The sequence below is a fragment of the Anopheles stephensi genome, chromosome 3 (assembly GCF_013141755.1).
Source record: "Anopheles stephensi strain Indian chromosome 3, UCI_ANSTEP_V1.0, whole genome shotgun sequence".
Taxonomy (NCBI): domain Eukaryota; kingdom Metazoa; phylum Arthropoda; class Insecta; order Diptera; family Culicidae; genus Anopheles; species Anopheles stephensi.
Genome location: NC_050203.1, coordinates 43,524,678 through 43,756,248, shown reverse-complemented (window position 1 = coordinate 43,756,248; position 231,571 = coordinate 43,524,678). Strand labels below are relative to the sequence as shown.

At 42.5% G+C, this 231,571-nt stretch overlaps 17 protein-coding genes and 1 long non-coding RNA gene across 63 annotated transcripts; 9 read left to right on the top strand and 9 right to left on the bottom strand.

Annotated features, from left to right (window-relative positions):
- Window positions 1-10,904: 10,904 nt before the first annotated feature.
- On the bottom strand, window positions 10,905-13,654 carry LOC118510968 (segmentation protein even-skipped). The gene is made up of 3 exons (XM_036053459.1): window positions 13,278-13,654; window positions 12,688-12,890; window positions 10,905-12,005 (listed from the first exon to the last, which is right to left on the bottom strand). The coding sequence occupies exons 1-3, from the start codon at window positions 13,402-13,404 to the stop codon at window positions 11,268-11,270; spliced, it is 1,068 nt and encodes a 355-aa protein (XP_035909352.1). The 5' UTR covers window positions 13,405-13,654; the 3' UTR covers window positions 10,905-11,267.
- Window positions 13,655-22,574: 8,920 nt separating this feature from the next.
- Window positions 22,575-25,470, bottom strand: LOC118510967 (L-dopachrome tautomerase yellow-f2). The gene is made up of 4 exons (XM_036053458.1): window positions 24,722-25,470; window positions 23,827-23,933; window positions 23,496-23,749; window positions 22,575-23,400 (listed from the first exon to the last, which is right to left on the bottom strand). The coding sequence occupies exons 1-4, from the start codon at window positions 24,958-24,960 to the stop codon at window positions 22,723-22,725; spliced, it is 1,278 nt and encodes a 425-aa protein (XP_035909351.1). The 5' UTR covers window positions 24,961-25,470; the 3' UTR covers window positions 22,575-22,722.
- A 1,747-nt stretch (window positions 25,471-27,217) lies between these two features.
- On the bottom strand, window positions 27,218-32,488 carry LOC118510966 (gamma-aminobutyric acid type B receptor subunit 1). Of its 5 annotated transcripts, XM_036053457.1 has the most exons (16): window positions 31,692-31,835; window positions 31,332-31,478; window positions 31,017-31,256; window positions 30,805-30,939; window positions 30,560-30,730; window positions 30,070-30,286; window positions 29,833-29,998; window positions 29,524-29,773; window positions 29,309-29,458; window positions 29,096-29,238; window positions 28,901-29,024; window positions 28,716-28,832; window positions 28,439-28,646; window positions 27,968-28,224; window positions 27,749-27,886; window positions 27,245-27,668 (listed from the first exon to the last, which is right to left on the bottom strand). In XM_036053457.1, the coding sequence occupies exons 2-16, from the start codon at window positions 31,386-31,388 to the stop codon at window positions 27,519-27,521; spliced, it is 2,523 nt and encodes an 840-aa protein (XP_035909350.1). In that variant the 5' UTR covers window positions 31,389-31,478; window positions 31,692-31,835; the 3' UTR covers window positions 27,245-27,518. The 5 variants fall into 5 exon arrangements, with proteins under 5 accessions (XP_035909345.1, XP_035909350.1, XP_035909348.1 ...); XM_036053452.1 differs by having other exon boundaries at window positions 27,218-27,668; window positions 28,439-28,832; XM_036053455.1 differs by lacking the exon at window positions 31,692-31,835 and adding an exon at window positions 32,376-32,488 and having other exon boundaries at window positions 28,439-28,832.
- A 778-nt stretch (window positions 32,489-33,266) lies between these two features.
- LOC118510965 (DNA mismatch repair protein spellchecker 1) lies at window positions 33,267-36,561 on the top strand. Its single transcript, XM_036053451.1, has 6 exons — window positions 33,267-33,431; window positions 33,492-33,541; window positions 33,616-34,146; window positions 34,214-34,485; window positions 34,575-36,216; window positions 36,292-36,561. Exons 1-6 carry the CDS (start codon window positions 33,395-33,397, stop codon window positions 36,472-36,474), a joined length of 2,715 nt encoding a protein of 904 aa, XP_035909344.1. The 5' UTR covers window positions 33,267-33,394; the 3' UTR covers window positions 36,475-36,561.
- Window positions 36,562-37,585: 1,024 nt separating this feature from the next.
- Window positions 37,586-42,504, top strand: LOC118510964 (protein Wnt-2). 17 transcript variants are annotated; one of them, XM_036053446.1, is made up of 9 exons: window positions 37,748-37,820; window positions 38,636-38,684; window positions 38,841-39,142; window positions 40,906-41,060; window positions 41,133-41,195; window positions 41,276-41,415; window positions 41,577-41,711; window positions 41,868-42,058; window positions 42,137-42,461. In XM_036053446.1, exons 3-9 carry the CDS (start codon window positions 39,090-39,092, stop codon window positions 42,453-42,455), a joined length of 1,056 nt encoding a protein of 351 aa, XP_035909339.1. In that variant the 5' UTR covers window positions 37,748-37,820; window positions 38,636-38,684; window positions 38,841-39,089; the 3' UTR covers window positions 42,456-42,461. The 17 variants fall into 17 exon arrangements, with proteins under 17 accessions (XP_035909340.1, XP_035909334.1, XP_035909338.1 ...); XM_036053448.1 differs by having other exon boundaries at window positions 37,749-37,820; window positions 38,844-39,142; XM_036053447.1 differs by lacking the exons at window positions 37,748-37,820; window positions 38,636-38,684 and adding an exon at window positions 37,586-37,687.
- Window positions 42,505-49,499: 6,995 nt separating this feature from the next.
- Window positions 49,500-78,779, top strand: LOC118510963 (trichohyalin). Of its 3 annotated transcripts, none has more exons than XM_036053431.1 (22): window positions 49,500-50,334; window positions 52,659-52,738; window positions 53,481-53,711; window positions 54,959-55,081; window positions 55,155-55,307; window positions 55,392-55,630; window positions 55,713-55,862; window positions 56,556-56,652; window positions 56,794-56,849; window positions 62,921-63,010; window positions 63,076-63,153; window positions 63,293-63,460; window positions 63,539-64,030; window positions 64,211-64,327; window positions 66,618-66,800; window positions 68,545-68,712; window positions 68,794-70,860; window positions 71,000-71,227; window positions 71,302-71,664; window positions 71,745-71,815; window positions 71,985-72,119; window positions 72,199-78,779. In XM_036053431.1, exons 3-22 carry the CDS (start codon window positions 53,561-53,563, stop codon window positions 72,287-72,289), a joined length of 5,220 nt encoding a protein of 1,739 aa, XP_035909324.1. In that variant the 5' UTR covers window positions 49,500-50,334; window positions 52,659-52,738; window positions 53,481-53,560; the 3' UTR covers window positions 72,290-78,779. The 3 variants fall into 3 exon arrangements, with proteins under 3 accessions (XP_035909324.1, XP_035909322.1, XP_035909323.1); XM_036053429.1 differs by having other exon boundaries at window positions 54,872-55,081; window positions 72,199-75,277; XM_036053430.1 differs by lacking the exon at window positions 66,618-66,800 and having other exon boundaries at window positions 54,872-55,081; window positions 72,199-75,277.
- A 6,362-nt stretch (window positions 78,780-85,141) lies between these two features.
- On the top strand, window positions 85,142-90,615 carry LOC118510962 (YY1-associated factor 2). Of its 3 annotated transcripts, XR_004906094.1 has the most exons (5): window positions 85,143-85,633; window positions 85,882-86,251; window positions 86,410-88,951; window positions 89,019-89,209; window positions 89,390-90,615. XR_004906094.1 is itself a non-coding variant. In XM_036053428.1 (2 exons), the coding sequence occupies exons 1-2, from the start codon at window positions 85,495-85,497 to the stop codon at window positions 86,214-86,216; spliced, it is 459 nt and encodes a 152-aa protein (XP_035909321.1). In that variant the 5' UTR covers window positions 85,142-85,494; the 3' UTR covers window positions 86,217-87,321. The 3 variants fall into 3 exon arrangements, 1 of the variants encoding a protein (XP_035909321.1); XR_004906093.1 differs by having other exon boundaries at window positions 85,142-85,633; window positions 85,882-88,951; XM_036053428.1 differs by lacking the exons at window positions 89,019-89,209; window positions 89,390-90,615 and having other exon boundaries at window positions 85,142-85,633; window positions 85,897-87,321.
- Window positions 90,616-93,918: 3,303 nt separating this feature from the next.
- On the bottom strand, window positions 93,919-97,078 carry LOC118510961. Its single transcript, XR_004906092.1, has 3 exons — window positions 95,455-97,078; window positions 95,197-95,387; window positions 93,919-95,016 (listed from the first exon to the last, which is right to left on the bottom strand). It is a non-coding gene; the product is annotated as an uncharacterized LOC118510961 (long non-coding RNA).
- Window positions 97,079-99,168: 2,090 nt separating this feature from the next.
- Window positions 99,169-102,750, bottom strand: LOC118510960 (F-box/LRR-repeat protein 14). Its single transcript, XM_036053427.1, has one exon. The coding sequence runs from the start codon at window positions 101,863-101,865 to the stop codon at window positions 100,357-100,359; it is 1,509 nt and encodes a 502-aa protein (XP_035909320.1). The 5' UTR covers window positions 101,866-102,750; the 3' UTR covers window positions 99,169-100,356.
- A 6,850-nt stretch (window positions 102,751-109,600) lies between these two features.
- LOC118510956 (protein Wnt-5) lies at window positions 109,601-124,172 on the top strand. 3 transcript variants are annotated; one of them, XM_036053412.1, is made up of 10 exons: window positions 109,601-110,142; window positions 110,480-111,061; window positions 113,540-115,595; window positions 115,828-115,912; window positions 119,716-119,896; window positions 121,166-121,421; window positions 121,685-121,864; window positions 122,286-122,388; window positions 122,641-122,808; window positions 122,954-124,172. In XM_036053412.1, the coding sequence occupies exons 2-10, from the start codon at window positions 110,841-110,843 to the stop codon at window positions 123,139-123,141; spliced, it is 3,438 nt and encodes a 1,145-aa protein (XP_035909305.1). In that variant the 5' UTR covers window positions 109,601-110,142; window positions 110,480-110,840; the 3' UTR covers window positions 123,142-124,172. The 3 variants fall into 3 exon arrangements, with proteins under 3 accessions (XP_035909305.1, XP_035909307.1, XP_035909306.1); XM_036053414.1 differs by having other exon boundaries at window positions 109,613-109,719; XM_036053413.1 differs by having other exon boundaries at window positions 109,615-109,719; window positions 110,463-111,061.
- Window positions 124,173-125,297: 1,125 nt separating this feature from the next.
- Window positions 125,298-131,778, bottom strand: LOC118510957 (protein vav). Of its 2 annotated transcripts, XM_036053415.1 has the most exons (14): window positions 131,249-131,778; window positions 130,966-131,144; window positions 130,678-130,752; window positions 130,195-130,277; window positions 129,968-130,086; window positions 128,690-129,064; window positions 128,477-128,596; window positions 128,292-128,408; window positions 128,020-128,196; window positions 127,740-127,942; window positions 127,079-127,453; window positions 126,857-127,009; window positions 126,600-126,768; window positions 125,298-126,536 (listed from the first exon to the last, which is right to left on the bottom strand). In XM_036053415.1, the coding sequence occupies exons 1-14, from the start codon at window positions 131,486-131,488 to the stop codon at window positions 126,483-126,485; spliced, it is 2,439 nt and encodes an 812-aa protein (XP_035909308.1). In that variant the 5' UTR covers window positions 131,489-131,778; the 3' UTR covers window positions 125,298-126,482. The 2 variants fall into 2 exon arrangements, with proteins under 2 accessions (XP_035909308.1, XP_035909309.1); XM_036053416.1 differs by lacking the exons at window positions 129,968-130,086; window positions 130,195-130,277 and adding an exon at window positions 129,215-129,317.
- Window positions 131,779-132,052: 274 nt separating this feature from the next.
- On the top strand, window positions 132,053-138,033 carry LOC118510959 (mitochondrial glutamate carrier 1-like). 4 transcript variants are annotated; one of them, XM_036053422.1, is made up of 8 exons: window positions 132,053-132,453; window positions 133,077-133,147; window positions 134,820-134,954; window positions 135,438-135,587; window positions 135,657-135,780; window positions 135,877-136,088; window positions 136,146-136,286; window positions 136,374-138,033. In XM_036053422.1, exons 2-8 carry the CDS (start codon window positions 133,089-133,091, stop codon window positions 136,522-136,524), a joined length of 972 nt encoding a protein of 323 aa, XP_035909315.1. In that variant the 5' UTR covers window positions 132,053-132,453; window positions 133,077-133,088; the 3' UTR covers window positions 136,525-138,033. The 4 variants fall into 4 exon arrangements, with proteins under 4 accessions (XP_035909315.1, XP_035909317.1, XP_035909316.1 ...); XM_036053424.1 differs by having other exon boundaries at window positions 132,087-132,453; window positions 133,061-133,147; window positions 136,374-137,730; XM_036053423.1 differs by having other exon boundaries at window positions 132,087-132,453; window positions 133,058-133,147; window positions 136,374-137,730.
- Window positions 138,034-141,927: 3,894 nt separating this feature from the next.
- Window positions 141,928-147,832, top strand: LOC118510958. 5 transcript variants are annotated; one of them, XM_036053417.1, is made up of 5 exons: window positions 141,938-142,333; window positions 144,539-144,980; window positions 145,962-146,045; window positions 146,622-146,872; window positions 146,948-147,832. In XM_036053417.1, exons 1-5 carry the CDS (start codon window positions 142,041-142,043, stop codon window positions 147,072-147,074), a joined length of 1,197 nt encoding a protein of 398 aa, XP_035909310.1. In that variant the 5' UTR covers window positions 141,938-142,040; the 3' UTR covers window positions 147,075-147,832. The 5 variants fall into 5 exon arrangements, with proteins under 5 accessions (XP_035909311.1, XP_035909310.1, XP_035909312.1 ...); XM_036053419.1 differs by lacking the exon at window positions 141,938-142,333 and adding an exon at window positions 142,340-142,510 and having other exon boundaries at window positions 146,948-147,089; XM_036053421.1 differs by lacking the exon at window positions 141,938-142,333 and adding an exon at window positions 142,532-142,708 and having other exon boundaries at window positions 146,948-147,089.
- Window positions 147,833-149,351: 1,519 nt separating this feature from the next.
- LOC118510955 (muscle calcium channel subunit alpha-1-like) lies at window positions 149,352-170,433 on the bottom strand. Of its 6 annotated transcripts, none has more exons than XM_036053406.1 (25): window positions 169,679-170,433; window positions 162,897-163,142; window positions 162,480-162,586; window positions 160,563-160,715; window positions 160,120-160,313; window positions 159,403-159,988; window positions 158,444-158,669; window positions 156,894-157,104; window positions 156,685-156,705; window positions 156,519-156,618; window positions 156,062-156,365; window positions 155,801-155,904; window positions 154,882-154,987; window positions 153,737-154,033; window positions 153,587-153,674; window positions 153,185-153,292; window positions 152,990-153,042; window positions 152,771-152,917; window positions 152,228-152,702; window positions 152,047-152,148; window positions 151,754-151,942; window positions 151,557-151,659; window positions 150,474-151,285; window positions 149,810-149,879; window positions 149,352-149,740 (listed from the first exon to the last, which is right to left on the bottom strand). In XM_036053406.1, exons 1-25 carry the CDS (start codon window positions 169,972-169,974, stop codon window positions 149,469-149,471), a joined length of 5,370 nt encoding a protein of 1,789 aa, XP_035909299.1. In that variant the 5' UTR covers window positions 169,975-170,433; the 3' UTR covers window positions 149,352-149,468. The 6 variants fall into 6 exon arrangements, with proteins under 6 accessions (XP_035909299.1, XP_035909298.1, XP_035909302.1 ...); XM_036053405.1 differs by lacking the exon at window positions 154,882-154,987 and adding an exon at window positions 154,380-154,524; XM_036053409.1 differs by lacking the exon at window positions 154,882-154,987 and adding an exon at window positions 154,380-154,524 and having other exon boundaries at window positions 170,143-170,433.
- A 7,639-nt stretch (window positions 170,434-178,072) lies between these two features.
- LOC118510954 (muscle calcium channel subunit alpha-1-like) lies at window positions 178,073-198,974 on the bottom strand. Of its 5 annotated transcripts, none has more exons than XM_036053401.1 (26): window positions 197,742-198,974; window positions 196,765-197,524; window positions 196,449-196,694; window positions 196,099-196,358; window positions 195,820-196,013; window positions 195,233-195,746; window positions 194,904-195,129; window positions 194,589-194,799; window positions 194,386-194,506; window positions 194,088-194,295; window positions 193,939-194,024; window positions 188,730-188,850; window positions 187,928-188,224; window positions 187,762-187,849; window positions 187,164-187,271; window positions 186,140-186,247; window positions 184,257-184,309; window positions 184,049-184,195; window positions 182,873-183,344; window positions 182,679-182,780; window positions 182,403-182,591; window positions 181,378-182,304; window positions 180,912-181,288; window positions 180,761-180,813; window positions 178,749-178,867; window positions 178,073-178,662 (listed from the first exon to the last, which is right to left on the bottom strand). In XM_036053401.1, the coding sequence occupies exons 1-26, from the start codon at window positions 197,809-197,811 to the stop codon at window positions 178,435-178,437; spliced, it is 6,285 nt and encodes a 2,094-aa protein (XP_035909294.1). In that variant the 5' UTR covers window positions 197,812-198,974; the 3' UTR covers window positions 178,073-178,434. The 5 variants fall into 5 exon arrangements, with proteins under 5 accessions (XP_035909294.1, XP_035909293.1, XP_035909296.1 ...); XM_036053400.1 differs by lacking the exon at window positions 188,730-188,850 and adding an exon at window positions 189,037-189,163 and having other exon boundaries at window positions 197,742-198,973; XM_036053403.1 differs by lacking the exons at window positions 186,140-186,247; window positions 188,730-188,850 and adding an exon at window positions 189,037-189,163 and having other exon boundaries at window positions 197,742-198,973.
- A 6,922-nt stretch (window positions 198,975-205,896) lies between these two features.
- Window positions 205,897-213,297, top strand: LOC118510951. 2 transcript variants are annotated; one of them, XM_036053396.1, is made up of 6 exons: window positions 205,897-206,286; window positions 206,352-211,683; window positions 211,758-212,112; window positions 212,192-212,417; window positions 212,483-212,890; window positions 213,031-213,297. In XM_036053396.1, the coding sequence occupies exons 2-6, from the start codon at window positions 206,391-206,393 to the stop codon at window positions 213,181-213,183; spliced, it is 6,435 nt and encodes a 2,144-aa protein (XP_035909289.1). In that variant the 5' UTR covers window positions 205,897-206,286; window positions 206,352-206,390; the 3' UTR covers window positions 213,184-213,297. The 2 variants fall into 2 exon arrangements, with proteins under 2 accessions (XP_035909289.1, XP_035909288.1); XM_036053395.1 differs by having other exon boundaries at window positions 205,900-206,286; window positions 211,755-212,112.
- Window positions 213,298-213,420: 123 nt separating this feature from the next.
- On the bottom strand, window positions 213,421-219,544 carry LOC118510952 (TNF receptor-associated factor family protein DDB_G0272098-like). The gene is made up of 8 exons (XM_036053397.1): window positions 218,965-219,544; window positions 218,401-218,907; window positions 218,088-218,338; window positions 216,078-217,857; window positions 215,908-215,990; window positions 215,616-215,833; window positions 215,247-215,449; window positions 213,421-215,170 (listed from the first exon to the last, which is right to left on the bottom strand). Exons 1-8 carry the CDS (start codon window positions 218,992-218,994, stop codon window positions 215,129-215,131), a joined length of 3,114 nt encoding a protein of 1,037 aa, XP_035909290.1. The 5' UTR covers window positions 218,995-219,544; the 3' UTR covers window positions 213,421-215,128.
- Window positions 219,545-219,986: 442 nt separating this feature from the next.
- Window positions 219,987-224,392, top strand: LOC118510953. Of its 2 annotated transcripts, none has more exons than XM_036053399.1 (5): window positions 219,987-220,613; window positions 222,531-222,669; window positions 222,745-222,861; window positions 222,980-223,470; window positions 223,563-224,392. In XM_036053399.1, the coding sequence occupies exons 2-5, from the start codon at window positions 222,568-222,570 to the stop codon at window positions 223,873-223,875; spliced, it is 1,023 nt and encodes a 340-aa protein (XP_035909292.1). In that variant the 5' UTR covers window positions 219,987-220,613; window positions 222,531-222,567; the 3' UTR covers window positions 223,876-224,392. The 2 variants fall into 2 exon arrangements, with proteins under 2 accessions (XP_035909292.1, XP_035909291.1); XM_036053398.1 differs by lacking the exon at window positions 219,987-220,613 and adding an exon at window positions 220,638-221,822.
- The last annotated feature ends 7,179 nt before the right edge of the window (window positions 224,393-231,571 follow it).

The following is a 231,571-nucleotide window of genomic DNA, read 5'->3' as shown; positions in this document are numbered from 1 at the left end:
ATTTGATGAAGGTTGGCTGAAAGAATTCTTGCCAGAAGAGATGTCACTATATGGGCTACGCTTGGCTTTTATATCATCCACTTTCAATTGGGAAACCGGCTGTGCGTGACAAATTTGCACCAAATATAAATATGCGCTTACCACACCGATAACGGTTGCCAATGAAAGTGATGAAAGGGATGTGCTTGGATGTGCAAACCGAAGGCCGGCACATATTTGCTTAAATGCTCGTAGATTAATTTATGAGACTAAGAAATTATCTCAACTTGGAAGGAAAAACTCAACTTAATAATTTGTTTACAACTTCAAAAACTACTTACTACCCCAATATACTATTTCTGACTTCTGAAGCACAGATTCTACGACTCCAAAAATATAAAAAAGTTGACAGGAGGGACCTTTATTACCATCGATGGAGAGGAAACAATCGTGTAGAGCACATACTCCTAGACTTTGCAGAGGGACTTCGTCGATCACAAGAAATTGTTTATTATTTAAGGGATTAGAAGAATAGTTTGAATGAAAGTTGGTGGCCCCTAACACATCGAATCTGTCGACTGGGCTGAATACAGAGGCCAAGTAGAGTTGCCATACGAGGCCCCTTATAGAGTCCGGGACCCGCTAAATGATCGAGGCTCCCAGGGCATCTCACAACCAACCTACAGGATCTTCTTAGAATGCTTATACTATGATCAGACCCTGCCCGGGCACAAGAATTATCATATCTCTCATTCGCATTACGCGCATTCCACCATTACGGTAGATACCATTGCTTTGTGCTTGTAATGAATTGTTAATGGAAGTGTTTAACATTTCTTGAGACTCCGCTTCGCTTGTTCTATCTTGGGTAAATGTTTATCACTAACCAATTATCATTTGGTGGCTCGTTCGCAAAATCAAGGCCTCGTCGTTGGGTTTCCGGTTTAACGGCTAGGACACTGTGTTGCATGTTGAAGTGTGTGTTGCATTTCCAAAGTTGTTGGCGATTTCACGATTATCGCAGGCGTTCCATAGACAATGATCGGGCTGTACCATCGTTCAGTAGCCGCCTCACCATCAGTTTTCGGGGCTGTACGGGACTGTCGTTCTGTGCAGGAGCACAACTGTTTATTTAACGTAATAGGGACGTTGCGGTCAATCAGTCCCTTCACACAACAGACCGTGGAAGCAGTCGCAAAATCACCGGTGGCTATCTGATGGGCAGCTAAATGTTCTTCGAGGCAATTATTGAGCTACGTTGAGCTGGTTGGGCGATTTGAAATTATTTCACCGACGACCGCATCCGTCCGTCCGTCCGTCCGTCCATGCACTTAATTTGTTCCCATTGCTGGTTTTTTGATAAATTGGTAGCGAACCCCAGTTTTGCAGCATGCAGCCTTACATTGTGGCAGCATCGATTTACCGCATCGATAGACCGTTTTGTGAAAGCTGTAAATTTGCCACCTACGCCGGTCTCAATGGCTTTTAGCTGGAATAGAGCAGGAAACCACCTTTTGTCTCCACGATACCACCGTAGTGCATCGGCGCGGGCAGATGGCACATCGCTTTAAACAAACGGTTTGGTGATGGCGCTGGTCGTGGGGTGCTTAGTACAGTTTTCATTGCTTTTCATTTAGCTGTAATCATTTCTCGACCACATTCCGAGTTCACCGTGGTGCTGCGTTCGTTTGTGTAGCGTTTAATTTGATTGGAAACAATTACGGACGAATTATGCGTGAATCAATGAAAGAGGGTGCTTGTTCGTAGGTTTTGATGGTACGAAAGGACCGCTTATTTTTCTGTTTCATAACCAAACCAAAAAACACAAATCAATGCAGATAGATTGGATGAACAAAAGTGTATTTGCTTGCCTGAGAATAGCCATATTTTTTTCCTTCTTTTAATATTTACAATAGGAAGCAATAGATGATTTATGGTATGCAAGGATGCTATCTCCGACTGCAGATACGCTCTCGGAGTGTCGACATCGGACCCATCGGCAAGGGTTATAGCGTATCTGTGTCGTACCACCGGCTAGAAGCTCCAAACGTCCTATTCCAATTTCGTAACCAATCCCAATCAGGGCTGCGAATGAGGCAAGATTTCGGCTGTTGAGCGTTACCCGTCTTGCCAACTTTTTTACCAACCATACTGTGTGGCAGAGTAAATAGCGCTGGAGTACGTGAGCATGTTTTTGTTTTATTCATCGCTCTGCTCACCATCGAGCAGATGCCCCCCCAATGTGGTAGCGGCCTGGGATGGGAGCGATGTGTTCAGCGTGTGACATGAAGCTTGTACATTTTCCAGTCCTCCGCTGGGAAATCAACTTTAGTCTGTATTTATAACCTTTGCGCTTTCCACTTTTTTTTTGCAGACAATTTTATCCACCCAAAAACCGGCGGTCGGGTTATCATCAGGGTTTTTAGTGGCATAAGAAAGAAAGATTTTTCACTTTCTCCTGATACATGATTATGCACGTAAAGGGTACGTACTGTTTGAGTAACGCCTTGTGCATTCTGTTTAGTTTGGCAATTGATGTGCTCCGAGTAGTGGTAGAACACTTTGTTCGACAAGCTGGTTGAGATTGATTCAACCTTTCCGGCAAGGATTAGAGTGACAGAGCTTTAATGTAAGGCACAATAATATTAAAAAAAAAAACAATATGGTTACTCAGCATTGGCTGAACTGAATAGCTGATTCTGGCAAGTAAAGCAAGCCACACAATAAGCATCGAATTAAAATTGTCTTAAGCAAAGCGTCCTTCACAACTAAACCCACTAATGATGAGCGGTATTTATTGCTGTGCTATGGATTATATTACGCTGGATATCATCACTTCAACGTTATTAGTGTGAAGCACAATGGGAATATTGTTTTTCTTTTGCCATTTGTTACTCATAACGTACTTCGTGCTGTTCCGAAATAGGATGCCCGGTTGGCTTTATCACTTACCGGTTTGAAATATTTTTCCGTAGTTATAGCTGTCCCGGAGGCTGGTATCTCGGGAGTGAGAAGGTCGGCATCGATGCAGAAATGCCTGAAAAATGTTGGGTTGGCAATAGTTGTTCGATGCTTGTATGACTGATTGGGTTATTGGTTTACAGCGGCCAATATACGATAATGGAAACCGATTTCTTTGGGTGTAAGAAGGATGGAGAAAAATGTGTAAAATAAAAATAAAAAATTCGTAAATATTTATGCATTTATGACCAATGATGAAACTTTATAACTGCGTCTGTAAGCATCGAAAAACGTGCAATAATCTTTTCCAAACCTCTCTGAGACCATTTTTTTCACTTTATAGTGTTTGTGTGAGTGTTCAAAGCAATAGTAACTGATTGTTTTCTCTGTGCTATGTTTTCGCACTATCTTCATGTTTCCCCTGTTTTTCTCAGATCATTGAACAAAGTGATTGGAATGCTGGCTGTCCGTTTTCTTTTAATTGATCGCTCGTTTTTTAAATCTTACAACGCTCTTAATAGAAAAGCTCACATATGTGAAAAAATGCATTTATTGTGTATTACATGCTAGAGTGTTTTGCTGTTTCAAAAACAAACACTTAAAACGAGTCTAAAGGAAAATCGAAAAAAATCGAAAACCATTCCCCCTTAGTCTGTCCCTCAATTGCTGGAATGGCAAAAAAATCGAAACAGAAAATCATCATTTCACACCCCATCGTAAATGATGTTTCCGCATAATCGGACCCTTTTCATGAGATGATACATTAGGAGGCGGCGAGTCAAGTGAATCTCAATTGTAAAATAATAAACAAATCGCATTATAAATGGCTGTTTTTATTTATTCACAACCTGCTCACTCTGCTAATAGTCCACTGGTGGTGGTCCTTCGCCGGTGTACCAGTGTACCAGTGAATATGGTTTTTTGCGCCCTAAAGTTTTAGTCTTTGGTCAGCATTCAGTCAGTGGCATTTGGACTGTTCGCACCCTCCTGCTTGCCGTGCGACGAGATATCGGCACGGCTCACCCATGGTGATCGAAATGATCAACGCCAATTCCCAGCGTGTACAGCGCAGGGATTACACGTTTCCCTGCACGGTCGGAAGGCAGGAAGGATAGTTGTCGTTTCTAATTTCATCCAGTTCGGTATGCGTGTAATTGATTCGTTTCAATGTGGCAGTCATTTATAACTAGTTAAGCCATGAAATTAATTATTTATAAACACGCGGAGGAACCTACCGGCCACCAACTGCTCGTTGGAAATGTTTGTATTGTTGCACTTTGCTCCGCTGCATCCGCTGCGTGTGTTTGTGTGTGTGTGTGGTTTAGGGGTCGAGGTACAGTGGGACAGTGTGAAAATCGTGTTGGATTAAACATGGGCGCTCAGCATGACCACTGGCAATGAAAATATGTTTTGATTTTCCCGATTAAGGACATGATTTGCTGCATTGTGCGTGCGGTGGACGAGCAAGGGGTTCATCGGGTGTGTGTGCGCGCGCGCGTGCAGTGATGCTCAATTTGCCAAGGTAATTTAGGGTCATGAAAACATACGCACGAACATTGAACATCAGCGATGATAATTTCATACGATTGAGGAAAGAGAAAAAGTACAACCGAAGCAGTGCACTGAGCTTGTTATCTTTGGGCACACATCTTCTCGGATGGTAAAATCGAAGAACGTTGGCATTTGACAGCATGTTTATCATATCCTATTATCATTCGCCAATAAACATACCTATCAGTGAAACAAACAGCGAATGTCAGTGTACGTACGTCGCATAATTTATTGCGTTATGATAGCGTACGGTGGTGCAAAGTCTGTGCAAAGAAAAGAGGCACATCGGATAATTCGATTGCGTAGGACTACACGCAACTTCTTCCCAAAATACGTTACATTTCCATCGATTTCAAATATTTTTTGGTGTGACTAATGAAGCAATTATTAACAAGAGCTCGTTTGTTCCTTTTTAAACATAAAAAGCACACCCATCTTGCTTATGCCAGTGTACTTATCACCCTGGTTTGTAGACGTTTATGCGCTCCACGCACTCACATGTTCCAACAATTATGGTACGTTGGGGCTTCTGCCAAGAATGTACAATTCACCATCACCCGAAACGAAGCTGTAAGGTTTGTCGGGTGTCGTTGAAAACAGCATAAAAGCAAAACGAGTATATTAGTCCAAATTCAAAAAGATTTCCAGGGCGAGTCGTGCTGTAAGCGGGCGGGCATCTTCATTATGAATTCATTTATGTTCTATTGCGTCTTTCGCTAACGGATGTCAGATCGTACTGTTATGTGCCAAATAGCATCTCGCTTATTAGAGTATGATCAGCAGTCGTTCTTAAAGAATTGCAAATTTTAATACATCATCGCAACAGTTGGTGGACAGCAAGGCAGCGACGGGTTCGTTAGGCAGTTTGTGCTTATTTATGACGGAGCACGGTTTTTTGCTGTCAGTTCAGTTCAGTTCATGTTCAGTCCAAGGCATGAGCAGGCATTACCTTTCATATATTTACACGCATATTTCACTATCTTGAAAGTAACAGGATAAGGACTATTTCTTAGTTCTATTGTTATCGAAATCATACACTGCTCTTATGCGAACAGTTTCCAATTATACTCAGAAGAACATAACACATTTTTCACAACAAAAAACAGCTTGCACAGAAGCTTTGAATGACCGTAAATGGCGGTAAAATAGTACCAGAAAAAAAGCACGACACCGTTTTGCAATAACAGGATGTTTGTTGGTCGTGTACCTTGAGCCCACCCACCTGCATCCGATCGATGCCGCAAAGGGAGGAAACCTTCATCAACCGAGCAAGCCGAGCAAACAGAAACGGCCAGCAACAACAAGGAAAAAGTGTAATAAATTGTGTGTCTGTAATCGAGTCAATAAATTCATCACATGATGCCTGCTTAATATATTCGTTATTTCTAACTCGGTGCAGAAGGGACTGAAACGATGTCAGAATGAGTAAGATTTCACGGCAAGGATGTGATTACCAACTGAGGCCAATAGACAGACAGAGATTCTACCGACCCGCATCCGTACCCATTTGTTCACGGCAGAAAACGAACCAGTGTGCGAGTATATGAGAGTATCCCCTTTCACATAAGCGCAGCGCCGCGCTTGCTGGGATAAATAATAGCATCGCTACCGTTTCTGCTATCGCTTATATACCTAAACGATCGTTCCAGCACCATCATCGCATCTCCCCTCGAGTCGGTTGGAGAATCATGTCGGGGTTTTTTGTGACTGGCTTCTCACGTTCTTCGGTGTGTGCGTGGGTGTGTGTGTGTGAGCCTGCTTCTTTTTCGGCAGCTTCTTCAGTCGGTCGCGTTGGCTTCTTTCCTCCTGGTGGTTCCCTGGTAAGTTTCCAGGGCAGAAAAGTTCCATTTTGATTTGACATCCCTATTACCGTGGAAGCTGGTGATATACTGCAAAATTTTCCGTTCAATATAGCATAATTGGAGAGTTTGTAGTCGTACACGCACGCTCACCACGGGAGCTTCTTTCCAGGAAGAAAAATGTTACTTTGATGGAGAAATAGTGGCTTATTATCTCTAAACACTTGAGCTTGCCTTTTTCTAATTGTTAAATCAATAATAAAAGCTCTCTTTTGTGCTTACTTGCTTACCTGCCTAATGCTATGGTGGATACATGTTTAACGAAATCGGTTAGTACAAGCAACCGTTTGTGTTACACCAGCAAGAGATTTGAATGCTTTTGCACCGTCCACCATCTGCCCCACACACGCCTGCCTGCCTTCGGTGAATAATTTCTGTTGAGAAACTTCAGTTTACAAACAAACTCTCCTTACGGCAGTAAAAAATATAGAATGACTCTTTTACCCACTACCAATCTTATGCGTACTGGAGCGAAGTGAAGACGAACCCCCGGAAACGACCAGTGATATACGCACGTACGCACGAGGGATGTATTTTCTTGCCAACGAATTGAGGGACTGTTTTAAAAGCGTCTTTAGTATGTATCAATGAACATTCGACGCGGGGGCAACTTTTCACGGAAATTCAGGAAGACATCTTTCCTTTACACACACACACACACACACACACACACACGCACTCACAGCAACAGAGCCCCTCGATTGGATTGGCAGCGTCGTGGTGTTATGTGTGTTTGGCTGTGGTGCGGTATGTTTTATATTTTCTCCACAGTTCCAGGGAAGGAAAAATCCGTGAACGAATTAGAGCTCTTAACGCCCTACCCGCATTGGTGGAAGATTCCCAGATTTTCTTCGTGACAATGTTGTTTTGCTTTGAGTGGGCGCTAAATATAACCGATGAATAATCGTAAGCAAACGGTAATGACCAATATTTACGTGGTAGCAGAATATTGAGAGGTTTCTTCTGCCCCGCGTACGTATAATGCGGTGGTTTTAAATGAAAACCAATTAACGCATCCGTTTGGAGTGCTTACTAAGTGGTAAAAGATTGAGCTGTTTTAAGGGATCCCGTCGGGAATCTGATTGATTGTAGCGTACATCTGAGCGTTCTCGCAATACTCGTGAGGAGCGGAACGCTTTGCTTCGTTCCGGAAGACATGAAATGGGACGGGAGAAGCAACGTTGAAAGGCATTGAAACAGTATTGATTATTTTAACAATAAATATCATTTGATTGCATCTTACAACCTTCCAAACACGGCTAAACCGTATAGATATTTTTGGGACTTGCAGGTTTATTGAATTGGGATTAGAATGGGATCTGCTCGCAGTGTTGGTACGCTTTGCAAACCACTGATGACTATCTGCCGTGGCCTGTCAACTTTCTACTTTACGCTTCAGTACAAACGGTAGTATTCTTGTATCACCAGCTCATACACCTGAGCACGTCAAACCCTTTTCCTGCTACATTGAAGCACCATCCATTTTTTTCTGTGACGCTACAATAAACAACACGGTTCCCTGTATCATGATGAAAGTCTTGAGCAACATAAACATATGTTAAAGGTTTAACACGGTGGGATGAATCCAATGAAGCGAAGCATGGGGTGTAAATTGTTCACTTGTTAACAACTGGCAATGGCTTTTCCCACAGGGAGAAGCACACCAGCGCTGGCAGCTAGCTAGTGAGCCCGGGCGCAACACCAACCCTTCGCCAATGGGGGTTGATAACTAGTTGTTCGAGGTGCATTCGTAGCGGATTTGAATGGGCGAACAGAGCCAGCCTTTTGTTTGGGCTGCCGAAGAACAGCGGAAGATGTTCTGTTGCTATTGCACCCCTTCCAATATGGTATATGAAATCCTTGTTTACATGCGCAATCAACACCAGCTTACCAGTGGATGCGGTATATTTAATTATACAGCTCATGAGATTAATTGAAATCCTCGAGAAATAAAAGGAATAATTGGCGTAAAATTGAGTTTGATGTTTTGAGCAGCTTGGCACAGTGCACCAATGCAAAAGGCAATTTGGTTTTTCTTTTTATATTTGGTCGTAATTTATTTAAAGAAAAGAGTTTAGAGCATAGCAGGATTGTCATAATATTGAGACTCAGATGCTCAAAACTATGTTAGTGTTACATCTATTTCTTCTTGTTGGCGATCCTGAGGTCCCTAGTCTTATTGACACCACGTAGTGGGATAGTCAGTTCTCACTACGGGGTAACAGCCCGGATGGGATTTGTTGCCTCTACTACCGGCCGTCGATTTACATATTACATTTGAAAGGAGCCTGGTAAAAAAGCTTAAATATTTTTCGGTTCTATGCAGCGTATACAACAACAAAAAATAACGAGAGATTGAAAAAAGCTGTAAATAAGCATACATATTCCCATGTTACGATTAGAGGTGAAATATGAACGTGTTGAAGCAAATAAAAGTAGATAGTGTGCTCGTTTTATTCAAAGACAGTTTTAATAAAATTCCATTTAATAAATGCTTTGAACATTTTTATTTCATCTTAAAAAAATAAAAGGAAATCCAAAGTAATTATGTTACGTGCAATGCGGTTTTGCGTCACGACGGCTTGCTCCGTCGTGTATATTGTGTTAAGAGTATGATGGAATGGTTTTGATGCATTCTACTCTGAGAAACATCGAAAGGAGAATAAGGAAATTCTGAGCTTATACAAATAACGTAACATTGCGATCGGTAAAGCACGGTTCGCTTAATAAATTGGACTGTTTGGTCCTCTGATTTGTTTGATTTGATCAAACATTGCATTGAATAAGACCATAGTTTGCTAAACATTTCTCGATACCTGCCTCGACCACGTCCAATACATTTCCTATGTTTAAATTTTAGGTTTCTGGCCACTGGAAGGCTTAGTCTCTATATAAGGAAATAAAGAATATTTGCAACAAACCAAGCATTTTCTTTTTAGGCAGTAGTTTTCAGTATGTATGTCTTTAGACCTTCACACATATCGAGAGGTAAGTAAGAATCGTTACATTATTGCGCCCGTTTAGAGGTTCAACAATGAAGTGATTGCTTTGCTCGCTCAGCAACATATCTTTCGGGAGAAAAGCTATTCATGTTGTTTTAGGTAGTAGTTTTCAGTATGTATGTCTTTAGACCTTCAAACATATAACTTTTTGGGGCGGTCGGTGGCCGAGGCGACAGCGGCGCCGGTCTTTACACGGCACAGCCGGGGTTCAAATCTCATTCAGACATAGACCGCCTCCCCGTACGTAAGGCTGACTACTTTTCTACGGGTAAAATCAAGTCACAGAAAGCCAGAAATGGCAGGCCGTGACCTCTCGAGGTTGTAGTGCCAATGAAGAAGAAGAAGAAGCATTTTCTTTTAATGCTTTTTAGCTTCCAGACATGCTGATACAGACCAACGCTCAATAAAGCGCGATTTGAGAGATCCGCCTGGGTGGTGTTAATCAAGTCACACGTGGAAGTTTACCAATGACGGATTCACGAGGGTATATTGGGCCAAATACAACAAAATAAGTCCGTAGTGATGATTGACTAGCCAACAAGGTGGTATCAATAAGTCTTATAGGAAAGGAAAGGCAAACAAAAGCCTTAAGAGGTCGCTAAAGCCAAGAAATATTGAAGATATCTGTATTGATAGCAATTAAAAGATCCATTCAATGGTCCTTGGAATGCTCAGTAAGGAATGCCGTGGGATACTGGTGACATAATGAGACCCGTTTTCCACTTAAAAAAAAATTTCAATCATACTTGCATTCTGAAGCTGTATCAAATCAAATCGATTTTTGTCGATTCCATTCGCAGAACAGAGTAACCAGCTACGGGTAGATAAAATGCCAGGCTAACCGAAACTGGCAGGTCCATCCAGTCATAGGCCAGATACGTATCTTCAGATTGTAGCCCTGAATACGTTATCCCACTAATGGAAGATAACATAGTAAGTCGAATAGCTAGAAACGATCCAACATTATTGCATGTGTTATAGCACTATGTGCAATTAAAACATTTGCATGATATTAGGCACTAAGGTTCGGGTAATTTTTCAACTGCTGTATCGTGCCAAAACTCTTTGAGTCTCGCTTGTATAGTGCCTACCTTACGGGTAAGACTGATTTTCGGTCATTGAAATGACAGACATTATCCCAATCAGGAGGACCCAATCAGTCCTTAACTATGTAGAGCGAAATAGGAACTGGAATAAAAAGAAATAATAAACCATGGCAAACAAAACAATAAGGCCAGGTTGTTCTTGAAGAATAAAAAAAAAACATAGAAACCCAAATTAAATTTTAGGAGTTGGAGGCAATAATCTGCGTTAGTTTAAACCCAATAGGTCATCAACCATCATCAACCAAATTATAGAAAACAAACTAATCATTTATTATGATCAACAATTGCGCTCAAACGAACAAGCAAGTGCGGTAGAATTCGATTTAAACACTTACGCTTTCTGGAACAGATTTCTCGACGCGAAAGCGTATTGCGGCACTGAAATTTGATCAGCATAAGTAAGACTATTCCCAAAACCAGAAGCACCCGACACACCGAAACAATGATTTTCTTTATAAAAAGGTTTACATCCTTCGTATTTATTGGTTGGTTTTACTCTTTCGTAGTAGATCGACCTGGCAAGTTCGATTAATTTTCTAAAACAGTGGCATTAGGCTAAACTTTACAGTATCTACAACGTTGCCTTTTACATCCGTTTGTCACGAGTTCTTACAGGGTACATGGTAAATAAATTATTAAAACAACAGAACAATTTCACTTTTCCTACCGTAAGCTTCAACTAAATGCTTCACAATATGGTACAATACGTCGTTCTATGCACAACTGCTATGCGTTTGATACAAACGCGAAATCCGTGCGTTACAACACGTCAACCCGTCCGAAGGTCGATTGCTGCCGCCTCGATTTGATTACGCTTCGCACTTGTAAGGCTTGAACAGTTTCGGTTTTTCCGGCGTCACGGGCAGTAACGTTGTCTGCGGGCTAACTGACTGGTTGACGACGGCAGCGGCGGCGGCCGCTAGCAACAGTCCCTTCGTCGAACCGTTAAGGGACTTTACCGGACTGACGCTGGCGTTGCTCGAGTTTGAGGTCGATGCGGAAGTGTCAAATTTGGAAACGGACACGGGACTGAGCGAGAGTGCCGAATGGGGCGATGCAACAGGGCTTCGGCCTTGGTGGTGAAGATGGTGCTGTGCACCACTGCCGACGGTGTCCTGCGGTGGTGTTTGAGCCTTTGGCATGCTGAGTGGTGCGTACTGCGAGGGTGGCATAGTGCCGGTGACCAACATGGAGTTCGCCGCTGGATACACTCCGGGAGCCGTCGGTCCGGTGACGGGTGCCCCGGGCAGTGTGGTAGCGGTCGTGCGCTGCGGGAGCGGATACGGTGTGTAGCGGGGGTAGCCGTAAGCGGTGAAGGCATGGGCACTTGTTTGCATACTGTTCGCACCCGGCACTACCGGCGGCGGAATAACTGGCATCTGGGTGAGCATGGGTGCGGGCGGATAGCCGTACGGCATGCCGACCGAGTTGGCAGCTGCCTGCAGGATCGAGGCGGCAAACGCCGGATCCGAGTAGACGGCAGCGTACGGCCAGGCCACCGCTATCCGTTGCCGTTTGTCCTTCATGCGGCGATTCTGAAACCAAACCTGGGAGTAGAAGAAACAAACACAGAAACGATCCATTAGCATGGGCGATCGTGGATGAGTTACACGGTTCAATGAAGCCGCGAAACAGCGCAAATCGTGAATCATCAGCGTTTAAAGCACAGCGTGGACTCGAGATGGAATTTAAGCAGAAAGTTGTACCGAACGCACAATTAGCACCTCACGGGTTGTAAAGCTTCTTCTTTATCACCTTTATCTAAACCCTCTCGAAAGCACGCGGTATTAACAATGGGCTCAATTATTTATTTTCAGTAGCCACCGACACAACAATAAAAGTCAGGCAGTAAAATTGCCCCCACGCTGAACGGAAAGATGGAAAGATGACGGAAGAATGTGCTACCGATCTTTCCAATCCAAACAACTATATTTTCGTTTCGGATTTCACCATCCACCGTCCGTCCCGCCGGTGAACGTGGAATGCGGTGGATGAAATCCGTCATAATCATAATGTTGGTGATCATCAGCAAAAGCCGCCGAAGAAAAGGATCGTGCGATTTTATTGACTTTTTGCTGTCCCATGGGCCCGGCAATGGCGCGATCGGGCGGCATCACCACAAAGGCAAGGTGATAATTATATTAATTTTATAATCGTTATATACGATAATTGCTCGCAACAACTAATGTATCGCGACCCGAATGCGTCCTGGGAAACGCAGATACTAACCTTGATGGTGGACTCGGGTAGGTTGAGCTGTGCGGCCAGCTCGCAGCGACGGGGTCGCGAGACGTAGTTTTCCTTGTAGAACTCCTTTTCGAGACGGGCCAGCTGGTCGCGGGTAAAGGCGGTTCGGTAGCGCCGGACAGATGGGTCCAGGGGCGGCTGCTGGTTGTTGCCTCCGTGCTCCGAGGAAGGTGGACTGTTGCAGTCTGCGAGGAAGCGAGGAAGAGCGAGTTTAGCATTTTAGCAGTACAGAAAGAACGCGGCCGCACACAGCCGGAAACACTAGGCCCGGATAGAAAGCAGATGAGCCCGCGGAGTCACACAGTTGCAGCCGTGTGACTTCACTTATCAAGGGTCAAGTGGTTCCGCGCTCTTCCGCTACCAGGGCAGGCTGTGCAATGTAGCGGAAGCGCTTCGGAAAGATGTAGAGACATGTTTTTACACATGCTCCAAAGTACTTCCGCAGCCCTAATAGCCGCTCTTGTTTGGCAACATCCACTTAGCGACCACTTTGATCTTCGGCAATCCATTTCGGCTAGTTTATAAAGCTAATGACTGTGTGACCGGAAGTGGCTGTTCGGCTTGATTCTTACCGCTTAGTGGAGATAATGGAGGCGACGCCTTCGCGCTGTACTGGTGTGCCATCAGGTCGACGGCTAATCCTACGCTTGAGTCGCGATGCTGCAGTGCATCCATGCCGTAGTTCCGAAAGCCTTGCATTTTGCACTTCAATATCCGTTCGTCACAATTATCTGATTTTGCAGAAGTTGCTCAACGTTCACCAAAGTTGCTTCTCACTGTCACTGAACACTGCATCTATCGACGCTAAACGGTTGGTATCGGCGTTCGCTCCTAATTCATAAAGCACAAACAACACACTGCAAGCACACCTGCGATCGTTGCACCCGTGAAAGTGTGATAATTTCCTACACCGAACAAACACGCACATTGGCTGGGAATCGTTCGCAAACTGATGCCATTTAGAAAAAGCAACTCACCTTATATGTGTTTATGTACCGGCCCGACTTACCGAACGAAACTCCATCGTTGGTCTCTTTCGAGCGCACGGTGCCGAAGCGTGCTGTCGCCGCAGAATAAAAGTGGGCGGAGCCAAAGGACGGAACGTTCGTTGGTGAAGAAGCACGCTTCAAACGCTTCGTACCGGAATCGCATGAGCATTGATGCTCGATCGAACATATAGTTGTGAACAGTTAAATGTTGTGATAATTCACTTAAAATGAATGAAAAATGTTTGCACCAGCTGAAGAATCGATTATCGTGCTCGGTGCAAAGCTCGGCTGCTTCACCTGAGGCAAGCAACGCTACGAATATGACGTAATATAAGACTGTTTGCTGGAAGGATTATGATTCGTTTGCGATTATTACAGTATGATATCGTGCACTATTATGTACCGTGGTCCGCCGCCCTATAACGAAACCACCTTCATCAACACTGTCCAGTGAGCGAGAGCCCGATTTTATAGGATATAATCGTTTGAATGCCCGAATAATTTGATACGTTTGCAAAATTAATAACGAAGACATAGCCAGCATCACTATGTATGTAGGTGGCCGCAGTACATAACCGCCTGCCGCTACCGTGCTGGCCGGGTTGCGGTGAGAGTGGGCGCCGTAGAGAAGTTAAATACAGATAACGAACGCAGAGGGTACATAAGCGTTATACGATGCGCGGACCCGAGATTTTCCGCACCCAAAACTGTCCTCGTTGCCGCGCGGTGTGTTTTCGGGGGGAGCATCATTGTGTTGTATAATCTTCCTGCAGCAGTCCTGAACGGGTCGTAGCGAAACCCCCGGGGCGGCGCTCGAAACGGGAGCGCTCGCTGTGTATGTGCTCGCTGCTGCTAAAATATTGGCAAAATTTATGATTTCGGGTAAGTTTTCGAGCATGGTTGATGATGGCGTTTATGCGCTGTATAATCGAACATTATTACGAAAGGAAATTGATATAAAACGGTTACATGGTGCAGAACTAGTAACGGCAGTGCTATTGTTTCATTCTAGGCCGCTTCCAGGTACCGCGAATTCGCTAAACAAACAACATTAAGGATCGTAACATAATTGCCCGCCGAGGTAGTGCAGAACGCTTCAAACGCTTTACCCGAGCCACCGTGGCTGCGCTGCAAGCGTACACGGCCGCTGTGGTGGGTAGTATCGATGCCACCACATGCCAGGGTGGACATGAGAAAAACAAATACAGGGAGTAGCCTACAACGCCCATTCGTTTGGGAAATTGGATGCTTTCGATTATCGGCCAACAATGGCTAAAACAAATATGTAATTTTATTGGTCCCGGCCCATCACCGTTCTATGCTGGTCTGGAATAGCAGGTCGAGGATCTCTTGGGTATCCGGGTGGGTACCGAAGCAATGCAAGCCAAGCACTGCAAGGATAATAATTTAGAGTGCCATTAGAGCGTTTGCCTCTTTGCCCCCAAAAGCGCATCCCGAACAAAGGTTTCTGGGTAGCGATCTGCGCTGATAGGATAGCAACCTTTTTTATGACAGGTAATTGCAAAAAGTCGCAACAGTATAGCATGCTAACGTCGCGGAAATTGGCCAACCGTGTTTGATGAATTAAGTGACATTCGAATGTGCGCGTTGATGGAATTGCTCATAGGTTTTGTGTGATTGTGGTGTTAATCTAATTGTGAGAGAGAACTGCAACCCTGGTGAATAATTAAGTTGTTGCGCTTCTAGTTATGCTGCTGTGCATAATGGTCTCGCTATATGATGTCGTTCGAAGCGTTATGGGTATTGATACAAAGTTCACAGTGGGGTTTACGCTGTTAAGGAAAGGATCACATTAGTTATAATTAAATAACTCCCTTATTCGAGGTGTTGTCCTGCCATTGACTGAGCTGTCTCGTTAAAATGGTAATTTTCTTGCAAGAATGCTTACATTTGGTTTGGCACAGAGCACAAAGCATTGCTCGAAGGCTCTGAATATACTTAGGAACCGGGCAAAGGCTTAATCTGTGTATGTTTTGATGGTAGGGTATGTAAAACAATAACAATCTCCACCAACCAACCAACCAACCAGCCATACCGACCCGGTTACAGGTCGACCAGGGGGCGATGCAGGGAGGCGTAGGGAGCAGTAAAACTTTGGGTAACCATTTGCCAAATACCGACCCGAAATTGCTGCAATTCCTTGTGTTGTATAAACGATATCGAGCTGGCAAGGGCACAAAACGCCAACGGTAAAAACCAGAAGTGTAGTTAAATTTCAATCGACAACGACCTTGTCGGTAAAGATTGGGATGATATTTTTATGTTTATACAGCTTAATTAGTTCCAATAACCGCCTCCACGACCGCTATTGCTTGCCAACTCGATGGCCTGCACAGCTAAACGACTCCGGTGCTCGGTTTCTCGGTGCCCTTTCTTTGTTTCGCCTCTCGGGACATTTTCGGTTGCTTGTCGGTGTTCATGGTGTTAATAAGATTTCGTTGTGCTCAGTAGGTGCTTAGTCCCTAGAACCCGCATGGAAATTAAGTTATATGGCTACCGAAAGGTTAAGCAATGCATGCAGCAACCATCCTCCGCCAGGAAACGGCAGGAACCGGCAGTAGAGAAATTCGATTCGCCGACTCTTACGGGAAAAAAATGAGCTGAGCGAGCCCAAACTGCACACCATTTGGCAATGGTGTCCCTTGCGGTGTCACAGCACGGCTCCATGGAGAAAAGCACAATAAACACCAACAGTGGTGTGTAAACATACAAAAACAACCAGCAGAGGCAACAGCATCAGTAGTAAGGACTTATCGTCGTCGTCGTCGAGGCTGCGACATCGACTGAGACGCAAAGCGTCCGACGATTGATCCAATGGTGTATGCAATGATCCTTCGTTGCGATCACGATAAGACAGTCTATAAACAACTGTACGCATTTTTGCTATTGGATCGTGCAGGCGAAAGCCACCTACTGCCACCGGCAACATAATCTTCACAGTACCGCCCACTGCCAACTAACCCATTTCCAACCGATGTCCGCGACCAACAACCAATGTAGCGTTGTAACCAATCTAGCTTGTGTGGACCGGAATGGCATAGGAAATCGCTGTGGTTGTGGTTGGTTAGCTTACAGAGCCGGGTAGAGTCATTACGCTTGATGTGGCTCCCTCTGCACTTCTCTGCCACCGATCTAGCCGAACGAACATGATCTACTAATAAATCGCTCTGCGCTTATGAGCTATGACAGCTATATTGCGGGAAGCTGAAAATGCTTACAACTTTGGAGGCAAACGAAATCATTGAGAATAAAAATAACACGCGTCGTCGTCGTCGCGGTTAGACCTCGCGAGAAAAGCATCATAAAATAAGAAGAGCGCAAGCAGCAGCATCAACCATCCTAAAATACGGGCGATAAAACGCAAAATTAATATCGATCAAACTCAGAAAAATGGCTTGGCCCGCAAGCGACTTAATGATGTTTCGCTCCCGCAGCAGATGAACGACATCTTAAATGGTGTTTATGTTGTTGGAGAATGTTGGGTAGCGAAAAAGAAAAAAGAAAAAAAACCAAAACGACATATACCTTATCGTGGTTGTGGCCGAGAGTGTGGGTAAAATAAATTTTAAGCCACGCGTCACCGAAGATTATGACGAAAAGTTTGTGTTTGGTGTGGAAAACGATGCTCGACGATGGCTTCATCGGTTCATCGGAGAATTCGGAGTTCGGTATCGCTCTCGCCGTTGGTTTAACGCAACCCCATGTTTGATCATGTCACAGTACATACCGGATGCTTTTATTTGGTGCGCATGCGCACTACCTGTTCTGTTCCGCAAAACATGGAACACCTCAACCAGCAGCACCAGCTAGCTGTTGCTAATGCCGGAGCTGTTTACAGTAAGACCGCCATTGAGTGTTTTCTACCCTAGAATACACTAGCGATGTTCGTTTTTTTGTTGTTGTTGGTATTGTTCTCGCCTTGAAACGGGGGTTTAGCGCTTGGGTTTCCTTTAAATTTGATTATTGGAAACAAGCAGCGGCCGATGGAAGAAAGTCTTTCTAGGAGCAGGAAGGGCAAGGTGCAAATGTGTCAAACGTGTGAATCGTTCCATGCATTAATAATTAGAATGTTTCGAGCTAAAGAGATCCTGCTTACCGCTCATCAAGCTGTTATACCGAAACCTCACGCAATGGGAATAAATTTCCTTACATTGCAGGTGTTTAAGAGATTCGGAGGTTTTACCAGCATTTTGCTGCTCTTCTTTCAACTATAAATTTGGTTATTGGTTTTTACTGAGCAGTCTTTGTTTCCATCGCCTAATAAGGACGGGGTCGAGAATGGAAAGCGAACTGGTGTTTCGCTAGCCACACATGAAATGAATTATATCAGTTTCATCACTCAAATGCATTTGCAGCCAAAGTACGTATGTATCGTGGTAGGAAAACCAATACGAGAGCCCACGGAAATCAAGAGAGACATTACTTTTAGGTCTTTTGTATGCATGAATTGCTTAAAGTTATCCTAATCTCTGTATCAACGGAGACGCTCACGAAAACATGCCATAATTAACGTGGTCTGAGTATGTTAGGAGCATCAGTCGAGTTGTCGGGAAGGCCGGATACAAAAAGGCGCTGGGGCGAACGGACAGTGATTGGAGTCCAGGTAACAGACACCTAGCATCGTACGATGGACGCGAGCTGTGAAGCATCGGCGAGCTTTTGTTCAAGCGCAAGCAAACAAGAACAGCAGAAGCGCATACTTGACACTATTATTTGTATCTGGCCGTTGTGTGCTTTGACTTAAATTCTTTTTCTCTTTCTTCTTTAGAACTACAACCTCGCGAGGTCGGGCCTGCTATTTCTCGCTTTCTGTCTCTTGATTTTAGCCGTGGAAAGGTAGTCAGTCCTGCTTACTTACTAGTCTTGGATGGGATTTAATCCCCGGTCCTGTCGTATCTCCTTGGCCACCGGATCACCCCAAATTACTCCAATTAGACACTTTATGTTGTTTTCTCTCGACTTATGCAATGATAATGTGATGATTAATTCTATTCGTGGCTTGCGATGCAATCAGCCTAGCAATTCTTATAATTTCATGAACACAAAGAGTCGTATGTAACGAAAGGAAAATAATAAATTTGATCTTTCACTTTTCTCTCACTTTTCCCCTCTTACAGTCGGAAATGATCTACCAAGTCGAGCAAAGCCAAAAGTGGTAAACTCCAAATCTAATTGGCAACCCATTTGGATGTGGGGTTGTAAATACAAACGAAAATGTTTAAGTTTCTCTCTCAGCGACAAATGTTGATCGTTGACCTTGCATTATTCTTTTCTCGTTTGGCGTTTTTGTATCGAACCCAATGGTTCAATGCACATCGATCAGCTTGCAGCACTACTGATTTGCTTACTTTACAACCCAAAAACTCATAAAACGAACGGCAAACAGAGATACTGGGACGTTTTATTACACTACCGTAAATGAATGAAATAGTGAGGTGAGCTGTGCTGGCAAACAAGAACAGAAAAGAAAAGTGAAATACACGAAAGGCATTTCGGCTAGCATTTTAAAGTTCGAGCAGGGGCAATTCGAGAAAGTAATGCCTACAATTTGAGTGTGAACAATTACGGTCCTGTGGAAAGAAAGCACATGGCATAATTAGCCTTTCGACCGATTGATTGTTCCAACAAAGGTGGGATGTTTCTTAACTTTCGACAACGAAAGCCGACATTTGTGCCTTGATGTGTTCAGTTCCAAATTGCAGTTTGTTAGTTATAATCGAAGGTACAATCTTCGAGGGTGGGCGGGGATGGGAGCTTCGATAAATCATGATATCTTTTGTTTGAGCTTCAACTTCGTAGCAGAAGCTTAGGCTGGTGTCATAGGCTGGTGTCCAACTTTGAATGGAATTTGACAGTTATGGTTTCACGACCATTACGACCAAACCGAAAAATGAGACCAGCCAAAGGACCAAAGGACCTCCAGCAAACCGCATCTAACCTCGGGTTGGAGATTAATGAGGCGAATAGCAAAATGATGGGACAGACCAAAATCTAATTTGAGATGAGGTGATGGATTGGATGCTACCGCCAAATATAACGGCGTCGATAGAATATATTAAGGTATCGAGAATTGTAGTTGGAAGATAAGACCGCGTATGTGTTTTGACAGCTTATTAGATTAGACTGAAATATTATCGCTTCGTGGTCTTGATCTGCTGCAACAACCTTCGATACCGCTCACGGGCCAGCGTCGTCGTCTGACAATCGATTGTCCCGGCCGTTCTGGCGACCGCCATCGATCCATCTCGGTTTGAGCGTACCACGCCTCCTCTATCCATGCGGACAGCTTGAAAGGACTTTACGGGTTGGGTCGTCCGGTGATATTCTCATGACATGACCAGCCCTCCGGAGCCTGGCGAGTCTAATTCGCTGCACGATGGTGAGTTCATCGTATAGCTATTTGTCACTTAGTGTCAAGCAATAAGGCCTGTCCGTTCTTGTCGAATTATGAATAATAATTTAATCACTAATATGAACTCATGCACTCGTACTTACTTGGACGATTGATTAAATTTTTACTGAAAAAATATTAGGTGACATGGCGCACTTGCCGCAACATCCGCTACATTAAATTTATTCCCTATATAAAAAAAACTCTTGAACAATTATGTTTCAGCATAACGTGAGATAATTTTTGCTTGATACCACATATTTTGATGGTCAGTCCTCATTAGGGAGGAAGATTCGAATGGGATTTGGCACGTGAGTTTACTATTTGAATAGCAGAAGCATTTCCATTGCGTATATTGGAGCGGTCCAGTGACCTACACGATCGCGGAACCAGTCATCACACGGGGCATGACGGGGTATCAAATCCCATCCACTTCGCCTCCCCGTACGCAGGACTGACTACCCAGCTACGGATAAAATTAAGCCACGGAAAGAAAGGTATGGCTATGCAGAGGCCTGTTGACGATCCAATGCCAAGGAAGAAGAAGATTTGTATTGAAAGCCCTAAGCGGTTAACAGTTATCCTGAGAGAGAGAGAGAGAGAGAGAGAGAGAGAGAGAGAGAGAGAAAGAAAGCTAACGAGAGAGCTAGGTAACGTTTTGTGCGAATGGAAATTTTAAATTTTTGATTGTTTGAAAGAAATCTTGCAATAATATCACGTGTTAATCGTTTATCTGATTTGACCGTGATTTTCACATGAGTTGTCAAATGCACATGGTTTGCTTGCATTTGACATTGTGCAATGTAATGAATAACGGGAGAAATAAATGCCGAGCGAACCTGATAGTCGTGTCAGCCATTCTTAGCCAGCATGGGACCCGCAAACGACACACATCTTGGTGGTAGTAGCAAAAGGATAAGAATGGACAAAAGGGTGCACAACACTGCCGAATGGTTTTTTTTGTGTCGGAATTTATTTTAGTTTCACTGTTGACCGAGCACTTGGTTTGGTAGTGATTCAGAAATCATAACGTCTTATTATAAAAAAAGATACAAATAACTGCTAACAAGCATTCAACAGCTTCCAAATGCGCGCGATATCAAACTACGCAAGGTATGCTAGAAAAGATATGCTTTGCAAAAGAAGCCTTTAATATAGATCAGATATGAAAGGCGCTTTCCACGAAAGTTTATAATAAACAGTTCTTAGTCAACTTCATCGTTCAGGAGTGTTTTAAAATTAAATTTTACATCCCTGTCCAATATTATCCTGATTGTACAAACTAATGTAAGGTTTAGGAACAATTACGACATAACAAGCATACTCGTCGTTGTTTCTTAAGGATTGGGATTTACACACCTTTAACTTTTTTTTACTATTTCACGCACAAATGTTGCATAAAAGCATCAATAAAGATTGTGAAATGTACGTGTACTTCACCTTGTTTTTGTTTGAATGTATTAGCTGCCAGCAATCAGGCGCAGTCTGTTTGCTCTAATTTAACTTTTTCGTCGAAAGTTGCGTTTCCATATAAAAAAAACCGTTCATCATCAAACAATACATCGATTTTTTTAATCGAAACATCCAAAGACTATTTTTTTAGATTCCAGTTTTGTACACCGAAAATAGCGTTCTCTTTCATCGACATTTTCGAATATGCTTTTCAAAACCAAATCATCGAACATAGCATTTTCATGGCGAAACCCATTTAAACATCGAAAACCCATCGAAATTTTCTACGAAAAGAAAACGTAGAATAAAATTCAATTGAATGAAATTCACCACAAAAATTACAAACTAGATGGCGCTACGCGTTGCTCAAATACGAATTTTATCTTACATCGATTTTCTGCTCCACGTTCAGCGAACGTACTGTGCTGGTAGCGCCATCTATTGAGTTTTTGTACGTTTCCGTCATTACGCCATCATTTCATTTTCAAATCAATGAACGAACAGGCGAAATCGGAAAACTTTCACCTTTATGTGGTATACCATGTGGACACATACGTGCGCAGCTTCCGCCGCGAAAGTTGTGTTTTTGCCTTATTCCGTGCCTGTTAGCTGAAAGATTCTTCCATCTCTATCATGCGCGATTGATGACGTCATCGAGCGTAGCTTTCTTTCCTTTTTCTCACACATGCATACAGCATACGGTACGCCCGTTGCAACCGTTGCTTAGTGATGTAACGCGAAGACACAGCCGTCGACAGCTGATCGTCGAAACAAAATAATGTAGCGATCGCAACAATTCCCGGTCGATGTTGGTGGTTTGAAACAGGAAAGCACGGGTACTGCTTGAATTGTTCATAATTAAGTGTTTTAATCGGTGCTGGTTTTCAATGATTTAATTTGGTTTTCAGCTCCTAGCTTCAAACTAAAATAATTATCAAAAAGCTGCAAACATGGAAATAAACAGGGTGAGTGCGAAAGTTAAACCCGAAAGCGGATAACCACCGACGGACGGAGTGTAATAGTTGCAATGCAAAAAGGCATTGGTGTTGGAATGTTTATTGGTGAAAAACGTTTAGTGAACCGAGAGCTTTGTGCTTAATTTTTGTGTTCGTCTATACAAGTGTTCTCGATAGAATTACGAACCAAAAAAACCGTTGGCCGGGCTCACTTATCACACGGCGTTCCCTTAATAATTTCTCGTGTTTCTCCTACCAGAATGCGATAGTTGTACTGCTCGGCATCCAAACTCGTGAAGATAAACATAGGCAGTCGATCGGAGAGTACCCACAGCGTTCCTTCGGTGTCCACCTTAAGATCGTTCGGAAACACTAGCGCATCACTGTCGGAATCAACCAGACCCTGGGTGTCTGCATTCAGCGGCATGCCCGTATTCCAACAGCCCACACCATCCTTGTTGACTTGCGTGTAGAAAATAACGCCTGTTTCGGAATCGTAAAATTCGGCCGATGATTGCGAGTTCGGTCCACGGTCACCCAACAGTTTGTAGTCGTAGTACGCCTGCGAGCTTTGGGCGTACGATTCGTTCTTCAGCACCGTGTTTGATACCATGAACTCTTTCGTGCTAGAAAAAGCGTGAAAGTACACGGGCCTGGTACCGTCGAGCAGGCGTTTTCCCACGGCCATACCAAACACACCATCCGTCCACTGGAAATTCACGCCACCGATGTTGTAATCGCCCGCGAGTGGATCAAAGTGGAAGAAGTTGTGCTTCACGCGCCACGCTCGATCCTCTGCCAAAGAATACACTATCACCGCATAGCTTCCCAAGTCGGGAATGTACGCATGGGCATTATCGCAATCTCCGCGCTCTGCATCAACGATCTGCAATTGGAAGTGGGGCATGCACAATGGTGAGTGAAACCAATTCCTATTATCAACACTATTCGGTGATCCAGTCCGAGGTGAGAGTTACTTACGACATTCGCAAAGAATGAGTCTTCCTTAAGCAGCGTGCTGTTGAAAAAGTGGCGCCGAATGAGCTTATCCGTGTACAGGTCGAAAAGCACAAGCGAAGGTGGCGCGTACTGCACAGCGTCCCCGAGAATATCGGCCAGTCCAGTGTCCATAACCCACAGACGATCGCATTCGTCAGCACGGACCCGGAAGGTGGAAATGATGGTGGCATTATTTTTCAAATATCTCGATCCGTCATCAGATGCTCCATTGCGCTCTGAAATAGAAGAAACGGACAACATGTTGGTATTTTATAAAGTCTAATCAAAACACATGACAATTGATCGACGCTACCTGCAGGAAGCTCATTTTCATCCCATCCCGGGTAAGGGTGCAAATCGGGACTCATACCGTCCGACACGTTCACGTATGTCAGCGATGCAGCTACACCAGATTTCCATCTGCAAGGAAGCATTTTCATGAGCAGGCACAATCTTTTAGATGTTTTATTACAAAAAACCATGGTCTTTACCATAGGCAAACAGGCATAAAAAATAGTAAATAAAAACTAGCACTATATTGTGCATTATTCAACGTGCGCCACAATACCATCCTTCTTATTTTTCCATTCTCGTTATTTCATACAAGCACAAAACTGTGTTGAGCCATGTTTTCGAAAATGTGGCCATGGCCATGGGCAGCAGGTTATGGCGGCGAGGTATTTGTCTTTTTTTCGTAAGGAAGTTTAATTGTAGGTGACATTTATATATTCTTGCAGAAATCCAGTCACCAGCCTTATTTCAAGGCCAACCCCTTTCGTTTCGCAAAAGAACATTGAAAGTGTAAGAAGCTTTCAGATTCGAGCTTGGGTAGCGTTGCAGACAATCCCATGGCGAAGTGCTGGGTGAATATTGGACAAGTCGCAAAGAGGGAAATACACCTGCCTGTCGGTACAAATGCGTTGTTTTATTTGCAGAATGTACTGAAGTAAAAATCGTTCAAACTAACGCACACTCATTGTCTTCGCCTAACACCGTTGTTCACGTTTTCGAACACTTTTTCGGCATTTAATTTAAATTGTAGATGATTTTTAAAACAAAGCTAAATAAAACCGGAATTTGAACTATAAATAAACAGGCTGTGAAACCAGTAAGTAAACCCGACGGACCCAAGCCCACATTGCAGCAGCATGCTTTCACTAACACTAGCTCCTTGGGTAAGGTAACTCTGATCACTAACTGCTGGTTACCTTGGAACAGTGATAAACAGTTTGTCCCGCCAGCGTTCTAGGCCCAGGGGGAGATTGTTGTGCACGATATATTTTCCGGAACTCAACGCATCCTGTTTTGCATCCTCCGAAGGCCAGGCAAACGATACTTCGCGCCACTTGAACTTTTCCTTCAGCTTCACACCGAGCACATTGGGCAGAATTACCAGCGCCCCAATAATGGCCACCGAACACACTACACTACTGAGAACGAGCTTCATAGTGGCGGTCGTTTGTTTGTTTTTTGCTCCGAACAACCCTTAATTGGCACTGCACCGCACCGATCACTCACTCTGGCAGTCGCACACTATACTGACACTGGAAAGAAGAGCGCGCGACCCACGACACGTCCAGCCTGAGACGCGAACAATCGCCAATTGATGGCACTGACGCGTTTGCATACGAGAAAGCCTACCACTACGAGCAGTGATCATCCGGGGGCAGAAGCTGGCTCTCGTAAAACCGGCCACAGATCGCGCTCTATCAACCCGCGTACCGGTTTTGTTCCATAGCAGTGTTTTTCCCTGCGTTCGTCTTTCCGCTAGTTTTTGTTTTGTTTTTTGTTCGCTCTCGCTCTCAACCCCGTGATCTTCATCTGCCAGTCAACGCTCACCGGCGCTGGTGTACTAAATCCGAAATCGATTCCATCGATCCACCTAGCGTTGTGCGTCGTCCGAGCGATGCTTAGCGAAACCCAAAAACTTTTTGCAGCTTCTTTCGTTTCCGTTTTGCGTGTGATATAACCTGCCAGAATGATCGAATGGTAGGAGTCGAACGGTAAAAGATTAAATATTGTTCTAGTTCTTGAACTCGCGGTATACCAGTGGACGGCATGCAATTAGCAGATAATGATCTAGTGACGAAAGCGCAGCACTGTTCCTCTTGAATTGCATAAGATCACTTGTCTTTACGTGACGGACGATCACGATCGCGATCTTCTAAATTATAAACTTGGTGAGCGCAAGCCACCATTTATCGATTCCGTTCGAACGTACTTGTGGGCTTACCCATGTTTGTTCAGTCAGTGCACGTCGTAGGGTACTTGTTACTGCCCTCATGCTCATCTCACAGTCAAACTATGCCTGGGAAGGGGCAGGAAAGCGCAGGGGGATAAGGGGAGAATACATTGGAAGTAGTTCAAATTTGAACAACATCTTGGGATCTTCGTCGCGTCTCGAGCAAATCGAGCTCTGACCGGCATTCATTGCACTCAAAGCATCGGGATGGAGGTTTCGGAACCTATTGACCAGTCGGACTAGTGAGCAAGGTAACCATCAATCAACTACAGACAATCATTTCTATGAGCCGATGAACTTTCTTTCATCTTATGGTTGCGTAAATTTGGCGTGCTTTTTTCCACAATTGCACAGTCGCGGTGAACATTTTGTACCTTGGCCGAACGTTGGCCTCATTTCCTAGTAAATTTAGAGTAAAAACACACACACACACACACACACACACTCATCCGAGAAGTGTTCTGGGGCAGCGAAAGCTTTTTCGGTGCTGTGGACAATTAATGTATTGCAGATGGTACCCACCTTCATCGGTCCATTTTTTGTTGTTGGGCATTCCAGCCGTTCTAGCGCGGGTGGCATTTAAGCATCTGGCCCCTAGAACATTTACAGTTACGTCACGCTTCGCTGCACATGGACAAACAGAAAATTTGTGACAAAGCTAACAAAACTACGGAATCTATGATGATGTAATGGTGACCGCGGCGGAAACGTAAAGCACTCAAGTTATGGGGAACGTATAGTATCCACTTATAATTTTCACAGCAGAATGCTGATTTAACCAAGCTTCACTGTTAAGTTACTTAAAAGAACATTAAAACAAAAGCACGGTTAACGGTTACCTTAACACGATAGCTGATCGGTCTCCGCCAATGCAAAGCGCCATCATTCGCTTCGCATTGCTTGCTGATTGGTATGTAACACACATTTACTGCTTCTTTTCGTATTAGCAATTCGAATTAAAATGCCAAGGATATGATGGGCACCAGACTAATCAATTTGCTTCGTAAACCGGCGGATCTTCTAAGGGACTGTTGCCTTAGCAGAGTCGGCAGTAAGGCTCACCTAGCCTTACGTGAATCGTTTCTATCGGACATTAGATGTGGGCCCGTCGTAATTTAATCATCTTTTTGTTATAATGTTTTTTGTAGAACATTCAATAGCTACAGTTGGTGTGAAATTATCGTTGTTACTAACGGTTGGATAAAAAAAGTATACCACAACCGGTTTTTGTTACTCACGAATGAGATTGTCCATATTGAAACGCACGCTTGTGGGATCCACGATCGGACTAATGTGATGCAAATTAGAAGATCGAAAGAGGAACAACACAAACACTCTAAAGGGATTCACAAACCCTCCGTGATGTATCCCTTAGGTATGAAGGGTATAATATCATTCAAAAAACCCTGTTTTTCCTCTGGCATGTTCGAATATTACACAACATCGAAATGGCGAAACGGCGTTCGGAGCAGAAATAAAAGAAAGGCTATTTTATTTCAGTTTTGTTAAAATATACACTGTTCGGAGTTTTCTTTCGTTACGCGTCACGTATCCTCCTACGTAGCGGAAAATTGATTTCAGTAGTTGTTATTTGTTCCTTCCCTAAGAGCTAAGCAATTGCTGTAAGGACTTAATTTCACTATACGATACATTTCGTTCGCTAATATGCATTGGTTACTTTCAATTTAGATTAATCCATATGCTTCAATTGTGAACCATCGCCAACGATCTCCTTTTCCGTGGCTGCACTGCTGCGCTGCGCCTTACTTTGGAGCCAGAGCGGTCGAAGACGATCGATTGAACTGTACGCCACACACGGTGTTACCATTCAAGGGTTCGTTAAAGGGTTGAGCAGTATTCTTCGTTTCCCGTTCCGTGAGTCGTTGTTTTAGAATTCGTATTTTATCCTCCTTCTAAAAGTGCACAACACATTGAATTAGTCGCAGCTGATAGGAACATGGTGGCTGTGCTGCGTGCTCTGTCACTGACTTACCTGAGCGATTAGTTTCTGCAGATCGTCATTTTCAGAAATCAATTTTTGATAGCGTTCCTCGTCCTCCTTCGAAATGCCGGTATCATTGCTGAACTTGGATTCGACCTTGTCCTTCGGATGACGTAACACCTCTATCACCTACGGCGCACAGCAAACGATATAGCACACAAACAAATGATGTGGCCGCATCATTGGTGTTTCGCATTTCGCTCTACTTACCTTCGGCACGAAAATTAACAGCATACTTAGAAAGCAGCAAAAGATGACGGCCAGCGCCACAAACGCAAAGGATGCATCTTGCTGCGACGCTATCACCATGGCGACAGGAGCAGTGATGAGGCATAGGACGACGACATTGTAAATGCTCATTCCAACGTAACGGGAGTCGTTGATTTGCTTCACCTTGATGGAGCGTGTCTCGTATGCCAGGAAGAGTCCAAACACTAATATCAATCCCTTAAAGCCGTAAATGACTCCTGCAACAAAGAAAGCAAAAAAAAAAACAGACGATGAAATGATTATAATTTATGTCTGGTACTATCAAACTTTCACGCGGCGATTCAACAAACCCCATGCATGGTTCACTATGGTCATCTTGTTTTAATTTTTAAAGTAGGCTTTGCTTCAGCAGCAATAACACAGTACTTTGTATTGGAAAGGATAGTTAGATAGATACGTTACGAATCTTACCTAGCCAAACTGAATTGTTGTGGCTTTCGCAGTGCTCCAATTCTGGTCGTATTTTCACATCATCATTAGAAGATATCGGATCCTCTAGGGGGAATGTTTCTAGTCTTCGTTGGAGAGGATCCTGCATTTGCCAGGTGAGAAGTATTACTAAGTCAATCGTCAAAAGCCCCGACACCATTGTGTACAATTTCCATGGCTCCACTTTTTTCTGTAGATAGTAAAAAGCGTTAAACAAGAATGCAATGAAATCCAACATTTTACAATGTAACTCCCGCACCTTGGGATCCGTTTTAGTTTTCGTTGTAAAGCGATGTACACGCCACACTTTGCTAAACATGGCCCCGTAAGCTAAGGTGAATCCAGTCGAAAGAATCCAGGCCCTCGCTTGACATACCTGTTGCCGAAGATAAAGGGTTTGCAACGGTTATTGGTTACACAACAACCCGCAAAACCAAATCATACCTTTGGATAGTTGTCGGCCGTTATGAACTGCCCATCAATGCCCAACAAAATCACGGACACGAGACATATGATAACTCCAAAAAGCATGATGGTGTTGCAAACGGGATGTGACGATTGAATGACCCTGCGCGTTGGAGTGAATTGGCCATGGTTAGTAAAATGCACATTAAATGGACACAACATGTTTGGTGTTACCTCCGGTGTCTATGCCAAATGTTAAATATGATCAGCGTTATTGCTACCAGTATGCCAAAACTCGAGATTGTGCTCATACAGATAAATAGTGGCAAAGACACGGTTCTCAGCACTCGTCTCACAATTGTACGATCTTGGGGGACCTGGGCAGAGAAAGAGAGTCAAACATAAGAATTGTTTGCGGTGTCAATAAGCCCCGACCGAGTGACTCACCTTTTCTCCGTCCCACTTCTCCTTGTTAAACCAGGTTAGGTTATCGGCCTGTGTGTCGTAGTATCCCAGTTTGTAGTACTGTCCGTCTATCATTTGCTCGATTTGCGTCAACGCGATACGATCGCCCTGCGAGCTGAAGGCAACCACACCCTTGATGCGAAATGGAAATTGCGTTCAAAAATTGGGATTTTATAAAATACGCATGATCTGCTTACCGATACGCCCAGAAATTGGGTCGAGTTCATGGCTGCATAGATGGCGTTCGCTATTTCCTTGTCCGTGTATGTGAAGTCTTTCAAATTTTTACCCGAGTTTTGTTCCGTTAGTCTCTGCATCGTCTTATTAAACGCTAATGCCACACTCCATACTGCGTCGTAGGCGAGTGGAGCCTCCTGATATCCTTCGGGATAGCGATTGTGGCTAATATCGTAGCCCTCAACAATCAGGGCAGCATTCAACCGTTTTCTGAAACAATCGTTCAAATTGTAGTTTGTACCATTGATTTGCACACTTTATCACCGTACCGAAAATCCTCCGATGACATCCCTGATATCGTTTTCTGATTGTTCTGATTCCACATAAGCGCCTCCGTTGTCAGGTGACCCTCGGCCGCCATTTTCATTTGCTCTTTTGTGCACGAAATGTTTTCGTTCTTCAAGTTTACCTCGTACCAATTGTCCTCGTACCATCCTGGAATGGAAACAGTCGGTAACCAGCGTAACAGATGCAGCATCCTTTCCGAAACCTTCACCGATACTGACCAATGAAAAACCACACGTAAGCCCTTCCATAAAGCTGTTGTTTGTACATCTCGCAAAGGACACGCCGTGCTGCCACCACATAAAACAACCCCACTATGATGCGAGCATCCTGACGTCGTAAGTTTCGCACTGCATCGGTAGGGTCGGATAGAAATGATTGTCTCGTCACTATTTCGATGCCGGCATCTTTGCATCTGGTTTCTAAATCCTCTACTGTCTGCAAACAAAAAAGGTAGACAAATATAGCGCCCAGATCAGATGCTTTCCTTACAGATGAATTCCTTCCGCATTACTACTTCCCACTGATGAAACCAGAATGTTTTAGTATGTATTTTAGTACTTGTAAGATCCGATGAAAATATATTATAACATCTGTTAAAGTATTTTAACAAACCCAAGTCTAATAAGATAACTGAATTTAAGCTGAGTGTGTAATGCTGCTGCTGTTTAATTTGAAGCACAGTTATTCTACTGCACACAATTAACATACCGATATGAAGACTTCCTCTGCCTGCTGTAAGATTGCAACTCTTGACCAGCCAAACTTTTGCATCAACTTTATCCTAGTCGGATTGTGAACGGTAGCCGACGGATGTGTTCTGAACAGGGTGGGAAATCGGCTGCGATCGGATAGAGCCGGACTGGAAGCTCCGTAGCAAAGCTAAAATATACCAGCACACGGATGCAGATTACTGTCTGGCATGACTTACGAATGCAAGCACCGGCATTATTTACCACAACTAAATTCCACATTTTGGCTGCCTCTGCTACCGTCGTACATACGGTACTGCATCCCGCTAACAGCATCAGCTTTTGAGGTGAATTGTACAATAGATTGTACATAACACTTGCTCCAAGGCCTGGTTCGCACTACGTATGAAGAAAGCAGGATAGTTTAGTAACTTGGCATTGACAATGGATCTGTGCTTTGTTCGGTTCACAGTTACCTCGCTATCATTGCTGTGAAGCGTAAGGTTAAATCCTGGCAAAAGGTCTGGATTTTCATTCACATCCTGTAGAGCAAGCTTGGCGGCTGGCATGCATGCTTGTCCACCCTGCCAACCGCCCTTTCCCGCTATGGGAAAGATTCCGCCAATATGCAGTTGGTTTGCACCATTCACACTTCCGATAAAAAGGACTGCTAACGCCAGGTAGAACACTGTTGGGTATTGCAGGAAACATGCTACCTGCAATAGGCAATAAATAAATTCACTCTTACACTTCGGCAAAAGCTATTGCTGCAATGACGCTACATCACTTACACTGTTAGATGCTTCGCTAAAACATCCTAAATGAGGCTTTGTAGTGTTACTTTTCATTGTACAATCGTTACAGACTGCAGTGCTAGGTGACGGTAAGCAGGTGTACTTAAATGATATGGTCAATCAATGCAGTACCAATTTGTGCACCTGAAATGCAGAGTTCAAATGATTAACTTTTTTCAGTCCCATCCGCGATTTGCATTTGCAGTGAAATGTTTATTTCGGGTATTCGGCCATTTCAGGCTATGCTTTGGTGGCTTTCAGAGCATGCATTGCAACATTCTTTCGAACTGAACAGTTCCGTTCTGGACGTCACGCTCTTTGCTGCTCCACCATGTGTGTACTGTACATAACACTTACCCCAGTGATGTAATTATTGAATGTAATTATTCAATCTACATAATTAGACCCTTCATCCCCAGATGTATATAGGAGATAGATTCCCAAAGCTTCAACAACTGTGTGTAGCTCAAAAGTTTCCGAGCGATGGAATGATGCCACAGGCTAAAATCACAACTTTAGATAAAGTTAAGCATGTTTATGATAGCAACAAATCAGTACCGACAATCTGTTGAATCACTGCTGCAGCCTTTACCCTTTTTTTGTAGTACAATCGGATGGCTCTACGCTAACTGTGCATACATTTTACATAACCTTTTCACGGCAAAATATCTTTAGTGAAACACTATACTTTCTCTGAAATGTTCGCATTCAGTACTTTAAATTAAAAACCGCCTGCAGTCGATGGTTTTTAATGATTCTCACAGCTGAATGAGCACTGATCCTTGCGAACTTGCATTTGTGTTGCGAATTTGTATTAGATTGTTTCCGTACCGATGATAGTTTCCATGAAATACACGCCTATCGCGATACGCTTTGGTAATACAACCGTACGCAACACATTTGTTAAGGGGACGTTCTCCGCACGCACAGTATTATGAGCAACAACTGCTTTTATTCACTATAGATATCAAAGCAGTGCCCAACATTTCTCACTTATGCAAGTGGTTCACCCAAAAACTTCGAACTCCAACAGAAGTATACCTTGCGTGAAAGCTTCACAAATATCCTCATGGATTCTTTAGAAGCGGAACACTCTTGGAGAATGTTTCTGGACGATTTTTTTGTCACATTGTTGCGCCTGCGCCTATGATCTGTTTTGTCTGTGTGCGTATTTGCAAAAGTTTTAGGAACTTGTTGGAAAAAGCATACTATCATGCCAGTACGCTTGGCCATGCGGGTAGATGCGTATTCTTGAAGTACGGTTTATTGCTGATTTTTACAATTTTCGTGTTTTAAGTTTAATATATAAGCCATTTTGGTTTGTTGCATACAAAACCGCAAAAATACTACAGATGTTTAGCTTCAGAGAAACAGAGGCTCGTTACATTGATGATATGAATTGAATTTGAATAAACTTTGAAGCATTTCTCTGAAAAACTCTGAAAACTGTGCGGAAGCTATTTGTTACAGTTGTGCTCCACCTGTTCTGTCCAGGCCCGATGTTTTTATTTCGATACACCCGCCGCCGAAGTCGTCAATAGGTTACGTATTTGCTTGGTTACGTTTTGGCGATTTATTACACCTTCCATTTGTTTTTGTGTTCCTCTTCTTCCTCGTCTGTTGTCCATTTCGAACCTCGATATAAATATAGTAAAAATCTTTGAATTATAGTTTTGATTTTCTTATTGTAATCGTTTTAAGCTTTATGAATAAATCATAAAAATAGTGCTTCGATAATATGGTATTTTGTAGGTATTTGCTTTGGTTTTACCACTTCGGCGTAAACTTACTGAAATAACATTCAAAATAATAATGATCCTTGTTTCGGTTCGTAATGTTAATTCTATGATTTGCATTTGGCGCCTTTCTTTCAGCTCTCTAAACTTTTGAACCGGGCAGTATAGCCCACGAGACGGGCTGTCAAACTTGCACGTAAACAAAACATTCGCGCGTTTTCTGCTTCCACGGCCAGCGCAGATGAGCGTTTAGCTTTTGTGTTAGATGCACTGCAAATTTCCAAGTTGTATAAAGATTGTCCAAAGTTTTCCAAGCGTTGTATAATGTCCAACTTAAAGCCTCTACAATGTCTCAACTTAGGTACGCTATTTTACGCAATTAATACAGTTTCTTTCTCTAATACTGTGCTTCCCGTTGCAGACAAACCGCAGCAGAGGACTTTCATCGAATTCTACAAATCATTGGGAGAAGTATGGGAACTGTTTCATAGCTTCATATTGAACACTTTTTTACTAACGATGCATACCTTACCATCGTTTTGCAGAAACCAGCTACAACGGTGCGAATATTTGACCGCTCTGATTACTACAGCTGCCATGGCGAAGATGCGACCTTCGTTGCAAAAATAGTGTTCAAGTCTACGAACGTGGTAAAAATCATGGAGATAGATGATCTGCAGCTGCCATATCTTTCGTTAAGCAAAAACAATTTCGAGGGTCTCATACGAGAGCTGTTGCTTGTGCGCAACTATCGTGTAGTGGTTTTTACAAAACCACTGAAAAAGAAGCTGGAGAACGAATGGGTGGTCCAGTACAAAGGATCTCCAGGCAATCTGGCTCACTTCGAAGATGTCTTGTTCAATAACAACAACGAAATGGTTAATGGATCAGCTTTGATTGCTGTGCAAGTTAACCTGGAATTGAAGCAGCAAATGGTTGGGCTGGCATTCGTCGACGTGAACGAGAGGCGAATGGGCGTGATTGAGTTCGTCGACGACGATTTCTACACTGAGCTGGAGGCTCTCATTGTGTTGCTAAGCCCTAAAGAGTGTCTGCTTTCCAACGCTGCGGCAAAGGTAATTGTATTAAAATATCAAATAAAATTGTACATTGTACGATTTTGTTTCTTTTCTCACCCTGCAGCATGAACGCATCGAACAAATAATGAAAAGAAATAATGTGATCATTACACTCCGCAAAGCGAAAGAGTTCATGGTGGATAAAGTCGATATTATGGAAAGTTTGAACAAATTGCTTCGCTTCCGAGAAGGACAGCAGCAAAATGCGAACACCATTCCTGAGGCGTCAAAGGCTATGGCGATCAGTGCGCTTGCTGTGGCTGTAAATTATCTTGAGCTTACCAGTGAAAATGGCAATCACGGCCAGTTTCACCTCAGCTCGCTTGATTCAAACCGGTAAGTTTAAATGGTTCAATTATGTTACAACTTCCATATGTTTTTTTTTTGCTAATGAGTCAATATGCATTTTTTACCACCTAACACAGTTTCGTACACTTGGATGCGGCAGCAGTATCTGCACTGAATCTTTTTCCCAAACCGGGAACAACAATTAAATCGAGCACATACCGGTGGCAAAGTGTGCTTGGTGTGCTAGATCGGTGCCGTACACCCCAAGGCCATCGTTTGATGGCACAATGGATTAAACAGCCGCTGCGAGACTATGAACTTATTAAGGATCGTCACGAAATTGTCGAGTATTTTGTCGACAATACGACGGTGCGCACGGCACTCTACGATAACCACCTGAAGAAGCTGCCGGACATAATGTTTGTGCTGAAGCGCTTGTTGCATCGAAAAGCATCATTGCAGGATATTTTTCGCTTGTACCAGGTGGTACTACGAATCCCAAGGATGCTAACGCTACTGGATATGAATGATACGAGAAACGCAGCTGTGCTTACCAACATATATAACCCGATCAAGGATAGTTTGGCGGATTTGAAGTTATTCAAATCGATGGTTGAACAAATCATAGACTTGGAAGCGGTCGAGCAAGGCGAATATCTCGTGAAATCGGATTTCGATAGGGAACTGCAGGAGCGCAAACAGGAAATGGATGAAATCCATTCGAAAATGAAACGCCATCTTGCGGCGGTTGCAAAGGACATTGGGTTAGAGGCCGGCTCGTCTATCAAGCTGGAGTTTGTAAGCCAGCATGGATTTCATTTCCGGATCACGCTCAAGGACGAAACCTTGATTCGGAAGAACAATTCCTATCGCATTCTCGACGCCATCAAGGGAGGTGTACGATTTACTACGAACAAACTGCACGACTACAGCGAGACGTTTGCTACTCTCAAGAGTGCTTACGAGGAACAGCAACAAACAATAGTGGCAGAGGTGATACGCGTCGCAATCGGGTACATAGAACCTTGGACGATGCTCAACAACCAGATAGCGCAGCTAGATTGCTTGGTCAGCTTTGCCGTTAGTGCTTGTACCGCACCGATTCCCTACGTGCGACCAAAAATGCAAAAGGATGGGCCACGCGTGTTGAAACTTTCGCAAATTCGACACCCATGCCTGGAGCTGCAGGAAGATGTAAACTTTATTGCCAACGATGCTCTGTTCAACGCCGAAGATTCATCAATGTACATTATCACGGGGCCCAACATGGGAGGTAAAAGCACCTACATACGATCGGTAGGGGTTGCAGTATTGATGGCGCATGTCGGTGCATTTGTACCGTGCGAGAGTGCAGAAATGTCCATTGTGGATTGTATCTTGGGTCGAATCGGCGCGGATGATAACTTTACAAAAGGGCTTAGCACATTCATGGTGGAAATGATCGAGACGGCCGGAATTATTCGTAAAGCAACGGAAAAGTCTCTTGTCATCATCGACGAGCTCGGACGCGGAACATCAACGTACGAGGGTTGCGGCATCGCGTGGTCTATTGCTGAGTGGTTGGCTAAAGAAAGCAAATGCTTCACGCTGTTTGCTACGCACTTTCAAGAAATAACTGATCTTGCCACCTACGTACCGAATGTGAAAAACAGCCACATGGAAGCTATCGTCGACGGAGAACGAATGACCTTGTTGTATCAGGTAAAGCCGGGTGTGATGGAGAAAAGCTTCGGAATACAGGTCGCCAAATTGGCCAACTTTCCTCCCGGTGTCATTAAGGTGAGTAAATGTTGCCTTTACGTCGCAAAAAGGTTGTGCTGTCATTGGTTCGTTTTTTTCTTAATTCACTTACAGCTTGCTGAAAAATTCTACAAGGAATGCGAAGATCATCGAGGATCGCTTAAAGAGCAACAGGATGCTGATGGTCTGAAAGTGTTACAATCTTGTTTTGATCAAATCGACAATTTTGATTGTGACAGTGACACTTTTTCATTGTCTTCGGATGCTTTGCAAGGTTTACAATATTTGCTTAATTAAATGTATGGAATGTCATTCGCAGTTGGATGGTGAACATTCTCGATATGAATAAAACTCATCAAACTGAATTCGTTCGAAGATGTGTAACGCAGTTGTCTTTTATTGTCTTTTATTGTTTTACAAAAGAATCACTTCAGCTACATATCAATAGACTCAGTACATCAATAAATTTAGTCGGGTAAATTGTGTGCTTTAAATGTGAAACATATCATCAAATTTTTCATTGCGGCATTGCGGTGCACTAGACACAGAAACAGAAATAATGCTGGCAACACATTTAACGGGTTGGGGCGGCCCGATGCTTTAGTTAGTAGCGCCTCAAGATACAGACACCAAGGGATCGGTATCAAATCCCACACGTTTCGCCACAACTTCCTTAAGCTCCTCGAGGTTGTAGCACCAAAGAAGGAGGGAACATTAACCATTTAAATACGGTACACAGTCTGTTCTCAGCACAGAACACATGTTTCAATAAGTTGAAAACAATTTGCGGTTCTACATATATACCTTTAAATATATAATATGACCATTTGGGCAAGTTGTTGCCGAGGCGATAACGGCGCCGGTCTTCACACGGCAGGAAGCCGTGGACCAAATCCCATCCAAGACCGCCTCCCCGTACATAGGGTTGACTACTTTACTACGGGTAAAATAAAGTCACAGAAAGCCAGAAATGGGGTAGGCCAAGACCTCTCGAGGGTGCAATGCCAAGGAAGAAGAAGAAGAATGGACTACTATCTTAAATATGGAAACAGTTGTTTAACAGTCTGAAAAACACTGTAAAAAATGTGGTTTAGAAAAATTAATACTTTAAATTATTTAAAATAAATAATTTAAAAATAAATAACAAAACGCATCATAAAGATAATCAAAGAAAGAAGCAAAAATTTGTAAGCGATTTGAAAAAAAAAAAACTATACCAAACTTTCGTCACAATTCATTTGCGCCCACATTCGGCAAGCCTTTTGGGTGGATCGGAAATATCTAAATTTGTTTACCCCAGGCCCAACACATCAGTACTGACTGGCGGCGGAATCATGATTCCGCTCCACGTTTCTTCGACGGTTTGCTATGTTCCGTTCTCTGTGCCTTCCGCGCTAATGCTTGCGCGTGCATAGAGAGCTGAATCAGTCGCAGAACGAGTTTTTTCCTTGTCTTCGGAAATCCTACGAGCGAACAAGATTCATCTTTACGCCAAGGCAGGCACTCAATGGTTGGTTGTATCGTCGCTGATCGTCATTGCAGCGATCATCGGCGCGCGAGGGTATTCGTCGGTTTCAGTCGTTCGGCGTCCGCGAAGCGGTCCGGAGCAGCAATTTCGAAAACGTGTGAAGCAGATAACCGATGTGTGTGGAACGCAAGTGTTAAAAAAGAGAGAAAATAGAAGCATAATAAGACGTACTAAAGCAAGAGCTATAGAGGATCGAGGTGATCAATGCAGCAGAAGGAAGTTTGACAAAATAAGTAAGCTTACAGCAAGTCTTTGTGTTGGCTGTTGTGCTAAAAACGTGTCAAGCCATTCGTAATCGTGCATATGTGGAAAAGTTAGATGCTGCGAATACAGACAGACACCGTAGGTTGTATGATAATCTTTTGCAGCCAGCCTGCTTTACAACAGTGTCGTGCAGTGATGGTGTGTGCCGAGTGTAGTGTAACTGGTAAACTGGCCAATCGCTGCCAACGTTCGCTAGCTACTTTTTAGATTCACGGACTGCGGGATACTGTTTCGAGTGCCAGCTTCTTTTGCTGTCTTTCGACAAAATCTGAGCAGCATGGTTTTGTCGTCAAATTACCAATATCATGGTGAAAGTGACCATCAAATCACAACGCTGCTGCTACGTGACGTTTGCAAGCAAGTGAGCAAAGCTTTTAGAATACAGCGATCAATTTGCAAGTGTTTGTAGCTGGCGCAGTTGTGCAGGTTGAGATTGAAATCTCTTATAAGCAGACAGAAGTTGCGTTTGGGCCGATGATCACAGCAAGCTCATCTGCAGTGGAACTGAAAACCGATGAGTACTGGATGGGAAAGACGTGTGCCGGCTTACGGCTGTAGAAAACACAAATATTTCAATGTCATGTGGAGGGCTACGAGTGTTGCAAATCAATTTTTTGTTTCATTTTTTGTGCCTTGTTGATGCCCTGCTTCCTGATCCCGCAAAAGGGTTCGTCGCTTTGGTTTGCTGCCGCTGGTGCAGTCTACAGTTGTGTTCGTGAGTAAACCGTCCGTGTGTTTATGCGTTTGGTATTTGGCAATTATCGGCCAACCGTATGGTGGATAACTTGGTCCAATACGTGATATTACTTTGTGTGTAATATGTGCAGTGAATACACAAACAGTATCGTTGCTATCTTTGGTTTTTCTACAGCAGTGCGGTGATCTTGTCGTACTATCAGTACTTTGATTGGTGACTGCAATAGGCGTTATATAAATGTTGTTATCGCAGCGTTGTGAGATGCTTTTAGTGAGTGAGTGAAATTGTGTCGTTGCTTGTGTTGGAATAGGCGCAACCGAAACTTGTGAAGCGGCATTTGAACATCATACTACAAAAAGATCGTTATTTATCTGCCTTTCTTTTGACAAGGCCTTAAAATGTTTCTAGCAACAATAGGATAAAATGAGAAACGTTGCAGCGGCGCTGTTTGTTATTCTCACCATCTTCAAACTAAGGTAAGGCAACGTTCATCTTGAGATGTAATTGAAGATATGGTCAAATCTCAAAAATAGCGTAAACACCCATTCAGAAAACTAATTGGGCTAGCAACATGTTTAAGAAGTCAGGAAGGGACGGCCCGAAGGTAAAGGACGGGTACACGGCAGGACACCCAATACAAATCCCATTCGAGGACCGTTTCCCCGTACGCAAAACTGACTATCGAGCTACGGGTAAAATCAAGTCACAGAAAGCCAGAAATGGCCCTAAGAGGCATTTCCAGTTAACAAAATCATCATCCTTTCTCGCTTTGGCAGGTTTACTTGTTGCTTGGGTAGAGCGAGAAAGCATTACGATTTTGTTATCTGGGTTTTAGCCAAGAGATTTTTTTAATCGTTTATTTATAGATGCTTTGGGTATTTGAGACCTCATTCGCTTCTTTTCTGTCTGTACACATGTAACAGTGTGATAAAACTATTGAATGTATGGCTTAACTATTGCTTAACTGTTATGGTTCGTGTAATGTAAAAACTATTGCGCTATGAGTTTATATCTCTCGGTACCGGTTGCTGGTGCGTAAAAATCGAATGAGGCGGTTCTGCTGTTGTTTGTCGGGGCGATAGTATGATGGCTAGGTCGGCATCAAGTTGGCAGGTGGCTCGGTGTGTAGTGTAACCATGGCAGTCGGTGAGGATGTGGCGGACGGTATTGTCGACGCCACAGGATCTGCAAAGTGGAGGCCAAGAAAAGAGATGTCAGAAAGACATTTCCGCCTGAAATTGTACTGTCCTCGGCCAGTATACAAGACATTTTTCGGGCCGGTGTTATGATGCCTTAATCTGTTAGAATCTTGTGCGAGTGACTGCGTATCTGAAGATTGTTTTAAGTATTAAAACAACAGTATTAAAATATTGGGGAGAACAATTTATCTTATCATCCTGCTATGCTATCGACATCTTTCGGCAGGAATGTTATACTATATGTAGTAAATGTAGGAAGAAAGGATAAACTTCGTTATATTGGGTTGGAATGGTCATTCCTATGGTGTAGGAATAGCGTCATTTTTTTCGGTAATCTTCTTGGCCAGCCATTTCTGGCTTCCTTGAACATGATTTTACCCGTAGTCTGCCCTGCGTACTGGGTGACACGCGGTCAGGGAGCGATTCGAGATTCGTTACAACTAGCACCGCTATTGCTTCGGTCAACGGACCACGGAGTAACCGCCTTAACAGGGATATAATCTCACCAGCTCTGTAATTGAAGAATTAGACATTAACATAACAATAATGAGTAGAAAAAAAAAACATGTGTTTCGTAACTATACGTGCTAGGAGTTAGAATAATGAATGAGAATTAAACGCATAACCTATTTCCTTAGTTGTTTTTGTATCCACTTGTGGAACTCTTCTCAACGCAAACGACCGACACAGTTTGTAAATAATTTGTAAATTTAAATCATCAATTTGAGCTATAACTGATTACTACAAAAATTGGTAAAAGTTGGCTGCTTTCGGTTAAATACTGTCGTTTACTAAAAGACAGACTAACCCGCAAGAACCGTGTAAACATCTCAGTATAATTATGTCACGACTGTTCTGTTCATAAAAACCTGCCAACTGCACCCATCCGCATCGGTTGGTGTTATTCTCGGAAAGTGGCCATTCTACGGCGATAACCGTGGCTCCTAGTAATAAGAAGTAGCCAAAGATAGTTGCACATTTCATTGCACTCAAATACGTGAAGCTTCATTTGTTCCGTTTTTTTATGTCTGTTTGTACAGGGCTGCTAAATGTTTCGTTTCGTCAGTGCTTTGCTCGCGTATGCCAGGACTCACGCAAACCCAGCGTCAAATATGCACCGAATCATCCGATGCCGTGGTATCGTTAGCATCGGGTCAGTTGTTGGGAGTAAGTGAATGCCAAAAACAGTTTTACGGTAAGGAATATTTTTGCAGCATACTTTTGACGTAACCCTCTTCACTGTTATACACCTCAATACTTTCGACAGGCCATCGATGGAACTGCACTCACGTATGGAACAATGACATGCTCGGACAGATAATAGTAATAGGTAGTAAAACTAAACAAAAAATAAAGCATAGAAACCCCAAAATGTCAAATTGTTTAATTTGTGTCCGTGCTATGTTCTAGGTTCAAAAGAGGCTGCCTATACGTATGGCATAACGAGTGCTGGGGCAGTGTACTCCATAACTGCTGCGTGCGCTAAAGGAAACATTACGACGTGTGGCTGTGACACGAAGCAAAAAAGTTTTTCTTCCAGCGAGTCTGAAGTGAGTGTCACTCGTTAATTCCTTATTTCATGTGTATTGAAAAAACAAAGCTAGTGCTTTTGTTTTCATCAATATTCCATCATATGTATCGCCGCTAGTGCTTTTATCACTCTCATTCTGTATGTTCTTCCTTTCCACGTTTCTCCATATGCTTTTAGTAGAACTGGAAATGGGGCGGCTGTTCCGTGGACATTGGTTACGGTATGCGGTTCGCAAAAAAGTTTCTCGATGCCCGTGAAATTGAAAACGATAACCGCAGCCTCATGAACCTGCACAATAACCGTGTCGGCAGAAAGGTAAACAGCATACGGAAATGATTCGATTATGCTCATTACATGTGCATATGCATTTGCATTTATGCATAGGCACACATATTTCCACAAATGTGAACAGGTTTGAATTAGGGCTGTAATGTTTTTTCCCCCCATTTGTTATTGTTTCTTTCGGTAAAGCTAGTGAAACTTCTATTACGGACCGAATGCAAATGCCACGGCGTAAGTGGATCCTGTGCCATGAAAACCTGCTGGAAAAGCCTCCCATCGTTCCACGTTATCGGTAATACTATGATGAAAAAGTACCGTAAAGCCAAGATGGTGCACGGAATCAACCTGCGGAACAGTCAACTTCAACTCGTGCTGAAACGGTAAGCCAGGGTTCTCTCCCCACCATGGCGAGGATGTTGATGCTGATGCTGCCAGTAATGCTCGTATTTCTTTGACAGCAAATCCAACAAACTGCAGCAAAAGAATGGAAAAATACTGAGTGATAGTCAAATTCCAAAGAGAACGGAGTTGGTCTATCTGGAGGCTTCGCCAAACTACTGTGAGCGTAATATCAGTATCGGTGTTCTGGGCACAACGGACAGAAATTGCAATCGTACCTCCACGTCCATGGATCGCTGTGATCTTCTGTGTTGCGGCCGAGGCTACAACACGCACCAGATCGACCGGACATGGCAGTGCAACTGTAAGTTCAAATGGTGTTGCACTGTGACCTGCGATGTCTGCTCCGAGCGAAAGGAAGAGTACACTTGTAAATAAAACAGTATTATAAAGCATTCAATAAAATTACTGTATTCCGAAACTGAAATCTTATGCTTATGGGTTCCGATGAGAAAATCTCTCATCTGTACTTCTTTGTGTGTTTCTAGTTACATATGTATCTACTCGTGGCTTCATGTCGAAACGTTTTCCCTCGTCTCATCTTTGTTTTTGAACACATATCCGTTGGCCGTCAAGTGGGTTTTGTCTATTTATTTATTTATTTATTTATTATGACGGCTTGAAGCCGTATTGTCCGGATTGTGTCTATAATGAATTTATTATTTTTATTATTGTTATTATTATTATTATTTAATCGTCCGCCGTTCACGGCGCTCTAACGATGCAGAATCTTAGTTACAATAATGATACATTGATTTGCTTAAGTACTAAGTGGTCGGACGCGTAACAATTTTTTTTGAACGTGGACACGGACATATTAAAATCGGACAGGTGCGAGTGCGTGTTAAAGCGGCGTGACATAGCTGTAAGTGGAGCATTGAAACCGTACTCAGTGCGCGAACGTGGAATATGTAACAGTTGCTGATGTCTAGCCGATAGTCTAGGTGTCACAAATTTCAGTTCACCTAACAATTACGGATCGTCAATGGTGCCTAAAAGGAATGCTGCTTAAAATGTGTTCTGGCTTATATAACGCCGATGTTCCAGTGACTCGAGGCCTAGCAGTTCACAACGTTCTGTGTTGCATGGGAGCAAGGTACTATCGGCCCAACCTAGCTTACGGATTGCGTAGCGCGTAAACACAGGAGAGCAGTACTCTAGAATCGACCTTACTATTGAGCAATATAAAGCTTTCAAACATCGGGCGTCGTAAAAATCACGAGTCAGCTTGAATAATAATCCTAGAGTTCTATTGGCGCGGTTAATAACGTTGTCATAATGAAGTCCAAGCGCCAATTTTTGGTCAAGTAGAACATCTAGGTCGCGCATTTGTGTGGTTCTTGAGACGTTTACACCATTGATGTTATAGTCATATGTTATCACAGATCTCGCACGCGCAAAGGACAGTACGTAACACTTTTCGGTACATAAAGACAAACAGTTTAGGACGCACAAGTTTTTGAACACTGAAACAGCTTGCTGCAGTTTAGCACAGTCATTAGACGTTTTTAAAAGGCATAAATAGTTTTACATCATCAGCAAGTAACAGTTGTCAGGCAGAAGAGAGCACATGTCGTTTATGTATAGAATAAACAGCAATGGTCCCAGATTGCTGCCCTGGGGACCTCCAGAGGAACCAATAAAAGGACGAGAGGTATGATCCCGAAATTTTACGCGATACTTTCGGTTGCAAAGATAGGAGTTGAGCCAAGCGACGATTGAGTGTGAGAGTCCCAACCTTTGAAGTTTTTGCAATAGTAAATCGGGCGATATGCTACCGAAGGCGGCTCTCAAATCGGTGTTCATGCAATCGACTTGTAAGCCCTTGTCCATGCGGTTCACTCACTCAGAGACCAATCGAACCAAATTTGTAGAGGTGGAACGTTTGGGCATAAAACCGTGCTGCTCCTTCCTTATGTAACCTAGAGACGCGCTAAGGATACTTTCTTTGACAATTATCTCCAATGTTTTCACGCAAGCGCATAATGATGTGATGCTCTGTAGCTGTAGCTCTGTAGCTGGTAGCAAGGTGTCTGTCGCCCTTTTGTACAGGGGGATCATCCAAGACGTCTTCCAAATAACCGGGATCTCACTTTTGTTCATCGATGCATTGAAAATCTTGACCAGAAGCGGACATAATGTTACAGAGCACTGTTTCAACGCAACTGCTGGTATGTCATCCGGACCAGGGTTGAAAGATTTAAAACAGTACTTAGCAGTATTTCTGATTCTTTTCTTCGCTAAATTTGATAGATTCGGGCTGGGGAGTACGGTTCTGTTTTGGTTAAGTTCGTATCTCCACGAAAGAACGTAACAGGTCAGGATTCTTTATTCGGTATGGATTCGTAAGGTGATCTTCAGGGTAGTCTCATGTTTGTGTTAATGAGCATCCTCCCGATGGTGTTCTCGTGTATGCTGCTGATGCAAAAAACATCCTTCCTGTGTCTTCGTTTTCTGATAGTGTACGTCTCCATAGGTTCCTCGATGTCGGCACTGTTCGGTGTGGCTCTAATGGGCAGTGGCATTGTCCGCAGAAGTGTAACGTGATTTCGTTTGGTTGTTCTAGCAATAAGATCCTTTACAGACACATGATTCGTGGCATCGACATCCATCGTGTATCCTGCACCAAAGAACAATCCTTTAACGAGTTACACGATCGTTTGAATTTCACTCTCGGCAAAACTTATCCTATATTTGGGCCTGATTACACGTTTTTATATGACTGTGGATGGTTTACTTCGTACTCTCCAGGCCGAGTCTATCAAATTTAGCGAGGAAAAGACTTGTAGGAATCGTCAGATATCCGTGATCTTTTTTGTTTGAAGCCATTGCTTCGTTGCTGGGTGCGATTGATCTCGAATATGCTTGTGTTGTGATTGGCCGCCAGCTACGGGGGTGGCGATAACATTCTTAGCGCGTGTGCAGTGCAAATTCACGTGACTTGTTACTCGACTGCCTTGATTGCCTTGATTCACTGGAAACCCATTCATCCCCACTTTCAATCATCTTTTTTACAGGACTTCTGTCCCTAAGAAAGTCTTGCTTAAGCGATAGATGTTTGTTTGAACAATAATCATAGGAATAATAAAAGTAATACTCATAATAATATTGATAATAATAATTATTTATTTAGTATCTTAGTGCTTCAATAGCGCCTAAGGCTATCTATAAAGATGAAGTACTGATCCGAAGGTCTCGCTGCTATCATCAATAGTGCGTACAAGATTGCGGCTAGTTCTGCGGTGTAAACACTACACGGCTTCCGCAATTTGAAAAATGCTTCGGCGGACTCACTAAAAACGCCGAAGCCGGCGCCCTCCTTAGAGGACGATCCACAAGTGTAATACTGGCTTATTTGGTCGAAATGGCCATACCTATCCCTGAACATGCCCGGAACTACCATCGGGCGAAGATAATTCGGTATGGTCTTAATTTCCTCGTGCAACGAGGAATCTGTTGTTAAAAGGGAACTGTAGGTCTCAGGAAGGGCAGCACGGTTTAATGCCTGTGGAGCGCTAGGATACACTTGTAGGGCAACAAAATCTTCGTAGATTTTCACGATTTCGCTCTTAGAACCTGTCTCTAGAAGCGCTTTAAAATTTTCTTCGATCAAGGGATTTGATACTGAAGAACGGACTAGAAGGAGAAGCGACAGCATTTTAAAACGAAGTTTCAGCGGCATCACTCCGGTCATCACTTCTAGGGACATGTTGTGTGTTGATTTCATGCTCCCTAGTGCGAGTCTAAGACAACGATACTGTAGCCTATCTAGTTTGAGGATATGGTGTTGGAGAAATGACTACCATCTCAGTTTTCGTTGCAGAGAACTTGATACCAAGGTTTTCAGACCACTCGGCAAGGTTGTCCCAAGTGGTTTGTAAAGGCAGTTGTATTTCGGCGGCGTCCCTGCTTGCAAAAGATGTGACGCCGTCGTCTGCCAATTGCCTAATGCTGCAGTTCGGAGCTAGGCAAGAATCTATTTCGCCAACATAGAAGTTGTATAGCAGGGGGCTCAAGCAGGACTCTTGGGCTAGTCCATGGAAACTGGTCCGCTTTAGCTGAACATGACCATTGTTGAAACTCATAGCTTTCTCCGTCAAAAGGTTGAACAGAAAGTTATTCAACTTTGGACCCAGCCCCACATTTTCTAATTTTTGACTCAGCTTGTATGGTGATACTGAGTCAAATGCCCCCTTATATCCAGGAAAATAGATCCAATGTTCTGCTTGCGTGCACGAGCAAGCTCTATTTCTGTAACCAAAAGGGCTAAGCAGTCATTAGTACCCCTGGCTTTACGAAAACCAAACTGGGTATTTGAGGGAAGGTTGTTCGATTCCAACCATTCTTCTAACCGGAAAAGAATCATCCTTTCAAGGAGTTTCCTCAGAAACGACAGTAACGATATTGGCCGATACGAATCGTGTCTGGATGGTGGTTTGCCAGGCTTCAAGATAGTGACAACTTTCACTTCTCTCCACACTTGCGGGACGCTGTGGACCTCCAACATATTGTTAAAGATGCTTTACAGACGTTTCCTCACAGTGACGTGGGAGTAACTTGTTTGGGCCTCAAGGGCGCACTTGTTTATAATTGATACAAGTTTTTTGTACTCCTTGACAGGGGACAAATCTTCCAAGTCAAGTGAAAGCAAAGCGGCTATCAATTCGCCGTATCTCGCCCAGTCGATGTTCTTCGTTAGGTCACATATAACGGGTGTTCCATCTACTGGACATCCTCCCTTGATGTAGGAAATTTCTATCGGCAAGTGGTCACTGCCGATAGGGTCCTGGATCACCTTCCAACTAAAATCCAGGGCCATTGCTGATGGACAAAGAGACAGGTCCAGTGCACTCGCCCTACTTTGAGGTCTCTGCATCCTAGTTGCCTCTCCTGAGTTGAGAATAGAAAAACCAAAGCTGTCGCAGGTATCTCGGATGATGGGAGCGCGAATGGCATCTTCATCGCACCCCCAGTCAATTCCATGAGAGTTAAAGTCTCCCAGGATCAAAAGCGGTCCAGGCAAGACCGCTGGTAAATTTCCAAGATCCTCTTTGAACTTTTCATTTTTTTCTTATTCGTTATTGGCTATCGGGGGGATATAAACGGATGTAATTGTCACGTGAAGAACGCCAAGTTTTGCCTAAATTGCGACAGTTTTTATTATTTCTTGTCTTGGGGTGGGAACCCTGGCGAAAGTGTGACTCTTTCGAACACCAATCAGTACCCCCCCACCATCCATAATAACGCGATCTTCATGGATTATATTATATCCCGGGAAGGTTAATTTAATTGCATCCGATAGCCAAATTTCACAGAGGGCAAACACATCGCAGTTGTGTTCGCCCGCTAATGCTTTAAAGGAGTTTAGCTTGCCAAGCAAACTCCTACAGTTCTACTGTATGATAGTAGCCGTAGGAGCCATTAATCATCCAAACAAACCATCATACTTAAGCATGGCCATTGCGCCAGCCACTGTTTGATCATCCCCTTAAGGAAGGGAAGGGCCCAAGTAGCGATCATGTGCAGATGCTGCGGGAGGTTAAGGGTCAGGAGAAGGGACTCAAGGATCCCAGAAAGGGACGGAGTAGGAGTTCTCAGGAAGCCCGTGGGATTCGTTGGAAAAGCTAGGCTTTCCACAGGTGCTGCGGTCCGAGAAGATCGCTTATTTTTAGGCGCCTTCCTGGCCATTTGGGGAGCGGGAATTGAGGGGTCAGCGTCGCGTTTCGGGAAGAGTGGAGAATCTTTAGCGTGGCGCTGTGGTGCCAAATGTTTTTTTTTTACTTTAGTACATTCCTTTGTACCTTTTTGTAGGGCACTCTCGGTACCTTTATCGATCTCAATGGCACTTGTTCAAGTTCAACACACACACACTAGACGGTTCACGATCGATGCGACGATGCAGCGTCGATACGCTGAACAGATACACAAACTCACAATATTAAAAACACACGTTGATCGGGGCTAGGCGCCACTCGATTGATAAACACTAACTCCGAAAGAATGCCGGAAAAAGGCGGAGACACCGATTAGTGCGATACTGGTAATCACGTTGATTACGCAATCGCACACGAGAACAATGTCAACTATCTGCCGTACACAAATGATCCGTAGGACGCTTGGGAGCGAAACACGTCTTATCACCACGGAAGCTGGAGGCAGAATGGATAATAATAATTGTTATCATCTTTATACGACAGTAACAGACAAGCAAAGTTATTTTTTTATTCTTAAAGGGATGCATGATCGCACCCCTCTATCTCTCTCTTGCTTTTTTTGGCCTAACCTCTTATAGGTCAGTCCTTCCATTTTTTGCTTACTAGATTTAATGATACCACGTAGTTGGATAGTCAGTTCTCACCACGAGAAATCGGTTGGGATGAGAGATGAATCCCGGTCTTGCCGTATGAAGACCGGCGCCGCAGTCGTCTCGACCACCGGGCACCGTTGAAAAATGTATTTATTTATTTATTTTTTAATTATGACGGCTTGAAGCCGTCCTTAAAAAATGTAATTAGTTTTACAATTTCTGTCCCGGTCCAGTAGCATTTTTAATTTCTCACTCAAAATGCATCTTTAATATAAATATTAAGCAAACTTCAAGAAAACGCGAACACGTTCATCTGGCTTCTATTATTCGCATTATCGATTGACAAGCATTCAAAAATTTAAACGGAAACGGTAGAATGGATTTTTTTCCATGTTAGTGATACGCTTGCTGGGGCCTCGACCCCAGCCTCGGTCGATCACCGGGCGATCTGACAATTTGGAGCATTAACTTTGCAACTTTGCAGCTTAATCTGTCCGTTCCATTTGAACATTTTGATTTGTTTTTCTTGTTTTCGTAATTCTCAAGCAAGTCATAACATAATAGGTCAAACTAACCGGAGCTTTTTTTCGTTTATTTATAGAGGCTTTGAGACTTAAAGACTTCATTCGCCTCTTTAAACTAACCGGAGCGATGGAGGCGCTTGGTCATTATTTCATCAGCACGTTCCATGCCACGCATTCGTTCGGAACAAGCCGCACAGTTGAGCTTCGATTCATTGATACGGCCGGGTACATTAATGCATTAAAAATCAATAACAGTTCGTTGTGCGTAACATGACGGTGAAGCGTTTTCTCAGCGTAAGCTGGCACACGTGATAGAGTATCTCTTGCTAAACCACCGCTAGCAAGGAAAGAAAGCTTCACCAATATTTGCGAAGCGATGCAAAGCTAATGCACCAGCACCGCTCAGCGGCGCAGTCTATCTATAGCCATCGCTGGGAAGCTTGTAACAGGCTGTTGTGTGTCCGAAGCTCGGCGTTTGAGCGTTTGATATACGTTTATGTCAAACGCGGCCATCACACCAATATTTGTGCACGCCACTACTAGCCAAAGAGCATGCGCACCGCAGATTGCAACGAACAGCGCTTTTTCATTGATTCTTTTCTTGCCAGTTTTGTAGCGCCAAGTCAAAGATTTTGGGTGGTCGAGCGAACGGGCTTGAGCAAACGGTACATCAGTTGTGTGGTTCTCGGGTGTATGCACATTTAAGGAGGAAGATTTTCGTTTCCCCAGCGCGCTGTATTGTAGTAGTTTGTGGTGGAATAGCTGTGGGTTAGAAAAATATGAAACCTTTCCCGTTGCGGTATGTGCGAGCGACTACTCCATATTTGTTCCTCGTACGCTCAGGTTCGACGGTACGGTCATTAGTTTAGCCGTGACGAAAAGGAAGTTATCGTTAAAAGAGAAAAGCTGTGCGCGGGGTACTTGTGCTAGTGGTGTGTTCAGTGGTATGTGCAGTAGTACAGTGCGTTAAATCTCGTACACAAAATCAATGGTTTTGTCGACTATCGAATACGGCACGCGGTGATGGGGTGCTGTGGAGCGTAACGGGCCCCGAAAATGCTAGCAAGATAAGCATGCCGTTGGCTGGTCTAGTTCTTCTCTCCTCGCCGCAAGTTGCTGTGAACCGCCCTTGCTCGTGTCGCCATTCCACCATTCCGCCATTCCGCTACACAATTGACAAGCAGTTTTCGTGTGCCAGTGTTTGAATGAAGCGATGAGCGGAGAAAATATAGCTGCCGTACAGAAGTGAACAGAAAGTGGCTGCCGACCGCCATTCGATGGGATGAAGTGTTGATAGAGGGCCGAGCTAATTTCCAACAACCTACTGCTGGTTGGTGCACGTCGGCTGTGTTCCAATACTACTTCCTTGCCGTGCGACAGTTTCACTAGCCCCGAACTAAGTGATTTGTTTCTCCGTCATTTTGAGGTGCGTTCAGTGGCAATGCGGCCGTGCCAGTGTTGTATCGCATGAAGCTCGCATCGAAATCATCAGCATCATCATCATCATCATCACCATCATCCCTGTCGTCATCATAATTTGGAGCAGCAAGGTTACCAGATTACCCAGAACCCACATCCTTGAGCGGTGGTGGTACTAGAAAAAGAAGCTTTTGTTAAAAATAACACCTCTAGCACGCGCTTCAGGTGCGGGAGAAGCAAGAGAGAAGACAGACAGAGTTTCGCTATCATCCCGAAAGTGTGAAAATCTTCCTTTGCCAGTTATATGTAAGCATTTTTCTCCCACACCATCGTCCCCGGCCCCTCACTTGTATGTACCAATTTTATGAAATGGTATGGTTGTTATTTTTAGAATACAAGCCCAATGATATTATTTCTGTCCACTTGGGGCCACTGTATAGAAAACATAAATTCTCCATCAGCTCCTCTCCGGATCTGTGTCACTCACCATCAATTTCTCTCTGAATATTTTACTATTTATCTCTCTCTCTCTCTTCTCTCTCTCTCCCTGTGTATTGAGTCGCATTCTTACTTCATCTGGCTCCGCTCCAATTGCTTATGAGCACTTACGCTTTTTCTAAATCTTGAATTGTATGCTCTTCTCAGCGTTATGCTCTTCTTTCCACTTATGCTCCTTGTTTCATGGACCCGTTCCATTTCCTTGGATCATTTCAGGCTACAACTGAACATGCCATACAGAAGGCATGTCTCGCCTTTGGGCGCCTTTGGGTGGTTTGGAGGATCAATATTGAAAGATTTTTTAGAACAAACGTGCCGGACCGCTGGAGCCATTGGGCCACAATTAGCATTCGCTAGGCAGCGATCGGCCAATTGGTGCGATGTGCAGATTCTCGTATAGTGTGGTGTGCCGTTTGGCTTTAGCATCGTCACATTCATGGCTCATTCATTGCTATTGCTGGGCCATTATTATTCATTGCTGGGCCCTCTACATCGGTACTCTACCTTAGTAATGAGAGCAGCGACAGGACAGAGCAATCTTATGTGCTGCTCCATTCATACTACCTGCTGCGAGCTAAATTGTGTAGGCGCCTGCGTGCTTATGTATGAGACTGTGTGTGATAGATTTAACGAGAGCAAGAGGACCTTAATAGGGCGCTATATATATTTTTTGCGTTTGCTTAATACCAGCTTACATGTGTTATTTTTTCGTACAATGCGAATACAACAGCTCTTAGAAAACAGCGCAGTGGTGCTGCAACAAATAAACAAAGCATGTCTGAGACTTGCTTGCTATTTTGATTAAAACAAACAAAAAAAACAGGACACCAATGTTGTGACACGATGCCAAAGCAAAGTGAAAGTTTCAAAATTGTGTAGCATTCCACATGTTTCATTCGATTTTATAAAAGCTAACAAATTCGAGCAAAAAAAAACAAAAGTACAACAGCTCACGGTTTCTAGGCTGTGCGCTAATGAGCAATCGTTTCGATTCTCATTTATAATTGACACGGATGCAATTGAACAATCAATCGGACAACCTAATTTGAAATATGATGCAGACGATCAATTGGCCTGCTCCGAAGCACCGTATCATCGAAGACCTGTTTCACATAATTCAATCTTTAGTTTTAAGTGTTGGTAGTGGCTATTAGTTGCTCCGGCTACCATTTTTGGCTTTGCTTGACTCGTGTTTTACCCGCAAACTAGTTAGTCAGCCCTGCGTACGGACCATCTAGATGGGCTTGGAACTCCGGTCCTGCCCTGTGATGACCGACGACGCTGTCGCCTCGGCCACAGGACCATCAGAAACGTTTGATCGGTTTTACTGTTGTTGCATAGAGCTTCCATTATTTCAAAACCAGGATAGTAAACACGCAGAAAGCCAAACAATTAGCTCATCCAACACCACTGCACTGTCATTCGTAACACATGATAATGCTTTTGCATTTCCATATGATTCATGTCGATTGTTTCCCTATCCCTTGTTTCCATTTAACTTTCTAATCATGAAGCAGAACACAAAATAAAATGTATCGTTATGAACAAATCAATCTTATATCATTTGAAAAAAAAATCTGAATTATGTATACAGGAAGAATAATGAACTTTTTCCTAAACAGAGTTTTTTTTTATCATACTTTAAACCTATAACTGAACCAACCACTTTCACGCCTTAGTGTGTTAAGTCCAAGGATCTCACTATCACCATGTCACACAAACTATTGCAACAAACTTTAGAACGAATTCATTCCATGCAACATTGTGTAATGTGCCTGCTTAAGATGTTGAACTGAAACACTTGTTACAACTGTTTGTGTTTTGTTTTATCAGTCGGTTCTGCGGCATCGGGCACAAGGGTTTGTTAAGGTAATTCACCGTGATTCGCTTCAACCTGAATCAACACCCATACGGTGAGTTTTTGTTCTTCGGTGTAGCCGTGTACGTTAAATCTTTTCCGCAATCAAAACATTATCCAGCACACCCGATGTATGATACTTACTGTCATAGACCAGTACACATAGATTTAATTGTACCAAACAATGTCACGTACTATGTTCTTAAAAAGCCCATGTCGCTGACCCATTTGTGGAAAGAGCTTTCATCTTTGTTTCATGTACCGTACCTGCTGTTTGAATGACTATTACTCTATCGTAAAAGTAAATTTTCTTGATATTATCCCATTCATACTCTGCCCGTGTTTAAAAGATGAGTTTGAAATAGCTTACATGTTAAAGCAAATGTCTTCATCATTACTTTGCATAATAGTTTACTTAATACGTAAAATTGGTCACCGGCATTTCTCACCGGGCACAATGTTTCATGCGTGAGGTACCGATAGCAAATACGGGTTTCGCTGCATAGCTTCATATAGCACTACACTATTGGTCATTCTAACTATTCATCCTTCCCGGTTGCGGCAGTATCTATAGTCATTGTTTTATGCGTGGTTTCACACTAGAACGAGTTAGTCCGTACAGCTTCTTCTTTTGTAGCGATGCACCTGCAATATTCAACCCATTCCGAATCCGATTCGTTGTTACTCATCCTATCTATGTTGCTTTTCTTTATATGCACCGATTACACATGATGTGAAAATGCGCCACCATCAATTCCACAACAAACAAACAACCCAAAAAAAAAAACACTATAAAGTAAAAAAGCAAAAAGCCCAAGCATAGCCAATTCTAAAGCTGCAGAACACAATCTAGACCGCGATCCGTTCGCGGCATATTATGTCTCGCGAAGTCTACAGCACAGGTCAAGCAAATCCAAGCACTACCGGTACTAGAAGCCCTGGTCGACCAACGAGACGATTAACTGAACTGCCGACTGTTGACAAGTCGCCCTCACGAGACTACGGCGGAATCCGAGGAAGACCTTTAGGTGAAATAATTATCATTCTTACATTGATTGTAATTTTGTATTGTATTGCCTCTCTTTTCTCTTTATATCTACAATTTTACGTACGGAAACTTCTACTTTACCTTCAGTATTCTTCGTACTGAAATTTGTACTTCCTCATGCCATTATGTTCAGTGCCAGCTGCTCGGGAGCTCAAACTCCTTAACAAACGAACAAAAAATGCGTAGTGTACATCCAACTTGAACAGCAATCAATAAATAATAAGAGACCTACATACATTGTACTCAAATCAATCGCGACATCCTCGTGTTCACGATGTGAATCATGAACTGTGTACAACAATAGTCGCTTCCTCTTAGTAAAAACAAGCAGCTGCAGAATTAAACGAATCTTTCATATACCTCGTTGTAGAGAAGTTTTGGTTTTTGTAACAATTTTCGTAAGAAACTCCTTTGCCCCACTCCGTTATTAGCTTGTAAGAGCGAATTGAACAATGAAGAATGCCCCATTTAAGCTCTGTTAAGCAAAGTGCAGAACGCGAAGTACCGTTTGCTGCTGCTTGAAAAATCTTGATTAGTTTTTGTGTTTGTAAGCGCGATCCACTATTTTGCTTTGCTGCGCTCCTTAAATGCTCCGTGTTCGAACTCAGTCTGGTCGCTTTTCAGTGGTGCTATGTCTTTTAACTCAGCATTGTAATCAGACTTCTGGGGTTGCAGTTTTTTGTATTTTTTTTAATAGATTTTTAAGGTCAGTGGTTTTTCAAAATACAGTACAACTTCGGCTATTTTAAAGCAAGCTTTCGTGTATTTTTTAACCTTACAAGATTCATTCAAAGAACAATTACAGGTAAATAAGTCTCCGAGTCCCATTACAAACTACTCAGTCAGACGACTTCAACAACACTCGCAACACTCAGCCAACAATTGTTAATTGCATAGTTAGCGATCTGATTTTACCTTGTTTATCGCAGATTTTTCTTAAAGAGTAGCACTTTTGAACCCTGTTTGTGGTTTGCCAAGCGTTTCACGCAAAGCACGCGAACAAGTTGTACTGTATATGAATAGTGTTCATCCAGCATGTAGTTACTATATAATTTTATCTTCCTTCTATCCGTGTTTGGCTTTCGATTCACGGTAGAATCATCTTTAGCTCATGTACGTCACCTTTCCCCATTCTTATAGGGCCCAATACACACCAATCACGCTCAGGAACTAACTCTCCGCTGAACTACAGCTGGAAGTCTTATCCACATCATAATTCATTTACAGCCATGGGTAGTCCATATTATCGGGATATGGACGAGCCCATCAGCCCTGCTGGTGGTCACCATCGCAGCAGAAGCGCGACTCGAGCTCCCACGCACTCGTTGGAGTATCCACGCGAGCAATTAAGTACGGTTTGAAACGCCTTTTCTCTCCGCGGTCAGCAATCTCATGCAACCTCAATTTTACCCATTTCGCACAGGAACTCGATACCAATCTTTGGACAGGGGTCTCGTCGATCCCCACGATCGAGAATTCATACCCATACGGGAGCCACGTGATCGTTCCCGCGACAGATCACTGGAGAGGGGACTCTATCTAGAGGAGGAACTCTATGGTCGACCACCAAGACAAGGTAAGGGGCACAAGAAAGTGCTGAGTATGACATTAATGGTAAACAATGCTTTCCCCTTTTTTTCTTATTTGTCCACCACAACAGCAATGCCGGAGCGAGGATATTTAGGGGATTTGCAGGTACAAAATGGCGAGTTGCAACGAGAACTGGGCAACTTAAAAAAAGAGCTCGAGCTTACCAATCAAAAGCTCGGAAGCTCGATGCACAGCATCAAAACATTCTGGTCGCCCGAGTTGAAGAAGGAACGAGCTCTTCGGAAAGAGGAAAGCGCTAAGTACAGCCTGATCAACGATCAGCTGAAGTTGCTGAACAGCGAAAACCAGGTGAGGCCGGTTGAATCGCAAGTCGCGGGAAACGCTGTTATCGATAGTTGCACTCATTTGCTTTCCATTCCCTCATTTTCAGAAACAAGCAATGTTGGTGCGGCAACTGGAAGAGGAGTTGAGATTACGCATGAGGGCACCAAACATCGAAATGCAGCAGCAGATGGAAGCCCTGTACGCAGAGAACGAACATCTGCAAAGGGAGATTTCAATATTACGCGATACCATTAAGGTAACATACCAATGCTTACCCTGCTGCATAACTTTGGAGTATTTCTGTGATAAGGGTGTATTTCTGGAAATGGAAGCAATTACTGTTTGCCCCAATCTAGAAAATTAATCTTGGTTCCTGATCGTCTTTCTGTGGTTTCGAATCATATAATGCAACTTTTGATTTACTCAGTGGAATATTTCAGCTGCGTTCAGCAAGGGGAAATTTTCAACTCGATTGTGGTGCTTGGCAATCAGCGAAATTTTCATTTATAATTATATGCACACCTTCTAATAGAGTTTTATTTTTATAAAAGGTGTTGTTTAACAATTCTGATCAACAATTTCAATCGGTGTTATGTTCAACGATTTAATTCCCAGAGCGAAACGGTTACGTTGCTCGTTGCGTTGCGTTGCGAGGCTGTATCATAGCGGACGCAACTTACACCTAATTAGAAGTGAAAGAACAACAAACTTCAAATCCAAATGTCCTGGCCTTGACACAACATAAGTATAAATGATGTGTTATGTGATTTGCACCTGATATCTCAACATGATCGTTACTCTAACTGTATACGCTGTTCAGTTTGCATAAATACTTGAACTAACAGTAGTTATGTTGGAACTCATTGCGACTAGCCTGTACCAGCCTTTATGTACATGCATCAGTCACAGAAACTCATCGATATATTTTATTTATTTCTATTTTGCTCAGGAACTGGAGCTGCGAATAGAAACTCAAAAACAAACGCTTCAAGCAAGAGACGAAAGCATAAAAAAGTTATTAGAAATGTTACAAAGCAAAGGCATGGGTGCGTATGACAAACAAACATACTAAACAATGGAAAACAAACCAGCAACACACACACTCACTCACACACTGTGCACGCTTCATTTTCATTCCTAAATGTTCAATCGCAACCATTACTGAAACACTTGTTTTTCGCTTCTAGGCAAGGAAGAAGAACGGCAGATGTTCCAACAAATGCAAGCTCTCGCTCAGAAACAGGTGAGTTTTGTTAGTCCTATTAACGCTTAAACACCGGCAACCTAACTCAATCAATTGACTGCGTCAGGCTCTTGTGCGGCATACAAAGAACACGTTTCCGTTGTGTTTGATAATCAGATCGAAAGAGACAATTTGAGAGGATCCCGTCTTGTTTTGTATCGATGATTTTGATTGCATGAAAATAACGAGCATTTTTTAATTCATTTGTTTCTTATCAAACTACCACCACACCAAACCATCCTACACCTACATTATATTGCTACACAAATCTTTCGTGCCGCGAGCTTTCAACGCGTTTGTTCAATTTACACCAGTTTTAAAGTTTTTGGTTCAGCTACCACCATCCTTTTTTGACTTTTCTTTCGGTTTAGTACATTTCGCTTCTAACGCTTACTTACCTGTTGTTTGGCGAAAGAATTATGATAACTTATTTGTTAAAACAACCGTGCGCATTAGCAACTACGCTAGCGATCATACACCCACACACGTGGGATCAGCTATTTCTTTCGATCTTTCTCTTTCTCTTCCACTGTGCGACTCTTGTTTATGTTTGTTTGTTATGTTTCATACGTTCTCTTTCAATTTGTTACTCGATTGTCTTGTCTGTACTCTTTTATCTTTCGCTCCTTTCGATTTGGCTCATACTTTTTCTCTTTATATTTCTCTCTTTCTCTCTCTTTCCCTCTCTCGCTCCCTCGTTGTCGATGTCGCTGTGACATTGTGTAACATTTGGATTAGATGTTCGATGCACATTCGCTGTCTTGTTTCTTGTACATATTCGCATAGGGCTTTCATGAAGCTTTTCAAGCGTCTTACAAGATTCATTTTTCGTAAAAGAACGATTTTTGTTTGTTGTCTGACGTTTTTATTACCCAGGTGTTTTCATAAATTTCCTTTTCTTTTATCTTTTATTCATCTTAGACTCTGTTTCTGTTTCGGTAAAATTTGCTTCAATTTGTGCAGTTTGTGTTTAGTATTTCGATTCGTAACGGTTTGTATTTTCCTTTGTGCTGTTAGAATCAAACTGATGCTGCTGACGGTGATCACGCACTGTGAGAACTTAATTTCGAGAGAGTCATTTTGTTACCTAACCAATGTTGAGTTCATACAATTTGCATACACTTTGTCAATTGTCTCCGTAGCTCGTCAACACATCCTTACAACATTTCGATGTCGCTATTGATTTTATTCATTCGTTCCCTTTACTACTACTACATAACTTTTTCGGTTACTTGTTCTGTTCTGTTTTCTTCCTTTTGTTTTGTACCACATTTCATGCGAAAAAAAAACACCCGAGAAAGAGTACATCTCTTTAGTGCACTGTTATGTTCGATCGTTCGTTTGTATGCCAGCCATTGAATTGTGTGGGTGTATGTGTGCGTAAGTGTGAGGGTTGTTTTCTACTACTATGATCGTATGCTGTCGTTCGTTGGCGCTGCTGTTTCGAGAAGGCATCCTGCTAGTTCAAAAGAAGAAAAGCGAACACAACAGTCGGACTGAGCAAGTGTGTTCATTTAATGAAAAAAGCGATATTCTGTCAATCATGTCAAAGTTATGAAACGTATAAACAGCCTCAAACACGTAAATGCTGTTATCCTGTTCATAACCACGTTCACAGTTGGCGCAAATTTATATGTGGCACGCGTATACGCAAACAAACAATTAAAATCTATTGAATGTAACACCAGACCAATAGCAAAGCAATGTATGCGAACATTTGGCGGATGATGACGGTGATCATAAGCAAAACAAAACAAAAATAATTCTTTCGTCAACACAAATGCGATTCTTGACGAAACGTAGAGGCAAAACAAAGGTTCATACATTTTTTTATTACCGCAAACTAATCAGCCATGAATCAGAAACTGTACATAAAATTTATAAATATTTATATATATATATATATATATATATATATATATATATATATATATATATATATATATACATATCGATTAGCAGATCCTATTGCTGTAACTAATTTCTAATTCATTGATCATGAAACGAATGTACATCGTGTGCAATGCAATAAGAAAACAAACTAAAAATTATCAACAAACAAAGAAAAGGAGGGAAAATCAACATTCGATTGATTGTGTACACCATTGATATCTTAATGTCGATGTCAACAATGAAATGAAAACGTCTTGTCTCTTGAGGTATTTAACACGCAATAATGCGCTAACGCATTTGGCGATGCCATAGACTCTAATATACAAGCATAAGCTCTTTATTTGTACTGCAACATTGTATTATGCTTCTGATTATGTTTAGCTAAACATATACTACCGTCTGCCGTCTGAGATAACGATAATATCTTTTTACTTTTAAGATCGCAAAGCAACCGATCATTAGATTTTTATCATTTCTTTGTTAAGTTCAACAAACAACTATTATTTTGTCGTCCCAATCACAAACCCTCATTAGAACCAATTTTTCCTACATGTTGCGCAATCTAGGAACATCATCCTCATATTCGTTTACGCAATACATGGAACATACTTGTAATTCCAGCCTACATAAGATCGACGGCATGCCCCATGTACTAGGCCCCAATTTGCAAACCAAACACTATCCAAACTAATTAACAGATCAATGTTAAAAATTAACAACACCCGTTAAACGAACCAAACCAACATCCAGTGTTGTCTTCTCTCTCCTCTCTTTCTCAAATGGCCATATTTTCAGATGTTTGATTTCGCCAACTGCACCACTACCACACCCGATTTAATGCGTAGCAGTTTTTATCCAGCCCAGCCAACGTCAGTACTAAATTCAAACTACCACAGCATCGCCCCAACATCTAAGCTGTTGGATGTGCGCTCCGGACGATTGCCGGCTCGCCGCTACAGTATAAGTGGCAGTGTGCCATTGTCATCTATGGTTGACTACTGCAATTTGTCCGAGAATGCGGCCAATCTTTACACGCAATCGGCTAATCTGACCAACTTGCTAAACGAAACCACCAAATCACTATCCCGCTCTTCTAACATACTCAATATGCGCTCCCTGGGCACAACCGCCTCGGGCGATAGTGGCATCAATCTGCCCATGAGTCATGCAACGACACTCTTTACACAACCGTCGCACACATCAGCACCTTCATCTTCCTCCACTAACGTTTGCGGTGTGCTCGATCCTTCGCCATCGATTCCACACGAGCGGATGACCACCTCGGCTGCTGCTTCCGCGGCAGCAGCGTCCGGTTTTCTCTGTTCATACCCGAACACCTCCAGCATTTCCCATTTACCCATTTCCCATGCACATAGTAACAATTCGAATCTCTCGTACTATCACCATCATCTGCAGCACCATCTGCCTCAGCTTAACCAGCAAATCATGTCTCTGCCACAACAGCTACAGCAGTCACAGCAAAACTCATTCGCAAGTACTGCGTACCGACCGACGACCGACTACTTGCTTTCGAAACCGATTTACAGCAATAATACGCTCAATGCCGCCACAAATTCCACCTCATTCCTATCGCAACCCCACAGTATGCTATCCCAGACGAAGCACCTGTTGTCCCAGCATCATTTTCTGTCCAACCCAAACATTACTCGTTCCCTAACGAACTTACCGTCTTCTACCACGTCTGCATATCCTTACGAACGCCATCTACCCTCCACATCCACTGCACGCTATCCATCGTCGTTTGATCATTCACACTTTCTGCATACCATGCATGACAACATCGACAGCAGCGGCTTCTTCAAATATCCTACCACGTACCCTACTCCATACTCCAAACTAGACTTAGACTACAGCAGGGCAAACGATATGAAGCGCCAAGTAAGTTTTAAATTCGATGTCGATACTTTATCCATTGACTCGTAGGCAACGAATATTGTGCACAGCTGGGAAAGTGGTTTAGATAGTGCATGGTCTTATTTAACGCATTTTTAGAAACGATTCATCGATCGAATGTCATTACATGCCGTGTTAGATTCGAAAACAAAGCAAAAACATGCCACGAAAGGTAGACCTCCATCATTTCGTACTTGATAGCGATGTGTGGTGTACACTATGTATGTTCCAAGACTGCCAAACTGCCAGCTAAACTTGCCATAGTTGTAAATACGAAATTGAATGTAGCGTATTTTACAATTTGCCAACACATGGTACATAGTAAGGGGAACATGACGTACCATTGGTACAATTTCATCAATATACCATACCCAGTGCTTTGTGAGCTTAATGGAGAGACAACGATAGAAAGAGAACTACAATTAGAAGCATAAATCTCTGAGAAGCATAATGCCAATTATTAAACGCCAACTTGTAGGAATATAAGTATTTAATCTAGCGCAAACAAACATGAGTTGTGGTATTGTGAAATGCCTTCCAAACATTTTAAAGTAAACTTTTAAGAACATTCCACTCACTAGTACAACCCATGTCGTAGAAGCCCATCGTAAGAATTTTTGATTATGATGCCAAACAAGGTATGATCAAACTCAAACTGAACAGGAAGTAATCCCTCATGAATACGCCGATGTGCAATAATAGATTTGCATTTTATACTAGAAAGTTATCTTTTGTTAATAATACAGTTGCTGGGACGTTGTAGCAAAATTACCCTTAGAATGTTTTCAAAATTATATCAAAATACTTAGCCTGCCATCTATGATTATGGTATCTATGATTATGGATACAGGTATGATTATAACTGAAACGAGTCATTTACAGAGTGCCACTTTATAGAAAACAGTCCTTTAGTTTGCTCTCTCGAGTTATTTTGCAATAGATCGTGTGACGCTTAGGAGATAATTTAATTCTCGTTTAGTATTTCTTATTTCCGCGCAGTGCATTAATGTACTTTAAATTCTAACTAATGCAGAGTAATAGTAGTTTTTTTTTTGTTTTTAAGAATAAACCGTTTTATCCAGAATGGCATTTGCAATTACTTAACATGTTGTAACACAAAACATTTGGAAACGCGTGGCTGATTTCACATCGAATATTGCTTGGATATGATTGTGATAACTAGGAAACCCTATCTGACGAATGCGAAGCCATGTACAAAATTGAATTGAAAAAAAACTCATTAACGCAAAACAGTCAATGTCAATTACAAACAGTGCTCTCTGGCATCTTTGGTGCGTAAATCCAAAGCTGCGTGCGTAAATCGGACTTTCATTTCATGATAATTCAGCACGCTGATTATAGTACTCAAGCAATTTAATATGTACACGTCTTTCACTATTATACATAAGATCGTTACTTCCGGTAGAATGCAGCTAAATCAAGCTAAATCTGTAGCTACGAACTTAAAATATAACCAAAGTTACATGGATACTGAGTTATGAGATGAGTAGGCGCTGAAACTTATTAAATAACTTTAAAAAATATATATACATGCGATTTTACCTATATTTTAAGAAGAAAATGTGTTATTTTAAACATTTGGATATTTCATCAAGCAATTGCGTTACCATGTATTAAATACAACCAAAGAAGGAAGTACGCATGATATCTTTACCAAAAAATACCACCATTATTGAACCGTTAATAGTTAAAGTTAAACGTCAAATCCAGAACGAGTGATAACGAAACGAAACTGTGGAGCAAACGAAAATGTCGAGCTACCCACAAACCCACACATTTCGCGTTCAGTATTACTGAATAGGCTGTAGGAGCGCTGCATTGTTAAGGTTGAAAACATTAAAGTGTTTCGGTTGTATGTACATTTAAAGTTGAACGATATTGTGTTGCCGTTTACTTGAGGTCGAAATCATTTCAGCAGCTTTTGTTGTTACTGCTAAGTATTATTATAAGACTAATAAAAACGAATTTAAATCTGAAATACAGCAGTTCCATCAATTGATACATTAATCGTTCGAAACAGTACTTTGTGGCCATTCGATCAGCGGTCCCGGGCCAAGCATTCTCGAACAGTAGTGCCTTCGAAATGAATTTTCAATAATCCTCACACTGACAATCGTCACAAACAACATCGGTCTACGGTCTCACTACTTTTCCTAAAGGCTGGGGACGAGGGAATCATGATATATTTTTTAGTAGACGATCGAAGAATATTAAACCTACTTTTTTCGTATCTATCCTTAAAGCTGGATGATTTTCGCCTGGAAATCACGCGCCGCGATCAAGAGATAATGGCAATGGCTGCCAAAATGAAGACGCTTGAAGAGCAGCATCAGGTTCGTAACTTTAAGTTATTTACTGGAGCCTTTCACACAAACGTATATGTTTTGCCCACCCATAGGATTATCAGCGTCACATTGCTGTACTCAAGGAATCTCTATGCGCTAAAGAAGAACATTATAACATGCTACAATCAGATGTAAGTAAATGCCACAGCCACTCCGCTGTTCAACGTTGAGCAGATTTTTGCGAGAGCAACCAAATCCACTAATCTTAGAGATTTGGTAGCTTCCTAGAGCTGTTTTTTAATGAAATGGAAATCTTGTTCAATCCTGTAGGTTGAAGAGCTACGCAATCGATTAGAAGAGAAAAATCGTATGATCGAGAAGAAACAACAAGGTACAATGCACACAGTTCAGGAAAAGAATCGTCTACAAACGGAACTTACTGAACTGAAAGAACATATGGACATAAAAGACAGGAAGATTAACGTTCTTCAAAGAAAGGTATGTATTGAGCTGCGATGCGATTCAGTCACAGACATTCCGCCAATCCGTCGCATTGCGATCTGATCATTGTTTCAGATTGACAATTTGGAAGATTTGCTGAAGGAGAAGGATAACCAAGTTGATATGGCACGGGCAAGGCTCAGCGCAATGCAGGCACACCATTGCAGCTCGGAAGGAGCGTTGACTAGTTTGGAAGAAGCGATCGGAGATAAGGAAAAGCAGATGCAGCAGCTGCGCGATCAGCGCGATCGAGCCGAAGCTGAGAAAAAGGAAGAACGAGAGCTACACGAACGTGAACTCGCGGAGTTCAAGATGAAGCTTCACTCTTTGGATAGCGAGGTGGAGAAGCTAACAACTCGTCTGCATAGAGCTCTTGCTGAAAAGGATCGTTTGGAAGCGAAACTCGAGAGTTCGCAGAGTGAGCTAGGAAAATCCAAGGCAGAGCTTGAACATAAGACGGCAAGCGACGTGGGTCGCAGTGGAGCCGATTGGGAACATGCTAAGCAGCGATTGTCACGATTAGAATTGGAAAATGAACGTCTCCGAGCCGAGCTGGAACGGTCACAGGTAAGCTGCCGAACCAATCCACAAGTTCAAAAACAAAACAAAAATCTTTCATCATGTGTTTGTTATAGTCAAACGATTTAAATGCTCCATATACTCTTATTATCTATTGAAACGCTCCTCGATGTCAACAAGCTTGGCCTCAACGTCCAATTCTACAATGTGTGTGTTTTTTTTTCTCAGACCACGTTTGGCAGATCCACCCTAAGCACATCACAAGAACTGGACCGTGCTCAGGAACGGGCAGATAAAACTACGAACGAGTTGCGCCGCACGCAAGCCGAGCTACGAGTGACACAAGTAAGCCTAAAACTTTACCTACCGGTACACTACAAGCCAAACTATTATTTAGCTGTTTGATATCATTATTGCGTCCTAAGGTTTCTATTTTTCATCTCATTATTTTAATGACATCAAAATAGAACTGTATCATTAAACAATAATTTGACGTTTTCGGAGTATAACCAAAAATTGTGAACAATGAAAAGCTCAAAACAGTATTTGATGTAAGCAAACAGCTGGACCATAATCTTTGATTTGTTTGGTGAACATTCATATTGTTCACATGCAACTAGAGTCAACGGATTGATGGACCTCTTTTTGGGAATTGGAAAAAAAACTTTCAAGTTTATCTTTTGATAGCCCACGCGTCTGTAATTCATTTATTCTGTGCGTGGAAAGTTAGCATGCTTCAATAGTTCACATGTTAAGAGCTTCCCGTAAGCTGTTTAGCTGATGCTCTTCCAGCAGATTGAAAAGAATATAAGTTTTCATTATTTGTATCATTATGAACCGGACGTAAGATGTGTTTTTTTTTTCTCACAAATATAAAGTGGTTCTTGTACCGTACATGTAAAAATGGCCGTAAATCTCTAACATAGCTACTTTATCTATATCTAGCAGTGGTGTTTGTTCTTCTTTAATTAATTTCCTATCGTGTTTCATGGTAAAAAGTAGTGATACATGACTTTACGAAGCAAAGCATTTTTTAATTATCTGATCCATTCTAACTACTTGTACCGCTTGTTATAGCTCCATTATTTGGCTACGTGAATAAACATTGTGAAAACATGCTTTGATGTACCTGTTTCTTGTGCATGTTTTGGATTTCACGCGCTTTAAATGTGAAGATGATGCTTGATTTAATTTAATCATATTTTATTCGTTACTGTACTACTTGTAAATGCGTAACCAGACATTATGATTTAACCATAGCGAATACCTTTAAACGTGGATAACAAATTTGTTCAGTTGAAAAAGTGTGCATTACCCTTTTCGTGTTGATAAGGATATTATTGTTCTATGGAGTTAGTAGGGAATGAAACATCAGTTAACCGTAATTGTGCAAACCAATGTGCTGTTCTGTGTTCTGTGTAAAATTGATTGCCATCCTACCCTACCCCAGCTGTTGAAACAGTAAAACATTTTGGTTTTAAGATAAAAAGCATAGAACTCATTCCTCTAGTAAGCATAAATATTGCATTTGCATTTGTTTTCAATCGTTTTGTGCGCATCCGTTATTGCATACTCAGATAGATGTTTTTGTTTTTTTATGCTCAATTCATTACACAACAAATAACACAATCACTGATAAACCGTTCACCAACGTTTTATAGGAACATACGGTACACGATTTTGTGAGTAGCAACTTTTTACACAATCTTGCTCTTTTCTCACTAATTCATTGATTTGATTTAATATTGAAAATAATTCCAAAAGCGTTTAATTTAATCTTGCAGTAATTGTCTTGTACCATTATTCGTTTTATATGCTCAATTTCTCGTTATTAGATTTATTCGATTATTCTTAACAGTAATTGTTTTGTTTACTGCCACAATGATTCCGATATCTTGAAATTCATGCAATTTGCATAACTTTTTAATCTTCAATCGAAAAGACTCCAGATATTAAGAACACAAAATTTCACGCTGACATTATCACGAAATATCACGAAGTGATGTTTATGATGCTACACGTGCACCCAAAATACTGGTCATTGAATTAACTAAAACAGTTCCAAAGGCGAGAGCGGAAAAAACACACAAATTAGCAAATCAGCTTGTTTGCCTACTCTTTATATAGTACACATAATCATCTAAAACACTTTGTAATAGATTGTTAGCAGTACTCGTTGAGCTTTTTTGTTACTTTCAAACCAATCGTTGTTCTTAGTACGTTTTAATTTTCTGTTCTGTTACTGAGTTTCTATACCGATTCCATGGCCACATGTACATCTTTGAAAAAATATTATTGTTAACGGTTGGTTGCCGATTCAAACAAAACTCTCTTTACATTTCTAGCCTCTTTTTATGATATAATATTTACTAAGAAGTGTACTATAAAATAAATTCTTTTCTACCTACCATAACACATAGCAAGATGTATTTTCTGTAAAACATTGCTATAGTATTTGCTTGCGTTCAACATGTGATACGATTCGATTTTGATTTGATTTTCTTTCTTTCTTTTCTTTTTCTCTGCGTGATTCTTCCTCTCGTTTCCACCCCATTTCTTAACCTGTGCCATTTGTGCAATTGATGCGCGCTGCGACTCTGCATTACAATCGGACGGCAATTTAAATAACGCATAGACCGACGCCGAACGATCAAGAGCGGAAGCGGCCGCCTTGCAAGAAAAATTAGAGAAGAGTCAAGGCGAGGTCTATAGACTAAAGGCTAAGCTTGAAAACGCACAAGGTGAACAGGAAAGCTTGAAACAGGAAATGGAAAGAGGCCAGGCCGGTATACAACGAATTGTTAGTGAAAGAGATAAGGTAATTTCCTGTTCCTTTGTTTTGAATTTACACACACAACAAACCCTCACATGACTGGCTTTAATACATACATTCGTCACACAATGCTCTTCAATTGGCATTTTGTTAGGATATGCCATAGACGCTAGTTTTTTTATTCTTTTTTTTTCTAGAGTTGAAAATTTATGCGCAAGTGTGTTTTTGGAGACTGGGATGCTAATTCGTTTGAAAGTACTTTGAACAAAACTAAAATAAACCCAAAAACCAAACATTGTTTTCCCCACAACAAAGATTGCCTAAACACATTTGCTTCCATATAAGCGGTATTGTTGGCTCGATTTTCAACACCGACCTGACTGACGTTGAGTGCACCGTTTTAGAAAACAAGTGCACCGTTTTTTTTTTTCTTATTCTCGCCCGTGTAAGCCTTCCACAAGCAAAATAACAAACTAAAACACTGAACACTCTACACCTTGCAATGTAAACTGTGTTGCTATTACCATACCCCAACATACATTTTAAGAACGCCCACGAACAGCATTTGTACAGGAGTGCGTACGAACCGAACAGACACTGACATGGTCTGAGGTCCGACTGCATTGTGCTGTAGATCACTGCAAACAGAAAACTTGTATCGCAATCGTCGTTCTTGTCAACATTCTCAATTAGTATCTTGCTCACCTTATACCATCATCATGTCCTACAATATAAATCGTATGAGTGTCGTATAGCAAACCATAGCAAGAATTAATCAACAATGTACTACACACACAATTTCCGTGAATATGGATTAGATAAGTAGTTAGCAGCGGCAAACAACAGGTCCTTTCCTATTGGTATGTTGTAACTGCAATTGTAATAACATGTCCCCAAACATCTTAAAGTTGTCATTCAAGCTAGGAAGCTCATCGCATTAACTAGCCGTATGGCATGAATGCTTGACAGCATAGTAATAAGTTTAAGTTGTGTCTTAATTCTTACTTCAGCTACAAAATTTCTCTTGAAGTAATGTGAAACGGGTTTTCTCTCACTATTTACACCTTTGAATCCTACTCCAAGCGTCCTTTTTGAACAATCAGTTTGCTCTGCTCAGCACGGGTCCGGAGAACAAATCTCGACTAACCAGCAAAGTGCACCTTGTATGTCTTAGAAGTCACAATAAAGCACAATGATAGAGAGAGAGAGAGAAAGAGAGAGAGCGAGAGAGAGAGAATACTATAATTCAGTACAACGATAATGCATGCAGCTAACTACTTATGAATCCATGCTGTAAGTGTAAACACCTGCATATATATCTACATACATATAAAGTGTAACTAATGTCTAATTATAAGTACCTATCTAGAATATACAAATTACATGGCTGTATGTAAATATTGAATGATTGGTAGCTCAAATCTATCGCTCCTGCAGTACGTTATCACTCTACGCTTTGTAGTGTAAACTCTATAACTTATTTTGTTTCCCACATTCAACTCAATATGTCCACGGTTGCTTAATATAACCTACATCCTAATTGCAGTAAATAAAACAATCACACCTCACTAACAGCCCTGTATGCACCTCTGCCATACCGAGCAATACACCAATGCTAAGCTCCCATTCTCCACCTCCAAATACACAAACGACCATTCATGGGGACCGTTGCATCAAACCGATTACATGCTTTTGTTCGACAGTTCCGACTATTCGAGGAACTCGAGGGTCTTACGAACACATTCTAAATATTTCATTCCTTTTACTGGCCACTGTTCCACAACATCAGGCGTACACAGAGCTGGAAAAAATTCGCGAAGAACTCGAACGTACTCAGGCCACACTCGGGAAGTCACAGCTCACTCAAGAGAAGTTGCAAAACTCGTTGGACAAAGCACAAAACGAAATTGACCATCTACAAGAGAAGCTGGACAAGAGTGGCGGAGAAACCCGCAGGGTAAGTCAAGATAATGTGCACGTGCATTTCCGATCGTAGGCATACTTAAATGTTTCACACTTTTTCTTCTCTCTTCTCCAGTTACAACTCGAGAAAGAAAAGATTAACTATGAGTTTGAGAACATTCAATCGCAGCTGGATAAATCTTTGGGACAGGCTTCGCGAATCCAAAAAGAGAAAGAAGCCGCACAGATGGATCTCGACCGATACCGGGACAAGGCCGACAAACTGCAGTCATCGCTTGCCCGTTTGCAAAAGGAGCGCGATGTGCTTTGCGATGAGTTAGAGAAATTGAAGGAGAAATCGGAGTCGACCCAAAGTTCTGCCCTTAAATATCAGCGTGAGCGCGATGCAATTCAGACGGAGCTGGAGGTGGTCAAGGAACGATGGGAAAAAGCGCATCAGATCCACCAAAAGCTGCAAATGGAGCGAGACGATGCCGTTACAGAGATCGATATATTGAAGGAAAAGCTGGACAAGGCACTGTATGCCAGCCAGAAGCTGATCGATGAAAAAGAAACATCTACTAAAGAATTTGAGAAAATGCTGGAGAAGTACGATCGGGCTCAAAATGAAATCTACCGGTTGCAGTCACGCGTCGACACGGCCGAAGCTGATCGCAACCGTTTAGAGGTGGAAGCAGAACGTTCCGCACTGGCGGCATCCAAGGCACGCGAGGACCTGCGTAAAATGCAAGAAGAAACAACACGCCTTCAAGAAGCTTGCGACCGTGCCGCAATGCAGCTAGGCCGCTCGAAGGAGCTCGAGGACAAGGCCAAGGAAGATGTGGACATGATTCGAGAGAGGCTGGATAAATGTCAGACAGATTTGCGACGGGCTCAATCGGAGAAAGAAAATCAACAAGCCGAGCTGGAACGCTTAACATACGAGCTGGATCGTTCTCATAACCTGTACACTAAGCAAACTGCCTCGCTTGACTCGGCTCAGGAAGAAATTGCAAGGTATGGACTCGAGGTCGAAAAGATGCGCGAGCGTTACGAAAAAACGGCGGCTGAATTGCGACGGTTACAGGAGAATGAATCGTTCTCGCGCGAAGCCCGCCGAATGAAGGACGAAAATGATCGGTTGCGCGAAAAGTACGACAAGGTCATAGTGGAATTAGAGAACTTCCGTGGCAAATCCCAGTATGAGCAGGAAACATTCGACAAGATGAAAGAGAAGTTTGAGGCACGAGAAAATGAATACCAAACGATGGAGCTTAAACTGCACGAAACCAGTCTGCAGCTCGATTTGGCCAGGGCTGAAGTTACCAAGCTGATCTCTAACCAGGACAAACAGCGCGCCGATGCTGAACGAGCCCACATTGAGTACGAAAAGATCCGAGACAAGCATGAGAAACTCATCAAAGAAATGGAACGGCTTCGGCAGAATCCACAGTCTGCCATCAGTCCTGGTGCATTAGCCGCTGCCAGTACTGTAAGCTTAGCTGACAAAAATGAAGTGGAGCGTCTGCGTGAGCGATTAGAGAAGGCGCTGCAGAGCCGTGACGCCACAGAGATGGAGGCAGGGCGTTTGGCAAAGGAGCTCGAGAAGGCACAACTGCATCTGACCAAACAGCAGGAAGTGTACGAAGCGACGCGCATCGAGTTCGAGCGTATGTCTGCTGAGCTGACACGCGTGCTCGAGCTGCTTGAAAAATCCGAAGCCGAAAAGGAAACACTTCGCCAGTCGACTAAGATCTACGAAAAGCATCATCAGCAGCACGCAAGCAACCACCATGTTGAGCAGAGTCTGATGAAACTCGAGGCCGACAATAAGCAGCTGATGGCCGAGCGCGACCAACTAGTAATGCAGCTGGAAAAGAGTCAAGATATGCTAATGAGCTTCCAGCAGGAGCTTAACGCGGCCGAACTGGAACTACAGCGACAGTGCGAAGAAAACCGTCGGCTTAAGAGCTCACCTCAGCAGCCAGGCGCTGCTGCACCTCCTCCTCAACAGCAGACCCAGGCTACGGCTCAGGAAATACAGAACTATAAGAAAGAAATCACCAAACTGAAACAAATGCTGCAGGAAACGGGAGCACGTGGTGATAATGAGCTCGAACAGTGGCGTAAAGTTGTTGAACAGGAGAAGAACCGCGCAGATCAAGCAGAAAAGGCGGCGATTGAGTTGCAAAAGCGGATGCAGGTAGGATAGAAATATATCCTTTTTTTCATTCATAAAGAACGACATAGCCATATTGCTAGAAAAAATGACCTTATTGCTCGTGCATATGTTTTAGTAGACTGTCTAGCTTTTGCTAATTTGTTAACCTTTTACGCCTCAGGTAATGGAACAACAATTAAAACAACAACTCCTACAAATGACCAATATGCAGAAACAATTGCAACAGCAATCAACACAACAACAGCAGCAGCAGCAACAACAACAACAATCGCCGTCAAACAAAAAGGAACTCGAAAAGCTACAAGAGGAGCTTAAGGCAGCCGTCACCCATCGAGATCAGTTCCAAAACCAGCTAGAGCTTTTGGTGCAAGAACTTGAAAAGAGCCAGGTAATTATTACTGCGGTAGCTGCCCCGGGTCTAGAAGCTAATCTGAAATCCGTTTCTTTTAAATATTTTCCCAGACCGAAGCGCTGGATGCTACGAAAAAGACTCAACAGCAGCAGCAGCAGGTTGGTCAACTCCAGCAACAGATTCAACAATTGCAGCAGCAATTGCAACAAGCAACACAGGCAGCTAATCAAAAGGTAGCCCAAAATGCAAATGTAAGTGAAGCAGAGCGTAAGCAGCTGGAAGCACAAATGAAACAAATTGAAGACGCGACCCGGCTCCTAGAAAGTGAAAGAAAAACATTCGAAGATCAGCGCAAAGCTATTGAAAACAAGCGCAAAGAGCTGGAGGATAAGGAAAAGAATCTCATCGAGTTTGATAAGCAGCTTAAAAAACGCAAAGAACAAATGGACCAACTAGAGAAATCACTACAAAAGGTACAGTAGCGCACTGGGGCTGATGGATGCGATGCGTAGGTTAAACAACTTCTGATTTTGTGTGTTTGCTCTCATTTCAGGCCGGCGGAACTGCTGCTGCTGCTGGAGAATTGAACAAACAGTTAACAGAAGCCCATCAAATGTTGGACAAGTATGTGGATTGAAAATGTTTGCAAATTTCTTATATTCTATCAACAGCAGCCGGCAAACCCAAATCATACCCAAATCATAGCCTATTTTTAATGTTATTTACTAGTCAAACACACGCAGCAACGCAACCTTTATATATATATTTTGTTTGGCGCATTTCCATATTTCAGAGCATCAAAGGAACTGGAAGATGCAAAGGAGGAAGCCAAACGATCAGCTGCCGAAACAGAACGACTTTTACAGTTGGTGCAAATGACACAAGAAGAACAAAATCAGAAGGAGAAAACAATTATGGATTTGCAGCAGTAAGTGTCATTGAGTAGTTGTAGTAGTCTAGCCAAGAACCGTTCTAGAAATTTACTCACTAACCCGCTTTATTTTCAGAGCCTTAAAAAATGCTCAAGCAAAGTTAAAAACAGCACAAGCACAGCCACAGGATGCGGGACCAGCAGGATTCCTCAAGAGCTTCTTCTAAGAAAGGTTTCCCTTTCTGGTTCTGCGATTGGTGTATTTTAGTTCATTATAATCCACCTATTAAACGTATTTGGATGGCATCACATGTTAAAAAAGTAACAATATCGTCAAAGAGAGTACAACTACCGGTAGTCATTCCGTTTAGAGTATGCTGAATAATTCAGGGTCAGTGTCCGTGCTAGCAACGTCACCCAAATGCAACGAATCGTCTTGCAAGGGTGTGATGAGTGTTTGCTTGTTATATTGTATTACACATGACTTACGAACACGCAGTAAGATTGTACAGTAACGGAACAAGGGATACAATCAGAAGAGCATAATATTTTTCGTTATTTATACGCGTCACGGACGCTAGCAAGTTATTGCGATGGTCGTTGGCATTTGTTCTATACATCGTTTACCTAATGGTTAATTTCAAAGGCAAATCCTAAATAGTGCATATGTCCTCAACACGAAAATTACCAAAATAATAGAAATTGCTTTAATGCGATGCAGTCACTAGCCAGCGATCAATCTTTATTATAAGCAATAATCTTAAATGTCCTGTACAGCAGCAAACATCAGCCAAATGGAGAAACGACTAAACTAAACGAGCGAAGAAAAAAAGTTACCCCGTGGCAACCATTCGCTACAGGAGATGTTTAGTAGAGCATATGAATATCTGCTGCCATTGACTATTAGTTTAAAAAAAATTTAAAAGTAAGAGTTTGAAATCTTCACAACAATTCTGTCAGCACCACCCTCCATTATGTTTCATTACGGAAAGTCTAGTACGCACGGGCAATGAAGATTTTGTTTAAATATCACTCACACGCCTTGTGCCAAGCAGTGGAAGCGTCCAAACGGCTTGGCACAAGGGGGGGTTTTACTGGATAAGAATCCCTTCCATCCCGTGGAGCCAACCGCTTTTGAGACACTCCTAGGGAGTCAAAGAAGATTTCCCCCCGTGTATGAACAAAAAACCCATACCGACACACAGTGAATTAAGTATTTGGTTTGAGATTTAGAGATTGTGCTAATCGCACTCTAAAAGCCAGAACAAGTATCACCTTCGAATGAAACAGTATTTAATTTGTTGATATTATAATAGGATGATAAAAAAAACTTGACAGTAACAAAATCATAAGCGACCAGTTCTGAGCCACCGTAAACCGTTGGATACGTAGTGCCAACGCGCACCGTACATGCCAGTAAAATACAAACCAATCAGTTATATAGAATTTATGCACCTGTGCATTGAACGATACATTGAATAAGTAACAACGCATGTGAGCAACAAATACACACACGCAATAGACAATAATAGGATTCAAAGGCAAGTGTGTAATCGTTATTCGAACCGAATGGCAGATGTTCGTATTCATCAACCCAGCGAGAATGTGTGTAGCGTAATCACACTTTAATTTCGTCCACTTCACTCCCTTACGGCACACGTACGAACTATACGTTAAGCTTGACTAGATAAGCAGGACCAAGTCGTTAGTAGGTCCTGCTGAGCACTGCCGTATCAAACTAACCTATGCGCTTTGTTTATTGCTGAACTAACGCATCACGTTTTCAGCATAAATGTTGTCACCATACATGTGTTACTCCACTTTCTATAAATTGCTATCATTTACTGCACCACATTTGCCACTTTCTTGGCTGTTGCACATGTTTGCTTATAAAAGTTCCAACAAAACCATGCTGAGAATACAAGAATGTGTAAGGACGACGCTACCTTGAGTAGAGCAACCTCGAGCTGTCTTGGCCTGCCATTTCTGGCTTCCTTAATTTTACTATACGCATAGCTCAATATCATCCGTCCGGCGTACGGGGACGGACCGGATGAGCTTCGATGAAGGGTCCTGGCTTGTGAAATACCGGCGTCGGACACCTTGTGAATGCGTTAAGTGTTTTAATTTGGCTGCTGTTTAACTCGAACGATGTTCAAAGTGAATTCGAGTAATTAGCTTATTATTTCACCGGTAAAACTGGCACTGTTTCTTCGTGTGCTTAGAATATTGATGATATGATCAGCTAATAACTGAAGCTTTAACATTGCAGATATAATATATACATAGCATTGTTTTGTATAGATGAGGTAACACAACAAAATCGCATATTTCAATAGGACCAATAATTTGGAGTTATTGCCGTTGATACATAGATTAAGTCATTAAGTAAACGTAAAAGCAAATGTAATAACAAGTTAAAACATAAAAAAGATGAAATTATCGCACCTTACACATTAACCAGTGATGTGGTCGTACCAATAATTTCATTTATGAGTTTACAAACATTTGAACAATAGACAGACATCGACATTTCAAAATTTTCACGCTTATTCAGGGTAAATTTATTCTGTGTCTTTGCTCTGTTTTTCTTCTGTTGCACGCACTTCTACCTATTTGAAACATTTGCATTGTATCGTACACATCAGGTATGTCAAACTCATTTCACTTTGATGGGATTTAATGAAATAAACATTAAGTCGTTAGTAAATAAGATAACTGGGTAGAACATCTCTAGTTCCAGTACTCACAATTGCGTGTGAGATGAGCACTCCGTCTAAAGCTGACGACATTCTCTTAGCTGCGTTCGAGAAGAAAATGATCACCAGAACATTTGGAATTAGACATTGAAAAGGATACAATGAGTCCAGGCTTCGATGGGTTGGACGTGTCTTGCGAATGACACCGGGGGACCCAGCGCTTAAAAGCATATAAGGTCGTCCACATGGACATTGAGATGAAGTGATTGCGTCTATGCATCCGTCTTAAAGACCGGAATGGGCAGACAACGGCGCTCGACCATAAGGCCAAGATCGTGGGGCGGTTGTAACGTCGAAGAAGTAAGTAAATAAGACAACCATGGCGTAGAAGCATCAAACCGAATGCAGGAATCGATCCAAAAAGGATTGAAGTTCGTGAACTAGAAGCATTATAGGTTCCCGCTCTATCGAGTTATTTCTGGCGTCGAGTTTTTGCTTTCATGCAGCTGTTTGATGGAAAAGAAAGCGTGTCACTTAAACTAACTCTTGCTGAACTGCCAGTTTGACATACCTGGTATACAATAGCAATAGCAAATCGTAATGGAGCGAATCATAAGTAAACTTCAAATCGCACACCACTTTGTCCAGAAAGATGCATGCTAGCGAGAACATGTACATTTAACAATTAAAATCTGTAAATCGTTATTCATTGATCTGTCAGCACATTAGAACCATGATTGAATTCGAGCGCAATGTGTGCTAATGTTCGCAGTTTCGAAAACAGGTGTAGAGTAAGCAAATTTAAATTAAACATTTTTGGCGTTTAGTTTAGCACATTGTCTATCAAACGGTTTGAATGATAAAGTGTATAATTTCTCGTAGCGAGTGTAACAGCGTTACCGGCTGCAAATTAAACAATTGATCAAACGATAACAAGCATTGAAACGCTTGCCATTCCGAATCTACTTATCCTTCAGGTCTACTGAGCATACCCCAATTCTTTTCGACTGATTCGAACCTAAGTCATTCTCTATCACTGGTAAAACTTTATTGATCACTTAAACGATTCATTAAATTACTATTATTTTTAGTTTAATTCGTTTTTTTTTTGCTGAACAAATTTTTATTGCCATGCTTGTACAGGCAGTGCGTTAGATGAATTAGTTTTTCGATGTATTTTCAAGTGCCTTAATGGAGATATTTGTTTTTTTCATTTTCGTAATCTTTACTGTCCTTTAACCCTTTTTCTTGTCTGGATAACGCAATCGTTCGTACGGAAATTCAAATTCAATATTGTGCTTTTAATTTTGATTTTCTGGAACATTGTCATTTGCTATGTCCCCAATTCTTAGCTCATACCGCTAACACACAATTTGATGGTGTAGTTACAACTCTATCACTAACTATTAACTATAAGCTAAATATCAAACACAGTACGTCGAAATTACAAAATGAAACCACCTTACAAGTAGAATGTTATTCGCATTGCTCGTCTTAGTTCAAGTCGGTTCGCATCGTCTACTGTCTAAGGCTGAATGCCTAAGAACAGTATGCTACGTATATTGACATACAGTTCAGGTCCTGAACGAAAGGACATTCCTCCTAGGAATGGAACTTGCTGTTGAGTCGTCCATCCGCTGTAATGCGATGGGATTAGCTCGAAAAACCATTGAAATCATAGGTTATTTATATCGCGGATGAAAAATCATTCCCTTTTAAAATGTCATCAATTTCGTATGGTTTAAAACAAATATCACGTGCAACGACAATCACATCAGTTGCTATTTTACTTACAAATAGTTTTTCACCATTCGGTAGAAATCGAACAGATTTTCAGATATTATTTTGTCCCACGTGCAGCGCAGTACCGAAACAATGGCAGTGTGTAGCGAAACAGAGACAAAGATTTTTAAACTTATTACCAGTCAAGCTGTGATGTTGCTGCAAACATTTTTGAATTGTTCTATCGATTTTCCTTGTTTTTCTGAATGATCGCACACCTCAATTCATTAAATAGTTGGAATATATCGCAAAGTATACAATTGTATTAGGGAGTGTTAATTTTACGAACAGTAAAGACGATCTTCTCCAGCGAACCGTTTATAGATCAATATCATTCCCAGAGTTGTAAGGAGCTGGTCTCCTGGATATTGAAAATTTACTTCTAGAAGCTGTACAATTAGGAGTTGACCTTGTAAAAAGATCATCATTTGAATTGTATTGTGTTAGTGATTTGACACCTGTTTGCATTTATTTGTAGTATAATTTCTTCAATACCGACGTAATCACGAACCATTTATCGCCCAGATTCACTTGGGAAACGTTGGTCGAACGATTGTTTTCGTATTTTTAGGTTGCAAGCGAAAGGCATGTCGAACAGACGAACAAATTTAATACTTAGCAAAAAGGACCACTAAAAACTACACATAAATACACAGATGGAGCGTCACATATTTTGTCACATAGGACACGAGCACTTGAAGATGAGTACATACGTACTTGTACTTGACGATTACCCATTTCTCGTATATTTCTATCACTACGATTGCACTCTCTATAACTTCTACTATTCCTAACTGTTCATAATACTGCTTTTGGTGTACTACCATCACTGTTACTATCGATACCATGCACCCAAAATATGACAAACGCCAACACATCAATAGCTGCTCATTGAACTAACAAACGTACGGTTATGTCACGCAAATAAAGGGTAACCTCATCTAATACTCCTATCTTTGTATTAGAACTAGCTCTAGTCCAAAGCGGGGTGTACTTTATAGAAGAATTGTGAAATGTGAACAAATAGTACAGACACTCCGCCAAACCACAAATGAATTACTGCGGAAACAGGGTTTATGTTTTTGTTGTGTTAAAGCTTAGGGCTGCGTTAATAATTTGTTGTAGGAACATCTTCCTCTAGTACAACAGCAAACCATGCGGCGTACGGAAGTAAATGGCACAAGAATTCAGATCATATAACAAAATATTATGTAGTTTACCGTATCCGCCGGATAGAGTTAAATAGCAATGCAGAGAGTAATGGGTCTCGCCGCAGATGCGCTCTGTTGCAACCGACTATTATGAAACGTAAAAGCTACTGACGCATGCATATATAAAACATACCTAATAACACGAAACGTGGTGGCGCGAGCGCTTTTCTCATTTACATATCTTGAAAATTATTCAGCACAGTAATATGTAAACAAAGCAACAATCCATTATTACTAATTACAATATGGAGTCAGCGTGGGGATACAAATCGGTATTTATTTTAATAAATAATATAAATACGAAACAGGCGAACCACACAAACATGGCTATAGCAGTACATATATCGGAAATTATACGAACATATAATGCGAACTATAGTATAAATATTGCGATAGATTAGTCAACCTAAAGATATATGCTATTCATGATTACCATAATTATTACGCTAATTTATCCTGCTAGTCATAGTTTATGGTCAAACGAGATGTGTAGGATAACGACAAATATGAATACCACCATAAATATCTACCTAATAAACAAACATAATCACGTTAATATGAAGTACATCAAAATAATGTATAGCTTAGTACAACATAACAAATTCGAAAAAGGCAACAGAATGTTTAACTGTCTCAATTCATGAGATAGCTCATTTTTGAAAACGAACAACATCATACAAAAGCTTATAGTTCAAAGGAAGATGTTTGTCAAACAATAACCAAAAAGAGCAAGCGAGGCATCTGCTGTAATAATAATTTCCGTTCTGCTGACCTAGACGACGGTCGGGCCGGCATTCGTATAAAGCTAATTTAACAAACACACAACACACACACACAACAAAGACAAATGTGGTAATGGCGAAAAACTAACCTGGTGAATATTCACACTTTGTTACATGTTATTGTATGAAATTATCAAACCAAACAACAACAACAACAACAATCTCGACCCTAAACATTATGTGTGCAAACATAGTTAAAGTGAAATAAAACCTGTTGAATGCGTAATGTCAACAAAACAATCATTACAGTCTTTCAAGTCATTCTAATTTTTAACTAACTCTTTGCAGATTTCTTACCTTTTATCGCCACTCTTAGGGTACTATGCGTAATGCGAACATTCGTGAGTCCGAAACGCATTGGAAGTAAAAGTAAATGGTAAGTATTGCATCCTGATTAGAACATAGCGTAACCATGCGCTCTATGCTGTCTGGGAACTGACAGCATCCGATGTGTAGCGGATATGGCTGTGTCGCTTTAGCGACGATCGGGGTTGCGCTTTAAGAGCGTCGGAGTTTCACGAGTAAGGATCATGCGGATCCTTACACTCTCTGCTCATCACGGTTCCGGGATAGATGTGGCTCGCGCGCGGCCTCATATTTTACGTTTGTTTTAGCGTTCAATTTTAATTGTTTTAATGTTCGATTATTGTGTTTTATTTTAATAAAAATAAGTATCAGTACACAAACACAAAAGTAAGAAACTATGACTCTATCCGTTGCGGCCTGACGAGAACGTGGCCTATCCGCACACTCAGTGTTGTGTGGGAACTGACAGCATCCGATGTGTAGTGTATATGGTTGTCTCTCTCTACATCGGCGTTCGTGGCTGCACTTCGAGAGCGTAGCCGGGTGATAAGGATCGTGCGGATATTAAGGACTCTCGTTTTCCACATGGCACCCGGGACAGACGTGGTTCGCGCGCGTTGTACTATCGGGCTCTTTTAAAACGTTGTTTGTCAAATATTTTACTATGCATTAAATAGTTATAAACAAGTATAATCAAGAATACAAAACTATCATCCTTCAGCTTCTTTGGCACCACTTTTTCGAACCCAATCCTGCTGCGTGAAAACCTAGTCCGATACCACGTCTACCATCCGTTGCATTTCGGCGACGTAGTTTAAATAAATCTAGGAAACCAATCCTTCTTCTTCTTCTTTGGCACAACAACCTCGAGAGGTCTCGGCCTGCCATTTCTGGCTTTCTGTGACTTTATTTTACCCGTAGAAAAGTAGTCAACCTTACGTACGGGGAGGCGGTTTGGATGGAGTTTGAACCCCGGCCCAGCCGTGTGAAGACCGGCGCCGCTGTCGCCTCTGCCACCGAATCGCCCCATTATATGACCAGCATGGTCTAATAAGAACCACAAGTTAGACTACGGCCATTTAAGATCGGAATCATATGTCCGAACGTTCACTGTATAGGGTTTCGAATCATATACTAGAATCTTGTAAACATCCGGTGGAATGTTTCAACTGGATAGTGGAATATTGCAAAGTCGTTGAGGAAAGTTGCAATCATACAATGAAATGTTGCATTTACTCAGTGGAAATTAGCAACGCGACTATTCAATTTTGCAAATAGCAGGGGATTACGGATGTGGAATATTACCATAAGCAGTGGAATAAAATTATGCTCATAGAACCCGTACAAATTTGCATTACAGATGAGGTAAACTAGTGATTATGCAAATTAACATGTCAATGACTTTTTGCATTTTTAGAATTTGACAGGGTTCAATGTTGGGCATACATTTTATTTTATAGTTGCAACCTTCCACAATGCTACACCAGTTGCAACACTCCATCGGATGATTCAAAAGGATCATTATAGTATTCGAATATTGATGTTTTAGGATTGTCCGGGGGGTATCCTACTTTAATTTCCTCTTCCCGCTCTCTTCTCGGGGTCTTCCTTCCTTCTCGGTTTGGGATTCTTCCTTCCTTCCTTCTTGGTGGTCTTCCTTCCTTCGTGGTTTGGTGGTCTTCCTTCCTTCCTTCCAGGGAGTCCTCAGGGAGATGGTTTCCCCGTCGTGGTCGGGACGAAACTGAACTGTGGCACTTTTTACGAATTTAAAGAATGTATTGATAAATGGCTTAGAATTAACATTATTTACACATTTTGCGAGACGCATCTAAAAAGCTTTTCAGCGCTGTTGTCATGGTGTATGCCAAGAAGCAGTTCTTTTGGTAAATGATTAAGTGTTAAATGCACTAAGGCTAATTGTTAGTTTAAACTTAGTTTGTAACTAATCAACTACTTAGGAACTAAATCTAACTACTAACTTGAAACTATCTTCCAAAATTATTCTCTAAATATCAGGTTTTTCACCAGCTGGTGTGTTGAAGCCGCTGCTGAAGTCTGCAACCGGTTGATGATGTTTTCTGTTATTTCGTCGAATGGTGCTGTGTACGCTGCATCGTAGAGCTCCTCAAGTCGTCCAGAATGAATCGAGGATTATATTGCAACTGGTTTGTATCTTCCGTAGGTTCGTCCTTGCACAGGTACGCCAGACAGGAATGCCGTACGTTGCTGTGGGCAGGACGATCTGTTTGTAGATGGCTATCTTGTTGGATGGGTGCAGCTTGGAGCGTCTGTTGATAAGTGGGTATAACTTCCTCAGTAGGATGAGCAAGCGGATGGATGTTTCCTTGGGGGGTGATGGAACAGCATACGGTTGTCGATGGTAATCCCGAGGTATCGCACCGTCGTCTTCCACGGCAACCGGATGCTGTCGATGGTGATGTGATGGGTTTGAGGATTGATGAGCTGGTTTCACAGGCGATGGGGGATGATCATCGCCTGGGTCTTGGAGTGGTTGATTTTGATATTCCAGCTGGAAGCATACTGTCCGATGATGGTCAGCGAACGTAGAGCGTCGCTTCTCAACACCGCCAACGTCCTACCCTTCGTCGCGATGGCCATGTCGTCTACGAACAGGAACATGCCCGCACCGACGGGAAGGGTCGGCAGGTCCGCAGTGTACAGCAAATAGAGCAGAGGCCTCAATATGCTGCCCTGCGGAACACCGGCTGGTACTGTAGTAGCACCAGAGGCAATTGAAGAGAAGAGACCCGGAACGTTCGCTGTTGTAGATAGTTGAGCAGGATGTTCACCAGGTGAGCTGGAACCCCGAACCTGCACAACTTGTGGAAGAGCCCGTTGTGCCATACGTTGTCGAACGCCTTCTCGATGTCCAGCAGAACGACAGCGGTGGATTTGGAAACTCGTTTGTTTCTATGGATGGTGTTCTTGAGCTAAAGAAGCTGTAGTGTGGAGGAATGGCCGGACCGGAAACCGAACTGTTCCGCTGGGATGAGTTGCATCGCGAAGACTCCAGCAAACTAATCTCTCGAAGAGTTTACCTGGAGCACTCAGCAGACTGATGGGTCGATAGCTTGCAGGTAGCGTCGGATCCTTTCCTGGCTTCAGGATCGGGATCACCTTAGCGCACTTCCAGGACTGTAGGAAATAGAAAAGTTGAAAACAACGGTTATAGATATTGACCAGAAGTGATAGCGCCTGTGGTTGCAGTTTTTTCAAAAGAATGTTGAAGATGCCGTCGAAGCCGGGAGCCTTCATGTTTCTCATTCTTTTGACTGCAGCCTTCACTTCTGCTATGGTGGTTTGGTCTTCGGGTGGAAAGGGTGGGTCCTCCTCATCGAGTAGGTCAATCGTCGCAGCCACAGATGACTCATGTGGACTGGGCATCGTTAGACCTATATGATGAGCACTGGCAAACTGGAGCGCAAGTGCATCGGACTTTTCTGCTGGTGTGTATGCCGTCTGGGTCGTGGCTATGGTGAGTGGTGGTACTGGTCTGGGTTTGGTGCGAAGAACTTTTGCAGTTTTCCAGAAGCTGGGTGCATGGGGAGGTAGCCTTTGGACCATACGCTCGTAGCTGTTGTTGCGAATCGTCAATACTCGCTCGCGGATGATACGCAAAAGCTGCGCGGCCTGGCGTTTCAGCAACAAGACTCCAGTCCGCTGGTGATGAAGCCTCAACAGATTACGTCTGGCGATGAGTGATCGCGTGTGGTCATCGAGAACGCGAACCACACCACGAACACTCCTCTCCGGGACGCACTCCGCTTCGTCTGCTTTGACGGCACCCTCGAACCGGGCGATTGCTGCGTCGACGCCAGGTATCGCGGCTTCCACGTCGGTGTTGCCGATAAGCTCGTCCATGGTTCTCCCAAAGCGAGCCCAGTCGGTGTTGCAGTAGTCCTTTCGCAGTAGTGGTGGATGTCGAGTTGCATTCAGATTTAGTTCCGTTAAGACCGGGAAGTGATCTGAGTTCTGCTCATCGATGGTGCGGGGTTGATCAGTAATAGATATTTTTCTTTCTACTGCAGATGACAGTAGAAAGAAAAATATCTATTACTGATTGATTACTGATTCGGTTGGGGATGTGTGTTGGAGCATCGGGGAACTGCACGACGAAATTCCTATTCTGCGACAGGTCCGCCAGGGTGATTCCGTTCGTGTTGGTCCGTACGATGCCCCACAATTGGTGCTTGGCGTTGAGATCACCCCCAATGAATGAACGGGCCGGATTGCTGGTGATGATGTGTAGCTCTTGTCGGAACTAAGCTCTTCGCGACAGTGCACCCTGTCGGAGTGCGAACAGTAGACTGCCGTAAGCTGCAGTGGACCGATGTCGGTATGGAGCTGGACGCCTATTGCTTCTATGGTGGTGGTGTTGTAGTGCGGGAGTAGTGTGTGCCGGATTCCACGTCGGATCGCGATGGCAACACCGCCGCCTCGGGAGGTGGTGCGATCCAGACGATGGATGGTGTAGTTGCCTAAGAAGAATCTCATCTCAGGCTTGAGGTATGTTTCCACTATTAGCGCTGCATCGATGTTGTGCCGGACAAGAAAGTCACCGAGAAGAATTTTCTTAGTCTGGACGGACTGAGCATTCCATGTGATGACTCGCAGCGCTAAATATAGCGAATAGCTCTTCCGGGCTAAACAGGTCTTCCGATGAAGTTGTGGCTGGAGTTGTGGTTGGTGTTGTAGCTGGAGTGTCTGGAGCGTTCTTGATGTACTGCAGTCGCTTCGCAAGGTTGTATTTCGGTGCTGTGGATTGCAAAGAAGAAGAAGTTGGGTTAGGTTGTGGTACTGATGGTGGGATGCGCGCTGCCGTAGGTCGGACGCTTGGAGTGGTTAGTGCTGACACAATTTGCGCAAAGTTTTTGGCCTTAGGAGCAGTGTACAACATCGGAGGAGGAATGGAGTACGGAATGCTTTTCGGAATGGTGGCTAATGGTGGAAGCGCGTTCCACACGTTAGTTTTGGTTGGTGGAGGAGCAGAGTTTCGACCGTTGGCGCGCTGTCGAATCTCAATGTATTTTGCCCGCTTTGGACACGACGAATCATCGGCGCGATGAGCGGCACCACAGTTCGAGCACTTTACTGTGCCACTGAACACTGTTCCGAGAGATGCTCCGCCGCGCAGATGGCACACCGAGGATCTGGCAATGGCGAGAACCATGCCCAAAAGCCTGGCATCGATGACATTGCGTCGGGCCTTTCTTCCCTCCGCGGTACGGCTCCCATCGCACGATGACTTTCTGGATTGACCGTACTGCCACCAGCTTTTTTAGCGAGCACGTTCCTCGCTTAAAATGATCCAGATACAACCTGGTTTGTAAGAACTGTGTTACGGATGTGCAGCCGTTTATATAGCGTCCTGCCCGTATCCAAAAGCCTCTTTCGCTTTGTCTTTTCTTTTGTCCTTTTGTCCTTTACCAGTTTTGTCCAGTCTGGAGCCTTCCCCAGAACTTTATTGTTCTCGCCCGATTCTACCCATGTCGCAATTCCTTGTATTTTGTTGGATTCCTACTAGATTCGATTCCCTCTAGATTCGATTCCTACTAGACTCGATTCCTACGGGTGCGTGGACACGGGTTCGTGTATTTGCTAATATTTTTGTCACAGTTCTGTTTTCGTCCCGACCACGACGCGGAAACCATCTCCCAGAGGACCCCTTGGAAGGAAGGAAGGAAGACCACAAAGAAGCAAGGATGGAAGACCACCAAGAAGGAAGGAAGGAAGGAAACCCAAACCGAGAAGGAAGGAAGGAAGACCCCAAGAAGGAAGGAAGAAAAGAGCGGGGAGAGGCAATAAAAGTAAGATACCCCCCGGACAATCCTGAAGTCCTATGTACGGGGAGAAGGTACGAATGGGATTTGGTCCCCGGTCCTTCTGTGTGAAGACCGGCCGCATTTACGAAATAATTGAAATAAAGCGTTTTGAAAAACAACATTATGCACTGTTGTTCAATAAGACAAAAGTTTGATAAGACTGGAATAAATCTACAACCCTCTCGGCAAAAATTCTTTTTACGTTCCGTTCCGTTAGTAGTAAGTTCCGTTTTTATGTTATATCACGACTATCGGCTACCGGAAACCAAAGATACAAAACTACCAAAGCAACTTTAGTTGAAACTATTAATATTGAAAATGATAAACGAAATTAAAATTTAAATTTTTAAATCTACAATTTCGAAAATGTTGTATTCACCTGAAACCAGGACTATGCATACACCTTGGCCAACAGATTCGAAATTTTTGACATTTGCAGATGACAGTTGTCATTGTGATAAGAAGAAGATGTAGAAAAATTCATGTATTCTTGAAAGTGTTTGCGAAAATCAGACAACATATATTTTTATCGGTGGCTTCGCCTTACGTTGCATATCAAGCGGTCTACTCAATTGCAATCCTCTATCCATTCTGTACCACTGTACCATGTTCGACACTAGTGATTATGTGCGACTTTCGAGAAAGAAATAATATAACGTTTGCTACGCCGAACAGCAGTGATGAATAGACATTGCACTGCCTTTCCAATTATCTGCTGGTGGATACAAGCGCTTTAGCATCGATACCGTACTAAGCGGCCTGCAATACTTACATCCGTGGTGATGTAAAACGGTGGTGTGGAAAAAGCAATGGATAAAAGCAAATCACCTGTACGCCGTGCGAAACGTCAATCTAAAGTGGTGGAAGAGAATTTTTGGGACTGCAGCGTCTGTACTTATCGCAATACTGCTGAAGCTTTCAAGTGTTTAATGTGCGACGTGAGAAAAGGTACTCCGCCTCAATAGAAAAACGTTTTCCACAAATGATTGTAGCGGTGGGCATTTGGTTAAGAACATTGCCATCTTCACTTATACATCTGACTGTTTTGCGTAGTCTTGTTGCGGTGGGCTTTAGACGCGTGCCGTTTCGGTTAGGGCAAAACACCAACAGATGCCAAATGCATCCCATTCCTTCAACCATTTGTGCGCTAAGCGTTGGCGTTCTGCAGAGTGGGGATGCATTATAATTAATTTTAGTTTACTCCGTTCCAGGGACTTCCACGCGAAAGCCGCGATTGAACTCTGCACTTGCGGCGCAACAAGCGGCAACGCAAGCCTTTCCTGGAGCGTCCGGCGGGTCGCAGGCCGGATCGAACGTGAAATCGCCGGGCGGCACAAAAGCACTGCGGAGCAAAGGCAAACGATCGAAGCATCCTGCACGGTTAAAAAACATTGACCGTTCCAGCGGACAAACGCGTGAAGTGACAGTCAATTCGGTTACGGTGGTCATTACCGAATATAAACCAAAGCCCTCCGTTAGCCGGCATGACTCAAGTGAAAGTTTTAGTGAGAGTAATGATTCTAGAAGTTAGACTTCCTTCTGTTATACCTCGGGCTGCTTTCTTAGGTAATCATTGCAGATAAGATGTTAATCTCTGCACGTAATGTAAACATTTAAGTTAGCAACATTTCGGTATGTTCTGAATCTTTAGAACTGAATTGCCAATGGTTAACATTATATCCATAAACATTTACTCATGACTTTTTTTTAATTATTTGTTTCAGACATTTTTTTTAAACGTACAGATTCTGTTTCGTTTTAAACACCTTCAAGTTCTTATTAAGTATTGGTCAGTTAGTAATGCTCCTTTCCCGATAAGCGTAAAACCCACAACACAAAATGTCGCAAAACAAGAGCATTGACAGGAACACAAAACTGGCATTCTTGAATTATATTTAAGATAAATAGTAAGATACTACAGCAAATCATGATTTGTTTTACTTGCTGTTACAAAATTCAAACCTAAGATCTTCATTAACACTTCCTCTGTAAACGATGTCTTACAGAAACATGTTTGATCCAGGCAACGAATAATGGCGACGTTTAACAAATGTGCATCTTATAATAACGAATAAGATGCTCTTTATATGAAAATCAAGCAAATATTATTTAAACTTGTAATGTAATGTGGTAATTACCGAAGGTGGTGCATGATTTTTTTTACACAGAATTTAAAGCAAATACACAATGCGTATGTTTGCTTGTAACGAAAAAATAGTATTGTAACATATTACATACACATCCACAAAACTGCCAGTTTCCGACTACGTAAATATTGCCGGCAAAATAAAACAACAATCTCTAGGAAGAATGATATTGTAAATGAATGAACTTAATAATACGATAATCCAATGACTATAGCGTTGTTTGTGATGGTAGCGAGAGCAGCATATGAAAAACTTTGTCGGAAAGATAAAGAAGCAACTTAATTACAGCAGCACAGATCTGGAAAGATTTAGCACAACAAGATATGCTGTGTTTATCACATAAGAATCTGGTTTTAGCTAGAAATAAACATCAGCCTTGGTGGCTCGCTGAAGCATGGAGTATATGTAGGGAAGCTATTAAGTTGCTGTAAATCATTTCCTGATTTAAAATTTTCGGTTAAAAAATAAAATTTAAACTTCAACCCAATATGTTTTGAATTCATGCTTGTATTGTATGTTCAACTGATTTTCTTTACAAAAAAGCTCCCGTAACTCAAAATTGTAGTCAGTTACTAGACTGGCTGACAATATACAGTAGAGAAAATAAAGAAATAGTTAAAACTCACCTTTTCCATTTTATCTTTTTTATGTAGAAACACCACAAGGATACATTTTTATCGAATATTTAAGCTTCATAAGTATAAGCAAGCTCATCGTTGACAGAGTATTGATTGAACGTTCAATACTCTCATTTCACATTTCACTGAGATTCAACGGGTGGTCTGCCAACCGTAAAGGTTGATTTATTTTTAAGTGACTAATGGAATTGGATGGAATATATTTGTGCGAGAAACAGAATTTCCCGAATGTTCGTTATCCGAATGCTTCCAGTTTAAAGAAAACATTAAATTCGGCATGCATACTAAACGCAACCGCACGTCATAATTGCACCGTAACGTCCGAATTCAAAATTTGCAGCCGCAGCACAGCTTGAACCAAACACTATAAACCTTGGTATAACCATAGAAACTATAGTTTTTCGGATTATCCGGGGTGTTCATACAGCCGGTATTTTCCCTTTTCGCATGTGCGTGGGTGAAGAAAGCATCGCCGTCGCTACATATTCTGTATTAGCGTCAAATGCGTGTACGATATGTAAAATGTTTACAGTCATTATCAAATCTCGGGGAGCTTCTGTAAATAATAATTCCAGAAATCTTTTTATTTTTATTTTTGCTACCAGTATGAAGCACGGAATCTAAATGTAATCAGTATGAAATTCCTATACACTGTTTAGCTCTCAGAACTAAACCAACGTCTCTCAGAATGTAGGTACAAGCAATGAGAACAGTACATTTCACAAAGAATCTGGAACATAACGCTCACAATAACATAATAGTTAATGTGTCTTTGTCTTTCTAAAATACAAAAAGACTTGTTAAAAGACTTAACAAAATGATTATTAGTGAAGAATGTAAAAGAGAAATGGAAACCGAAAACAAGAGTAAACGATAGAAATGGAAAGGGCACGTCGATTACGTAGGTGAACCCGGGAAAGTCGCCTTTGCCAATCGCCCTGCAACGATCGAGAGACGAAGACGGCCGAACGAACGATCGCTTGGGTAGAAAACTACTGCAAATAGCGTTCGTTTGGCGACCGCTTAACGCGTCGAGAACAAGGCTCTAATGTCTGACGAGAAATCCCTTTGGTTCCCCGGCGAGGAGCCAGTTGCGATTGTCTGCTGAAACCTAAGCGAAACGTACAGATTTGTTTAGAGCTACGGATATCAAAGGAAATGCATGCCAAGGCACAAGACAGACGAAGCAAGTGCACGATCGCCGACGACCAATTTTCGTTGGTCCGTTGGGCTAGTGTGGGGCTAGCTCGTTGTGTAGGGGCGCGAGCTTAACAGTGCCGTGTCCTTAAAGCCTGGCCTGGCACAACGCGAGCTCCGCAATGCAGCAACAGCGCCGCCTGGACGACCCCGTCCCTCTGGGCAGGCTTGTTGGGCTGTGGAGGGCTTCGGATTTGAATACAACAAACCACCACACACTAGCGCCCGAATGTGTCTGGACACGTACACAGAACGTGCACAGGGCCCGGTACGCACACACGCAGGTACCGATACGCTGCTGCTGAAGGAAGAGCGCACACAGAATTTCATAAATGACAAGTTTTGCTTTAGAAATTTTAGCTGCCAAAGAGCTGAAGCAGGAAAGACGACAGCAGCAGCAGCAGCAGCAGCAACAGCAACAGCAACGGTGCAGAAGAGAAGAGGGCGGGCGCGCCGCGGCACCCTGCCCGGCTCCTCCTTACTTCTATGCCGGAAACCCCCACGGACGAAAACCCGGTACTTTCTGGGCCGAACACAGCGCAGTAAGTAGCGAGAAACTCGAATTCGCTTATTTCTGGTTCGTGCGAGGTACAGTCGCCGCATTCAGCGCCGATTGCACGCACGGCTACGGGATTCGCTCGGCTGGCCGGCATCGGTGAGCGCGGCGACTGTACATTACTGCATCTATGGTGCTGCTTTGAAAATAACGTCAATTTTTAAAGGAATCTACATTAAAGTTCTGGATGAGAAGAGAGCTCGAAACGCGTCGGCCTGTGCCTGTGTGAGCCTGAACCTGAAGCCCATCATCCCGTCGGAGGGAGCGGAACGCTCCATGCACGCGGGAGGCTGCGTGCGTGCGACTGCGACGACGAATGGCTCCTGTGTCCCGACGGCCGAACAACGTGAAACGTGAAGCCGGCGGAGCGCACATAGCCCCAACACACAGGGAGCTTCCATCTCCCTCACTCGCACGCTTCCACTCCCAGGGTTTCACGTGCATGCGAACACGCGTATGTATGCTTGCGCTAGATGGCACGGAGGAAATGGGACGGCGAATGCACTGGGCCAGAACGACGAAACAGCACCGCCAAAGCTCCCTGGATCCTTGAACGGCTGGGCCAGAGAGCGAGAGTGCAGTTTCGGCAAATGCTGGCTTTTCCAGCAGGCTGCTACAATCTGGCTTTAAAGTGAACGCTGCTTTGGTCACTTTTTCTTACGTCGATTGAGCATCAAAATTCAAACTTCAAAACATTGCTCGACTTCACTGGATTCAACTGGAATATTATTATCTACATTTTCTAAAGCACCATTATGTTTGAAATTCATGGTAAAAGTATTAGAATGTGTTGAATGAATTGTATTTTAATTTTATCAGCTGACTCGAAATCAAATAGATTTGTATTCATCAAATGGCATAAGATCTTTAGAAGCTTAAACATTGAGCTTTAAAGATTACCAATATAAATTCGTCATTTGGATGTCCACAGTAAACACTGCGCATTGTTAACCGTGTGCCGTCAGAATTACAGTATCAAGAACAATCGCCAGAGATCCCACTGATCTCCGGGACGTCTGCTCTTCGCGTGTCTGAATAATCGTTTGCGGCACCAAAGGTTAGTCGGAACTAAATATTCAGTCAGTCCAAAGTGGTCAAGTGAATCTGGCGAATGAAACCTACGCCGTGCAACAAATAGATGATGGATTCATTATCAATACTAGGTCCACAAATCCGTAGATCCGCAGAGGACATTTTGAGGTGTTAAAAACGCTATAAATCGAGCTGGGACATGTCATTACAATATCGTGTTAACACATTTGTGAATTGGTTGTTGGCAATAATACTTTTTAGTTATTTTTTATGCTGTTAAGAAGCCCTGAATCGTTCCAAGAAGATAGCCCGTCCTGCCCAGCAATATCCTTATCGGTAAATTCGAAGGACGTATCCTTTCGTAGAAAAGAAATCCATAATGTGTCAGAACGATGGCAGAAAATAGTAGTAGGAAATGAAAATGTCAAAGACTTCAAAAATCCTTAGATTAAATGGTCGCTACAATATTTTAGGTCCAAACACCAATGTAGAGAAAAATTGCTTATTTTTCTTTGGCATTGCAACTTCCATAGACTTGCCATTCCTTCAGCAGGACAATAAGTCCTGCGCTTTGAGATACTGTTCGGATAAGAAGAGATACTGTCGAGTGAAAGAAATGGCACCACAATTACTTTAATTCCCAAATTGTTCTTCAAATTGTCCCCAACTCTCAATCTTGTTATCACTCTTCGATCGCATTGGTCGGTCCAGGATGTCGCCGTCTGTTTTATCTTTTTGAGATGCTCCCAAGATGCTGAGTTCCATACATTTTGTCAGCTCAGTTGTATCACAGCTCCGACCCCGACCGATGCATCGGCTCTTGAGATAACCCCACCAATATGATCTGTCTTGCATCTGCCCTCGTTTGCGAGTCAGCTTTTTCGTTTCCGGTTATTCCAATGTAACCTGGAATTCAACAGAGCACCAGTTTTCCATCGTTTGTGATGGAGTCGATCGCTTTATCGTGGGGGTTACGAGTAGAGCCCTTCTCCAGCTCTTTCAGCACACTAGCGCTATCAGTAAAGATAACGTCAGGTCTGCTCGCTACCGTGGCTTCTTATGCTGCTATTGCGATGGCAATAGCTTCGGCTGAGAATATGGAGGTATTATCAGGAAGCTCAATGCTACAGCTTGTGTTGGAAGATGTTACCATCAGTCAACTGATCGGTTTATTTTGTGTCGTAGTCGGAGCCTTCTGTTTCGTCTGTGAATCAGATCAATAATTTCGCGTAAAACATATAATCCGGACAGCCTCGCCCCACTCCGACCAGCACATCTCTCCATCAAATCTCTGGCTGATAGGGGTCCCAATCTCCATTCCGCCTAAGGCCTCAAAGGTACATGATCCGGCGGTTATGTATCTATGACTGAGATCAGGGGTCTCCAAAATTAGGGAAATTTTTTGACATTACTTTGCCAAATTCAACACGAATGCATTTTTGTATTTTTATCGTGCACATTGTCTTCAGTTTTCACACTCAAGTTTTATATAACATTAACTATATATATATATATATATATATATATATATATATATATATATATATATATATATATATATATATATATATATATATATATATATATCACCTTTATTATCTATTGACTTTATGTACCAACAAATGCCAATGATGAACAGAAAATATAAAAAACCGAGAGTTTGGGTTTCAAATTTCACGTTCCTATCATCCGTATTTCCATTCCATATGTTTGTCCGTCAATTTGTAACGTAAGTTATTTTTTAAACATAATTCTTGTGAGAAAATTTTTTTACATTTGAGAAATCATTTTTAGGCAAGAAATTGTAAAAACCAATTAGGCCTTCGTTCAATTCGTCTTTCGGGTAATCATTTTTTTTGAATTTTGATGAGCTCGTGTTGGTAGTAGGTCTAGCCAAAAATGGCAGACATTACCCTAAAAAGTCTTGAAGCCAAGAAGAGGAATAAACAACAAAGTGCAGCGATACATTGAGGACAAAATCATTGATTGATCGAAATCAAAATTCAAATCGATGCTAAAGCTTTGCGGGTCGCACGGCAGAGTGCGGGCCACAGTTTGGAGACCTCTGACTTAGATGATGGTTCTGTATCTATAACTTGGTTGGCGCGTACACTTATAATCAGCGATCGCACAGATCGATCAGAACTGATATGGTTTATTAATATTAATATTTTTATTACTCAATCCTTTCTTTTCTTAAAATACGGATTCAACCACCATACCACTAAAAAACAAAATTATCCACTTTCGGTTCAATGGACAAGCGTCTAGTTGAAGCTACATGATTACATGTGCGGGCGAATTCAGGGTGTGTGGAGAAGGAGAATGTACCTTCAGCTAGCTGAGCTGTTTGACGATGCAGACATTCTGACAGTTACCAAAATCGTAAAGATACGTTGGTTAGGGCACGTGATGAGGATGCCCTACCAGGAAGGTGCTCGCCAGAGAACTGTTCGGAGCGAGCCGTAGAGGATGGAGGATGAAACGACGGAACATTCATATATTTGCAGACTCCAGTCTATTAGTCCAAAATGCTGAGTGATGGGCGCCCAAGTCACGGAGTTACATGATATAGCTGAGCGAAAAAGCGAAACATGCATTTTGCAGTAAGCATTGTGTAGGTTTCTTCTTTTTTGCATCATTGGGACTATTTTCCTTGTGAAAGAGTTGAGGGGTTGGACTGCCTGGTATGGCATTTATTATTATTTCTTAAGATTTTCTTTTATTTTTGTCTTATTCCACTTTATTCACTCGGTGTTTAATAGTCTTGTCATGTGAGCGTTTGAGATGAGCATAATTGACAAAAAAGCGGAACTGGTTCAGGACGATTCAACAAAAAATGTACCAGTTCTCAAAGATACTCGCAAACGATACCGTCGCAGTCGTCCGAAATCATCAAAATCGTCGGAACTGTCGGTATCTTCGTAACCAAGCTGAACCGCCAGAACCGTCGGAACTGTCCGGAGCTGTCAGAACCTGCAGAACCACCGAAATCGTCCAGAACAGTCCGAAACAGTCCGAAACTGTCAGAATTAGTGGAAGCGTCCGGAACCGCATTCTGTTAACGCGAGAAAAAGAAAATAATAATGCACGTGTACAAAAACAGAAAAGCATGAATTAAAGCTAACAATACAGTTCTGCATCGACTTCAACGTCAACGTCAAGCGTCATTAAAATAACCATACCCTAGAAGCTTTTAAAATCATTCTCCTTTTTACCAAAGGAGGGCTCACACTCGTTAATTCTGTCCACCTACGATTTTGTTTTACGGTTCCGGACGATTCTGACTATTGACGGTTCTGGGCGGTTCAGGACGGCTCCGAGCGGTCCTGCTAGGAACCGACAATTCCATTTCCTCGGAATCGGAGCTGAAGTCAAACCGGCCGGATCCGGAATGGAACCGTGGGTGCATTCCAACGAACCCATCACTAGTGTACGAGGTAGCTGCCCAGATGGGATTGGATACCTCCACCTGCCGTATGCAAGATCAGCGTCATAACCACCGTACAGTTGGGTCATCTTCTAAGGCTTTGTGGTCAGGTTGAAACCTAGCCAATTTCTCGAGTAATATTTAGGATATTACTTATGTACCTATAATGCAGTAGGATCGAAAAAAAATTAAAAAAATCAATGTGAATGATTTTACATGATGACTGCTCTGTGTTTCCGAAATATGTTAGTTATTTTATTTATTCATTAAATATGACGGTCCAACATGGTGCAAAAAATATTAATGAAATATTGTTCGTCATTCGAAAATTATTCGTTTACAATACGGCAACAAGTCGACATATTTTGAATATAAATAAAAAAGTATTTATGAATGGTGTTACTACATTCCCTTTGAAACTATTCGCACTTTCAACTGAATCACAAAACTATTTTATCTACCCTTCGCCAAGGGTGCGAGGTTTAACACAAAACATGAAAGATCCAGCCTGGAATTTATCCAGGAACGGAACATTCGTCTTCAAAGTAATGAGGTTACCATCGCAGCATTCTTAAGAATGATTGACACATAGCATTTGTTTTGTAGAGATCAAGTTTGTATGATTCATTAATATCGAACACGACGAATGCGACTTTACAGGTAAGATGTGCCAGTCCAAGGCATGGTTCGGTGAACATGCGGTATGACCCATATCTCCCCCTGCTGGCTTAGTGGGAAATTTGCACTGGCCACCAATAGGACCATAAGGCTCGAAGGAACTTGTATGTGTTTGCTTGGTGCAGCAGCATATCCTGAAGTTCCTTCTACGTGGATGAGAAAACGCCGTACCTTAAAAAGTACTACTAGCTGTACTATACCACCTACTTTAAAGCCAGATTGAAGGCACTCTGCAGAACTGCACCCCCGCTCTCTGGCCCAGCCGTTCAAGGATCCAGGGAGCTTTGGCGGTGCTGTTTCGTCGTTCTGGCCCAGTGCATTCGCCGTCCCATTTCCTCCGTGCCATCTAGCGCAAGCATACATACGCGTGTTCGCATGCACGTGAAACCCTGGGAGTGGAAGCGTGCGAGTGAGGGAGATGGAAGCTCCCTGTGTGTTGGGGCTATGTGCGCTCCGCCGGCTTCACGTTTCACGTTGTTCGGCCGTCGGGACACAGGAGCCATTCGTCGTCGCAGTCGCACGCACGCAGCCTCCCGCGTGCATGGAGCGTTCCGCTCCCTCCGACGGGATGATGGGCTTCAGGTTCAGGCTCACACAGGCACAGGCCGACGCGTTTCGAGCTCTCTTCTCATCCAGAACTTTAATGTAGATTCCTTTAAAAATTGACGTTATTTTCAAAGCAGCACCATAGATGCAGTAATGTACAGTCGCCGCGCTCACCGATGCCGGCCAGCCGAGCGAATCCCGTAGCCGTGCGTGCAATCGGCGCTGAATGCGGCGACTGTACCTCGCACGAACCAGAAATAAGCGAATTCGAGTTTCTCGCTACTTACTGCGCTGTGTTCGGCCCAGAAAGTACCGGGTTTTCGTCCGTGGGGGTTTCCGGCATAGAAGTAAGGAGGAGCCGGGCAGGGTGCCGCGGCGCGCCCGCCCTCTTCTCTTCTGCACCGTTGCTGTTGCTGTTGCTGCTGCTGCTGCTGCTGCTGTCGTCTTTCCTGCTTCAGCTCTTTGGCAGCTAAAATTTCTAAAGCAAAACTTGTCATTTATGAAATTCTGTGTGCGCTCTTCCTTCAGCAGCAGCGTATCGGTACCTGCGTGTGTGCGTACCGGGCCCTGTGCACGTTCTGTGTACGTGTCCAGACACATTCGGGCGCTAGTGTGTGGTGGTTTGTTGTATTCAAATCCGAAGCCCTCCACAGCCCAACAAGCCTGCCCAGAGGGACGGGGTCGTCCAGGCGGCGCTGTTGCTGCATTGCGGAGCTCGCGTTGTGCCAGGCCAGGCTTTAAGGACACGGCACTGTTAAGCTCGCGCCCCTACACAACGAGCTAGCCCCACACTAGCCCAACGGACCAACGAAAATTGGTCGTCGGCGATCGTGCACTTGCTTCGTCTGTCTTGTGCCTTGGCATGCATTTCCTTTGATATCCGTAGCTCTAAACAAATCTGTACGTTTCGCTTAGGTTTCAGCAGACAATCGCAACTGGCTCCTCGCCGGGGAACCAAAGGGATTTCTCGTCAGACATTAGAGCCTTGTTCTCGACGCGTTAAGCGGTCGCCAAACGAACGCTATTTGCAGTAGTTTTCTACCCAAGCGATCGTTCGTTCGGCCGTCTTCGTCTCTCGATCGTTGCAGGGCGATTGGCAAAGGCGACTTTCCCGGGTTCACCTACGTAATCGACGTGCCCTTTCCATTTCTATCGTTTACTCTTGTTCTCGGTTTCTCGCAGAAGAATGCTTTTCCATTCCTCTATCGCATTCCTATTTTCGTTCGAGTTTTCTTTCCCGTTCCAGACTTGTTTCATGCTTTGAGGCACTAGCTGTCGGTGTGTATGGCTTATACTGTTGTTGTACAAATATTCTTAAATAAGCAAAAAATCCAAAATTTACCATTTGAAATAATTTTCTTGTTAATGATATCAAAGCGTCTGTAAGTTCTCAAAGATCGCATGCAAAAAAAACACACACAGAAAAAGCTGCTACCTACTTCAATCCTTCGAATGCAGGAATAAAATATCCAGCACACGCAGCATAAAGGAAAAGGAGTCCAAAGTGGTTCCTTCACTTTCGGATTCCTCCACACCATTTCTACCCGTCCAAGTCCCTGGCTTCGTGTGTATGTGTTTGTGAACATTTTCCAAGAATTTGTTTTAGACCCGAATCTTCTCAAACGTTGTGGCGTTGCGTTTTGATTGACTTTCGTACTGTTTCCTTTTCGGCTCATGTTCTGTGCTTCTCGAATGTCTTTCTTTTTGGTGCTCTTTTTTTTTGAAACATCTTTTTGTCATGTTTCTGAAATTTCGTTCGTAAAGTTTTCTGAGAATTTATTTGTTTGTTTCAGATGAATTATTTCTCTCTCTTTTTTAACATAACAGAAGAACTCTGCTTTACTTTGCTTTACTGAGTTAATTTTATGAGGTGCTGGTTGTAAAGAAAACCCGTTTAAAAATAGTTTCAAATTAAGAAATAGTTTAAAAACAACTCTTTGTGTAGCCTTGGTATTGCATTATTTTAATCATTTTCTAAGCATTGGATGATCAACAGCCTCTGAGATTTTGTAAGAAAAAACACGAAAAACTATTTTATGTTTTAAGTTACCCTCGCACATGAATCAAGTATTAAGTATGTTAGCATAACAGAGAACGATATTCTAAAGCGATGGATGCACCCTCACGCCGACAGGTACGTGTATCGCACATTCGAACACAAGCAACAAATACAGCGTTAGAAAATGACCAGGCACATAAAGATATGACAAGCATAAAAGAACTGGAAACCTTTTCTACACTGCTCTACGGCCGCAGATTTAGTCGCTTCGGCCTCTTTTTCCGTGGCCGGGATTTTTTTTTCCACAACACGCTAACGCAGGTAGAGCCAGACAATGAAATCCTTCGCGTTGGGCTCTCATGCAGAGGACCCCATGGAAGGATGTGGGAAAAGAGCCACGGAAACGGGCAGTACCGAAGGAGATGTATAAGTGAGAATAGCAAGTAATCTTACGGTGCATTGTGCCGTCGTCCTGCCTCGAGGAGAAGGATTTCTTTCAAAAAAAGTGGAAACCAAGCCATATGAATAAGGTGGCAAGAATGCCAGGCAATGGAAAAGCAAGTAGGGGGTAAAGATCGAAAGAACTCTACTGGCTCGACGAATTGTGTATGAACGCACAGGAAAAAGAATCGAAACTACACGAAAGGTTTGGTTCTATTCCAAAAACTAGCTACCCTGTGGGGTTGGAACGGCAAATGAGCAAAGAAAACAACACCACGAAAGAAAAACATTGTATCTTCAAACCGTGCTGAAGAAACTAGAAGTCCGAGAATGGATCTGAAAACTTTAACCGCGCCGTAAAGGATATCCAAGAGCAAAGTGTGCGTGGTGGTAGGCACACCGAATACAGGTAGTTTAGAATTTGTACGATCTTGCCTAGCATTAGCCGTGTTCGGAAACGGTTAGTTGGTGGTGTGAAGCATTTATAAATAAAAATGGCTTCAGCAGTTTCGTGTTTTCTCCAAAACGTCAACTTACCACAACCCCTCAAAAGAGCTGGCAATCTAGGTGTGCCACTCGGCAACATGATTTCAGTGGTAAAAACATACAATCCACGCTACCTGTGTTCTGCTTATAAACGTACCACTTTTATGACATATTTACACTTCTAAATGTGTGTCAAACGTTTGGAAAACAAAATAGCGACGAGCGAGAAAAAGGAAACATTTGTGCAAATTTATCAAACAAAGGTATGCAGTAACATATTTAACTGAAGCTTATAGTTATTTACACTACATGTAGGGTGTTTTACATCGGACTCACCAGGAGGAAACACAAGATATTGGCGAAGCACCTGCTAACAAAAGCTAAACAAAAATGTACTTAACGCAGCAGACAAAAAACGTTTGTCCCCTCGCGGAACCCAGCGTCATGTGCACTAGGCACTAGGGGTTGTGTGTTAGCCGCAAAACATTACACATTTGAGGCAAGCGTTCATCCATAGTGTTGAGAACGTTTTGAACGAACTTTTTTTTTTATTTTGTTTCCTCGCTGTAATGCTTTCAATCGGGTAAACAGCTGTGGGAGAAGAAGCCTGGCCGGGCTTTTGCTGTGTGTTGACCGTTACACACCGAACACGACCAACCTAATGAGGACGCGGTTGAACATTTAGCAAATATTGTTTAAATTTACATCGCAATGCGTCGACCTGACCGAAAAGCCAGGCGGTAGAATTGATATTGCAGATAGATTGGGCGTTGTTTGTTTTTGCCGTGTTTTTATTCCGTTTAAAATAACACTTGCAGGACAAATACACGTGTCTATACGTAACGCACACACCGTTGTACGAACTGTGGTTGTTCGTGTTAGATTAAGTAGTATTTTAAGAGAAATATAGCATGAGTTGGAGTACACCACTCGCGCCGGATGGATGTTATCCACCGTTTTTCGTAAATTATATAAACAATATCATTATATGAATGTGTGTGTGTGTGTGTATGATGAGCCAGCGAAAATAGAACGACACAAATATACAGTTTTTTTAAACAATTTTACAACAATGAAAACTGCAAACATGAGTACCTATCATTTAATTACTTACCACACAACAAAACAATCTGTTAAACGAGCGTTTGACCAATTTGCACTCTGTAAACAATAGCAACCAAGCAACGCAAGGCCAAATAAAACACCAGCTCAACATACTTACTGAAGAAACCATTTCTTTCCGGGTAGCGTAGCAACGGAAGGATAGAGAAAGAGAGAGAGAGAGGGAGGGAGAAAGGGGAGAGAGGGTGAAAAAACAAAAATCCTGGGAAAGTTGTTTTTGATATTTGGTTTTAATTTTTCTGTTATTTTCAACGTTCAGTGATTTACATCATTGAAAAACACGTTGTACAGGAATTGGTTTTTTAATACAGATGGTACATGCCAACTACCCTTCTTTACACCTATTGACACATCTGCCTCCGGAGGCATTGCATCGCCAGTGTATGGCTGACGGGGATATTTCGTTTTTTTTTTCTCTCTTTGCTGGCTCCTGTATCGTTCTGACTTATGAAAAGGAGATCGAATGTCTAGCTCATTCTTGTTTTTCTCACCCATCTTGAAGCTACGACCTCCTGCTCTGGTTTAAGAGCGAGTAAAATCATTTGAATCGTATGGCTTTTGGTTTGTCCTAATTGTTTTACTTAAAATTACAACAATATAACCCTACGAGTTGCGACGCGTTGCACCCCTGACAACAACGGGACCGGCTGGCTGCAGAATAACCTCCACTTCATTGGAAAGCGTTTGTTTGACCTAGTATCTGTAGGTGTTGCTTGCCTGTCTGGCTCTACTAAACCGATCGCACGTTCTCTGTCTGCCGGCCTGCAAACCGCCTTTAATCGCATCGGTGCACGCCTTGCAGCAGAATAAGAAGGGAGAAGAAAGGAAAGCCCCTTCCCCTGTTCCCCTTTGGTACAGGTTCATGTTAGTTTGAGTAACTTATCATAATAATCGTACTATACAATTAAAGCCTTTAACGTAACACATCCCGCAAGACTACGCTTCCTACACTACGGGAGACAGATGAAGTGGACATCGCTTTGGGGAGGGTAAAATCTTTTCAGTCACATTAAACCTTACCTCCGATCACAATAGCCTTATCTTTTGCTCCCACACCTGGCACATGTATTTTGGGATAATAGGGTGATAATGCCTTAATCTTTGTCCGTGTTTTTGATAAATTGAAAATAAACCAACAAAATAACGTTGTTTTGCGCAAAACAAATGTACAATGAGAATAAAGAACCACGAGGACTAATGTTTTAACTGAAATAATCTAAAATTGAATAATGTAACGCAACATACAATCAACGTAAAACAATCGCAACCCTTCGCGGCGCGTCTTTTTGAAAATGTTTTTCGGAGTTCTTTCTGTTTTGCTTTTCTTTTCCTATACTATACGCGAACGCAATGCATTTGCTGCACTCGGGAGACAAAATCTTTAGTGTCCTGGAGCACATCACCGGACGTGCCAGAGACCGAGATTAACCTTCGACAGTCGCGGCAATTGATTAATTTTTTGCAGCGCATTAGGCGTTAACCGGGTACAGCCGTAAAGATCGATGGCACGTAAGTTGACCAGTTCGGCGGCTACGATCTCTAGCCCACGATCGGTGATACGACTGCACTGGCCAATGTTGAGCGTCTCCAGATCGTGCAGCGATTTGGCAATGCGGGACAGCCCGTCGTCCGTGATTTGACACGCACTGAGGCTCAGGGAGCGCAGCTGGAACAGACCTTGCGAGATGTGCACCATGGCCTGGTCGGCCACCTTATCACAGAAGCTAACATCCAACGTTGAGATCGAGCTGCAGCCTTCCGTCAGGTACGCCATACCGATGTCCGATATGTTATCACAGGCGCGCAAATTCAGCTCCTCTAGGCGCGACATCCGCGCCAAATGCTTCAGCCCACTGTCTGTGACGGACACGCAGAAGCTTAGATTGATGGACCGCAGCGAGGTGAGACCCTGGGCGATGTGGCGCAGCGCCTCGTCCGACAGGCGCTGGCAGTCCTGCAGGCCCAGGTACTCGAGGGCTGGAGTGCCGTCTGCCGTCTCTTTGCTAAGCCCGGCCAGATGCCCAATGCCGTGGTCCGAAATGTGCCAACAGGAGCGCAAATTTAGCCGGCGTAGCTTCTTCAGACCCCACGAAATAAGCAGCAGCCCCGTGTTGGTGATGTTGCTGCATCCGCCAAGCTCGAGCACCTCAATGTTTTTCAGATGCTGTGTGATGCGGCCCAGGCTCGAATCGGTCACCTGCTTGCAGAGCGACAGATTGAGCACCTTCAGGTTCGGAAAGTCGGCAGCAAACGCGTGCCCAATGGCCATGTCCGTGATGTTGTAGCAGCCGCTCAGATTAAGCGACTCTAGGTTGGGTACACCGGTCACAATGTCCTTTAGGGCGCGTCGCACCGATAACACCTGCACGCGCTTGATGCCCCGTTTGACCAACGAACCAAACAGTGTTGGGGAGGGCCGCCGCAGATGCAGACTGGCTTCGACACCTCGCCAGCAACTCTTCGCGTACGCAGCATCCCGCCAGACGGTGCACACCTGCGCGGCACGGCCACGATCCTTGACGCTCAGCTTGGCAAAGATCATGGCTAGTATTTCCGGGTACAGGTGTCCAATGTGTGTGCCTTCCTCCTCGATGGCTTGCGACGGCAGCGTGGCCGGACTTTTGGGCCGGTTCGCCGACCGGATCGACGCATGGTGATGATGGTGATGATGGTGATGAGCCGCATGATGTCCGGAATGTGCATGATGTGAGTGGGCATGATGGTGCGACGGATGATGCGAAGGAATGGTGTATATAGCGGGTGAGGTGACCGTCTGCTGCAAATGTGGTTGGTGCAAAACCGCTGGATAGGGCGCAAACCGATGATGATGGCCACCGGCAATCGTGTGCGGTCGGTGCGATATGAAACCGCCCGGGATTTCTGTCAGCATAAAGCTAGCTTCCTCCATTGACACTTTCGATTATGTTAAAGCGCCTCAACACACAACTAGAACTTCACTTCAGATACTTGATTTCACACACAGAATACGATTCGTCGACACTTTTCACTTAATGCACCATTGCACGGCAAAGTTTGTTATATGCCAAGTTACGCAGGCCAAGCTGTCTCGTCAGTTTTGATCCGTACTGCGAATAGCTATTGTGCGTACTGTGCGCTAAATTCTCACGACATTCTATCGGTGCTGATCTCTGCGGCAAAGTCCGGTTTTGATGGCATTGCCGTTTCCTCTGGTTTTCACAACGCCAGGTAAGACACTATGCCGTACAATAAATAACGAACCCACGCGGACCCGACGTAATTGTTGCCGTAAGCACGTCGAAACACACAGACACGCACACACACACACGCGCGCGAGCACACACACGCACACACGCAAGTATACAAAGAATAGCGCACAGATTAGATTGCCAAATACGCGGTATACAATTAAGTCGCTGCGAGCAGCACCGATGGTCGACGTTAGTAGCACTGAGTTGCACACTTTCTGGGTTTATTTTAACAACAATAGTATGGTACCGCCTGGTACGTAATCAGACACCAGCACAAGGCATCTATCCATGCGTTGCCAACGTGCGTAATGATTTTGAATTGAAGCAATATTTCACGAGGTTTAGATAGTGCTGCTTCAAACCGTTGAGATTACGCACTGTACTTGGGTTCGATGATTCTCGCCTTTGGATCGCCGTAAAGAATGGTTGCGCCCCGACTGCGCGGCATCGAGCAGGTAAACAGTACGGACGCAAATGTTCAAACTAACAGATTTATCGGAGCACCACGCTCGGCATGTCCGCTCGGCACAAAAAATGAATGAAAAATGAAAATGAAAATGAATGAAGGCCGAGCTTGAATGAACAAAATAAGATCTATGCGTGTATGGGTGTGTGAGCACGCGGGCGTGTGTGTGTATAGCTATGAATGCACCTGTGATGCATCGCACAGTGGGAAAATAACAATATTCTGTCGTAAATCATTTATCAGAAAAAGCGAGATATGTTTGGCACTCCCAATGTTCTTTGGTTCTTCTTAATACATGTTTACTTGTTTTTAAAGCGTCTTTTCACCTTCAATTTCGTGTTTTTTTTTTAAAACTTGAATGTGCCCTGTATTTGGATAGCCTTTCCCATCGTTATTCATCTATAGCTTTTTTTTACCAGCCTTCCGAATCATTCCGTTCATTCGATTGGTTCATGATAGTTGAATCTTTCGGATTATCCGTGCTGATGTTCGAAAACCCAAGCAACCTCGAAAATGCTGCCGAACAGTTGACCCAAGAACCAATTCGTAACGATTGTCAAATTACCGTCAGTTAAATAATTTATTTGTTTAATAGGCCTATTACACGTGGTAATTTTGATTGGAAAAATTCTGGACATTTCTTCTCCCCTCCTTTTTGACAGAAAATACCATGCTTTACGTGTGATAGCAGCGATGGAATAATTTTAATTTTCACAAGTAAATGACACAAAGTAAATAGGTCAATCCCTTAGTATCCCTTTGATAACTAAATTCCGGAACTATTCTAACCAAAATTACCACGTGTTATAGGCCTAATACAGATTTGATTCGATGGCGATGATGATGATGGTCTCATCCCCATCCCCGCATAGGATTATAAGGGCGACCTATCTTTAGCGTGATATTAAGGACGCACTCTTTAAACTAAGCATTACAGCAACTGAACAGAAGATGAACAGAAGATTACAGTTCATCAAGAATGAGCTGTAAAATATTTTGTAAATTATATTCAATATCATCGGCTAAAAAGTGTATCAAATTGTTGAAAGTATATTGTTGGAATTTGAATATGCTTTTCATATCAATTTGAGTTAGTTATTGGTTTGAATTTATGGTTAGACGTTTCAAGCAATAGTTATGGTTAAGGTTTTGAATTTAATAGCATAGTAAGGCACCGTCCATGAATTAGAATGAACTCAGACGAATGAATTATGTAAACGGACAATGAATATACAGTAACTAACTGAACGCCAAGCGAGCAACACAAGTTTGAGTAAACCAGCACAAATATCACAAGTCCCTTTCCGATCACGATCAGTGAAAATCCTGCATATATTAATGTACATATTGGTATATTTAATTTAAAATCGTCTTGGTTTAATGGTGATGCTAGCAACATATGTGTGAAAATATTTTTCCCTATCTCGTCGGAGGCGGACTTTGTTTGTCTGCTAAATGTTCTTGACGGATTCTCCTCTTGGTGTGCTCGAAATTCCCTCACTCTTTGTCCGGCTAAGTGTCAAGTCATTTCGTTTACCTGCTCCCGCACTCCCTCCTTTATCCCTATGAGCAGGACCGGGTTCTGGTCAACCGGGTTCTGGTTTCGTTGGTCAAGGACTTAGGGGTATTGCTCGATAGTGGACTTACCTTATCGTCCCGTATAGGTTCTGCAATTGCAAGAGCCCGGAAAACACTGGGTATCCTTAAACATATTGCTCGTGGCTTTTCCGATCCTCTGTGTTTGAAAGCGCTATCCTGTTCACTGGTCAGGTCTTTGCTGGAGTATTGCTCAGTAATATGGTCTCCTACGGCTCGGGTCCATATGAAACGTATCGAGCGAGTGCAGAGATCTTTCACCAGGTTTCCGGTTGGCAAAATACTTAGAAGATCCTCTAACGCCCTGCCCGATTATGAGTCTACGTTACAGCTGTTGGGTTTTGACACTCTTGAGGTCCGTCGTTCCCGATCCCAAACCTTATTTATCGCCTCCCTCTTGCTCGTTTGCATTGATGCCCCTTCCGGTCCCTAATAATACCAAGACGCCGTTCCTCGATTGGTCGTAACGACCCGTTCTTGCATGCATTTCGTTTGTTTAATTCCTCGTCTAATGTTTTTGATTTTCACCACTCATTACCATCATTCTACTCCATGTTAAGATCCTCTCGTTATTCCCCTACTCCATTTCCTTCCCTCTAAATTTAGCATTAACTAGTTTTAAGTAGAATGTTAGTTCGTATGTTTAGCCAGCAGGCAGACTATACGTAGTTATAAATAAATAAATAAATAAATAAATAAATAAAAACATTTCCGGAGTCGCGCGGCGGCCCGATGGTGGGGCGACAACGGCGCCGGACTTCACACGGCAGGACCGCGTTTCAAATCCCATCTGGGTCGTTTCCCCATAGTGAGGACTGACTATCCAACAATGCGGTATCAATAAGTCTAGTAAGCCAGAAATGGCAGACATGAAATAAAGGAGTCGTTGGGCCAAGAAAGGAGAAGAAGAAACAAACCATTGATGGTTGTAATTATGGATTTTGGCAGTTCCAAAAGTTGCTGACAATTGTTGGTAAGCCAGAAATGGCAGGCATGACCTTGACTTAAAGAAGTCGTTAGGCCAAGAAGGAAGAAGAAGAAACAACACATCGATGGTTGTAATGTATGGATTTTGGCAGTTCGAAAAGTTGCTGGCAATACAATAATTGTGTTGTCATCCAAGTTCAATTCAATTTGTTAATTTTCGGTGTAACCTTTTCATTTTTTATGTTTGGAATGTTTGGTTTATTGAATTCATCGACATTTTCATCACCATTTTCAGTCCCTTGTCCATGTCGGAGTTTATAAACCAGAAATACGCAAAGCTGCAGAACAGGGCAAGGGCAGGGGTGTATTGTTTTAGACACCAGCCGTATGGTTAAATTCATATGACGAGCACAATTTCTCAAGCATCTTAGTTTTGCGATGACTGCCACGAAGTAATCTAGACAGAAAAGTTTAAATTAAAAAATAGAAATAATTTGAGAAGAGGAGCAACAATTAAATATAATTTATTTATTTATTAAACCACAACTAAATATTGTTAATAAAAAAATAAAATTAAGCTCATCGTTTAATAATGAAACCAACCGGTAGAAACCCTGTAATCAATGATGTTTCGCAGAATGAAACGTTTTTGGTGTGCTTTCAAAGATTGTATGCAAGATCTACCGGACCGTACAAGTTGTATTAGGGTAAACATATTCTCTTATAAAGGGGTTCGTTCATATCTTGCTGCGTAAAATTGCACGCTGAGTACTTTTCTGCTCTGTATTTAATTCACTTCATTAACTTGTCGTGAAAACAATAGTGCAAGCAAAAAACTATTAATTTGCTACTTAAAAAAAAATCCCACTCGTTGTACATGTTCTAATAATGATGATGTTTTTATCGCAACTACATTTGTACAATTTGACAATACGGCATCTGTCCGTAGTAATTAATATATAAATAAAATAAAATAAATAAACTACATTTGTACAATAATGTATTAAGCTGGCGTGGCACGATACAAAAGAATTCAAATGATTTTTAATAATATTAAATAGAGTAATGCGCTACTTAGTAATACAGTTCGTCAATGAAATTTCAACAAACATTACAAAACCAGAACGAATCATGGAACGACGCTGTGAAGTCGTTAAATAAATTAATCTTAATCAAAACTTGTTATGTGATGTTAGAGGAAAATGTATGAAGCTTGGTTCGGTTCTAGGAATAACAGTTGATATGTTGTTTACATATATTGTTTGATAAATGTGGTACGAAAACACCTAAATAACTGAAAATTAAAGTATTGGCCACCGGACCGGAAGGGGCGATAACGGCGCCGGTCACACGTTAGGACCGGGGTTCAAATCCCATCCAGACCGCATCCCCATAAGAAGGGCCGACGACTACTTTACTACGGGTAAAATTAAATAACAGAAAGCCAGAAATGGCAGACCGACACCTCTCTAGGTTGTATTGCCAAGAAAGTAGAAGAAGAAGTGGTTTTATAGTTTGAGTTAGTTTGCTAAGTACATTTACATTACAACATTTACTAAGTATCCGAACGAATCTAAATTTGATTAAAGCACAAGTGATGGGCCTGATATCGAATCATCAGAGCCACTGTTTTGATTCTTAGATTGGGTGTATAATGATAGAGAACTTCTCACGATATAAAGCTTAACTGAGTTTTCGAAAACGCATTCTGATAACAACTACAATTTCGCTTTGTTTATGTTTACGTGGTGTAGTAGTGGGGATAACTTTCATAGCTACCACCAGATTTCCAGTGGTTCATTAATCATTTTTACGGTAATGTGTTTACAGGTCTGACGAGTTTTTTGTTGTTGGTTCCTTTCTCATTGGCGGTGTGTGTTTGCCGCCAATGATGCCGACTCTGTTTCCCTCTCTCATCTCGGCAAGGTTGAGTCATGTGCTTTGATGAGCATTAATATAATACCTGCTCCTGATGCCTGTTGAGGAGCAATATGTGCCGTGGCAGAGAATCTTTATTATGATACCCATTATTTTCAGCATTAGACATTCAAGAATTCGGCTTTCTACTCTATTGTAGCAGTGGCTATTATTGCCTTGCGTTGCCGGCTATGCTTTCTTCACCCATACCGGTTGTTCATGCGTGTGTGTAAGAAAGAGGATGTCTGTTTCTTGTTCAGCCAACTGGCTTACATCGACCGCACCGAGCCTGAGCCAGTCGGCCAGCAGCAGAAGCAGCAGCAACAGCAGAGAATTCCAAATGTTGTTCCTTCCACTTTGCCGACGTTTCCTTGCTCGGACATTTCCGCGGGCTCCAGAGAGGCGAACCTGTTTCGTTTACTTCAGCTTCTTCGTCCCGTTTTGTACTTTGAATCGTACGTGTGCTGCTCGTTTGTGTTTGATGGTCATCGCTTTAACTTTATTCTTTACCGACAGCGGCGATCAGAGCCAAGATGAAGAAGATCGACACCAAAAGGAGAGTGAAATACTCAGATTAAGCAAAAAAAAAACTGTATTAAAACAAAATAGAACGAGAGAACGAGCCAAGAAAAAAAAGAAAGAGTACTGAAACCGAACGCCTTCGTCAGCATAACTGAATGGCGATCACATACGGTAGCAGCAAGTGAAGAATATACACTTGTGCCGTTGACAATGTACGGCTACTAGTAAACAAACGAAATATTTTTAAACAAATCTAGCATATAGAATCGCCGCCAAAATGTATACCTTGCGATTGGCCCAAATTGGGACATGATACTTCAGTAAAACTCGCGCCCAGCCACGCTACAGTATAGTAATTAAATCGTTATCACTAACATTACAAATACGGTGCACAATAGCTGCGGCGTGTAACACAACAAGGCGGTGCGATACAAAGCAAAGAGATGGAAAACTGGTAAATGCATGCAGAACCGCTAATGGAGGAAAGATAGAAAGAACGGTGATGATGATGATGGTGGTGATGGAGCGAAAGGCCTATAAGGTTGGACGCTATTTGATTTTATGCTCAGGAGAGTATGCTTCAGCGTAGACCACTCGTTGACCTGTCCTGGCTTAGGTTATGCTGGCACTCTCTCTCGCTCTCACTCTCTTGGGCAGCAGGGAACGATGTTAGGTATGCGTTGCGAAGGGCACACGGCCACACACACAGAGTGAAGTTCAAAGAAGAAATGCCGCTACATACTATGCGGCTGCAAATGCACATTATAGCTTTGATGCAGTTTCCTGTTTATTTATTCTGTTTGGTCTTTATCGACGTCTGTCCAGGGCGATGCGACAAGTTCGACAACGCGCCACAGTACTTCGGGGCAATAGAAACGGAATGATTTTTTGATGAAAGGTAGCCGGATGTGGATGTGGAAGCTCGCAGGACGATAGTGCATAGTGCAGATTCAAACAAACATAATCGCATCCATGTAATGAAAGCTAGGGGGCGTTCGGGTCGAAATGTTCTTTGCAACGATTCCGAACATCATGCTTCAAATTATGTCCAAACTTAACTAGGCAGATGAAAGGTATTGGGCCAATCTGATTTTCGTCGACCGTTAAATCGAGATACGACGGTTCAATAACTTGGCCGGCGAATGGGTTCAATCACTTATGATCGAGTTACTCAATTACTTAAAACGATAAAGAAAAAAAACCATTGTCGTTTTTGCAGGGGCTCTACCTACTTGTTTTGTTCACATTGCATTGTGTAAAATAAAAAGAGGCATGGAAATTTAAAAAAATACTTTAAAGCTGAGGAACTATGTAGCGCAGAGTAATTACGGTACGCACGTTAGACGCGTGAGCAAAACAAACTATGAGCAATTAAAAATTGAGTGCAAACACAGCAAAGGAATGGTTTGAGAACCCCTGCAAAAGTTTAATTTCTCTGATTAAATTTGGCAGAGAAACATTGGGAGCATAACTCCGCCCACTAGTGTAGACATTAATGGGCATGCAACATTTTTTCGCTGGCGTACAACCAAACCGGAACGTAACATCCCGCGCTGAGATCGTCACACGACCCGCGAAACTGTTGTATGAGTTCTGAGTTTCCAAGTCGATTGATGGCTTCAGTACAATCAAAGCTTGTCCGTGGTTTTTGTTGATCTACCGTCCCGAGCAACGACCAGGTTTATGTTGAGCAAGGCTTTTCAAACATTTTGCAGCAATCGAAAACAACGGCACTTTGATGCTTCATTTGCCATCACAAAATAAATTATGTTTCTGTGTACAAAATCGGTAAAGTTTGAAATGCAACCGAGCTGACGGCCCCTGCGTAGAAAGAGATGTCGCCAGCCATCGGCCACGCATTAGGGCTGGCAGCGAGAGCAGTCGCACCGTACGTACCACTAGAGCGTGCAGCTATATTTTGGGAGAGTTTCGCTCTCTTCCATGGCGGGAATGAATGTTTTATGTTGCTGGAACTGCATAGTCAGCTCGAGATGCTGTGCTCGCTCAGAGTAGTTAATTCAGTCATGCTGAGATCTGTCGGTGCTGCCGTGTTTCGTGCTGAGTTGTAAACAGCAAGTCTTGGACTCCTTCACACTACAGATCGGTTCGTCCGTCGGGCTTCGGCAAGAGCTAAATAACAAAGAAATTAATTAAACGCGCATTGGAGGAATGTGGCGATGACGCGATAACAGTTCTGCAACAGGACGGCCAGCAAACGGTCCCGACAGTGCTTTATTTTGCGGCAGCTAGCCCGAAACAGTTGACACGCTTCACGTTCGTGGTCCGTGCCGCTGGGGCTTCAGCTCGTGAAGCGAAGAAGTGGAATAAATGCAGTGCCATTCTGAGAGGTAGTGGACAGTTGCCACGGAAACGGATAAAAGTGAACGGTATGAAAACGCAAAGAAAAAAGCGTTGTGCCAACCAGTAAGCCATTCCCGTGCAGCTTCCATCCAGATCATCGTTCAGGCAAAACTACGATCGTGTCGCATCCGCCAGCGATGGTACAAAAGCCGTAAGCTAGGAAAAGGTATGTGAGGTACCACCACCTTCGGAGGCGAAACCCATACTTTTGTTGCACTCGAGGCGCGATAGCATTACGCAGCGCTTAAAATAACATAATTCCTATGTGAGCACTATGCGTTTATTGTTGTTCGCATTCATTGTGGCGGTGGCACAAATGTCGTAGGCGCACCATTTCAAGCAACGCAACGTATATTCGCACCGATCAAAAGGAATAGCGTGGCTAGTGCAGTGCTCCAGCTCTATGGATTAAACTCATGTACCACAGACATGTTCATGTTCTCGAAACATGAATATCTAGACCAGAGTGAATCTTGTGTATTACAGATATTTGTGTATTGTAGATAAATGGTGAAAGCTCTCAACAATGCGTGCTAAACGAAGATCATCATCGTCCATGAATATGATACTACATCCGTACCAACTACAGCCTCTGTTCCTGTACACAAACATCGCAAATGATCTTGGCCTCTTGCGTACTCCTTGCGAGAGAGAAAAGTTTTAGCATCTTGAAAAGCGATACCAATATCAAGTATTGTGAGTCGAAGATACAACAAGCGATAAGTAGTTTTGTGTGATATACCTTGCAACGCATTGAAACTGCCCGTGTACGCGTATTCGTAGTGACAGCTACGCAAATGGCTTTAGAGTGATCAAGAAACTAGTGTCCAATATATATATATATATATATATATATAGTTATTTATGTATATGTATATACATATATCAGTGCAAAGCAAAATGTGTAAAGCGGGAAAATCCTCCCTGAAAGCAGTGGCGATGATGGCCACTGACATCGAGCTAAGTCGAGGATGGATTATTCTTATATGGATTGCTACAGTCATCCTCGGTACGGTCAGCAGCAGCGGCAGCGGCAGTGGCAGCGCGTTGGGAGTCGCACTAGGACAAGGGATTCCGACTTGGATGTAAGTTAAAAAGACTAATGTATTTTCTGTTGTTTTCGAACATTTTTCATTCTGAAGCGCTATTGTTTATTGTATGTAAAACGTGTTCGACGATAGGGCACTATATGGCAGACACATTGTGTTAATCTAAATTTAAATAGTTGAATCACATAGGAACAGATGCCTATTGTTTTGAATGTTCTTATTCCGCTAGTTGTAATCTCTATATTTTTTTAAATTGCCTAACGTTTAGAATGATGCACGAAGCAAAATTTTCATTTGTTTTTGTTTAATAATGATTGATATATAAGATCTTTGGAGACTAGTTGTGCCGAACATTCTTTTTTCCTTCATTAATTCTTCACTGTAAAAGGGAGATACTTATTCCGATTCCATGAATCTTTTATAGCTGAAGAAACATACTGGCCTCAAAAACGAAAATCATAATGAAATCGAAGAAAACATTATTATATGTTATCTATTGTTTAATTTACATCACTACTTAAGAGCAAAATGTTCGTCATTCAATGCAAATTGTTCGTTGTCTATCTTCGTACTGATGAACGTATTTTTGAGGTAGCCCTTTGATTAACATTATTAACTTTGAAGAAGTTCTTGGCTAGATTACTCTGTAACGCTATAGTTTAATAGCCACTTTAGGCTCATCTAAAGACGATTTGTAAAAATTTTAAGAATCATGGACTCTGACCATGGCTCGTACGACCATTTTCTATGCTATTGCGTTGCGTTGTGTCTTGATGACTGTACGGCAGATTTAGTTAAAAAGAAGTGCAGAGGTGTTGGCTCTGCTTCCTGATCTTCTTGTCTGTCTTTAAGCGCAACAGTGAAATGAACGAAGAAAGTGATATAAATTGGGTGTAAGCATTGCCTCACAAGCGACAAATGAAGTTAATTTGCTCCACCGTATGGCCAAGCATCAGCCGCGACAGACGTGCACGAAAGACACTGTTTAGAATGTAGCCGATTGAATGAATTTACCATCTTTTATCTCGTTTGTTTCCTTAATTCATTACATTTAGCAAACCACAGACGGTTGCCTCGCTTGTCAAAACGATTGGCAAAAATGTTCAAAACCAAAGCAAAAAAAAAAAACAAACTCAAATCAAATAACGCAAATAATTATCTGCTATTTATGATTAGATTACCTCATAGCAAAAGTGGTACGGTAATAATCGTTCCTCCTGTGGGGAGTGCAGCTAGGTACAATCCTTACATTGTTGACTTCGTCCCCTAGTTGAGAGCCTGCGCCAAGGCGTAGTAATATTATCGGAACGGGCAGGGCCGAGTGGCTCGTTAAAGCCATCAGTTTCACTCGGCAATATGATATCGGTAATCCGTTTTCTTTGGCTTGATACAGACAAAAGCCCTCTGAAAGCAACCCTGGTAACAGCTGGCGAGATGACGATATTCCGGGCGGATTTAAATCAGCTTGGCTCGGCAAACCTTTTTACACGGGTCGGTTGCTTTTTCTCGAGCGCTTCCGTTTGTAAGCTTGTATGGTAAATCGTGATACAATGCGCCCTGCAACGGGTTGATGAATCCCTACGAACGACTGAAGGAAGGGTCCCAGTTCTAAGCCCGATAGTTTTCCAGAAATAAGGGGTTCTAACAAATTGTGCCCTGCACTATGAACAAATACACAACAGCATCGAATAACAATATCAAATAATAAATGCGCATTTAGAGAAAAAGGCAAAAATCACAAGAATGACAAGCACGCTCGAATCCGTTCGTCGCCCGTCCGTCGTCATCGCAGATTATTGACTAATGTAATCATCAATCAATGTTATCGAAGCAGTGCATTGGCTACAGGAGAGCGAGCACCTTCGCGAACCGTCGCCCCAAATTCGAGAGCTAAAGAAATGTTGAATTTAAGTAAGCTTCGGCCGCTTCATCTTTTTAATTGCTAGGAGGTGTAACCATTGCGTTTAACGCTTGACAAAAAACCGCTTGACGAAGAGTTTGGTATTTTTCTTTGAAACAAATTCATTGTATATTGACAATCTTAGCGTAGTTGTGCTGCTCGAGAATAAAATTTCTGCAAATTCGTAACTTGGCATACATCTGTGGACAACATATATGTAGGTGCTAAAAAGAATAGTAAGTTAGTTTACCATGGGTATTTCTTTATATATAAAATAATCCATTACAGTAACCTTCCCTACAAAAATGATAGATTGGAAAGAGGGTGTAATAACACTAATAACAGATTGGACGATACGCACGATAACACATATTCAATACGTTGAAAGGTGAAATATCCAGCTCGCCTAGACATAGCTCGAATGAAAACCACAAACAAAACAATTTATTAGAAGCAATAATTCACATTCATATATTAAAACCGATTTGCTGTACACAATAGCTGGCGTTCCCTTGCTATTGCTAACAGTCAAACGTATCGTGTATGTTCCGGTGGCTCTTAAATTAAAATATGTTTCCACGTTTTTCTTGTTTATCTTGTTTTTCTTTTCGCAGATCCCTGGGACTCAAGTCTCCTTTTATTGTGTTCCGAGCGGAACAGGAGGTGCTGTCAAATAATAGTGTGCTGCTGAATCTAACCGACATACGCAACAAGCTCAAGTCCGTTCATAATCTCGATCAGTTCATCCGTCCGATCGACGGCAATGCTGATAGTAAGAGCCCCAAAAAGGATCCGTTCACACATAAGAGCACAGGTGGGTGGATAGGGAGCGCTGGCACTAACGCACCACCACCTGCTGCGCCACCCGTCTTTAGTGCGGAGAGTGCGTTCGGCGGTAGCAACGTTTCGATAACCTTCCTCACCACTGTGTCACCTTCGTTTGTGAACCACTTTGAGAAAACCATCGGCAACGAAGGGGAGTACGGAACCCGATCGATGCTGTCCGCGAGGAGTAAACCACATGCACCGAGTGTGATAGGTGCCGGGGATCACATGATTTCCGACGACGATGGCGGCAGTGGGAAAAAGGAGCGCAAGTACATCATTCCCTTGGCGCTGAAGACGTCCGCGAGCGAAAAGGAGAAAACGGCATCCGTATTTCACGGTTCATCTACCAACATCGACGATCTGAAGCGGCACATATTGATGTTACAGAATCTGACCCAATCCGATAAAAACTTTCAAAGCAAATTTGTAGTTTTTCCCTCGCTGCAGAAAAACGGTACCGAACGGGTCGGGCAGACTGCGGCCACCACCATACTGCCAGCCACAGTCGCACCGCATCATTTATCGCTGGCAGCCGGAGGAGGATCGTTCGCAAAGGACGCGAGGGAGCATCGAAACTTTGCGCCGTCGAACCGCGGCCAAAGCACGAAAGGGGATACAAGTACCTCCAACAATCGGTCGGTGGGACGGGCCCAGATCTCCGCTTCGATCAATATGCCAAAGAAAGCGTTTCCTGATTCGCACGACATCCTGTCGGACAAGAAGGAGGAAGGACTGCAAGCATTGAAGGCGGAAAAAATCACTATAGTGCCACAAGTATTTTTGCAGAACGATCAAACAAGTGAAACTGTCAGCGATAAGGGGCAGAAACCGAACGAATCTGCCAATCGCGCCGTGGCCGACAGCGCTAAGATGACGGTTTCATCGCAGGACGAGATTGCACCACCGCCGTTCTCCAGAATGCGAGAAACGAAGGAAAAAAATGGTGTACGAAAGTTTGGACATAAATCAATGGCATCTGCTACTACTCCTGGCCCCAGGACGGAGCAGCCAGTGGGTGGCATGAGCGGTAGAAACAATCGAACCGCTTCTACAACTCCACGTATGAAAAGTGGCGCTCTTGCAAATAAAGCGAAAGGATCCCCAATCCGTGCGGCATCCACTGAGATCGAAGAGCAGCGATGGAGCATGAATGGGCCGAAGCTAAACGGAACGTCATCGCGAGCGACCACAACAAAAGGCGAAGGGAAAAAGAGGCAACGTAAAAATGGTAAACGCCGGGGCAGCAAGCAGCCACCCATCAAACTCAATGGGGCCAAAGAGGAGCCAAAAACGGTAATATTGAACGACGACGCCTCGGTACTACAAATGGATGATGTCGAGCGTGGCAGCAGTGACGCTGCCACACGGCAAGATATGGCTGGCGTGCGGCCCGCCAAGCCAGGACGTGCCACCGGAAGCCGGAAGCAGTCTCCGTCCTCTCGGGTGCGGCGCAACGAGCATGGTAGTGGTGTGCAGCAGGCATCCAGCAAACAACAACACCAGCAACTGTACGCTTCCACCGGACGGCTGCATGGGCCGACGGGCAGGGATGGACGGTACGAGAGTCGTATGGCTGCGACGGCGTTCGGTTCGTTGGAGTCGTTAGCAGCAAGCACAACGGCGGAGCAACTGACGAATGAAGGATCCGGCGAGAACAACAATAGAAGTCACAATTACCGTAATCGGACTTTATCAGCGGATGGCAATGAGAAAGATATTGTGGACCTGAACCCGGATCTATGCTACACGCTCAGCGCGCTAAGTGGCGGCCAGCAGAAACTGTGTGCTCAGCACACGAGCATTATGCCAGCAATCAGTCGAGGAGCTCGGGCGGCCATACAGGTGAGCTTTTGTGAATTCTGTAACCGATGACAGGGAATGCATGCTGTTCCATTGGTCAGGAATGCCGATCCTTGTGTATAACGTCCAGGGTGGATGGCATGGGAACAAGGACGACGATATGCTTCAAAAATGCATCAGTGTTGTGGAACTAGTGGAAGATTAGACGTTTTTGTTGCTCTCCGGTCGCTTACTCTAATCGCGCTGTATCGTTTCTCGTTCGCTATCGTTGAAGGAATGCAAACATCAGTTCCGGAACCGTAGGTGGAATTGCAGCGTCGTGAATGATGATACCGTTTTTGGACCCATATCAAACATAGGTGAGTCACACTACAAACTACAGTCATATTCAAAGCTTAGCAATCGATTGCTCGTCCCGCAAACAATAACTGCTCGTTCTTGTGCAACAAATGCTCAATGGAAAGGAAGCTAATTGAAACACATCCGGGCCACGGTTGAAGTAACAAATGCGTTTGTTGCCAGTGCACAAGCTATGGAAGGAACCCACTGGTTTCAAAGGTTATACATAAGAGGTGTGCCGAAGATGAAAAGCAAATAATTATTGGTGCTTAAATTTATTCATCGATTAATTTGTCAATGACATTGAGAAGCAGTTACTTTACGTTACGTTTACGACGTTCGACACGACGATATTCAATTGCACGATTGTTTTTTTTGTGCAGTGTATGTACAACATAATTACATGACAGGGTATTCATGACATTCATGTGCTCCTAACTGCAACGATGTAGGTTTTTGACCAACCGTGTCTCAAAACATCCAGGCATCGTAAAGCCAAATATAAGTATTAGCTAAACATAACACTAGTTCTAAGAGTCGAATGAAGCAGAAAGTCTCAAGACTGGAAGTTTTACGTGTTTAAACGTAAAAACCCTTTTGCTCAATGCTTCTGTGATTCTCACAGGCATCCATCTCAAATAAATTCTAATATAACGCATGGCCCATTTATCTGTGTAACGAATTTCGCTGGTTGTATTTCGTTCCTGAAGGCTTCGTTTTCTCACACGAAGGTCTATAAATTCAAATCATTCGCTGGCATAATGCACACACACACGAGGGTAGAATACAAGGGCAGAAAAACGAATGCTGGTGGTCCACGACCACCCATGATAAAGAAAATACAAAATTCTACAAAGTTACCACTTAAAGTACGACGAACCTTACATAGGATGTTACGCTATATTACCGGAAAAAACTACCCTGGGAAGAAAAAGGGAAACATGGGACACCCGGTGTCCCATTTGTTCGGTGCTAGAACAAGTCCGTAACCAATTTTCAATTTTCCACGCATGGAATGGCGTGACCGGAGCCTAATGTTGCAATGCGTAGTGGGTTGGCGCTGCCCTGTGGCCCTGACCACGAGAGCACGGTTCGGATTTTCTAGGTAACTGACTAGCGATGCAAAATTAAGGACACCCTCCGTTCGTTGTAAGCAATTGATAACAGCAAAACTGATTCGGCCGAGCCACGGTGCCCTTGTTGTGCCCGGTGCGTGTGCGGTCGGGTCGGGGCACAAGAACCATTGTTTGGTGTTTTGTGACAGAAACGGTTCTGCGAAAAAAGGGTGCATATGCATAACTGATGTGACGTTTTAAGCTGCGGCACTCGTAACAAAAGTTGTTCGTTTTGCGGGAAGCGCAGGGCGTAACATAATCGAACCTTTTGCTGCAGCGGTAGCTAGTAGCGGTTCGTGTAAATGTTTTACTTACATGTTTCTATATTTTGTTTTATTTGTTGAGTATTTGAATGGAAGGAAACAAAGAAGACTGAGTGTCGCGCGTACTTCTAATGTAAGACGGCGGTTCACAAAGAGACGCACGGTACGCTGGTTCCAGAGAAAGCTGCAACAGGTGGTCAATTAGCAACGAAATCACGTTGTCATGATCATTCAGTGACTGTGTTCGCAATGCAATCTATGGGGTTGGGAAGGTATGTGTTGTGATTCAAAAGGATATTGGGAAATGTGCAGGCGGACTCTCGTAATTGGGCGATGGTTTTACAAAGAATTTTCCCGATGCTATTTCATCTTCGTCGCCGATCGTTCGAACGAAAGGAAACGCCCCTTATTCGCCTCGTCTACCCTTGCGCTAAGCCCGATGCAGATGCCGTTGGTTTCGTTTATTTAAATTTGCTTTGCGGCATGATGAAGAAAGTTCGTCCTTCGTCGCCAGCTCATGCATAACCCAACCACCTGTTTTGTCGGGGTTGCTCGTAATCTTCTGGGGCTTTGCAACTAGACGCCGACTTGTGCTCGGTTCGGAGATTCATTACAATTTTTAATGAGGTCTGGGTTAGATACTATAATATTCAATTAATAAGATATTAATAAGAGCAACGGAAAACCCCGACTCCCCGAAGGAAGGTTTTTCTGAAAAGAAGTTTTGCAACGTGTAATGAAGTCTTGTGCATTCCGTTTCTCCTACCTCTGAAGCAGTGAACCTGCTCCATTGAATCGAGTCGATAAATGTTGTATTTTTGCGAAAGATACAACACATTTACTGACGATACCTGATCGAAATGTGTTATCTTCAGTGGCATGAGCCGTTCGTAAATTAATTACTCCTGCATTGTGCACAAACCACTCACAATATGCCCTCTGTTTTTCGCTGATTTACTTTAACAAAATGAATAAACTTGGCGCAAATAGCAATTGAGACGCACCTAAAAAAAGTACGGTTAATAAAGCAGCATTATTGCTTTTTCATAGAATAATGCAAATTTAATGAATTCCTTGAAAGCCTGCGCGACTCTCGCGTTCCACGGCTCCACCACATTGCCTGACGCCTGGTTACATTGTGGTGCGTTCTTTAACAAGGATAACACTGTGCTAGAGAAAAAGGCAAAGGAATAATGCGGCTGCTCTCAGCAAAAGCTCGGGGCTGCAGTGGAAACAAACAGAGCAAGGGAAAGAAATTTCCCAACCATGGGGCATTTCGCGAGCCAAGGAGCCAACCAACCATCCAACCGGAAAACCGCTCCCGTTCGTTACGAAAATGAGATGAACTTCATTACGCTTACAAAAGATTTACTCACAAATATAACAATAACAGTTCCGACTGTTCCGTTCGCCCGCAAAACCCATCGGCTTTGTGGAGCTGCTCGCTCGTCCTGCCGCTGTTTAAAGGAAGAACACAACACAGCAAATTGTTTACCCTTCTGGCTTTGGTGGAATACAGCTAGCCGGCTGCCTATCGCTACCGAGGGTGTTCGTGTTGTTGGTTCAGCGCGAAGGTTTGTTTTTGCCGTGTTTTCACAAATCAAATACAGTCAAAACTAAGATTAGCACAACACGTCAGCAAATTTGAAGCATATGTGGCGGAGGATAGCTTTGGTGGCTCCATGCTTTGCTTGTTCGCACGTGATGAATGCTACGGTACATTGCTTGGCCGCGTAGGTATGAAGGCATGAAGATCGTGTGAAATTTCGTTGATAGGTGAATCATGTACAACGGAATTCTAAGGGCCTCCTTTTTTTCGCTCTGTTTTTGAACACACATAGGTCCTTTAAACAGGACATTTAACCGCAGATAGGGGGATATTATCACCATAGCTTGGCAGGTATTGGATTTTTTTTAAATCACTAGCAAAGTTATTTCAAAGTTCAGTCTGAAAATGTAGTCACAGTCCTCGGTACGGGTTCTGCGTAGTGAAGATCGACATCGCAGTCGCCTCTACCACCGGGCTGTCCCAAAGTAAGCTACTTTAGAATGTATTAAAATAATATGAATTGTGTTTGCCAATCTTCTGAAATACAACAACAACCACAAAAACATAAAATTACATTTACCGTGTAGCTGGACATGCTCCTGAGGTCCTTACGCGTCCGTATGAACTTCGCTCCAGAGCGCTCTTCGATGTGCCAGACTGAACGGCGCGTCCTTTGTCGATTTCTATCGTAAAAAAAGATAAAAAAGATGAGTTTGGACAGCACGTTTTTAAGATATTAATATGTGACTGCTTTTTATCTCGATGTTTCCCTTCCGTCCCCTATACATATATGACACAAGTTTTCGACCTATATAAAACTCTGGCAATTTGAATGATAAGAAAGAAAAAAAAAGATAACCTGTACGGCTACCATCCTTTCCATATTCCATATTCAGGATCCCCGGAGATGGCGTTCGTGTATGCAATGGCCGCGGCTGCAGCATCTAGCTTTATTGCACGGGCCTGCCGTGATGGCCAACTCGCTTCCTGTGGCTGTTCCCGTAGCAGCCGACCCTCCAAGCTAAATGACGACTGGACCTGGGGCGGATGCGGCGACGACATGGAATACGGTTACAAGTGAGTACAAGCTAGAGGCACACAAATCACACGGATCTGTTCTTGGCACCGGGGCAGTGTGAACTTGACGAGAGTGGTTATTATACATGTAAGAGGGCAAGAGTGTCCATGCACGAGCGGTGCACGTTTAGTCGTTAGTTTGTAACACCCTTACGGGTAGGCCTGCTAGAGATCTGGGATCGAGGGACAGCCAGCGTTTGGTTTATGCTTATGGCGCACCATATTTCAAAAACACACGACGACACTCGACGCCGGGCCCAGCAGCGTGTGCATCTGCACGCCTGTATTATATTTTTGGCAGGGATTTACATATGCTTGTCATAATGATAGTGTACGAGAGGTTTGATCTCGTGAAACGTGTTTCTAAACACCGCTCTGGGTATTTGAAGTTCTTTTTGTCGTTGTTGGTTTAATGATTGTAGGACCCTTTTTACAACGACCGGGGTGAGTTGTTGCTAATTGTGGGCGATTAAGGTCAATTTTTGGCAGCGGCCCAATGGGTTAGCACGTTCAAAGGGATGAGTAAACTAAACTGCAGAGCAGCGTTTGCGTGCTCAGCACATATTGCACATTTAGTGGCATTCACATTTGTTCATAGGCTAACTTACACTTCCTTCCTTGGCACTAACAACAGCCAACAGAAAGGTCTTGGCCTGCCATTTCTGGCTGGCTTTTTGTGGCATGATTTTACCCGTAGCAAGGTAGTCAGCCCTGCGTACGGAGAGGAAGCGAGATCTGGATGGGATTTTAAACCCGGTCCTGCCGTGCGAAGGCTGCCGCCTTTATCGCATCTGCCACCGGACCGCTCCACTTGCACAACACGCTAACGTATACAACAATGTTAAGGAATGCGAGAATGTTGCTAAACTAGAAGGAATATTTCCTTAAGTGTTTTAGTAACCTGTTTCGATATTTTTTCCCTCACCTTTTTATCGTGCAATGCTTGGAGTAGTAGCTTAGAAATACGACCATTACGTACATCATCTGGGTGTGGAAAATAAATGGAATGCATTTATCGTCGAGTTAAGCATAATTGGACAACTTATTCGATAACAACAAAAATACCTAATCTTGCCCAGTACGCTACGCACACACAATGCGCACATTTTTCATCGCAAGTAGCGCGTATACTTTTGTTAACAATGCTACAATGCCAGTACAAATGACTGTTCATCCGTCATTTTTGAACGGGCGCTGCAGCTTCATCGCTTCATGCTAATGGGTTTGGTTCGCTTTATCAAATTCTGTCTCATTACGCCCGCAACTTAGATTCACGCAAACTTTCATCGACATTCGTGAGAAGGAGAAAAAGAGGGGCACACGTGGCCTGGTATCCATTCCGGCCAAGTATCCGAAAATAATCGAACGACTCTTGGACGCACTCAACGATACCACCAAGGCAGGCGTGATGCTGAACGAGACGGACACGATTCTGCGGCCGGAGGACCTGGAGAAGCTGCAGGATAAAATAGCGAAAGAGATCGCCAACTCGAACCTTAATCCGAAGGAAATCAGCGACCTGCAGGTAAGCGGCATAGGTGTTAAGAGTTTGCTTATCTCGCAATAAAGCAGAGTTAGCTTCCCACACTCGCGAAGCGGGGCGGGGCGAAGGTTTTAGCTACGGAACCGTGTTGACGATAGCACCATCATCATCTTCGGTTCTCCGGCACTGGTTTCATGGCACGGTCTCATGGCGCACCGGGGGCATCAGATGGTATTTAGAGATCTCTCATGCATTTCTCATGGTTTGTTTTCCCTTTCTTCTGCTTCTTTTGTGATTATGATTAGGAACGGATTAACAAGGAAATCACCAACTCCGAGGTATTCAACCTGAAAAACGTCAACATTTATGATAAATTGAAAAAGATATTCCGAAAACCCGAGAAAACGCTCAACGGTGTACAGTTTAGTGCGTCGGCCAAGGCACGAGCCCTGATGAATTTGCATAATAATGAAGCTGGTCGTAGGGTAAGCAAAACACAAATGGACTTCCTTTATATTGGCTACCATGGCCGGTGGTTTCGGAGCTGTGTGTGTGTGTGTGTGTGTGTGTGTGTGTGTGTGTGTGTGAGTGTGTTGAAAGAAGGATGCGTAGGTTATTCCACGAGACATGGGACTCGTAGCACTAACCTAATACGGTTGCTTCAAATCTCACGCAGCAGAAAGGAACCTCTGCAATATGATTACAAATTTGGGCGTAACTATTTTATCGCGTTCATAAATGTGGCATCATTTGAAAGGGATTACAGCAAGTTTCTTCAATCATTATTCCGTTCCCCTAACGAGGTCCGGGAAGTCGTCGTGGGGGATTGTTGTTTAAATTTTTGAAAAGCTAATGAAAACTGTGTGCATTTGTTTCTCTTTCCTATCAACATTTACGATGGGCCAGGCCGTCATTAAAAAATCGCGCATTATCTGCAAATGTCACGGAGTATCGGGTTCGTGCAGTTTGATCACTTGTTGGCAGCAGCTGACATCGATAAGGGAAATAGGTAAGTTTTCGTAAAGTGTTTAAGTAAGTGTTTTATTTTGAAACGTTAAGTTAAGGAGTGCGGAATAAACGGTCTTGCCAATGCCTTGCCATGTAGTAGCTCTGTGGGCTCACCCACTAGCTAGCGTGTGTTCGATAGGAGTGCCATGAAGCCTTAAATAATAATTATTAATTTCATTCCCGCTGCTAACAAAATGGTAAAGAATGTTAGCCTGATGTTAACGAACGTTCCGCTATTTTCCCCCTTTTCAAGGTGACTTTTTGCGAGAAAAGTATGACGAAGCAACGCAGGTTAAAGTGAACAAACGAGGCCGATTACAGGTAAAGGATCCGCGGTACAAAATTCCATCCGCCTTAGACCTGATCTATCTCGACGAAAGTCCCGACTGGTGTCGCGTCAACCGGCAGCTCATGTGGCAAGGTAAGCAGTGTTGGTCAAGAAGATGGTTTAGACCTAAAGTTCTTCCACTTTCACGCCAGCTACCAGCTTTTGAACATTTGAAAATTAACCATCGAATAATAATGCATCGTTGGTGTTTCTGTTTTTCCGTTGCGCTTTGCACTAGGAACACACGGTCGGGTGTGTAACAAGACCTCGTCTGGGCTAGACGGATGCTCCATACTTTGCTGTGGCAGAGGTTACAACACGAAGAAGATCATCGTGAAGGAACGCTGTAATTGTAAATTTCAGTGGTGCTGTCAGGTGAAGTGCGAAGTCTGCACGAGAAGCATCGAGGAGTACACGTGTAAATAATAGAATAAGAAGTGAGTGCGGTGCGGGCAGCAGCGCTAGTGTGAACATGAATCGAAGGTATGGATCATCCCCCCGCGCATAGCAAACGTATACTCGTCATTCCGGTATACAGATCCTCGTCATATAGGTTTGATCGTTAGATTGGTACAATCGAGCCGTGAACAGGTTGACAACACAAGCGAGACACACTGTCTCAGACTGACTGCGCAATGCCGACAATATTATGTTTTGCTTTCAAACATTCCGTGACGCTTGTTATGACAATTTCTTGCCACTACATTTCACTATCACCGTGAGTAGCCCAAATACCGATTCATTCTCCATTAGTTACTGCCGGTGCATGATAGTCAGTTGTAAATATCAGTTATTGCAGCGCGTGTTAAGAATATTACTAAAACAAAAGCAAACAATACAACACACAGTATTATTAGGTACAGTTTTACTTAATGCATTAATTAAGTATTCGCTAGGATGCTCGATGGACTTGCAATTGATATTAGGAAGGTACAGTTGGCAATACATAACTAATCGACTCTGCAGATGGATTATCGAAGCCTGAGAGATAATGTTCTTCTTACATTTCGTGTCTCGTAAGCATGTCACAAATCCTACTGTAGATACAGAAGTGTTAGACGCAGAGATTGAAACTCGAGCACGGTCAAACTAGCTTTTTAACGTTTAACAACCTATCTAAGCGACTGTCGTGTAGTCATACTTCACACCGATTTTGTACAAAATTTGTGGCCCACTAAGGGACAGATTTTCCGTGAACCGGCAGCAAGCAATGGTATCGTTGTGCTGTGGGTTAAAGTTCTGATTTCGCCCGCATTTGCTGGCTTGACTATTCACAGGCATTTCCTAAATTCTCTTTTAGCTATGAATGAACGAACGAATGTATAACCTGCCTATTTAAGTGATATGAACAAAGGAGCACTTTTAGTGAATTATTATTGTCCGTTTTCATTCCAAACATGTTTCCGTCGTAAGTATGAGCAAAGAAGCAATAAAAATCATAAATCGATCGATGAAAACAGAGCGTTTTAATGGGAAGTGGTTTCGATTTAAATAAGCAATTGAGAAAAGAGGATTTTATTCGGAGAGCATGAACATATCTGTTAATCCATCAATTCCGATGTCCATTGCAATGAGTTTGAGTATAATTAAATGTAAGCCATTTAGCGACGCTGGTTGCCAAAACTAAAAGATGAATGTCCGGTCCCATCCAAACCGTGTTACATTTACATTTTGTTGTTCTAAAAAAACATACACATAATGAAGCAACGATGTTACGTATGGCGCCAAAATCGATTCGCAGTCTTAAGGAGTCTCTGTGTGTCATCGAGTTGCGTCCTGAACGCTGAACCCTGAATGATGAATCGTTCGCTGGATTCCTATACTATTTAAAGTTGTAGTTGAAGTTTTGGACGATTCGCTGGCCGAGGCGATAGCCGATCGTGCCGATCACGGCAGGGCCAGGGATAAAATCCCATCCAGGCACACCACCTTCCCATACGCACGGACTGACTACTCTGCTACGGATAAAATTGAGTCAAGCAAAGTCAGAACTGGCAGAAAGACACCTCTCGAGGTTGTAATGGCAATTGTTCAGCTACCTCAAGACTGGAGAACCCTATCTCACACTTTACACTTGTGCGGAGCTGCGTAAGTCAACACTAACCATCAGTGAAGAAGTCACGTAGTAGGAACCTCGATTCGATAACCTTTTAATAGTGACCTCATATTTGGGTTTGGGGCCTCGTATTAATGGCGTTGTTTAGGAGGTCCCTTATGAAGGACCTCGCCAAAATTTGCCCAGAAGACAGCAAACCGAGCTCTTCCCCCTCCAGGATACATCATTGGTTCTCTCAAAGCTTCCGGCTCCAAGGTCAGAAAAACTGCAATTTCAAATCTCAAACTTGAAGGGACTCCCAAGGAATGAGAAAAACGCACGATTTCACTTCCTTAATATTTGATACCAGAATTGTAAGGCTCCTATCAGATAGAGGCTGCAGGATTCGTGATTTTCACGACGAATGATGTCTCATCAAGCTCAACTACAATAAGGCACGTCAAAGAAACTGCAACAACGTTCAACACGGTTATATTCTGATCGGATGTATATATAACGATAGCTAATGACACACAACTCCCCTGCATTCTGGGTACATGAACAATCATTCCACCTAGACAAAATTTATTTAAAAAAACAATCAGCGTGTTTACGCCCACTGACGAACGATATTCATTATTAACAGCTATTGTATGGATTTAATATTTCCGTTCATTTACGGAAAAAATACGACCAAAATTTGGACATCCAACTTTAATGCCGGGGTACATAAAAGTTCATTTGCATTTCTGTTCGAAGGAATCACGCTTTTGTAAAACATCTTTTTTTTTGCACATCAAACAGTGAAAGCACATTTACATAAATACAGATAGTTCCCAGTACACGCTACCAAACCATGAACCGAACGAAACCGTGTATATTCACTTTCGACAATTCTTTAAAACTTGAAATTATTAGCCTGTTGAAATTAGTTAATGCTGTCCACTCACAGGCAGGCTTTCCGGAATTCCGTGCGTATCCACGAACCCGCGTAACTCGAGTAAGTCGGAAACTGACCTAAGAATTCATGTTTGTTTGAGGTTCAAAACTAATAAAATTTCGATCTAATATGAAAACAAAAACTTTATAAAGCTATATTATAACAGTGTTGTTGCCAACTTACGAAAGTTTAATATATATTTTTTTTAGTAAAAACAACAATCAACTGTCAGTTTTCAAACATCCGCGAGCTGCGAATGCGCGTATCTTGAGTAACGCGCATGGCGAGAACCTACCGTACGCGGACAATCGTTAATTATATTCTATGCAATGTTTCACATTTTCAACACTGTTCCGTGTTCAAAGCACATTTTCTATCAGCTACTCAATGTTACCGTTGTTGCTTCATATTTAAAATATGTTAAAATCACCCTTTTACAATTAAAAACCAACATGACGAACTGACAACCACACCAGGAACACAACTTCCTTGTTAACTTTTCACTACAGTGGCCCTATTCGAATAAGCCTGTTGTTAATTTGTGTGTGTGTGTGAGTGGTTGTTTTGGTTTGTTTGTATCAAACTCGCACTTGTATTGAAAGAAGCTTTTCCTCGTTTCGTTTGCGCACAGATTCTAATTAAAACATTTACTTGAATACAATTCAAGACATTCAACATTGTTTTCCCCCCTGAAAGTCAATGAACGCGAGGGACTCATCGATTTCTTTCTATTACATATAAAGCATAAGTGGAATACATTTGCGATGATATTTGCTTTGCTATATAGATCATTTATACCTCACCGATTACCGCTGGCCTCACATATTCTTTGGGGAAAAATCCAACCTAAAATGGAACGCGAACGTAGTTAGTAAACGGAGCATCATTAGCAAAGCCGTTGTATACTACCTTTTCCAAAGTTTTACCACGCCACCAGCCTTTACTGTCTCCTTCCTTTCCGATTACAATCACCTGACAGCCTTGTCGCATCGGGAGTTGGTTAAGCTCATTGGGTGCAAAGTCATAAATGGCTATGACGATTTCCTCTTTGAAAGGCCATTGGAGAAGTTGATTCAAGCTAAAAGTACAAAATATATCGCACAAGCAAAAAACAAAACATGTCATTTAAAGTCATGGCCATAACAAAAAAAGGCTGCTTTAGTTACCCAGCAAAATTTTCACCCAAATCATTACGTTCGTAAAAGGAAACCAGCTCGATGATGGTTTTAAAATATCTCCTTGTAGAAAGATAGTAAAACACGTTCTGAGGCTCTTTCTTCTGATAAATTTTCATGTGTTTGATTATTTTCTTGTCGGTTCTGTAAGCATAGAAAAGAGAGCAAGCGATTAGAGTCATAAGCCGGGGAATGCATAAAACGGATACGTACTTCAGACTAAGCGCATATATTGTTTCACTTTCATGGGAGGCACCTTGCGGACGGACGCGTAGCAGATAAGTTCCAATCTTTTTGTTCTCTAACCGCTGGGTAGCTGAATCCCGATTCATAGTACCAACGAACCAGTTGAACTCCGAAAGCAAGCGATCGCATACCGGTGGCGGCGTTTGTTGCAGTTGTTTGCAACGGCCAGTTGATGAAATACAACCACGGTGTACTATTATTTCGCATACCTTGCAACGATACCCTTGGTGTATTTTGCCTTTCAGGAACTTGGAACAATGGCGACAGATGACAGGCGTATCGAACGTGTGTATGACGAATTTGTGATCAGTATTCTTACATCCCACGGGTTCCAAAGTTTCCCTTTAGGTTGGAGAAACCAAGAAAAAAACAACGGCTTATAATAGTCAATCCTACAAAACGAACTAACAACACAGCATTACGGTGCGTATGCAAGTAGCTGATGAAGGTTGGGTAGGTTGCGATTTTAAGAAATGGTTAGGAAGGTTGTTAGTAAATAAGTTTCCACATGCATGTATGTAATTGATTGGCAATTAGGAACGAAAAGTAAAGAAGTTTAACCACACACGCTCGTGAATCTGCGCAACGAATCATCATCAGTAATGTGTCGGCGAAATGTATATCTTACATGGCTGTTTCGAAAGCTCTTTTCCATTTTTCTCGCTCTTCTTCTGTTTTCATATAAAGTGTAAATGCAGTAGCTTGGGTTTTGCGTGCTAATAGTAGAGAATACTTTAAACGTCCATCGCGACCCAATGTACGGCGAGAGTTTAGTATTTCTATCCTATAATCAAGCAAATTGTGTGCCTCTCGGAAAGAATATTGTGCTTCCTGCAAAGAACAACAAAATAACGGATAGACATTAACCTTACTGCTGTCAGTATGGCTACATCTGGCACCAATCTTACCCCTATCTTGGAATTCGAATTCTTCACCAGTATCATCACTTTTTCAAAAACGAAAGCATATCGATGCTTCATTTTCTGATCTTCGTGCGCTTTTATGTTAAGATCGCCGTCGAGAAGCAATCGTCCGTACTGTTCAAGGTTGTTTCCGTTTGGTAGATTCAGATCTGAAATACTTTCCTGCATTCCCAGATAATCGGGCAAAAGAATACGTATTCATGAAAGGGTTGAATAATTAAAAAGTTACACTTTCGACAAAGGCCGCGGATACATACCTTAACTTTTTGTATTACTATAAGATGTTCCGAGTCTCGCTTCACTTCATTCGAATACTGTGCAACATCAACCATCGCTTCTTTGGCCCTTTCTAGTCCTCGAAAATCTTCATGTGTCTAAAACGTGCATGCATTAGGCAGATGTAGGCGTTTGCAACAGCTTTTCTTAGCTACACAATACTTACTGGCACTGTTTCTTGTACAAGCTTGTCTAACAATAAATGATACTTTAAAATTCGTTGCATTGGAACAGACAATATGTCTCGTAGCTGCAATCTTCCATCGCTATGCTCTTTTTGGCTTTGCTAAAAGAGGCACATATGTGATGTTTGGAAAAATTACAAAACAATGAATTGGTGTTGAGAACAACGATACTAATTTTTAAAGTTTCCACTTACCATAACGGTCTGTTCGACTGTGTTGGATTTTTTACACACTTCCCGCAATGTTTCGACCGCGCTGGTCATGCTGGAACAGTATTCACCATATATTAAAAAAGGTTCTCTGAATTCGAGGAACGTTGTGCTTAGTTTGAGCTTGGAACCCGGACAGACGGCCTCATGCAGACGATCCAGAAACTTGTTATGAATTTCCACCAGCTCTCTTATGCAAGGAAAAATTGCGCGTATCTCTTCTTTGGAAAGCAGTTTCTCTAGCGGCTGCATAAAGACGTATTTCAATGCATTCAAGGCTTCCAGATAGTTTTTCTCCGTATCGAGCAGCTCCTTAATTACAAAGTCTCGCTGCTCTAGGTTGTTGGTAGATGAAGCTAACTGTTTCAAGATAAACAAGATGAAAACATAAATTAATACACACTTCTTGTCATTACAGTTTGAAACGCGTGTCGTTGATTAGAATAATAACAAAAGTCACTGTTAGGGTATAAAGTAAAGTACATAATGAAAACAAACAAAAAAACGTACCTGATTTCGAGAAGCATTCTGTATCGAGCATAAATCTTGATAGACTTCTTCTACTTTCATATCATGCTCATCGTGACTGCAATATTCTACTGGATTTGATGTACTATGGATGGCCGATGCGGAATGCAACGCAAAATTAAACAAGCGCACCATAAGCGGAAATGAAGGATAAAATAAAAAAAGAAAACAATAATAATTTAAAAGACAAAACTAAATGCACAGAAGTACACATAATTTAGCTCTGAATAACATTTATCAAAGTGTTGAAAAAAAGGCAAAAATCCATACGTTACGTTGTTATACATTTACAGAGAACCTGTTTGTATAATATACGCCCTTTTTTTTCTACATACCAAGCGTGAGTAAAACAAAGTATGTTGCTTTAAGTAAATTGAATAAACTGTCTTTTGTTTAATAAAAAAAAATGTAAATGGCAACACCTACAAACAGAATCCATCCAACATTATTATAATACATTTGCTTCATTATAAAAAAAACTGAAAGTGCAATCATTTCTGCAACAAATCAAATGGATTTTGAGACACCAACAGCTATCATAGTGGATGAATATCTACTACATCCACCCTTGGGCAGCTTAAGGTTTTATAATGAAAAAATCCAATTGATTTGCCGTGTGATGATTGAAAGCGATAACACCAATCGACACTTTAACACAAACGCTTCGTCGTGCCAGTTTAATGGGGAAGGCGTTTCAAAAAACTTGAATAAAGTATCATATTTTGCTTTGCTAACCTGTGGCAAAGTTGAGGAGAAGGTAACATAGCAAAGATCTTCATAGATTTTTTCTTCGTCACGAGCGCAACAATCCGGATAGTTTGTTAGTTCGTTGTAATGATCGTAGTACGTGCTTTCTGTTGCAATATCCGTTTGAAGGTAGAACATTTTTTGGGAAAAGGGGAAACATAGTTAATATAGGCCGAATGAAAAGATCCCTCCGCAGGCTGACATATCGTCCTAACCTTGATTACAGCAAGGCAGCGAACCATTTATTAGCACGATCTCCTTATTATCGCATCCTATTTCAGAATCCAACAAATTTTGACTACGGTTGCATGAAAATAGATACAAAACAAGAACTACATGTTGAAATTTTACTTGGAAAATTATTTTGCGCCAACACCCTCCATATTGATGCGTAAGAATATCGAAAACTATTCAAGGACTCAAGGGAAAACAAACAGTGAAATTTCTCCAGTGATGGTCGTATGAACAAGTAGTCATTGGTATATATAAATATATAAAGAACCCTATCAAAAATGTCCGATTGACCCGGCGTGCACTAATGGGACGTTACTGTCCCATTTTGAGCCGAGGGGACCGACGGGGCTAACACAACGTGTTAAACGTTTTATTACGCGGTTTAGCTGGACTTTCAAAAAGAAATCTGATTTTTTATATCATAGCAATGAAAACGATTCGAAGCTAAACAGTTTCTTACTCACCTTGCATGTAGATCTTTGTAGATATCATCATCTAAACTAGTTCTCTCCGCCTGCACAGAGTGTGGAGCGAAACCACTGAAAAACAAACAAATATTTAATTAATTAAAAAAATACAATTATAAAACAAATTCATGTCCTTCAATTTAATCGAACAATTATATCGTTGGGCATACACATTGTCTAGTAAGTTCTGCACGAAAAGATTTGACCATCGAGCGCGTCTAGACTGTGTAACCTAAAATGTGTCCCTTGCTTATCTTTATATGTGTAAATTGTAAGTAAACTTACGGTATGTTGTGCGAAGTTTGCACCTTTCTGCATGTTGACAACTTAGAGAGAGTCAGGAGCACCCGATGAAAGTTTGTTAGGTCGTACAGCATCGTCGGTTCGAACAGATCGGCTTCCTTCAGCCCGAAGTTTGTTTTGCATGCTTCCAGGAACAGTTTTATGTTTTGTATGCAAAGAAACTAAGCAAAAGTACAATGAAGGTAAAGCTCAATGTTGTACGTGCAAACATCATATCAGATACGCCATATCGGAGCAAAAAGAACCACACAGGGGAAATACATACGTGAGCCATCTGGGGCTTCCTGTTGAAATCTTTCCTGTCGAATGACGATGGGTCAAATAGGTTGACCAAATTGCACAGCAGCACCCCATCGCGCAGGATGGTAGCGAGCACTTTGATGTCCGAGTTCGGATGATTAGCACGGTGGTCATTCGGAATGATGTTGCAGCGGGTCAGCCAGGCCGCGCAATCACGCCACAACTCATCAGCCATGGTAGCGGAAGCGACTGGAAGCGTGGTCATTATTGGAGGAAGAGATGCACCGTATTTTTTTCGCCCACGCCCAGATACGGTTAGGATATCGAGGCTGAGCTCTTTCCCAGAGGTCGAATCGCTCGGCGCAGAGGAAGATGGTGTGAGAGAAACGTAACAAAATGTAAACAACGCACTACTTTAGTTGCAGATTAGTAAAATCCATAATGTTATGGATGCGGAACCGATATTGTTCACATTCCCAGTTGTTTCTGCTTGTTTTTCACGATCTTCTTGTTCTAGCTGTCTGCGTTTTGTTGTTTTGCGCTGCACAACGGGCGACTGTTCGGTCATACACAGTGAGGGTTGATCATTTGCTGTGGTGAAGGCACCCAAATCGAAGCAAACGGCTGTAGCTGAAAACCGATGCAACACGTTTGATAATTTTCATAAAATTTAATCAGTCTTGCAATTGGATGCGTTGGGCGATAGCGTAGCCAACAGCTATGGTCGCATGAAGAAAAAAACCAATGAAAGCTTGTATTGTTTGGCAACCATGTATCTTTGACATTTCGCTGACGTTGGTCATTTTGATACATCAGCTGAGGAAAAATAATAACAAATCTTCTTATCACATTTACCAGTGGCGTCACATCGATCCGGCAGCACACAGATGGCGAGGACCCAATATCTGCAACAAGTAGAAAGTGTTTTCTAACTAGTAATTGCAGGCTAGGACCCTTATATTGCTCAAAATGCAATGATTGATCTTGGCGGTCCAAAATCATACACACATTCAAACATATCGATATTCGGCGAAGTTGGACATACCTGAAACATCTAGGATTCTAGGTGCGGTGTATATAAATACAAAGTAATCAAGCAGCTCGATTCGCATTCAGTTTTGGTAGATTGGTCAACGAATTAATCGAGTCCTATTTGCTGCCGTGTGTTTGTGGTTCGTCTTATTGACTGCCGGGGTAGTGTGAAAGCATAACGCGTAGCAACAAAATAAAGTAAGTGACCGAAATGTGTAAATGTATCGCAGGAGTAGAGGATGCTACGGCGCGCGTAATAGTTTTAGTTGAAAGAAACTATGAAAAAAGAAGCTTTCCAATTGCGCTATTCATCTCGATTCAACAAGGAGCGAATTATGATTCCATCTTTATGATACCTCCCACGCTAGGATAACTGTTATGTAAGAAAGCGGACCATCGTGCCCAAGCGAATACAAACAATTTAGTTTGTCGCACGACAAGCATATCGATTAGTGAGTAAACTAAATTAACTGATCATCATCAAGGGTTGTAGTGAACGCAGGCTACAAAATCTTCTTGATTGAGCCAATGAAGTGTGAAATGATAATCTCAACGGCATCTTCTCCAAGCCCGACGTTAGCAACGCGACAACTTTTAAAAACTTTTGCTTTGCCGATCATCGAGTGGACGTCTGCGGTGATGAATATTCTTATTAGACTGGGCTTATTTATATTTTCAATTGATATCGATCGATGACATTTAGTGCGTGATTGTTAATCGGTTTGTTGGAATCGATATGTGCCATCCTCTACCGTGCGCGTGCTTTATTCGGCAAAGCAGCTGAGACAGCATTTTGTAAAAGAAGTTTTTCCTGTTTTCAGGTGTCTTTCACTATGGCTAGCAACAACAATAATTCGACTCCTGCCACCCCCAGCGGAACAAAGCAGTTTGCGTAAGTGATTTGCATTATCAGTATTAAGCGTATGTTACGAAAGGGTGAATGATATTTACCAGTCAGCCACTATTGTAGTCAATCATCGATAGCAGTGGCAGAAGCAGCAGCATCAGCATCATTGCCGGCTGATAACTCGTGAAAGATTACTGTTGAAGTAAGCTATCTGACACGAACATGAAAAAAAGGCGACAGATAAACTGTACGGTGGCGGTGATAGAATTTTGAAATCCAAGGCCCTTTGCGACTGTACACTTGACTATCAATGCATTTTGATAACCCATTAGAGGTACAGTGTTTACCCGAGTTACGCGGTTCTCAACTTACGCTGGTTCGGAGTTACGCGTATTTGAAAATTGGGCAGTACTCAGAGTTTATTATGTGGGTAAAATTTTTGAGTTTCAGTAACTCGAGATATGCTGATTTCGCTGGTCCAAATCATTCACGTATTTCGGGAAAAGGTTATATTTTGTTATGTATTGATAATGTTACACGCGTGCACGACGATAGCGCACACATAAATTACCAGCATTTTAGTACCAGACAGGCAGAAGCGAATGTTCCTGAATAGTTCTAGATTCTAACATAATCAAAACTAATGTTTTTAAAACCAATAAGGAAATTATTCGGCTGCGATACATTATTGTTTTATTTCTTTACGTTATTTATGTCCTTTGCTGTTGAAAGCGTATAAACAATATCGTTTCGCCATTTCAGGATTATTATACGGTAGATAATGAAATAGAACGAACAGCGTTTAAGGTAGTGTTCGTTGTGTCATCTTTACCGTTGTTAAGCTTATTTTTAAATTAAGATTACATAAAGTTTGTCGCACAACTTTACTTTAAAATGCTTGGATAACGTTTGTTAAAAAAAACATCAATTCAGCGTATTGTCCCGTAGTATTTTACTTACTGACGCGTAGTTTGCGTACTAGTACATACATTGTATGATATATACGTATAAATAGATTGCTTCGCTATCGCCCTCAAAAATAGCGTAATCTGGTCAGTTAGTTCATCGAGGATCTCGATTTGCTTTTGTCGAATAAGAGGAGATGTATTATAATGTAGCATTTGTATTGTTGTTTATGAACTTTGTAGCCAGTAAGGATTTTCGACATTCATGTAGGATCATTTTTTCGTTTTTTTATCAAATCGATTCGTTTATAGGTACCGAACATTAAAGGTAGATCGACAAAAGTTTGATGAGATGATCATCCTTCCTTTGCCTGGTTATGGTGGAAGTTTTGCAAAAAATCATTTGTGATCAAAAAACTTCAGTGTTAGCCTGTGCCGCGCCGCATTGCAGAACGGGCTTTGTTTGAAGAGGGTTGAGGCTGAACACAGACAAGTCAATTTTTTTTAAAATGTTGAATGAATCCCTAATCTGATCAAATTCCGATTTTGAATGCTTATAAGCGCCCAGTAACGCCCAGTACCTTAATGTGAAGAAATAAGTACCGATGGACGAGCGAAAGGAATGCAAGTAGAACGAGTACTTGGGAATAAGACACTTGAGAGGTACATAGTTAATATTCTCACAGTGCGTCTAATAAGTGCAGCGTGTGGAGGGAAATGATTATTTATCATGATTCAGCCTATTTCCATATTCTTATTTTAGATGCAGTAAAGATGTTTTAAAATACATGTTTGTTTTTCATTGTTTCCAGTTTACTACCAAAAATTGTCAACGGTGGCATTGCCGGTATAATCGGTGTGTCGTGCGTTTTTCCTTTGGATCTTGTTAAGACTCGTTTGCAAAACCAGCAAGTCGGCCCAAATGGAGAGAAAATGTACAATTCAATGTAAGTAGCCATTTCGAAGCAATATAAATCATTTCGCACCATTTTAAGTGGCTCATTGATTCCTTCCTCATTGATGTGAAGTCTTCGCTATCGCTGAAAAAAACACTGTACACAGAGTGTGAGTGTCCATGGTTCGTTCACATTAGTTTACGTGTGTTTTTATTGTCCAGTTGATTATCATTGTGCTACCTATGATGAACTTTATTTTTCATGTTATAAATATACTCATTGTTTCTCATTGTGCATTGACACTTCGTAATGAAGAAATGGTCAATGAAATTGATTCACTCTTCCCATGACTAATAGTAGTTTTTTTGTAAGGCCTTGTCTGCGGACGTTGGATTTGGACATAAGCCATCAGAGATCCGTAATCCATGTTTTTTGTTCGAATTTTCTGTTAGTTATTAAAATGATACAAGCTCATTATACGTTCTTAAAACAGTGAATGTGTTTAACCAGCATCTAAATTGTAAAATGTTTCAGGCTTGACTGTTTTAAGAAGACTTACCGTGCTGAAGGATATTTTGGTATGTATCGTGGATCTGCGGTAAACATTTTACTGATTACACCAGAAAAAGCTATAAAATTAGCGGCCAATGACTTTTTCCGGCATCATTTGACCACATCCAATGGGTAAGTGCACTTACAGGAGCGAAGGGAAGGAAAAATGCATAGGACTTTTTTGTGAAACATTTTCTATAGCACTCTGCCAATCACTCGCCAGATGGCCGCAGGTGGGTTAGCTGGTTTGTGTCAAATTGTAATTACTACACCCATGGAGCTGCTGAAAATTCAAATGCAAGATGCTGGTCGTGTTGCTGCACAGGTAAGTTTTGTAGACGCATCATAAAACATTATCGTGCTAGGCAACGAACAACAATTTGGACGTTTGAGTTACTAACGTATTTCTTTCTTCTTCCAGGCCAAAGCAGTCGGAAAGACCATGCCGAAAGTGTCCGCCACCTCGATAGCGATGGAGCTTATCCGTACCAAGGGAATAACGGGACTGTACAAGGGAACTGGTGCAACGATGCTGCGCGACGTTTCGTTTTCGATTGTATACTTCCCATTGTTTGCTACACTTAACGCACTCGGCCCTCGCCGAGACGATGGTAGCAATGAGGCCGTATTCTGGTAAATAAGGTGCTAGATTTCGCTATTACAAAATGGTAATCGAAACCTTAATTTTAGGTGTTCATTTTTGAGTGGTTGTGCTGCTGGTTCGATGGCAGCTTTGGCCGTGAATCCGTTCGACGTAGTCAAAACGCGTCTTCAAGCATTGAAGAAAGTTGAAGGTGAAATGCAATTCAACGGAGTCGCAGATTGCATTGGGTGTGTACAACAGAACGCCTGGATGCCTCCTAATTTATTGTGATTTATCACTCATTACTTCATGTTTGATTGTTTTCCTATTTCCAGCAAAACGTTGAAGCACGAAGGAATAACTGCATTTTTCAAAGGAGGCCTGTGCCGTATGATTGTCATTGCGCCTCTGTTTGGTATAGCGCAGATGGTATACTTCCTGGGCGTCGCGGAAGCCATTCTTGGTATTAAAACCGGTAATAAGTAAAGCTGTGTTTATCGTCATGTAGTGTGTTGTTTGCTGTGGATCGAATTGTATCGATTTGATACAAAACTCAAAGTTTCCTTTGACACCCTGAGGACAAAACATTCAATTCGAACATTCAACATAACTCACGCAAACAAAAGTCAACAATAGCGGAAGAATGATACTAAGCGTAACTACTCTTTGGCCCCGAACGGGATTGTTAACTCCGCATCGAAACGGATGTTTAATTTTTTTGTTTAAAGTGAACATAATGTTGTGTTTAAAAATGTATGTTTTCAGCATGTAATTACTTCCTTGTGTAAATTACTTTGAGTTTTTGTTTTTTGGTTTGAAATGATTTCCGTGATTTATCTGTTTTAAGCGGGCATGAATGTATGTTTGTTTTATTTCTTGTTTTTTTTTGTGTAACATTTGACAAAGTCTAGTAAATCCTTCCTTTCCGATCTGGGGGTTTGGCTAAAGAAGTAGTTCTAATGAAACAAAGGAATCAAACAGACTCTAGGTGGCCGTATTCTGTAAAAACTACACTGTGCGATGAATAATGAATGTTATTCGATGTTATTTTACGACAAGCTTTGCAGTTGTTTAAAAGCCTGTAGATGTGTTCAATGCATATAACTGCGTAATTGCGACAAACTGCAAGCCGTAATCAATAGCCAATATTTCCATTAGGGTTGGTCGCGTTAGGTTTTATTTTAAAACGTTATCTAAAATGCACGTAATCCTGTTCAAAAATGGACCATGTTCTCAAATGTATGTTTTGATTGAACATTCGGCAAATCAAATTAATTAAGAGTTTTATTTGAAAGCAAACGATCTGAATCAAAAATTCTGAAGAAACCACGCTTCCAATAAATAAGAAATGACACACTAACTAGCTGTAAATAACTGTGGCACAAATGCTATCATTGTTGCTACAAATAATCGATGACCTGTCCATTACAATGAACTAAAGAGCAGTTGTGGATGTGAAAGTATGTGCATTTTTGGCCTGGCATTATGCCATATTACTCAAGAACTAACTTTGAAATGTATTTTAGTGAGTCGTATTAGCAGTTTGGTTTAAATTTGATAAACATACGGTTCAAGATATGCTCACACTAATGCTACAACCACATATCGTTTGCATTAGAAGCAAAGCAAAGGCAACAAGAGAGGGAGGGAGAGAGAGTGAGAGAGAGAGAAAGGAGAGAGAAGTAGAAAAAAGAAAGAAAGTAGAATGCTTTAAAAACAACTGATGACAATAACAAAAAGTAGCAAAGTTGTATGATTGATTGTGGTATAATGATTTAATGCAATAATGGCACAGAGTACATCGTACGGAACCTAAAGCATGGTTCAATGCATGAATGTCAATAAAATGTAACAATTGTCATCCAATTACAATACTCCGTAAACATGTGAACAAAATAGTCAATTCGAAGCGGATAGTACCGATTCATGACAAAATAATAACTAAAATTCAATGTACCACAACATATAGCAGTAAAACTTATAATAGCATGTCAATACTTGTATGGTGCTTGCGTTAAGATGTACATTTTGTAGATGGTGAATTATTCTTTGTTGAGTTCGACTTTTCTATTCAGCTGATTTGATTGGGCGATGTGGATTTTCCTGTTCTTTCGGAAGTAAACATTGGTAATTTGTTCTGAAAGTCAGCCTGTAAGTCGTTTTTCTTCACTTAACGATTTATGGCACTCATAACATTAATCAATTAACTGTATGAGTCATATCGGGGCGGCCCGGTGGTAGATGCGATAACGGCGCTGGTCTTCACGCGACAAGACCGAGGTTCAAGTCTCATCTGGGCCGTTCCTCCATAGTGAGGACTGACTATCCTACTATGTGGTATCAATAAATCTAGTAGCGCACAAGCACAATTTTGGAATATATATTTGTTTGTGTTGCAATTGCTTACAACGCAAATTAAGATACTCAGGAGAACAGGTATGGGGCGGTCCGGTGGCCGAGGCGATAACGGCGCCAGTCTTCACACGGCAGGACCGGGGTTCAAAATCCCATCCAGAGCGCCTCCCGTACGTAAGGCTGACTACTTTTCTACGGGTAAAATTAAGTCGCAGAAAGCCAGAAATGGCAGGCCGAGAGCGCTCGAGGTTGTAGTGCCAAGGAAGAAGAAGAAGAAGAAGAAGGGAGGACAGGTAAAAACCTTGCTGTGCGATACTTGGAATAAGCATGTTCTATTTTCTGATTAAGTACTGTTGTTCTTTTTCGTTCTTCGCAAACTAACTACGGAACCGCTTACGGATTCCCTACGGATACGCTTTGAGGCAGATCACCAATTTGAGCTGTTCATAAAAAATAATTCCTTGTTGAATGCACTATGTGCAGATTTTTTTTTTTCTTACTCTGCTACTCAATGTGAAATCATGTAAGATTGATCCCCTTTTATCCTATATTAGCTACAGTACGGATAAAGTGTCGTTTTACATCGTTAAGGATGGTTATTTTTGCACGTCAGAATGGCTTCGGCCTTCCATCAACGTTTCCCTTGCTTGAGTTCGGCCTGCGGATGGTTATTTATTATTCTATTTCACATTAAGTACTAACGCATTAACTAAATAACTAAAGGAGTGAAACAAAAAATTACAATGCATTTCCTCGCTGCTATTTGCTTTATCCCGGGCACGCACGGTTGATAGTTCCATAATTTGTAATTTTAATGTTTTACGACTGCAGTTATTTCCGAAGGGCATTTTGTTCTAGCGCTAAAGTTTGTGTCATGTGAATTAATTTTGATGCATAAACACATTTTTATGATCTATATGAAAGGAAGATACTATCCTGTATGTGGTAATGACTCTGGTGGGCGGGAAGGGGAGAGGGGCAGTATTCAAAAAATCTTCATGACATTATCACAGGAGCTGGTCGGGTGGCAGCAATTTCTCTTTGTCTATTATTAACAGGGAATCCCGGGTTTCGTCCCAAGGATTTTTATCGGAATCCCATATGTTTTTATTTTCGTCCAGAGATTTTATGGACGTTACTTTGATTTTTTTTGGGGCCACGGTGCATATTTGCCCATACTTTTTTTTAATAGTTTTTCAAAATCGTCTTAACATTTGAGACCTTAAAACAAACCAAAAAACCATTATGAGATGGATCAAAATTTGGTTCTAGTAATTTGACAAGAATATGATTCTATTATATTCATATATGTAAATGCTGAGACATTTGATTAAAATATAGGAAATAAGGGAAAGTACAATTTTAACATTTGTTTCTTCTTCTTCTTTGGCACTATAACCTGGATTCATTCAGTTCAATTAGTCAAATAAGTTATTTCTGATCACTCATTGCCTGGGACGCTAAACCATCTTTTGCATCTTCGTACGAAGAAGCGGCTATATAATTACATAGTATAATTTGAATCAGGCCAGTTAAGTAAGAGATAATTCAATCTCACGCTTTTCCCATGCTTCATGGAAGGCGTTCCTGGAAGAAACTGAAAATCTCAAACCGGTAAGTAAACGCAACACCATTGATGTCTAAAGAATCGCCTTTTTACTGTTTTTTCTGATGTGGTTTGCCATGACTGGCTTCTTTTCCTTGTTTAAAGAAATGTGTAAGGAAAATGTATTGTATCAATAAAGTAATTCCTGTGGTCCTACCAAGTGTAAGACCGAAGCCGCTATTATTCAGCTCGTTGAGAGATACAATTGTTGAAAATGGCTTGTATAGCAGTAGGCGGTGTATTAAAAAAATGAAAAAAGGAAAGGGTGTACTAAAAATTATTATCCAATATGTTTTATAATCTTGTTGATGTCTATTCATGGCAAGGATTGATCTTGATGGTATTTGGTCCTGTTGTGATCAACATACTGCTTTTGGATCACTTTCGCAAGATCATTTTGCTAATGCAAGCTTCGATGCGATGCTAGTCAAAGAAAGAGTAAGATTGTCACAACCACAACTTTGGGCCGGTTTGAATTTAAACCAAGGTTATGCTGTAGAAACATGTCCAGCATCATGCATCAATCAGTATCTGTAAGTATTTTACCACTTCACTGCAGGGAAAGACACGTTAAATTGTTATACTCATGTTTCCCATGCTTTGCAGAGCAGCATCATTCTTGTTGCTCCCTATAGCGTTGCGATTAGTAGTGTCTAGTCTAGCCGGTCATCGAACCACAAGCAGACTCACAAACGGGAGATGCTAAGCCTAAAGAATTAGCTCCATTGTGGGAATTATTATTTGCAATTCTCAACATTCTTTGGGCCGTAATTACAGTTAAGGTACAGTTAGGAGACTTCTTGCATTTTTTATTCTGTCGTGTCTGCATCTGCACGCATCATCTCCGCACCAGCGTAGTCATGAACAATCAATTAGCCCTTTCGTTTTAAGTGTTTCAACCACTGTGTGCTTGTAACAATTTATTCTTCTAGCTACAATGAAGATGCCCTTAGACGTAATTAGTTTAGATGTCTATGCATTGTGTTGTGCTATATATTTTTCACGGTTTTTTTAATCTGTTATGTTTAAATGTATCGTTTTCTTATTTTAATAATTGTACTCTATCATCTATCAAATCTTAATGTGTAGCACTCAGTGTACAAAGTCGTATACAAAGCGATAACCTTTGAAGCGATTGCGATGATAGTTTTATGGAGATGTGTGATGTGGTTTGTTATTTATGCTTATTTGACATAACCAAAAAAGTCATACCTTTGATGTGTAGAAAATATAAGCAATCTTCTTAGGGAAGCTATCGATATACCGATAATTACTTGCAAATTAGATTCAATTAGTGACCTGCCAGCTTTTTAAAGTGTACAATTTCTAGTGTGTCTAGAGTCTTCAATGGCCAGACAAAAGTGCAGCTGTTATTATGCTCGTTTGCCCGTAACGTATGTGCTACTCTCGGCTAAAATCGAGCGGTCCGGAAAAATGGAACGAGAAATATCAATTATGGTACAGGCGAGGAACGGAACACCGTTCCGGCGAGGATTGTTGCTTATTCTTTGCATCTTTTTCGCTTCGGTGCGGAATTTACGGGTACTATGGGTGCTTGTGTTTTTTACCCAGTTTTCATGTAGCCAAATTCCACAGTTGTGGAATTGTTTAATAAAATTTTATTTCATTTGAAACAAGATCTTCCTTTACCGCCTAGAGTATTGTTATAAGAGTTAATAACAATCAGCTCACATATTTGTATGTTTCGCACACCATATCTTAAACACAAGGCAGCATCACGTTTAACGTCTTTGCTTGAGTGAAAAAAAAGCAAAAAACATAAATTGCGCATAAAACGCGAGAATTTGCAGTGCCAGTGCTATGGGACAAACCCTGACGATGGACCAGCAGGTAGTGCGGACTGGATGGGATTTCTTGCACGGGTAGTTGAATAATTTAGCCGGGTTTGGTTTGGGTCGGTGGATTAAGCGAAGGGAATTGAGCTCAATCAGCTTACAGTGGTCGGTGCGTACCGCGCTTCCTTCTCTCTTTGGTCCATCTTCAACGTTATCTTCCTATCTTGTTTCAAATGCATTAGTGTATGTGTGCCACTATGCATGTGTGTTTGTGTGTGTGTGTGTGTGTCAGTGTGCGTATACTTGAAGCTTTTCCAAGCTTCTACGCGTACACTTTTTTCCTTCAGCGCGCGCTCTCGCTTTCTCTCTTCAGTTTTATGCGCATTCTTCGATCCGTGCCGCGATCGCGGCATAAAACGTTACCCGTTGATGCTGCTGTGGCCGCTGATCGAGAGGTCGAGCGCCTTGCTAACTGTAAACACACCAAGAAAGAAGAAAGAAGAAAGCAAACCAAAGAAGTGGGTCATGTTATAAAAAGGCAAGTTCAAGGCAATGCGTCTCTTAGACGTGCGGTGAAGTTTGCGCAGAAAAGAACCACCAGCGGTACAAAAACAACAGCAACAGCAGTGCACCGTGCTTTCATTCGATCCCAGGAAGAAAGTCGTATCCGTGGACCGTATTTTTTGATACTAAATCTAGCACACAAGAAAAAAAGGTTTGTTCTTGTCGGGACGCAGAATTGTTAACGTGTGCGCGCACCGTACCATTTGATAGTGATGTATATTGATTATATGTATCTGATTGTAGTCATACGCGTGTTGTGTATGCGATCGTCTTGGCTAGCGTTTGGTATGCTTAAAGAGAAAGTTTTTTCGAAAGCATCTTGTGCTGTATAGTGGCAGTAAAAAACGGCGTAAGACTAGGAAACAATGTGATGAAATAATTTGTAGGATAATGTTGTTAAAGTGTGATAAGTGTTGTTTATTAAGCTGTACGGACGTTTCGATACACATACTTCTACTTGATGCTGGGCGACATGAGCGCCCTATTTAAGTGTAGCACTGTTTTTGTTGATTTTTTTTGTTATCAAAACATGTGTTAATGTGCTGCGTGTGCAATCAACAAACAGATGTTCATCTAGTTCACGTGTTAATTGTGTATTGCGCTAACAGCAAACTACCGTTCTGTAGAAACCGGAACAAAAAATTTCACCAATAAAATGGCAGCAAACGTTACACGAATCCTAGATACCCGACCAATAACGTCTACAGTTATGGGAACACGGGAAAGCCTTTTACAGTTATCTTTTATTTAGGTTATAGAACGGGGTTTCCAATGTCATGGTGGCATTCACTCACTTCGGAAGATGAGTGCAACCGACCATTGGAAGGGGAGTTTTCTTTTCTCAGCCCAGATAATGCACAGAAACACTGCTGTGGAACGGTGTTGTAAATATGCAACTGTGTAAAGGCGATTTAGCTTTAGTTTTATACACTTTAATGCATAATATACTTTGGGAGGAAGATACGTCGACCCACGTACGGTGGGCAGCAGGGTGTGTATAAACATTGAGTGGAGTTGTAGTCGAATGGGATCCTGACCTTTTGTATTTTCTTTTGCGGAAATTACGCTGGTCAATGATTGGAACTTTCTCTTTTGCTGGCAGTGATATTTTGTCTGTCTCTTTTGATTCGTTCGTATATTCGTCATGCACCGTAGATCCACATTACCACAGCAGTAGCAGCCTCCGAAAAGCACACGTTGGCTTTGGATGGGGAATCCCATGTACACATCTGTAGACTACGGGCATTCAGAACTACTTTGTCGTGATAATCATGTGTGTTATTATTTTAAGTATTCATTATTCCATGACGACTGAACGTGATATGAAATCGCTTGCTTATCATGTTACAGGACGATAAACGATTCTAATGAAATGCGTTAATCTTTTCAAAATCTTCTCATCAACGAGCAGGTTGACCCGTAAAGAAATGAGTCCAGCAGGGTGCTAACAAGCCCGGCAGAAAGTTTCTGGGGCACCGGGTTTCGTGTTAATTTGTAGGTCGTGTCTATTCTAAACCTTGCACGGCGTAAAACAAGTTGTGAGCCGCTTGTCTTTTCCTCACAAGTATTTTACGGTACGGTTTTTCGGTTGTTTCTGTCAGCAGACATACGTTTTAGATTAGGTTGAACAAAAGAAGAGTTAACAGACAAGTCATTGTGCTGGCGTAATCTTTTTACGCAGCGTTTGAGCGAAACCATTACAGTTTAAGGTAAACACACACTCACACACACATGAATCGTCGATCGATCGTGATGCGCCCGAAAAGAGAAAGTTTTACTCATGGATATTATATCATGACCGTCGTTTTGTTCCTTGACGCTGGGTCAGTTTTTTGAGTGCCATGTTTCGATGGAAGTGAAGGTGCTGTTTTGGGACATTGTTTGTGACATAGCTGTTTCGTTTGTGTGTGTGTGTTTTTATAAAACTTTTTAATACAATCCTTAAGACGAAGTTGCTTTTTGAAATTGCGGGAAAGCTTTGTTGAATTTTCTTCAACAGGATATTTGAATGTTTTTCGAGAATTCAAAAGTGTGAGGAGACATACGAGGTAAAAGTGGTTTTAAGTTTGTACAGATGAAGTATAGTGAGCCATTGGATAGTTTAAATTTAATATAAATTACGAGAAGACAGCATCAGTCATGAAATGACGCATTATTACTTTTTACCTTTCAATTCCAGCAAGATGAATCACAAAGTTGGACAAAACATGCTTGTTTTGGGGCTTGTGTTAAGCAATCTGGTGATCTGTACCTTGGCATATCCGCAACAGTACCAACAGCACACGGTGGAGCAGAGAAAGTTTGCGGAAAAACCGAACGCCATTAAGAAAGTGGCGCTCGACGATATCGATGAGATACAGACCAACCAGATACAGGAGGGCGGATTTTCATGGTCCAACATGCTCGGGCTGCTGATGCAAATGATTTTCAACGGAGGCGGTGGTGGCGGCGGAAATGTGCCGACCAAGTCGGACGACATCGACAACGGTGTGTCATCGTTCGGTCAGTCGCCGTGGGCCAATGTGATTTCGGTTGGCCTGAAGATTATCACCACCCTGCTTGGCGGCGGCGGTGCCGGAGACGGCATCGATAAGGTCGACAACGGTGGTTCTCCGATGCAGGTAAGCCAATGAATGCGACGGGGAAGCTAGCATAGAGGGCATAGGTGATGGATTTGTTTCGATTAGTGTGATTAAGTAAAATAACTACTTACCTACATCATACAGCCAAAAGGGAAAAAAAACAATTCCAACACGCTTCACTAACTCCTTCTTTGTGCTTCGTTTATCCCATCACAATGTATTAATTGCTCATTCCGTCCAAAGGATGCCTTCGCTTGATTTCAATGATACCTGACGCACTCAGATAGAGCGTCCTTTTCAGATGGCGTCACAATCAGAGATTTTGTCGGCAAAGAAACTAGCCAGAAGACAATGTAATCTAGCTGAAGGCATCGCTCAAAGACAGATGGCTCGCAACGAATGATGTTTTATCGTGCCTCGTTTTTTTGTTGCTTCATTTAAATCGCCCATTTTAAACGGGTTTTTTTCGGAAACCTCTCGTGGTTGTAGTGCCAAACCAGAAGATGTTTGATTTGTAAAGTAAAGTTGTAAAGGCTAAAAATGGTACGGAAACAACATCATTCATATCCTTACCATCGGATTTAATATAATATCCGTTACACGTTTCACAGACATTCATTTGTAATGTTTTAAATTAGATAGCTTGTGCCCGCTTTGTTTATAAATGCCTGTGAATTACATGATTTAATGATTGACGAGCTTTCGTTGCGTTCCTTATATTTGGCGCTGTAAAAATGCTGCGTAGAATGTTGCTTTCATAGTATAATTTAATCTTCATTAGCGCGTTAAGTAACAATTCAACAGTTGCAGGTCGTCCATCTCATTCTACCAGGAAATTCCAACTCATCATTCATGATTTAGGCTCGATTGCATCAACCGCATTACTTAACATCAACCCTCACAAACACACTCGGTTGCATTTGCTATGTTTTATAGTCGTACGCTTATACTGCTTTTTGTAGTATGTTTGAGCTTTCGAAAAGTGTAGTTTAATTTAAATTGTCTCCTCTGAACATTTAGAACGTTCTAGCTGCCGTTTTCACAGCCATGTTTGGCGCCAAAGATCCGGACCAAGTAAATACGATGGCAAAACAGGCTGGCGAGGTACGTATTTGTACATTACGTAGTGTTTATGCCTCATGTAGTGTGCTTTAGCTGTAGGTTGTGAAATACAGTTCTGTTCTTCTCTTATGTAAAAAAAAAACTACAAATACCACCAAATCTCTACATTTATTTACGTGGAAACAAAGGTTTTATTTAGAGCTTCGACATAATGTACATCAATACTAAGGTCGCCAAACACTAATACTAATTATTTCACTGCAATTTATGGCTGGGTCTTGTGCAGAAAACGTGTCCTCACTGTCTCTTTCTTGTTTTTGATTAAGTATTACTTTGCACAAAAATTAGTTTGTGTTGCAATGTACACTTTTAGCAAATTACCCATCTGCGTCTTTCTTGCAAACGTAAACCAATTTTAAGGTGTCTGCCCAAACCATCGGGAGCGGTTTGAAATGATAATGTAAAACTATTGATTGTAAAAGTGCAAACTTGATCTGCGTAAACTCATTTACTCAGCTGTATTACTGCGTGTGTATGTGCTTTCGGGATCCTTGACAGCTGCATACGAACTTCGTAAACACGATGTACCACACGATGTACTGTTATTTATCGTTCCAGTTCATTAACATCGTCGTAAATCTGCTGGATGCGCTGAAGACGTCGTTTTCCCATCGTTCACTGACCGCCCGGAATCTTGGCAAGAAGGACGTGATCAGCGATGCCACCGTTGCCAGTTTGAGCATGATGAAGGGCTACGTACGCAGCACGCGCAATGCCGACGATCGATGCATGCAAAAGTTTCTCTGTGAAGCAAACATCGACTGCATGGGCGCGATCGGCGGTTCAAGCATATTCTGTCAATTAGGCTCGTAAGTATCACACGATATTTGCATGCTCGATCGAACTGAAACGCTTACTGAAGCTGCCATAATACTCTATTTCAGGTATGCTACCAGCTACATTCTAGAACGACAAACTGGCAAATCGTTTGAAAGCTTTTACGAAGCTGGCAGGAACGGACGTTCCGGATTCGATTGCCGACAGTTGTACCTGGAATGCAACGAAGTATAAACCGAAGGACTTGCGCTTGAGAGCATCGGTATGAAACGAAATCACAAAGTGAATCCGAACTACGCACACTCACACACAAACACACACACACACACACACACACACACACACACACACACACCGACACGTCCATACAAACACAACACCACACTTGTTTTTGATCTACACTCTCAATTAGACAAAACTTCAACTATCTAGGATCGATGGAAATGGTGGGGGAGGGGAGAGGGGGGGGGGGATGGTGCACGAACCATATTTCGTGGAAGACCCCCACTATCTATCGAACCCCGATAAGCCAAGATGTAGCTTTTAACGTTATATTATATGTAGTGTTATTGTGGAATTTTTGTGTCCGTACTATTTATTCTTATTTATATTTCTGTCTTATTTATTTTGGCACTAGATACCGAGTATTCGAAGGTTCTGTTTTGATTTTTTTTTCTCAAGTTCAATCTTTGTTTGGAAACCGGGGCCGGGTGCCGGGTGAAGTTACATTCATTGATTGAGTTGCATCATTTCACAAACGAATGCTCATAAGTGATAGAAAAAAGTAAGATTAAAATGAATGAATGGTATTCATACGAACATTTTTCCATCCGGCGTAACGAAACAGAAGTGGACACTTTACTGTAGCAATCTACCTAGACAAAACCATGTACCATGCAGAAATGACAATAATGTGTCCATCATTATTCAGACAGTGCAACGTTGAAAGCAAACGACTGCAAAATAGAGATACAACAAGAGGATTGAAATAAGCGTTTTTACTTACAACCAAATCCGAAACATTAGCGAATTAGATTTTGTATCATATTATTGAACGAGCCTAAAACGGACTTGTGTTGCTACCGTAATGGATCGAGCCAAATATGTTTAACAGCAACAGAAGCAGGAGCAATGAAAACAACAGCTAAATAGTAACAGTAATGTTACAAAACTTTAACAGGTAACAGGCTAGCTAACTGGAATGTTTGCTTCGTGCGCTGCCAGCCCACTTCTTGCGCTGGTTATAAACATCCGCATCGTGATCCAATTTCTTCTCTCCGGGCTCTCGCGCGGCTGGAGTGCATACAACGACAGATCTCGCGCTTAGCACTTGTTTCCTGGGATAACCGTCTTGTATACAGGACTAGATTCTGATGCTAGGGCTGTCTCTTCTTAATGGGCGTCTTGAGGAAAACACGGTTGTCGTTCAGCAAAGGGCGCCTTAACGGTAGCGTCGACTGTCCAGCGCTACTTACTTGCCGCTTAGCACTCGAGCAATGCTGACAATAAATGAACTAAGGACTACCTTCGGCTCGTGCAGCAGGCCAGGGACCTATGTGTCGAGTATTAAACGCTGTCTGTGATGTCTTCGAGCCTGGTATTCCCACTGCATAGATCGTCAGTCTTGTTAATGTCCTGCGTTTATTGAAACCCGGCCCGTTACCGTTATTCTACATTGAGAACCCGTGTCGAGAGGTCTAGCAGTTCATCGAATAATCATTATTTTATTATTTTATAATTATGACGACTTGAAGCCGTATTGTCCGAATATTGAATTTTTTTATTAAATTAAATATTTAATATTAAGTATTATTAAATTTAGCAATTTATAAATTAATATTTTTGTAAATTTATTACTGAATAGTTATTTTTATTGGTATCATACGGCCTGGCTACATTGCTAAATTGGTACTGCTATTGCTAATACCAACGGTCGATTTGCATGCGATCGCTAACCTTGCTCGAGTTTAAGCAATAGAGGGCGCTTATCGCGGAGCCACCATCATTCATCATTGATGAAGACTCCCAATTGTGAGATGGTGATGATTGCTGTAAATGCAATAGGACGGAAGGAAATTGTTTGTGTTTTGCAAGTTCGTAAGCATAACTATGAGCGAATGATAGTTAGCATGAGCAAGACGCTGACATTTTCGTTTCAGCTTTGCTGGTTCCAACGAACGGTCGATATATGTCATCATATTGCCTACCCTTGATAAAATGATGATGATATGATAAATGATAAAATATGATAAATGATGCATGATAAAATAAAGCAACAAATCTGATTGAATTCTTTGACCCCTGATTGAGAGATATCCGGTCTAAAAAAAGGAACTAAATTTTGGAATTCACCACGGGACAAATTTCAGAATACGCCTAAATGTAGGCTTTTGAAATACAATTTCAAACTGGCCTATAGAGATCTACCGGTCGGGTTGGATTCGGTTTCAACTGTTCATTACGTTCGTTTCAGCAGCCTCGTGTGATAATGCTAACAACCATTCAGAGAGATAAGTTGTGCCGTTTTAGGGGTTTATTTCAACTTTCGTAACACTCTCAATAAACGCAGCAAACATTCCAAAAACAGTACGTTAGTGTAGTCAGTAAGGTTGTCTCACAACGGTAAGCCTATGTTTCGTTTTCGGCCGCATTTACCACACGACTAGTCTGCGTCGAATATATTTCTCCAAAGCACAATGGCTTCAACGGTCCGTCGCCATCGTTTGCTCCATTATCGTTATCGCTGGTAAATATTTCATTCAGCTGATCGTGATCATGCATCATGCGGAAACCATACATCAGGGTTTTATTGACATCTCGTATGCCTTTGTTCAGCGTTGCATACTTTCGTTGCGGTCGAGCCGGCGGACGCGCTGTTTGCACTGGGCTTACTGTAGCGTCTGGATATGAAAAGGAAACACAATTCGGTATTATTTCGCGCTTTATACTATGATGACATTGTTTCGTACCATTCGTAAAATAGCGCTTCTTAAACGAGTACGTTGTAGGCCAGGTAATCCCGAACAGTTTATGGTTGCGCTAGAATAATTTAATTAAACAATCAGTTAAAACGATAGATTTAACCGAGCTTGCCCGGGATATGGCAAATAAGAAGGAGGAAATGTGGACAAGGAGGAATTTTTTTATTAGTTTTTTGTGAATTTATGATGCGCAGTCATCACATGCGGTATTGGTGATAATACGGCAACTGTCCGCAATAATCAATAAATAAAATAAATAAAAACGATAGATAGAACAATGCCTAGGATGGCGTTTTATGGAACAAAACTTTCAATATCCATGGCAATGAAATTAGGAATGACAGGTACTTCATTCAATTCCACCGAACCAACCGAGCCGAACCGAATCGATCGACTTCGATCAGCAGTTTTACCTTTTAAAAGTACACGCTTTTAATTCGAACATCACTAAAGTTATCTTTTTTGGCAGTTATTTTGTAATGACGTGATATTTTTAGCAATGACGTGATTGTAATCACCGGTGTTGAATATGTTAATGTTTTTTTGTTTATAATGCAAATAGAACGAACTGGCCGATTAGTCTGAATAAAAAAACAATTTTACAACATTTATCGGTAGACGCTAAATCCGACCATAAATAAGTCCAACATACCCGATGCGCCGGTTCTGGATTGATTGAAGACGCACCCTCGTGCAGCGTACCGGATATTTTTCGCCTTATTTTTGGTCCAGTTTTGTGAAGTATCCGCAAACCCGCCAACAAGGTCATATGGGAAGTGGTTTCAGAGTTACGATCATAGTTTTTCCGCTTCTTGAACCGTCTGAAGTAATCCTGTATCAAATAGGTAGCGTAAAACTTTCCCACAGTCACTTCGTCCTCTATCCCGGGCGGTGGCACGACTTGATCAAGCAGTTTGTTGCTAGTTCGCTTCCAAATCTGTTTGATAATGTGTCTTAGCTCCAGATTAGCTTCGTCGATGTTGCCTTCGGTTTTGATTTTCAACGAGGTGCGCACCACCGCAAACAGTGTCGCATTGAACAGCACCGTCCCGTCACTGTTGAGTGGCATGTTCATCGAGACCAGCCGTTTGCAGGCCACCCGATGCGGACACAGCTTACCGAACCCGAGCGGTGGCGATATTTTGCGCAACAGCGTCACCACGTCCAGATGCTTGATGCGGCCCTTCGCATCGGGATCGTACTCGCTCCACAGCCGCACAAATTCGTCCAGATGGTGTGGTCCCAGGATGGACCAATCGCGCGTAAGATAGTCGAAGTTGTCCATGATGACGGCCACGAACAGATTGATGATGAGGAAGGAGCACAGCACGTAGAACGAGATGAAGTATGGGAAGGCAAAATTGGAGCCACAGCCCTCCTTAGACTCTTTGTCCTCGGAATTTTCATCGCAGCGTACCTCTTCACGAGCGGAGCAGTCGAGCATTATGTCTTGCCAGGCTTCACCTGAAGAGGAGTCATACAGTGAGCAGTCAGCAGTGTCGTAGATGCACAACAAAAAAATTAAACTGGTACACTTTTAAAGAAAGGTACAAAAACCAACAAACACCCAAGCAAAAAGGAGGATTGTCTTTGTTATTTTAAAAACCAAACTTTTACCCATAAATGAATCTGCTGTTAATTAACGCAACAAAATTAGTTTGCAGAGTAAGAAAATATGAACGTATACAAAACGACAATGACACAAACAGATGTTCACACTTAGGTCAAAACGTACCGGTAGCTGATCTAAACAAAACCAAAATGGCCTGCGGAAAAGTTTGGAAATTATTATTCCTGTGTATTGCTGTTTCGTCGTCCAATGCAATACGGCCAAAAACCTAAAAAATAAAAATCAAAATTCGGTTGACTCGTTTGAAGCTTCGCCTCGCCATTTACACGAAAATGTGCGATAAAATATAATTTTAAACCCACTTGCATTCCTATAACGGCATAAATGAAGAAGAGCATCACTATCAGCAGTGCCACATACGGTAGAGCTTGAAATGATTTTATAAATGTCCACAGAAGCGTGCGTATGCCTTCTCCGCGTGCTAGTAGCTTAATGAGCCGCATAACACGGAACAAGCGGAAGAAATTGATCGATATGATGGTCGATGCTCCCTGCAAGAGTCGGAATTGAACGAATAATTAAAGTACACATCACACTCACGAAAGGATAGCCGAGAGCGAGGAAAGTACATTATAAAATTAGATTGCCAGATTACCTTTGTTCCACTGCTGGTCGTAACTTCCGAGTAAACAATATCGATGAAGCTTCCCAACACGATGATGAAATCAAACACATTCCAAGCGTCTCCGAAGTAGTTCTAACGATGAAAGGTAGCAGCATATAACAAATTTTAATGCTCACTGGCTTCCCCATTGACTAGCCGATCGTTACATTACCTGAAATCTAAATGCGGCAAGTTTGAACACAAACTCGAGCGCAAAGACGGCCGTGAACAGCAGGTTCAGAAAATCTAACCATTCCGTGTACGGCTGCGGCTGACGGTAAAACTTCATCGACAGTGTAATAGTGTTCATCATGATCAGTATGAAGATGGTGTACTCGAACAGCTGCGACGTAACGAACCACCAAACCTTGTACTGGATCCGATCGTCGTTCGGGATGTACCGTCGAACGGGTTTGGCCTTGAGAGCAAACTCGATGCAATTGCGCTGATTCTTATCGAGATCACAGTTTTTGTACTCTTGCTCGCCTTCATTCTGAAACGTCACTATAACAAAACCGACGAAGATGTTTACCATAAAAAAGGCAATCACAATTATGTATATGATGTAGTACGTCGCCACCAGCGGCCGATAGTTGTAGATGGGTCCAAAGTTTTCCGTGTGTGAGTCAATCGACACGTAAAGGAGGCTTCAGAGTTCAGAAAGAAAGAAACGGTGAGAAAACCGCCAAACAGAAAGATACTAGAGGATACTTACGACGGCCATCCTTCGAAAGTGGATACGGTAAAGAGCGTAAGCATCGCTTTTTGGACATCATCAAAGTGAAACCGATTGTTAGACCATTCTCGTTCTTTCGATACCGGTTTATCTACGTTTCCATCCTCGAAAACGAGATACGTTCCGCTGTTGGAAAAGGTGTATGATTAATAAATTTAAATCACATTGCACGACCGCACATGCACGAAATGAACTCACTGACACTCTGCTTCCTCGTATTTGGAGCGGTCAGAGCAGGAAAAAAATTTACCCTGAAAGAAAGTGGCAAATTTGGAGGTCACCATTGAGCTTTAAAATCTCCGTTCGAAAAACAAACGAAAAGACATAAGCTATGAAGCTTTCAGCGTCATGACCAATATTATCGTTGGTGGAAAACGATTTATATCATCCTACCTTAAACAGCTGTACCCCAATTACTGCAAACATGAATTGCAACAGAAAGGTGACCAGTACAATATTTCCGATGGTTTTTACTGCCACTATCACACATTGCACAACATGCTGCAAAAAAAAAATAATCATTTACTAATCTTATATAAATACTTTCACTACAATTCACTGACGAAATGTTGACGGTACGTATCCGTACACATTGGTGCCAGTGTTCGGTGATCTGAGATCTCATGATAAAATGTAGTAGCAAAGAATTTTTTTTATGCTATTGAAACTTCTTATCTCAAGCTTCTTAAGCTAAACACATAGTATATACATACTTCAATTCTATGTACAAAGCTCGTCGTTCGACAAAGCAGGAACTGCTTCCAACCCTGTTTGTAAAATTCACGTTTACTTTACCTTCAATCCTTTCGCTCTATTGATAGCCCTCAACGGCCGCAGCACTCGCAAGACTCTCAGAATTTTCACCACGGATATTGTTCCCGAGCTGAAATCGATATGGGAGTGTGTGTTTTGTACCGCAGTGTCTTTTCCACCACCGTCACTCACCTGAACAGCATCGACACCAGCGAAACACTGACCACTAACAGATCCAGCAAATTGAAGGCCGACCGGCAAAAGGCTCCCTTGTGCAGGATGAATCCGTACGCGATAACCTTCAGTATGAGCTCGATAGCAAATACGGCGGTGAAGAAGAAATCGAACTGATTCAAAATTTGATTTCGCTCCGAATTGGCGTTCAGCGGATCCTCGGCAGCAAGCATTACAGACGAAAGCATGATGCACAGCAGAATTATGTTACCAAACACGGTATGATTGCACAGCCAGTGGCAAAACTGTCGAAATCTGTTCGAATTGGAAAGGAGTGAATGAAACAACACAAAAAGGATATCTATATTAAAAAATGGGGAACAGTTGCCACCTGCTCGTGTCACGCATTTAGATGTGAGTGATTTGCGAAGTACGACATTGCTAACATTTACGAGAAGAGTTTACACATGAAAGTGCAATGAATCAGTGAATCAATTACAACATCCGTTTTGTTAACGCGTGCATGGCAAAAACGATTGCCGAACAGAAACACACGATCACGGTGCCGCAACGTGACCAGTGCAAGGAAAGATTATCGTCAATGTATTATTCGTATAATTAGAAGCAACTCAAACAAAGGTCGTATAATAACACTCTTAACCTGTTGGTAGGCTTCAATAGAAAGAGTGACTTTTCGTCCGATATCGGTATGGGGCTGCTGGATACCACGGCCTCCGATAATCGTTTGGCGTATGTTGTGTGAGCGGAACTGCGATCGTTCGGAATTTCAATCGCTTCACAGTGATCTGGAATAATGGAACAATAACAAATGTCGGACCGGAAACAGTAGACAGGGTAGTTCCCTCCATTTCCCTCCGCGTTTTATTTTAATGTTTTATGTATTCGTTTATTAGCCCACAGCAAAAAACTTTGCGTGCATTTGTGCTTTGGGTGTGGTAAGGGTTAGATCATAAATCACATTCACCGTTCCATATTAGACAGCACAGACACACATCTCAACAATCCAGAAAACACACAGCAACACAGCCAACCCATTCACTCCAGTTTGTGTTTGCAACTGTGTAACATGCACAGTGTGTAACATGAGATGCTGACAGGCCCACAACAAACTACACGAACGAAATAGAAGCTTAATTGGTCACCTGTTGGTGTTGGATAAGATAAAAAGCGCATTTTTGGGCGGCTCGCGGTACTTTTTCACTTTCAAGCCTATGCGTGACAAACGTCGAGGAAGCAGCGTTGGTTTAGCTGTTAAAAATTGGGAGAATTAGTCAAACAGCTTGTCAATCGTAAGCCTGGAAAAGTGATTAGAAATATTGGCACACTCAGCGGTTAGGGAACGTATTGGACTACATTTGTATGAATCATATGGGCAATGGGCATTCGAACAATTCAATTCAATTGCTTTGTGAATCAGAATTTTGGGATTATTTTTGCGAATAAAAATGTGTCATTTAGCTTACGTTACATGAAAAGAGTAGAACACGGAAAGGAACTCGACTCGCGATAATTAAAAGTTGTACATATGCACAGCTACTACACAACCAACATAAGCTTGTTGCTGTTAAATAGGTAAATACCACCATGGCATTATATTTTCAATTACACTGCTAAACTGTACAATCTGATGTTATTAGAAGAGAGCGCTTCAATTTTCGATATAGATGTCTTAATGGAGAGTTACTTTCGAGTTAGTTTCATATTGCGCGAAATAACTGAATACAAATGACAACCATGCATGTAATTACTTTGTTGAGTACAAAGATGCTCTAATCTACAGAAGCAGTGGTGGAAGATGCCGCCGCTCGTGGCCTCGTCGATCAGGGGGGCCTCATCGGTGAGGAAAAGGCCTGTTGTTTCCCTCTAACATCACAATTAGAGGGGCCTTAATTGCCATTCCACTCGGGGCCTCCCAATATCTTGACTCACCACTGCACGGAAGGTGACGTTAATAATGCAGTATGGAAGAGAATATCGATCACACACACACATTCACACACACACAAACACACACATCGAACAATTAATGCGATACACCCACATGTACATGTTATCGAATACCTTGAATCACTACTCTACTGATGCGCGTTTTTTTCGTCTCTTCTAACGTTGCTGATGCAGTTTTAGTGTTGCTGGTACTGATGGTGGGTTTCGTGACATTTGCACTGGAAAGCAAAACGCGGTTAAACACAACGAACGATTAGTAATTGAAATAGTTGCACCCTTCCTAATGGTGGCTAGCACAAGATCAGGCAACACAGTGGGCACATCGTTCCGATCTTGTGCGATGAGCCAGTTAAAGTAATCCCAAATGTCCCGAACTTTTTACTATTCTTTTCCACGATAGGTTCCTCCATTTTCTTAAACCGTGATCCGTACGCTCGCCCCGACTCCTCATTATCGTAGCCCTGAGCATCGTCATCTTCTGGCTCTTCGGCATCCTCGGTTTCGTCTAGGTCCTCTTCATCCTCGTTATCGTTTTCACGGTCGCCCAGTTCGTTGTCCGACTTGTCGGTCAGGATATCCAGCTCCGTATCCGGATCGTCTTCCTTCTCAACCGCCGTTAGCGATTCGGCATCGGCCAGATTGTCAACCGCGATGGCAAGGAAAACGTTTAGCAAGATATCTGTGTGTTATGGACGCACGTTAAGGAATGTCTCAGGCAGGCATGAAATACCGTATCCCGTTGCTGCACGCGGGGACAACTTTCACTTTAGCATTCTGCTGTTCAGGAACATGTAGTTATCATACTATTGTTTTACGTCTTTTCAAAGGATACAGTTACCACAGATAAAAAGAATGATGAAATAGATGCTGGCCAGAATTCCAAATGATGCTACACCTCCATATGCTTGGATGCCATCGTACATTACAGCATTCTATGAAGAGAGGGATCATACATAGATCGTTACCTAGAACAAAAAATACATTTGTTCGCACCTTACCCAGTCTTCACCGGTGAGGATCTGTAGAGAAAAGTAGAATATAACATAACCATCGATCAAAATCACAACAAACTATCAGCTTGGTTTAGATGAGCGAATAATATAATGAATGTTGTTAGTTCAGATTCAGATAGAGCATCAGATTTTTTCATGACAGCATTTAGCGATTTATCAATACAACGCAACATCTATAAAACCTATGGCTTTACCTGAAAAACGGTCAACAGACTTTGAACGAAGCTGTCGAAATTAGATCGAGGCTTATTATCCATAGAATTGAAGATGAAGCGTCCTCCAAACACTTGCATGCCCAGCAGGGCAAAAATTACAATAAACAGAAACAGTAGCAGTAAAAGTGATGCGATTGATTGTATAGAGTTCAGTAATGATGCGACGAGGTTCGACAAAGACTGCCAGTATCTAAAAGAAGAAGAAAAAAATAATTTAAATCGATTCGCTCATAAAATATCCAAAAACAAGGGATTATTACATATTCTTTACATAAACATGCTTTGGAAAAAGCTACTATCATTCGCAAATGAAACGAGTTGATGATGATTAGCAGATTTGAGAATTATTAAATAGATCTTGGGCTGTTCAATTGGCCAAAAAGAGCGCTTTGGAAGGGTCTCTTTTTTTGGAAAGGCTTATCTTAACTCACGAGCACATGCGTGCCCCACAGTCTCGCTACATAGCTCGGTGGCAGAGTATGTGGGTCTCAGATGAACTTGGGAGGGTTGTATACTCCATCATTCCGAAGTGTTCTGGAAGCCCTAATTCCATGGCATCTCAGGAGATCATGCGTTCATTTGAATGATGTGTAGGTTCTAGGTCCTACCATTTCACATTTGGCGCACGTCCCTAGTGTATAGGAAGGGTGGACTCCAAAGCATGTGGCTGCGGCCGATGACTTAGATCATCTTATGTGGTCTTGTGTGGAGTACGAGGCTGCTCGTCCCACCTTATTGGACGCAGTTCAGAACATCGGCAGATCACCTAACGTTCCCATCCGGGATTTGCTGGGGAGAGGGCGAGGATGATGCCTAGTTAAGGTCTATTTTTGAGTTCTGCCGAACGAATGGTAATATAATTTAGTACGTTTCCTTCTTTCTTTCCATAGGCGAGATATCTTGGATATTGGGTAAAGAAAAAATTGCATTGTTGTAAGGATGTGCTGCAACGGCTAAAAACTGGAGCAACATTGGATCTATAAATCCATGAAGGAACATTACAAGAACGCTACCCAGGTATTGACGGGATGTGATGTCCACGCACGATACCGATCCTCGCAAATAACACTCCCACGAACTTGGATGATGAAATTACAATCCCATGGATCGGCTGTGCTGACCCGGGATAAGGGGCCCTTTCACGGTTTGGAAAAGTAAATGCCTTCAAACCAACGTGAATTGTACACTATTTTGTGGTTTAGTTTAAAGCAATACGGCACGTCCTTAATGAACTAAAAATAGAGCTTGTTCCTCCAGCCGTAGATCACACATGTTAAGATCAATAGTTGTGCCCAACAAGCTGTTAATGCAAATATGTTGTTTCTTGTTGAATTCTACACTAAAAAATGAAATTATTATTCATCAACGAATAAAATCAAACAATGAAACGGAAAACCAAACGCTCGGTAAACCCACTGGAGGACTTTTGTGAATTAATATGATGTCTTCTCGGTTCTCTTCCACAATAATTTTGCTTAAGGACGTTTATGTAAAGAATAGTAAGATTAACGCATGAACAATATTCCTACTTGGTCACTTTGAAGACGCGTAACAATCGCACACATCGCAGGACGGATATGCCCAGCGGTGGCATCAGCTGCGTGTTGGTCAGCAGAACTTCGATAACACTGCCAATAACAACGAAACAGTCGAAGCGATTGAACAGCGATACATAATATCCTTGCAGCCCTAGGCTGTACATTTTGAGAAACATTTCCAGTGAAAACAGTGCGACAAAAAACATGTTGGTGTACTCTGAAAGGAAAGTTGGACAGAACAAAAGTTTTAGTATGGTTGATTTGGTGTTTCGGAAAGCTGGAAGCCTCGTCAACCACAAGGAAGTGTCGTTAGTCACATGCATATGGTTCACACACAGACGTTACTTTCAACAGCAAGAGGATAGCGTAAGCATGTTTGCAGCAGCTCATTCTATTGAGTTTTCAGCAAGCAATCAAACATTAGAGCTGAAACGATGCGTGATAAACCGTTCATATTCGAGAGCCCATTTTATGCTACAGATTACTGTTACTAGCGCGTTGATTGGTGAATCTTTAACGATAAGAGGCTTTCCTTTTGACCGATAAAAGCATTGCTTGGTTGGGTTGGCTTTAGAGCAGTGGTGCTTGCTTACATGCGTGGTTTTGTGCTTGCGTGCGTACAAGAGTGCAAATAGCATCCGGGCATCCAATGTCTGATCTCCACCATTCGGCAAACAACGCCGTGCTATACTATCCTGCTCAACATTGCTGGCTTGAAATCGTATGATCAAATCACAACGAACGCATGGTTTGCATGGGAAGTGTAAACCTTACTGCCTTAGTCACGGTGCAACTGGTGCAATGGTGCTTTACAAATATACCTCTACATCTAAAATAGTAACATATAGCTTTCTTTTAAATCGAGCAATTTTACAGTCGTCAGTCAGAGGGAGCTCGACTGGATCGACTGGAAAGGAACAGAACGTAACTTACGCCTGTACGATACTTACCTTGGAAATCATCCAGCCACTGTGGTTGATGGTAGTGTTCGGTGGCCAGCACACCCGTGTTCAAAAACACCAGTATAATGATAAGCCAGTAAAAGGCTTGAGACTTGACTGCCTTGCGGCACGATCGGCGCATCTTACGATTGAAGCGATCCCATGCTCGAAAATATCGATTACACCAGGACTCTGGGTTCGGTTGTGCATAATCCACGTTAGATTCAGCGCAACCGTGCCCTTCTGTTGAATCGGTCGACACACCTGCCAAGCCCGTCGTACCGGACCCGGCGAGCATTGTCTTCGTTCCCTTCATGAATCCTTCGGAAATCATCTTTCCAGGTGATGGCGGTTCCTGATACGTGTCGATATCCTCGGCCTGCGTGATCCAGTCCAGGTAGCCCTTCAGATCTTCCTCGATTCTTTGCTTCTCGCGAAGTTTCTGAAAATCACCACGGCTCTTTGCTTTGGTACGTTCTTTCGAAAACTCACCGCTCAGCACACCGAGAATGAGGTTCATGACGAAAAAGGCACCCAGTATCACCATCGACACAAAGTATATCCATTGCCAGTTGCTTCCCATCGCATCCTCGATCTGTCACATATGCAAACGGTGAGACACAATAACACTTGCACATCAGCAAAAGCATTGCTAGTAAACGACAGCTCTTTGCAATTTCTTTCTACCTAACCTGCAAGGATTTTGCTGTGTTTTTGGATACTCACATAGTACAGCATATCCGTCCATCCTTCCAATGTGATGCACTGAAACACTGTTAGCATCGACAGACCGAAGTTATCAAAATTCGTTATTCCGGCATTGGGTCCTTCCCAATAGTAGCGACAAATCCAATGCACTCCAATAGAGCTACATTGGAAGCCGCCTTCGCCACACGGTGTTGGGTCTTCCATCATGTCCTCTGATGACGCGGATCATAAAAGTGTATAAAAAGGGAATTAATCACCCTCAACCAATTGTAGGAAATTGAGGTTCAACCATTTGTAAGGATCAGGGAGACAGAAAAGGTAAATAAAACTAGCGAGCGAGAGATGCAGATTGGGGATGTTTTACATTCACAAAATATTAACAACTATTTAGCTATACCATTGAACAAAGTATTGAGAACATGTTTCTTAAATGCGAGTTTTCTGTACTATTTGTAATTTACCTGTAATATTGTGGAAGCAAGTCTTGTGCATTTTTCCAGAAAATAGCTCCAAACCCACGATGGCATAAATGATTATTACAAACAACACCAGCAAAGCAATGTGCAACAATGGCACCATTGCCCGTAGAATGGAATTAAGCACAACTTGCAAGCCTGAAAATAGAATAAAATTATGATAAAATGAAATAATTCAGAAAGATATTGATTTTACGATCTGATTCAGTCTTATTTCATAACACCCCCTTCCCTTTCCCTGTTTTGTAATGGTCAATCGTGCAATTCTTGTGTATGTCCTGGGCGATTTCACCTTCACTCGTTCCTATTATACATCATCTCACTGTTCAATTCTTACACATCACACTGAAACAGCAGCTAGGAATCCTGCATAGAGCGCGATGGATTAAAAAAAAACATGTAAATGAATGCAGGAAGGACCGATGCAAAGATGTGAATGCAGCATGCGATCCTAACTCCCAGGCGATACGCGATCGCTCGAAAAGATGTGATTTCAAAGTACAAATAATAGAAATTCATGCTCGGATTTAAGAAATAAACAACAAACAGCACAAAATGAATACAATTTTGGAACGAGCGACCCGTAATGTTAGGTTCGAAACGATCACAAACGGCATTAAGCTCATTAAAATAAACGGATCAGAGGAGCAAACGCAGATTCGGCGCAGCACTTTGTCGAACAGATTTCCAGCACGGATCAACTTGGGTAGGACATATATACCAAGTCAAGAAAGCAGCTCTGGCCAGTCCATCCGATTGTCACGTAGTCCTAAGACAAATAGTCTGCTTGTATTACAAATCCACTGGTTGAGTGTTTCAGCTCCAAGAAGTGCACAGCACATAATCCAACAGCACAATTCAGGATCGCTGCTCTAAGCGGTAAAACTTACGCTGGACGAGACTCTAGGCGTGCCAGGGAGCGAGCAGCCGATTGCTACCGTACCACAGCAATATATTCCATTACGGAAGCGAACAGTACAGCATATTGATGCAGGCCGGGTCGTTGAAGTTGCGCGCGATTTGCTTCATCAGGCCAATAGGTATTCTAAGGCAGCTGGTCGCGGAAGCTAACCTTAGACTCAAGCAGCACTCCAAGGTCTCATACTTCACAAAACTGTGTATACACAGCAAAACAAAAAAATCGAAGAAAATGAAATGCGAGTATTGGTTTCTTTGCACGGGTACAACTACCAGCTAATCAGCAAGTGCTGGATCCACTGTAAGGTACTAGTTGTTACACTAATAAGCAAGCCAATATGCCTGAGCAAAGTGCGATCTGATCAAAGGACTGAAACTTCTTCCGCAGAAGCATAAGTGAACGTGACAAGCGTCTGTATTGCTACATATTCATACAACGGATTGTGAGACAGGCGCGTATTGTCTCTCCCCAGATTAACAAGCGCCCCGCATAACAGGTGTTGGCACTCTTCCCGGCAGAACTTTTTTTGAATATTTTACGCTTGCTTCTTGCCCCAACAGTGTCTCATTTAATACCGATGGATGAGCTACTAAATGTTATCATGATGTGTGGGCCCGAGCACCTCGCTTTGTTAATAAAACATAAAAGCCCTTGTTGGAGTCAAGGTTGTAATGAACAATTATGATGTCTTAGTGACGAGAGCTGATGGTCTCACTGAGTCTTATCAATATTATCTCGCGTTCCGAACTTTGCTACCTGTTGTTTCTTACCTAACTCATTCTTACCGTATTCGACGAACTGAGCGCTCTCGATAAAATTTCAGTTAGTTTAAGTGTTTAACATAGAACTTATGTTTTGAAAAACTTCAAGAGATATAGCTAGTCCAATGTATTGTAGAATAATTAAATCCAATTCCACCGTGCTAAAACGCAGGATTAAAATGATACGCAATTTGAATTTAAGAATGAATGTGTTGAACTTACTTGGTACTCCGGAAACTAATCGCAGCGGACGCAGCACACGGAATGCTCTGAGGGCTTTAACGTCGAAACCGTCCTTCATAATACTGGATAACGTGGTGCTTATCATCCTACGATTTTAAAAGTTAACAAATAAATATAAATGAAGTGACTCAGCGACTAACGAAAACTTGTCTGTAGCTTGAACCTTGCCTGTGGTGTGCAGGGGCATTGCACAAGCACCACAATCACATGAATTTAATGTCACTATATTCATGATAAAATCCCCACGAAGCACCACAATTAGAGTCATTAGAACGGGATGCATATACACCCAACACCTTTCCAGCCCCAAGTATCACTACACTATATTATTATTATTATTATTATTATTATTGAACCAGTTTGGCATGGCAGGCCATCTCTGCTTCTTCAACTTACCCGATTAGAACAATAGTGAAATCCAACATATTCCATCGACTCCGAAGATATGCTCCAGGGTGCATGACAAATCCGTATGCAATTAGCTTCATCACACACTCGAGCGTGAAAATGATAAGAAATATGTGCTCCACTTTTTCCAACATCGCATTAGTTGCATTTGAGTCGCCATTCGGAAAAGGAGTGTACGTTGCTAATGCAACACAGTTTGCGAAAATCGTTAACAGGATAAGATATTCAAATGGTCTGCGGAAGAAAAGCCACGGCAGGCATAATGGAACCATTAGCTGAGTGGGGTTAGAGTTTGTATTGAATAATTTGCATTCACTGTGTTCTATAGCATGCATAAGAGTTACAAAGCACAACAAATTGAATACGTGCTGTACGTGCAGTTTATTTTTTTCTGAAAACGGTCACTGAGGGCCATTTTGATTTCTTCTAGAATAACAAAACATGCGCAGTTATTAACAAGAATAGCGTAGCCGATTGTGTTTCCCACAAATTGAACGAAACCACTTCGAATGGCGGTAGATCATTGCTGCTACGTTGGTCGTAAAATTAAACCAGTTTGAAGTCAGGTGTACTTCAGTTCGCACACTTTGCAAGCTGGCATGCGACCAAAATCTAAGCATAGAAATAGAATGATTAACACTTTTTTTCTGTCGATCAGTAGCACTAGCCAATCCAACAGATGAGTTTTCCTATGTTTGCTTGCACGTACTGACTAAGCCCAGTGCGCGTATGTTTGTGAAAAAAAGATTTATGAGTTTTTATGCTTAGTTCCGTGATAATCCTTGCGATACCCAATACGGCAAACACATTAATTTTCTACGAACCCTACTTTTATTGCGTGTGCTTGCATCTTTTCATACTTATCAATCCGTGTTTTAACAAATAATTAACGTTTTAGTGAGTTGTTGTATTGTTTTAAGCTCCGAACGAATTATCGGCTGTTAACATAAAGTGGAACAAGACTTAAGTAGCGAATTATAAAATAAAGTTTAAAAAAATATTGAAAAATACGTCTGATATATTCAGTAACAAAACACAGATTTAACATGTATGATAAATAAAAGGTTACTACAGTTAATAGATTACTCTTCTAACATCCCCCATTAATCATGAATTGTTTTAATTCCAAGGGCCTTCCATCCATCTTCGAATTTGCTAGTAGGAAGTATCTTAGTTAGCAAATCAGCTTCCTGTTTTTATGAGCAAACATGTTTCAGCCGCTCAAGATTGCTTGCAATGTTTTGTCTAGCAAAATGATGCTATTTGTTTCTCTGGCAAATAGATAGCGCTTTGATTATCACAATAAATCGTCAATGGCTCTTCGATTCCCAACACTTCTTTTCGAAAACCTCTCCACAAAATTGCTTTTGATTGGTTTCCTTTGAATTGATTTCCTTGGACAATTTCTGGCCTGGATCCGCCGGAGTGAGTACAGGGATGCACTCAGCTACACCGAATCGCTTCAATAATTCATTTGTATACAGTTCTTGATCCAGCATAACTACACCATCTGCTCTGGTCACTCGTATACCAAGAACTTTGTTCGCGAGACCTAAATCCTTCATTTTAAATCTCTTTGTCAACTGTTTTTTTAAGTTCTTTTCCCAGATCTCATTATTCGAGAAGATTAATAAATCGTCTACACATACTGCTACAATCATCACACTTCCTCTATCGATCTTGTAGTAGACACAAGAATCGTAATTGCACTGTACCAATCCAATGCGTTTCAGCTCAGCATCCAAACGCAGTTTTCAGTTTTCAATTCCAAACTCTACTAGCTTGCTTCAGTCCATACAATGCCTTCTTCAATTAACATACTTTGTGTGATGCTTCTGGATTAACAAATCCTTCTGGCTGCTCCATGTATATTTCCTCTTCTACGAGGTCTTCTTGTAGAAATGCTGTCACTGCATCCATTTGCAGTATTTTCAAATCCATGTTGACAGCCAAGGACATTAGTTATCGCACGGTAGCCAATCGAACAACTGGTTCGTAGGTCTCGTTGTAATCCACGCCTTTGACTTGCGAGAAACCTTTTATGACTAACCTGGCTTTGAATCTCTGTACGGAGCCATCTGCATTGGTTTGATCGCAAGGTTTTTTGACCAGCGGGCAAACTCGTCAAGTCCCATGTTCGATTTTCCAATAAGGCATCATACTCTGATTTCATAGCACCTTTCCAGCGAATATTATCTTCACTGGAAATAGCCTCTTGATACGTTGTCGGTTCATTAAACATCACTGGAACCACAGCACAGGATTCATCATATTTCTGCATCGTATCTGGGACGATGCGCTCCCTCTCACTGCGCCTTATCAACTTATGTGGGTCCTCTTTTTGTGGAGGAAGCGCAGCAAGCTGCTCAATCGGTTGATTGATGGATAGCTTCTGCTTGATCTCCAATAGCATCGTCGTATTCTGCATCGCTATCATCATCAGGTTCAAAATGGAATTCACCAAGACTAACTTCAGTAGAAGTTTCTCCAAACTCAGAAGCTCGATCCGTTGAATACTCGTCCACAAATATGACATCCCGACTAAAGATAACTTTCTTAGTCTTTATGTTATAAACTCGATACGTCTTGGAACTGCTCCCATATCCCATGAAAATGACAGATTCTGATTTGGAATTCCATTTCTGCCTTCTCTCCTTCGGCACATGAGACATCACCTTTGCTCAAAATATTCTAAGATGGGCAAGATTTGGTCTTCTTCCAGTAAACGCTTCGTGAGGTATCATTCGCGATCCCATAGTAGGTGGTCGGTTGATCATGCTGTCGGTTGACGATGCTGTCGCAACTGCTTCAGTCCAAAAACGCTTTGGCATCACATAGCATACTCCTCGCCTTTTCTGCAATCGTCCGGTTAAAACGTTCCGCTAATCCATTCTGCTCCGGCGTGTACGGAGCGGATATCTCATGATGAATACCGACATGACAAAGGCATTGCTTTATTTCACGATTCATATATTCCCGTCCGTTGTCCGATCTGAGACGCTTAATTTTCTCACCAGTCTGGTTCTCGGCAAAGCTCTTGAAATGTTTAAATGTTTCTAACACTTCAATTTTCAATTTTAGAAAATATACGAACGCCTTTCTGCTTGAGTCATCGATGATCGTTATAAAATAACAATTTCCTCCTATCGATGATGTCTCCATGGGTCCACACAAATCGGAATGAATTAACTCAAGCACACGATCCGCTCGTTGTCCCTTATTGTTAAACGGATGTCGATGATGTTTCCCTTGTATACATGGTACACACTGCATACCATCCGTCACCCTAAATTCAAATCCGCTTGCCATGGTTTCAAGTCGTTTCATGCAGCCAACAGACATATGACATAGCCTGCGATGCCAAAGTTTAAAGTTGTCTTCCATCCGACTGACCATGTTCACCAACGACCCAGATGCTCTTTTCAATCTGTTCAAACGTTACTGTGTAGCCCTTCTGACACATCTTGCTAACAGATAGTAAGTTCACCGCCAATTCCGGTATATGCAGGACATCCTTCATGGATATCGCAAATGTCGATGCACCAACATCTGCAGAGACGTTCACCGAACCTTTAGCAACCACTGGAATAGCTGTATTATTGGCTACTTTGATGCTGGACGAAACATTCTCTGCATCAACCAATAAACTGCTGTTTCGGCACAAATGAGAAGTTGCTCCGGAATCAATCATCTATTCTTCTTCTGGCGCTGTTGATGCCTGACATGCATTGAAATCCGCGAAAAATGTAGCGTGACCACTGTTCTTGCTTTTCTCCTGTTTCTTGTCAGAAAACTGATTCGAACATTGAGAACCAAAGTGACCCATTTTCTTGCACTGGTAGCATTGAACGTTAGATTTCACACTACTTCTTTTCATCGTCGGTTTCGAGTTGCCAAGGAACGCTTCCACAGCTTGCTTCTCGCTCGACACTTTCACGTCTTGCAAAATTTTCGCCAAGACCAAGAGCTGTAGTTTTCCGATCCTCGCAGAATTTCTCGCAAAGGCAGGGAAAAAGGTGCCGCTAGTTTCGAATTTGCCATTCTTCACAAAACATAAAATTAACATGCACTGAACATTCTGAGAAAACTTGTAAAATTGCACGCACATTTAATCGTAAACATATTTCTCAATTTAAACACACTACGCGCGTAAAGCAACATGAAATTTCATCGAATGAATTAATCGATAGCACCAGATAATATTCTATTCCTTCCTTTATTTCTCAAAAACAAGCAACGACTCATGAGATAAATCAACGGCAGAGCATTTGAGGCTGAAAAATACTTTAACGAAACATTCCCTAATGAAGTGTGAAACGATGGGCTACACAGGATGTGTGCATCTAAGGGGCATGTTTTAAGGGTAGTTTAGGTGTGCGTAGCTGTTCGCGCAAACAGAGCGTGAATGTGGTCAATCGGGACTTACACGCCGTGTGAACGCTGTAGAGTAAAGTGTTAAGCTCATAGGTAATGAACATGTACAGAACCAACTATGCATCTCTATCTCAAAGTTTGACGGAAACCAAAACAAACAAGTTGTCAGAATGGTCAAGCACAAAATTTTCTTGGCCCTTTAAAATGTGAAAAATAAATATGCTAAGCAGTAATATAAAAATGCCCACGAAGTTTAGGTATCGCATCTCGTTCGGACCGTTTCACCGTATGTTGGACTGAGTATGCAGTTCTTCCTCTACAGTGCTGCCAGTCTAATGTTTCTGTAGTCCATATTTTCGCAGAAATCCTACGTGATGATGTCCGAATTGATCAGTTGCAGTTGCACTAGTACCGTATACTTGTCAATGTTTCTTCCTCTTCTTCTTCATTTGCCATTCACTTTAATTGGTCTGCCATATTGAGTGTGGTGAATTGTTTAAAAAATTTCCTATAGATTTCATTGTCCAACTAGCAAAACAATTTTATCTGCAATTCAATAAACTAGTTTTGTATTGAAAACATTTAATATAAAAGAAAAAATGCATCTTTTTTTTTAAATCAGTTAGTATAGTATATCAGTGGCCCATAACAAGACTAGTGAATCGTAATCCAAAACATCTCCCTGTATTATATTTAAAATGTTCTTATAGTTTTAATTAAATTGCTTTTATTTGCTAGCAATGATTTTTGTTGCTTCTACTGTTAACTTAGTGGGGAATGTCATGTAGTCCTCAGTTTTGTATTCCATAGGAACGACAGCATTGCTATAGAACTCATGATTTATTTTATTTCTTTGCCTGCTTCTATGGAGCACTCTAAAAGACTTGGCCTGGTGTCCAATACGTTTTCAAGAAACACGGTCCATGGCTGTATTCCTTCACCCGGCAGCATCCGATCTCCGTCAGGTCTGACTCAACTTGATCCAGCCAACGAGTTCGCTGTGCTCCACTACGTACCGTGCCGAACGGAGATTTATTAATTTTTAGGTATATTTTCAGTATGACGACTTAGCACCGTATTGTCTATACATAATTTGTAGTATTCAAGAAATTAAAAATCGATTTTTGAGATCTAATTTCCCTTCTATCAGAATTGTTGCTTTTGATTAGTGATGGGAAAAAATAGTCCAAGAAAGAGCTCAATCCTGATAGGGATTCGAATCCTATAATCCTCATCCGTCAGGGGAAGGCCGTCTTTACAGAAAAAAAAAACTTGTTAGCTCATTTCTTGTGCAGTATCTCGCTCAACTGTGTTTGTTCTAGCCTGTTTCCTCTTTCTGATATAGAGAACTCTGCCCCTTGCTAACAACTATGCAGACATAAGATGAAACCATTCTATGGTAATATTTTGTACTTGCAATTGTCAAAAACTGCGACCGAGCCCCGCAGTTCCCCATCACTTTTGGGAAATACAACGAGCTCGACACGAAAAGATCGACGGGCTACGACAAGTGGGAATAGCGACGAGAGAATCCCTATCGAAAAATAATCGAATTTGAATCGAATCAAATCTCAATCCTATTTAAATTTCAATTGAATCCTCATTCCAATCAAATCCGAATCTACTTCTTCTTTCTTGGTCTTACGACCTCTTAATCATAGCAATCATAACAGGTAGCAATCATGCCTACCATTTCTGGCTTACTAGACTTATTGATACCTCATAGTTGGATAGTCAGTCCTCTCTAAGGAGGAACGACCCCTATGGGATTTGCACCCCGGTTGAACCCAGAATTGGATCAGATCCGTTAGTCAGAATCCAATCCGCTTCGAATCTTTCCGAATCAGGAAACACTACTCGTTATCCCCTTGACCACTTTTATTCTGTCAATGCAGGATTGTCATCCATGTATACGCGGTAGAACGTTGTGCGTAGAGTCCTGATGGCTCATCAATCTTTTCATAAAAGTGGCACGTTAAGTAATCTGGTTCACGGACACTGCAATAAAATGCTTGGCAATTGTGTCTAATAGGAAGTTGTCTAGGTGCAATACTCATCTCGAACGAATTTGTTAAATAGACACTCAAAGGAAGGCAGTATATAAAAGTGTGCGTGATCACTTTGCGGTCTCGATAATAATCTGCTACAATCTTTTTAAATTGATTAATAACACTTTTTTAGCAATACAGCTCGGCCGTTCTTGTTGAATAAAAAAACAACATTTTTTCTACCAAACATTTACTTTGTTACCAGACACACTTTATAGCAATCATCACAACAAAAGCAACTACTTAACAGAACCATGCAGTGCATTGCATGCATGGTACACACTTCTCGATGGACATTCTTATTTTAAGTTAAATAACACCACTACCGCCAAACGATTTGTTACCTACTTCCATTCTACCACTTTGATACACATCTTTCGCAGCGGATTTTTCAATGTAAGGCAGTAAAATACACGCTGCGGACGATCAGGTATCACTTTTCCCGGGCGCCTGAGCGGCCGTTTCGGTTGATTGTTGGCTCCGGTGCCATCTCCCGACGACGGATCATCTACGCCCGCAGGAAGTTGGGAAGTAGCATTTTCCGCCGGTGTCGCCCCCGGAGAACTCGGTTTTCGTACGTTTTCACCAGGCGGCTGCGTCGGTGACACTTTCGCTGGATCGGATATTTTTGTACCGTTTTCCATACTGCATCCAACGGCGCACTCGCCCTTTCTACCACTACTAATCGAGACGCAAGTACGGTCGTGCAGAATACGCTGCACACTGAGCGAACTAGCAAACCTCTTGGCACTATTTCGGACGGTTTCACGCACAACGCTTATATTTTGTTACACAACGCGCGGAGGACTCACATTATGAAATAAAGATATTCTACCGATGCTCCGCAACTTGCCAACTGTTGCTGTCGATCACGATACTCAACAGCGGAATCAAAGGAGCAGAATCACAAATCACCAGCTTCACTATAAAACCAGCATCAATTTGTACGTTTCCCGGGGTTGTGTGGCGGGATGAGAGTTGCTTTAAATCCAAGCAAAATAGCACAACAGCGCAAACGGACGGTACACAGAACGGGAGAGAAAATTGCAAACCGTGCCACAACTGCGAACGATCACCTATCGTGATCCAATGTTCACGAGATCCAATGCGCGACTGATGTTTAGCTTACGCGCCACCGTTTTTCCGAGCATCTTTAGCACCATCGGTACTCTTCCCGCCGGCGTGTGTCATCCAAGACTCTCACGCTCGATGGATGGATGTATGTGTGTATCAAATTCAGGTGGGCCACAGTGTAAGAGATTGTGGCTTAAAATTGGCACATTGTGTAATTTTGTACTGTGTTTAGTTTTATTTTTGTTTTGGTTTAGAACAGTTGCATACACAGTTTAACAGTTGATAAAACCAATCATTAATCCAATGCGTTAACCGGTATACCATAAGACGGGTAAGTATTTTATTAAGCTGAGAAAGAGCAGACATTATTTTGGCTAGTGTGCAGTGCGACATCTTCTCATAGTGTCCAAGAAGCGTGTCTGTAACGGCAGAGTATGGGACCGGCGTTTCAAACAGCTATTTTCGGACGGTAAACATGACGCAATGGCACGATGTCGTCGTTTACTATTAGAATGGATATTTTTAAACTTAATTCTTAAAATCGCTTAGCATAGATTTGTAAGAATGTGTTGAGCATGCGTTTACTTTGGAGTATTTTTACATAGTGTTTTTGTTTTACCGGGCACATAGTCCGGTTGTACCTCGTTAATGCACTATGTTTGAGACCAAAGCTGCTTGACCAAAGAACCATTTCTTCATTGTAGTAAATGTGGAGTCACGTAATGGAAAAAAAATTAGGCTCAATGGAAACTGTCTGCATGTCGATACAGACCGTCGACAACATATGGGAAAACATAAAATAATTACTATATTAAGACCACAACTATCGTATCCATAAGATTCGCGTGATCCTGTTTATATTGTATCTCGGTTTTAGCCGACTATACTGTCCACCGTGATCATGCCTCGTCGTACATAGTCTCCTGCACTATGGGTAGCTTCCGAAACAGAGACATGTTTTATGAGGTGTATAAATGTAAAATGGCACTTTAAATCTGAGCTTTAAGCGTTAGCTGTGCAAAGATTGACTCATTGAGGCATTAGGTAACGTTATTGTTTAACACGTTAACCGCCCAGCTAAAAAAGACAAACGATCAATCGGTGGGTAGTCGATTTATCACTAGGGTAGTACTCCCCGACATAATTCAACGATGCATCCTTGTCGGACTTTCACCGGTAGCTTACGCGGCGTGAACGGAAATCCCTTTTTATCCCTTGTCTTTTTGTGACTGTCATGGCGGTTTTCGTGTTAATAAACTGGAGCGGTTCGTTGACAGAGGCCAAAGCGACGCAGGTCTTCACAGCGCATAACTGGGTGTCGTCAACTATCCGAACCGTCTCCCTTAAGTTAGGATCGATTATCCAGCTCAAGGTAAACTAAATCAAGGAAGCCAGTTACGACAGGTCAAGACAAGATTTTTTTAAAGAAAAGAATATTGATGTATATTTGCTCACAAATACTAACTTCACTTTTCAGTTGTGGATGAAACTCCGGGCACCGGGAATGGCTCAGATCGAATTGAGTCAATATAAACGACTGACGCGCGTTGATCAACATAACTTTGTATTATCTTAACCAGATAACCAGAGAGGTCTTGAACCCTGAGTTTATGGAGGAGCCCTCCATGCCAAACATTGCCAAATACCTTCTCGATCTCAAGGAGAGCCATAACGGTGGATTTACCCAGTCACTAAGCGGCACCAACAATGTCCAGGACACGCTGAAGCTGATGGTCAGCAGCATACTCCCGCCTGAAGCCAAACTGCACCTCCGCTAGGGTGTTGCAGCCAGCACAATGTGCCTCCACGCGGGCGTGAGTAATCCGCTCGAATAGCTTGGTAAGCGCGCTCAACAGGGAGATTGACTGATAGCTTGAAGCCAAATAAGGATCCTTATCCGTATTTCTAATCGGCACAATCTTCTCACATTTCCACTGCTGGGAAAAGTATCCCAACTCCAAGCCTTTTTTTCGACCTTCTCCTCTGGCGCAAAAGCAATGGAATTTTCATATCGGAGGGGGGAATTTGACTAGGCTGAATCGGAGGGGGGAATTGACGTTGAGTAGGAACGAGATGTTTTTAAGGTGGGGGTGAACGGATACAACATGGATGAGACATGGACTCTGCCTAAAACTGACGAAGCCCTCTTAGCCGCGTTCGAGAGGAAGATGCTCAGAAGGATTTTTGGCCCCGTATGTGTGGAAGGACAATGGAGAAGCCGCTACAATGACGTGCTCTACGAGCTGTACGATGGTCTTACCATCGTGCAGCGAATTAGACTCGCCAGGCTCCGGTGAGCTGGTCACGTCATGAGAATGACACCGGACGACCCTGCCCGTAAAGTCCTTTGAGGCCGTTCACATGGACAGAGAGGCGTGGTAGGCCCAAATTGAGATGGAGTGATGGCGTTGATACGTCCGCCAGAACGGCCGGGATAACGGATTGGCTGACGACGGCGCTAAACCGTGATCAGTATCGAGGATTGTTGCAGCAGGCCAAGACCGCAAAGCGGTTGTATCGCCTGATAAGTAAGTAAGTAAGTAAGTAACGGTTACAACACCGAAAAGGAGCCCGCGAGAGAGTCCCTAAATAGTGTGTCCCCGCTCTTGTTGGCACGCACATTTCCCCACTGTTGGTGGCGCGCATTCAGATCGCCAGCTATCACGTACCGACAAGACAACCGGGTGAGGGAACGAAGAATCAGAATATCCTTTTCAGAAGATCGGTCCCGTTTCAGAAGGTGCCATCCGATTCACGAGTTTGCACCGGAAAGTAGGCAGCATTGATCCGGAATTTGTCCTGAATCGCAGGCACCTCGAATTAAACCGCTTCTATCAGCCGTAATTTGGGAAGGGGTACAACACGATATGCTATCGTCCTACGGATGACAATAGCAACGCCACCTTTAGGTATCCCCCGCAGTTCAGACGAATGATGTTGTGTTCCGGCAAACTGAACGATTTCTCAGGTTTGAAATGCGTCTCCGTCAGCGCAATTATGTAGATGTTCTCCGTGTGGAGAAAATCTATCAGCTCCAGCTTCTTCGTAAGAGCAGAGCAAGCATTCCAGGTGGCGCACTTTGGTTTTGCAATACAATTCAATTCAATTTGCAACAATTCGCACATACCTGTTTATTTTCTAGATCGACAGCACACTCTCTAGATTTGTGTTTACCACCACACTTGGACCATCGAGGGGACATGGCACAGTTTATTGCTCCATGCCCGAAATGTAAACAATTTGAACATTGGAGCACTTCACTGCGTCTTGATAGGTACTTTTTCCATCTCACGCTGGTGTAGTTGATGTGTGTGATGTTACGCACCTCTTCTGATGTAGTAGTTCCTTTTCTGAAGGAAACTACAAACAGTTTCGATGAGAGCGTGCGCGACCCACCGACGGTAATCTTACGAATATTAGTAGGGTTGAGCTTGTGCTCCTTCAGCAGCTCATCTACAGTTTTGGGCGATCCAAATCGAAGCCCTTTAAGTACCACCTGGAACGGCTAGTCACTTGGGATGTCATGAGAATAGAATTCCTTTTTGATGTTGATCCGGATGGATTTGACAGCATCATAGTCTTTTCGCGTGCTACATGAAATTCTACATAAATTTTCGGACGCGAATTTGAAGTTGGCGACTAGTTCGTCTTTTTTAGCTGAACACAACGAACCGTACTCGAGCTCAATTAGATTCTGCACCATAATTGGCGGAATCTTCAAGCTATTTGGAAGAGCAGATTCTGGAGCAGTGGCTTCATTGAAGTTGATATCCACCTCTTCTGCAGCGGCCGGTGTAATCCCGATTACACTGTTCTTCTTAGCTGCCAGGATAGCAGCTAGGTTGCGTGATGCTACACGTTTTCGGCTGTTGGTACTGGCCTTGGGCTTGTAGGAACGTAGTATGTGTGAGGGTCAGTTGGTAAGCAACCACGGGACGAGATGGTCGAATAAATGGAAGAACTGTACAATTGGGCGTAGCCGGTACGATATTTTTTAATTAGTCAGTTTTGGTAGTTGAATATATGTATGTGAGAAGGAGAACAAACAGAAAAAAATTGGTAAGAGTTTGGTATGAATTTAATTATTTTCGTTGTTGTGAAGTGTTAACTAGAGAGGAAGACAGGCGTTGGTACAAGGATGGAACGTTCTATTGGTATGTGTGAAAAGATTCGGGACCGGCTAAACACCGAAGCGTACAATACCTGTATGAAGGATACGAAACAAAAAGATGTGGGACCGGTTTAGAGCCTAATAGGGATGGGGAGATCCGACCATTAGCCGGATCGGATCTGCCAGGAGCGCACCGCCGCCGGAGTCGAGTCCGGATCATAATTCCGCGCATAATTTTTTATCCGGAGGGGGTGGGGGGAATTGGCATGGCTGGCTGGAGCTGTATGTGCAAAGCCATATGAAGATTTTGCCATATGAAGACCGGCATCGAACCCTGTGGCAGGAAACATAGGTTCCCGTATGACCTCGGGAGGGGGGGGTGGGGGGGGGGTTGCTTGACGGGTGCAGAGCTGGCTGGGGCTGTATGTGCAAAGCCATATGAATATTTTGCCATATGAAGACCGGCACCGCACCCTGTGGCAGGAAACATACGGATCCCATATGACCCGTATGACCCGTATGAGTCGTATGACCTGTGAGGTAGGCGAAAATGCACCATTACCGAAGGTAACACTTGCATTACCAAAGCATGGTGTTGCTTGCATTACCAAAGCCGAAAAATCATTATCAGCCCATGTTTTCACCTCTTCACAATAAATCAATAAAACCTTATGTATCAAAAATCAAGTATCAATTAGAGAATCAACAAAAAAAATCAGCATCAAAACAAACACCGGACTCGTTTTGGTTCCGGATTCGTTTTGATTCCGGACTCGTTTTCCGCGTGATTCCGCGCTCCGGATTCCCGTTCTGCTGCAAATGTATGTCGTGCTCATTGTTCTGCGTTATCTCCTCTCTTCTTTGTCCTGTCCTGCAAGTGTTATGGTGCATTTTCGCCTACCTCACAGGTCATACGGGTCATACGGGATCCGAATGTTTCCTGCCACAGGGTGCGGTGCCGGTCTTCATATGGTAAAATCTTTATATGGCTTTGCACATACAGCCTCCTCCCCCCCCCTGCACTCCCACTACCCCTATCTCAACACCCCCCCCCCCCCCGCACAGATAAAAAAACCGAGGTGCGGAATCATGATCCGGACTCGACTCCGGCGGCGGAGCGCTCCGGGCATATCCGATCCGGCAAATGGTCCGATCTGCCCATCCCTAGTCGGTATGTAAACCTGAACATGGAGTGGCAAGGAATATGCTAAATACTCGCCCACTTACCCACGTTCCGGTCGATGGCGAGAATGATGAGCCGTTAACCACAAAGCATTTTTTGTTAGGATCTTCCGCAGGGATGAAACCTTTGGTTACGCACGATGATTCTCCCGCGGCCTTGCAGTAGAATTGGAAAGCTGTGCGGGTCAGGATGAATGGCTACTGGAGGAAGTGGGTAAAATCGTACCTGCCAACCCTGACAAGAAGGACGAAATGGTTTGAGCCACATAAACCGATCCAACCCGGAGATGTTTTTCTTATCGTTGACGAAAACACCCCGCGGAACTGTTGGCCGAGAGGACGGGTGGACAGCGTCATTCCGTCTCGAGATAGAATCATTCGTCTGGTCGTCGTAAGGACAGCACGCGGGACAACGCTGGAGAGGCCGGTGGTTAAGCTGGTCACGCTAAACGTCGCGCCGAATGTTCTCGTTTAGCACGGCAATCCTTGGAGGACGGCGCGCACGCCTATTGTCAGCTTGTGCTACCGGCCGCGAGGGGGCGCATTGCTTCGGACGACATCGGCGGACGGACCCGAAGCGAAGGTTGACGTGGTCCGGCGTGACGATCGATAGAACGAGAAAAGGATCCTCTTTTTTGATCCTGACCAGCGGGCCAATCGGACGAATTTTAAGTGGCTGGAAATAAAGTGGACTAAAGAATCCACCAAAGGCCACGGACGTTTTGGTAATACAGATTCGCGATTTTCGATGTGATATTACGATCGAAATAACTGATCCAGAGATAGTTGAGTTTGTACCCTTTGAAGCTTGCTTGGTCGGACAGTGAGAGCCAAGGATGAGCGCGGCGAATTATTGTTGCTAATGATGGTAGCATCAAGAGCAGAGCCCGGGGACGAATGTGTGAATGTGTATCGTGCAGCAGTGTTCGGTAGAGACTAAGCGTGTTTCTGCGATCATATTGGCTTATGATGAGCGGATCCGCTGCTTCGAGCGTGGGTAGCTCAAATCTCGAATCTTTGTGGAAGCCGTTACTGCGTAGCCACTAAGTTGGGGGACACAGCGTCGTTACAGCCAGCAACGACAGTCTGACAGTCTGATATGTTGGTCTACCGGTCGCCTGTACTCGTGGCGGATGGCCTGGCGGAGGGATATATTCGCATGGACTGGGCCCGGCGAGAGTTTTGCAGGATTTCAACGGGGACAGCAGAACCCGAATCTCACTGCTGAATCTTCCATCTGAACGCTGAATTGAAGGGAATCCTACATCTAACGCTGAAGTACTGCGACGGCTTTCGAGCGCTTCGGAGCAGGTTAGGCAGCTCCAATGAAGGTTCGGATTCCGACTGATGCAAGCCAGAACTTCATCAGGGATCAATGAGCACTTTTTGTGAAACACTGCCGCGCAAAAACCACAACGCGTCGTATCACCGACAGCGGTAGGGTTCGAAGCACAGACAGGGCAGAGGACGGCCATTACTTTTGCGATGTAAACAATAAAAAGCGAGTCTGAGAGGCACCGGGCTTATTTAGATGGATGAACTCTGCAAATTAACAGGCACGGAAAAAAGTTTACAAGATGACGAATACTAGAACAAGTGAGCCACAATAGAGGATAGGAATGAACAACTTGCAAAAGCTGCAACAACATGAAATTTACTATTTTTACGGGAACCGAAACGAGATACTTCCGACGCTATTAAATGACAACTGTCAATATTTTGCACTTGCCACTGCCAAAGTGATGCAAATAGACATCATGCTGTCGATCACTCACATTGCATTGTAGAAAATTGTTTTATAGGAAATGGTGACGCGCATAGCCAACAACCGGTATACCCTGTTAATAGCTTTTTAGCGCTGATACTGAATAAGGACTTGAGCGCATGTTGGCACTGCGTACCTCAACCCAGAGGAGGCTACATTGGCATGGAGTCGTTTCGTGTTGCTGCTTGGCCCGGCGATGTTCGACATGAATGAAATGTTTTTGGTACCTTGCTGCCTACCTGCTTCAGATGTTCGTCAAACTTCAGCATATCTTCAATGGTAACTCCGAGGTACTTAAGATGTTTGACAGTCTCAATACACTCAATGCCAACCATGATTGATCATTGAGTAAAAAAAAAACGAAAAATTAAAGAACCATGACTGAGCTTTTGGATCTGCTTGTGGCTGATGATGACGACGAATTGGGTCTGCGCTTGCGCTATCTGCAGTTCCACCGTCTATATCCACTCCTAGATTCGTCTGACAGCGTCAGCCGCTACTACTTCAATCTCCTTGTCAGATTCAGCGGTAGCCGTGAGAGCGATGTGTGTATGCTTTTTTATAAAACGGCGAAATCTTCTTTCTCGTATGATTTCATACCGATCTGCGATTACGTTCTACTTCATCTGGGCTACATGGTTTTTATTCTTTCCTTCTGTGATGACATAAAAGTTATAATTTCACGATGTTTTTTTTATAACCGAACAAATGATTTCCACTGTTCCACTGTTCCGTTTAAACGCTTCGGACTGGGTGGTTGTGCGCATGCATTATGTTGCCGGAGGGTTTATGAACAAATCGCAGACAACTTGGGGTTTAACGATTACAGTGTACGAAAATTGATTGCAAACATAAATAAGTAACAACATTTTAGAGCTAGGCATGTAATGAGGAAATGAGAGCTATCATTTTCATATAAAAGATATTCGCCGACGCCAAGGCGGCGACTTGGCTTATGAAGCTATTTTGGTGCTATAATAGAGGTTGCTGGTTCTTATTGTTCCTAGTATTGGTTCCACGCTTGGGTTGGACTTTGGCAGGTGTGCCATTCTTCCTGTTAAAACGTTCCTCCAACATCAGCTCGTGCGCCGCCAAATCCATCTCCTCCTGCGTCATGTCTAGCGCCTCTTGCATTTCCATTTGAGCACAATGCACTAAGTCGAGATCACAATATTTACCCAATCCCTGTTGGGCCAGCACCTGCGAAAGTGAGTGCATTGACAATGGAAAACGGTTTTGAATACACATTCCACTCACGCTTGCTAGTTTACTTCACATCTACTCACCCTGCCCACGAGACTCTCGGCCGACCCTATAACTTCGCCAGTCAACTTGTGGGTTTCTTGGGGACTGCCTGGCGTTGAGTGGATAAGACGGTCTTCTTCGTAATTACCAACTTGGTTATCTAGAATCAATTCAAACACATACATGTATACATAAACAGTGGGACACATTTTTCTAAGCAATGTTCAGTGTTTTTAGAACTGTCTGCATCGTATCGGGATAACGGAGGAAAATAAAGCTTTACTTTAATAAAATGGTGTTCGAGTAGTAGACAAATAAATTTGCTCGAAAAAGAATCAAACAGAAATTAATTCAACTGCAACTGAACATTTCAACAGGACACAGGGATATTGAACAAAAGTTTACATCAAGTTGGTCAAGCGCACTGGTTAAACAAAACAAACTTAACCTTTGTCCAATAAAAAGAAATAAATAGACACGTGTACATTCAATCACAAACTAACGTAAAAACAGAAGCAAATAGTTCTCTCATTTATCATTACTGCTTCCTACAATCATGTGATACACTCCTCTAGAATCTGAAAACATCAAGGGTCGCAAGGGTTGATAACAACTGTTAAAATTAGCAATAACCCAACACAACAACAAAAAAGACACATGTTTCATTTGCTCTCCCGCAGCAATCCGCTTTTACGCACCCATAGAAAGCCACATTGTTAACATTCTGTCGCTTTGCATAGTTGGGCTCTCAAGGAATAGGCGATGCTGTTATCTGTCCACGCCTTCAGTGTGGTTGGTGTTACCCTGTGCTGGATCTGTGCATCAATGATATTTGTATCAAACGAGGAGAATAAACACATCATTCTAGACGATTGAAGGCAAGGAAAGAAAACAACTACACACGTTAACCATTGACATCAAATGCATTGTACTAGTACAGTCAACCACCTCATAAAGAGTGCCCTTTTAACGAGTTTTTCGCATGACGACCGACAAGCTTGGCATATATTCCTTTTTTAAAGAGCAAAATCTCGCCTAACAAGGATTTGGTTCGGTTTCAGCGATGGAGGAACAGATGAACAAAATTAAGGTTTATTTTAGTAAAACAAATGCCGAACGAAGCTGCAAACGTGGAATACAGCACCTTAAACATTTTCCGGACTAAGCAGAGGCTCTACGGGAACGGATGTGGAGCGGAAGTTGAGGCAAGAGTGCCATGGGGGCAAGACATGGCCACCTAGCCGTTTTAAAACATTAAAATATTACAGCGTAACGTAGAGCATGTAGAGATGCATGTAGAGCATGAAAAATAAAAGTTTTTCATGAAAATCGTGATTTAAAAAAAACCTTTTTGGGCAAAAGAGATAGTACTGTTTAGGGCAGAGGTACCGCACTGTGCAATTTTCGCTGAAAGTTCAGCTATCAAAAACGTAAACATTGTTGTTCAGAATCTCGGGGTTTCACGTGGGAATTTGGAATCGCCTCTGGGATGATCCAACTAGGCATCAAATCCCAAATATTCGGCGAATTAGCGTAAGAAAACGAAAAGAACACTTCAATGGCACGTATTGCTTAGGAACACGAAGTTTCTTCGGCAAAACCCGTCAAATACTTGAAGCCCAAGGAGTAAATTATTATCGGTATTATTTTTAGTAACTTTTCAAAAACAGGTTAAGATAAGTTATAGAACGACTTGTTTGACGCGGCACCCTATTTGCCCCAATTTCCGCTACCATATATATGCCATGACACATTTACGTTGAAAGACATCAACGATTTAACATATAATTTATTCCAATTGCATGGAACAGATTCACCATAATAACAGGTTTTCAATAGCAATTGATGTACTAAAACGTATAAAGTTCGTTACGAGAGGGTTGACCGTTTCTGCCTGTTCTTAAACATAATTTTCATATAGTACACCATACACGTGACAAATTTACGACAGAAACGCCACAACGCTTCATATTAAACCCTTGGGTTTAATTAGCTGTGATAGTGTAGGCGCAAGAACGTATTTGACAAATTCATGGTCAAATATTGTACTCACCAATCATTTTCATGTTTGATTTGTTATGCGAACCGATGTTAATACTAGTAGCACTTCGAAGTCGACGTAGAAAAGATAGAAAACAAATACATCAGTATTTTGAAAAACACCACCACTACCAAGATGGAAAATTACCAAAACAAAAACTTACTTGGCAGTCATCTTCTTTAGATCCGACGAATTGTCCAGCACGAGCGGGCGCAGCGGAATGTCACCCGGATTACCAGTATTTCCCGCACCAAGTCCGTTGCCGAAGCTTCGTCCCAGTGGATCATCGTGCACGGCATGAAGGATGCTTTCGGCTACATGATTGTATGTGTTGGAACTATTGACACAGTTCAGCTTTGGCTTCATATCGGTTTGGCTTGACCCATCGTTGGGTCCGGTTAAAACGGTGTGCATAGCAGCAGAGGCCGCCATGGATGTGGCAGACATTTTGTTATTGTTTGAGCTCCACTTTTGCTTCGATCCAAACGGACCCGGACGCCGAATGGACGACCAAACATTACCGAACAGGGTATGATTACGCTGGAAAAGGAAAGGAAAGAGGAACATTAATCAACTAAGCTTCGGTCTAATTCTTTGAACACTCTCGCCACTTCGACGGATAGCCATACCCGATGCGATGGCTCCGGATTGTCATCGCCAATTTCTTCCAGGTTGCCCGAGATGGCTCGCTTCAGTTCTGGGCCTGCTTCGTGCAACGTTCTCAACCCGGCCTGCAGTGTCATAGTGCGCCTTTTGTTCTGATCGCTGTTGAGCTTATTATCGTTTTCTTTTCGTTTCTTGAACCGTCTAAAGTAATCCTGTATCAAAAATGTTGCATAAAATTTACCCACGGTAACCTCATCGTCGACTCCTGGCGGTGGTACGACTTGGTCCAACAGTTTCGGGTTCGTTCGTTTCCAAATCTGTTTGATCGTGTTCCGCAGTTCGGCGTTCGCATCGTCGATGTTGCCTTCGGTTTTGATTTTCAACGAGGTGCGCACCACCGCAAACAGTGTCGCATTGAACAGCACCGTGCCGTCACTGTTGAGTGGCATGTTCATCGAGACCAGCCGTTTGCAGGCCACCCGATGCGGACACAGCTTACCGAACCCGAGCGGTGGTGATATTTTACGCAACAGCGTCACCACGTCCAGATGCTTGATGCGGCCCTTCGCATCGGGATCGTACTCGCTCCACAGCCGCACAAATTCGTCCAGATGGTGTGGTCCCAGGATGGACCAATCGCGCGTAAGATAGTCGAAATTGTCCATGATGACGGCCACGAACAGATTGATGATGAGGAAGGAGCACAGCACGTAGAACGAGATGAAGTATGGGAAGGCAATGTTTGAGCCGCACCCTTCGGGAGAGCCTGCATCATCCGATTTGGGATCACAGTTCACCTCTCCAGGGCGAGCGGAGCAGTCGAGCATTATGTCTTGCCAGGCTTCACCGGTGGCCGATCGAAACAGAACCAAAACAGCTTGCGGAAACGTTTGAAAGTTATTGTTTCGATGTATCGATGTGTCATCGTCCATGGCTATTTTTCCAAACACCTGAAATGGAGTGCGTGAGAAGTTGAAACGTCAAACGTTGCCATATTTGTACATGTTAACACTGCTGTCGGTATTCATCCGGTAGAAGTGACGCTTACCTGCATACCAATTACAGCGTAGATGAAGAACAACATCACAATCAGTAATGCAACGTACGGCAGTGCTTGAAATGATTTGATAAATGTCCACAAAAGTGTGCGGATGCCTTCACCCCTGGCCAGCAGCTTAACTAACCGCATGACACGAAACAGTCGGAAGAAGTTTATCGAAATAATACTAGATCCACCCTACAGTGTGCAGAGAACGATTGGAAGAAAAAATAGATTATTGCACCATTGCACTCTTCCTTCGCACCTACTCTCGCCGCTACTCACCTTCATTCCTTTACTAATGTTAACTTCTGAGTATACGATGTCGATGAAACTACCGAGTACAATTATAAAATCGAACACGTTCCACGCATCTCCAAAATAGTTCTACAATGGAAAGCCAAAAACTGAACGTTCATACCAGCTTCATACGATCGATGGTGCTTGGGATCGCTTTCGCAATGTGATGCATTACTTACCTTAAACCTAAACGCCGCTAATTTAAAAACGAACTCCAGCGCAAACACCGCCGTGAAGATTAGATTCAATAAATCGAGTACTTCTGTGTAAATTTCGGGCTGACGATAAAATTTCATCGAAAGGGTGATCGTGTTGATCATGATCAGTATAAATATCATATACTCAAACGGTTGCGACGTAACGAACCACCACACTTTGTATTGTATCCGGTGCTTCGGTATGTAGCGCCGTATCGGTTTGGCTTTCAACGCGAACTCGATACAGTTGCGTTGGTTCTTGTCCAGATCGCAGTTCTTGTACTCCTGCTCGCCTTCATTTTGGAATGTGACGATAACGAAACCGACAAAGATGTTTACCATGAAGAATGCTATTATAATGATATATATGATGTAGTATGCCGCAACTATTGGGCGGAAATTGTGTATTGGTCCGGAATCTTCTTCGTGGGAGTCGATCGACACATACAGCAACCTGTTTGATGAAAGGACAAATTTAATAATATATTTGGAAAATGTCAAGATAAAATGCGGTCAAGTAGGTCGATAGGATGTATGCAATGCAATGGAGGATTTAAGACTAAATATTGATCCATATGGAAAATATAATTAAAACAAGGCTTATGTCCCCTACGTAACCGAATACGGACTTTAATGCTACGTGAAAATGTGTCAGCTTTTTTCGACTCAAAACCTCTATTGTACCATGCTGGTAGTCGATGCTCCAGAGATCGACTTTATCCCTTGACGTGGAAGTTTAGTGAAATTTAACTCTTTAAAACATCCAATTGAAAAATCACAGCTCTGGGTACAACTGTGACTACTATCTTCTTCTTCTTCTTCGTTGGCACTTTAACCTCGAGAGGTCTCGGCCTGCCATTTCTGGCTTTCTGTGACTTAATTTTACCCGTAGTAAAGTAGTCAGCCTTACGTACGGGGAGGCGGTCTGGATGGGATTTGAACGCCGGCCCTGCCGTGTGAAGACCGGTGCCGCTGTCGCCTCTGTCACCGGACCGCCCCCGACTACTATACAACTACAATACCACAATACGACAATACAACTTGGTGTAATAGTAAAAAAATGCGTTTACCTCCTCCTATGTTATTACCACAATTACTACAACTACACAATTATGTAATGCAAAGTAAAATTTTCGAGTTATCACTTATCAAGCTTACCCAGGCCATCCTTCAAATGTAGATACAGTGAAAAGAGTCAGCATAGCCTTTGAAACGTCATCAAAGTGAAAACGATTCCTTGACCAATAACGCTCCTTTGAAACAGGCTTATCTACGTTGCCATCTTCGTATACCAGATAAGTGCCACTGAAAGAAAAACGTTTAATATTATCATAGACCACATATCCGAAATTCGCTTTATACTTACTGGCATTCCGATTCTTGCATTTTGGAGCCATCAGAGCATGAGAAGAATTTGCCCTAAATTAAACATTACAAAGGTTAGCTTTCACAATTTTCGTACAATTGCATACATTAATTCATACGTCTAAACTATGCTATTTTGATTTACACCAGTAACGGGGTTAGAAGGTAAAATGTTCACTATGTCTACTTCCAGATCTAAACATTTTTACACAACGTATTTAACAATAGCACAACATGCATGAACCATTCATTAGCAAAAAAAACACCAAACGTTTGTTCATACACTCATCATAAGATAATACAGTTCAGGTGTGATACAGGCGCAAGCTAGATCTCGGTTAGAGTACATTGTAAGCATGCAGTAAATACACACGTGTAACACAAATCATTCAAAAACTATTCAAACACATTCACAACTACACTGCTACAATTAGTTAAAGACAACAATAAAGCAGAAAGCGAAGTAAACCAATAAACAGAATATGTCAATTAAAAGGAAACGTTGCACCATTATCGCTACTGTTGCCCCGTATGCTACGCATGGCAAGCAGATCAATATCATGTCCAGGATTGGTTGGTCACATTATATTCAATTAAGTTCATTCATTTCTGCACGCGATAGACAGCAGGGTTTACGAGCCCTGCTTCTGTATGTTATTTTAATGAAAACTTAGGAAACTTTCCCATAACCATTGCGACTTTTTTTAAATAAATAAGAGCTTTGCTTTTGCACAGCTGTACTATGGAGCGAAATGCGTCAAAATGATTGACTTATTCTTTTGCCAACTGTCCTCAACTTACATACTATACTTACAGAAATTCATCCATATCTGTGGTGAAGATAGCAAATGTGAAAGATGTTTTATTCAAAATTTTATGACAGACTGTTCATGATTAGGATGCCCAATAATTTCCTTAGTTTGCTTCTATTTTGTGAGCTATTGATGAAATGCCAAAACACCAGTGTAGCTATTATATATAGATCTATCTTCATCCTACGTGTAAGGCATGTGTAAGAGACAAGCGCTGCATATGCGGTCATAAGAAATACTGTTGATTTCTTGATATCTCTTGACGTTATCTACAGTTTCAAACATTTTTTTTTTTGCATTTTTTGCATTTAAATTACTCATTGTTTACGGTCTCCTTCAAACATCTCCAAATAGCGTAACGCACGAATCGTTAAAACGTAAATAGAACATTTTCGTCGCCTTTCCATCAATTTCCATTCGATCGACATGCATTTCGGCATGCAAAAGTTTCGTGTACGTGTTGTTTTACGCATGAGCAAGCAGTTTGACATTAACTAGTAACAATTCGAATTTTGAACTTGAAAAAAATGGTGATTCATTAAAAAATACTAAAACTACACATAGCTTTCAAAATCCATTCAAAATCATCCTGATGTTTAAACACAAATATTTTTGATCGGTGATTTTAACAGTGGTCACCATAAATGACTTGCCTTAATGGTACGATTATCGCTAAAGAGTAATATAAAAGTGTCAGAAAAAAAGGTGTGTAAAGATGACACAAAACCACAACGGTTAAACAACATTAACAACCAAATTACTTGTAGTTACTACGTATATAAAAATATGTACATAAATGAGCAAATTAAAACGGTATATGTAAGAGACAACATCGTTTACTGCTATTTAACAAAACGCGTGAAACAAGAGAATAAACCGTCAAGCTCTACTACGAACAACTTGATTAACATCTTGTTTGATGATTCTATGAAATATTAGAAACAAAACATCATAAACAGTAGAGAATGAAAGTAACATAGGTGTGTAGGTTGCAAAATAGACAATACCATAGACCCAACTAGACGTCTAATAATGTGAAACAGTAACAGCCAATAATCGAGCTATCAATTACCTTAAACAATTGTACTCCAATCACAGCAAACATAAACTGCAAGAGGTACGTCACTAGCATAATGTTGCCGATCGTTTTGATGGCAACTATCACACATTTAACTACGTACTGAGAAAAACGATTGATTTTACGGAAAGAATGATAGTTAAAATGGTTGTCATTTTTATAAAGGTTTCAAAGTAGGTTCAATATGTTCCATTCATCGTTGCTTGCCTACACCAGTTCATCAGAGCAACGGTTTGCACCAACGAAGTCATTATAACGTATGTGAATAATTTGTGTGCTTGAATTTAAACACCGTACTAGAATCCTTAAGCCCTTGAAAGTAAGTTGAGAAAAACGATACAGCAATGCTTTATGCCTAATGTATGTAACCGAAAGCTTTTTCTTCATGGAACCTCTTAATTTAGGCCGCGTACCAAATTAAGTGTAAAAGTTAAAATTCGTAACTAATTGCTCCACATTTGAACACGTGCTGTGCATACGTATTCCTTTCCTTTTGCATTATACGCGGTCATTTCATACTCTGTATTGCAACCTTCATTAAACTCGTTATTTAAACAACATTTTTCTGCCATAACAGATGTTACAATAAGAAAGAGTTTCCGATGAGAGCTGTGTAGATATTCATGGCTGTCAACGAGACACACGAAGTTCACAATGAAAAAAACCCAACTGAAATTCACATAAAACTCTAAAAGAATAAAGCGTTCGGTTTAGATATTCGCAAAACGGTAATAAAAGTAAGTGTAAGCTAATTATAGCTGAAAGTAAAAGCTTTAAATTAAAATTATAACTGAAGAAAACATCAACAACACCAAAGGAAAATTAATTATACGGCGCCCTTGTGTGGGACATCGGATAGCGTTGAATGTAATGTAACAGTGGAGAACACAATGTCAAGAAAACACAAGAATAAATCTGAACTAAAGAACAATTCAAAGTAAACGAAACTCCAAATCAAACACAAATCGCAAGGTATAGCGAAGTATCACCACGTCGGGCCGCCTTGTTTGCGTCCTACCTTATACAACTGCACTCCGATAACGGCGAACATAAACTGTAGCAAGCAAGTGACCAGTACAATATTGCCGATGGTCTTTACTGCTACTATAACGCATTGCACAACATGCTGAGAATTATATAGAAGAATCGATCGTAGTATTAAATAAAGGGCACCAAATGCATGGACCTGAACGAAGCATACAGTTCAACTCTTTTCTCTCTCTCTCTCTCTCTCTCACTCTCCCTCTCTCTCTCTCCCTCTCTCTCTCTCCCTCTCTCTCTCTCTAGGCAAACAAAAGGCATAGAGATGGTATTGAAGCAGTGGCAAGGAGCAAGGATTATATCCGGTTACAAAAAACCTACAATCGTGGGTTTAATATCAACGTTCTACTTCAAGCCAGATTGTTACACCACGTACGAAGAATAAAATCTTCATCCTCTAATGCATGCATCGCTTGAATGAATATTGCATCCTTTGTCATCCGGAACATTTGTCCAGCATATAATATGGTATCATCGTGAATGAATAATACCGTAATTACCAAAAAATGCTATCATTACAACATTAAGGGGAGATCTTTGATCATAAAAATGATTCTACACACCAATCAGCTTACCTTCAATCCTTTTGCACGATTAATTGCACGCAATGGTCGCAGAACACGAAGTACACGTAGTATTTTTATCACAGAGATGGCACCAGAACTGAAACGAAACATACAGACTCATGTAACCCAACACAAGCAAAAAAGTTGCATTCATTTAACGTACGATCAATCTTACCTAAAGAACATTGATATCAGCGATACACATACAACTAGCAGATCCAGCAAGTTAAATGCCGATCGACAGAATGCACCATCGTGGAACAGAAAGCCGTACGAAACCAGCTTCAACAGCAGCTCGATTGTGAATACCGAGGTGAAGAAGTAGTCGAAATAGTTCAGTATTTGATTCCTTTCGCTGTTCGCGTTGAGCGGGTCCTCCGCTGCTAACATTGCCGATGAAAACATGATGCACACGAGAATAATGTTGCCGAATGTGCTATGATTACATAGCCAATGGCAGAATATGCGAAATCTGATGGAAGAAAGATACATCTCAGAAGAGTTAGTGCGTATAGGAAAACATTGTTTCGAATGTTAACTGAGGCAGCTGTTAATCTGCTATTTAGTCTGAGCGGCGGTTGGCAGATAAAGGTACATATACAGTTATAATTACAAGAAATGGAGGTTTGTATTCCTATACTGAATTAGTAGAAAACATTATTTTCGTGCAGCGGGCTTTTTTGCGACAGGGGCTAGCCAACAGTTGTTAGAAAAATATCAAGATATTCGATAGGATCGTAATAAGGCTGTCAAATTGATCAAACTTCACCGATTGTGCAACAAATTAGTACAGTGGAGCTTAAAGGTTAACACAATAAAACTAGCAATAGCTGCGTCTCTGTAACAAGGAATTGGTTAAGAGCAAAGGCACAGATTCCAGGAAGAACTAAATTTTGAATCGATCATTTACATCCAGGTCCAGGAAGGGCAAGCCATTGCAAATGCGATATGCTACATGTCATGGGACTATTCTCAACCTGTTTGTCTTTGACAATATAAAAAATGCTGAACCCTCCGGTATTGGTAGAATCGTATTGATCACATTCAACTCAGACATTCGGCGTGGCCTAGCCACCCGTAGCCCCCCGTCTTGTGAATCTGTATGGTGAAACATTTTAACAAAAGTAAACAGAAACAAAGAAACATGTTAGGTTCATAGACATGGAGCACTCGGCCAAATGAACGAGCTTGAACTGAGAATGGGAACCAATTGAACAGCGTATAGGTCATTTCCCATTCGTCCGCCAAAGCCGTTACATTTGCAGAGTGCCCGTTAAAAATTACCTGTTTGTAGGAGAGAAAATAAGCAGAGCGTTTGATTTTGGAATGGGCTTTTTCGATTTCTTCACACTGAGCTCCGATAAGCGACGAGGACGAGCCGAAGCAGTGGGAGGCTCATCGAATGTCTCACCTGTAATGGAATGGAATGACATGTGTTTGATGTTAGTAAGAGTATTAATCACTTAGACACATTCCTTGAATTGAACAATAAAAAAAACACCCAGCTTCGATTTCATGGTAATGATTTTCATGGTACTGATGTCGGTGGTTCACGATCACGAAAGGATCAATGCTAATTTGGGATAGTTTGAGTGCAAATAAATTTAAGCCGACGAATTCAGAATACCTGGGCCTATTAAGGTTTAGAGACAAATAAGATGAAAAAATACCCGTTTTCGACCTTCTCACTATTGCACTGGAACTTGGACGAAGCTAGGACTGTATAAAACATTTGCAGTCCCAGTACTCACATACGCCTCTGAGACATGAACTCTGTCCATAACGGACGAAACCCTCTTAGAAGCATTCGAGAGGAACATGCTCAGAAGGATTAATGACACCGTATGTGTGAAAGGACAATGGATAAGCCTTTACAATGACGAGCTTTACGAGTAGTACGGTGATCTCACCATCATGCAGCGAATTAGACTGGCTCCGGTGGGTCCAGGCTCTGGAGGGCTATTCATGTCATGAGAATGGCGTAGAGTCCTTTTAGGCCATCCACCTGGACGAGTACCAATTTAGCAGTCGTTGCGATCAGACGTGTTTCTCGACCGGTGCCAGTACAAGTATCTGTGACAGTGTTAGTGCAAAAAATCACCTTCTCTTTCTCCGTTCGTAGCCAGTCCAAACCAAACACCTCAAGATATAGTTCGGAGAAAACAAAATAGAATAATGGGTCCGCCAGCTCTCGCAGTCGGGTACCCCCCGCTCTCTTCCAAAGAGCACACAGGGGGAACGCTACCCGTATGCATCGATCCGAGGAACGAATTTGGTTATTTGGTTCCAACGAAGAACGTTATTTGGTTCTTCGTGCTGCCGAGGGGAAACAACTGCCAAACAACCAGTGGGTACTTAGCGATACGATTAAACGGGCCATCGGTAAGCTAGAATATGGAAAAGAAATCGATCATTCGAGCTTCCTTATCGAAACACGATCTGAAAAACCCTTCGCCGACCAACAAAATTTGATGTGGGCAGGAAGCACATGGACACTGCACTGTGCCACCAACATGCACAGACTGTAACGAAAATCACAATACATTTGAAAAAAAATGCCCACATTACATTAAAATCATAAAGCAGAAATCATAAAAATAAAAATTGATAACAACCTTCCGTGATGCTAGAATAGCATATGAACAAAATGCGCAGACACAAAAGTCGAAATGTTTCGCTCAACAAAGAATCGCTGCAGCCCAAGTTATAGATCAAAAAGATAAAATTATGGAAAACCTGTCTCAAACCGTCAACCTGCTGAAAGACCAAATTGCCGCTCTTACAAAAACGATTGAAAAATTTTCCGAAACAAAACAGAACAAACCAGAACAAAAAGAACAGAACCTCTAGTCGAACTCAGACACAGAAAAGACACAAGATAACATAAATGTCCCAAAAAACTATAACAAATCATCCACATCCTAACATCCGCTGATTTCCTCTAGTGAAGATCTCTCGACCAACAAAACAATGGAAGTATATCGTAAATAGTGCAAAACAAAAGGAAGGTAACCAATTCTCTAATTAAACTACTCATCCAGATAAATGCTTTAACACTTTAAGTATGTCTTTACAACCACCTATAAATTCTATCAATAAAACACCATCTTGCGAACAAAAATTCATTTTGAATTGGAATATCCGTAGCTTCTCATAAAATCTGAAGAATTAAAAATTTTAATTAATAAACTCGGGCCCCAAAATAATTACATTACAAGAGGCCTACACTAACCCGATCCTTCTCAATAGAGTCCCGCTAAGTAATTATCACTGAGTAACCAAAAACTCCTCGATAACCTCCCACAGGCATAGCAATTCACAAAAGCAGATTCACACGGATCTATTCACATAAAAAAATCCCATCCCCTCTGTATGCATACACATTACAAGCCCAATAGATTTACATATACTCTGTATTTACTTATCACCGAATAATTGATTGATATAGAAAACCTTGATATAGAAACGGAACTGAACAACATCCTTACAAAAATTCCAAATCCTATACTAATTATTGGAGATTTTAACGCACAAAACATACGATGGGGATGTCCCCAAACCAACAAACGCGGCGCTGACATCCATAACACTTTACAGCAAAATCAAATCCTTACTCTTCAGCATAAATTTCCTACCCGAATCGATCCTTCCACCGGACAAATGAGCTCTATTGATCATTGTGCAATATCGGCCAACATAGCAACATTTTTCAAGCTCACTTCTGAAAATGACTTCTATGGTAGTGACCACATCCCACTAATATTAAATTATAATGCAAACAACCCAAACCAAAAATCCCTTCCTTCCTTCCGTCCTCGTTTGAAGTTCGAAGAGGCGAACTGGTCTAAATGTAAACAAATATTGAACAATTTTCCGTGGAGCAGTATAACGGTATTTTTATATTTTTGTTTATATATTTATTATTAAGGTCATGCGCCGTATTGTCATCACCACGTGTGATAGCAGTATAACGGTAAATGAACCACGACTAATTCAAATGATCCTCGAAGCTGCTTCTCAGAGCATTCCGAAAACCAATGGGACTATTCCCAAAAAATATTTCCCTTGGTGGAATAAGGAAATTGCTGAAGCATTAAGGCACAACCGAAAGAAAATACCTTAAAAAGCTCAGGAAATTGTCAAAATCTAACGCAAAAGACCAAAGCCAATCATCAAAATTACAAAATACAAAGTAACTAACAAACGTGCAAAATTGCTAATAACAAAATGAAAACAAAACAGCTGGGAAAATTCGTATAAGAGATTAACCCGTCCATATCCTCAAAGGAAATGTGGCAGCAAATAAACTTATTGAACGACCAACACAACAATCCAACACAAATTTCCCTTCCCTTCTCAACCCAGAAAACCCCATCAATGACCCATTGGCCATAGCAGAAAATTTTTCAGAACATTTCTACTCCATATCTTCAAACCAAAGCTATTGTGACAAGTTTTTAAAACACAAAAGAGCTACTGAATTCTGAATACTGAGCTCCGACGCCGGAGTCGAGTCCGGATCATGATTCCGCGCTCCGGTTTTTCTTTATTGCGGGGGGACGGGGGGGGGTGGGGCGGGGGGGGGGACGAGAGTTGCAGGGCTAGCTGGGGCTGTATGTGCAAAGCCATATGAAGATTTTACCATATGCAGACTGGCACCGCACCCTGTGGCAGGAAACATACGGATCCCGTATGACCCTTATGAGCCGTATGACCTGTAAGGTAGGCAAAAATACACCATTACCGAAGGTAACACTTGCATTTCCACAGCCGAAAAATCATTATCAGCCCATGTTTTCACCTCTTTACAATAAATCAGTAAAAAATTATGTATCAAAAATCAAGTATCAATTAGAGAATCAACAAAAAAAAAATCAGCATCAAAACAAACTCCGGACTCGTTTTGATTCCGGACTCTTTTTGGTTCCGGACTCGTTTTTGATTCCGCGCTCCGGATTCCCGTTCTGCTGTAAATGTATGTCGTGCTCATCGTTCTGCGTTATCTCCTCTCTTCTTTGTCCTTGCCAGACGGTTGCCAGATATAAAATTTTACTCGTTGTTGGATCCCAAGCCATAACGGTATGAACCAGCAGTCAGGTTGGCAAACGAAGGAAGACGATTACCTAATGATAACTAACATCCTATCTCAAAGAGGGACGCCTTAAAACAGTGCAAACAAATAATAGAACAATCATGACATCGAACATGGCAAAAAGAAATAAACAGTCAATTGAGATCAATAAAAATTACAACCCAATCTTGGGAGGACCCCGCTAGTAACAAGGATCAACAGAATGTCGAGGATATGAAATAGAGAGACAACAATTCAAGCTAAAAACCACCATAGACTGCATCCTAGGACAAGACCCAAAAGAAGAGAAATAGTTTTACAATTTTTAAAAACAACAGATTTATACAAAAAAATCTAAACAAGTAAAACAAACAAAACGAAAAAAAAAATATAGAGGAATCAAAATAAACGATATGCCGCATTCGTCGTAGTCCGCCGGCCACATAATAAAAAGGACTAAGTTACCTTAACAACTGAAATGCTTACATAGAAGTAGATTCTACTAACTCAAAAGTCAGATACTTCCAATGTACGAAGGTGAGAGATACCTCAACATCTCATTTCACCTCCTAACCAATCATTCACCATCCTAATCCTACCAAGAGACGAAAGAGGACACAGTTGTCCAAAGTCTCTCTAATTTTAAACAACAACAACAACATCCACATGAACAGGGGTGAGATCAGTAGCGTGTGGTGTTCATCTGAATCTTTATGTGGATCTAACGGAGTAGGATCTAGGATAGACCAGGGATCGAGCAGGAAGGCCAAGTCGGTAGGAGAGCTCCATTAGTCTTACTGCACAACGTCTCCCTCGTGTGAGGCGTTAAAGGGGCCTTGTATAAGGGGCCCGCTAAACAGGGCTCGCAAGGAGTTGCTCGTGGGATAGCAACCCCACGACCATACTCACCCCTGCCCACAATCAGCAGATCCCTAGATCAAACCTCTAACTAGGAGCCCCAACTTCCATTCCGCTTAAGGCCACCAAGATGGTTAATCCGCCACTGGGAGAGGTAAGCCCACATCGAGAAGGAGTGATGGTGTTGACGCCGGCCGCCAGAACGGCCGGGATAATTGATTGCGGCAGAGTATTGCACTATGTACGATTGCACTAACCTGGAGTGTCTTGCTCTTCATATCCTTCGTCGTCTTCTGCAACCGGCGTTTTGGAATCCGAATCATGGCCGTCATATTCATCCGATCTTTACGACACAGGTATAATAATGTCAGTCAAATGTTGATACACAATAACGCAACTAACTCACATGTTCATTGGGTCATTGTCAGAATCCAGATTGTCCTTATCGTGATCCATAAACCCATCGTCCCCGTGCTCCGTAGGCGTTGGTTCGTGAGAATTTTTTTCTTCCTCGCCCTCCACATTTTCTCCTTCCTCCTTTTCGACCGTGGTGAGTGAGTCCGCGTCTGCTAAATTGTCCACCGCAATGGCTAAGAAAACGTTTAACAGAATATCTTTCGGTCGGTTGGTTAAGGAAAATGTGATTCACGAAGCTTCGGAATTCAAACACAACGCTTTAACTAATGAGTTATTTAAAAGGATACAGTTACCGCAAATGAACAGAATAATGAAGTAAATGCTGGCAATTATTCCGAGAGAAGCTACTCCTCCGTACGCTTGAATTCCATCGTACATAACTGTATTCCAATCTTCGCCAGTCAGTATCTACGAAAAATAAAACACAGTTGCAGGTTGCAATACTTGATCATTTATATTTATAAATTGGTATACGAAGCTATTCACTCACCTGAAATACGGTCAGCAAGCTTTGAACAAAGCTGTCAAAGTTCGAGCGGGGCTTATCAACGGAACTGTTAAAGTTAAACTTTCCTCCAAACACTTGCATGCCAAGCAATGCAAAGATTACGATAAACAGAAACAGCAGCAGCAACAGTGAGGCAATGGATTGAATAGAGTTCAGTAACGATGCTACTAAATTCGACAGAGATTGCCAGTACCTAGGAGAAACGAAGCAATCAAACAAAAACACAGCAGTATTATTATCACAGCCGCGAATGCCCTTCCCACTTTCATGGGTAGCTCAACTAAAACTGACACTCACTTAGTCACTTTGAACACACGTAACAATCGTACGCACCGCAGGACGGATACTCCGAGCGGAGGCATGATTTGAGTGCTTGTTAATATCATCTCGCCTATGCTACCGATCACGACAAAACAGTCGAAGCGATTGAACAACGACACAAAGTATCCCTGAAAACCTAAGCTGTACATTTTCAGAAGCATTTCCATGGTGAACAGTGCCACGAAAAACATGTTTGTGTATTCTACGACGATCAGGCAAACAAAATAAAGAGATTAATACATAGTACAATTCACTCAGTTCAGTAACAATGCAGTTTGCAATGGGGTTCTCCATCAGACACTTACCCTGAAAATCGTCCAACCACGGTGGCTGTCGGTAGTGTTCGGTAGCCAACACGCCAGTATTTAAGAAAACCAGTATGATGATAAGCCAATAGAATGCTTGTGATTTCACTGCCTTACGACAGGCGCGCCGTAGCCGTCGGTTGACACGATCGATCGACTTTCGTTTTCTGGCAAACCACGACTCGTGCTGAACTTCCCCATCTTCCCCAACGTTATCCGACGAGTCCAGTTCGATCGTGTTTTTCATCTTTCCCTCCGGCATGCCGCTCGCATCGTTGTCCGGGTCGATGTCTTCGGCCTGCGTGATCCAGTCCAGATAGCCACGAAGATCTTCCTCGATCTGTTGTTTTTCGCGAAGCTTTTGGAAATCTCCACGGTTTTTCGCTTTCGTTCGTTCTTTGGAGAACTCTCCGCTGAGCACACCAAGGATAAGATTCATAACGAAGAACGCTCCAAGAATGACCATCGAAATGAAGTACACCCACTGCCAGCTGCTACCCATCGCATCTTCAATCTGGCAAAAAGGCAAAAACAAGGCATTCGTTGGGAATTCGGATTCGCGGCCACCCGGAACGGAACATACTCACGTAGTAAAGCATATCGGTCCAGCCTTCCAGCGTGACGCACTGGAACACTGTCAACATCGACAGACCGAAGTTATCGAAGTTGGTGATTCCGAAGTTGGGCCCTTCCCAGTAGTATCGGCATACCATTTCCGGCGATATGGTGTCACAATGAAAGCCGTCTTCTCCACACGGATGAGGGTCGTCCATGATCTCGCCTGCGAATGTACCGTTCGATAAAGACTCTGGTTCCATTTCGAAAAAAAAGAAAACAATGCATACGGTGGCCGCCACCGCACGTACCGGTCTCGTTGTGGAAGCAGGATTTGTGTAGTTTGCCGGAGAAAAGCTCGAGTCCGATGATAGCGTAGATGATTATCACAAACAACACCAATAGGGCTATGTGTAGCAAAGGCACCATGGCACGTAAGATGGAATTCAGGACAACTTGCAAACTAGGTACTCCAGAAACTAAACGCAACGGTCGGAGAACACGGAACGCACGGAGAGCTTTCACGTCGAACCCCTCCTTCATTAGGTTGGAAAGTGCGGTAGATATCATTCTGGAAAGTAGTTTCAAGTTTACAACAACATTTATCCAATATTTCCAACAAAAAAAAACCAAAAAACCCGAGAATCCGAATATTACCTACCCTATAACAACGATGGTAAAATCAAGTATGTTCCATCCATTACGCAAGTACGATCCTGGATGCAGTATGAACCCGTAAGCGATCAACTTCATTATACACTCCGCTGTAAAAATTACTAAAAATATATACTCGATCTTTTCCAGCGCTGCATTTGTGCTATTGGAATCACTGTTTGGAAAAGGGGTGTATACAGCTAAGGCAACACAGTTGGCAAAGATGGTCAGCAGGATCAAATATTCAAAGGGCCTGAAAACACCGTATCAATCATAGATTAGACATGTTACCCCACTCATTTCTGGTGCTTAACAATACTCACTTCCACTCTACTATGGCGATGCACAATTTCCGCAACGGATTGGTGCGGGTCAGACAGAACAGGGCTCGCATGGGTCGATCGGGCTGAGGCTTTACTCCAGCCCGCCTGGTAGGTTTCTTCGGGGCAATCGGTATGGTTGTGCCGCCTATATTGATTGCTCCACCACCACCTGTTGCTCCCAACGGATCCGATCCTGCTCCAGCATTGCTCATCTGTCCATCGGTCAATCCCGCACCCATTGCTGTGCCGGCCATGCCACTAGCTCCCATACCAACAGTGCCACGCGCAGAACTGCTCACTAGCTCGGTGTCATCCATTTTTGCCGCTGCTTGAGTCATTGCCGTTGTGGACCTCAAAGTGGTTTGCCATACATCGGATAAAGAGTGCTGCCGTTTGAGGAAAAACGAGCGCGACGAACTTTTCTTGTGCGGGCGAAGCACTCGCACTTTCCCACCAGCCTCCGATTCACCCGAATGGTTTGGCACACGTTTTGGAGCGAAAGCGGTGTCCTCACTTTCGGGCCACTTTTTCGCTCCCGGCGATTTGTTACGTGAAAAAGATTTGTTTAATATTCCAAGAAATTGATTATACTGCTCGGGCTGTTGCTGGCCACCTTCCGACGTTGTCCGTGATGCTAGGGAGTACGATGCGTCGGACGTGTGAAATGCACCGATCAATTTGTTGCCCGATGCAAACACATCCTTAAGCTTATTCTTGTTTCGTCCTTGGTTTGAGTTCGAAATATTAACCAGAAGATCTCCTGGAAGTGCAAAAGAGAGGGAAACAAAACTCAAGAATCACTCATGCCACTATCAAGGTGTCATTTTTGGCTTTCGCTGTGCACATCTGTACGATATACGCACAGTGAGGGATACGCGATATATAGTTGTTAGGGATTTCATGATATTTTCACGTGCACTTGCAACCGCGCTACAGCACCCATACGCCATCGATGGCCCTAGTTCCCGAAAGCTTACCAATTGGAAAGCCCGTCGAAAGGCTTTTTGACTGTTGATGTTTGGCGTCCGAGTCTGGCGGCGGATCCATGTTATCTAAAGCTATATTCGCTAACTGTTACACTACCATTTCAGCACGCAGCAGCACGAAACAATGTGGTACGTTCCTTCCGTCAATGTTTATTTTTCTGATTACGAGGAACTGTTTGCAGCATTTTCTCCCCAAAGGCTTGTCTCAGTTTGCAATCCATCTTTTCCTTATCCTTATCGCGACTAAACACTTTCCTACCTGCACAAAGCACATTACCCTCAGCAAAACAACGAATGCGCCTATACGATGCACCTTACTGCTGCTCGGAATCAAATGCCGCAACAGCACTTATCAATCGGCAGCTCGGACAATCGGTTGGTAGCATACATCTTCAGAAACCCCTATTTCGCTCGATTAATGGCGCTGATACGCGTTGCTTACTGGTTCATTGCATTCTAGCTGTTGCAATCTTCGGTTCCGAACTTTTGTAAATCAACTTGACGAGCGAGCACAAGCGTGTCCTGTGTCCTCCATATTTTCAACCCAGCTTCATTCACATAATACGCTTAATTATGCTCTTCCTCCGATCTGTACAATATCTATACAGTGCTCTTTTCTATGGCAGTCGAGTGTAATTCAATAAAACATTAAACATCTACAATGTTAGAACGACGCTCATCAACGCCAGCCAATGGCTTCGAACGCAGCGTTCACTGTGGAATACATGTCCTGTGCTTTTATGTTTATTGATTTTTTGTTAACTTCTTTAACTTTTATCGCAGTGCTATTTTGCAACCAGTAACACACTTTAATACTGTACACACCAGGTTGTTGATAAGTCTCAAATTTTACACTTTCTATTTTCATTACTTTTGTTTAGCTTCTCACACTACATGGAACTGAGAATGTTGGTGTGGAAGTGTGTGTTGGGAACAGTATTCGCGCCTGAAAGTACCAGTGCGCAGAATCTCATACGGAGAGCTCACAACACAGCACGTCTAGATTTCTCATACTCGAGACTGCTAACTGCTCGTAACTCGTAGTTTCCTTTTTTCGTCCGTCGACTAACTCTATCCGCTCATACTATCACTCGTATTCCTTCGCTTGTCCTCCGTTTTAAGCTACTCGTGACTCCCACCCCACATTGTTTCATCAACGCGTTATGCATTTGGCTCCTTACAATAGCTCCCCTTTGATTCATCGCACTGTGCACAACGTTACTACACGAAACGTGTCTAATATTCCCGGCCTAGAAGCGCGGATGAGCCGCGGAGAAACACATGACACATATGCGCTCCTCGTTCGGGGTACAATCGTCTCATAAATTCTTCAGGTCATGTTTTATGCTTCACTTGTATGGAACATTGCATGCTGCTATTTCAAATAGCTGTTGCCTAACTGAGCAGATTCCTAACTATCGTAAAAAATTTAAACTGTCATGTTGAATCATTGGATTTGTGGCAACATTTTTAGCGATTTTTAACAAGTGCTTTTTGTTTTTAAACGGTAAGAAGTCAAGAAATATTCATCAACATCAGGACACATTTCATAACACATCTGGCAGGGCAAAAACGATTAATAGAAGTTTTTACACGTTGTTTTAAGCCTGATTTAACCAACCAGCTCAACTTTTACACGTGGCCGCTTCCTATTTCTCGCACTTGAAAATATTCGGTACATTGTAGCTTATGCACAGTACATGGGTCTGACTCATCTCAGTCCACCCTTGCCAGGATGGGCAGACGATGTGCAGTATTTGCTTAACAAAACTTACACAAGCCGCCATTTGGATTTAATTCATATCTGCTCCTTCATAAATGCTTAGTGAACCATTGAACTATGTTTGTCTCTGCCATCCAAGGGATGGTCTTGGATCGCGAAAATTGCCTCCTATATTTGTTTATCTTCTTTCTTGACTTAACGAATTAATAAGTAATGTCTGCCATTTTAGGCTTACTAGACTTATTGATTGGTCGGTCCGATGGCGCCGGTTTTCACACGGCAGGACCGGGGTTCAAATCCCATGAACAGCCAGAGACAGCCAGAAATGGCAGACTGAGACCTCTCGAGGTTGTAGTGTAAAGGAAGAAGAACAAGAATACTTATTGATACCTCGTATTTATCCATACTATGGGAGGGAGCGATAGAATTTGAATCCCATCCATCGAGCCGCGTACTAATATTTTGTTTACTAGTATTGGGAATATCGCTTAAGAAAAAGGAAAGGAACTGGTTCATTTTTGAAAGGGAACGGAACATAAACCTGGGGTACAAAACAACCTACTTGAATATATTGTTGGTTTGTTGTTTGGGATTTTTTGGCAAAGCTATGTACGAGTTTGTAAATATTTTAAAATTTATATACATTCCATTCGCCTTCATTTGGAAACGAAACGGTTAACACAACATATCAGTAACTCTCAAAATCTAACGACCAGCAAAAGCAGAAAGAAATCCCATAGAGGTAGCTCTAGCTATGGCTGTATAAGTGTAAGAGAAGACGAATCGAAAAGGGTTTTTTTTTTGTTCGACACAGTAACAGCACTGCAATATTGAAACCAAACAAAAAAGACCACATGCGTTTCTGCCTATTATCTGAATAAGGAAAGGGTCCAGGCAAGTACATTGCAACGACTCTTCTTTGGATGCCGTACTTTTATATTATCTGTTAGTTTGTTTTTATAGTCCAAAAAAGCCGGTACAAAAAGTAGATGTTTTGTTTTACATCTATTTCCATTTAATCCATTAAATTATACATCCATTTCCATCAATGCTTCACTGTGAAATATTTACTTGATAATGGAAAATGCAAATACCGAAACGGCCAACACTACTAAAAACATCTCGCTTAGACATAGAGCAACTCTTATCATGCTCTCAAATGTAATTGTTACCCAACTAGAATTAAGTCATGCTGATTTGTAATGATGATCAGGGTTACAGCGTAGACAGCTATACAGGGTAGAATGTTGGCCAACAAATTATTATGGGATGGTCCGGTTGCCGGTGTGGTCCGGTGTATACTAGATGTATACACACAATATATATATATATATATATATATATATATATATATATATATATATATATATATATATATATATATAAGCATACTCATATTCATCCATGTGGGCATACAAAAAACAAAAATCTGTTAAGTGTTAGGAGAACGAAATACACTTGGACCATAACTATAACTTCAAATTTAAATGAAAAAAGTTGAGTATTTTGATTCTGAGATAATTTCCTTCTGATTTTGTACGGTTTTCGCACGATTCCAATCCAGGGACCCGAATTCTGCCGTAGATACTCGTGATGGCATTCTTGTGATAGATCGCAATACATGACATTTTAATTGCATGACATTTACGCGCTGCTGCATCAATCAGCTCTTCAACGGAGAGATGGAAACAGGATTGTGAAATTTATTTCATGCTCAATCCCCAAAATAAAAGCAAAATAGAAAGGTCTTTAGGTTATGGCTTGAACGGTGTTAAAATACCGCTTCAAGCTTTGCTCGAATCGAAAGATCTAAAGCCTAGGCTATTATGATGCGAGATGCCAAAGAGTTTTTGCTAAAAAGGGGAGATATGCAAAATCTATACGTCAAAAAGATTTCGCCTCCTCGAGCTGAAATCTCGGAAAGATTTCACTTCTCTCTAGTCTAGCCCTCTCTGTCACTCGCTAAGAGTTGGCATGATAGTTTTCGGTTGAAGAGAGAGGTAGCATTAAGTGCTCTAAACAAAACGGGTAAATGAATCGAGATGTTTTTGACGTAAAGATTTCGCCAAAACCCCCTTTTTAACCGAAATCTTTTTGGTTTCTCGCATCATGTAGTCTAGCCCTAAGCGATCTCTCTTCATGTTCATGAGGTACGCACAACGCAGATATTACAATGAAAATATGATCGAGGCAAATATCTATAGAACATAATATTTTCATGGGAGCAATATGATATGGGTCAATATTTTGGACATGTGGAATTTTCGCCCGCATCATCACTAGAACATTTCGATGACATCGTACATCCCATATCACTTATGAAAAAACTCCATCGCTATGTGATGTTAGGTGAATAACAACAATTACTCCCTTACACCGTCATTGGCGTACAAGCTAACACCGTGAAATCCATTCATCATTTACTCTGGCCTGGTTTTCTTCGAAGCAAAAAACATCAAACTTACCATTCAACTGTAATACTGTAATAGTTGCTGTTTTTCGGATGATTCAACGTTCACTGCAGATTTTCATATCGTTCACGTTATCACACCGTTCCAATTGTTCTGTAAAGAACTAAGACTGGGGTAGCTTATTTGAACCTCGTAATACCACTTTTAACTCGTAGACACATCACAAATCGCGCGTTTCTTCCTGTTGTTTAAAAACCGCGCAAGCGCTGAACACTTAACTTTCATTGCCTCACGCTGCTGGGCCCGGGTTAATCGAAACACACTGCCGCTGACTTCCACAGCACTTTTCCCACAGTACTTGCATACATATTGTTACCGGTTAAAAATAGAGTTCCCTTTGCTCAGCTATTTTATGTAGTTCCGGAAAGTACAAACCGGATGCTTTATGGCTTTTTCTTACCTCTAGTTTATCCTACGAATGCCACAACCGCCATCCGTCAACGACGATATCTTTCGATTGTTGATTATTAATTAAACGAATTCTAATTATTCACCGACACCAAACACTTGTTCGCAGGGCAACATGCCATGTGGTATTGTTGAATCATTACTGAATGGGACATGGTTAGGCCAACGTTCAGAACTGATCATGCAAACTGCGGACTGCGCATGTGCCAGCTCTCCTCTCTACAAGTAACAACAACAATATCATGTTAGTACTGATCAGTGCAACATGGTCGTAGTCACCCGCAATTTGTTGTAATGATGAAATGATGCAATGTTGGTTCCTTGAATATAAACAATTCAGAGCTTTATTTAAAAATGCACCCGTGAAAGGTTGTAGAATATTAAATATTATGATCAGCGATGTGTTACATTGTTGGTTGCACTGAATGCATGTTTATTATTGTTACATTGTAGGTTGAAACCCAGTACAATAAAGTTAAGAATATTTTTTAATCAAAAGATAAAACGATAACAATACGTCGTCTGTCCGTAATAATTCAGAAAATAATTAAATAAATCGAAGATAAAACGAGTATATGCAAGAAATTACAGTAAAACGTCCCTGGTAACAAAATTGGGCTAAAGTCTGATAAGATGTCCCCAACCCAGCCACCCCCCACCCCTCCGCCCCCCCCCCCCCCCACCCCCACACCCACGGGCACTCAATTTTGCAACTGAGTTACCATCAATTTAGGTAAAAGTGGTAAAAGACTCGAGAAGGCCCCCCCCCCCTGACAAAATTTGTTAGGCACTGTAGGATTTACGCCTCAATGTATGCAATCAGCAGTACACGTTGCGAAAGCTTCACAGTGTGCTTTCAGTGTGGTCAAAAATGGTTTAATAAAGTCGAATGAAATATTGCTTATTATTCGATTTGTTGCATCCTGATTAGAGCGTAGGCTAACCGTGCGCTCTATGCCGTCTGGGAACTGACAGCATCCGATGTGTAGCGGATATGGCTGTCTCGCTCTAGCAACGATCGGGGATGCGCTTTAAGAGCGTAGAAGTTCGTGAGTAAGGATCATGCGGATCCTGGGGGACTCTCTGCTCATCACGGTTCCGGGACAGACGTGGCTCGCGCGCGGCCTCGTATTTTACGTTTGGGTAAAAGACTCGAGAAGGCCCCCCCTAGAATCTTTTGTGTGCAGCACTGTGGCCTGTCATTTTTGTTGTACGGTGGGATTTCTGTATGGTCAAAACCCATTTGATGTAAACATTGTGCATTGTTCCTTAATACTGTTAATAGACAGCGAGTAGAACTTGATAAAATACATTGTAACAAGTGGTTTGACATTATGATATTCTTATGCTTCCTCCTTTGCTGAATATCAATGCAAGGTAACAAGTATTCATCGAATTACTGTTCCGTTACCGTCCGAGAACGCCGTGCATGTTTGCCCGATTGTTCACCCCTTCTGCGACTGAAAACTAGTACGAAGCCCCTGTAACCCAAAATGAATGGTACGGTTAGCGGAGAGGGGATTTTAATCAAATAATAACAATATTTTATTCGACTTTCTTCAACCAATTTTGACCACACTGAAAGCACACTAAAAGCTCACTGTGAAGCTCTCGCAACGTGTACTGCTGATTGCATACCTTTAGGCGTAAATCCTACAGCGCCTAACAAATTTTGTCAGGGGGGGGCCTTCTCGAGTCTTTTACCTACGTTTGTTTTAATGTTCGTTTGAATTGTGTTTTAAGTGAAATAAAAAAAAAAAAAGTACCAGTGCACAAACACAAAACGATTAAATCCCCTTCCCTCTATCCTGACCATTTATACTGGCTTACAGGAGCTACGTAATAATTTTTGGTTACTCTAGGAGGGACCAATCAGGCTTACAACACACACGGTGTTCCCGGACTGTAACGGAACATTGGTTCGATGGATACTTGTTAACGGGCATAGATATTCAGAAAAGGAGGAAAAATAAGAATGATAATGTTTCAAATCACTTCTTACAATTTATATGAGCATGCTCTACACGCTGTCCAGTAACAGTATTAAGGAACAATGTACAATGTTTATATCAAACGAGTTATGATCATACAAAAATCCCACTGTGCAATAAAAATGACAGACCACAGTGCTGCACACAAAAGGTTCTAGCGGGGTCCTTCTCGAGTCATTTACCAATTATTGTAAAAAGTCTGCAAAAAATACACTTTTGCGTAACTCACTTGTAAAAATGAGTGCGCGTGAGTGGGGGGGGCATCTATTCAGACTTTAGCCGATTTTGTCACCGGGGGTTTCTCTGCAAAATACCTCTAACGTTCAACATTATGTGCAAAGTGAGTTGAGAGGAGGTGTCGGAATAGCGATTTCTCGGTCGGACATTTTGAAAAAAATTTTGACGTTTACTTGACTGAAATGTAAACAAACTGCGGTCAAGCATTCTTTGTTGGTCAAGCAAGTGATCTCTAGCATACATTGAATAAGCTCGATCTGCTGTGCTCTTGATGATTTTTTGCTTGCAGATCGGCAAAAAAGTGGAATGATCCTATATCTCGGATCTTCCAATAGTTCGGGGATGCAAACCGGCTCCGTCTATGACGCCGATACAGTCAGCTGCCCTGTCCATATAGGCGCAGAATCGTTACCACCAAAAACAGTTATAAATATAATACAGAATCACCTCAGATAGCACTGATACACTACAATATCCTGATATCTTCACTTGATCTAAGCTTTCCGAACGATATTGAACAGCAGAATGGAAGAAAACAAATCATATAATGATGTTATTGCTTCGAGAATGATAAACAACACATATGACCAGCTGATTCAATGCGGTCAAGTAAACGTCAAACTGGTCCTGGTCTTCTACTTCTTTCCATGTGTCAAAACGGGCTTTTTACGGCACCTCCTCTCAACTCACTTTGATTATGTGATTCAAAGAACAGTGTCAATATGTCATTACCTGTGCCAAAGTGAGTTGAGAGGAGGTGCCGTAAAAAGCCCGTTTTGACACATGGAAAGAAGTAGAAGACCAGGACCAGTTTGACGTTTACTTGACCGCATTGAATCAGCTGGTCATATGTGTTGTTTATCATTCTCGAAGCAATAACATCATTATATGATTTGTTTTCTTCCATTCTGCTGTTCAATATCGTTCGGAAAGCTTAGATCAAGTGAAGATATCAGGATATTGTAGTGTATCAGTGCTATCTGAGGTGATTCTGTATTATATTTATAACTGTTTTTGGTGGTAACGATTCTGCGCCTATATGGACAGGGCAGCTGACTGTATCGGCGTCATAGACGGAGCCGGTTTGCATCCCCGAACTATTGGAAGATCCGAGATATAGGATCATTCCACTTTTTTGCCGATCTGCAAGCAAAAAATCATCAAGAGCACAGCAGATCGAGCTTATTCAATGTATGCTAGAGATCACTTGCTTGACCAACAAAGAATGCTTGACCGCAGTTTGTTTACATTTCAGTCAAGTAAACGTCAAAATTTTTTTCAAAATGTCCGACCGAGAAATCGCTATTCCGACACCTCCTCTCAACTCACTTTGACCTGTGCAGTGAAAAATAGGCGTTTTCCAATGGCGCCGAAATCAAGTTTTGGAGGTACCTGGTGTACACACGCTTTATTATAATTGTTCGTCCATAAACTGTCAAACCACATGTCCTACGCTCGCCCTTGTTCAAATACAATAGGATGCTGTCAAAAGTTTGGCAAACAACCTACACACAAAGCTACGATCAGAATCATTTTCCATGTTTGGTTACGAAGTAGAAATACAGCAGCTAGGAGATTTAAGCGAAAAAGATTGAAACTGCAACACATGTTATCGTGCAATGTAGCTAAATGCATCGTTAATTGCATATATATTGTGTTACAAGCCTCAAAACAACACGAGTGACGGCATAGATTGAGATTAGCAGGTTTGTCTTCGTAAGTAAATTGGTAAAAGCGGAATACCCGATTAAATGATATCTACTATCCACAGGGTAGCCTATATCGTAAAGTGTTAAATAAGCAAGGCATCATGGGTCGAAATTTCGAAATGGCTAGAAGATCCGCCAAATCTTACGAAGCCTCAGGCAATGCGTACGCGTCGAGCTCCGGCAGCGATTCAGATGAAAGCAATGCAAGCCTGCTGGAAAGAAGTTGTCTGCTGCACAACAAATTTATGTTGCCCAAAGACTTTTGCGACAATAGTGGTATTTTCGATGAATTTTTTTCTTCGGAACTGTGGGATACGTTACCTAATGCTACACAGCAAAAGTTGGCAAAGCTACTGCCGGTTGCGAAAGAAGATACGTTGGAGGCAACCACACTAGTGCACAGCTTGTTGTCGCATAAATTGCTACGGTTTGGTAAGGAACCGATGGATGATTTCCGTGCCAAGCTATCAAATGGATGCTTTCGGTTTGATGTGGCCAAGTTGCAGCACAGTTTAGCCGAGCTTACTACGAAGGACAAGAGAATGGTAGAACTGCAGCGCATGTCTCGTTTCGCACAAAATGTGATGTTATCCCGGGAAGCTTTTTTGTTTAGTGAGCTCCATTCGAACGATGCACGCACGCTTCCGACCGCTGGTAGAATAACGGATAGTTATGATCGTCGCCGGCATTGGAATTACGATTCCACCATTAACTCCGCAATGGCTAAGTCACAAGCTGTGGCGAAAAAACGATATTTAAGTGAAATCATTAACGTGTGCGAGGAAGTTGGTTTATCATTGACGCTGTCCGACGAAGAAGATTGCATTCACGCGCTACCAACTGGAGCGGTACGGAAGCAACGACGAATGGTAAGCGCCGGTTCACAGGCTGGCGAACAGTCTAACATTCAAGCGGCCGGCGTAACGGGCACAAGTAATGTTCCGACCAAAAAATCCGGTATCATTGGTAGTTCCAATGGTGCAGCGGGAAACTCCTTTGATGGCACTATATTCAACGCACCAAAGTTGTTTGTCGTTACGGAGGAACATTACAGGAAGTTGCTTCTACAGCATAGAAAACGTAAAATGGAAGAACCAGACCATCCCGAGCTGAACTTGGATAATATCAAATTGAAGGATGTCGTCAGCCGCACGCAAATAGCGGCCGGATATCGAAGAATATTGCCACTGCCCAAGGTGTACATTTCGGACTCAGTAAAAGAGCATACTGCAGGGATGAAAGGAAGGGTAAAGTCACAAAAATCATTCAAAACGCATAGAGCGTCCCAAGATCAGACTGACACCAAACCTTTGCTGCTAGATTCTAACGGCGGCGAACAAAACATAGAGAGAGTTAAGGTCAAAACGGAACCTACCGGGGCGTTGAATGTAGTGTTGAAAGAAGAAACCGCATCAAATGAATATGTTGATGCAAATTTGCCAGAAAATGTTGTACCGGGCACTGTTACAAACAACCAACATTACATTTCTACAGAAGAAGAATGCACGATTTCCTCTAGTAGAGAGCCATCGAAGGAAAGCAAAAGAAGTTCGAACACGATGGAAGAAAACGTTTCGGAAGCTGGTGAAACTTCTGTAACGAAAACAACCGTTTGTACAGCGCAATCTACGAAGCCATCATCGAACGCATCTTTACATGATGCTTCTGCATCGCTCGACAGTTCTGATTCCAGCGCTGTGGAGCAAGGCTCGATGAACTGTTTGTTTAGCAATGGAGGACTGCATGCCTGTTTCTTATCGGTCGTGCGCGATCTGTTCTGTTCCAATCCCGACCATCGCTCAACATTGCTAGAACTGCAATTAAAGTTGGATGCTTGGACCAAAAGTTCGATCGCGGAACGCAATGTATGGTTTGAGCAGTTCCAAAACAATGGCCAATGGAATGAGACGCTTCAGTCGGCAGTACAGTTTCTGGCAGGAGAATTTCCAAACCAGCCAGAGGATTTCGTGCCGTACATAGAGCATAAGGTAGCCATCAATATACTGCAATGGATCGGTGCATCGCGTGACGCAGACAGCCGGCTAGTACCGCTTTGCGCATACTGGCAAAATAGAAAGCAGGAGATGAACAAGCTGTCCGGAATGCATTCCCTTGCCGCTAATTATGCAAGCTATGCGAACAATTCCCTGCTAAATGAGACCGGTGGTGTGCAAGCGACTGCTTCGCCAAAGAGCAGACGAAGATCAGCTGCTGGTTCAAAGCATTTGCCCTTTTCTCCCTCCTATTCGTCCTCATCGTCCATGTCATCCGTGTCGTCTTTACCGGTAGCAGGTGATAATTCGATAGCGTTATTTAACGATTCCACTACATCATCGCAATCGGCCAAAACTGCCACTGTTTTCGAGGACGAAGGATCGATAGGACACGAGCGGTCAGCCACTACACCACCCCCACTTTGCCCGACGGAGTGGTCGGTTCGAAAGGCTACCGACGAGGAAACAGAAAGCTTTCGTGAGCAGGAAAAACGAAGGTATGAAAACCCGCATATGGCGTTCACGTACAAGCAGCATTCTTACGACAGTGTAGTAGGTCCAGTGAAGGGAATTTACACACAGGCTCCTGGTATTTCAAAGGCACGCGGTCACAACATGCTCGTCGCGAATCGTCCAAATTTCGTTACCATTCTTACCCTGGTCCGGGATGCAACCGCCAGACTACCGAACGGTGAGGGCACAAGAGCGGACATTTGCGAACTACTAAAGTCATCGCAGTATATATCGCCAACGGCTACAGACCAAATCCTGCAGACCATTGTCAGTGGAGCGCTGGATCGAATGCACACCGAACGTGATCCTTGCGTGAAGTATGACGCCAAGCGCAAAATTTGGATTTATCTGCATCGCAACCGCACCGAACAGGAGTTTGAACGTTTGCACATGCAATATCAAGGATTCACCAAGCATAAAAAGTCCACTGTAAGGAAGGCACAAAGGCACTCGAAGGATAATGTGTCAACATCGTCTACGGCAAAACATGACCTGCTTAATGAGAGTGGTTCTTCGGCTGATAATTTTATTTCAAGCAACTCTGCTGTTGAACTGGATCTAGATAGCTCAGCAACGACCGGCAGCACCACAGTGGACCCTGTGATAAATATAGCCCCGCCAATAAGCATTGCGGAAGCTGCAACCACCAGCATTGCTTCCGTCACTGGGGTAAAATCGACAACCTCTTTATTAAAAAAGCAGAAGACGGCTCCTTCTGCATCAGACAACATCGCCGCACTACAATCGTGTGCTGACAGTAAAACCGGCAGCAATTCCTCAGCTTCCACGGCAAAGGCCACTACAACGGATGTCAGTAGTGTGGGTAAGGTTGATCAAAACAAAATTGGAACGATAAAGGAACAGCAGACGCCAGTGTCTCCGGCGTGTGGTACGGATGTAACGTACAAAGCTGCCAGCAAACTATGCAACGCAGTCACGTTGATTTCAACTTCGGGCAGTAATGTTCGTACGATTCAGATTCCTAAAGCTTCACTCACATTAGCCAGCACACCGGCAACATCGAACGCAGTCGGTGTCGAATGTTTAACGACCGATGATGGATTGTCGCAAGATTCGTTGCTGAACGCCAATCCAAAATCTCCAAAAAAGCTGCTAGTTTCAGCAATTGTGTCTTCTTCAGCAGCGACAATGTCACCATCTCCCGGTGCGAATGCTAAGCAATCGGTAGTCGATATTTCACGAATTTCCAGTCCGAAACCCATACTGGTCCAATCGGTAGCAGCAAGTGCGGTTTCCTCCCATACATCGCCAGCAGGTTCATTCGTCGCCACTGCAAAAGATGGTATTAAAATTGGCTCTTCTGTTGGAGGTACGATTGTATCGATCCGCCAGGTGAAAAACAGCAGCAACGCTAACATATGTAATGTAGCCCCCAAAAGCCAAATTGTGGCTGGCGGACAAACCGCTTCTTTGCTCACCCCACAAACAAAAGCAACACAGCTGTCTCTTAACACTACTCCGTTTGCCAGTTCTTCCGGAGCAAGTACAATCCAAACCATGAAGGGAGGCGGAACGTTGATAACGGCAACAATAGGGAAACCGATTTACAGCTCCTCCATTGGACCATCAGCTCTGAAGCAAAGCACTAATGCGTCTTCAATCATACAAACCAATCTTTCCGCGACCGTGTTTTCGCAAAAGATGGTGGTAAACTCCGCCAAGGCGAATGCACCACAATCCGCTGGGGAAGGCACCACCGCAGTACCTACGGTAGTTGCAATCAAATCTGCCAGCACAGCGAACATAACACCCGCCACATCGATCGCTACCAGCCGCATTGTGAAGCCCGCAACGAATCTGTTTAGCACAATTACGCTTGCCAAAGGGCAACAATCCGTGCTAACACCCGCTAAGCAGAGACAAATTATTCAAAATCTGCTTTCGGAAAGTCAAAAGAATTCATTGGCCAACAATCAAATCGTTTCTCACGCTACCGTCATTGCTGCGAATGCACCGACCGTGGCTAAGCAGCCAGGGCAAGCTGGTGATACGAAACAACAGTACAGAGCGCCAGGTCCAGCGTACCTGTTGGAAAATCCGACCACCGTTCCCGCGTTCAAAATCAATCAAAGCGCGAATTCCAACATTAGGACATTGTCGCCAAAAATAGTCAAAATTACCCCTACCCGCTCAAAACCCCCGACAGCAATCAGACCGGCCGGTATCAACGTAAGCACGGCAAGCGTAATGAGCCCAACAACAGCAGCAGCAGCAGCATCTAGTGTGAAGATGATAAAAATGAATCCATCAACAACAATACTCACAACAAGCGAGAGCCATGGTACGCTGAGTACTGGCACTGCGGTAGGTGTTGGCGTGTCCAGCACTGCGGCCACAGTTACGCCGTCCGCGGTTAAGAACGCAACTATGCGAGTGCTTAAAACGGCGTCCGGGGCTACGACCGTTATCAAGGCCGAAGCAACGAGAGGACCGTCCGTTCAGCAACTAGCCCAAAGCAACACCACGCTCGCCTCTTCTGCACACATTGGCTCGAAAATGCTTGTTAACTCCAGCATCAACTCCGGTCAGCTGATTCCGCTCGAAAGCTTACTGCAAAAACCTGGCATTGCTGGAACAGCGAACAACGCTGCTGGTGGTGGTGGTGGCGGTGTGAATACAATTTTGAAGCTTGCTGGCACCACCAAAACCGGGCAGCAGTTCTTGCAGTTCGGTACGGCCGGGAATGCTGCCAGTTCGGTTGCGGCAAAATCTATCACAACTGGATCGTCTACCGTAGGGAGCATTGGCCACCAATACACTGTTTTGCCCCAGACAAGAAACATCATATCTGTTGCGTCAACTGCTTCCGGCAATAGAGCCACGACGAACCTTCCCCTCACCATTGTTTCCTCGTCGAAAGCAGGTGGTAAGCATTGCGCTGTCCCTTCATTATTCACAAGCTTTTATTTTTTTTTGAATCATTATGTATCCTTTCAGAAGCTTTCCAGCCTGGCGGTTCGATAATTGTGGCAAGTAAAAAGGGGAACTTAAGTGAAATCAATCCTACCAACGCCGATTCGGCCTCTGCTTCGCTTCTCAGCCACATTTCCAGTTCGCCGACGGCCAAACTAGTGCAGCAGGGTACCAAGGTAAAGCTACTCACCACCACCACGCACAATGCAAACGCCTTTGGTGCCGGTCCTACCGTTTCTGTTTCCCAGCAGCAGAGCTCGGTGTTCAGTCCCAAAACATCACTGTCCTCTACGGTGAATGTGAGTGGAGAATTTTTAAATGCCAAAATCATAGGCGTTCACAACATTGGTTCGGGCAAGGTTAAAGGAGCTTCCTCCTTGAGGTAAGTTTAGTTAGCATGCTTTTGCTATAGTCTCTACAACGCTCGTCGTTACCCGTTTTCTCATTGCTGCTTCGCAAAGCTTGATGAACGCGAACGGCTTGAATATAGCTCATATCGGAGGAAAACCAGTCATAATTGCCAACAATTCGTCGCTCGGTGCAAATCAAGCCATTACCGTGAGCACTGCCCATTTGGGCAGTAATAGCGGAACCACCAAATCCTCCAGCCCATCTAGCCCCATAGTGTTTACAACGAATTCGACCGCGAACAGCCACGGGCTAGGACAGCCGAACGCAGGCAACGTGGTTAGTAACGTGCAAAGTGCAAAGCATTGATAGCGAAATGAATGTCAACCCGTTCTTACTTAAAGCAAAACACGTCTGCGGCAGCGACGAGCAGCGGGAGAGAAATCGCGCGGACAAACGTCGTCAGCGGAATATCCGGTCAAATTCAGACTGTGTTACTGCGCAACAATTTGCTGAAGGTTCAAACTGCACCGTCCACTTCCGTCAGCAAATTGTCTCACCAAGCATCCGTAGCGACTGGGTCTGTTAGTAGTAGCGGTGGGATGGCTGGCGGAATCAATGCAGCTGCTGGCACAACATTGATTGCAACGACCGGTGGAAGAGGCACCACAGTGCAATCGAAAGCACCGTTACAGCAGCAGCAAACCATCAGCGCGGGCGGTGGAACCGCTGTCATTCTCACACCAAATATCCCTACGAGCAGCATCACCATAGGCGGGACTGTTGTTGAACCAAGTGCCGAGCTAGCTAACGTAAGTAACAACGTATTAACACAATCGCGCACGTGCACTGCGGTGAACCAAATAGTCAATCGCACGCGAATCACATAAAGCCGTTGGGCACAAATTCAAAAATTAACCTCGCATTCGTACTTGAACGTTCGGTTTTACAGAGTTCGGATGCAGTGTCTCAGCGCACACAGTCTCCACGTGTCCTTATATCGCAACCAATTATAATCCCAACGGATATGCAGAAATCGGCCACATCTATAAATCTTAAGCGGCTCAAGGTTATACCAATAAGTAAACCACCTGCTAATAAATAGGTGTCATTCGGGTTATGTGCTGTAGGAAGCACGCTGTGCTGAGATGGCAGCACAACTACATATGTGTACGTTTACAGAACGGAATGTAGTAAAATAGAGTATAGAAAGCAGGAATGTTGCATGTGTGTTCAATTTAATGAACTACTTCCTGAATGAAAATCACTTAAACACAGTACTACCATGAAACCAGATCGGCAGTAAACCAACTCCGTGCGCCCGCGTTTTTCAAATTCAGCCGTCATATCAAATAAAAGTATTTTTATTTCTTTTTATTCATATTTACCATCAACAAATGAAACTATTTTGGACTTGTTCAGGAGCCTGTTGTAGATTGCACTCGTGCTGCATTGCTTACAGATATCAATACATGTAACATCGTTCCTTTAACTCATTCTTTGCACAGTCAGATTCATGTTCGGTTCTAGCGATGCGAGCGAAATTATTGTTATGACCAACGGTGGCTACTTTCGAGTCTGTATATGTGTTTATAATGATCGCGATCAAAATCTCTACACGAGTCCTACACATCGATCCTCGCTTCAAGTGAATCCTGTCATCGTGCGCCAAACTTTGCCTTTAACCGAATATGAGTCGCTATTATTTATACAACTACCAGCAGTCCCAACAATAAAACAAAGTTAAGGAGATACCCTGCACCAGTGAAGGAAGGCGGGTGAAGGTGATTATCAAGTATTGCTAATTCTATTGAGCGGAATTTTGATTTGAACGAGTTTGCTGTTCGATAAATGTTGCAGTTTGTAAAATACTGTAATGCTTGGCCTGGGGATTTTTCATTACAATGTCCTATTTGTTCTGTGTTGGATTTGATTAATCGTGCCTGTCCACACATGCCTATAAATGTATTCAAAACCCAATACATTAACGAATTATGCCGTTAACTCTAACGCGTGCCTGTTGAAGAATATTTAAATCGTTCTCTCGACACCTACATTTCGATTGTTTGAAAACCATCGAATTTGATTATTTTACATTAAGTACTTTTAATGTCTATAATGGGCCGCACGTTTATCGTACTAACGTGTATTAAACATATCTTTCGAATGTCATGCAATGGCGGAGAACACCTCCTGCATTTGCGTGATAAAATTTAAGGGATTTTACAGTTCAATTCACGTTCACGTTAGTATTCAGCCTGAACAGTAACGTATGCATTAAGAAAACAGACTGCTTTTTTCGCTTTTTTGTGCCAATGTTGTTTACAGGCGATTCCACCCAACCACTTTTTTTATCCTATCAAATATTCACGGACCACACCTCAGCGCTATGGCCAAAACGAGTCGCGTAACTGCGCTTAAATATTTTTTTGCACTCTCAGCGATATTCTCGAACGTAGTTGATTCTGTCTTTTTGGGGGGCTTGATGGAGTATGCATTTTTTCTTCTCCTTCCTTGGCACTACAAACTCGAACGGTCTCGTCGGCCTACCATTTCTGGCTGTGACTTCTGTGACTTGGTTTTACTCGCAGCAAAGTAGTCAGCCCTGCGTATGGGGAGACGGTCCGGATGGGATTTGAACCCCGGTCCTGCCCGGTACTTTGTACACGTGTGAAGACCGGTGCCGTTTTCGCTTCGGCCACCGGACCACCCCTGGGAATGCTCCTGTGTCACCCATCTGTTAGTGTTGTACGAACGTAACATTTACGAAACCAAGTGTTTTTGCATCGTTCTGCACCTTAGGTTTTCATAGCTTTTGTTCAAACAAAAATAACATTGTTACAAAAAGTCCTTATCACGGCAAACACGCAGAAGAAGCCGCCACCCGTAAAACTGCCGTAAGTCCAATAATTAATGTTTCTGCAGTAATTTCGTTTTCTTTGCCATCTCGAATTTGTCCCTTTTTAATGCATACGTTTTCAGAGACGCGCACATTGTGAATTGAACTATGAAGCCTTGCATTGGCAAACGATATCATTCTGGTATCCAGCTTAATTGTCGTCTGTGTACGATGGAGCGAGCCGTGGATAAAGCTGAAACAACATTTGAAGCGAAACCGTTAATATCTGACCGGCTCGCCGCACAATACCTCGCGCAGTGAACACTTACCCCAAGCAAGTTCCTGGGAACGTAACCTTCCTTTCCTAAGGTGTTGCGTGCCCACCACCATTCTCGTTCTGCTTCGTCTCCCTTCCGGATGATAGTGAGCTTATCGTTTACAAAGAAGCTTAATTCATCAGGTTGCTGAGATTCGTACGCAAAAACGGCATGAACTTCTCCATTATTCAATATGCCCAACTTTTCTTGTATACCTGTGCATAAAGAAAAGACAATAGATCTCATTACACTGCTCATAACAATTATTGCTATTTTTTTTAATAACCAAAAATAACCATTTCCGTAATTTACTACAATACTTCCACACAGCCGAAGATTCAATGTTTCCTACATTTGATCATGTGAAACCGAAATACTTACTGTACAGATACTCGGAACACCCGTCAAATCCCTCCTCGTCTTCTTCGCACTTTTCGGCAGGTGTTTCGTGATCAGAGAGTGTTGCGGCAAACAAACAGGCACCGGACTCGACCAGAAACTTCACCATCGGTAAATTATTGCAACTGGCGGCACAGTGCAATGGCGTCCAGCCGTCAGAATCCTGTGCATTCACATCGCACCCAAAGTTTACCAAAAATCTGTTGTATAAAAAAAAATTAGTAAGCATCATTCCGGCGTCAGCAGGACAGTACGACAGGCTTCCGCCACTTACTTGACTATTTCAAAGTGACCCGCACATATGGCATTGTGCAGCGCAGTGATGCCTTCATCGTTTGCAGCACTTGGATTTGTAACCTTGGAATTTGGATGGAAGATGAATCAAAATCAGCATATGTGGATAGAAATAAAAGCCGACTATGGCATTCCCAACGCAACACTTACCTGCATAGCCGTTTTCTCCACTAATTCCAGTTCACCTTCCAAGCTGGCGTCCAATAGAAGCGCTAGCGGATCAAAACTAACACGGCGAGACAGTTTATGTTTGCTTCCTTCGCTCAACACTCCCGCCGCACCGTTCATAATTCCCATGTTGCCAGAATTGCCCTGGCTGTCCGGAGCCATCGAGATGAAATTACGCTTCCGTCTCGTAACTTCGCTTTCAGCGTTGTTCCCGATTCCATCATTGCCGCTTGCACTTCCACCTTTCAGTTTCTTTAAGCGTTCAATCGGATGGTCTCTTCCCGTGTTGATCATCTCACCAGGATCTGGTGTGGATTTTTTGTCATGCATAGCATCTTTCTCGTAATTGCTGTACTGTGTGGAATCAATGCCCCCAGTGCCTGTCCCAGCAGCAGCAGCAGCAGCTGCCTCCTTACGCTTGTTTGTCATTTGTTGTTGTTGTTGTTGCATTGCGGAAGGGTTTGGCATTTTGTTAAGCCCCGTTGTAGTAACAGTCCCGCTGTTGGGATTTAACGAACTCGTGAAATTCTTCAACTTCGGTTGCTCTAAAAATGGATGCTTTCTAATAGTCAGGGGTTTAGCTTTGATTGGAAGCTTGTCATTTGCTGTCGATTGTTTGCTATTGGTCGCCGCGAGACTTAAATCCGGAATATCATACGAAGCACCCGACGAAGAATCATTCTCGCTGCTTGCTAATGGTCCAGCCAAAGTGTCGTTACTGTTCTCATCACCCGTACTGGCAAGTCCCGCAAAGGGTGCGGTACCGCCTGCATTTCCGATACCCGACGGTTTGCTAGGTTTTGGCGGGAGGGCCGGACGACTGTTGTTGTTTGGGCTTGCAGGAATTGAAGTTTGTTGAGCCTCGTTCATCGGTGCACCGCCGCTATCTATTCCTGCTGGAACCTTTCGCGTTACACTCGTTATTTTAGCACTCGTGGTTTCACTCGTGCTGTTCGTAGTGCCTGTCGTGGAAGGGACATGCTTCATGGCAAGCGTAGGCGCCACACTGTTGATTGGTTTCCTTGGAGGCACCACCAAGTTTCCCAAGGGAATGTTTTGTAGAAAGTTGTAGTTAGCCTTCGGTTGGTTTGAGTTGCTTTGCTGATGTTTTTCCGGATTGTTGTTAAATGTTTTCGCTGCACCAATGCTCTTATCTCGCGACTGTCCTTTTTCGTTTGCCGTACCAGTGGCCGAATCTAAATCCCCTTCAACGTTGTTATGGTTGAAATATTCGAACGTGCCTTTCTCATTGTCATACTTCGACGTTGCATTGGAAGCGTTTTTCATCTCAAAATCATTTGCAATCATGTTGTGCTGCGGTTCGGAATAGTTCCCTTTTCCTGTAGCAGCATCATCCTCCATTGCCGACTCAGGGCCGTTAACAATACCTACATTTTCTACGTAACGGGTGCGGTATTGCTGCTGTTGCTGCTGCCGGACAGCTAGCTTTTTTTCATCGCTTTCCGGTGCTAGTAGCATAGCCTCATCGCCGCCCATCATTACTCCAAGCTTGTCGTGATCCCACTGATAATTTTGCATCGGTTGTTGCTGCTGTTGATGTTGCATAAAGTCGGACGAACTGGTAATTGGTTGCGACATTTTCTCGTTCGCGTTCACCAACGGAGACGGCGATGAGGAATGGTTAGATCCAGTTCCTACAGACGATGATTTAACAGGAACGTGATTAAACGGTTCCACCGCTACTACATTGCCCCGGCTCAAGGTTCGTGAGTGTGAGGGAATGATATGCGTCGATGAGGATCTGTGAATGAGACGGTATGGTCTGGAATTAGCAGGACCGAAAAGCAGACTCAATGTTACTGTGTTATTTCCTTAAAGAGAACCGACTTTTGGACAAATCTTCCTATTGCGCGTAAAATTAAGGGTGGATCACAAAGCAAGATTTGACAAAAAATCGCCCGCGTTTAAGAACATAACACCTTGATTCTGCTACGAACTACACTAGAGCGCTGCCTTCCGTACAATAATTACCTTGCGTGCAATGCATGGTTTGAATTGGATGGTATGGTTTTACTATGGTTTTGGCCTGAACCCGGGTTATTGTTATTGTTCGCCGCATTCAGCTTGTAATTCTGCACGTTGAGTATTCTTTTCTTGTTAATGCGGCTTTGCAGTTCCACTATACGTTTGTCCACCGAGTGTAGTTCTATCTGGCGCTGCTGTAGTACTTCTCTCTGCATATTTAGCCGAGCATTCTGTTGCATTGATAACTGGTTCCGATACTGTAACACAAAAATAAAGCTTTACATACATCCAACGGTCGGCTAGTTGATGGCAATCTTACAACAAGCTCCAAGCGCAATTTCTCCAGCTCCTTGCCAGCGGGCGATCCATTGTTATTCAAAGAGTTTGGGTTCAGGTTGTACGAAATGCCGTTTGTACCGACTCCCCGCCTATCGCGCCGTAGCTCTTCCAGCTGGCGTGTTAGCGCCTCGACCTTGGCCACAGCTAGCGTAAGTTCCTTTTCCTTCTCACTAAACAGCGCCCTTATCGAGTCCAAATCATTGCCCAGCGTCACATTGTAGGTCTTCTGTAAATCCACCTGACCACGCAAAGCGCGAAGGCGGCGCAATTTTGACTCCTGCGCTTCAACGCGCTCGCGTAGTCGTCGAAGACGCTCTGCTTCGGCTACCGAAACAACATTAAGTGTTTCCTGGGACTTCAGGAACCGCAAGCGCTGTTCCTTCGCTGCCAGCATTTGGTGTTGTGTGTCGATTTGTTGCTGTTGTCTCATTGCCATTGAACGTAGCTCTGCAGCACTCGGTCGGTCAGCACGGTCGTGCAGCTGAAACTAGGGCAACACAGAAATCAGCTATCGTGCAGCCAATAGCATTTATCATACACTTACATTATCTTCACTAAAACTCGACTGCTTCATTCCATGATATACATTCAACAATCAACGCAAATGAGATGAATGAATCCTTGTGGTTAGTGCTGCAGCAGATCGAAAAACAAACGTATCCGACGGTGGTCAAACACACACAGGCAGGCACAAACTTTACGAAAAATCTATAGTTTAACGTGGCTCACAAGGGGTTAACTATCGCAATGATGACGAATAAGTTAATTATTGTTAAAATTAGGCTGCTTTGTAAAAATTGCCACCATTTCTTCGAGATACTTATTTACACTGCATTCGAATGGTTGGAAAAATATCTCCAACTGTTTTCAAACACGTCAAAGACTCAGGAATTTCAGCCCCTAAAATACAACGCTTTGCTAAACACAGTTTTGGCAACGTATGCAGCAACACATGCTATAGACAGATTTTCTGCATTGTATTGTTTCGAGAACTGGCGCGTGAAGTCGTTAAATTCGGTGCAGCACTACCTTCTTTCAAAACCCGGAGTAAATTCAACATATTTTTAAAAACAAAATTTTACAATCAATGACGACTGCACGCCATTTTGTATGTATTTCACATTGATATTCGATACCAGCTTCAGCTCGCCCAAAACAAATTGACATATTATTTCTTGACATGCCTCAGCTTGACAGTTCAGGTGCAATTGCGCTGCTGAATTGCACAAGGTTAACATATTATCGTGGGAATTTTAAGGCAATTTAAGTTTTCGTTGTGGGCCTTATCAGATACGAAAGTGCTTGATTGAATAATGTTATCCATTTTTTGTTGCTTTTATTAGCTTCATCATAGTTTCAGCATTAACTGAGACACACAGAACATCACGTAGGCAGGTTTAAATTGCAACGAAAACACCAATTCAGCAGGAAAGGCCGACAGAGAAATGCAGTATGTTTAAAAGTCTCCATCCCAGATACTGTTTTGGTACTGTTGATCATCTAGTTCACATCCATCAGTATGTTTGGCTTGGGTGGCCCAGCATTTACATGTTTAATGGAGAATAGAAAACTGAAGGGGCGTTAATTAGAATATGCCGCAGTCGAATTCAGCACAGGAAACGGCGTTCGGTTTTGTATGCCGTTTGCTGAATGCAGTTTTACATTCAGTTTGACAAGTCACCGTTTGTTCGTTTGCTTGTTTGTTTACAGACGCAAACCGCGCAGGCAAGAGAAAGTCCAAAACGCTCAAATATTGGAAGAGGCTTGGCAAATGTTCGATGAAATGTGCAGCTGGATCCGGAAAATAGAAACGGCAACATTGCCGTTCTCAACATAAAGGAAAAGAAGCTAGAGGCAAGGCTGTCGTTCCAAACACATAAAAATCGATAGTAGCAGAACGTCTCGAAAAACGAACTATGATGTGCGATGATAGAATTCACTCTGGAAGAGACCGTGCCTCAATCATGTATTTCTCCTTTTTTGCTTTTTCGTCAATCAGTGCGATTTTAGACATTGTAGATAAGCAGATCTATCTACGAGGGAACGTTTTGGATGGGACTCGAATCCTAGCGGTCCTACCGGTGTAAAGGACCGGCGATGGTAGTCCTTACCCACCGGAGCGCACCTTTAAATCTACGCTGACTTTTCCTACTCGTATGACCGCTTGGAATAGGCCAATAGGAATATCAATGGGTATTAATTTTAAATTGCTTTCTTTACCACTCATTTTAAAATGCATGTCGAACCTACCGCCTTGAATGAGCCTCGGAAAGGTGCGTAAACAATACGCCAACGGAAATTTTCGTCCGGGCATTTCTTTCATATTCAAACAGAATAAACTAATCAAAAGCAACGCAAGGACGCATTACAGGTTTTATTCTCAGCTGTAATTTTTTTTTTCATAAGATTGACCAGCACCAAAATGCATTCGTGATGCAGGCTGCAAACAATCAGCATTCTACTGCAATGAAGAGGTGTTAGTGTTTCAATGCGTTAATGAAGCATTGCTCCATGTGTTACATCGCCACGAAGCTTTGAGGATACATATATTTTATTTTATTTATTTTTTTTGCAAGCAGGGAAATTCTCCAGAAGGACAGCAAGAGAAATTGCAGTAACGTACGTGTTGCGTCTGCGCAATAGAACGTGCAACCCGTTTTCCAGCCGAGATGACGGTGACAGGGAAACGACATAGTAGGCTCACATAAAATAAAAGAACCTCGTCAAAGCATGGCGAATGCCGTTTAAAGATCCTCGCATTTTTGCTCTGTTATCGGCGTTTTTGGTGTTGCGGTCATTCCGTTGTGTATTTCAGGCAAAATTCGGATTTTCCGTCTACCTGGTGTGCCGGCAGGCTCACTGCTAGCAACGTGAATTTCTTCGGTTCCCAACGTTTGGATGCGCATCGAAAATTTGGCCAGTGAAGAAAGCCCAAGTTTGTTCCGCTTCTGGACGTAATGGGCTACGGCCCATTCACGGTTGATTAAAGCAAAGAAAAAATCCATGCAATCATTCGATGTTAGGATAAAACTGCTCTGAATCTACCCTAGTGGAAATCAGCAGCGTGCAAGATAACTTAAAAGTGATAGGAAATTCTTCCAAGGTGCGAGTGTGTGAAATCGTTCCGCTTCTATCGCATGTCGAGATTGAGGGTTCGCGTGTTTTCGTAGGAACTTAATGCCGCGAGGACAAGACATACATGTATGCGATATAATTGATGGTTGTTCGATGCAAATCTCGGCTCCATAGTTCTACAAACTGGACTATGTATTAACTGTGATCGGAGTATAAAATTGTCTGTGCGCTATTGACTAGTGTTGTAGCATGTCTATGTTTTGGCTCACAAAAACATTTTAAACTTCATTAAACAATAGACCTTTTCAACTCTATTGTTGTGACTAGGTAAGTTAAGGGGAAAGCACACATTGGGATATCCAAAAGAATGATTTACATAGCGCTCGTAACGCGACATCCTATCAATTCTAATTGTTTTTTTGTTGTTATTCTGTATTTTTCTTCTCACATTTATCCAGCAATTGTTATAGCACTTTGTTTGACTTAGTGCTTTACACGAAACATTTCTTGATCTCAATAATTTTTTTTTCCGAATTTGGCAATAGCTTAAATATTATATTCAAACCTTGATATAAAATTCTGGGCTAGTGGTATGATGACTGGTATGACTGCTTGGCTTATCGTTTATGTTTATCTTTAGTTTCTTTTTTTAATTAACAATTGAGAGGGTAATTTTGAGTTGTTACCTTTGTTTGTTATTCTTTTTCATTGCCTGCTATATGTTTGTTCCGTAGGATGGCAGTAGTAGCGTTTGGTTACCTACGTCATTTAAAACATGATGATGTCATTTCATTGCAGAGAATCATACCTGCCCATGAGAGAGTTCAATCATAAGTTCAAACTTAACATCAAAAAAGCCCTTTTACCAATGAGGCACGCAAAACAAATTATGCAAATTAGTGCGTTAAATTGAATGTGTAATGAACAAGTTTTTGATTTTGTTTTTATTTCACTTAAGTTCTTTCTCGCTACATACTTGAGCGATTTGTGATGAGTAATACAGCTGGTGAATGTTAATTTTTTTATATACCACAGAAACATACTCGAACCGAGCTATAACATCTAATGAAGGATGGATATCGTACCAGAAGGAAACAATTTCGTGATCGTTAAGGAATGCGAGCTACCAGCAATGATGGAAGAACTGGAAAAATATTTTCCCCATTCTTTAAAGGTAAGAAGCTAGTCAAACAAACTAACGATACAGCTAAAATAAACAATGTTTCCTTTTTCTGCTTTACCGTTCCAGTTCCACCAAACTATTAAAACGTACCTGAATGATAGAGTATGGCGATTTCAATTTTACAGAGCAAAGACTTGGCCCGAAGATCCCGTCTGTTTGCATTTTCCAGGCTGCACATATACGGTACTTAGACTATATGTTACGCACTGTTACAGTTTGTATTGTAGTGAGCCAGTGGTTTTCTCAGCGTTTTTAACGCAATGCTCAAACATATCCTCTTGTTTTCCGAACTTTCTTGCAGCCGGATAATAGGACAAATGAAAGCGTAGGTATTTTTTGTCCGCCAGACAAACTAGAGCGAATGGATCTGATTAAAGACGAGGACATTCTTTTTGAATGGCACAGTCCACTGTACATGAACTTTACCCATGTAGGCATCATGTTCAAGATGGAAGAGATATTTAGGGAAAAAGTGAATGGCAAGTTAGATGGGCATATCTACGGTGACATTTACGTGCACGAATGTCCGTCTGAGTTGGATTTGGCGCTGGAACCGCTGGCAGCGAATGAAGTGATCATGAAACCGCTGTGCATCGATGATGTGAAGGACATTCACGATTTGTATCCGGCCGGTGATATCGAAAGTCTTGAGCTGTTTGAAAAATTAGTCCGCCAACTTCCAGGGTTTGGCGTGTTCAATCAATCGGACAATGAGCTAGCAGCATGGAGCTTGCAGTCTTACTACGGTGGAATGTTTTCTATGCAAACTAAGCCGAAGTTCCGAAGAAAAGGGTACGTATACGACATCGAAGTAACGGCAATCTATCAATTAATAGCCCCACCAACACCGCGTTTGACATCACACTGTTTTGATTCCATCCTAGATACGGCATTCAACTTGCACAATCGCTGACGAAGTTGGTAATTCAACGGGGATACATACCGTTTGTTGTCATAAGGCCTGAAAACGATGCTTCCCGTGGGCTGTACACGAAGCTGGGATTTCGAAAAGCGTTCGAGAGTGTACGTGGCACTTTTGTGCCATTTTCTGACGAAAATCATTCCCAGATTGGCTTGCCCACTGACGTACAAAATGAAACATCGGCCGAAGAGTTAACCCGAGACCAGAATTGCACAATGGAAGCCACCGGAAAAACAAACGGGATCGTTGCGGACAAGGGAAAGGATATATGCTGAATTTTAACTAACGTTATCAAACACGGAGAAGCCTCGTGCAGATTATATTGATAAAATGATCTTTGAAAACGTTTTAAAGTAAGATTAAAAAACCAGGTTCAATATTTATCATACTATCAAAAACATCCTGCAGCCGGAAGTACAGGAGAAGCATAAATCGCTAATGCAACTGACGCTAATGCAGCAATAGCAGATGCGCAGCAGCAGCAGCAGCAGCGGCGGCAAAACAGTAGCAGCAACAGCAGCAGCAGCAGCAGCGGCAGCGGCAGCAGCAGCAGCAGCAGCAGCAGCGGCAGCAGCAACAGCGGCAATAGCCAGCAGCAATAACAGAAGCAGCAGAAGGAATTGCAGAGCCCAACAAACAGCGTCAGCAGCACTAAAAATAACACTGATTATTCGTTTCTGCTGCTGATTCGCTGCCATATAGCCGCACCCGCAACAGCCTATGCAGTCACAAATAATAGATAGATCTCTTATATAAATTTCGAACCAATATATAACTTTGCTTTATCTTAAACACAGCTTTTTAAAGTAGTTTTTACCTGAAAGAAATTAGATAAGTGCAAGCATGTACAAGTTTTACGTTAGTTTGCATCTGTCTTTTTTTGTTTCATCGCTGAAATAAACATGCACAGGTTTAAAACTTTTTCCGCATAAATCGATTCCCAAACTGTATGCATACTCGACCCAAAACATCTGTAAAATAAAGGGGAGGCACTACGAGTTTGTCGCTACTTGTCCCCGGCTATAGCATTCTAGAGCTATTGGGCACGTCTCAGAGTCTGTCTCGCATTGAAGACCATCCAGGCAGGGCAGGATGTGCCCTGCCGCAAGGGAGGGTATCGAATACATTGTTTACATCGCTAATCGAAACATTAGTATCGCACGGTATGCGCGTGTGGCGGCCACTATGCCAACCAAGGTATATGGATATAGGAGGTAGAGCTATTTAGAGCAAACTGGCATTTCTCGACCTGACACAACAGTTCCTTGATCATCGAGGGGAAGGGTATTGAGAAGAGTGATAGAAGCGTCGGAGGAGGCGGCTTTTTTAACGAAAAAAGCAACCAAATATCTTCAATCGTCTGTGGGACAACATTGGATATGCGAAAATGACCCATAAACTAGCGAAATTGCTCAAAGGACTGGGAATCGAGGCTGTTTGTTCATGTTGGTAGCCCCATACCATTTGATTTTGTAAACAAACTCTGACATATCACGACTAAAATGGTGTTCTGTCAAATCGACAAAAAATCATCTTCTAAATACATACACCTTGATGCCTACGGTCAAATACCGGCTATTGTACCGACCGCTGTACCGACCGTGCTGCTCACTTTCAGTCCAACTTTTCTTTCCTTTTTTGTGGAACGAGAAAGCTCGTGAACTGCGTAGTGCAGAGCCAAGTTACACCGCCAAGTGAAAGGAAGCAATTTTCGTTTAACCGCATCACTGTGCAAAAAAAAGTTTTTTTTCATCTACAAAAAAACAAGGTGGGTTAGAGGATTTTGGGAAAAGAGTGTTTAAAAAAAATCGATCCAAAGCTTGAGTTATTGAAAAAAAAAAACAAAATGGGGATCGTGGACCCCGGAGGAGGGAGATCCTTCGGATCGTACTGCAAGATATTAGTAGAAGGCCAAAGGCAAAATGCTAAAAAGAGGAAAAAGACACGTTTAACCATCAGTGAAACAGAACCAGAAGAATTGTTCATGATAGTTGCAAGTACGGAACAAGGGAAAAGCCTAGCTACGTATAACCCATTTGTGTTCGAGAAAGCGTCAGAAATGGCAATCGGAAAGAAGCCGTTACAAACGACCGTACTAAGGGACGGACGTATCCTCATCAAAGTGAGAAACACAACCGAAGCAGAAAAACTACACAGATTAAACTTGAACCACGGCAACATATCACTAAGCGTAAAGGTATAAAGCTAAAACGACTGGAAAACAAAATGTCCATATAAAAAAAAGTTTCAGAGCTTCAGTTGTTTGATCACTAGATGGCGTCCTTTCGTTATCCTCGACTCAAAAAGTCCATATAAAAAATTAAGATTCCGAGCTTCAGGGGTTTCCTCTCTAGATGGCGCCCTTTCGATTTACCAGATTTATAAACTCCATATTAAAAAAAGAAAGTTTCAGAGATTCAGTGATGCGCTCAATAGATGGCGTTTTTTCACTATCGAAAACCTAAATGATCGAGATTGTTTCTCCTATGCTCGGCACACATGGATATTTGCAAGAAGCAAATTTTACTTGACAAGAAAGTTTTTGTCGTTCATATTGAGGTATGCGAATGTGGGCATGCACGATCGTGCACGTGCATGTGTGTGCGTGCGAGTGTGTGCGCGAGTTTGAGCCTTTGCGTGTTTGTGCATGTATGTTTTTGTGTGTGTCCTTGAAACATGTTTCCGATCACACACGCATGAAAAAAATAACACACACACACATACACACACACACACCAACAGACACAAACATAATACTAAATAATAGAAACAAACACTAAATAATAGAAACAAAGCAAGAAAAACTTTTAACCAAAACAGAACCATAGAAAACGCCATAGAAGTGAGAAAACAAACAGCAATCCTGAAACAAAAGATTAAAAAACAAAAGGAAACTAATTGGAAAAACACCATAGAAGGAATTAATGAAAAAACTGACACCAAAGAGCTTTGGAATCTAATAAGAAAAATTAAAAACAACCATAACACAAACAACAACAACAAAGAATCAGACATAATCCATAATGAAATAAACAAGGCCAAAGAATTTCTAAAACTAAACTTCATAGACAATAAAAACGCAAGAATCAATATCAACATCAACCTAGAACCACAAAACCACATAGAACTGATTAACGAAAACCTATGGGAATACATCATATCAAAAAAACAATATACAGTCCCAGGACCAGATAAAATCACTTTTAACATGCTTAAAAACATAAACTCCAAAACACTAAAAAAATCCTCATAGAAGGAAACGAGATGTGAAACAAGCTCTAAGCAAATTAGAATCATAGCCATCTGCAAACCTAACAAAGACAGCAACACCATAGAAAATTACCGCCTTGATACAAATTCATAGAAAACAGCAATATAGTTACGTTACACGCACCGACGCAGCACCAGCAGTAGTCGGAAGTTTGATCTTCAAAACTTCCGCCCAGACAAACCCCAACCCTCGTTAGTCGAAATAGGGTTCGCCACACCTCATCCGGGTACACCGCGTGATCTTCCAACAAAACGATGCACAACGTGTCCCCCATCCAACAGCAACCGGACGTGTCATCGCTGCTCCCCCAACACCAAACGCGATCGCGATTGCGGAGAAGACGGCAATGCAGACTTCACGAGAAGGAATGAAAGGCAATATTCGTTTTACCTTTCACTCATACCAATAGCGTTCCCTTGAGTTAGGCATCGGTAAGGGAAAAACAAGCTAGAACAAGCAGTTTCTTTTTAGAACTCAAACACAGTGTACTGGAGGATAAAAAAATATTTTTTTATCAACTCTTGTGTGTCGCCCGCGTAATTATATACTCCCCGAAAGACTTAAGAATATACAAAAATCTATAGCTAGCCAGACACGACACATTAACGAAAAAAATACCAATAGATACATCCCTAACCCATGAAATACCAAAAAAAACTAAAACAAACAAAGAAACTATGAAACAAATGACAATAGAAAAAAAAACAAACAATGGGACCAAAACAGACCCACTATAAACACCGATGGAAGCATAATTAACGACAAAGCCGGAATAGGAATTTATATTAAATCAAAAAATATTCACTCATACTACGAATACAATATAAAGAATTACGCATCCATAACAAAAACTAAAATCAAATCTTTACACGAAGCCCTGAAAAAGGCAGACAAAATGAAATTACACTGACCTGTCATATACACATTGCTCTGTTAACACGTTGTCTGCCACCATACATGCCCACTGAATTGCCCCGTCAGGCCACGGAATCACTCTTTGAAACGATTGCATTTGCTTTTGCATTTTTTCTCTTTTAATTCAAATTCACCAATTCTCTTTGTTGTCTCAGTCGCTCCACAATCTCGTTTGTTGGGCTAATTCCATGGAATTTCATTCTAGGAACCCCCTCTCCCCTCCCTTCCCTTCCCTTTCTTTACCTCTCGCAAAAGTCAGTCACATTCCCACTCCAACTACTGCTTGCAAGGGTATCGCATGTATCAGATTCTGACAAAATCATTTCTATGAATTCCTCATTTTTACCTATAATCAATTGTTCTACTGTGTGCTTCCCTACGAGGTGATGATTTTTTTCGCTGGGTTGACAACCTGCTGTTTTGATCACTTTAGTTGCACTTCGGATTTTTAAGCGCAAGGTTCACTGATCACCCCAAGAAATGTTTGAAGCAAACATGCCAAAGTTACTCGAAGCACAGAGCAGCGATGAGGAAGACATCAGAATACCAAAAAAGAATACTAGAAACAGAATAGTATCCTCTGATTCTGAGTCTGATAATTACGATGGTAGTGATTGTGATTGTGACTAATCTGCACTTCCAGATGTTTTTAGAGAATTGGAGTTAGAAGAAGAAAGAAATCCCGAGGGCTCACTGCAACAAAAAAGCACAATCCAATCAACTGCATGGAGTGAATATACCGGTCGACAAAAATCATTTGCTTTTTTGGAAGAAAATCAGTTAAGTTTGCCGCCTTTGGATGTGACACCTTATAACGTGTTTCAATTATTCGTCGACGAGGAAATCATTGAAATGATTGTAACCCAAACAAACAAATATGCTTTATAAAAGTTGGATAATGCTACATTATCACAAGGAGCACGAATGAGCAAATGGAAACCAACTAATTCGGCAGAAATGAAAATGTTCCTTGGATTATTGCTATGGATGGGATTGGTAAAAGTAAACCCAGTGGCAAATTATTGGTCCAAAAATACATTATACAATTTTAAGCTTCCATCTACCGTTATGCCGCGGAACAGGTTCGAGATATTACTCAGTAATCTCCATTTCACCGATAACACGTCCATATCCCCTAAAGATCGGCAAGGAAAAATAATAAATTTTTGACTCATTATCATTTTGACATTTTAATCTTTTTTTTAAGAAATAATAACCATAAAAGAAAAGCACTGTGAAAGAACCGATCAAATACGTGCAAATTTATCTCTTGTAACTCGTCTTTTACAATGCATAATGTGTCAGCCACTATGTGGCTGACGTGGCCCGATCGGAAAAAAACCCGTCAGCCACATAGTGGCTGACGTGGCAGACAACGTGTTAAAGGGGTAGGATCCGAGACTCCTTCCTCCTACCCAACTCCTATTCCGTAACGTCCTCGTCGTACAGAGTGGTAACTTTCCCCACCACTTATCCAAGCTTGGGTACACGGGCCTGTCCCAACCCCTTGGGCGGATGGTGGAGAAAGACTAAACAGGAGGGGGGTGGGCAGACCAAGCAACTGGTCTGCCTGTACGTCGGGGGGGGGGGGGGGGGGTAACCAGACGTTAAACCGAACTGCCACGAGGCCCTCCAGAGGTACCTGGGGGCTTGTGCGCAGGGCTAATCACCCTGCCTCAAGTAACCTATCGACTACGGAAAGCAGACACAATTATGCGATACCCGGACTTCACGATAATAGACCCCTGCACCGTCCAAACAATATTATTCTCATGGGCTCATGCAACGTACGCACTCTCTACAGAGCCGGAGCCTTGATGCAACATGATGACGCCCTAGCTATACTGAACATGGACCTCGTAGCTCTACAAGAGATCCGTTGGTTATGGAATGGTGTGCATAACAGGCGTGGTAGTAACCGCTACAACATTTACTCCAGCTGTCACGACCGCCACCATATGCTCGGAACGGGTTTCGCCGTCGGTCCGCGGCTGAAATCCAAAATCATCGGCTTCAAGGCTATCAACGGTAGGCTATGCATCCTGCGCATGCGAGGCAGATTCTTGAATATCTGCCTCATCAACGTTCACGCCCCTACTGAAGACAAGAATGAAGAGGAGAAGGACCTGTTCTACGGCCGCCTCACAAAAATCATTGACCAGTGTCCCAGGCACGGTGTTAAAATCATCCCGGGGGACTTCAATGCAAAAGTCGGTAGGGAGCCAATGTACCGCCAATACATTGGAAGTCCCAGTCTACATGAGCACAGTAACGACAATGTTAGTAGATTGGTCCAGTTTGCTGCTGCAAACAATCTGGTTGTGGGAAGTACCAAGTTTGCGCTCCGAGACATTCACAAAGCTACGTGGGTGTCTCCGGATGGAGCCACTTCTAATCAGATAGACCACGTGTTGATTAGCCGCCGAAGACAGTTGAGCTTGTTGAACGTCAGAACGTATCGAGGGGCCAACATCGATTCCAATCACTATTTGGTTGGCTTAGTGATTCGTTGCAGAATCGCCCGTCCCCGCGCCAATGGGGGCGAATTTAACACGCAGGCTCGGCTCAACACGGACTCCCTAAGGGACAGCCACATCCCACAGGCATTCAAATCCGCTTTAGGAGAGGCTCTACAACCAGAAAACGAATATGAAACTACGAGCGAACGGTGGAACGCTCTAAAAACAAAAATAATAAGCTGTGCCAATTCCACACTCCCACCAACAACACCAACTCCAGATCTGGCTGGTTCGACGAAGAATGTAGACAAGTGACCGAACGTAAAAACTGCGCATACCGAGTACTGCAGCAGCAACATAGAACGCGGGCATGCGCAAAGGAATACTCACGGCTCAGGATAGAAGAGAAAAGAGCTCACCGCACCAAAAAACAACTTTGGTAAGAGCAGCGGGTGCGGGAACTTCAAGAAATCAGAGTGCGTTACGGACCAGAAAGAAAGTTTTACCAGGAGATATCAGGTCGCCGAAATAACTTTAGACCTAAGGTGACCTGCTGTCGGAAAAAGGATGGGGATCTGGTCAGCTACCAGCCAGAGGTCCTCTCGCGATGAATTGCAATGATGTGTCTATGTCATCAGCGTATGTCAGAATCTGGATTGACTTATAGAAGATGGTCCCCGAAGTTTCCACCTCCGAGTCGCGGATGGCTCTCTCTAACGCCAGATTGAAAAGGAGACAGGCCCTGAGAGTTTTCCATCCACCTTCACCTGGCATGTGATGTTGGCCATTGTCATTCGTACAAGCCTGGTAAGCTTGGCCGGGATTCCAAAAGAGCTCATTGCGTCGTATAGTTAACATTCTAAATTGAAAAAAGTAGAGTCGATACGTAAAAACAGGTATGAACTAAATTCGATGGTTCGCTTCGATAAACTACACTATATACGCTTCGATGGTTTATTTCTTGGTGCAGTCTACTTTACATGAACCATCAAACCACAAAAAAATAAACCATCAGATCGTCACGGAAGCCGTTTAAAAAAAAACTGTATATCTAAGGCCGATTCATTTCCAATTCATCTTCTGCTACCTACATGCGTCGATCGCATATAGATCTCGCACATACAGTTAAATTCAAATTTAAATACTGGCAATAAAGAATTTAGTTCATACCTAACTTTACTCATCGACTCTACTATTTTCAATTTAGAATGTTGAATCTATTTTAAAACTTTCAGAGTCGTAACGTTTAAGTTTCTGTGAATCTGTTACAGTTAAATCAAAAATTCATGAAAAATGGTGCGAAATAAAAATATCGCGAATTTGACT

What these genes read in the sequence shown, in the direction of transcription:
- LOC118510968 (XM_036053459.1), bottom strand. Translation starts at nt 13,404, where the DNA reads ATGCAAGGCTTTCGGAACTACGGCATGGATGCACTGCAGCATCGCGAC. An exon ending in TCCATTATCTCCACTAAGCG is followed by an intron (nt 12,891 to 13,277) that starts GTAAGAATCAAG and finishes GCTTCCTCGCAG; the next exon opens with ACTGCAACAGTCCACCTTCC. An exon ending in TACCCGAGTCCACCATCAAG is followed by an intron (nt 12,006 to 12,687) that starts GTTAGTATCTGC and finishes TTCTACTCCCAG; the next exon opens with GTTTGGTTTCAGAATCGCCG.
- LOC118510967 (XM_036053458.1), bottom strand. Translation starts at nt 24,960, where the DNA reads ATGAAGCTCGTTCTCAGTAGTGTAGTGTGTTCGGTGGCCATTATTGGG. An exon ending in CTGTTTATCACTGTTCCAAG is followed by an intron (nt 23,934 to 24,721) that starts GTAACCAGCAGT and finishes GCTTCCTTGCAG; the next exon opens with ATGGAAATCTGGTGTAGCTG. An exon ending in TGAAAATGAGCTTCCTGCAG is followed by an intron (nt 23,750 to 23,826) that starts GTAGCGTCGATC and finishes CTTCTATTTCAG; the next exon opens with AGCGCAATGGAGCATCTGAT.
- LOC118510966 (XM_036053455.1), bottom strand. Translation starts at nt 31,388, where the DNA reads ATGAAAAGTAACACTACAAAGCCTCATTTAGGATGTTTTAGCGAAGCA. An exon ending in CAGAGGAAGTCTTCATATCG is followed by an intron (nt 30,287 to 30,559) that starts GTATGTTAATTG and finishes TTTTGTTTGCAG; the next exon opens with ACAGTAGAGGATTTAGAAAC. An exon ending in TGCAGAAACTAATCGCTCAG is followed by an intron (nt 27,669 to 27,748) that starts GTAAGTCAGTGA and finishes GTGCACTTTTAG; the next exon opens with AAGGAGGATAAAATACGAAT.
- LOC118510965 (XM_036053451.1), top strand. Translation starts at nt 33,395, where the DNA reads ATGTCCAACTTAAAGCCTCTACAATGTCTCAACTTAG. An exon ending in TCTACAATGTCTCAACTTAG is followed by an intron (nt 33,432 to 33,491) that starts GTACGCTATTTT and finishes TTCCCGTTGCAG; the next exon opens with ACAAACCGCAGCAGAGGACT. An exon ending in TCTACAAATCATTGGGAGAA is followed by an intron (nt 33,542 to 33,615) that starts GTATGGGAACTG and finishes ATCGTTTTGCAG; the next exon opens with AAACCAGCTACAACGGTGCG.
- LOC118510964 (XM_036053438.1), top strand. Translation starts at nt 39,090, where the DNA reads ATGAGAAACGTTGCAGCGGCGCTGTTTGTTATTCTCACCATCTTCAAA. An exon ending in CGGACAGATAATAGTAATAG is followed by an intron (nt 41,196 to 41,275) that starts GTAGTAAAACTA and finishes GCTATGTTCTAG; the next exon opens with GTTCAAAAGAGGCTGCCTAT. An exon ending in CTTCAACTCGTGCTGAAACG is followed by an intron (nt 42,059 to 42,136) that starts GTAAGCCAGGGT and finishes TTTCTTTGACAG; the next exon opens with CAAATCCAACAAACTGCAGC.
- LOC118510963 (XM_036053429.1), top strand. Translation starts at nt 53,561, where the DNA reads ATGTCTCGCGAAGTCTACAGCACAGGTCAAGCAAATCCAAGCACTACC. An exon ending in AAGCTCTCGCTCAGAAACAG is followed by an intron (nt 56,850 to 62,920) that starts GTGAGTTTTGTT and finishes CTATCCTTAAAG; the next exon opens with CTGGATGATTTTCGCCTGGA. An exon ending in TAGAGAAATCACTACAAAAG is followed by an intron (nt 71,665 to 71,744) that starts GTACAGTAGCGC and finishes CTCTCATTTCAG; the next exon opens with GCCGGCGGAACTGCTGCTGC.
- LOC118510962 (XM_036053428.1), top strand. Translation starts at nt 85,495, where the DNA reads ATGGATAAAAGCAAATCACCTGTACGCCGTGCGAAACGTCAATCTAAA. An exon ending in AATGTGCGACGTGAGAAAAG is followed by an intron (nt 85,634 to 85,896) that starts GTACTCCGCCTC and finishes ACTCCGTTCCAG; the next exon opens with GGACTTCCACGCGAAAGCCG.
- LOC118510960 (XM_036053427.1), bottom strand. Translation starts at nt 101,865, where the DNA reads ATGGAGGAAGCTAGCTTTATGCTGACAGAAATCCCGGGCGGTTTCATA.
- LOC118510956 (XM_036053412.1), top strand. Translation starts at nt 110,841, where the DNA reads ATGTATATGTATATACATATATCAGTGCAAAGCAAAATGTGTAAAGCG. An exon ending in GAGCTCGGGCGGCCATACAG is followed by an intron (nt 115,596 to 115,827) that starts GTGAGCTTTTGT and finishes CTATCGTTGAAG; the next exon opens with GAATGCAAACATCAGTTCCG. An exon ending in GACATGGAATACGGTTACAA is followed by an intron (nt 119,897 to 121,165) that starts GTGAGTACAAGC and finishes CCCGCAACTTAG; the next exon opens with ATTCACGCAAACTTTCATCG.
- LOC118510957 (XM_036053415.1), bottom strand. Translation starts at nt 131,488, where the DNA reads ATGACCACGCTTCCAGTCGCTTCCGCTACCATGGCTGATGAGTTGTGG. An exon ending in GGAAGCCCCAGATGGCTCAC is followed by an intron (nt 131,145 to 131,248) that starts GTATGTATTTCC and finishes ACTTTTGCTTAG; the next exon opens with TTTCTTTGCATACAAAACAT. An exon ending in TACAAAGATCTACATGCAAG is followed by an intron (nt 130,278 to 130,677) that starts GTGAGTAAGAAA and finishes ATGCAACCGTAG; the next exon opens with TCAAAATTTGTTGGATTCTG.
- LOC118510959 (XM_036053422.1), top strand. Translation starts at nt 133,089, where the DNA reads ATGGCTAGCAACAACAATAATTCGACTCCTGCCACCCCCAGCGGAACA. An exon ending in GAGAAAATGTACAATTCAAT is followed by an intron (nt 134,955 to 135,437) that starts GTAAGTAGCCAT and finishes AAAATGTTTCAG; the next exon opens with GCTTGACTGTTTTAAGAAGA. An exon ending in GGAGTCGCAGATTGCATTGG is followed by an intron (nt 136,287 to 136,373) that starts GTGTGTACAACA and finishes TCCTATTTCCAG; the next exon opens with CAAAACGTTGAAGCACGAAG.
- LOC118510958 (XM_036053417.1), top strand. Translation starts at nt 142,041, where the DNA reads ATGTGTGCCACTATGCATGTGTGTTTGTGTGTGTGTGTGTGTGTCAGT. An exon ending in TGGCAAAACAGGCTGGCGAG is followed by an intron (nt 146,046 to 146,621) that starts GTACGTATTTGT and finishes TTATCGTTCCAG; the next exon opens with TTCATTAACATCGTCGTAAA. An exon ending in ATATTCTGTCAATTAGGCTC is followed by an intron (nt 146,873 to 146,947) that starts GTAAGTATCACA and finishes ACTCTATTTCAG; the next exon opens with GTATGCTACCAGCTACATTC.
- LOC118510955 (XM_036053405.1), bottom strand. Translation starts at nt 169,974, where the DNA reads ATGGAAAACGGTACAAAAATATCCGATCCAGCGAAAGTGTCACCGACG. An exon ending in GGACGGATATGCTGTACTAT is followed by an intron (nt 159,989 to 160,119) that starts GTGAGTATCCAA and finishes CATATGTGACAG; the next exon opens with ATCGAGGATGCGATGGGAAG. An exon ending in ATAGAGCGAAAGGATTGAAG is followed by an intron (nt 153,293 to 153,586) that starts GTAAAGTAAACG and finishes TTTTTTTTGCAG; the next exon opens with CATGTTGTGCAATGTGTGAT.
- LOC118510954 (XM_036053400.1), bottom strand. Translation starts at nt 197,811, where the DNA reads ATGGATCCGCCGCCAGACTCGGACGCCAAACATCAACAGTCAAAAAGC. An exon ending in CGTGTGTTCAAAGTGACTAA is followed by an intron (nt 194,800 to 194,903) that starts GTGAGTGTCAGT and finishes CGTTTCTCCTAG; the next exon opens with GTACTGGCAATCTCTGTCGA. An exon ending in ATCAAACATGAAAATGATTG is followed by an intron (nt 178,868 to 180,760) that starts GTGAGTACAATA and finishes AATTGATTCTAG; the next exon opens with ATAACCAAGTTGGTAATTAC.
- LOC118510951 (XM_036053395.1), top strand. Translation starts at nt 206,391, where the DNA reads ATGGGTCGAAATTTCGAAATGGCTAGAAGATCCGCCAAATCTTACGAA. An exon ending in AAAGGAGCTTCCTCCTTGAG is followed by an intron (nt 212,113 to 212,191) that starts GTAAGTTTAGTT and finishes TGCTTCGCAAAG; the next exon opens with CTTGATGAACGCGAACGGCT. An exon ending in CAAGTGCCGAGCTAGCTAAC is followed by an intron (nt 212,891 to 213,030) that starts GTAAGTAACAAC and finishes TCGGTTTTACAG; the next exon opens with AGTTCGGATGCAGTGTCTCA.
- LOC118510952 (XM_036053397.1), bottom strand. Translation starts at nt 218,994, where the DNA reads ATGAAGCAGTCGAGTTTTAGTGAAGATAAT. An exon ending in CGAGTTTTAGTGAAGATAAT is followed by an intron (nt 218,908 to 218,964) that starts GTAAGTGTATGA and finishes GTGTTGCCCTAG; the next exon opens with TTTCAGCTGCACGACCGTGC. An exon ending in TGGAGAAAACGGCTATGCAG is followed by an intron (nt 215,991 to 216,077) that starts GTAAGTGTTGCG and finishes CCAAATTCCAAG; the next exon opens with GTTACAAATCCAAGTGCTGC.
- LOC118510953 (XM_036053399.1), top strand. Translation starts at nt 222,568, where the DNA reads ATGGATATCGTACCAGAAGGAAACAATTTCGTGATCGTTAAGGAATGC. An exon ending in ATTTTCCCCATTCTTTAAAG is followed by an intron (nt 222,670 to 222,744) that starts GTAAGAAGCTAG and finishes TTACCGTTCCAG; the next exon opens with TTCCACCAAACTATTAAAAC. An exon ending in TTCCAGGCTGCACATATACG is followed by an intron (nt 222,862 to 222,979) that starts GTACTTAGACTA and finishes ACTTTCTTGCAG; the next exon opens with CCGGATAATAGGACAAATGA.